This window comes from Caretta caretta, chromosome 10 (assembly GCF_965140235.1).
Source record: "Caretta caretta isolate rCarCar2 chromosome 10, rCarCar1.hap1, whole genome shotgun sequence".
NCBI lineage: Eukaryota > Metazoa > Chordata > Testudines > Cheloniidae > Caretta > Caretta caretta.
In genome coordinates, this window is record NC_134215.1 from 69,147,765 (window position 1) to 69,425,237 (window position 277,473).

Sequence of the window (277,473 nt, forward strand, 5' to 3'; positions counted from 1 at the left end):
GTCTGAAGTAAATAAGATGAAATTCAATAAGGACAAATGCAAAGTACTCCACTTAGGAAGGAACAATCAATCAGTTGCACATATACAAAATGGGAAATGACTGCCTAGGAAGGAGTACTGCAGAAAGGGATCTGGGGGTCATCGTGGACCACAAGCTAAATATGAGTCAACAGCGTAATGCTATTGCAAAAAAAGCAGCTATCATTCTGGGATGCATTAGCAGGAGTGTTGTAAACAAGCCACGAGAAGTAATTCTTCCGCTCTACTCCGCGCTGATTAGGCCTCAACCGGAGTATTGTGGACAGTTCTGGGCACCACATTTCAGGAAGGATGTGGACAAATTGGAGAGAGTCCAGAGAAGAGTGACAAAAATGATTAAAGGTCTGGAAAACATGACCTATGAGGGAAGACTGAAAAAATTGGGTTTGTTTAGTTTGGAAAAGAGAAGACTGAGAGGGGACATGATAACAGTTTTCAAGTATGTAAAAAGTTGCTAGAAGAAGGAGGAAGAAAAATTGTTTTTCTTAACCTCTGAGGATAGGACAAGAAGCAATGGGCTTAAATTGCAGCAAGGGGGTTTGTGGTTGGACATTAGGAAAAATGTTCCTAACTGTCAGGGTGGTTAAGCACTGGGATAAACTGCTTAGGGAGGTTGTGGAATCTCCATCATTGGAGATTTTTAAGAGCAGGTTAGACAAACACCTGTCAGGAATGGTCTAGACAATTAGTCCTGCCATGAATGCAGGGTACTAGACTTGATGACCTCTTAAGGTCCCTTCCAGTTCTATGATTCTCTGAGGCAGTTGGCCTAGTGGAATGAATATACATCTAGGAGTCAGGAATTTCCAAGTTGTAATTCCAGTCAGCTACTGATTTGCTTTGTAGCCTTGGCCCAGTTACTTATCCCGCTGCATGTCAATTTCCCTATCAGTAAAATAGGGTTAATGATACTTACCTACTTAGCTCACAGGGATGTTGTGAAGATTAATGTCTGCAATGTGCTTTGAAGATGCAAAGTGCTGTAGAAATAGGTAACTTTCTGGAGTGGATTTACTTAGTGGGGCCCATGTGTGGTTCAGAGGGTAAGAAATATATCCCTAAATCTGTACAGTGAAGGACAGCTGTGGCTCCATTTAATTCTTTTCCACACCCACCTCTCATAGGCTGGACTCAGCTGAACAGGGACTTTAAAATAATGTATATATGACCAATCACAGCCAACCAACCCAGCCCCAAATTTAAATAATTGATTGGACATTTGCCACACTATGCTTGCATTCCTCTTCACAGCAAAAGAATATAAAAATCACTGCAGTTTTGCAAAGTTCTTGTGAACTGTAAAGCCAGCCCATTTCAGTGACAACGTTTAGCCTAGATATGCACATGATACAAAAAGAAAGCAAAAGGAACAGGGAAAAAAGCGCAAATGCACACTAAGGGGCTAGAAATTTTAATTCTCAAGCTAGTGAACTCTTGTCAGGCAATGGGAGTGCAGAAGCCACAGAGTGACCACAGATGTCTACCCTGGACTGTTCCAATTCCGATTTTTACCAAGTGTGATTCTCTTTATTCATTCCCGAGCTGTGCTCTCTGTAGAATGACTGTCTCTAGTGGGTATGTCAGATGCCCAGTGCATTGCTTACTCAGTGACTCTGAGTTGTGGTTATATTGAGCCCCCATCTCATTTATAAATAATTATGGCTCAGATTCAGAAAAGCATTTAAACAGATGCCTAAATCCTATTGAAGTCGATGGGATCTAAGCTTTCCTGAATTGGGCCTCTATAATGACATTGGCTGAGGTTGTATACTCCCATCCTGACAGTGTTATTCTGAGTCTCGTAACTTTGAATCAGGTGTTCCATTTTGCATAGCACAGCATGGAGATTATTCATTAGGCTTCATTTTTGAGCCAGAAAAACAGTATTATATAATTGTGTGGAAACCAATCCACATAGCTTCTGGGTACAGCTGATCAAACTAATCCAACTGTAGGAGGCATTTGCTGGCAGCTAAATTGTTCTCTAACCCACTAATCACCTTCATTGTTTACTTCTTCTCCCACTCGTTAGGGCTGGTAACTGCTAAACTTGTGTTTTAGTGTGCAGTGAAAATGGTTTTATTTGATGGATTATTGGACAATACCCAGGAAAAATACTTAATTCAAGCTACAGCTGGTTTGTTTCTTCTTCGTAAGCATTCTCTTCTCTGGGAGAGTAATAAAAAAGCAGAGCCACTCAAACAGATTGGGGTGGATCGGCCTTGACTGTTAAATGCAGATCTGGATTAGAAACCCCCCTACAACTCCAGGGGATTTTGTTTGGGGCCATTTTAAGGATTTGGGGCCTGATCGTCTACCCCCGTAAGGTCACTTTGCTTCAGAGGATTGCCCTGCTGTGAGCGAACACTTGGATGGTATAAAGCCAGCATAGCCAGCCTTATGCCACCCATGCCCCAACTTCAGACTACCAGGAGAGTCAGGGACACCTGGGCATGGGAAAGGGACATGACAGTGACTAGAGGGAGCAGAGCTGGAATGTGATGTGCTCAGCTGTTCCCTGCCCATCAGAACAGTCCTTTGGGGTCCACTCCAAACAGTGTATGCTTAAGCAGCCCTGTGGCAGCTCTCACTTGCTCCAGGAGATGGCTTAGCCTCCTCACCTGGCTCAGGATCTGAGAGAGTGTAAAATGGTATGTCTACACTGTATTATAAACCCAGGTCTACGGGACCTAGATTATGTTTCCAAGCCTGAGCTTGAGCATCCACATTGCACTGCTTATAATTGCTGGACCTGGTCTCACAGCCATGCTAACGCATCCATACTGCACTGCGCAGCTCTCCTGACTGAGCTCTGCAGCTTGACCTATGTTCACACTGCAGAAACGACAGGGCTTGGATCCGAGTCACAGCAATACTTTGGCTCTGACCCAGTCTCCTAGCAGGTCCTAGGGCCTAGGTCTTGAGTGCTTGCTCACCCAGATCAGACTGATGTGTGTGTGTGGACAGAAGGGGGGCTTGGGCTCAAACCTGAGACAGATTAGGCTCAGCATGCAGAGTAGGCATACCCAAAGTGGTTTAGTTTTGCCTCCACCACTCTCAGCTGAGCTGATCAACAGCTTGACACACGTGTGAGTTAAGACCACAGGCCAGCTGTGAAATTAATATCTAGCTTCCAAATCCTCACCCCTGCCTCCATTGCCCAAATGATGCGAGTGTTGTGGGGTTTTGGTTCAGCCCCATCTCTAGGTGTCTACAAGAGGAAATAAGCTGTTTTTGTTAGCTATGAACAAAGCTTTTCGGAAACCTCGCAAATGGAGTTTTTGGTTCATGTTTACTTATTTAAAAACAATAAGAAAACTCTAAAAAGCCTTTTACCACATTGTTTCTGGGGACACATTTTCTTCTAGGCTGTGGATCTGAATGGCAAGGAAGTTTTAGCCTGGAGGGAATCTTTAGCCCAGTCTTAGCAATCCAGGAAGACAGGAGTTGTTAATGGATTTGTAGCTAGATGCTTAGCTCTAGCTTCTTGAATGGCTCTGTAACATACAATCTGGGAAGACGGGCAAGTAGAAAAAAAAATTCTACAGCTGGAGAAAGACAAAATAAGAATCTGGTTTCCGTTACTTCCAGCTCTACTAAAAATGAGCTGCCTTATGATGGCTGAGTCTTGGTTTAAACATTTAAATATCTGACATTAAACATTAATGTGGCTCAGCGTAATCTCAGCAATGATGACAACGCAGTAGAAATCAGCAAAATGTATGGCTTTAAAGCAGGCTTGCAAAATCATCGTGACAGTTTACCAGCATAGCCACAAAATCTGCTCAGCTGCTCTTTACCATCACAATGATGAAGAAAAAATGAATGAAATTTTACATGCCCATCAAAAGAAATTCCTTGACTGAGCTTAGTGGCTATGCAGAATGTTGCAAGTCTGCTGTAAAAGTGTCATGCCTATATAGAGAGAGACAAGGTGGGCGAGGTATCTTTTATTAGGCTAACTGGTGAAAGAGACATGTTTTGAACTTACACAGAGCTCTTCTGCACAGCTATGGCACTCTATAACTGATAGTATCTCCTCTACGCTGAATTAAGTTTTCCTTCTAGGTTTATTCCTACAAATTATACTTGCTTCTGTAAATTTACTACTGTATTTCATTAGCCAAAAGATATATCCAGGTCAGATTTGGTAGGTCAGTGCAGAACCCCACTCCCTCAGCAGGATCTGCAAATTTAGGTTAACTAACATAATCTGATGAATATTTAGAACGAAAATAATTTGAAGCAACAATATCCATTAACTCCCAAATTAGGTCACTGACCTCAGATCATGAAGGCCATGAAGAATATGTTAAGAAGCTGAATAAATTTCATCTCAGTACCGCTTTAGTTTAAGCACCTTCATGTAATCAATAGAATCATAATTTAATGGCATTGCACCACTTTGATCTTTCTTTTTAGAGTCTCAGTAAATAAAGAGTTTTGCAGGAATTTCATCGTTTCGAAAGCGCCCTTAGGGCCATTTTTTAGAAGTTGAAAAATGTAATAAACTAAAGTGAAACAAAAAAAATCCTTTTTGAGAAACTTCCTTTGTGGGCCCTTAATCCTCTGGTGTCAGGGCTGTCTGGAATAAACCAGCCCTGTTTCACTTGAACATTTTCTCCTCTTGCTGAAGGCTGTCAGGCCCTAACTTTTTTCTTTTTCAGGCTAGGTGTGAATCTTCAGGGGCTGAGTTTGATGATTAAGTGCTATTTGTTAGAGGAAGCCACCTGGGAAAAGTCCCAGCTGATTGGAAAGGCCAACCATTACAGCACCTGTGCTTGGGCATCAGTGAGAGAGAGAGGGAGGCAGTTAGTAGTTGGGCCTTGTAAGGCAAAAGTCCAAAAACACTTTTTTTTTTTTTTTTTTTTGGTTAAGTAAGGGCTAGGTTGTGTCTTCAAGGCCCTTGCATTGGGGGCAGTGCAGAGCCACACTGTCCCTGGGAGAGTTCAGGGCGGGATTGTGGCTGGCCTGCTCTGTTAGCTGGTGCAGGCGGCCTCTTATTCTAGCCACCCTTTTGCAGCACTGTGTGCTCCACAGCACATATGGAGAGGGTCAGGCCCTTGTGAATCTGTGGAACTCCTTCCCAGAGGATGTTGTGAAAGCCAAGACTATAACAGGGTTCAAAAAAGAACTAGATACATTCATGGAGGATAGGTCCATCAATGGCTATTAGCCAGGATGGGCAGGGATGGTGTCCCTAGCCTCTGTTTGCTAGAAGCTGGTAATGGGTGATAAGACAGATCACTTGGTGATTACCTGTTCTTTTCATTCCCCCTTGGGCACTTGGCATTGGCCATTTGTCGGCAGACAGGATACCGGGCTAGATCGACCTTTGGTCTGACCCAGTAGGGCCATTCTTATGTCCATGAGTGCAGAGGCTGCAATTGTGACTGGCTCTCAAGTCAGGTGTGCAAAAGTGTGGGAAGCTCCTTATTATCCTGCCCTCACACACAAAGGCCAATCACAAAATGGCCCTAAGGATTTCCACATCTTCACTCACTGAATCTCTCTCTATGTAGCTCTGGAGGAAGGCAGGCAGCAGAGGGATAGCGATACTTCTGAAGCATCCCCATTTCAAGGAACATCATTTAATATGGTCCACAAGTTCCACACAAACTTGGTGTCTGCTGGCTTCTATGGTTTGAGAACTGTTTATACCAGAAATAAAGAACCATGACACTAAGGCTACATTTACACTACTAGCCACGGGGGTAATGCCCTAGCTAGTAGTGTAGATATAGCCTGAGATGAGACAGAGTGAGCAACCATTTGACACTAAGGAAGGAATCCCACAACATTTAAGGCCTGTTGCCCTTGTAAATTTTTTGTATCCCTCAGTTTGGGTCTCTGCCACACACTGTCCCACATTTAGGCCTGGGTAAGTTGAAAGGTACGAGAACGGAGAGAGTTTTGAAGGCGGAGAGGAGATCTGACTTTGGCATAAATTCCACTAATTCCTTCTCTAAGTATGGCTCATAATACTTTCAAACAATTTCTGCCCTAAATACATGCTCTGAAGGCAATGTGGCTTGTGAGATTTTCTCCTGTATGTTTATTTTGCAAGCTGGTGGTCTCAGTCATTTGCTTGGCCACACAAACACAGTGGTAGCAGAAATGTTTGTTCCTTAGAGAGAATACATCTCAGTGTCTAGCCAGCAATTCCAGGTTTAAGTGGAAATTACTGTACTATGATTTTATTTTGAAGACCAAAAGCTACCTGTCTGTTAGGCCACACATGGAACTAACTGTTTTGGACCATAAGCAAGGAGAAGAAGCCAGTAGCAAGTAGGCATGGGCAACTCTGATGGGGTTAAAAATGTTGTGAACTGCTCACAAATTTGGGAGGGATGGTCGGGTGCACCAGACTAATTCAACTTCTCCAAACTTTTCTGCTGTTATTTAAATCCATCTGGGTTTCTAAGGGTGTTGCAGTTATTTAAAAGCTACATTCTTAGCTGAAAATGGGAATCTGTGATAAGCGCTAGGATAGAAGTACCTTCTACCCGCAAAAGCTAACTTGGGACAAGGGGGTTTCCCATATGCTGGGACACCGTTCTAAACAGCAGCTTAATTTTTTTATTTGCACATGCAAACTGTGGCTGCATTGTGGGCACAATCAGATACTTAGACCTCTACATTTTGCCACAGCAATAATAGCTATGGCACTCCTGCACTTGTGCATTTTGTGTGTGTGGGCTCTTGGCTGACAATTTAAAAAACTGGCACATTTTGTATATTACCAGTGTTTAGTGTCAGTCCACAATTAGATAGTTAATTTTTCCATAGAGTTAATGAAAGGATGCCCTATCAACCTGTGGGTTTGATAGAAAGTCCATTAATACAGTTCAAATGATTCCATTTTATTTGACACAGGACAGAATCAGAGGCTTGTAGAAAGATGCTGCCACATAATTCCTACCAGGAAGGTGCTCAGACTACTGGAGCATACAGGATGGAGGAATTCACCCTTTATTTGTCCCAGTTACACCCAGTTCGGAGAAGAGAATGAGGAACCCGATGGACTAATATTTCCTGAAACATGACACCAATCTTGATGGAACTGTGAACATCAGGTCACTCGTATCTAGGTGTCTAAATATGAGTCTGGGAGTCAGGTTTGAAAGCTTTGGTAGTATTCTGACCAACTAATCTGACTAAACCAACAAGAACATGGATTATATTACCCCTTCAAACGAATATCATTTAAAACCAAATCAGTGCTACTGCGGTACTATCGGAAAATCGAACCACACCAGAATCCGCTTGCTTACCCATTCATTCCAAGTACTCCATTCATCATGCCTATGCTCGAAAATGATTAACAGTGGAATGTTCAAAAGCACTTAAGGGGCTTTGGGTTCCAACTCCCGTTGGTGCCTAATTCTCTTAGATGCTTTCAAAAATTCCACCCTAAATCCATTACTAACACTTCCTGAGCAAACAGTCCTCACATGCATAAATAAAAGTCCTGACGGAGGGAAGCCAAGAACACAAGCAAAGAACTTCCACTAACAGGAAAATACCTTTTGCAAGTTTCCTTTTCAGGCACTTCTATTTGTTAAGAATTATGTAACCCCATTAAGAAATGACAGTAGGTGATGTAATGCACTGAGCAAACATTTTTTGATGTGTGAATTTCGCACTCATGAGAGGTCCCCTATTGACACTTCTTCCCCAGAACAGCTATAAACCGGCAGTGGCAATGCAAGCTTCCCCTTCTCTATGCTGACTCACCAACATGCCCCAGCCCTCGCATGGGATGACCACCCAAGTGGTGAGAGGGTAATTCAGTCTGTATACACTTCTTGTTTTCTCTGGTGGGCCAAAGGGCCAGGCAATGACAGTTGTGGTTGAGATGTTTGGACACTGGCTCACTGGGTATTGTACTGAGATCACCAAACTCATTTCACAAAGCCCGCTGAACAGCCATTTGATGGTCACGACTTTTGCTCATTATAATGCTGACCTGAACTGCTATAGCACTAGTGACTCAGAGATAGATATAAGTTTCTGTAACCCACGATTACCAATCTCCCGAGCCATCTCATCCTCTTAGACAAAAATGAGCATCAAATGATTTTCGAAAAGTTCATGACTGCATTAACTCACTGCTCAGCTCCCTCATGCCATCAATGCACAAACAAACTCTGAGCCTTGCTTAACCAATCTGTTCATAAAGTGAATAGACAATGGGAGACTGAAGTATGTATACACACAAAGGGCTGGATTAATTTCACACTGGTGCGGGGTCCCTTGCAATAGAAAGTCCTCTATGAAAGTTGCAGCAGCTTAAGGGGAACAAAAATAGAACAGGTTGAAAAATGTAGTTTTTGGCCAAAATTTATGTAAGGAAGACATGCTTAAGTCTTCTTGATCTAGGATTATGAAATGTGTTTCTATACTGAGCATTATAAAACTACGATCTGATTTGTAAGCATGAATATCAAAGCTCCAGATGTAACATAGCCTTCTGTTTGTGCCAGCAGGTATCCCAATTACTTATATAATGACATGAATTAATAACAGCTCATGACAGTTTTATTTTAATGAAATTTAAAAAGGCAGTTATTAGATATACATACACACAACTGATTCGGTAACTGTTAGTCATAAATATAGAACATTCAGAAGTACAAAATACACTTTATCCACAGCACAATTTCACAGCAATATAAACAGTTTAAACAGATAAGTAACCAAGTGCCTAACTTGACAACAGAAGCCATTTTTTTGGCATTTATTATTTTTAAAAAAGAGCACGACTCTAAGCAAACTGGTCCATATCTATGCAGCTGTCAACCCATGAAAATGTGCTCAAAGTTTGGAGCAGGAGGAGAGTGACCCCATAAATGTCATAGACTCATAGACTTTAAATCATGGTACGCCCTCCCTTTTTTATTTTTCCTCCTTTTCCCCATTTTGGAGGACCTTCTCCTCATGCACCTCCCTCTCCACCATTGGCAACAGTGAAAACTGGGGTTACAGCACAATCCCCTATACCCCAATTTGAGCACTGCTATGAAAATGAAAATATCTGACCTAAAAATTAACCCACTGGACACCTTGCAAACCAACCAACCGAAGAGCAACAGCATTATGACACTGATAAGGCATTAATGATTAAGTGGCTGTATTACTCTTGAAAAAGAGTATGCCTATGTATAAAAATATATGTTATAGCAATTGGGTAAATCCAACACTATATAACACTGTGCCAAAAGTAATTAGGAGTTAAAAAAGGCAGTACTGCAAAAAGTATTTACAGTTTCAGACTGGGCTTCAAGAAAAAGAAGGCAACAAAGCTAGTTATGGACACATCTGGTTAAAGTATAATTGTTGGCACTGTCATTAGTGCCTTTAACAAGTTATGCAATACAATCAGTCCTATAAAATACTTAATGTCAGGAAACAGGATTGATTATATGAACAAGTAAATACCTCAGCATATGAAAATGGTCCCAGTCTATAAGCTTACTCATTGAAGTAACTTCCTCAGCTTGTTACATTATCATTTGTAGCTTCTTGCACACTTGGTTTAAAAAGCAGAATGCTTCAGTTATGTATTTCCCACTGTTTTCAGAAACACTGTGTTTGCAATACAGTCTGGTCAGAAAACACAACTCTGCAGGTAGAAAAAAATCTGCATGTAAAATCTGCAAACTCTGGCAGCTGACCTACCACAGGCGTTATGTTAACTGCACAAATAAAAAGAGGACAGTTTTCAAATGCACTTAACAACTTCAGTCATTATACATGTAAGTTGTTTTATTACCATCAAGACACACAACAAAGATTATAGCTCCACTTATGCTAAAACAGTCTTTGCTGCCACAAGAATTAGAATGAGGAAGAGATTTCAAAAGAGTCAGCCAGGGGCATTGAGGCAGCACATACTGGACAGGAGCCCTAGGAGCACTATTCACTTGGTCTCAGGAATAAGGTTGCCAACCATAATGCTCTTTAAGAGCTCCCTTCTTGCTGGCGTGAAACTAACAGCACCCTCAGAAAAGATCACCCACATCTTCCCTTCCAACGCAGGGAAAGCAATGTAAAGATACTGTGCGGGGGATCAGCTGAAGGGGAGCTTAGGGAGAACGGAGAAACAGGGAGAAAGATTGGCTCAGGATATCAGAATATAAACAGGGGCATACTGTGGCCCAAAGTGAAGTGGATGAAAGCCTTGCACTCTTCTAGACTGGCCTTTAACACTACAGTAATTCCCTTTTATGGCCACAAGGATGGGGAGGAAGAAGACAAGAAACAGACCTTGCACTGATGCCTTGGGCACTAGTAATACTGTATTTTAAAAAAATAGACATGCTTGAATATCTTTTAACAAAGAACTTCAAACTGTACTACCAAATACTGACTGATAAGCCTACTTCTACACACCGATAGCATAAAAAGACAGTGATATGTAGAGAAACTTTTCTGGGCTGGAAAAAACAGGTTTTCATAAACACATTATTTTAGACTGAATTCAGGAACAACAAGTAAAGTATACATACACGCAGAGCAACCGGTCAGGTAGACTGCAACATAGGAACACCATTTTCCAATCCATTTTTCACTTCACAGAAATTCTCATTTTTATATTTTAAAAAATCCTGAATGTATCACGTCCAGTGCAGTATATAAAGAGCTATAAATTGCTGGGCCACTCCCTTCTTCCCCCGTTGTTAGACCTGTCACAGAATCAGGATCATCCATCTCTCCTTTTACTATTATTCCCTTTCGCCCAGATGTCTCAACTCACCCACACAGGCATCTTTTAGGGGGGTCAGTGAATTCCACGGACATGCTAACTACAGGGAGCAGAGCTTTTCTAGACTCACTCACTGATCAGTTCTTTGTCCATGCAGTGTGCGCGCAATGGGAGTGAAGGGTAGCAGGGGCAGCTTCAAGAGAATCAATATCCAGGTATTAAAATAAATATAGTTTAAGTGCATGGTTTCCTCAGCTAGCTGAGTATTCTCTTCATCCCCTGGGGCAGGGGAAGAGGTGCCCATTTTTAAATCAGGATGACTCTGCTGAGACAAGTACAGTCCAGAGATCTGAGGCCTCTGCAGTTCTTTATCTAGCTTTGAACTAGATTCAGTTTTCATTAAAAAATACAAGCAAAAGACACATATACACAAACCATCCCTCCAATGGCACGTAGGGCTAGGGACTGGCCCTGGAAAATGAAGCGAAGAGACAAATGGCAGGCGAGACTCTCACTAAACACTGAAGACCACTTACCCCACTCTGTGACCTGCCAGAAAGCAGAGTAGGGTGAGAAAAGCCCCAGTCACACGATTGGGGTTGGGAGCAGTGTGTCTGTGGCCTGCTAGCTTTGGTTTGCCAGCCTGTGGAAGTCTCTCTGGATGAGACCCACATGGTCAGAGCAGGCCATGAGTTAGGGAGATGGCTGCTCTCAATGGAGTCATCCACCCAAGGAACCCCCAGTGATTACCCACATAAGACAATGCTGACACAGTGCATGCCAATAGTCCTCCCTGCTGGAAGACACCTCTGAATTCAGAGGTAGCTTCAAGTAGCCAGGCAATGGCAGCATGTAGGTTGGCAATATCTAGAGACACTGGGTCTCTGGGTGTGTGGCCCTGGCTTCTTGTAGGTGTCCAGAGATTTGCATGGATCCCAGGGCATCCACAGGTTTAGGCAGCTGGACCCTCTTCCCCTTTTTCAAGGGGGCTGAGCTGCAACCTTCACAGGATTTCAAAGAAGCTCAGCAAGTGGGAATTTTGAGTTTCTTGTCCATGGGTGATTTTCCCCCCAAGCAGGGACTATTTGGGCCTAAATCTTCATTTTATATCAGATCTCTGTAACTCAACTAATGTGATAAAAGAAATAAAGGAACAGAAATTCTAGAAGTTTCTGATGGAGAAGCCAGGCAGCAAGACTCCGAGCCATGGAAAAGCATGCACCCTTCTGGACGGCCCGAGTCTCCAAAATGCCCAGTGAACTGAAACCCTTATACAGTGGGTTTAAACAGAAGTAGGTGGATGCTCAGCAATTTAGCATGCAAGCAAAAATTCAAGTTAACTCCACTGTGTTTTTGGCAGACAACGGCTTGACTGGCTGTTTCCTATTACAAATTAGTTTTAACAACATTGTTTGGCACATGAAACAAACTAGCTCACTTCTCTCAGTAAATGAGCCTTGATGATTCTGTTGTAACAGGGCACCTCTTTTAACTGTCAAAATGTAATGTTGCACAAGATATAACAAAGGGGTTCACAGACAGGAAATGCAACTGGTGCTGAAACAGTGTTCTTGATATGTTGTACAGTAATTTTATAAAAGATCTTTTGGGGGATGTAATAATAGACGGCAAAAAATAAAATAAAACCAGGTAGTGAGAAAATTAGAGACATATAGGTCTTACTTAATAAATTCAATGAAAAAAAGAACAACAGCTTGCGTAAGTAAATATATGGCATAAATCAGAATGACCAGAATTAACCAATTAGTGTTATTTCTAAGTAAAGTGATGCATAATCCTGCAATATCTAAGTTCTGCGATACATTGTCACCCCTTTCGGTACACTCTGGAATGGACTCATTTCATATGTTAAAAAAAAAAAAAAACCCTACCAATACAGGAAATCACATCATACAGCACAAGATATACATACAGTACTAAAATGTACACATATTCAAGTTTAACTGGGTTAAGAGAGGGGAAAAAAGGTGCTGAATCTTCTGGTCAGAGAGGACTATATTATGCTGTATAATCTCACATTCAAACTGACCTAAAATTCTCAAGAATCCAAGAAATCAGAATACTGAATCTGTTTTCAGAGAACGAAAGCTTATGCTCAAATAAATGTGTTAGTCTCTAAGGTGCCACAAGTCCTCCTTTTCTTTTTGCGGATACAGACTAACACGGCTGCTACTCTGAAACCTAAGATTAGAGCAAGACATTGAAACTGAACAGTAGACCCTGTAACTGGATGTCACCTTACCTTTTCTCTGTTAGTCTTTGTTACTTCATTATCTATTTTAAATTTACCATTCAAAGGGAGCATTAGGAATTGTTCACATTGAGATATTTAGGACTCAGAGATTTTTCACAATCAAGCAAAAGTTTTTCATCTCTGAGGTAGATGACAAGAAAATACAAAATGGATCTGTCAATGACCACCACCAAGTGGTGTAACTTCTTCTTCAGCACTCACACACCAGAAGGAAGAGAGATCAAACTCCTATTATCACTATCCAAAATATGAGAAACATGATTTCTTGTTAGTAGATTCTACGGTTATGCAATACAGGAAAAGCAGAACCAAAACCACACTGAAATGGTTTTGTTGAACTTCATTTCACTGGGTTTGTTTGCGTTGTAGATTACTCAGAAAATGGTGGAAACATGCCCAGATCGGCAAAATCTTCAATGTTGTAATTGCCAGTGCCCTGTGTTGGATCCCCCGGCATAGGCAGCATGTCCTGTATGAGGAAAATCAAAGTGAAGTGTTACTTTATATGCTATTGAGAGACAAACTTTTTTTTGGTTCATCTTTTTAGCTTAAGACCAGAAAAGGCCAAAGACTGGAAAAATAAAGTGAAATTCACCCCATGCAGATGGCTAGCCTGAGCCCTCTGCACTGTTTAAAGTCTCACATGTCCTCTTTCAAGGACTGAACCTGGACTTAAGCAGTGTGTAGGCTTTGTGCTGGCCTCTGCACAGGTCTGACTGTCCCCCATACTGCACATTCTTCACTGATCTAAACATACACCATTTGTTACAGAGGGTGGTTTGTGATAATATGCTAAGACACAGGATCAGCAACTGCTGAGAGACAATCATAGCACCTACTGCAAGGATGCCGTTGGGAGTAGCAGTTGCTTCCTTGTGGCTGTTGACAGCAAAAAGTTAGACATTTCAAACCAAAACAGAGAGTACACACTAAGGCATGTGCTGCTCTGCCTTTCCTGGTGATGCTTCCTCAGCGTAGGTAGCATACATCCCTTCATGAAACCAAGACATGGCGGGTTTTAAAGTGTTGGTGGGTTCTATCTACATGTCTCAGTTATTCTTCAGTGTGCCATGAAGGAAAATCACTGACGTCAATTGCAGTTGCAGAAGCTCAACACTGCTAAGGAGGTGTTCAGCCCTCCACAGGCTCATCACCCTTCCGCCCTTCGTACAACCTAGGCAGCCAAGGAACTGATGAGCAAGCAGTGGCCATTAAGCATCATGTGATTTGTGTGTCTCTTAATATGACTCAGCCCCCTTTAATTTGGATCATGCCCCTTTTCTGACATGCTATGCTGGGAGCATTGGAGGGAGTCTCGCCATCAGAGTTCTGTTGTTATGTAGCTGGTACCAGCACACATTTGTGGAGGATCCACTTCCTCCTGAACAGCATGCTGTAAGCAGGGGCTACGTTTATTCTGACTGCACCTCTGCTGAAGAATCCTGGAGGTCTTTCCTCCAGGTCAGTGAGCCTCCTTGTATTTCAGAAAAGGCAGTGGAAGTCGATAGCATTTCTCTGGTATAAGAGGAGTTCATGATAACTGCTCCAAAATCTGCTGAGTCACAGGTGGTCCCTGCAGGAGGCATAGGGAGTACTGAACCTCCTTTTCCCAGTCAGGGACAAAGCCTGGGGAAGAGGTATCCCCTGTTGGGAAAATGATCATGCTGTCCTTTCAGCTCTTACAATAACAAGCTCTGGCAGAACTTGATTTTGTAGCAAGAGAGGGACCATAATAATACAAAATCTAAATAGCAAACAAGAAACATGATAACCTATTGGCTCAAAGCATCTGCCCTCAAGAGGGTGAACTACCCTCGTCTAAGAGCAGCATAATGAGGATTTACCCCAGGAGAGGGCAAGCTTTAAATCTAACTGAGGACTTGCGGGATCCATTAGAGTGGAGATAGATGATGGGATGGACTGAAGAAGCACATTTCCCGCCTGCCTTGGCCAGCCCTGTGTTCCTGGTCAATGCTGCACATTTCTAATGCTGCACTTGCCACCCGCGGGGCTCTTTCATCCCCCATTGCCACCCAGAGAAGGAGAAGTTGAAGCTGTCTTGTGCTGCTGAAATCTCCATCCCCTTTGGGGAACTTCTGCTGTTGAGGCCCTGCACCAGAGATTACACTGGTGAAGACCTTGCAATGAATCTGGCCCTTTTCATTTACTTATGTCTTTCCCTTTTCCCTTGCATACAACTATCCACCCTCCTCTTTTGTTGGTTGGGTTCTTGATCTAATTTAAATGATAAACAGATTATAAAGGGCTAAAGGACCATATCAACTTGCTTGCTTGTAAAGTGCCATGCTCATCTACCATGAATAGTTATAACAGTAATTAATACTGCAAAATAACTAACATAACTGAAGATGATTATTTGCCACTCACATGGCTTCTCAATAGTTGGAGTATTTTAAAAAAAATCGTTAGTTAGTATCTTCTCTAAAGAAACAGCCTACTCTCCTCCCTGACTTTTCAAGCGGAATTAGACCGAAGTTTAACTGACTGGATTTATAGATCTGGACCAGGGTATGAGGAGGGACTTCTAGCCAGGACTGTCTACCTACTGATTTCTCCCTAAAATGCATAGCCCTTGTGCTGTGGAAGCAGGAAGGAGAAAACATTTCAAAACACAGAAGTTTTTGTGCTCTGGCAGAAAAAATGCTTTGAGTTCTAGCGAAGACTATCCTAATCCCAGCAAACATCACTATAAACACCAGGGCAGCATATCTCAAACTGAAGGTTGGTGCTTGTCATGCACAGTTTCCACACTGGGCATGATTGGCAAAGGTTGTTGTTTGGGTAAGAAGACTGACTTTCTTGTGACAACTGTAGACACAATGAATCTTTGACTCTACTCACTTGGAAGACTTCAGTCTGACTGGGCTGCTGGTGAGAATGCTGGTCACTGCTTTGCTGATTATGATGCTGGCTTTGCCACTGGGACCAGACCTCCGAAGGTCTCCCTTGGAATTGTCCACTGCTTTGGCCACTCTCAGCTGAAAGATTTAGATTTACACAGACAGTTCCTTTAAAAGGCACAGATATGTTTTTTGAGACTATTTCTAAGAACTTTGATGTTCAGAAGTAAATTTTATAGCACAGATACTCAGCAAGGACCAGTTCCGATGGGAGTGAAGTCAAGGGGAGTTTTGACACTGCTCTCAAGGGAACAAGATAGTGACCAAAGAGAGCAAGGTGAATTACTGTGGCTGCACCAATATGACAGGGACAACACGCTTACTTACAGTAAAGAACAAACTGAAATAATGAAGAGTGTAATGAAACCTAATCTGGCCACGCCAGGGTTTTCTCCAGTCCCGCCTCTCTTTAATAGCGAGAGGAAGTACCAGCCATTTCACTTAAAAACAGAATGACAAGATAGGCATTTTAATGCACTTCCTCTTTAATAAACTCTTGGAGCAAGAGCTGGACCAGAAGGAGCACTGTCATCTGATGGATTATATAATTCAAAGGCAGCATGTCAGCACCCCATTTACAAAATCTGTTGTTTCATGACCTTTTAAATAGTAAGATAAACAGGTGCCAGCCTTGCTGTCTTATTTAAGCGTAAAAGTCATGTGTTTAGAATGCTGGTTGGTGAGCTGCTTTGTCCTCTGTTATTATAGGTATATAACAGCTATTTACTTCATGCGGCTCTAGTCTCAGAACTGCAGAATTGCTCTGTTCACATGGTGCCAACGGTTCCCTAAGAGTGCGGGTCCACTTGGGTTTTGAAGGAATAAAGAGGTTTAATGTTAAGAAGACTAATGTTGTCAGAATGACCATTTCAGGATTATGGATCTCTCTGCTGGTACTTCAATTTATATCACATTCTGCATCTGTTAGCTACTTCACCTTTTACGAGTATGTTCATGGATTATGTTTACCAACTGAAGTCAACTGGATTTCTCTTTGTACTTTGGTAGGCAGAATTTAGCCCTAAATATATAAGATATCACCCAGGAGATTTTCCTTTTGCATTGGAACCAACAAACTGGCTGTTTGTGGAGTCTCTTTCCAAGATTTTCATCTTTCATAATATTTTGGAGAGTTTCTGGCTGGTGCTGCCAAGCCAGGAAATGCAAAATTTATCATTATGCTATGGTGTTTGAACCACTGCTCGCGCTCCCACAGCACAGCACCATTGCTTTCCTTAGGCTGAGATAGGAAAGGGAAAGCGCATCTCCAGTGAATAGCTCCAGTGGATAGCTCATGTCTCAGTGAATAGCCCAATACACATATTTATTTTCAGTAGTGGGTGTTGCATGTCTTGTTCTGTGACTTAAAAATGTTTCTAGCACACCTGAGAACCATTTTTCCCAAAACACTTCCCTTTTATTGCTTCTGTTTTTGCCTTTTTTCCTTCAGACACACAAATCCAAAATTTGGGGGTCACTGGTAGATCAGGTTACTGCAGGTCAGAACCACTGGCCAACTTCCTAGCCATTACTGCAGAAGCACGCGGTTCTGCATGCCACGTTGCGTTAGACTCCTGACAACCACAAACCAAAATTTCCACACAGAAAAATGGAAAGAATGGCAAATGGAAGTAGCCAAAATGCCTGACTCCACAGTTTGTCATTGCTCCATAACGTACAAGATCGCAAACGCCGCCACTTTGACTCCAGTCTCTCTCTACTATCAGCTACAAATAGTAAGCAGTTTCCCAGAAGACTGATGAACTGCAATGGCATGCTTCTGTCACATCTGGGCTGGAGAATTACTACTCCCTTGCTGGCTGTTACAAATAATTCAGCTGACTCAGAAATTCTGCAGTCACACTATTGGTCACAACAAAGTTCATTTAAGTTACCCCTTAAAAGAAAGCTGCACCAGTTTTGCTCAGTACGGTATGCCAAAATTTACTCAGTGAGGCAAATGAGCCTTCTGCTCAGCAAGACAGAGGTTGCCAGCAGAAGGTTCATGCTGCTCCTTTCAGGAATAACTGTATTTATTAATAGAATTCAACCTGATGTAGATCAGGAAATATTTTTCCACCAGATGAACAGTCATTGCCAAGTAGTTTGGGTCTCCAGTGCAGGTCTTATAAACAAACGTACAAAGCCCAGTGGAATAAACTCAACGAGAAGTTAGCCATTTTGGTGTACACATCCCGATGCACTGCTGCTGAGTCCAGGCAAGGCAGCATAATGCTAGTGAATGAGGCCTAAAGACTGAAAAGGGCTTGAAATGAAACTGGTCTAATTTCATTCACAATGTTGAGTGAAAAGCAAAGAGTGAGTAAATTAGCATTAAGGGCAAAAAGAAAAATTAGTGTTTTAACATTCCACCCGTGGTAGTGATGATAACCTAGGTAAGGGGAAGCAGCTATTCCTGCTTCCTGACATATCTGCAAGGGGTGGCCAAAGTTAAGTTCAGTGGAATACAAGCCATTATTTTTATTTTGTTCCTCGAACAGTCAGAACACGGTGCTGAGGAAACCGAGTGGAACTTTCTTTAAACTCACTGCATTAATGGCTTGATCCAAAGCCCACGGAAGTCAGTGGAAAGACCCCTTCACTGACTTCAGTAGGCTTTGGATCAGTTCCTAATGTAAACAAGGTACTGACTATGATCACCATGTGATTTTAAATCTTTTGCTTAGTGTGTATACAAAACTTTATATGACCTTGGCCAAGGATAGCTGAGTGCTCTTTCTTCACCTTTTGTTCCTGGCAGCCTACCTCACACTTCTGCAGCTGATTCACTGACTGTCCTGAACTACCAGCATGTCACGCTGGCTTTAGGAATGTTGCTGTTACATTTGCTGGCTGTAGAATTCCTTAACTCAAGCCTCAGCATCCATCCAAATTTTATATTCTCTCTAATTGCCACAGCTGACTACATACATTCTTATAGGCAGATTACTATTGAGGTCACTGTTTTAGAGGTTTGTGCTGATGTATAGGTCGAAGGGAATAGGGAAGCGGTTGTATTTCATTATTTGTGCTCTCATTTCACTTATTGGATTTTTTTTTCTGTTCAAGCACTCCCTCAGGAACAGCTCATACTAATGGCATAACCTGAAGACACTGTGAACAGCACAATTATCCTGAACCATTCTACTTAACTATCTATGGAGTAATGTAAGCAACTGTGGAGTTTCACACACTCCAAGTATGATCATGATGAGGCTCAAGTCTGAGGGCTTCCAGCCACCAGTAAGTACGTCCGTAAAATTGGGACTGAACCCATGACCCTTGTGAAGGAAATAGCATAAATCAGTGAACAACAACATTGCTGGATAGCTCCCCAAAATATCAAAAAGTTGATTTTGCTGTGCTGTTGAGCAGTTCCAAAACACTCCTAAAGTTTTGCATGCTATAAATGTGTATGGGCACTGGCCCTTTCAAAGACACTGCTAATGCTACTCATGTTCCTGAAGTAGGATGTATAATGTGCACTTGGATTTTTTCAGATTTAATTTTTTACAAAGTATAAAATATATCTGAGGCCTCAGATTATCAGCATGCATGATTACAGGCTGCATTACCTTCTTAAAATTACAGATAGAGAGCCTTCCAGGCATTCCATAACAGGTAGCGTACTGTACAACAATGTAGTGAGTTTTGAGAAAGGATTGACATTAATATCTTTATTCATTCTTTTTTATTTGTTTTTAAATATAAAGACACCAATTCTGCCTTCCATCTGTGTCATGCAACTCCACTCCACTGACTGTATATAACCATAGCTTTGGGAGATGACCAAATGTACAATAAAGTGCTTCTAATTCTCCATTATAATCAAAAAGAATCAAACTGCAACAGGTACAGAGAAGGGTTAGTAAGATGATCAGGGGATTGGAGAGTCATGATAGGAGACTAAAGGAGCTGGGCTTATTTAGCCTAGCAAAACGAAGGCTGAGGGGGGATACAACTGCTCTCTATAAATACATTGGAGTAAGCACCAAGCAGGGACAAGAGCTATCTCAGCTAAACAACAATGTTGGCACAAGAATAAAGAGGTCTACGCTGGCCATAAGTGAATTTCGGTAGAAATTAGAATAAGGTTACTAATCATCAGAGTAGTGAGATTCTGGAACCATCTCCCAACAGGTGAGTGGGGGCAAGAAACCTAACTGGTTTTAAGATGGAGCTAGATCAGTTTATGAATGGGTTATATGATGCCGTTGCCTGTGAGGGTAGGGGGCTAGACTTGATGACCGAGGAGACTGCTTCCAGTTCTACGTTCTTAATTAGTAATTAAAACAACAACAAGAAATTGTTGTTATTGAAATAGAAAAGGCTGGTTTTTTTTGTTTTAATGAATCAACGTCTGTCTCATGATGATATAATCCTGTCCAGGCAGAATTTGAGGTGCCCTTGCTATCCCTGTTCTCTAATACACATTCCAAAGCTATGGTCATAACTTAGCTCCTGAACATATCCCATAGGGCCAAGTCCTAATGTCTCTAACTCAATTCTTACCCATGCCTTACTCGGAGAGGAAAGAAATATACTGATTTAACTTGAAAGCTTGAAATCACTGGAGCATTGCCTGGGTAAATAGAAGTAATGAGTGAAGACATTAGGATTTGACCTTTAATAGATTACTATCTCCTGCGACAATAAAAACAAGAAATGGACTATTGCCATGTTCTGCTTTAGACAGTAGCTGAGAAAATTCACATTAATATTAGTCTTAGTGAATGTAAAGTGTTCTGCTCAGAAACACACTGAAACACCCCCAGCTGTTTAAAAAGCGAATTGTTTAACCTCACAGTAGGAATAGCAAAGGTAATTGTCTGCGTGTGACTGAGAGTGAGGGTGACAGAGGTTATCTGCACAGAATGAGAAATGATTAAGTATCCTGGGAGAGGAGCAGTTGACACGGCAGTGACAGGACACAATTTCTCACATTCAGGTTGGCTTAAAAAAAGTCCCTGTTCTGGATTGTGCCATTTTGGGACTCTTCTGAGTCAGAGTAGAGTGGAGCTGAGCCACTCAAAAGGAAGTTTGGGAGGGATTCTACCTCAGGAAGGGAGTGCAGTGCATCCATCCTTTAGGATGCTGGAGGTGAAGCATAGAGGGAGGGGTCCCTGAACTCATCTCAGTCCATTGCGTCAAGTAGTAAGAAGCTTTGCTTCCTCTCTTTTGCCCTCTCGGCAATCCCTACACACCCACACAAGGGCAGAGACAATCTCAACCTTGGCATACATTCAGAATAGAGGAGCAGGTCCGAAGAATTAAAATACACTTAGCATTTCACTTTCATGTTCACTTGTGAGATACATAATCTGAAACCTACCAAACCCTGCACCTCTGTTTGCTAGGCTAGAGTAGGCATTTCCACTTGGGGAAGAAGTGGCTGGGCTAGAGAGAGGGCTGTACGATGATGGATCAGCTGGATAGGTATGACTGGTTCCAATTCCAAAGGGTGACGATTGAGTCTTGCCAGATTGTGATGGGATTTGCTGAGGTGAGGGGGAGAAAAAGAAGAAGTTATTTTCATTGCTGGCATAACAGCAGAGCAGCATGATAGACCCAAGTTTTAACAGTGTAAAATCAACTGCTAAATAAAAACTGCCAATGAGATTAGGCATATTATCCCTGTCTCAGCCATATTCAATTTCCATCAACATGGATTTATGGCTATTTAAGTTAATGAAAGCAACAGATTATAACTGAAAATATAACAGCTCTCCTGATGATTAATATCCTCCATGCATTCAGAAAGAGAATCACTATTGTTCATTACCTGATGGTTTTCCCCCACCTCTATTAGGGCATAGAAACTAGGAGCAAAGATTAAAAACGTACAAAAATGAATCTTTATTTGCCAGATGCCCTGTTTTTAATACTACCCCAGTTATCTGAATGCCTTGTAGGATATACCTCATACCTTCAGATAATAGGGATTTTCGATAATTGGGAGAGCTGGCACAAGAGGCTTCCAAGTGAATATTCTGGATCTCCGCACAGGTTGGAAAGCCTGCTGGGTTTTCTCGCCTGATTTTAGAGTATGAAAACCAGCTTGCCCAATGGATACGTGAAACACAATGGATATGTTCTATCTTGCCTTAAGCAAGCAGTCAGCAATTGCATGAGAGACTTGGTGGGGATGCCCAGCACTACTACTGCAGGGGAAAAATAACCAAACTTTGCTTAAAGGGGATGGTTCAGCTAAATCAAGAACAATAACACTTTACACTTCTATAATGACTTCAAAGGATCTCAAAGTATGTTACAAATAATTAAATAGTACAACACCCCTGTGAGATAGTTAAAATGAGACAAGAAGTGGGTAAGTGTCTCGCTCAAAGTAACAAAATACACTAGCAGATAGTGCCAGTAATCAAACCCACTTACCAACAATGTAGTCCCTTTTCCCCTATCAACCAGCCCAGCAGCTCTACAGAAGACTGGTATTTAACAAGTTCTGCTGTTTGAAATTAAAAGCAGTAACATCTCTAGATACATTTAATGGTGTGCATCTTATAGGCAATCAATGCACTGAAGTGCAGCTATTCTCTTATGCAAATGAGGGGGGGAAATAGATCCCAACAGGCAAACAACATGATGAAAATACAAGTCTTCAGTTTACTTACTAGCTAAGAAGTAACTTAGCTTTGAAGGTCCCCATTATGACAATGAAAGCAGTCTTCAGTAAGGCTTTATTGATTTTTTTAAGATGGTAAAACACATTCTGAGTTCCCTAAATTTGTACTTTGGTGATGCAGACTTGACCAGGCTGATCGTTTAGGTTAAGGGGAGATGTCACATTTTTGATCAGTAATCATTAATGTCCTTTCTATCCAGCATACAAATGAAAATGTGTCAAAATATTATTTCAAGTTGATTTCTTTAGGATATGGAATAGATATGGCAGAGTAACTGATGCAAACTGAGGACTGGTCAGCCTGTGTGTGAAACTAGGAAACTAATATGGAAATAATTAAGCTGCTGGTAAAATGATTGAGTGCATACCTTAAAGTGCCTTTATAGACTATATAAGAAAATTGAATGCAAACAATTATTATTAAAATAGTATTAATACTAGTCTTATTTAAACAGATTAAAACAAGAGCATTTAATGATTGGGTTGCTACTCAGTACTTAACACACTGGCTTCTGCATCGTACTGTATTCAGATCACTTGTCATTCTCAGTATGTACTACAGGCTGTATATGGCAGAGTTGGGCAAATTGGTATGCCTGTATTTTAACTGGGAGCCTCCCAGCCTGCGTAAACAGACTCATGCTAGCTCCACTTGAGCTAGCATGCTAAAAACGGTGGTGTGGACTGTGGTTTGGGTGGCACGTTGGGCTCTCAAGCCCACCTGGCCCCTAGGTCTGAGTTCAGTGGCTAGCCCGAGTCTTTGTCTGAGTTGCCACATCCACACTACTATTTTTAGTGTGCTAGCTCGAGCAAAGATAGCGTGAGTTTGTCTACTTGGGCTGGGAGGCTTGCTCCCAGCGGTAGTGTAGACATGCCCGTTTAGGCCTCTGTCCAGCAGAAACTTAATGCCCAAGCTTAACTGTGCATAGTCCTGTTGATTTCACTTAAAACACACATCTATACAGGAATGAGGATTAAACTGGGATTTCTGTGGGGGCCATGTATGTATACATAGGGTGACTAGATGTCCCAATTTTATCGGGACAGTCCCGATTTTTGGGGCTTTTTCTCATATAGGCACTTATTACCCCCTACCCCCGTCCTGATTTTTCACCCTTGTTGTCTGTCTGTATATATATATATATATATATATATATATATATATACACAAAAATATTTGCCCAAATAACCCTGTTTTTCCTTCAGAATTATGCAAAGGAGCATCCAACCTTGAGCTTTTCTATTTTGACCAGGTAAATCAGAAACAGAGGAACTGATTTCATTACCATTTTTAAAAAAAAAATAACATAAAAGGTACATTTTACCAAATTTTAATCAAGGAGTTTGATTTGTTCTTTTTGTAAAATCTGCTTAACTAGAATGCCCCTAAAAACCTCTTAATCAAACACACACCTGTCCTGGAAATGGTGGACGACTCCCTGTCCAGGTGACTTGACTCTGATTTAACTGACGAGAGATCTGTGTCAAATTTTGGCCTGTTGAAGAAGAGGACTGGATATCATTCACACCAGGCACATGTACCACAGATGAGCTAAAGGGGAAAGAACAGAAAATGGCTTGTAGGTGATAATACAATATTTATGACGCATAAATTGTATGCCAGATACTGAAATTTTGTTAATGAACCCATTAAGGCAAGTTATTCCAGACTGTCTGCATAAGGACTAAATGAAAATGACATGACTTCAGTATTAAAACTATCAGGTATTTTGAAATTCTAAAATATCAGACTGATTATGCAGACACAGTGCGCCAAATTCTTCTTAGTTAGATCCATGCAATCTCATCCAAAGGGCTTGCATGAGTACAACCAAGGGGAGGATTTTAGAAAGATGTGTAATTAAATTATTTTCCATATTGGTTTGGCCCCCAATTCAGGAAAGTAGCTCTCCTCAGGACCACACTTAAGTATGTACTTAACTTTAAACATGTGCTTAAAGTCAGTGGTACTTAAGCACATGCTTAAATGCTGTCCTGAATCGAGGCTTCTGAAAGGATGCAATTCATAAATATTCTTTAACCTGTTTCTTGTCAGTGTTGCATTCTTTCTGTAAAAAGAAGAAAATATGTGTTATGTAACAAAGATGTATGTTTGATTAGCTGCTTTTAATTCTTGTTTTCTCCCAGTGGTGCTAAAAGATATCACAGTTACAAATCAAACGAACTAGTGTTTTGAGCCCTGGAACAAAAAAGCAGAAAAATACAAATAGGAAAAAATGATTCCTAACAGAATTTATGTAAGTTACAATTTATTGTTTCCCAGATCTTGAAATATTTTAACCTTATAATGAAAATTATACTTTTTTTTGTTCAGTGTTCTTTGTATGGAAATCTTTGGACCTAGTGACTATACTAGCTATAAAACACATATTGATACATAAACTTAAATATACATCCATGAATCCCAATATTTTATCTGAAAGAACATGTTCTGGATCTCATATATGGACTGCACTTCATAAGTGATTTGTTGTTGGGTTTTGCCCAGGGGTGGAAACGGGGAGCCTCTGTAGTAATTTTTTATCTTTGCCTTTACTCTTTCTGTGTTAAATTATTGAATAATTTACAAAAACGAATAGATTGCTGTTATGGATTTATGTATGTCTGTATCAAATTACAACCTCCATTTTGCTTTTGTGAATGTCATTTTGATTATAAAACTGTTTTTTACTCCATCTTGGACTGGGATTCCAAGAAGTGTCTAACAATACAGAGCAATCAAGGGTTGTTTCCCATTCACATGCAAGCACCATAAGACAATGAGTTAGCTGCAGCCAAAGGAATCAGTTCAACTAGATAAGCTGGTAACCACAAAGTCTCTGATAAGGGACTTGAAGTCACTGAGGAAAGTTACCTGACAAACAGGACTGCAGCTATTTTAGATGGGGAAAGGAGGGACAGGGAGCAGACCCAGGACCAGAAGGAGTCAAGGCTGAATAGGATGAAGTGAGGAGGAATTCTGGATTCCCTGAAAAGATACCGACCAAATCGCAAAGGGCTCTTGGAGTGGTAGAGAAATTGAGGTAGGGATTTGTATGCTGGGTTTATTGTTTTTTTGTAGATCTGAATATCTCTTGTGCTACCTCAATGTAACGTGTGTGTGTTTAGAAATTCCTTTGCATAGTCTGTATTACTTGCTTTCGCTCTCATATAGTCCCTGAAGAGGGAAATAGGAAACCGGAGGGTTCACAGCTTCAGTGGATCTATAGACGCATGCAACTATTTGGGAGTCTGGTGCTAGTTTCTGGGCCTAAGCAACTATTCGATGGCGTCCCCACTGCCAAGAGGGGTGTCAGGCATGGGGTCTGCACCTGGAGTATGAGAGTAGAGGCCCAGAGCCATAGAGGCAGTGTGCCACAACTCTGCCCAGTCCCCAAAGGCCAAGAGCACGTGGGATATAAAAAAATAAGAATGGCCATACTGGGTTAGATCAATGGTCCATCTAGTCCAGTATCCTGTCTTCCAACAGTGGCCAATGCCAGGTGCTTCAAAGGAAATGAACAGAAGGCTAGGGGCAACCAGAGATTGTATCCTTGCCCATGTTAGCTAACAGCCATTGATGCACCTATCGTCCATGAAGTTATCTAATTCTTTTTTGAACCCCATTATAGTTTTGACCTTCACAACATCCCCTGGCTATGAGATTCACAGGTTGACTGCGTGTTGTGTGAAAAAGTACTTATTCACTTTCTCCACACCATTCATGATTGTATAGATCTCTATCATATCTCCCCTTACTTATCTCTATTCCATGCTGAAATGTCCCAGTCTTTGAAATCTCTCCTCATATGGAAGCTGTTCCATACCCTTAATCATTTTTGTTGCCTTTCTCTGTACCTTTTCCAATTCGAATATATCTTTTCTGAGATGGGGCAACAGAACTGCACCAGACTGCTATACTGGATCCAAAGTTGGGTGTCCTAGTAGGGGAGCTCATCAAGGCATTTGTCTTTGTGCCACTGGTTAGTGGGGCAGATTACAAGCTACAATGAAGCTACAGTTAAATTTCCAAGAAACCCAACAAAATAAAAACAACAAAACATGCCACACGTCAAGATGGCTACTGACAATTTACATGTTGAAATATCATATAAGATCTAATTAAAGAAAACTTGTGATATCATTGCCAATTACAAGGTTAAGAACACACTGAATTCTATAAAATTATAGCACGTATTAAATTTCTAATTCATAGACCTCATAACCAACAGTTATTGCATTTGAATGGTTGTTCCTTCATTTTCAAAACATTGGCTAGACCAAAGTATTAACCTAACGACAAACTCATTTACAACAGCTACCTGCATGCATAGCTTGGGATTTCATTAAATAGAGTTCATTACAATATAGTTGCTCAAGACAGTTTCTCTTCGGTCACTTTAAGCAACAGGAGAACAAAGAGGAACAGATTAGCCTTCAAGCAGGTAGGCTTCATTAACAGCTAGGCCATTCAGTGAACAGTCATAAATCTTCTTTACTAAAACAGGACTAATACTAAAGTAAATCTAACCACAATGGCTACAGAAATCTCAAGTGTGTGCCAATTCCTAAACTTCAAGTAGTCTGTCAAACCTATAGTATCAGCTAGTAGACTAAAAAATATTTCAGAAGCTACTCACACACCCAACTTATACACGTTTGAAAATGACTTACGATAGGTCTTGCCTACAGTCTGATTCTTCCCGATGAACTTTTGTGTGGGAGCCAAGCTGACACAAAGGAAGAATGATTCACGCTGTACAGGAAATGTGTTAGCGTTACCTGTATTCTGCCTCCACAGAATCAAAATGTCATTCCCTTTCGTGTACGGAAGCTATTGGTGCTGCCCCAGGTACTGTACCTGAAAGCCTTTCCTGAATGCCCTGGCTGGAATGGGCTCCCCTGAGAGTAAAGCTGTTGGTTTCCTGCTGGGGACGCAGAGGCCATCATTTTTTTATCCGCTATAAAAAAAACAAACCATCAAAGAAACTCTTAGGAGAGGACGAAATAAATTAACAATTTGTTCACCAGAAAATAACATGTATACAAACTACATGGTGTGAGTAACATTCTCCTTTTTAATCCCTTATGGGAAGGCCCTATGGAACCCAGTATGGATGAAACCAATAGGGCTGTATGGAAATTAAACCAAGGTCAAAAGGTGCTTTCTATGGAATTTTTAAATCAGTCCATAGGATGTAATAATGAACTCTCTCTCTGCTACAGAATGCAACAGGTTGGCTTAAAAATTCTACAGAAAGGTAACCATTTTCTATTAATTCCATTAACTCTTTTCCAGAAGAGACTGAATTAATGTTAATGGAGGTTACACATTTGCCTTGGGAAGAGACTATATCCTTCTGGATGCAAACAGATATTTCTTTGTCATTCGGGCTTACTCAGTGTGGTCTAAGGTTACATCAGCATTGAAAAATCTGTTCCTGACTTGCAGAACTAACAAATCTGTAGTAACAGTGACTGGAGGTTATTTCTTGTATGGGAGAGCTATTTTTATTATTTATTTTTTAAACAGTCTTCGAAAGAAAAGGCCTCCTCAGTTTTTTATAGCGGGGTGCACAGGTCTTGGATAATCTGCCGGGCGTGAGACAACACTACTATTGTTGTTAATATAGTATTAACTATTTGTATTGCTATAGCAGCTAAGACTAATTTGTGTTCGGCACTGTACAACCAGAACAAAAAGCTGTACCTTCCCCAAAGAGCTTACAATCTACTCCCCTCAGCAGTAGCGGGAATTATAGTCCTGGTTCTTCCAGGCACTGTGGTGGAATTTTGCTCACAAATCAGGATGATCTGTAGCCCCTTAAATACAGATTAATCCCACTTTACTCAGTAGGAATTTTGTCTCTGTGAGGTCTGCAGATCAGATATGTAAGCAGTAATTTAAGGCAAAACTGAGTCTCTCCGGGACACAGTGAAGCTTACTTTCTTTACTCTGACAACAAACTGGCTTGAGCAGGCCATGAACTAGGCTGTGTCCCAATGGAATTAAAGATTAACATAATCATACAAAGGCACTGTAAATGAGACGCATACAGAGATGCCATTGACTTTTATATTCTGTTCTTACACTGTAAATAAACACATTTACTCTTGTGATCAGTCTCTTCATTTGCTAAAACAATGCAGGGCAAACATGGCCATTCACTTTTTTAATAGGAAGTTCTCTTGTGTAATTCTAACAGCTGACACACCAGGGATTGAACCAGGGACCTCCAGAACTAAAGGCATGAGCTGCTAAAGCCTGAGCTAAAAAATATCTCCCCGCCCCAGTGGGGAGATGTAAGAACTCATATCCTCTGCAGATCAGCACAGAGGCAGCCCTCTAACATACACACTCACCAGTAGATTTCTTAATAGTACCATGACTGGGATAAAGCATGAATCAACTTTGAATTTATATTTTGCTAACTATCTCGGCTGGTACTTTGAGAAGGAACAGAAGCTCTCTGCTCTGAGAATCCACTAAGAGATCTGAAAATCTCAGTAAACTATAGAACCTCCCCTCTGCAATGCTTGTTTATACAGCTACAACTGCCAAAGCTACTGGCAACCCTCAATTCCCCTTTAACAACGTAAAGGCCCTGCTCCACCTTTCCTCCTCCACCTCCTATCTTCCCTCATCACCTTTAAGTGCAAAAAACTGCTGATCTTTTCATGACTGTCTGCTGCCACACACCTCCGATAACGCTATAAACCAGGGAGGCCCCTCCTTTTCCTCTGATTTCACTTGATCCTCTCTTGGTGATCATCCTCTCTGTATTTAGAAAGAGTGGGTCAGATGGATCCCAGGATATGCTGCAGCAGCTCTGCAATATGAAGCTGCTCTAGATACTCTAGAACTGGCTGACCTCAGCCAGCTGGAGGATTCCCTCTCTGAAGGGGAATTCCTCAGGTGTCACAGAATTGCACAAGAGAGTGACACAGGGGATGGCCGAGGTATCCCTATGCTCCTGCTATCACCAGCTGCCAAAACAGCTTCTGGGGACCACTGGCAGAAGATGCAGTTAAAAGTAGCTTCCAGGTGCTGAGCTACTGAGGACTGGGAGTGGTTTAAACAGAAACTTTGCTCCCTCCTGAACTCTGCTGAGTACTCTAGTCACACCTCAGAATCCAGCCCTCCGCTTCTTGCCTTTTCCCCCTCTGCCTCTCAGCTCTTCCCTTATAGCATAGCAATAAACACACCCTTGCAGTCCACTGGTATTTTGCCAGGTGCCCTCTAGTCTGTTAGGCTCAAAATCCCCCTACTTTCTATCCCCATACCCTCACTAGTTACTCATTTACTCTTCCCCAACCAGGGCCTACACCCCCCTTTTTGACTCCTGCAATACCCAGACCGCCAGAGGCGCAGCACGCAGCGGCAGGGCACTGCCCCACCAAAGTAGGGAAGCCGACACAGCCTGTTTGTTTAATATATAACGTGAGAGTGAGAGAGAGACTAAATCCAAATCACAAACACAGCAAATCTAGGGCAGCCTGCTGTAGATTTGCTGCGTTCGTAATCTGGATTTAGCAGCAGGGCATTTTTCTCCTCCGCCTCTGTGGCGGACGTGCAGCCTGTGCAGCCAAGGTCTGGCAGGAGGTGAGGCAGCAGCGGTTCCCTGTGGGGTTTGTGGTGCTGGATTTATCACCCAGGCCACAAGGCAACCGTAGAGTGCTCTCAAGTGCTGGGCTCTACCTGCACCATATAGACCATGCTGGTAAACCAGGTACATTTTAGAGCACACCAGCAGGGTTTACATGGGGCAGCTGAGCGCAACACATTAGGGCACTCTACACCTTACACTTCTGGCCAACCACTGGCACAGACTCCAGGGGCACAATGGACGGGAGGGGGCAGGGGGGCGGAGAGAGAGGCAGGCCCTCCTTGGCCACAGTGGGAGCGAAGGGGGAGAGGTCTCACCTAGTCCCAGCCCCTCCAAGGGGCGGAGAGCATGGGGCAGGGAGAGGAAGAGATCCTACCATGAACTCTTATTCCTTCCACTGGAGAGGCCAGGATTGGCTAGGATCTCTCCCTCCCTTCCACTCCCCTCCTAGCAGAAATGGGACCTCTCCCCTTCCCCCCCACTGCTGCTGGGACCGGTGGGGGTGGCTCCGTGGCAGATCAGCACAGAGGGAGCTGGGATGCGGCAACTGGGACCGGGCAGTGGAGATTGGGGCCAAAGCCACTGACAGCCTGAAGTAGAGTAGCCTGGACAGTGGAGCTTCCCACAGGAAGCAGGAGGGAAGCACAGGTAGGGGGAGGTAGGGACGGGATGGGACGTCTTTTCCCTGCTTCTCTCCACTGAGTGGGTAAATTGCCCAACTTGCCCCAAAGCTCAGTAGCGATCAACGGTGGCACCACATTAAACAGTGCTGTATCTCAAAATGGCTACTGCTCAGAAGGCATGGATGGGTAAAGCATGAGGTCTTTTATTTTAATAAAACATGTAGCTGATGTAGTGCAACAGATGCAGGGCACCCAAAAATCCTGTGTTTGTCAGCGCTAAACTATTTTTATAAGCCAAACTGGAGAAAGAAGTCTAGTATCAGTACAAAGCAAGTGTCTGCAAGCAGCATGCAAGTTTGTCAATATTGTTTTTGGACACTTTAGCACACCTCTAACTGAGAGCCCTCCCTTTTTATCATTAAAAGAGTCGCTGATCATGGCTCCCATGAGATACTCACATAGGGAGCACATCCGAAAAAAAGCACAGCTTGTAAATTGATAAAAATGAAAAGTGAAATGGCATTTCCAAGAACACAACTCCTGAGCTCACCTCACAGCTTGCTACACCCTTAACCCTGACCTAGTCACACAAACAGTTCAGAGCTGTTTGAGTATTAGCCAATAAAGCAGCCAGAAAGCAAGATGTTCTCGCTTGGAAAACATTGTTCCAGTGTTTAGGGTTGGAGTCTTGCTACCTTCCAGCAGACCCCCTTTATGGCCCCAGATACTGACTTCACTCTAAGAGTAAACAGACAAGGATGAACAGGAATAGCATAAGTCTCAGCAACAAAGAGACAGAATATCAAGTCTATATTGAAGTTACAGTGACTTCACAGTTTGAAAAGGTCAAGCTGTACATAAGAAACTCATACAGTGAGGTCATCTCCTTATACCCCTGTAGTTAAACACAATGGGTCATTTCCTCCCTCACTCCAAGACACTTGCGCATTGATTTATTTAAAACAAAAATAAAACTTCTTCACTCTGGGGGAAGTGGGGAAGGTTAAGAACAGCGAACACTTAAAAAACAAACAAGGAAAAATATTACACCTAACATTATCCACAAAAATAGATTTTTTTTTTAAATTGTAAGCCAATATTACACAGTCTTCATAGCATTGCTACTCCAATCCGTCTCAATGAGCCACACTGTCATATACTGTCTGAGAAAGACGGTTATTTCCAACTTTAGAAGCTGGAAGATCTATTAAACGTGTTTACATCCTTTTATGAGTTGCATTGAGAAGTGTGCCTTTGAAAAAAGGTTTCAGATTAGCAGCCGTGTTAGTCTGTACTCGCAAAAAGAAAAGGAGGACTTGTGGCACCTTAGAGACTAACACATTTATTTGAGCATAGGCTTTCGTGAGCTACAGCTCACTTCATCGGATGCATAAAGTGGAAAGTACAGTGAGGAGATTTTATATATACACACAGACCATGAAAAAATATACATTGTAAGGAGAGTGATCACTTAAGATGAGCTATTACCAGCAGGAGAGTGGGGTGGGGGGAGAGAAAACCTTCTGATCTCAAAGTGAGTATCCTTCAACAAAAAAACTTCGAAAACAGACTCCAACGAGAGACTGCTGAATTGGAATTAATTTGCAAATTGGATACAATTAACTTAGGCTTGAATAGAGACTGGGAGTGGTTGAGTCATTATACTAAGTGAAACTATTTTCCCTTGTTTATTCCGCCGCCCCCCCCACACCCTCACTGTTCCTCAGACTTTTTTGTTAACTCCTGGAAATGTGCTGGAAATGGCCCACCTTGATTATCACTTCAAAAGGTTTTCTCTCCCCACACCCCACTCTCCTGCTGGTAATAGCTCATCTTAAGTGATCACTCTCCTTACAATGTATATTTTTTCATGGTCTGTGTGTATATATAAAATCTCCTCACTGTACTTTCCACTTTATGCATCTGATGAAGTGAGCTGTAGCTCACGAAAGCTTATGCTCAAATAAATTGCTTAGTCTCAAAGGTGCCACAAGTACTCCTTTTCTTTTTGAAAAAAGGATGGCTACTTCAAAACTGCATGGGAAAGATGTGGCTACTAAGTGAGAATAGAGGGTGGCTTCTAAGTGGAGCTGGACAGTGTATCAGCCTGTCCTCAAACCTTCTGAGTTTCGTTCAGCTTCCTTTTTGGGGGAAATATCTATTTCCAACAAATTCTACGCATCGTTCTTTGAGACTCACCTGCCTCGTGACTTCTCTGCCACAATGCTTTTTTTTGTTCTTTCAAAACAGTTTAATATTATTAGGGCCCTTCATTTTCAGTTTTTATTTTATTTAATTTTCCCTGGGAATTTATCAGTGTTTATTATCACAACAACAAAAACAGGTGAAAATCAGTGCAAAAAACTGTTAATTTTTCTGGGTAAATATCTGGGTTTATTTTTGTGGATGGAAAGACAGGGAATTCTGTTCATCAATGTGGTTTTCTGCAGAACTAAAACAGAACCCAAAACACAATGCCACCTCTGAGTTTAAGAAAACAATACATCTCTAATCCCCAAATGAAACTTTTCATTTGAATAAATAAATAGTTTATTGCTGTAGACTTAGAACTATTCACCTATCATAGAATCATAGACTATCAGGGTTGGAAGGGACCTCAGGAGGTCATCTAGTCCAACCCCCTGCTCAAAGCAGGACCAATCCCCAATTTTTGCCCCAGATCCCTAAATGGCCCCCTCAAGGATTGAACTCACAACCCTGGGTTTAGCAGGCCAATGCTCAAACCACTGAGCTATCCCTCCCCCCTATAAATATATTTACATTTAATATTTGGGCCGCACCGCTTGCAGCGCATACACTCAGCTTTATCCTTTTCTCCTGCTTTTGTCTTCTTAAAACTTTAGAATACTTTGTGTTCTGAAATGTATAGATTTGTGTTTTCTTCCCATTGTAGCGTGTCAAATCTTTAAACCATTACCTGCTAATATCTTGGAATGTGTATGTGGGTGGGCGTGAGATTCATCAGTACGTTCAGATGTGCATGTACTTCAGAACTTGCGTGCATGCCTGTTTGTTTATTGTGTGTATCTTGTAGACTAATACATAGCCTTCCTTTAACAGGCAGCTTTGTATATACACAGAGACTAATGTATTATCATAATACACATATCTCATGCAACGGATTGTATTTTCCTAACCAAACAACGTTTTTTAAAAAATATATTTGAATGACAGAAAAGTAGAAAATCAGAAAAAAATGGAAAACTACTTTTTGTAAAACCCAGGAATTTTTCGGTAAAAACAGGTTTAAACTGAAAATGAAGGGGGGCTTGCATGTTACGTAATCGTACTTAAGGTCATGACTACAGCTTACAAAGACAGTATTAAAAATTAAATACCAGAGGCTCTCACTTACAAGCAGTTATTCCTGCAAACATCTCAGCAAACCTAGGATTCTGCTCCTGGGAGAAGATAGCGTCTGGCTTCTCCACTGGCTTTCCACCCTCATGAACGTTAGCTGGTATATTTGGAACAGGTACCTGTTGTTGACACATGCAAAGAATGTAATTCTCCCATTCCATATTTGACACAATAAGCTCAAGTATAGCCACAGTGTCTTTTTGTTTTGTTTAGATTCTTAATCACTTTGTGTTTCAAAGATCAGAGAAACCAGTAAAAAAACCAAAAACCACCCAGAGATATCACCTGAGATAAGTCATAGGAGGACAACCCATCTCTCTGATGTACTTCAAGCTCGGCTTGCTGTTGCTGAAGCTGTCTGCAAATTCGAGAGGAAATGACAAGAGTTACAAAAAATATAATTAAGAAACCGAGAAGGAGGCTTGGCTCGCTCCTTTAAATTCCCATAGCAAATGTAGCCGCTTTCAGAGTCTTTGTTGACAAGCCATTTCCTGCAAAGCCAAAATATTTTTAAAGATTTCTTACTGAGAAAACCTCAAAACACAGTACTGTTCTTGCTGAGCATAACAGGATCAACAATGCCTTGCACACCAAAACTCCCATTGACTTCCAAGGAGTTCTGGGCTGTATCCTGCATTCCTTACACACCCAACTTCTTCATAAATGTCATTTATTTTTAAAATGCCAATTAGACTTCTTTAATCTGCGAAGAGCAATACGCATGGCCTGTTCCTGGACTTGCTGAAGTCAATATTAAAGTGCCCACTGGCTTGAATGGGAGCAGCATCGGGCCCACAGCAATCAACAGGTGGGAAAATTATTTCCTCGTTTTATAATCTCGTAGATTCCTGTGCAGATTATGGCAATATTATGGCAAAATAATAATAATAAAATACTACTACTACTACTACTTATATAACTCATATAGTTTGAGAACTACTGATGAAAAGCACTATTTCGCCCATAACAAGTATTTGGATTTGGTCTGAGGTGAAGGACCTGAGTAGTCTCAGGGCAGTTCTGTTTTAACCATTCGCCTCTTAAAGACGGGAGAGGAACATTTGTGAATGACACCAAATGTTGCAGGCTGAAAACCGTCCATAAATCAATACTGTTTCTACAGAGTATCAGCATTTATCTGATTTTTTTGGCTTCTGATGGCTTAAGACAATTAGAGGCAAATTTGGCTTGTACTAGTTCTGCTAATGGTTCCTTTCTGTCTCTTGGTCACATCTAGTGATGCTATTTATGGCATGAGGGGCTCAAAGGCAGCTGACCCATCCATTGTGGTCTAACCCTTACTATGACCTATACCCAGCCACCAGGGATATTTTTCACAGGAAGACAGACACCAAGGCTGTGAGATAGAGGTGACAGCAAGACCAGAATTGGATTGATAGGAAAGTAGGCCACCTGTAAATAAGATCCAGTGTTTTGGTGGTAGCATGCCCCTGGCCTCCTCCTGAAGAAGAACGAGGCTTCATAGACAGGAATTGCAAACCACTGGGCCTTTTTCCTCAAGCTGGAAGATATTACAGATGGATGGGGTAGTAGTGGTGGAAAAAAATGGGGTTCAAGATACCAGGGAGATGGACCTCAACTATCTGGATAAATTCTGGGCTATGGCCCAAAAAGTTAGATCCTTATCAAAACCATATTTTAAAGCTGTCCATTACTATCAAGAACTTGAATCAGAGATTCAAATCCCAAACAGCTGGAGACATACACTATATAATAAAGAATCATTTTTGTACCAAGTGGCGCACACAGAAAAGGTATTTCCCAAGTATTCCTTGGACCATGGATTTTCATTAATAGTTTATCAAATAGAAAATGAGTACGTCTAAAAAAATCCACTACTGTATGCAAAGGGATTATTTATTCAGTAAGCAAATATATGCTTTTCCAACAAAACTCCAGGAAGCAATTTAATCACTGAAAATATATGGGGAAATTTTTCCAAACACCATTCTTTGGACGATAAAAACCCATTAAATTGTGTTGTTAACGTGAAAGCTAATTCCATTGTTTCAAATGTTTTATTACTGACTATATGGTGCGTGTGTCAATAAACAGTACTTTAGGTCTCTTCTATTAAGTATAAAGTGTGTTCTCTTGATTCAGCCATAGATACACAAATGAGTCAAACAAAATAGCATACTTAATTAGCTCTGTTTGTTTGCCAGCACTTGTCTAACCTGGAACTCCTCCGCCTGTCTCTATTTGAAGATACTCATCAGTAGCATTTGTTAACCTACACTGCAGAATAAGTACCAGACTAGATCAATATTTGCTTACAAGGCAAACTGTACAAAATCCAACTAACTATAAAGAACAAATATTTAAATGCATCTTCTCTGCATTGCATTGTATTGTACTAAGTTCATTGAACTGTACTACTCAGTTCTAATTTAATTTTAAAAGTGGGTTGGGTTTCTCATTTTTAGCAAGTATTAATAGGAAATGTGGTTTTAGCTCTTTAAGAAAATATGCAATGTTTCAGAGAACAGCCAAACTAGGCACAGTTGAATCTTGTTGTTGGGATTGGTTTAGATACTCTTTCACCTGCTGCCCTTTTGAATGGATGATTATTACATATAGATCCCTTTAGTCATTAGATTTCCAGATCAGATGTGTAACAATGGGACAAGCCAGGATGGTTTTGGAAAAATTCAATCCTCTTGTTTTGGTTTGCAAGTGAAAGCCAAAACTGACCCTGCTTTTGATTTTAGGATCCACGGCTTAGAGGAAGCCATGAAAGATGAATTTTCTGGTTCAAAAGATGATATCCTACATAGCAAGTGGAATATTGTCTGGGTCAACTGAGAATTCCCCAGGTAACTGCTAGAATTCCTGGCTCATGATGGGAGTCTCTGTGAAAACCTCTCACTGTGCTTATCTAAGCAAATACTGGAATAAAAGACTCTATACAAGTTTCCTTTTGAAACTGGAGAATTTTCTAGTTGAATACCGGTGTCTCGCTGCATAAACTCTGGAGTCACCAACTTATTGTCCTGGCTTCAAATTGGTCAAGAAGAATTCAAACTTTAGAGTGGGCAGTTTTCTTGTTGGGGAGAAATGAGTAGATGCAGACTTGAGATATCACCCCTAGTCCATTTTTATTAGTAATAGATGGACATTGTCCCAGTTACTACTTTGAAAATAAGGTTTTGCTATCTTCACTATCATGGGATAGAATCTCACTGAAACAGCTGATTTCACAACTGGTCTACTCTACTGCACCTTAATCAGAGGCAGTAATCAACCAGAGCTGTCCATTGATTCAGCCAGAATTCTGCCTCTGGTAGCAACCTGCACCAGATCCTTCGGAGGACTGCAACTCTACCACTAGAATATTTCAAGACCAACAGAAGTCCTGGATTCATCAATATACACAATAATCCAATCAGGCTCATGAAAAATGAAAACATCAAGATCTCTAAAGGTTAGGAAACAACCCATTTCTTCTCTCTGTGCATACAAAATTAAGAAACTGTTCATCCATCTCAGGGTAGACGGGCTCATTCAAAGGCACCTCAACCTGTGTGTTAAATAAATGTTAGTCAATTTTTTCTGGAACTCGAAGAGGAAGATGATGTGGTGAGGTGACGTGTGGCGGTCTCCTTTTCAGCTGAACACAGTACAAATGCTAAACGTTAAATACTTCATTTCTGCAGGAAGTTTCTTTTGGATGATTATATCCAAAAGAAACCAAGCTAATTTTTTGGCAAGGTACTAAACACAGAAAAGAAGTTGGGAAAGTCAACTGCTTCAAGTTCCAAAACAATATTCTAAAAAACAACCATGACCACCACTGCCCTCTACAGTCCTCTTTGAAAAACAAACTGCATTCACTGGGAAACACAAAATGAAACCTTTCTAATAATAGAGATCACTGGCAGACAAAACAGACTTCTCTCTGAATTCAATTGATAGCTATTTATCAACATATATCTATATATCAAATCAAACGTATTAACATAGCATCAGTCTCAGGTCAGAATGCCTGTAAGATAAATACATGGTTTAAAACTAACACAGCTCAGTAAAATGAATATCAATTTTAAAATGAAAAAAAAAAAAAAAGCCTCACAAGATAAACCCTTCCTCCAAGAGCTTTAAAATTATCACCCTAAAACAAATTCTAAAAATAAAACAACAAGGGTTAGAAATATACTATTTAAGCTAAGTCACACACTTTTTTCTTGTTTCTGTGGCTGAGTAGGCATACAGGGCCACAGCACAGACCATCAAAACATTTTCACTACATAACCAGTATTCTAGTTTTTAAGCTGGTGAGGTAAAAGGCATGTGAGCCAGGAATGGGGCTAATCACTTATTTTTCAGGTGACCACAGAGGTTTTAAGAAAGTAGAGCATGTATAAATCTTCAATCTGGCCAGACCTACATAGACAAAGACAATTATGTCTCACAATACTCGCATACCTCCTTGCCAGGTAAGCCATCTGCATAGTTTGAAAATGCAGAGTTGTAAAGGCCCTTTTAACCTATTATTGTTCAACATTTCCAGATATTCTTTAAATGAGAAAGCCGGGGGGCATATTTGTTGCGTGGACAACTGCCATATCCAGTTGCGTAAAGATACAGACAGACAGACATAGAAAATAGGATTTTAAAAGGGATATTGTCGAAATATAGAATAGAATTAAACATATGTTTACCTGGTCCCTTGTCTCAAACAAATACTTGTGGCCAAATTTTTAAGCAATCTTGAGCCAATATACTATGGTGCTAGATGCATTATAAAATGTATACACAAATCAAAACCTGTTTCTGATTTTGCATACACAGTTGACTGCATCTGTAAAAGAGAATATGCACCCCCTGTGTCTTCAAGTAAATCAGCCTGTTGGGCCCAGTGTCCATTTGCCAATTAACCATCTGTGCATGCAAGAGATGAACCTCCACTGATTCAGTTACAATTAGACATGCAAAAAATGGGCATGCAAATCAGAGGCTAATTCTGAAAAGCTGCCCTTCAGAAGGTGAGCGTCATATACATACACAAATGGCAAGGGAGCAGAAGTCGGTAGAGCTGTGACTATTTACTCAAGCCGAGACTCTTCCCCAAAGTATCCAGAAAATAATATATCCATACACAGGTGAAGCATAGCAATAGCTAGTGAGCCATAACAGTAAGAATTGCACTGTGCATGTGTGTAGGAAGGAGAGAGGAAATGGGAAAAGAAAAAATAAGTCAGTTGAACACAACCTAGATAGATGTTCTGTTCCTTCTAATCTAGTACTTAAATTTACAAGCTTTTTTTTTAAAAAAAAACCCAAACAAACAGACTTTTTTTTATTGTGTCACAGCTCTCCAAAGAAGGAGGGAAGGCAAAACATATTTAGCAATTTCATTTTGTATAAGAAATAACGTGGAAATACCATCTGTCGAACTAACAGCATCCAATCTCCTTATTAGGGAAACATCTCTGGTTTGTTTTTAAAACCAAGTAAGGATAGATATGACAGGATCCAGATACTAGCACAGTTTTATTCATCCCAGTCTGTGCTAGGGAGCCAAGGTATCTTGAAAAGGAAAATATGGCACAATAGTCAACACTACTTAATTTATAGGTCAAAATTTAGATCTCGGGACTCTGGAAATAAAAGCCAATTATTTCAGTTGGCATCCAGTTATCAGCAATTGTCTCTAATTTTGCACGCTTGTTTTTATGTATGCAAATGATTACGTGCAAAAGTATGGGTGTGCATCTTTTCCACCCCCATACATAAATATTTGGGTGTGCAAATGAGGCAGCTGAATAACCAGCTCCCTGATTTCAATAAACAAGATTTATTTACTCCAAATGGGTAGAATGTCCTTTTTTTCAGGCACGGTTGATATGTTACCAATAAGGGTTTTAGTTGGCAACTAAAAAGAGACCTCAGAGCCAATTCTAACCATTTATTTTAAGTAGTGTTAGGTCAGTGCATAGCAGAACAGTGCATACCTCAATCTGTAAAAAAAAAAACCTTTTGCAGCCTGATCACAAACAACTTACACTGTTTGACATCGTTCTGAAGTTAGCTTACAATTTGGTACCTTTATAGGACTTTGTATATTTTCACTGTAACTTATGTCCTCTTTTTTCACAGAGGAATTTATTTTTAAACAACATTATTTTTGCCCATAAATTTCCAGGACATTTGAACATCTGTTTATCTGTCTGGCACATCAGATTTTTGCTGACTTAAGCGAACATTATAGTTGTTTGTTAGGACACTACAAAAACAGTATTCTTTCCTGAACAATTCTTGTAAAGGTTACATCTTTCTGGTAATTCTTAGCAAACTAGATTTTTTCTTCTCAGCATGATTCCCAGGGCACTGTGGGAGTTTAACTCATAACCAAGTTACAAGCCTTATAAACTCTGGTGCATAGGCTAACAGGTAGGATATGCAAAAATAGGCATATTGAGGGTGAGGCTGGGTTTCAAGTGACCCTTAGTGTCCAAGTCTGTGTCATTGTCAAAATGCTCTCCTAAGCAACAAAATAGAATATAGGGTGATAGTTGAAACAGAGGAAGAATACTTACCATTTTTATAAAATGCAAAGCCAGAGGAGAGTTGGTTGTGATAGTGAAATTATCAGGGCCCATCTACATTAATTAAGTGCCTGTTTGAGATCTCCATAACACATTCTAACAGGACTGTAACATAGATCTCAACTTTCCCTTTGAGTTTTAAACTTGTTAAAAAAAACCCACCCAGCTTAGTCCAAAGCACTTTTTAAAATATCAGATTATTATTTTGTTGGGAAAAGATCCATAACAGAAGAAAACATCTCACATTAGCTTCTGCAGCTGCTGGCTCTGATAGTCTGTGTTATGAGGTTATGCGGTGAATTAGGCTGCACTGGATTCTTAGGAGAACTTCTTTGGAAGCAGCTCTACAATACCAGTTTGGGGATTAAACATCTTAAACCTCTCTCATGGGTATAATCACAGCTTGTGCCCAGAATAATTTAGACTCACAGTTATTTGAGCACATGGCTCTAAAGGACCGGGGAGGCATTAAGATGCCAACCTAACATAAGCTGCTGATGTGAGCCTGCCAAAGAAAACAATCAAAGGAGCTGTTCATCTTTGTAACCTTTACCCCCAACACCAAGTAAGTGCCAGTCTTCTCCTACCATGGTCCGTTCAGGAGTTACTCTAGCAAACTGCCACTGGCTGCAAGGTCATAGGGATGAGTCAAGGAGAGGAGGAACAGGTCTAGGACATGTACACAGTTATAGCACACAAGAGGCAGGAAACTTGTTTATGTGAGTTTGCCATTCCTTTAAGCAACTCTGCAGCTTTCCCTTTGGGCTTATGAACTGGGCTAACTTTTCTCCAGTCTCACAACTGAATTGAACTGGATTTGGACTAGATACCAAGAGGTGAAAATCGCCAACCCTTATTATTAATTCTCTAAGCTATCCTGCTCTTGGCAGATATTGTGCTGCTGGAGGCCTTGTCCTAGCCTTCAATGGAGGCTGGATCAAGCCTGTTGGGCTTTTCTGATTTCATGAGTTATAGTTATTTGTTTTAATCTGTGCTGCACCCATATGCTAATGACACATAATATATGGCAATATATGTTAAACAGAAACATTTATTGGTGAGAATTTGTATTGTAGACAACCCGACTATAGTTTGGGGGTACGGATAAATGAATGCAACTGGAAATAAGCCACCACGAGAACCTGACCTTGAGTTTTTACATTGGTTTTAACTGCATGTTTTTAGATTAAATTCTTTAAAAAAAAGCATTTCAAACTCCATGAAAAGCACATACTTAACGTTAGTGTTGGTGCAAATGATGTATTCAATCTCATCAGAATAAGGATTCTGAAAAGTGAAGCTGCTGGTCCTGATTAACATCCACTCCCGGTTTTTGGTACGAAAACGATACATCACTGACAGGACTTGGCCCTTCAGTTTAACAACCTAAAAAAGTTTTTGTAAAGGTTAGAGACAGCTGACTGATACCTGATGTAGAAACAAATAATACACCACCAATAACTAGTAGATTTCATACTGAAACTGTGCAAAGATACAGATGCAATTTGGATGTATTCTTTATATAAACCCAACAACCCAAATCCATTCTGTATTTTCAATTAGCCTCTAAGGACAAAACTGACATGTCCTGGATTACAAAATAATCTCTTCCAATTTACATAGAAAGACCAATGGACTGTGTCTTTATCCCAATGGGAAGGCATTACAACAAGGCTTTAACGTGGAACATATATCAAAATATATTATGAGAGAAAGAAAACCACAGCATCTTTTATCAGATGAATGTTTAGAAATAATCAGAAAACAAACTTTACAAAATGTACAAAACAAATGCCAAGAGAAAACATTAATTTTCATTAGGTTGTCTGACTACTTACAATTCCACTTGGCTGCATGGCTACCTGTTATATTTGCACTGCACCACTCACACTTTAGCATCACAGCTAAGCAAAAACTCTGAGGAAGGGATACTTAGGAAATGTAATTTGCTTTTCTTCAAACATGCTAGAACTCAGACACGCTTCCATTGCAATGTTTAAAATTTTCTGTCAGCCGTGGCATGCCAAAGCATCTGATTCTGAAGCACCTCTGTCTGAATGTGTGTCTATGGCCATTTAAATTCCTGAATGTCCACCTCCCATATCCCCCTGGGTAAAGTCTATCAATATATCCTTAGGCTACATCCTTTCTCCTTGGATGTTTTTAAAAGACAGCACAGTCAAAGCAGCTGGAGCTCATACAACTGTTCATTACAGTCATGTCTTTTGATGTGTGGACAGTCAAGTCATATCTGCCTATCTTCGGGGTTGGAAGATTCTTTGTTCTCATGTTCACGTGTTCGGACACAATCTATCTATAGGCTCCAAACACATTATATAATCCCTCTTGCAATACCTATGAACATCACCACACAAATATAAGGTTCTTCAAAAATCTATTCCCTCTCTCAAGAAGCGCCCATTCTTATCTCAACATGTGAGGAAGTCACATGCGTAAATCCTTGAGCACCGAGAAAGAGCATACCACAGGGACTTATGAACACATAGCCACAGGGCCTCTGGTCACTTTTTAAGCTGGAAAATCAACTGAAGTCAACTGAACTTTAGGGCATTTTTAAGTCTCCTTTGTTCTGCTCATTAGCTGGGGCCGAGGATCTGGCTCTGCTCCTGTATTCCTTGTATAGCCAAATCTTCCGTTGGACTTTCTTTCACTTGTTCTTAGCAGTGATAGTGAATGTTTTTAAATTTTGCCTATTTCTTATTATCTCTTTCCTGCATATAGGTAGGCAAAAAAAATATTAGTTTATTTCAGGTTTTGTCTCCATTGTACCATCATTTTTACAAAGAAAGAAAGAAAAAAAAAGTGGTATAGAACAGCACTGAATTTATCCAGCTTTTTAAACTCCCATATAACATAACAATTCTCCAATAAATGATTAAGAGCTTTGAAGAAATCCCAAGAGGAAGAATTCAAACACTGATCTCATGAATAAGCACTGGCAGGAAAATATTGGCCAGGATAAAGATGATGAAATTCCACAGTCACCCCACTAAACAGGTGAGACTATTTCCAGAGGGCGGAAAAAGAAACAAACGAGATTTGAATGCAGAAATAAAATGTACTCTTTAAACCTGCACAAAGTAATAGAAATAAAGCTGAGATTAGAAATCAGGAAGAACATTACAAAACTTTACCAAGAAAACCCTTGAGTAAGAAATCCAGCACTAAGAACAAAAACTACAGAGAGGAAAACGTTTAACTGAAGATCCAGAAAAAGACAGGAAGGACGTGACGGGGACAAGATAAAATAATCACAGAAAAGTGAAAGACAGAGACAAAAAAACACGAGGAGGTATAGGGTGAGCACACTGCCCCGACTGGTACTGCTGCAGGGAAAAATGTCTGTCTCTGGTGTGCTAGGCATGAACAACTGAGAGGAAAATATGTCTGCAACCGCTCGAAGAAGAAATATAGCTTCTCTGGGTTTTGGTACGACTTGCATCTTATGACGAGACTTGGAAACAAACAAACAGGCAAAACAATAAATCAAGACAAAAGACATCTCTAAGACTGAATAATTGGCATGGTAATGTGCCAACAATTTCACAAGGAGGAGGGGTGGAAGACAGGCTATGCTTATAGTGGAACGACCACCACGAATACGTGCTCTATTATAATACAACTTAAGGCATTTGTGATGAAGACAGAGTAACAAAGTTAATAGTTTGTAGGGCCTACATGCTTATATCTAAACCAGAATTGGGATGTTTGGTAATATAGGACCAAATTCTACCCTTGATTGCACAAGTTCCACTGAAGTCAGTGGTAGTTGTGTGTGTGTGTGTGTGTAATAAAGGAAGAATTTGTCACAAGAGTGGAACTTTGTCCTACAGGGGACACAATGAGGCTTTGATGATGAAACAACAGATGATCCCAGAATGGATCATCAGATCCCAGATCCCAACCCCATGAACTCTCTCGAAAGCTCGGATCTGGATCCAAATTTTTAGCTTGGGCCCATCTCTCAATGTGACATGTACAACTGACTTTTAAACAGAAATAAACTAGACAAATAAGGTCTAAAGCAGTGGTTCTCAACCAGGGGTCCGGGGCCCCCTGGGGGGCTGTGAGCAGGTTTCAGGGGGGCCACCAAGCAGGGCTGGCGTTAGACTCGCTAGGGCCCAGCGCAGAAAGCCAAAGCCCTACCACACAGGACTGCAGCTTGGGGCTCTGAGCCCCACCACGTGGGACTGAAGTCAAAGCCTGGGCAACTTAGCTTTGCGATGCCCCCTGTGGCATGGGGCTCTGGCTTTTATATGCAGAAAAACAGTTGTTGTGGCAAAGCTGGGCTGTGGAATTTTTATAGCATGTTGGAGGCGGTGGGGGGGTGGGGGGGCGCGGGCGGTGGACTCAGAAAGGAAAAGGTTGAGAACCCCTGGTCTAAAGAACCTTTCCTCACATAGCTACACTGTGATCATGTTATGTCTTGTCCATTATCTGATGGTCTGGGTCTAATTCAGAAGAAATGTTATATTTCTTGAGATCTGGCTAAGGCATTCAGCTGAAACTTACCTGGGCCACATGCAATTAGTTTCTGCTGTTTTACAGCAGGCTAGGTCATGTAATGCCTCAGGAAGGAAGGAGAAGATTCTGTGCAAATAAACGCTGCACTCCATAGCGGAATCCTAATCCTCACCCATTCGGATTGGTCTGTTTATTAGTAGTCTGTAGCCTGACTTTGCTAACAGGAGTTATCCTGGAAGAAACCTGGTGTTTACTCCATGTAGCTGCTGACAAGCAGTTGCAGAGGAGAATTGCTCTAATCTGACCTTTTCAAAAAGTTCTATTTTAAATTGATCCACTGGATCCCAGGTTACATAGACAGAACATAAAGAAGAGACACAAACTTCAGTAATGCCCAGAATAATAAAACCAATTCATCCTACTGACTATGCCCAGAACAATAAAACCTATTCATCCTACTGAAAGTTCAGGGTTAATGTTTTACTTAAAATACATCCTTTTGTAGTTTCAATCCAATAAACCATATCCTTTTATCAACAAATGTTCTACCACCACACCCACTGTAAAGAATACAGAACTTGTGTTAGCGTCCATTCTGAACGTTTTCCTAGTGGATATTAGATAGCTGTCCTCTGGAACCTTCTGATACAGAACTCTATTTGTTGTTCTTGGCCTTGAGAACATATCATTCTGGCTTAATTTTCCCACCCTGATGAATGAATTTATCTTCTCAAGGAAGTAAAGGCTCTGAGATGGATTCTGGCAATCAACCAACAACTGCAAATCCCTCTGACTCTGCTATGCACCAACCTGCTTTTGACAGCATCAGCAATTTAAAAATGTCAACTTTACCGAGGATTTTAAACAAAGTTCACTGGAAATAATAGTTACCATTTTAATAAAAAAAATTCTTAAGGCCAAACTACCAATAACAAAACAAACTGTAATGATCTATTGCTCTGCGATCTGAAATAAGCAAATATTAACTTTGTAATAATATATAAAGCATGGAAGTCTTTGGTGGGAAAAACCTGAACTGTCTTAAAACAGTGCACACAAACACGATAACACAAGAAGATTCAAAGCTAATGTTTAACCTCTATCAAAAAACAAAAAGATTCTTCGGAAATGAAAACCATCTGGTGTACAGATAACTTGTTTAATTGTCTTTTAGTCATTGATGGAAATAGCCTGGATTGCATTGCTACTGTACTGAATATTCAAAGAAGGAATTCTCCACCGAAGATAGAGGCAAAATGATTTAGTGGATTGAACCTGGGATGCAAGGCCTATAACTCCACACTTTTAATCTCTGGCTCTTCCAACAGCTTGCTGTGTGAACCCGGAACAAGACACTTAGGCCTTGATCCATCAAAATACTTAAAACTAATGAATAACCATAAGCACATGTTTCAGAGGAACAGCCGTGTTAGTCTGTATTCGCAAAAAGAAAAGGAGTACTGGTGGCACCTTAGAGACTAACCAATTTATTTGAGCATGAGCTTTCGTGAGCTACAGCTCAATGGAGTCAATGACAGAACTCCCACTGACTTCAACAGTGCAGCATAAAGACCCTTTTGGCCTGATCTAACTCCCACTGAAGTCACTGAGTGCCTATTCATTAACTTCCATAGCAGCTGGATTGGGTGTCTCGGGATATGCTTACACTGCAGTCAAGATGTGCGGCTGTTTACAGAATGTGTAGACACGCCCAAGATAGCTTTGATCTAGCTCGTTTGCTAAAAATAGCAGAGAAACTGCAGCAGCACAAGCAGCAGCATGGGCTAGCCATCCAAGTATGTACCCAGGGTCCTGGGCAGGCTTGTACTTGGGAGGCTAGCCCATGATGCTGGAACTTCTCAGCTGTTTTTAGCAAGCTCGCTAGATCAAAGCTAGCCCAGGTATATCTACACATGCTGCAATCACACTCCTGATTGCAGCACAGACATAATCTCTGAGTTGCAGATTTACAGTTTATAAAATGGGAATAATATTGTATGAATTATCTTCCTCATACAGGTTTTATGGGGTTTAATTAGTTTTGTGCCATGCTTTAAATAGATAATCATCTATATAAATCCACGGCTAACCTGAATCCAGACTGAGAACCTATTCCATATGTTGTGTGCCTTTTATTACTTTATTCTGTATTTAATTTCTTTAAATGATTTATACAGGGCCAAATTCATAGCTGGGTAAAACTGGGACTGTTCCACTGAAGTTTATGGAGTGGTGCCAATTTACACCAGTGGAGAATTTAGACCACATGATCTATTACAGATGGGATTTTCAAAAGCACTCAGCGCTGGCCTGTGTGTATTCCCGTAGAAGTCAATGGTAACATTCCCAGTTGGGACCGGAGTTAGGCCAGCCCTGAGTGTATGTGACAATTCCTCTCTCTGGATGTGTGTGCCTGTATCTGTTTCTGATTTGCTGTTTTAATGTTTTCCTCTTAAATATTTGGTTTAAAAAAACAAAACAAAACACCACGGGAATGGAGCCAGTTTCAACTCAAAATACCATATTCTTGCTGAAGACAACCAACCCCTTGTGGTACCCATTGACGTCAGTGGGCTCTAGGCAGGCAAGTCCGGAGCCACACTATGGCTCTAAACATGCCCTGAATATTCATTTATATTTTAGAAATAAGAATGAAAAGAACATGTAAAACAATGCTATTTTTCTGAAAATATAGCACCTTGAAGATGTGTGTATAATCCAGTTTAAACAACTGGATTTACAGACATTAATATTAATAGGAATTACCCCATGAGATTCACCCTCAACTTGTAGATATCAGACCTGACCCCTGGTATTGAGAAATGTTAGGTTCTGCATAGAAACTAGAAAAAAAAAAATGTAGGACAGTACCTGTTGGAAACTCTCTCTCAAATGGCTTTGATCTTCCGGATGGCAGAATTCTAAAATGTCTTTTCCCAGAAGATCCTAGGAAAGCACAATATAAAACTGTAAAAATACAAACCTGTGTGCTGATCCTACAAGGTTTTAGTTTAGAGTGTAATCCTTGCTCACACACATAGTCACATTACCTTCAATTGAACTACTCACCTGAGCGAGGGTTTGCAGGATTGGTGCCCTGCATTGCCTTTAGGCTGTTGCAAAGACATATATCTTTCCTTTAAAAACAGTTTTAAGTGAATTTTTAATGCTTGTTAAAAGGTGCCAGGTTGATAGCCCTGAGGACACTGAAATCCTCTATTAATCCAGCTACATTCACTTTAATATACTGTTTTGTTTGATAAATTTACACTAAAGCTAATTCAAATCAATATGAAAGTAAATTGATCAGATAAGGACAAAATGTCTTGCCTGCGAACAATTGTTTACATATGGAAACTATTTTCTTTGAGATTAAAAGATAACATGCTGTTATCTGTGAGAAAGCCATCACATAGAGATCATTTAGTATCCAATTATATTACCTTAATATTTATTCAAAGGAGCAGACATGAGCCTCAAGGAAAATAAGCTTCATAATGGAGGTCTGCTTGTTGTTCGATAAACTGGTAGAGAAGTTAAAATCGACAACTGTAACAATCTCTCAAAGCAGAATTTATATTGCTTTAAGAGAAATGTCTTAATTTGAAAAATAAAATTTGAAAACTGCCTAGGATTTGAACCAGTTTAGTGCTAAAAACCAATAAATCCAAAAAGGATACAATGAAATCCCCTGTAATTAAGGGGAAAGCTCTTAATGCTAAGGACGTGTGCACAGTATGGCAAAATAAATGACACAACATCAGACTGTGATAAGGTATAGAATACAGACAGCTAGAGATCAGCTGAACTGTTGCATCTTTTGGAAGTTACGTGTTTATTTGCAAACACAGAGAGAGAATTTCCTTAATTAGTTTTCACCAATCTCTCAGTCTTAAAACTAGCAACTGACCTGTGGTTGATAGCCAATCACACTGATACATCTTGGATCAACAAATGTGATTATTCCATCGGAGTTGTGTCTAGACAAGAACTCAGTAGGAACAGACATTCCATTCATGTCCATGCACACAGGTGAGCTAGTTACCTAGGACAAACAATCAGATAAATATTATTCGGAAAAGGAACAGTCACCATAAGTAGAGGTTGCTTTTTCATTTAAAACAACACAATCTGTTTATTGTCAACTATTTAAAGGGTTCATAAAGAAAACAAGGACACAAATAAAATGAAACTGAAATGGCTTCAGTCTAGTCCACAGCACAAAAACATCACTCCATTACATGCACACTGGACTCACTGAACAATACGAAAACAAGCCCATCGAAGATGCCTCACAAAGAAGGTTCTAACAGCTAACTCAAGTAAGTTCCCAAAGAACTGTGACATAGGTCTCTCCCATTGGACTCTTAGGGTATGTCTACACTGCAAGAGGTGTGATTGTAGCACAGGTATTCCTCCCCATGCTACAATCACACCTTCACTTTCAGCACAGACATAACGTTAAGGGCATAATGCTAGCACAGCAGATATCACCGTTGAAAGAAAAACAGAGATTTTCTGTAAATTTTCATCAAGGTTCTTCAGAAAGAATGAAACATTTCCAGGTTCCTACTTGAGATCTATGCAGCCAGCCAAGTTAATCTACTTCTATCCATTTCTACATGGGCTAAGAGTGAGAAAAGTCTTTGCTTTGACTTTCTCTTTCATCCTAAACAACCAGGTCTGTTAAAGAGGCACAAGGCAATCTGTACAAAATCTCTTTTTGCTCTCTGCTCTGTAGCACAATAGCATCAAAACACCAGTTAATAGAGCAGGGAGGTGATTAGCTGTCACTTTATGGCTTACTGTTTGGAGTGCACAGTTCTAAAATTTGTACACCTTGATTTCTTTGTGATTAAACTTGTCCCCTGAGCCACTGCTTGCTTGACCTTGCCTTCACTCACAGAGGGCCTGCTGGCTATTCTCTTATGGAACAGATGTTTTGATGCTCCACAAGTTATTAATGGGATTTCTGGGCAAGAGTCTATTTTGGCAGCTGTAACATCTGCAAACTCCGTAATTTCCTTCTGTCCACCACTTAGGTATTTTATCTTTGAACATAAGTGTGATTAAGTGAAAAATGTCATAGCAATGCCACAAAAATATTGCATCACACAGGAGACACTATTTGCAGAAGCGGTAACGTTTCCAGTATGATGCTCATCTGAACGGATATTGGTTTGGCAGCTACACTCCAATGACACTGTCATTCTGCCATTAAGAGTGAACAATGCCATCCTAACAGATGGGCATGAGTGAAGGCCAACAAGAAACCATGCATTAGGATCAAACGTTTTTACTAATGGCATGATTCCCAGACAGGAACATAAAAATGGCTTCCTTATTATGATTGAAAAGGTTCACCACTGCTACTCCAGCTCCAGATCAAAACTCTGATCCACTAGGACTCCATTAGCAAGGGATGAAGGGAGGAAAAATACAGTACACATAGAATGCCTCAAATTTGGATGTTTTGATCAAATGAGATGTAAAATCTTATTTACACTACTTTCAATGGACTTCTGTGCATGGATCTGCCATATAATATTTCAGCAATATTAAGTGTTTGTGTGTGTAGTTATGCTTTGTAAAGCATTTAAGTACTTAGGCCCTCTTGACTGCATTAATTTTATTGTTTTCATACAAGCCTTTGCAACTACAGGTTTTCCAGCCAGTTAATTAGCCTTTTAAATCAGCAACTGGAGAAAATCTATTCACAACAATTTCCACCCCCTGATGTTTCCCTCGTCAGGTACCCAGGAAACTTCCAGAAATAATCATTTCTGCAGCCCATCCAACTCCACTTGACTGGGCACAGACACCATAGCCTTGTGCTTTTTGTGGCATGGTACAGACCCTAATCTTCTAACCAGACCCTGTCAGAATCTGATATAAAACTGTACTACAACATTGACTAACATTTTCAGCAGCAGTGGATGTAATAAAGGAGCGTCTTTACCTGAAGCCTCCCTATTGCCACAAGGCAATATTTGCTACCTTGACCCACATCTGTATCTTCTTCTGGTATAGTCATTCCTAAAATAAACAACAACACCACCACCATTGTTACTGCTAGGAAAGGTGAAAAAACAGAATCACTTGCCTTTTTTCATAGATGGTTTCAATTTCACAAACAAAACTAGTCACTATCTTCTGGCTTCAGTTAGACAAAGGGAAACATACACAACAGCCGCTAGACTCTGATGCCGGCAATAATATTTTGAGTAATATTTCTTTTCAGGTTATTACTGCAAGATGTAATTTATGCATTTTTCTTTGGTATAGCATACACCAAATATCAGCTTTAAAAGAAAGGTACAATGTGGATTACACACCAACTTCAACATTTAGACTGGTCACTTGCCTTTGAATTAAATGGATTCGTTTCCTTTATTATAAAATATCCAGCATACTTTGTTATGCTAAAAGGAAACAGGAGATTGAAAAACATAGGGATTTCATTAAACTCTATTTGTTTTCAGTTTTTCAATGGGATTAACTATTACAGACGTGAATAAAATCAAAGCATACGGGTAGGCTATTTTCCACTCGTGTTACACAAACAGAAATGCTCTTTACATGAGTGTTGTTTAGATATTATTCGGTTAAGCCTTTAGTAAGTAGATTTCTCAATCTAAGTTTTGAGTTATCCACTTCCTGTGATACATTTTAGAAAAACTCTTCTATTGGTAACATAGTTGATTTATTTTAAACTATTTACAAGCTCTCTTCCCAATGTTTCTTGGCATTAAGACACAACAGAGAATGAATTACTTAAAAAGCAGTTTAATGTGTTAGTGAAGTTAATTGCAAAGTCATCTACCGGTTATGAAGCAACAATCATGTTTAGAGATTATTATCCTCTGACATTTATACTTCCTAATACAAGTCAATCACACTGCAAGGAATCTTGAACTGTTTAGAGGAGAGCCAGATATAGCTTTTTAAACATGATGCACATGGGATAAAAACCCTAAAAACACTGGTAATTTTAGTGACAAGGTTTTCCAGATAAACTGTTCCTACTAATAAGAAGTGTTACTTGATCACACAGTTTTTGAACATTACACAGTATTTTCCACTTTCCCACAGTTATAAGATACAGTAAACTATAAATGAATATGCAAGAAAATAATGAGCATTTTGTGCAATGTACTCAGTCGTCATCTTGTTCATTGCTCATAGCAAAGGTTACATTCCGAGGCCCAAATTCTGACTCTCAGATAATTATAATTAGCTCTGATTTCACCTGTAGATTTCAAAGGAACTTTACAGTAGAGAAAAAGATTTATTGTTCCCCTTCAACAAACGGTGAAAGTGAGGCAAAAGTGATTTGCCCAAAGTTACACAAGTGAAAGAGACAACGTGGGTGAGGTAATAATTTTTATTGGACCAACTTCTGTTGGTGAGAAGGAGAGCGCGACAGAACTGTGTAGCTCGAATGCTTGTCTCTCTCACCAGCAGAAGTTGGTCCAATAAAAGACATGATCTCACCCACCTTGTGTCTCTAATATCCAGGAACTGACACGGCTACAGCACTTCATACAAGAAGTTAAAAGCAGAGCTGGGAATAGAACCCACATCTCCTACCCAATGTGGCGCCCTTCCTCTTCATGCATGCAAAGTTCCTAATTTGGCCCTTAATGAGCTTCTTTACATGTAAAGCTCTTTGATGTCCCTGCATAAAAGCCATACACTTCCTTTGACCCATGCACAGTCCAAGCTCGTATATGAACTTAAGGGTAAATTTTAAAGGACTCACACATTAAATATAGAGTTTTAAAATACATTGAGTTCCATACTATTTTTCAAATAAATTGTTTATTTTGCAGACTTGGAAAAGGTGATCCCTGGATAATTCAGGATTTGAGTCTCACTTTCACTAAGGATCCTTACACAACTCTGGCAAAGTAGAGAACTCTTAACATGAACATAAATTACAGTTACACCTCCTTCAAGGCCCCTTTACACTCTCGGAATTCAAAGGGGTCTTAACGTTAGTAAGAATCAGGCCCATAAAACAGTTAAGTTAAAAAGTAATACCTTTAGTAGAACAAATATGACTACCAACTATAACAAATATAATTACACTCTCTGTTCTATTACAACTACACATCCCATGCTGCCTAAAAAATATTCATCTCTGTACATAAATGAAAGACATTAACACACGAATGCATCAAGGATAAAATAAAGGACCAATACAGAAAGAGCTACGGAGGCATGGTGTAGGGTTTTTGGTTTTGTTTTCACTGCTGTGTTTATGCACAGTGGAAGTCTTTCTCAAGTACTGAATTTAGTCGTCATCTGAAGGCATAAAGCAGCTTAAAAATACACACAGGGACAAAATCTGGCTACCTGTTGTGAAAATGGAGGTAACTGCATCGTGAAAAAGGAGGACCAAGCATATGCACTTAAAGCTTTGTACACTGACAAATAAAATTCTGGAATCAGGCTATTAGTTGAGGCCACGCTCCAAAAACATATAAAAATCCTTTGCATGTGCACACTGTATTTCCTCACAGATGCAAAAAGTAGTCCACCTGTGGATTGTGTGCAATCCGCAGAGATGTTAAGCACAATCCATTATCCTCTCCCCCATAATGCTGTGAACAAAAATCTGAAAATAGAATTGTATACAGGAAAAACAAATGTAAAAGCCATGATGGACAAAGAAAGAAATATAAATAGCAAGAGGAGCTATTGGTCTCAACAATTATTATTAATACAACAATGTCACTTATTTTGAGCTGCATGCCCCCCCCCCCCCCCGCCAATACTTTTAAAAATATAATGAGGCACCTCTGCCTTGAGGTGTTTAGGGGATTAATTTTCAGAGATGCTGAGGACCCGCTTTTCCCCACTGACTTCAATGGGATTTAAGTGCGCTTAGCTCCTCTGACAACTTTTATTTTTGGCCTAAATATGTATTTAAGCTCTTAAATTTAGGCGTCAGGTTGGATAATGTTAGCTGAAGGGTCTCATTTTTATAATGGTGTTTTCAATCTAAAAACAACATTTTTAAGGTATTTTCCTTCAGTTTCACTGAGCTTTCTTACAGTTTCCTTAAAGACACAATATACCACAAAAGAAGGCAAAAGCTAAGCAGCTGGATGGTTTCCATTTCTCATAATCTTTTTGCTGATGTGTTCAATAACACTTTCCCTTTTTGGAACTTGGTTCAGGTCCACAACTGCCCAAATAAACCCAAAGCAACATAAACAATCTCCAGAATTAAACCTAGCAAAGAAATGCCATTCCTCACTGAGCTCAGGGTTGGCCAGGGGAGCTGTTGTTCCAAAATTCACTTTTTTTGTTTTTTGTTTGCGAGGTGGATTACATTAAGTCCATGCAACACAGTGGAAACTTTATTAGCTGGGTTATCCCACAAGACACACCATGCATAAAAATCTCACTGCCTGGAATTAATCAGTACATGACCCAGTGAATTGCTAACCCTTCCCAAAGCTTCTAGAGCAAAAAATATGCCAAAATGATTACCTGCTTGCCTGCTCAAAGTAATTTAGGTGCTATTATTGGAAGGATTCCATGCAGCCTATTTTTGTTCTGAATGGAAATTGTTTTCCATATTCTTTTGCTGATGGTTATAAAGATGCTATTTTACACTGCGGTGAATGTGCGTAGGGGATCTGTACTTCCCCTATAATATATTCCCTATTAAATGTACTTAGATTTCATAAGGACAGGTAAACAAGATCTATGCACTGGTACTATCATTACTTCATCTAACTCTTAACACAATGTGATTTGTTAGAATCTGCAGTTGCCTAAAAATTAGTAATTCCAAAAGCGTTCCAAAAATTTGTACCCAGGAGAAAGGCTATGAAACTGGCCTATTAATAACATCAACAGAATAAAAACACATTATTCACATTCTTGCATGTAGCCAGTAGAAAACTTTATTTCTCAACACCAAAACATACGCTACTACTAATAAACAAATGTAGCACTACGTTTGTCCCGATTAACATCAACAGAGCTAAACATGAAAATGAACCACAAACAGAACACTGTGCAACCAGAGGCCATGTTTAATTTAACAGTATCACTGTGTGCTAACAAGCAGTTTCCCATAAGGTAAAGGCATGTGTTTAAGTGGACATAAGGAAGTGACTTTCTAAACAGTCCCTGATGAATTTCCAACTTGGTCCTAACAACAGAATGCCATTATCTCCTGTCCTTCTGCAACCCCACAATCCTGTACTCCATGTGTATGTATAGGTGCAGAATAATGACTTTGTGGATTTTGTGGTTTCACTATATCAGGGGTTCTCAAACTTCGTTGTACCACGACCCCCTTCTGACAACAAAAATTACTACAGGACCCCAGGATGGGGGACCGAAGCCTGAGCCCGCCCACGCCCTGACACCCCAAAGGTGGGCCAAACCAAAGCCCCACCTCCCCAGGCCAGGGATCTAAAGCCAAAGGGCTTCAGCCTCAGACAGGGGGCCTGTAACCTGAGCCCTGCTGCCCAGGGCTGAAGCCCTCGGGCTTGGGCTTTGACCCTGGGCCTCAGCAAGTCTCAACCGGCCCTAGTGATCCCATTTTACCTGTCCTGACCTACAGTTTGAGAACTGCTGCAACTATATTAAACGGCAAAATAGATATTTTATGATTGTTCATAAAAGTGGAATTAAAACGTACATGATGTACCATTGCATGGCTACACATTATTTTATACCTCCATCAATTATTATTACCTGTACAGTACCATTCATGTGCATGGCACTTTAAAAGATCATAATACCTCTTGAATAGGTGTATGCAGGAATCTAAGTCCTCAAAAAATAAGGACCAAAAAAAATTTCAGTGGGTCTTAAAATGGGGGGGCGGGGGGAAGAAGTACTTGTAAAAAATTCCAAAGAAGAGGGAGTCATTTTTTTAATAAGCATTAACAATTACAGTGCTGTAAAGAGTATTCAAGCAACTATTTTTTGTTTTGTTAAAAGGAACAGTTTTGCACAAACTTTTTGATTCAGGCCAAAATTTTAAAATAACCTAACTACTCTGGCATTTTGTGGCTAAACAGTTACTGTAAGTCTGACTTGGAAGACTAGAAATGAATCAATAATTGCAAGACAAAAAGCTAAAGACAAAACCAAAACAACTCCCCACAAAAAAATCACCCAAAAGAAATACAGAATTCTGTATTATTTGAAACTTTGTTTACTAGGATTTTCAATCTTCAAGTGCCCTAAGGTACCCATCTATTTGACCCTTCTGATGACAATGACTTCCCTGTAGTTTCCCTTTGGAAAAAACATTGGCCTTGGATTTGATTTATTCTTTGCAAAACCAGTAACATGCTGACATACTGTAGTTTCTCTCAACTAAATATTTCCATCCACTGCTATGTGATGAATAAAACTATTACGAAAACATCACGTGGACTGCATAAAACTCATTTCCTTCCAGGAATATGATGCTTTAATTGAAAAAAGGCAAATACTTGTTTTAAATTAAATTTTAAAATAACAGATTGGAAAAAAGTAGAATTGGTATATTTTGTACGTTTGGTTATTAGTTACAACACTTCTCATGCAATCAGAAGCACAGGTTCTTCTAGCCAGTTGGCAGCAGACAAAACAAATGTAGGATCAAAGTCTGGAATGGGCACTCAGCTAGTTTCAAATAGTGAGTCTTTTCCCCATATTGAAAATATTTTAGCACTGTATTTCATTGTTTAATAAAACATCATCACATACAATAAGCAAATAATATAACTCCCTGGAAGAGAGTCTGGATTTTCCAAAACCAACTTTTTCATTTAGTTTTTGACAAATGAATAGTTTTGAGAAATCTACCCCCTGTGCAGACAGTCTGCACAAGGCCAATATTCCACTTGCTCCTAAAAACAGATCCACATTTCCCCTACAGTTACTTACCCAGAAGCAAAGCCTGATGGCCAGGTTATGTACTTTGTGATCCTACCCAGTTTAGGGGTGGTGTGGTGCTGCATTGCCCCATGGGGAGCTCTAGTTAGGACTACCATGTTCCCCCCTACCCCCAGAGAGCACATGGAGTTTGCAAGTTGCTCCACACTTTGAGACTGTACAGCCTGCACCTCCTAATGTGCCTGGCCACCTTTCCAAGAGAGTGTGAAGAGGGTGGATGTAGGGCCATAGCTTTGCCTTCTCCTGGAAGTGCCCACATGCAAGGACTACGGAAGTCCCCAGCTCTTGTGTGGGGTACAGTGGGTACACCTCCTTTTCTCTTCCCACACCCATGTAAGGGCTAGGGACAGTCTGACCCTGAGAGAATATGTAAGTCTAACTGTTCTTTGAAAGTAAAAAAAAGATTTGGGGTCTGACAGAACATATAGGCACAAGAAGAATATAGTTATTTCATGTTGGAAATCAACACTTGAGGGTCAGTCCTGCAGTCCTTATTTAGATAAAACACCCCATTAACTTGAGCGGCGAGCTTTGCTCGAATGAAAACTGAAGAAGCAGGTCTCGTTATCAGAATTTCCTTTATACTTTACATGGTGTCAAGTATCAGGGGTAGCCGTGTTAGTCTGTATCCACAAAAACAACAAGGAGTCTGGTGGCACCTTAAAGACTAACAGATTTATTTGAGCACAAGCTTTCATGGGTAAAAACCCCACTTCTTCAGATGCATGGAGTGAAAATTACAGATGCAGACATAAATATACTGGCACATGAAGAGAAGGGAGTTATCTCACAAGTCTGCTGACAGGGCCAATTCGATCAGGGTGGATACAGTCCACTCCCAATAACAGATGAGGAGGTGTCAATCCCAGGAGAGGCAAAGCTGCTTTTGTAACAAGCTAGCCACTCCCGGTCCCTATTCAAGCCCAAATTAATGGTGTTAAATTTGCAAATGAATTTTAGTTCTTCTGTTTCTCTTTGAAGTCTGTTTTTGAAGTTTTTTTGTTCAAGTATAGCTACTTTCTAATCTGTTATAGAATGTCCAGGAAGACTGAAGTGTTCTCCTACTGGCTTTTGCATGTTACTATTCTTGATGTCTGATTTGTGTCCATTTATTCTTTTACGTAGGGACTGTCCGGTTTGGCCAATGTATATGGCAGAGGGGAATTGCTGGCACATGATGGCATATATAACATTAGTAGATGTGAATGAGCCTCTGATGGTGTGGCTGATGTGGTTGGGTCCTCTGATGGCATCGCTACAGTAGATATGGGGACAGAGTAGGCAACAAGGTTTGCTACAGGGATTGGTTCCTGGTTTAGTGTTTCTGTGGTGTGGTGTATAGTTGCTGGTGAGTATTTGCTTCAGGTTGGGGGGGCTGTCTGTAAGCGAGGACCTGCCTGCCTCCCAAGGTCTGGGAGGGTGAGGGATCGTTTTCCAGGATAGGTTGTAGATTGTTGATAATGTGTTGGAGAGGTTTTAGCTGGGGGCTGTAAGTGATGGCCAGCGGTGTTCTGTTATTTTCCTTGTTGGGCCTGTCCTGTAGTAGGTAATTTCTAGGTACCCGTCTCGCTCTGTCAATGTGTTTCCTCTCTTCCCCAGGTGGGTATTGTAGTTTTAAGAATGCTTGATAAAGATCTTGTAGGTGTTTGTCTCTTCTGAGGGACTGGAGCAAATTCGGTTGTATCTTAGGGCTTGGCTGTAGACAATGGATTGTGTGATGTGTCCTGGATGGAAGCTGGAGGCATGTATAGCGGTCAGCAGGTTTCCGGTATAGGGTGGCCTACTTTTGTCATCTCCAACTTAAGGAATATTTTCAACACACAACTGAACAGTGCACTGAGCCACAGGAACCCTTCTACCAACACTACAAGAAGAAGATTTCTGCGTGGGCTCCTCCTGACGGTCGAAATGACAGGCTGGACTTCTACATAGAGTGCTTCCGCAGGCGTGCACAGGCTGAAATTGTGAACAAACAGCATCACTTGCCCCATAACCTCAGCAGTACAGAACGCATTGTTGTTAGGTTACTTTAAGCCTTGTACTGCATTTGACTGCACTTTGCTCCATTGACTCTGCTTTCATTCCATGTTACCACTGTGGTCCACTTCAATGAGTGTTTTTCACCAGTGTACGGTCTGCAGTGATGGGTGCTAATTAACCATCTTTACCACTCAAAAAGAAAAGGAGTACTTGTGGCACCCAAGTAACCCATTAAGCATGACTAGGTGTACTTCTCTGGGTATCCATTTTGCATATGACCATTTAATTCACTTGCATTTGAAAACTCTAAAAAAGGAGAAAAACTCTAAAAATTGAACTTTGCTTAAAGTAAAAAAGTACATTTTGTTACAGGACTTATAACCTCTGTTTACTCTGTCTGGAGATAAAAATGACTGAAACATTTTGACAGTTACAGTACACTAATTTAAATTGTATGAGCTTTAGCAATCTTATTACCAGCCGTTAGGAATGCAAAGAGGGACTTTTACACTTCTTTGTGGTTCCAAAGTACAGGCAGATGACATGTGGTCTGAATTATGCTTGTCTGAAGGCTGATAAAATTCCAAAAGGATGCATCATTTTAATTTTTGTAGGTATCTCTCTCTCTCTGTGTGAGAGAGTGAGATAATTATATAACCTTTGAAAATATAAATCTGCACAGAATCAATAAGAAATATAAAGCTGCATGTTAAAATCTGCACAAACAAACAATGTACAGATTTAGTGTAATGGGATTTTTGGCACTCCTAATCCCTGGAGTAGCCTGAATAATGTTTGTGGTATACTCAGTCTATAACCACAAAAGGGCAAGACCTCTTGTTCAACAGGAATTGACATACTAAAAAGAATATTAAAATATTCAACTTCTGCAAATGCTAAGGCCAGTCAAACTATCCCTTCATGATGTTGTACTGGTCTCCATTTAGTCTCCCTTTGTGTTCAGACTCTTCCCATCTGTAAATATTCTCATTTGTAATACTGAATTACAGTAGGTGAGTTGTTTTTTCATTGCTGTTCAAAGTAGCATGTAAAGACTTATTTCCCAAAATCCCACATTCAAAACAAAATAACTTAATCAAGATGCAGAGATAGTAATATTGTCCACTCAGTAAATTACTTGTAAGTGAGTATACCGTTACCTAAACTGAAGCCAAAATTTTCAAACATGGGTGTCTAAAAATAGGCACTGGCTTTGGCCAGTTTTTCAGAGGTGCTGAGTACCTGCTGCTTCCACCGCTTCAATGAGAGCTGCAGGTCCTCAAAACCTCTGAAAATCAAGCCATTTTTATTTAGGCACCTAAGTTTGAAAATTGTGGACTACACTTCTGTAGTCATATGGTACCCTCATTCTGAGAGTGCAACTCTTGTAGATGACAGTTGATACTCTGCCAGTGTACATCAATGGCTGTCGTGTGTGGAGAACCAGGGCAGTATATTGAAAGACTGAGGAGAATATGGATGCGCATTAAAAGTGACGCTGACTGACTTTCTGATTTACAGGAAAATGTACATGGACTAACCAGCTGAAATCAGTCAAAGAGTGTGATCAGTTTTTCTGTACCTCTCAGCAATGCTAACTTTAGAATATCATAATACAACCACATGCACTAGAGCATCACCTGCACACCACAGGGAGCAAATTTGGTCAGGTGTTTTATGGGTTCTTTCCACCTTCCTCTGAAACATCGAGTGTAGGAAACAGGGTACTGATGGCCCATTGGCCAGATCTGGTACACCAAACCGAGCAAGTAAATAAATAGTAAATAAAAGTTGCACAGTCGAGTTGAACACAACGAGCTACCTGGCTGAGATTATCAGTTTATCAGACTGAGGCTGGGATTTTCAAAGGAGCCTGGGGGAGATAGGTACATAAATCACACTGCACTTAGGCTCCTAACTCCCTTTGTCTCCTTTGAAAATCCAGCCACAGATGTCTAACTAGCAAGTTGGTCAATAGATTCTAGAGATCAGTTTGGTCTTGTACATAGTACTATCTATATTGCCCTTAATGGAACTTTTACCTGCTGGTGGCCAGGCCTTGATATATCCAGTGCAGTGGACTACTGCATACTGTGCTTCTCCTTCTTTTACTGGGCCTAGGCCATTCCTATATGAGAATAAACAATACTATTAACAAAATGTTTGATAGCCAATAGAATTTTGTACTAGTACCAATTTTTAATACAAATTTACCAATTACACTAGTAATACTTAATACAGCTCTTACATAATGTTCAACAGCTCAAGTGCTGTATAAGCCATATCTAATTATAGGTAAGTATCATTTTACAGATGAGGTACACCCTAAGGAGTCAGTGACAGAGGCAGGATTAGAACTCAGTGATGAGCTCCCAATGCTGTGCTCACTCCACTCTGATGGGATCTCATGCTATTTGTGAAGCGTGAGTCAGATTCTGATATACAAAGACTTGTTCGGGTAAAACTGGGAGATTTAGCGCTAGTGAAATGGACAACTAGAAAAGTTCATTATGATATACTGTAGTGGCAACTGAAACAAACTCACCTGTATCTTTTTCGCATGGTGGTTATTCTGCTCAGAGGTAAATGATCCAAAGGGGCATTTCCACACCTAAAAACAAGCCAGCATTTGAAAGATAATATAAATGCCTGGGGAAAAAAATCCAATTTGAACCCCTTTTAAGGATATATATTCAAGTAATATTGCATTTGTTTTTGATTGCGTGTCTTAGAAAAGTATTTTCTGAGGGCTTGTCTACACTTACTAGGGGATTGACGTGCAGTGATCAATGCATCGGCAGTCGATTTAGCGGGTCTAGTGAAGACACACTAAAATCGACCGCAGATCGCTCTCCGGTCGACTCCAGCACTCCACCTGAATGAAAAGCGCAAGGGGAGTCACTGGGAGAACGATCGGAGGTCGACATTGCATAGTGTGGACCCTGCGGTAAGTAGATCTAAGTACGTTGACTTCAGTTACATTATTCACGTAGCTGAAGTTGTGTAACTTAGATCGATCTCCCCCCCTACTGTAAACAAGGCCTGAGAAGTTGCTATTACTATAACCCCCACATTGGTTTTTGTTTGTTTGTTTTACTTTTTAGTGCCCCAACTATTTTCAAGATGTAAATAATAAAACAAACACTAAGAAAACTACTGACTCACAAAAGAAAATCCTACAGTTAACATGAGGCTAAACAAGAAATACAAGAAGAAAACACAGCCCAAAGCAGAGAATCCCAGGATTGGTTTAAGCAGAAAAGGGCTGCAGCAGATCACAAACACTTTAAAAACAAATACGAAAACTAGACAAACATACGATTTTGGCCCTCAGCTAAACCATCCAAAAATAATTCCAGCTTCCAGAGGATTTATTAGCACAGAGAATTCGCATACTATATACTTGTGTATTCACCAATTATTTATGTATTAGACATTAGTCATTTGTATGTACACCCATATATAACAATGCTGACCCACATTTGGTATAACCCTTTCTATTGGAATATATGATAGATACATCAAATATCTACAAACCCTAAACTACTTATGTACTATCCATGTAATGTCACAGAAATTTGTATAAAGAAAAGGAGGACTTGTGACACCTTAGAGACTAACAAATTTATCTGAGCATTTGTTAGTCTCTAAGGTGCCACAAGTCCTCCTTTTCTTTTTGCAGATACAGACTAACACGGCTGCTACTCTGAAACCAGAAATTTGTACATATATATTGGCCCAATATCTGACTACCTGCTACTTGTGTTCCAAACAGAGCTAAGCAGAAAAAGATTCTCTCATCCCACAAAACTTTTTGAGATTTCAAAGTTTCTCCCTGTTCTGCATTGGGATGAAACTGACTTTTCAAAAATCTCAAAAATCAAAGAGACACCCGCCTCTCTGCCAAGAATAGGCAATAGGCCAGTGGTTAGGTCACTCACTTTAGATGTGGGAGACCCCGGGACTTGAAGCTGGGTTTTAGATGTGAATGTTTTGAACACTGGGTTAGTGTGTCAACCTCTTTCTCTGGCCCAATGAATTATTTCATTACTTATACAGAATGGAACAGTTCCAACATGAAAGACAGGAAGATCCAATTGCCCGTTGGTTAGGGCACTAACCTGGAATATGGGAGAGTCAGGTTCAAGTCCCTGCTCCAAATCAGGCAGAGCAGGGATCGGCAACCTTTGGCATGCGGCCCATTAGGCAAATCTGCTGCTGGGCCGGGACGGTTTGTTTACCTGCAGCGTCCACAGGTTCGGCAGATCGCAGCTTCCACTGGCTGCAGTTCACCGTTCCAGCCCGATGGGGGCTGTGGGAAGCGGCGCAGGCCACGGGATGTGGACGCTGCAGGTAAACAAACCATCTCGGCCTGCTAGCCGATTTCCCTGGCAGGCGGCAAGCCAAAGGTTGCCGATCCCTAGTTTAGAACCTTGGTCTCCCACATCCCAGAGGAGTGTCCTAACTACTGGGATAGTAACTATTCTGGTCTGTGGCTGGCACCCTCTGCCTCTCCCTCTCCCCCTAACATTCCATCCTGGACTTGAGAAACTTGACAGAAGTTTTATCAAAACTAGAACATTCCTACAGAAAGCTTTGGTATTGATGAACTGGAATTTTCCAATAAAAAAACATTTTGTTGGAAAACTCCTGACCATATCTAGTTCCAGCTGACTTGTACTGAAGTCAGCTTTGACTACCTAATACCTGGCTAACAGCTATTAATAATACCAAGTAACTTTCTGTTTACAACTTTGATTTGCATACCAGAGTATATTTATTTGTATTTCCAATTGTGAGTCTAACTGCATTTTAATCGTGCATCCATATGCAATTATCCCTTTGAAGCCAAATAAATGGTTTGAAAAGACAAAACTGAGTTTATTTTCATTAAAGAGGAGGAACTATATGGCAAAGAAAGAAGAAATCATGCAGCAAACATGGCAACCTCAAATAATTCACAATATTTGAGGATGTATTGGGGTTCAGGTACGAAGACTCCTTCCCCACTAAGATTTTTTACTAGTCACTGCCAGGAAGTAGGAAGAGAAAGAAATAGTAAAAAAAAAAGTTTAGAATTAGACACACAATGGGACTACACACGCGTGTAAGGTTACTCACACACATTAGTGTTTGCAGGATCAGGGCCTTATAAGTAACTGTGATTTGGATGGCTGTTTCGAAAAGCTGGGGAACAACTGTAAACTGGATATTAGGTCTGGCTCCTGTCTGGTCAAAGACCTCATCACATGATCGGTAAACATGGGCCAGAAGATAAAGAGGTGCATCCTAAATGACGAACAGCAGACTGAATACTCTTACTGAGTCAATATTTGCCTGAATTAATGAATTTTATGTAGCTACAAATTAATAATAGAAGAAAATATTCTTGGAGTACATGAAAGGATATGGGTAGGATACTGGTTTCATGATTCCAAAGCACAAATGTAATTCCTGTTGCTTAGCCCTATAACCATGGGGCTAAGCTGCAGCTTGGAGCATTGTGGAGCACTGGGAGAAGCTGGTATGACAGTGCCTTAAAGGAAACACGCAGGGGTTTTGCTATACTGAAAGGAATGCTGGAACCTGCTCTTCCTCCTTGCTGAGCAGCCTCCTGTCCTATCACTCTGCTGCCATTTGCCCCTTGTTTAGACAGTGCTACCACCACAGCTAGAGTCTCCCTGTTGTGCTTCTCAATGCGAGTAGCCAAATTAGAGCTGCCGCCTCTGTAGATCAGCAGGGGTGCTAGTGTTTCTTCACCCCTCCGTAGGACCCATGTAAGGCCAGCCATAATATTGCCTAAAGTAAGTAAGCAACTGTTACATTTATACCACCACTACTATGACACTTCCAAAGCACCCTCAGATTGAAGGCTCTCAAGCAGCTTCACACACTTGAATTGATTAGATTTAATAATTATATTGAATTAGGATGTGTGTCACTTTATGTGTTCAAAACATTATGCACATACAAATTAATCAGACAGGCTGGTCTTGGGCTTGATTTGACCTTCAAACCTTTTGGTTTGTTTGTGTTTTTGCATAATTTATTCTCAGCATACAAATTGGAAACAGGAAACAAATGCGACAGTGTGCTTGTCCCCCTCAAAGTCACATTGATGGACCTTTCACCACATTATATCTACTTAATGTTGCTATTACAACTATTCATTTCTCTTACAGGGACACCAAGAGGCCACATTCAGGATCAGGCTCCCTTGTGCAGGTGGCTCCTGTTAATCACTTTCTTGCATGTTATTTGGCAAACAAACATCAGAACAGTCACAGAAACTTACCAGAAGTTTGAAAATTGTGAAATAACTCCCACCTCCTCAGCCCCCCCAGATCTAACGTTTACTCATGTATTTAGAATTAACTAGTTGATCACTGATTAATTCTCACATAGCTGGCTAACTCCATAACTAAATTCCTGCTCGTCTTCAACCTATTTTTAGTATTACTGGTTTGTTGGGGAAAAAAACAAAAAAAAAATGACCCCACAGAGCCAAGTTTCCAGTCTACTTTTGAAGGCTTCTTTCCAGAAGCTTTGATTTAAATAATCAAATTTTAAGAGACAACGGCTTACACTCCAGTGGTTAAGATGGTCTGAGGCTCTCTGGAAAAGCGTACAATACAGCACACTAGTACAGCTATGATTTAATGACTTACTTGTTAATTACAGGCATTGCAGATTGCAAATTGATACTACAAAAGCAAGCACACTGGAAATGTCTAATCAGCATATGACAGTACATCTCAGATTTTTAAACGAGGTGACAAAATGGGCCAAAATCTTGAGGTCTGAGATGGGATAAGAGTATTGAAGGAATAGAGAATTGTGTACCTCATTCTGCAAATGAAGGAACGCCTTGATCCCATGCACATCCTCATTGAGGACTGCTGACCTTCCTTCTTTACTGTTCCGGTCTTCAAGTCCAAAATTCGCCCTAGAAAAACCAAGGAGAGCAATTCATGATCTTGCCTTTTGCCTGCTAAGAACTGACACAAATTAATTTTACATGGGCCCCAAAATGGCCACCCGATAGGTAAAAAATTCTGGAAATTATTAACACAATGTGAAAATGAACCAGCGATCTGGATAAGAAATGCTTCATATAGCATTAAGCAAGACCCTCTTCCCTCTAAGTTTTTTCAATGAGAACAGTAGCTTTCACTAATACAGGCTATATAATTTTAATAGAGAGGCTATTTTTTTAAAATCAACATTTTTTTTGGTATAGTGTAGCAACAAATCTAGTTAGCGTAAAACAAGATGCAGCTCAGTTGGCATTAAAATGAATGGAAAACCTAGAATATAAAAAAGTCTCCCCATAAATACACAATGACTTAGTTTGGAAATAAATTTATTCCCACAAATTAAGCCCTGAAATTACTGTCAGATATTTAGATTCACAGAATAATTTTATTCCCATGGGGAACAGGAATTAATTGAAGACATGCACATCCTTGAATGGGAGTAAAATCTTTACAAAACATTTTAAAATTGAATATTTTAAAAACAGAACTAAGTAGCAAAGAGAATTCCCTTTTGACTATCAAAGGTTTTTTGTGCTGTAGGAATGTTATTCTTACTAACCAAGGGCTGGACTGTGCCTTCACAGCCTTGAGCAAGGGGTGGTACATAAACCACACTAGCCCAGATGTACTCCTGGGAGGCATTGTTATTTGGAGACACCCCTCTAAGGCACAATTCCCTCTCAGTTCCTGCGGTGGTCACAGGGTGCAGGTCTGTGCTACCAGCAAGTTATGACACCATCTCCCCCAGCTCAGCTGTGCTGTCCAATGTGCTAGAGGGACTGGCAAAGGCTCAACCGCTCTCCACAGTCCAGGTAGCTTGCAGAGGGATATAAGTGGGGATAGTCTCTCACTTCTCCATTCTTTCTGCACTGGCCTATTTTCCTAGGGCCCCCCCCAAAATTAATAACTAAAGTTTAGAGGGGAAAAAATCACTATACAAGAGTCAAGTTGATTCACAGATGAAAAAACAATACATGAGAGTGCAGATAATTAATTTTAGATACTGTAGAGAACATGTGAATACGAGAACAATTTCCCACCCATTTCATCAGACAAATCAAGTTAAGCAACTTTAGGATTTTTTTGCCTTCATAGCAAAACACTTCCCTGTACACGAAAAGGAGGAGAAAAGTTGCTTTCAAGGAAAAGAATATTTTTAAACTGAAATAGCCAATATAAATTCCTGCAGTGAAGCTTTTCGTAAAAACCAGGAATAAAAATGTTTTTCAAAAAAGTAATAGAAATATTTCTGCTTTTATCACTAAGCAGCATACCAAAAATATATAAGCACCCTCTACAGTACTAGATAGCTACTAACTTTAAAATTGCCCATATGTGTTCCTTTGGCACTGAACGCTTTGACAAAGCATGCTACCTGAGAGTCACAATTTTAAGAGTAGCGTTTCACTTTGTAATGTCTTAAGAAGATGTGTCAGATAATATTTAATGGGCCATATCGTGCCCTGACTTACATCCCATGTAACCTCAATGACACGCATGGGGAGTGAGTCAGAAAATTATTTTGAGCAATAGATATTATGACACAGCTCTCAAGCAGTTTGTTTCAATTGTCACTCAAATGTTTATTAGCTTTTGCGTAGTTGGAACAATGTTTATTGTTACAGTTTATGAATAAATATATAATATTAAAATAAAGGGAAGGGGGTGTTAATACTAATTAAACAGATAAAAGGCCAAGTTTTCCGCTGCGCTTCAACTAGTTTCCAGCATTGTGCTCATAAATATAGACTCTCTGGGGGCAAGAACTGTCTCCTACAGGACTGGGTCCTCTAGGGACTGCTGTAATACAAATAAAATAATCATCATTATAGCGATGTTAGAGCTGCAGAGTATGCATGACTGTAAACTGGGCAGATGCCTCCCTACCCAGCCTGCACATACCAATGTGTTTGTACACACAAGCAGTGGTGCAGGAACATCTGTGGACACAAGTTTAGAGGCTAGTTTTAAAAACATGAACCATGTAGCATTTGGAGCCCCCTGTGTACTATATATGTTGACAGTACTACACAGACACCATTAGTACAATTATAAGAGGGAGGTCCTGATTTCTAATGGTGCCAATTAAGATACATGCATCTCAGATTGCCACTGATGTAAACCTAAGACTGTAAAAGAGGCTGAAAGATAGAATGATGTGTGTAGCAAAATGTATTTTTCAAGGGCACTAGAGGAAATAAAAACAGGCTTTCAGCCTTTATCTGCACTCCTAATGAGGTCTGGAAAGCCACAAAATGCTGATCTAATGCTGTATCACAATGTCTGTCATGATATTTTATCAGTGTGATGACACAGGACTGCATCAACACAACATCACCAGGTACCAATGCCACATTACAGCCTCATCCCCTTCTCTCTCACCACTCCATTCCTGACTACGTGGATTGCTCCATTCCTAACTTCATTGGGTTAAGAAATGAGGGTCCTGGCATTTTTTACATTGTTGGATCCAGTTGCTCGGCACTCCCCACTTCGTCTGGCACACACTTATCAGGCAGCTTGGATAGATCACCAGTCACTGTTGCTACACCTGGGAGCAAGTACCTATCAGAAGTATGAATCTCTCATAGTCACATGTAGGACTCTGAAGATCTGCTCACGGCTCGAGGATCAGTGACACAGACGGACATCTGCTTTATCATCTCCAGAACTACAGTTTGCTACAGCTGCTCACGTGGTGGACCCTGGAGTATGCCAAATTACAATCAAGCACAGAGCAAATAAATCACAGCTGCATGCCATATGAGCAGCTAAGATCTATATCCTGATGATAATTCTGTCATAAGATCATAAAATATTCATCCCTCTGTGTGCTTCTGCATCTGTTACACTAATACCATTTCACTGGTGATATATGTTCATTTAAAATCTCTCCACAGGAAACACATGTGCAAAACACATTTGATTCTGATGCCAGCAACAATATTCTGATTAATAAGAACATTTTGTGGAATAGTAATACAAATTACTGTAATATAATACTATACACATTATGTGCATCCTCTTTTTTTCTAGTATATTCCATAGACCAGTCTTAAGAGAAAAGGTCCAAAACAGGTAACACATCAACATTACCATCTGAATCACTGATCAGCTTTGGCAGTAAACTGATTATTTTGTGTGTAGTTTATTTTAGTTTTAAACTAAATCCTTCCCCTGCTCCAGATTTAGCAAGCACAGTGCCCACTTCCCAGCCACAACACTGCTCTGAATGACACTTGGGCCTCCTCATCATTCTAGTATCTGCAGAGCTTAAATTATACTGTAGTTTGCTTTGCAGAGGAAGAATGAATGAAAAATTGAGCAGAATACCGAAAGGTGAACCACAATACAATCCAGGCTCCTGATGTCAGCTACTATTGCTGTTAGATGCTGCCAAAGTCAATAAGCATGATGAAGGACAGGGTTCAGAAGATTAATTATCTGTGTAAAATTAGAAAGAGCCATGCAAGGATCTCACCACTAATAAGAATGGCAAGTAACCAATCCAAAACAGTGATGATACAGGCCACAGACGCTCCTATACTGTGACAAATTTTCAATCAGGTTCTAAAAATGTTCCCATAATGATCACAGGTGCATCTGTATACAAGTACAAAAACCTGACCCTTGCATGTGCAAATGGGTATTTGTGTATGTAGCAGCTCATTTTCCATTTTGATACTCCAATCCTTTTTTCACAACAGAATATCTGAGATGGACCTACGCCATAAAGTTCAGACCCAAGTCTGGAGTTTCTCAATGTTCATTGGGTTTCCAAGCTGGGATTTTGGCTCAAGCCTATCTTTATGAAATAGCTGCAGACCTTTCAAAAATTTGGCCCTCTGTGTTTAAAGATTGCATGCAAAATTTTATAAGCAGATAATCAGACACAACCTATGCTTTCTTACTTTTTTCCCATTCTTTCTTTGGTGAATTTGATTCCCCCTAGAGAGAGAGACAAGGTGGTTGAGGTAATATCTTTTATTAGACCAACTTCTGTTTGAGAGACAGATAAGATTCCCACTAGACAGCTAAACCTAATTTCTAATTCCATAGCAAGCTCTTTTCCTCTGTTTGATTCCTCACTCCTACAATGTCTCTTCCTACAGGCAGTAATTTAAGGACAAAAAAGAATGGTATGGCAGGGTAGACAGTTACAGCTTTACTTCTTCAGGAATCCTCCCTACAGAGCGTCCTTCAAGTCCAGTTTCCTTCCAAATGCCCTTCTTCCCAAAGATAAAATTATCACCATCAGACAACATTATTTTCACAATGACCAACTTAGAGACTGTGGTCTGCTGCATGGCAGTGTAATACCCCTCTTGAGAAACAAAAGACCTCCTGTTCTCTAAGCCTGGAGAGATTTCGTTTGTACAATTGGCAAGGTACATTATGGGGCTTTCTACCTAACTCTGAAACATCAGGGATAGGCTGATGCAAGAGGCAGAATCTTGGACTTCATAGAACAATGGTCGGATCTGGTAGTAAATCTTACATTCCCTTGGACATCATCACTAACAGCAAATATCAAGCTTCACATAGTAGGCCACAGAGTCTCATTTTTAAAGGACAAAGTTAGCATTTTTACAATTAATCTCAGGCCCTTTATTTTCTAAATATTCTTTTTTTTCCCCTGTAAAGATAAAATAAATGACAAAATTAAAAGTTTGGTTTGGCCAACATAACAAAAGACGACTTTGTGCTCCTTGAAAATACTCCACATGCTGCTCAGGGAAGACAAATAGAACACAGGAATAGTGCACCAAAGGAATCCTTATGAAAACCCACAACATCTTTATTGTGGTATAATAAAAAGGAGCAAACCAGGATAGGGATGCAGGAAAACAAGAGGAAATGATTAACAATGAAAGCAAACTAATGGTCAAGTGACTGATGCTATCTGATGTGGTTCCAAATATAAGCTGACCGCTGAATTTAAGGGTCACTGGACAAAAGACTATTCTACAATGATGCGAGTCATTAGAATTTTAATACTTTCAAAAGGTAACAGAGCCAATCTTACAGATTATGTGCATGGAGAGTAGTTTCAAATAAAACTTCTAGTTGCAACCCTACCATGCTAAACAGCAATGGTCAGAAATGAATTAATTATTATTATATTTGTATTGCAGTAGCACATTTGGCCCCAATCAAGGAGCAGGGCCTCACTGTGCTAGGCACTGTACAAACGATGCTCCCTGATCCAAAGAGTTTACCATCTAAGTAAATTCTTGGGAGAATTTCAAGAGCACGATACAAAATGAAGAGCACATTACAAAGTTATCTCTATTACGGTAGCTCAATCAAAGAACATGAAAGGTTTGGATGGAGACAACGTGATAGAAGAACTGCTTCTGTTCCACTGAAGTCCATGGGGAGCAGGATCAGACCTGTAACATGACAGTTACTCATTCTTGATTTTGAATAAGTGATCAATTATGTTCCAGAAAGCTGAATTTGGGAGCATTGATGAGCAATCAGAACAGAACATTTTCTTTTAGTTGACTATATGCTAGTATGGAGAAATGTGACAGACATCAGAATTTAGATTTCAGCAATTTTAATTTGACTGTTGGTTACTTAATCCAAACTGTATTGAGGATTTCTGATATACACCAGTTAAGTTTATTTCTTCATTGACGTATTTCATCGCCAGTTTACTTTTCAATTGTCATTCTATCCACACTCACCGACTGGTATTAAATATTAAAGGCCATATCTCAGCTAGTGGAAATTGCGATAACTCCACTGAAATCAACAGAGCTGTGATGATTTACACCAGTGGATCATATGGCCTGAAATGCATAAATACAATGTTTCAAATGGGTAGATCAAATGGTCTAAATCTGATTGATTCAGCTATAGCTGAATCAACCATCGGATATTAAGAAGCTAATTCTGACTCATCATCATCATTTTACTGCATTAATACAAAAATCAAAAGGAAAAAAAATGGGTGTTTACAAGTTACGCTCTTAAAATCATTCGTAAAGACCACCACACAGTTAAGACAGCTCGGCCAGGGCTTTAAGCTATATTAAGTTACTACAACAGGATATATTTACATCTTCCCCATGGATCCTCGGTGTTTCCAAATTGGCTTAAGAGTAATATATTCCTAACCTAAGTGGGAAGAAAAACACGATACTCTGTGACTCTCCTTCCTCCCTGAAACATATACATGGCCATGAGCACATGAAACAGGATGGTCCTTTAGAAAATGTTCACCATGTGCTAGGTACTGTCTGCACACATGCAGGAGGACACAAGCTCTACCCTTGCTTACACTCTAAGGCCCCAATCCTGCAGGTGACAGTGCACAGGCTGACTGCTGCACTCACAAGGAGCTCCAGAGACTGAAACAGGGTTTGCTGTGGATGCAACACAGAGTCTGCATGCTGTCAATTGCAGAATAGGGCCCTAGGAAGACCAACAAGCAAGCAAGTTCTTAAATATCTGAATATGAAAGTTATCAAATATCAGCAGTACACATTAGGTTATATTACAATGTTAAAAATATAATAAACTAATAAAATAAATCCAAGAGAAATGTTCATCTCTGGTCCTCGCTGAGATGAAGAGAGACTTTTAACACTGTACAATTAAGAAGAGCAACAGCATTTTTACTCCAGGCTACGCATTCAAACATTGGGGTGAGTTTTAGACTAGCCCAAGTTTAACATAGCCACACAATTGTCTGTGTTGTACACAAATACCAATGTCATGGCACAGATCCCTCAGGCAGAACCTTGTTAATCTTCTGTTCATTATACCACTACCCCTTTATGCTCCCTCTTGAGCTGGTGTCCCCTTTTCTCTCTTTAATCTGTGACAAAACTACATGAATTATTGATTATGTTTAAAATACATGCTCATCCCAATAAATACAAATGCAAAATGAATCAACTTTCTTCAGATTGTAACAAATCCGTGATCATGAATGACTGCACAGTTGTCAAAGTACTGCAAGCCATGGCAACTCAGAACCACATGGGGGCAGCACAGATAGAGCTCAGATCCTTCTGCTTCAAAATCAGAGGTTCCTACTACATAAGTGAGACACTTCTTCAGCTGTGAGCAGTATAGGGCCTATGACACAGCTTAACGGTTCTAGTTCTGTCCAGCAGACAGCAGTAACAGCACACAGTACATTACAAAATCATAAGTTCTCATTACACAGTGAGTTTCTATGACTGCAGATAATAGTTCCCAATAGCCTAACACATTATGATTTACAAAGAGTCCTGATGAATTATAGCCATCTCTGTACACAAATAGCACAAGTAAGAAATACACATGCTCATTACTTGATACATAAAGAATACAGGCTGTACTGTTGATTTATTTTTCTTCACAACTATAGATATGATATCTTAATGAATGAGTGGAGCAACTATAACCTGTTAGCTCCAAATAAGTGAAAAGAAATCTCACCTTATCAAACATCCACGCTATTAAATATGCTATTTAGAATGAGCATATACTCTATACCAGTGTTTTTCAAACTGTGGGTCGTGACCCAGCACTGGGTCGTGGAATGTAAGGCACTGGGTCACAGCGGCTCTGGTCAGCACCGCCGACCGGGCCGTTAAAAGTCCCATCATTGGTGCTGCCCGGCTAAGGCAGGCTAGTCCCTACCTGTTCCAACACTGCACTATGTCCCAGAAGCCGCCAGCAGCAGGTCTGGCTCCTGGGGGGCCCACGGAAGAGCTGCCTCTGCACCCCAGCTGCGCTACTGATCTGGAGCTGCCGGAGGTAAGCCTGCGCCCCAACCCTCTGCCCCAGCCCCAAGCCCCCCCTCAAACCCAGAGCCCCTTCCTGCACCCCAAACCCCTCATCCCCGGCCCCACCCCAGAGCCCTGACTCCCTCCTGCACCCCAACCCCCTGCCCCAGTCCTGAGCCCCCTCCCACACTCTGAATCCCTCATTCCCGGCCCCACCCCAAGCCCTCACTCCTGCATCCCAACCCTCTGCCCCAGCCCTGAGCCCCTCCCACACCCCAAATCCCTCTGCCTCAGCTCCGTTGGGTCATGGGCATCAACAATTTTCTTTAACTGAGTCACCAGAGAAAAAAGTTTGAAAACCACTGTTCTATACTGCACATTTTTCCTCTGTACTAATTCAAAATTCCTCAACTATCTATCACTACATGATGGACAATGTAAATGCAAGCCAGCAAAAGCTGGTTTTCTTCACTGGCTCAGTCCTCAGTGGAATTATTTTAAGCTCTGTATTGCTGTTAATGTTTACTGCATTTAACTGTGACAGATGTTGTATAAAAATTAATGTCATGCTATGACATTCTTACAACAGAATGAAGTGTGGATTCATATCAACACCAATTAAAATAAAAAAAAAAAAAAAGTAATATGACTGAAATGTAGCGGTTTTTGTAAATTTTTCTTTCTTCTATTGGCAAGAGGAAGAGCTGAGCTGTGGTAAGGGAACTGTAAGGATTTTTTTAAGTGAAGTAAAACAGCCCATATTGCAGATGTTTTCCTCATTTAACTTCTTACAAAGCTCATAAGGCCAAAAGGTCTCCATTATGTCTGCCCTCATATTTGACTAATCAGTCTGCATCACGTAATTCTCCACAGTGTGGGGCAAACGTGCATCATCACAATGAAATTAAAAAGGAAACTATGTGGGCTTTTTGAGTCTTGCAACTGCGTTATTTTTAAAAGGCTAGTTTTACTTATCACACGTGAGCTTTGCTGCAGATAAAGCCTGTCAAAACTGAAAAGGCAACAAGTAAATGATTCAAATCACATGTTTAAAGCTAATTAGGTTACAAAATAACAAAAAGGAGAATAAAGATCTTTTAAGGGCAATTCTGCATTAATGTATACTCAAAACTCCCACTTATGTAATGATCATATCATTTATGTAGGAAGAACAAAAGCTACGCTAAGCAGTATATTGGTGTGACCTTAAATAAGTCATTTAAACTCTCCAAGGCTCAGTCCCCCATTTGTAAAAATGGGATAGTAATCCTTCCTTTTCCTTCTCTTTGTCTGTCGTGGCTATTTAACCTATGAACTCTTTGGGTCATGAACTGTAACTTACTAAAGGCTTGTACAGTGCTTAGCAAAAGATCTCCTGATCTCAGTATATATCTCTAGGTCAGTGGTGGGCAGACTGTGGCCCACCAGGGTAATCTGCTGGCGGGCCGCGAGACAGTTTGTTTACATAGACCGTCTGCAGACATGGCCGCCCGCAGCTCCCAGTGGCCGGGGTTCGCCGTTCTTGGCCAATGGGAGCTGCGGGAAGCAGCATGGGTCGCAGGGACATGCCGGCCGCCGCTGCCCACAGCTCCCATTGGCCGGGAACGGCAAACCGCAGCCACTGGGAGCTGTGGGCGGCCGTGCCAATGTAAACAAACTGCCTTGCGGCCCGCCAGCAGATTACCCTGATGGGCAGCGTGCGGCCCGCAGTTTTCCAACCACTGCTCTAGGTCCTACCACAATACAAATAAATAATAATAGGGGTTAATAATTCCATCTCCCCTATACAAAATGAGGTGGGCAGTTGTACTGTGTGTTCTGTTACAGCTTCCAGATGAATTTCAAGGAAAGTCCAAGTAGGAGAAAATTACAACTGCCCAGCCTGTAGGTGAGCAAGGCATGAATGACTGTAGGTCCACATTAGAGTAGACTTTCCAGAGCTGGAGATGGAACCCAAAACCCAGAGACGGAAACAGCTACTCCAAAATGCTTTCTCAACATGGAATTCCATGCTGGGAGAACACTCCGAAGTAACATTATAAAAATACTGTAACTCACAGATTAAAACCTAAACCAAAGAACAAGATGTGAACCACACTCAGTTTTATGAACTGCATGGGCATTCCTACACCACCAAAATAAAATAAATAATAATAGTTTAATATGAATGCTACCAACCTCCATTAAAATGATCTGCCTGCTTAAAGATCTCTTGAGAAATACTGCTGCTACATGAGCTCCAGTTTCCTGATGCTGCTCTTATTAGGTCGTCAAGATCATGTCACAAGTAATTTCCCTGGCTACAAGATTTTCACAGGTTTTAATTCTATTAAATAAAATAAAGTATAATCTGGTACCAGAATTTATCTGTGGTTTCTCTGTCAACATGAGCCAAGTTTAGATTTAACGACCTCTAATGATTTCCAAACTAATTGCTGGGGAACACCAAGCCACAATGAGGGAATGACCACGCTAGGAGGTTCTACTGTACAGTGGCATTCATTTTCCATCAAAAAAATTCAGAACAAGCTAAGTTTGACAGAGCATGCTGTAGAACAGGATGGTGAGAGGAGAATCTGCCATGAATGCTTACTGTTCTTTTAGCTCTGTCTTTGGCAGCTAAGAAGTAATTAGTAGTAATGGAGAGTTTCCACAATGATATGCTACACCGGCTCCATGCATAGAATTCCCTTTAAAGTGCATGCAAAGCAATTGTAGCACCAGGCGCTGCAGCATCAGACCCATAGAGGATGTTATTTCTGTTGTTTCCATTTAACGAACGTAAACTTCAGTATGCCCTTTCTATTGCAAATCTCTTTTTAAAATGCCTCTGCATTACTGAAGTGTTATTACTCCCACTTTACCTGAAGGTTGATCTTACATGTGGTGAAAGATTGGACAGCTATAGTCAACTTTTCAGATGTGAAGTCTGTGGCAAATTTAATTGGACAGATAAGATAAAATGTTTTGGCCCTGATTCTACTCTCCCTTACACTGTAACTCAACTGATGTCAGTGGAATTACACTGGTGCAAGAGGAGAATCAGGCTCTGTTTTTTGTGTTATTCTTTCCTCATGAAACAGAGTTTTAAAAAAAAGCTTCTAAACTAATCCATAGAAAGTGTAAGGTCACAGTGTCTCCCCCTCAGTCTTACTATCTGCCGTTTGTTGTCATGATGTAATGCTTCTAGCACGTGTTTCATTATTGTGAGAGTAGTCTCACCCTGTGCACTACAAGAGAGCTTAGCGGGTGGAATTTAGAAAGGGACTCCATTTCTTATGCAGCTTCTATTGAGCTTAGTTTGAAACAATCTCCCTTAATTAAAACACTGCTTGTTTTTCTAGTCTGCCTCCAGAGTTTTTATACTTCACATAGCATCATAGAAAGGTGGGGCTGGAAGGGATCTCGAGAGGTCATCTAATCTAGCCCCCTGAGCTGAGGCAGGACCAAGTGCAGCTAAACCATCCCTGGCAGCTGTTTGTCTAACTTGTTCTTAAAAACCCACCAATCACAGGGATTCTACAACCTCCCTTCAAAGCCTATTCCAGAGTTTAAGTACCCTTATAAGTAGAAAGTGTTTCCTAAAATCTAACCTCAGTCTCCCTTGAAGCAGAGTAAGCTGATTACTTCTTATTTTCCATGTCCACTGATGGTAGGACAACGGATAACGTCCTCTTTATAAAAGCCCTTAACATAGTTGAAGACTTATCACATCCCCACTCAGACTTCTTTATTCAAGACTAAACATGCCTAATTCTTTCAACCCTTCCTCCTAGGTCAGGTTTTCTAAACCTTTTATCATTTTTTTTTTGCTCTCCTCTGAATGCTCTCTAATTTGTCCACATATTTCTTAAAGTGTGGCATGCAAAACTGGACACAGTACTCCAGATGAGGCCTCACCAATGCCAAGTAGAGCAGTTATATACGATATGCCTGTTAATACACCCTAAAATGATATTAGCCTTTTTCAAAACTGCATCGCATTATTGGCTCATATTCAATTTGTGATCCACTATAACCCCATTAGATACAACTTCCCAGTTTGACAGCAGATCATTGATAACTACTCTCTGGGTACAGTTTTTCAACCAGTGGTGCACCCACCTTATAGTAATTTCATCTAGACCTCATTTCCCTAGTTTGCCTATGAGGATGCCACATGGAAATGTGTAAAAAGCCATACTTAAATCAAGATATATCATGTCTACAGCTCACTCACCCCCATCCACTAGGCTAGTAACCCTGTTGAAGAAAGAATAAGATTGGTTTTGCATGATTTCTCCTTGATAAATCCATGTTGGCTACTATTTATCATGCTATTATCCAACAGGAACAAAGGAAAATATATAAATCTCAGAAGCCAGACATTGGGCAACACTGACTTGGCTTACCTGCCTGTGAAGGCACATGAGGGTGACTAAGAACTCTCCCCACCATGTGCCCCCGTGCAGGATCCCATGTAGCAGTTAATGGGTGTTATGTGCCTGCTATTTCAAGACCCCAAGCAGGTATTTGTGGGAGTTTAGGGGAAAGGAAGGGAGTGGGTGGAGCCTTGCCTCTGCTATCCCAGCACACCGGCCAGTGGGAAGATAGGTGGTGGCGGGGACCAGCAGCAAATAACTACTCCTCTGGAACAAGAGGAGACTAGGGATGGAAAGGTGCCACACTGAGGCACCATTCCTTCGTGGGGCTGCTCCTGGGTCAGTGCACCAACAAGCCATCCCACACACTGAGCTTGTAGCATAATCAACATTGAGAAGGTACCAAACGGAAGTTAGTTTAAGAGAAAATTCCCCATTCCACAGGAAAGATCTCAAGTTCAACGTTCCACTTTCCCAATATCTGTGGAACACCCCTGGAGAGCAGTGAGCATACAGGGATTACAGAGGATTGAAGGTAAGTTCTGCCATAAGGAGCTGAGAGGAGAACTTTGACTGCTTTATCTGCAATGGGTTAATGAAAAGTGAACTCAGATAGACATTTCTATTAAGTATTCATGAAACATTAGAAGTTTATAAAAAGGAGGAAAAAGATTGCTGAACTATATATGTTTCATCATGCCATGAACACAGTAAAGCAAAACAAAGCAGTCTGAGTAAATATTTAACAGCAAAAGCTGAAATTGATCCTTTTAAACGTCTGTGATAACAGACAAATAGATTGCAGTTTCCAAGTGGGAAATTTGCTGTGAATGTTACCAAGAAATAACAACCACATGATTCTTATGTTCACTTTTACATGAATACCTTCAACACCTTCTGAAAAATCATATTAAATGCATTTGCTGGACACCTCAAATTATTAAACTGCAATGCGGCTCTCTCTGAGGACTCAGTTAAAGCTACTTCATCTAGCTACCTTTACATCCAAATGTCAGAATTAGCCAAGTGATTTTGAAAATGCAACTTATCATCATCATTTTTCCTTTCAGACTTGTAGCCCAATCGTGATATCATCTTGAACTGAAACCCATAGCAATGGGGATGACCACTACATTTGTGTAGGAGTTATTTAATGAACAGATTTATCCACAGCTAATTTGTTCCAACACGTGGAATTTTATTTTTCCAGCAACAGCCCCAGAGACCAGAGCAACACAAAATTCTCTTCAAACAAATTAATGAGATCAAACAATTCCTTCTTCCATACATTTAAATTACAATCATTTGAAAAGTCAATTATTGTGGGGTCTCTTTTCTCTTGGAGACCAGACTAGCTTCTTCTACATGGCAGTGATCACGTAGAACGTCCTCTTGGGTTACAAGGAAATTAGAAACTTTTCCTTTTTCAAACCTTTAAGTCTTCTTTCCTATACACCCAACACACACACAGCCAAATTCTATCCTCAGTTTCATCTCTGCAAGTTCATGGAGGTCAATGAGGCTACATGGCAGTAACTGAAGGCAGAATTTGGTTTACAGTGTGCATATTAGGCAGGACATATGGACAACTTACAGTTTGAGGCACAGAATATTCAAAAGCTTTCTTGTCCTGCTTGTTGCATCCTAGTCTGATCATAAAATTTGAGGCAGGTCTCACCTGTTAACTCTGCTGCTTGGACACCTGGGACAGCAAGCTGCTCTAGCTGAATCAATTCATGAACAGCACCTGAAAATATTTAGGTTTGAGCTTCATTTTTCTAATAGTTTCTGAAGGGATATCAAAGAGCACAGACTTCTTGTTTTATGCTCTTGCCTAACCATACACAATCTGCTGTTCTCATTCATCTGCTTGAGATCATCATGGAAAGTGACAATGCCTCATTTCTCTAGCCTAAACTTGAAAGCCTACCTCTGAGCATAGTGAATCTGGAAGGCACTAACTCTGATACCTGAAACTAAACAAAGATGCAAATTCAAAGGCGATCTGCACCATAGCAACTTTCCTGCCACAAGAACAAATAGTTCACAAAGCCATAGGCAACTTTTTTACTGGAACAGCAGCAATGGCAACTGGCGGGTGTGAATGGAAATTGTTGCTTTTAACATTCCTTTACTTATACAATATGCCACGAGGCTCATAAAACCCACGAGTTTGCTGAAAAACAGGTATCACATGCTGATTTGGTAGTGTCGCTAGAATGAGCCAAATCTCCCCCAGATTTCACACTTATAAATAGGATAGAATGTCTTGCCAGGATTGGACACTTCCACAGCAAAACCAGGCTGAAATATGAATCCTCAGTGTTCACAGTAATCATTTTTGTAATTGCCCTCTGAGAGAATGTGGCCACTGTGCATTCCAACACAGTCCACATCCTGACCAAGTGGGGATGGCTTAGTGTGTCAACTTCTGCTCTTAAATATCTCAGTTCCCTGGAATCACAGGCTGGAATCCTGGCATGGCTGGCTCATCCCTTCATCTTTCCAAAGAAGATAAACTGAGTACCTACACGCATAGGGGTGTTTTGAATGAGAATTTAAGAGTTGAGGTTCTGACTGCTCTGCTTGGACATGAAAGAGTTCATGAAACTTTTCATAAGGGGAGTGTTTTTCTTTATGTAAGTTTCCCCTTCTCCTCCTCTTGGGTAGCATGCAATTAACCGTTTAGCTGCCAGCATCCACTGCAGAGGTGGCTGCAGTTCACTGTTATTGTATAAAAATAGTTTATGAAGAATGATGGCTTTACTTTCAGGTAAAAAGCATTATGTAAATGTAAACTACTGTAACTTCCATTTTGCGATTAGTTACTGACAAAGTCTAGCTCTCCCTATCTGCCCGCTGGCCAATACTGTCATTAGGTCAGGCCAGCCACCTTGTGATAAGGATCTATGATCCAAGTAGAGAGATCTGGATTTGATTCAACTCTCCATCACTTCCCAGGCTGCAAAGCCTGGGAACCTTTCAAAGGTACATGGAGCCTCAGAGTTTCACAGTATACATAAAACAGTCACAGGATCGAAAAAGGAAATAAACCATTGTCCCTAGAAACAAGATTACACGCTGCCAGCATTATACCACCTCTCTGGTACGGAACCAGCCCTGATAAACATGTACTCCACGGTACCAAATGCTACAGAAGAGATTCCCAAAGCAGCTTCAATACCGCTTTTGATTTAGCTGATTGTCTTACAATCTCTACAATAGCATGTTTATCTGACCAGAACAGAACTTGGTTCCTTTAAGGCGTTTCCCTAACATCAATGCGACACTTAAAAGCAGAAGGAAATCTAGAAAAGCTTTATCTTTGGCCACACCAGATAAAACCCAAAAGGGAGTCCATCTCTGGAGCCACTTCTAATTCCCATAACATTCAAAGAAGACATTCAAGGGCACCCACCATGTTGTACTTTCTAGTAGAAAACTTTTTGCTTCCTCTGAATTTTAAGCATTGGAGTTTCTTTTTAGCAGGCTAGTTTGTATTGCCAAAGAATCTGAGCCAATTCTAAACTATCACTGGACCAAGAGAAGATCCCTTCCAGTTATGGTAGGAAACATCCTGTAAATTAAACTTTTTAAATTTTGTTTTCAGCGGATGTGTTCACTGACTTTCATTTTCATTCATGGATCATTATTTTTTATTACTATTGGCATGGTACCATGAGAGGGTAAACAAAATGGGATTCTCCAGCATGAACAAACAGCTTTCAAACAGCTTCAAGGGGGTCTCCAAATGTACTTCCCCACTTTGCCACAGGCAACTGAATAGGTGTCTCACCCAACTCTCCTTTAAGTAAGCAGGAATCTCTCCATTGACATCAGTGGAATTGGATCAAGTCAGAGTCTACAAACAGGAACATGCACGACATCCACATCTGCATTCACACATTGTTGTTTGGGGAAAGGAAAATAGGTGTGCAAAGCCAGAAGACAGAGCAGGAAAGATGACACTAAGTAGAAAAAGGAGCGGACACAAAGTCCTGACACAAGTTTTCAGAAAAAAAGTATTTGATCTAAAGGAGAATATGTAGCATTGTTGTAGCCATGACGGTCCCCAGATATTTAGAGAGACAAGGTGGGTGAGGTAACATAACTGAAAGCTTAAACTTAAAATCTAAATAATGGCAAAATCAACAGAAGAATACTGTTTGCCAGAAGGCCAACAGAGAGGAGGTAAGGTAAAGTTTAAACTTTACAGAAGTTGATCTAATAAAAGATATTACCTCACCCACCTTTTCTCTCTAAAAGGGAATACTTATTCCTGAATTTCTCTCTCAGATGGTGTTATTTACTGTCTGTTGAGCACTGACCATGTGTTCAGTACCGTACAAAACATCTTCCTTACCACCTCTCTGTTGGCCTTCTAGCAAACAGTATTCTTCTGTTGATTTTGCCACTATTTAGCTTTTTTATTTTCACAATCTGACTCTGTCTACAACACCAGGACTGCCTACAGATGCGCACGCAAGCCAGGTAACAGAATCATATTCAATTTCATGTCCAGTTGAAAAGGAATGCTTCTATTGAAGCCATCATCATATGGTAAACTTGCCATTTCAGAATCTGTAAGGCAGGTTCCCCAAGCCATACGTCTATCCCCCAAATAAACTTCCACAATACTAAAGAAATATTTTTGTGAAAAGCTGTCATAGAAAATATTTTCTTTAATTCTATAAAGGCACCTATCAGGTCACCTATAGCTAAAGAGTCTGTCATTGTTTTCGTTATGAAGCCCTACTTCTAGTTATAAAATTTAGCTATAAAAATTTGTGCCAAGATTAAACTTGGCACATGAGTTCTCTGAGCAAAAGTTAGCAACCAAATTCACTTAATCACTGTTAAATCATGAGTGCAAAAGTTTCTGGTTTTGATATTTTGTTTTCCTGCAACTCAAATCAATGATTCATAAAACGAAATATTTCAAACCATGAGCTTGATTTTGATATAACTCCACTGACCTTCACAAAGTTCTATTCCTGATTTACACTAATGAGAGATCAGAGTTAGCCTCATTCTGAAAGAATGGGGCCTACTCAGTTTTGGTGTATTCTCCCACCCACCTACCACCTTTTAAATAAAAACATTATATCAGCCTAATATTTAATTCCAGCTTCTGGATATCTGGATAGTATCATTTTTCTCTGTAGAACTGATATGTGCAAGATTGGATACACATCTGGTGTATGCAACCAGTTCAGGTGCTCACGATGAGAGTACACTCAATTTTATAGGTGTAGTTTTGAACACAAATATGGGAGAGACGGTCTTTTAGACAGGCTGTAAATTTAGCCCTAAAACAATTAAGTAGGATCTCAGACTGCCCTTGATTCACTTTGATATCACCTGGTAGTTTATGCTAATCTGATGCTGCAACAAACGGAGCTGCAAGTGTTGACGGGGAGCAGAATTCTTCCTTTAGTTTTTCTTGGAAAAGATGTTACTGAACATGAACAATAGCTACTTTGCATCTCAACTTTGCTATATACCAAACTGAGTGCTGATGAGTGAGTTACTTGGATTGAAAAGCATCATTCAAAACCTCCTTTTAAGTTAAAAGCAAGTGGAGTTTATATTAAAGTCTTGGCAGAACATTGGCACCCAGTGTATTTAAAAGTCTTGAATATTTTATAAAGGGGAACTGCCTCTTTTATGAAACATAATGCACAGCTCAGGATCTGATCTCCTAAAGTTAAAAAAAAAAAACTTTAAGCACACAAATTTTATTTTTCAAAAACAAAATGCCATTATTAGTATTTTTCTGATTTTCTCTCCCCTTCTTCTCTCACAAGTTTGGAGCCAAATTTAGGAATAGGAATAGATGGCCAGGCTCCTCAGTCTACTCGTCCATACTTCCTCCAGCTATCCCCGTGAATCTCATATTGGAAGAATTGTGAGGCACAAACTTCAGTGCTCATTCTGCGATGCCAATGCACTGAACGTATCAGTTTGCATCCCTTTCAGACCAAATGACCAACAAGTGGAATATGGTTAGAGAAATTCCTCTCTATTAAAATGCCTCCAAAGAGGCAGTAACCTTTTATCTCCATATGGATATTTTTAGACAGTAATCCCTCTAGCTTTAAATGACTTCAATGTGGCTTCTAGAGCAGGAGTGGGCAAACTACAGCCTGCGGGCCACTTCCGGCCAGTCAGACGTTTTTATTTGGCCCTCAAGCTCCCGCCAGGGAGTGGGGTCGGGGGCTTGCCCCACTCAGCCCGCCCGGCACCCCCCAGCCCCCGACTCACAATTCCCTTGATGAGCACCATCTTCTGGCACAGAGCCACACTGTGCAGGTGTGCCTTCACTGCGCTCTTTCCGGGATTGGAACCCCACCCCTACATGGCAGCTCCCCCGCAAGCATCAGTGAGCCCAATCCCTTCCTGGTCTCCTACGCCCCCCCCCACCACTAAAAGTCTTGAAACCACCCAGGGGCTGCACCCGTCCCAGCTAGGGTGCCACCTTGGTGTCACTGCCAGCAGGACCCCAAGGAATCCCTGATACCATCCCTGTAGAGCCCCTCCCCACACCACACCCCATGAACCCGCCCTCCCTCCACCTCGGTAACATCCCTTATAGAGCCCCCCCATGCTACACTCCATAGAGTCCCCCTCCCCCACCGGGCATTCATGGGCCGCCATACAATTTCCATACCCAGATGCAGCCCTCAGGCCAAAAAGTTTGTCCACCTCTGTGCTAGAGTCTCAGAGGAGAAGAATCTCATCCCCCTTACAGACAATTTAACTGGCTAATTGAGGATTCCCCCTGCATTATTACAATAGCAAACAATCGCAGTGAGGATCTGGGTCCCATTACGCTATGTGCTATATGAACATACTACAAACGTAGTCCCTGATCCCACATCGGAATCAGATAGTACAGTCCCCTGCGTCCGTACAGTATCATCAACTACAACTCTCCAAGAGCACAGTTCTGACCAACTAGGTTTTAAATTAAGAGTCATTTTTCCTGTTTGGATACTTGTAAGAACAAAAAAGAAAAATTCTTTGATTATTCTCCTGAATTTCTTCCCTTCTCAGAATGTACTCACCCATCTAGCACATGTAAAAACCTTCTTTAGGAGCACTGTTTGTCACTATCACATTTCAGTCCTGGCCTTTCCTAGCTCATCTTGATCCGTACTTTCTTGGTGCTACAATGTGTTATCAATTACCCTACAATAAACACGCAGACAACTGTTCCATCCCCAGACCCCCCCCCCAAAAATCTCCATGGGTATGAAACAACATAGAAATCAACCATTTTCCCTTTAGCCAAAAATAGATACAGCACTCAACTAACTCTAGGAAAATGAAGTGCAAAAGGGGAAGATGACCCTCTTTACCTCTAGGACTTGTTTTTGCCTATTTAATTAGACACTTCTATTATGCCCATTGCTACAATATCTGTAGCAGCTCTAATACCATTACATTAATGAGCCTTTGCATATAGTTATGTGCCTACATGATCAGCAACAAGCCCACTGCCCTCCCATGGTTTGGAAGACTGTAAAATACCACCACTGACCTGACAAAGTGAATCAAGGGCTGAGTAAGTGTGTGTTTCTAGTCACACTTATCTCTTCCATACCTGCCATCTCAACCACTGAGAAGAAGTCACTAGTCATCTAAAACATAGGTGGAAAGTCCCCACTTTTCTCTGCAACTTCATGCCTTTAAACTGCTGCAGGATCTAACTTAGACCAGGTTAAAAACTCAACACTACAGAAATCTCATGTCCTCTCTGTTTTCCCTAGTGACTCCTCACAAGATATTTGCTAGTCACATTTAGTGCTAACAGTACAGATTCCATGATGCACATGAGGGAGGCACAGGTACGCAAGGATGAGGCTGCGCTTGCCCTCACAGTAATGGAGAGAAGATGCAGCTGGGCAGATTGGATCCTGGTTTCAGAATCCCCTTCTGCTGGAAGGCACTTTCTGGCCAGGGACCAGGCTGATGTCCCAGATGTGAAGCCCAGCATAGTTTGGTTTGGGCCTTGGTTTTCTCCTCAGACTGTCACTGGCTTTCTGAGGAGTCTCGTTGTGTGTCGTGAACAGTAGGACAACTTCTTTGTATCACATTCACCGTCCTTCAGTGAAATCACTGCACATTTCTCCTCTTCGCATGGGATCAGGATGGAAGCCGCCTTTCACTACCTCTGAGCAGACAGCATCAATAGTTTAGGTCCATGGGATTGTGCATCCATGTCCCAGTCTCACCCTCATTTATTTCATCTTTGGGTGCAGAAATGCGAGAAAGCGCTTACTCTCTCACTGTCTGTACATCGTACTTGCCAATGGTAGACCCAGAAATGCTCACAATGTGCAACAGCCTCTCTGTGTCCAGGGATCACTAACAGTAGGGGCTAACTGGGAAAGTCAGAGCAATGTAATAATAATACTGAGCATTCATATCCTGGTGCCATGTACATACCAGAGGCTTACGCCATGTGATCTGATACAGGACAGTAAAAGTTGCTTCTGTGGAATTCTGTTGTGTCTGTTCCCAAACCTCAACAGGTGAAAAGGGTATTTTACAGGGATGAGGAAATGTACACTTAGAAGGGGGGAGAATATTAAAAATCGTAACTTTTCTAAACTGAACTTTCACCTGAAAAATCCCCTTGTTTCCCTGTGTGGCCCCTCTGCTCAACAGCTGGTGACCATGGAAGGATGTGGGATTTTCCTGCTGCCTGTGGTGAACCGTACTTTTAGCAGAAAAAATCAAACAAGCAGCTGACTGGCTTGCAGTTTGCTTCTCTTTCAAGCCTTGCATTGTTCTGTATAAAACAGTAATCTTGGAAAACAGAGTGTGGCTTAGGGACTGCCCAAATGGTTTGATAAATACTAGCTTGAGGCAAACACTTCTCTCCGTGGTTCTTTTAAAAAAAAAATTAATTAATTCATTTACCTACACTATTTCATTACACTGATGTAGAAGTTACAACCTGCTGCTGAATTCAGCATGGCTCATGCTAGAGAAAGGGTGGTGTCTTACTGCGTAGATTAGGTGTGGTGCACTTTGGAATATATATGGCCACACTACTCAAAGAGGTTTCAGAGTAGCAGCCGTGTTAGTCTGTATTCGCAAAAAGAAAAGGAGGACTTGTGGCACCTTAGAGACTAACCAATTTATTTGAGCATAAGCTTTCATGAGCTACAGCTCACTTCATCGGATGAGCGAGATCAAGGGGCAATAAAATGGCTGCTGGAGCACCATAGCATGCCGTCTTACAAATGGATTGAAACTGATCTGACAGTCTGAAAGGAGTATACCTAATTTTAGTTTATGGTAGACTGCAGAATCAAACTACTTAACTTTAAAACTGAATTTCAAGAGTTTGTTTGTTGCTGTCTGTACTAACACTACAGTATGTAAATCTCACTAGTGGTGTCTTCTTTTAAAAAGAAAGACTCAAACTGCAGCATAAGAACATTTGACAAGGATTGTCACTTACTTTAGACTATTAGCAGTAGCATTAATTCTTTGTATTATCAGAGCTCCAAGGAACCCCAATCATGGACCAGGACCACACTGCGCTAATAGTCCCTGCCCCAAAGAGTTTATAATTTAAGTATACGACAAGAGACAGCAGATGGCTACAGACAGATGGGAATACAGGAAAACAATTAGACTAATCTTATACAAACTCTAGTTAAGATCCCAGAGACACCCTGAAAGATTGTTTTTTTTCTGAGATGCACATAAATGGTGTGTGCGCGTGTGACAGTACATGTCTAATGTGTACATGCAATTCCCAGCACTGCCCGTAAAAATCAGGCTGCTGAATGCATTTATGGCTGAAGAGATGTTTAACTGGCCATATGAAGGGTGAAGTACTGGCTCTCTATAACGCTACACAGAAACCGGCTTCACAACGTCTCGACACACTTGTTCCCATGCACTCCTCTTGTCTGCACCAGCTTGTAACTGGCACTAGACTCGGCGCCTTCAGCACCTTCCCATGCCCAGCATGGCCCCTACACCACGGGGTGAGGCAGGAGGGGCTGGCGTAGGGACAACTATTCAGATTTTATACCAGCATAAAATTTCCTTGGACTTGGGGAATCCTCAGCTGTCCATTGAGGGCAGATTTAAATCCCTTTACGCTGATCTAGTCGCTCAAAGGGACTTTTTCAGGGAGAGGATTTGACCCCAAATGTTTTCAGTTTTTGAAGGTTTTTTTCTCCATGCAAAGGAAGGTTCAGCTAAAAAGCTGCACAAGTTTAAAACTGAATGAATATATTTAGAGTTGGATTTTCAAAAGTGCTCGACATTGATCTAACCTTGCTCCAGTCTGAACAGAGCTAAGCGCTCTGAAGATCCACTCCTAAGCGCTAAGTGAGTCTCTGGGATAATTGCTTCTTAAAAGGGAATGCTCTGTATTAAGTGCTATATGTAATGGGAGCGTGTATGCTATATTTTTATTAAACAAAGCACAAAGTTTTAGAGCTATGTGGATCTCAGCAGTTTGCCCAGGTTCTTCTCAACATTCTCTTGGTTTTGATCCATATGGATTTTCACAGTTGAGTTTTGCTTTGAGTTTCTGATTTGAATAAAGCAAATCTTTGCCAAAACCACATGACTCCAAAACCCCATGGAACCATGAATTTGGCACTCTTTTGAGATGGAAGCTGTAAATTGTGCCCAGGTTCACTTGAAACGGTCACAGGCTTTTCAGTTATGAAACACAGAAAAACTTCCAGCAAACAAGGTCAGAAGTTTGAGTTCCTAAGGAAGTGAAAACCATGTGAGTTTTGCCTTGTTTGGAGTTTTTGCACAGCTCTAGTATTTTTCTTTAGCCTGAGTATTCCTCAGATATACACATACTGCATGGCTAGACAAAAGGAACAAGCCTACACATTCTTTAAGTAATTCTGGTTTTCTACTTTACAAGTTTCAGTGAAAATGGGATTTAGCTCCATCTTGCTAGTTCTAATACAGCCTATGCCCTATTAACGAAGGTCACATCTCCGATTGGTGGTACTCAGCCTTGATGGCTTTACATGCCACAATTACAAGATAAAGATATGCATCTTTTAATTGAAAAGTAGAAAACCACAAAGTATGTTATAAATCACACACTAGCTAAGAGCAGCAAATGTCTTGTTAAAAAGCCACATGTGACTCTGAGCTGCCAAGCATTAAATCTTTTGCATATGTTTTTTCTTAACAGACCAAATGAAACTTTTAGAAAACACAGAAGTGTGGAAAATTATTTCAGGTTTCAAAATAGACACAGGCATAAAGAAAACACATATTTGTGAAGAAGATAAAAAGATCAGAGAGTAAGGAAGGAAAACAATGCAGAATCCACACCTGGGTAAGCCAGAGATGTGAAGGTACAGCTAAGTTAAGGAGGGGAGGGGGGCAGTGTCTACAAGCCAAACCTGAAGTCAAGTAAGTGGGGAGCAGATTCTAACACCACACATAAATGAATAAGCTCATCACCATCATTGCACAGCCAGCAAAACAATGGCAGCCTAATCTCATTGAATTGAATTGCCGTTATTCATAGATAAAAAAGGCTAAACTGACCTAGGCTTTAATCAGGATTTTGAACTTCAGCTGAGCTCAGAAGGGAACCATAATAAAAGGAAGCACACATCAGACATATCTGACCTGTCATAGAGTTTTCAGATGTACACAGTTGCTCTCTCAGCTTTTCCACATCGTCTGGATGAACCTGCTCATAGAGCGTGCTGCCAAACCACTCTGACTGTGGCTGGTTCAGCACTGGAGTAACGGAATCCGATACGTAGATGACTCTCCCGGTCTCAGCTGCAACTACAAACAGGAACCCATCTGCAGCCTCAAGGATAAGATGTTTCAGTTCCTTGCAAAGACAGGATTTAATTAGAAGGCCACCAAGAAGAGAGAATTAAAGAATACATCTATCACCCTCAACTCAACACTTTTTTGTGATTTGAATGGCTGGTCAAATAATAAGTGAACCACATTTTCAATGTGGTACTGATATAACAATGCATCCTATTTTGCAATGAAACAAAAATTGTTAATCTTAGTAACTACAACAACATCTTTTATCTGATGAGCTCAATGCAGTTTAGAAAAATTAACTAAGCCCCGTAACTCCCCTCTGAAGTGGGTATCATAAAGAAAGGCACAGACAAGGGAAATGACATGCTAAAGATAACACAGCAATTCCATCCTTATTGAAATGTTCTATAGGATTTAACAGAGATTAAAATCAACAGGATTCTTTTGAAGTGTAATATGATCTTTTAGCTATTATTCAAATCTGTAAAATCTCATAAGGAATGATATTCTTTTAATAGTTTTTTTTAAACTTTCCAATAGAAATCTATAGCAAAGACATAATAAAAAAAAAATTATTGAAAGATTATTAATCTCTATTAAATTCTGTAGAACTTTTCCACATAGGAAAGGAGGGTCACTACTGACGTTTTCCATTCCCTGAATCATTTGAATGCTAAGGGCCAGTTTCCAAACAGCCTCTTTTTATGCACAGATCTCAGTGTTCCTGTTAAAGAGCACCTACCTTTTTTGTGTGCATAATGCTCACTGTTGCATGCACAACCTGGGCCATTAGTCACCCAACAGCTTGACCGGTGTGCGCAATTTGTTCTTTGCACGTATCAAAAAAAAAAATGTGTAGCAATTTTGGTGGAAGCAATCAGTTGTGCAAAAATGGTTGATGAGGAGTGAAAAACATGGCCCTATCTTTTATTTCTGTTTACTCAGACTCCCTTCTTAACACCCACCCAAATCTGTTGCAACTGAAACATGTATAGCAACAAACGAGAATTCTCAAGCCAGTCTTTTTCACTGTCCACTTTATTGTTTTGATTAAATATTTTAGTCTCTTAAATAAGGATCTCTGGGTGCTGCTGCTTCAAACTTTTGCGACTATTACCGTGGAGACAGGTGCCTAAACAATGCACGTCTGTGCTAGATCCTGCTGCCCACCCACTGTACATCTCACATTTAATATCACACATTGACCTACAATGGAGCCTTAGATAGCAAGATACAGTTTAGGGACATTCCAAGCTCCATTGTGGGTTGGAGTGCACAAAATTGAACAGAAGGTGGATGGTACTGGGTGATAAGGAAGAGATCTTAGTCTGGTAAACTGATACCATTGCCTTAAAGAGCTGTAACTGCTATCAGAAATACTGCTAATAAATTACATGCTTCTGCTGACATGTATCTTATTTTTCACCACAGTGTCAGTGTATCCATTTCTGAAACACAACTAAAAACAGGATGATTTTGTTAAAATGACCCACCTGCCTCTATATTAGCTGCAACTTCTGAAGGATTTATGACCCCATTTTAAATCCAATATTAACACAGTTGGAAATAGAAAAAAATGTGTGAGCCATTCTGTAAGTCTCAAAATAAAAAATAAAAAATGATACAATGAAAAGTGACTAGTGTGCCCTAGAGAAGAGTAACTAGGTGGGTGAGGTGATATATTTTATTGGACCAACTTCTGTTGGTGAGAGAGACAAGCTTTCAAGCTTACACAGAGGTAAGACGACGAGTCAAGTGACAACATTTGCTGTCCCCCAGAAGCAAATTTAGAGAGATAAAAGTGTGACATTTCACTCCATATTCTTTATGAAAATATGCTTATGATAAGAATAAGACACAACTGAGATGTACCTTATGCAAGATGGGTCTTGTAAGGTATCATTGGAAAGGTTATAATTTACAGAATGTGATTATCCAATGTGTATGCCTGTATCATTTCTGTCTCTGAAGTTAGGAATATTGACTATGTATCTGTATTTCAGTTATGCTACTTTGGGTCATGCCCACTGCTAACGCTTCAGGTACAACAATGGAAAAGCCAGACAGGGCGGATGGCCCATCAGCGAGGACAATGGACTGTGAAAAGGCTTGGCTTTCCTGCAGGGCTCCATATTGCCACTGACTCATGGATGCTGTGATACTACAGGTTTCAGAGTAGCAGCCGTGTTAGTCTGTATTCGCAAAAAGAAAAGGAGGACTTGTGGCATCTTAGAGACTAACACATTTATTTGAGCATAAGCTTTCATGAGCTAATGCATCCGATGAAGTGAGCTGTAGCTCACAAAAGCTTATGCTCAAATAAATGTGTTAGTCTCTAAGGTGCCACAAGTCCTCCTTTTCTTTTTGTGATACTACAGAGTTAGGTGGTCTTGTCACCTGATACTAAACATTACCTGGGAGTTCTTGTAAATTTCCACTGGAAGGGAGGGGGTGAGGGGGTCAAGTTTGGGAAACAAAGGATTCCCACCTTATGAAAATCCTATTTAAGGGTGGGGAGGAAAGCAAACGGGACTCCTCTCCATGGCCTGTCTGCCCAAGAAGAAAGACTGCTAAAGCCAATTGAAGGGAAGGCCAGGGTGGAGTCCAGACTGAGACAGGGGTCCAGTCTGAAAAGAAATATAACTGGAACTCTGAACCACAAACTTTGTAACCTGCCTAAAAGAACATTTAGGGTGAGAATTTACATTTTGTAACCTGTTTAAGTATATTGAGCTTAGCTTGCGTATTTTGCTTTACTTGGTCAGTAATCTGCTTTATTCTGTTACCTCTTATATTCACTTAAAATTCACCTTTTGTAGTTAATAAACTTATTGCTTCTTTATGATATAACCCAGTTTATGTAATTTCTTACGGGGGGGGGGGGAGAATATCTCCCTCCACATTGAGGGAGGGAGAGAATTGCATAAAACCTTTGGGTTTGTCCCCCTTAAAGGGAGTGGCACCAGAGTGTTGGGGCAAGCCCTTAAGGCTGAATCTTTCCAGAGCAGATCTCTGTCTCTCTGTCCAGCTGGGTGTGGCCCTGCCTGTGTGCTTGCCTGGAAGAGGCTTGTGAACGTAACCCAGTAAGACCAGGTAAAGGGGACTCAGGCTGGCAGAACAGGCTGTCTCAGTGGCACCCCAGCACATCAGGTGACACCCCAAAGGGGCCAAACCCATCACAAAAAGTACACAGAGATATGAGCATTGCAAGCTCAGCAGCTGCTGGTATTTGTCTAACAGAAATATGCATTGCTTCAAGCCATTCTTTACATATGTAAGAACTTTACTGTTAAGAGCAAAAGTGTGTCAGTTACAGCCCTCTGGGTTCAAAAGTACCAGCAGGCATGAGGACTTTCCAGTGGATAAGACTGAACCTGGGCTCCCTTGAAATACCAGTTACATCTTCTTCCCTATAGCCAAAAGAAAACTAAAGAGGAGTTTCATAAGTTCAGATCCAAGCTCTCCAGTTCTGAGTTTTTACAGTTGGGGGCTACCATATAGTTCAGATCCAAATCTGAATTTTCTCTAAATCTGTCTGTGTTCACACCTGGGATTGTGTGCGTCTCATTAATGAAGCAAGGAAAACAATGTGAAGAACCTACTGACCTCTCTATCCCACCTCTCAAAATAATAGGATTATTTAGTCCGGAAGAAATAACATTTATGAAGCAACTACCTGTTCCGTTAGGAAAGAAGGCTTATATGCCCCGTCAGTAGATTTATTTCCAGTGCCCCTCATAGACTTCATGTGCGAAACAGCCATACGCAGAATTGTCAGCTTGTCAGGTTTACGGGCCAATGCACTGCAGGTGGGCACCATGTCCGACAGCTCAGTGATATACTGTGTCATCTTATTTCTCCTGCGTCTTTCAATTTCACTGTGATTCTCCCTAAACATTTAAAGAAAGATCAAGCCAACAGAAAAAGCAAAGACAAGATCAGTATAGGAATTTTCATTTGGTATTATAAATAAATAATAAATAATAATAATACTTTGCACTTGTGTAGCATCTTTCATCTAAGGTGATCAAAGCGCTTTACAGATGTAAGCATTATTATCCCCCATTTTACAGGTGGGAAAACTGAGGCACGTGATAGTTAAATATGACTTGCCCAAGGTCACACAGTGAGTCAGTGGCAGAGCAGAGAAAAGAATCCTGATTTCTGAACTGCCAGTTCCTGGCTCTAATCCCCTAGAAATTCTACCTCAGTTGGTTTAGAGCACCAGACAGAAAAAGGAACGTGAGGTGCTGAGGGCTGTCAACTCCGGGGGAAGTCCCACCTTTCAAGAGATGTTCTGTACCTCATAGCATAAGGGCCTTAGTGAGGTGTTCCTTGTATTAATATAGATCCTGATCCAGCTCCTGATTAAATCAATGGGAGCCCCTCAATGGACTTCAGGTTCACAGTAAGCAACAGCTCTGACTAAAATTTTGTAATGGCGATATAGACCACAATCTTGTAATCCTATGCAGCAGATCTCAACCTCTATGCTGCCGCCCGCTCCTAAGACCTCAGTAAGGTTATGTATGGATGCAGGGATCAGACTGCAAGATTGGGACCATATTTTGTATAACAAGTAAATACAATATCTAAACCAAATATTAAAGGTAAAGTAGGTCCTGACTTGCCAGACACTGAACAGGTAATTATATAAAAGAGAAAATAACTATGACAATAGTCAACCCTAATACAGTGCTTATTATCTTCAATGAGACTTACACAGATACCTAGAGCATCTTCACAATAACCCTGTTTCACAGAGGTTAAATAACTTGACTATAGCTACAAAGGAAGTCTGAGGAAGCCAAAGAAAGCTAGAGCTGCGATTAGAACTCCGGAGTTCCTGAATACTAATACTGTGCTCAAAAAACATTCAAAAGAAAACATTATCAGAAGCTTTGGTTTTACTTTGTCTTCCATGCGTGACAACATTTATAATTATAAAAGGCCACATCTTAAAGTTTTTACTCAGTCAAAACTATCATTAAAGTTCTTCGGAATTTTACCGGATAAATAATTGAGTTAAAAATTGTGTAAAGACTTCAGGATTTAGGGTGTGATTTTCAAAGATGTCTAACAGAGTTAGATGTATAATTTCCATTCTTTGAAAACCCCAGCCTTAGCCTACAGACATTAATTTTCATGGCAAAACACTGTACTCAGTCCACCTATCAAATTAGGAAAAACAAGTATCCAGTAAATTAAATTTTTTCCCTCCACTTCACACTTCCCCATACCCTACAACAAAGAGGATCACTGACTCATTTAAATTTTATTTCCAAAGTTCTCAGCACATAACAATAAATATATTACTGATTTGGCCAGTTGCATTTCAGGGTTTTTCAATTACCAGCTGTCAATGCTGTATATAAATTAGGATCTGTGGGCCAGATCCTAAGCTAGTGCAAATCAAATAGCTTTATCTAAGTCAATGGAGTTGAACCAATTTACATCAGCTGAGGAACTAACCTACCGAACCCAGAAAACTACACTGCATCATAGAGGTGCATTTCTTTATTTTCTGACATGGCACCAGCATACTGTACCTGTAAAGCAGTAGCTACCTACAAGCATGCCCAGGACAGGCGTTTGCTACTTCAGATGTCAAAGCAGCTTCTTCCACTGATTTCAATGAGCTGTGTATGGAGTTTTCTTGAGGGATAACTGATTGATCCAACAAGATGTGAAATTGCAGATTACCACATGGAGAATCCAGTAATGTTGACAGGTACAACATGCAGTATTGGAAGAGATTAATTTATTCTGATTTAGCATAACTCAGTGCTGAATAATAAAGGAGTGACTCGTGGAAGTGGACTAAGCAAAGATCAGAGTACTTTTCACCCACTTTTCACAACTAAGCTTTTTTTTAAATTTAGGGTCGGGATCCCAGTTGCAATATGCGTCTCTTTGAAATACTCTAGCAAATGAGCAAGATCATAGAACACCTAGAAGAGTAGGAGTGCATTGGCTTGTGTTGCTTTAGAAGATGCATCATATGTGCAGGGTATCATATGTAGGTATTACATGTTGGAGTCACTGTAACAGAATCAACACATTTTAGAATTCTGTCTCCACATTCACAATTCCCACTGATATCAATAAGGACCTTATAAGTCAGGCTACGTTTCAGTCACGGGTATTTTTAGGAAAAGTCATGGACAGGTCACAGGCAGTAAACAAAAATTGACGGCCCGGGACCTGTCCATGACTTGTACTATATACCCCTAAACAAAACTTGGGCCGGGGAGCTGCAGGTGCTCTGGCAGGTTGGCCCAGGACCCCCGCTGGTGCTGTGGGGGAGGCGGGCGGCAGCGCACGGCCTGGGACGCCTGCTGGTTTGGGGGGCGGAGGGGGAGTGGACTGCAGCGCGCAGCCCAGGACCCCTGTTGGTGCTGGGGGGAGGGTTGGTGGGGCTCGCAGACTCCCTACCGGCTCCACATGTCCCTGAAGCTCCTAGAGGGGGCTCTGCACGCTGCTCCCACCACAAGTGCCAGCTCCACAGCTCCCATTGGCCGGGAACCACAGCCAATGGGAGCTTCAGGGGCAGCACCTGCGGGCGCTGGCAGTGCGCAGAGCCCTCTGGTCCCTCTGCTTAGGTGCTGCAGGGACATGCTGGTGGGAGCTGGAGACCCCTCCCTCCCCCCACCCCGGTAAGCGCCGCCCCATACCTCCACCTCCTGCCCCAACCACCTCCCACACACCCAAACTGCTGCTGCTGGCCTGAGCCACAGGCCACTGCAGAAGTCACGAAATCCATGAGTTCCATGACAGGCACGCAGCCTTACTTAGGAGTAAAGCATCAATGAGTATACAATTCAAACAAGTGTATTGCAATGTCAGCCCTTAATGGTTCAACAAATTACAACCTCTCTCTTTTGTTAAGGTTACTGTATACTTTATTTATCACATTCTTCCTAATGAAGGACCTGTTTCAGATTCTCAACTCTCTGTGAGTGACATGGCGTAGCCATGTTGATCCCAGGATAATAGAGAGAGATTAGATATGAGAGCTCTGTGTAAACTCAAAAGCTTGTCTCTCTGACCAACAGAAGTTGGTCCAATAAAAGATATTACCTCACCCACCTGGTGTCTCTAATATCCTGGGACCGACATTGCTACAACCACACTGCATAGTTAAAAACAATCCCATACAGAGTAACCAACGGACAACAGGACCGTTGCTGCATGAAAACAGTGACAAAATCCAACATTCCATGTTATTTATTATTTTAAAACTTTAAAATTATTACATTAATCCATAGGTCAGTAAAGGGCCTGCCAAAGAAATAAATCTGACACTGACCTGGAACTCACTAAAGTTGAGCTTAGTAGATAACAAGAGGGACCACAGATCCTGGCAACTTCATGAACAAGTTTAGAAGATGGGAGTCCTGGATTTAGAATTCCTAACTGGTTTTTAAAGAATGTTTTTGAGGGTATTAAAATCTGGCCATAAGGGGCTGATCCAAAGTCCCCAAGGTCAATAGTAGGTGGGAAGTCTCCTATTGACTTTAATGGGCTTTGGATCAGGCTCTAGATAAGTGAACCTTACCGATTTGTGATCAGTCGGAATGTTATCATATAAAATAAAAGAGGCAAAACGTATGTGATTTTCCTTGTTCCTACCTGGCCATCCTCCCTGAATCAGCAGTACTTTGATATTCTTCCCACCTGGAAACAAAATAACCAGCTCTCTAAGCTAAGGCACACAGACTGAGAATTTTTGGATACGACTATCCCCCTTCTTTTCTCTCAGCAGAGGATCTCTACAGAACACGCCTACCTTGCAAATTTTTCCTTATCACCAGAGATTTGATCATCATCATACCTGTAAACAAAATACGGTAAGTAAATTCAAAAGGCTTATGCAAAACTAGAAAGTCAATACAAAGCAGAAGGTGAAGACAACACTTGCAATTGCAAACTACTACAAATTACACCAAGAGAAGCATGATAGTATGGGAATGATGGAACGGAAAGGAAAAGGGGACTCTGGTGAAACTTTCTGAATGACCAGGAACCAGTTGTTAAAAACTCTCTTTGTGTATTAATATGAAAAAGGTCAAAATACGACCCACTGGTTTCACTTAAAATATTAGAGCCTTTTTGTATATTGCTTGAGGAAGTTGTACAAAGTGCCATTAGTCTGTTACTAATAGTAACCCATGAAATATTCCTGGCTGCACAGCTGTAGTAGGGACATCTTCAGCAGGCTGCATCCACTAGCTATGGCACTCAGTAGAGGGCAGTGATGACATATAAATTGTGGAAAGACAGAGACATCCAAACACAGTTCATTATTTTATGGACACCTTTGTAAAAAGGTTTAATACAGACACTGTACACTCCACCAAATATTCTTTATGAGATTCTGGGCCAGATCATCAGCTGGCGTAAGTCAGTATATCTCCACTCAAGCCAATGGCGATCTGCCTCTCTGTATTAGAAATAACATACTGTGTTTGGTGCAAGTGTCTGTCTTTCACAAGGCATAGGTATCACCAATGACGTCTTCTGGATTGAATGTCAGACCTACTTCCTTGTGCATAGATCTCAGAAGGCTAAATATTATTACACCTGAGCCGATACTAACCTCCCTAGAGCGTGTATAATTTGTTGCATTCTAGTTGTTGCAGCCTACAGAGGACAGAAGCCTAAAACCTACTATACAAGCAGGAGTATTCATGGGTTACCACCGTGATTAATCAATCATACATAAATAGGAATCTTTTCTGTTTATTGCCTGAGCAATTTAAAAGTGCAAACCTTCTTTTCAGTTAATCCTATTCAAAGATTATTATATAAAAAGAGAATACTTCACTAATAAAATGTTGTTAATATGCTACAATGCTCTGTACACTTGCAAAGTTAACTTTCCACATAGACCCAAATATGTACATGCCAAAAAAAAAAAAAAAGTTGTAAGAAAGAAAAATAACAGTTTAAAGTGGGTTGCATAAGATATCCTCCCAACTCCCACAGCCCTTTTAATTTTCTAGGCAAATGAAGGCGTTAACACATGTGTCAGTGCATATCTATGTGCTTTCTATTCTGTTCCAGATGTAGCAAAGTTGCCTTCCACATCTGGTGCCCTTCTCATGCCCTCCAATAAAGTGGAATTCTGCTTTTGCATCAGAAGCAATAGCAAAAAAGTGTAGTGTCTTTCTCCACAGAGGTGGTGGTTAATGATCATGTGTGTAGCTATGACCCCTTGCTAAGGTCACTAGAAACTTCCCCTGCCTCCCAAAATCTGGTTATACTCATGAGTTATACACACAGGGCCAGCTCTTCAGTTGGTGTAAATGCACCAGTGTTATGTACAGTGCCTATTTTTTAAAAAAAAAAAAAAAAAGATCTGGACAGATAAACTGAGGGTTGTATAGAGAAATAAAGCAAAACTGTATAGACGCCTACTAGGTGTGAGAGTTCTTAAAACAAGTATAGAGTTATGCTCAAGTGTCAAATACAGGCAATAAAACTTCTTATTTTCTCTTATATGAAAGGACTGAAATATGGTCAATCAGGTAGCAGGAATTTATAATAAATCACATCATGTTATGTATTATAAATTAAATTAGACTAAATATTTTGAGTGACATCCCAATGCAGCTGAAGTCAATGGGAGTTTCACTTCTGTCTTAAATGGAGCTAGGACTTCATCCTTTTTGTAGTGTTCTCCAAATAGCAGTCAGGGGCATGCAACATTACTTATAAATGTTACCTTTTTTCTCTCTCTCTTTTCTAAATATATATTCATCATTTGGAATCAGTATTTCCTAATGCGGACACGAAATAAAACAATATCTAAAAGAAGATCCTACTGTTGGAAATAAATCAAAATACCTGGTCCCAATTAATGTTTATTTTTTGAAAAGTTGAGACAAATAAACGAAAAACTATGGGTTGTGAAGAACTCAATAATAGCGCTAAATGCTTTTCTGAAAATAAAGAGCATTAGTTCTCAAGAAAAGCCATTTGATTTTCTATATTATAATTGCTGCTTTACCACGATAAGTACAAAGGCTCCACAGCTTATTTACTAGTGTCTTTAATCCTTTAAAGCTTTCATGGGAAGTACAGTATAAATAACAATCTTTTCTTTCTTTTTTTTTGAAAACTTAAAGGGTCACCATTAACTTGATTTTTTTTTTTAAAGTGAGTTAAAAGTACTTGTAGGTAATAAATTTTCTCATGAGCCCTCCAGTGAGTTTTTTTCAGTCTTACAGTCACATTTCCTTTTTCAGGGAGTCATATTTAAATCCTCAAAATAGAGCTCAAGTAGGACTGAACTGGTGCGTTTTGCCTTAAGCCTTTCATCCTGTAGTCGCCATTCACGCCAATAATCTCAGGATCAGGCCCTTATTTTGTACTGACTACAGGATAAAATGCTACTTCCTCTATTTTACTTTGCCTTCTGGGATGTGGTCATGCCCTGAAAACATAAAGGAAAAGGATCGGCTCAATGGAGAGTGCCTGTGTCTCTAAATAGCATATGCTATTAGATGGAGACAAAGTAATATGTTGCACTTTCCCTCAAAAGAGTACAGAGTTAAGGTGCTAGAGCACTAAGAACAATTAATCACCAAATTCTGTCTTCAGATACCTGAGCACCTGAATTTAACATTAGATAAGAATTTGGCTCCAACAAAAATAAAAACAGGACCCCCACAGGGTCAAATTTTCAAAGGCTCTGGCAATGGGTGGTGTCATGCAAAGTGCATATGTAACACTATGCCTACAAAACCCTACATTTTCGCATGTGAACAGACATCTGCATGCACAAATCAGCTCAATATAATAATATTTTACTTCTGTAGCTGCTGCCAGAGGCACTTAAAGTCTGTGAAGTTCTTTAACACTCACATTTTTAAAATACCACTCAAAAAGGTGGATTGGGATATCCTTTCTGAGAACAGCACTAGCTAAACAGAGCTACTGTTGACCTTACTAGGTAAGTCATGACATGGTTTTAGAACTTGGTTCTAACACAATATCACTGTCAATATTAGGCAGGAAAACCATTCTAGAACCCTATTAATGACAACTGTGATTAAACATGGCTGTTATCATGGTTCCAACTGCAATGTGAGTAATAGTGGTGGGCTTCTGAGTACACACGGTGTGTCCCATATTTTTCTAATGGGAAACTGCAAACAATGTAACCAAAAGTGAAATGAAAGGTGAAGGATGGCAATGTCACTTAACTTTTGTTTTAACTTTATTGAAATATTATGTTACTCCTCAAGACACACACAATATTTAAAGGAAGATCTGGCAGAATATTTGAATCGTCAATTAAAAAATCTGAACTATCATAAGCAATATAAAACTCATTCAACCAATAGGAAACTTATTTTCAGTGGCAGAAAGACAAATTCAGCAACCAAGAATAATGAGAGCTTATCTCTCAAAGTTGGAATATTGCAAGTAAAAGTCACAAATGTCCTTATCTGAAATTGTTTCTGTGATATATGTAACGTTTCATATGATGATGCAAAATGCATTCTGAGTGTCGTGAGCCGACAAATACAGTAAGCAGATTCATCTGAAAAAATTTGCTCATCAAAGAGTTCCTGCAGGGCTTGACACTCTGTGGGCTGAGATCTAGTGGATATCAACCTAGTTACTGGCTATTTTGTGCCAGGATGTGGTATGCCTAATTTGCTGACACAGAAGATGTTGCCAAAGCAGTTCAACCCAACCCGTTAGCATTGGGAGACACCAAACACATTTCAGCCTATGTGACTGTGGTTTTGTCAATATTAGTAGTTTGCTAGTTGTCTTCCTGCATCGAAAAAGCCAATCATTTAGCCAGGTACTTATAAAAGCTCACCTTGAAAATTTGCTAGGACCCTCTCCATCTTCATCATCAAAGTCCATTCTGAAAAAGCAAAATTTTTGAATAAGTAATCGTTATTTAAGAAGCCAAGAGTTAAATTAAACATTCTGTCAACAAAAATCTGCACTGCTGCTATTTTCTTCTTAATTTTAAGTGAATGTAGTTCCTTTGAAGTGTGCTGGATTAGCAGCCCTCAGGCCTGATCCAAAGCCCACTGAAATCAATAGGAGTCTTTCCATGTATCTCAGTGACCTTCTTTGGGTCAGGCCGATATATAATGAAGTTCTCTGTTATCCACATAATACAGATGGGGGCAACAGTCATACAGACGGGGGCAACAGTCATACAGACTTCCCCGCACTATCCCGCCCACATGCTTTTGCCCAGGTCTGGAGAATTCACATGTAACAGTGAGAGGGAGCAACAGGTCAATCTCTACATCTAATTGTTTCTTGGCCTCTGCTAAAATTGGCTGCCAATTAGTCCCAAATGATTGTAACTGTGGTGATTTTTGGACTTGTCCGTTAGAAACCAAGATCACCAACTCATTTCACACAGGACGTCAGTCAGCCCTTAGATGCTGATGACTTTCAATCACTACAGACCTAGATTTAAATGAATTAGTGACTTTTAGCCACTACAAAGCCATGTAATAACACTATTACTTAAAACAGACAGCATTTTTACATCTCTATATTTCTATACTTTATAAAGGTTGGCAAGAATTGCTATACCAGCTTTACTGATGGGGAACCTTTGGCATAACGAGACACTAAGTGTCTGATTCTGATTGCACAATGATTTTACTGATGTAACCTTATTTACTCTAATAATCAGACCCGATTTACAAAAATGTAAGTGAGATTTGATTCAGGCCCTAAGTGTCTTATCCACGGTAGGTATTCCATTATCATTCCTTTCAATTAACAAATCAGAGTTTTATTTTTTTTTAATTCTTTTTATTAGGCAACACAAACACTTCTAAGTTTTCTAAAATTTCCGACTGCAATAAGACTTAAGGAAATTCTGGATTACATACGCCCTCAAGTTTTTTATGATCATAAATGCAATAAGCTATAGCTATGGCAAAAGAAAACTGCAAAGACAATTTAGGTCTTCATATTAAAAAATGTTTCACTGAATTAAAAAAAAGATTTTTTAAATTAAAATATATATTAAAGAATAGTACTACACTGAGTTCTGGGCACAGAATAACTTCTTTGAAACTAAAAACCAAAATATAAATGATCAACTACACAATGTAAGCGCCAGACTCCATCAGTGTATATTACTTTACTTCTTAATTTTTATATAAATGACCAGATGCCCTCTAAAAGATTTCTTTGGATGGTAGTAATCTATGTACAAATGGAACAAAAACAGAAAATCATCACAAGAACTGAAAATCTCATTAGAAAAGACACATTAATACTTCCAGACAGTAAGAGAGATTGTTCATTTCTAAAGGAAGTGGTCAGGAAAACCACTTTCCTAAAAGGTCTCATAGAAAAAAAAATGTGGTTTTGTATTTAGTTTGATTGAAGTCTGATTTCATCATCGATGTTTCCACGGCAAATCATGTTGCGCTCTTCTGCTCATTACTAAGTTCTGTTTCAGAATCACTTTCTATATGATCAACAAGGAGTCCAGTGGCTACCCACAAAAGCTTATGCTCAAATAAATCTGTTAGTCTTTAAGGTGCCACCGGACTCCTTGCTGTTTTTGTGGATACAGACTAACACGGCTACCCCCTGATACTTTCTATATGTTGAATGGCCTTTCAGTTGTATTTTTGTGGAGCAACAGTGACCTCCAGTGGCCAGCGAGGCTAGTTGTACAGAGATATATACGGCTAATTCATGGCCAATCTACTCTTCCATAACAATGCTGTTTTCAGTAGGGGGCTCTCCAAATATTCTGAATTTGCTCAGACCAGCTGCATGGGAGATATTTCTAACAATGTACATGTTATCTTGTTGAAATTCTCCTGTGATCCTTGCCCCTGCAATTGATTGGGATAGCTCAGTGGTTTGAGCATTGGCCTGCTAATCCCAGGGTTGTGAGTTCAATCCTTGAGGGGGCCATTTAGGGATCTGGCAAAAATAAGGGATGGTACTTGGTCCTGCTGTGAAGGCAGGGGACGGGACTTGATGACCTTTCAAGGTCCCTTCCAGCTCTATGAGATAGATTTGGACACTTTCACCTACTTGGTGCCACTGAAGTCAAAAGTGCTCTTTACAGGCACAGGGGTCAATCTATGAAGATTCAATTGCAGGACCCTTGTCTATAAAGCAAATCCTTCCCTAACCTCACTGGCTTCTGAAGCGCAATGGAGAGAGTCAAGAGTTTACTGCAGGTGCTACACATCCCCTGCCCTGAAGGAAACCAGCTGGGGAGACCTGGATCGGGGCTGGAGGATGTGTAGCGCCTCCATCCTTCCCTGTGTGGAGAGGTATTAAAGGGGCTCTTTCCTTGATGGGGTTTGTCCAGATCCCAGCCAAAACACATGGGGTGGTGGGGGAGGGGAGTATTGAGAGCTGGATTTTCCCATGAGCATAACATCCCAGCTTTATTATGTTTGGTCCAGTTTATTATTATTGGAATATGCAACACTTGATAACAGTGTATTTAGGGCCTGGTCTTGCAGCCCTTACTCATGGGACTCATCCCAATGGAATAAGTGAAACTAGTCATGCAAGTATTTATCCAGCTAGATAGAGCTGAGTTTCTTAAACTGAAAACTCTTTGGAGTTAAGACTGCCAGTCAGTCATATGTACAGACAGCACCTACCACATTGTGTGGGCGACTGGAATGCAAATAGAAAATAAATCTAGACATTTATACCATGCGTATCTAAGTGCCTAGAACTGTTAAACAGGCTTTAACATACTGGACTTTAATATATACTTATCACTTTGTTAGGCTACACTGTAATTGCATTTTTATTACAAATGTAAAACAATGCTTTTTTTAAAAATAAGGACTTAAACTAACTTCATAGAACATTTGTAAAAATGCTGCACAAAATTAATGTCAGCTCTGGTCTTTGTTTTTAAGACAAAAAAAAGGAAGAAGTGGAAAGCAGAGATATGTTAATTATATGACATGGAAAAACTCAGATCATCTTGAAAAACAAACCCAGTGGGTTTAAAAGTAAGAGATGCTAACTGGTTGCCTTCCACTAATATATATGGTTTAAAATGAGGCAGAACCCAGAAGGATGAGGAATCAGTTTTAACCTTTAGCATTACACAGCACAGCATGTAAAAAAATATTCCAACAAACTCACCTTACCCCAACAGATAAGATCCTCTATTCAGAAAGAGTAAATTGCATGTCAGCAATACCACAGAAGTAACTTCCCAGAAGACAAATGACATCATTTCAGAAACAATACCTTTTGTCTTCACTTAAAATTCCCATTTTAAAAAGGAACTAAAAATATGCTATCCTGGGCTCTCATACTGAAGAGAGAAGAATAAATCTTGTTTTCTTCTTTCACACAGTATTCAGGTGTTGTGAAAAGGCCAGATAGTAATAATTATATTTATAAAGTGCCCCATGCAAAAGCTTTCTTGGGTGCCATAAATAATATACGAATTATGAAATATGGTAACATTTTAAGTTAAAAACACGTTCAAGCAAGAAACAAAAAAGGAGATGGGGGCAGGTTGAGTGGGAAAGATGGGAGAAAATGGATTTTAGGTAATGTTTAAAAATTGGGGAGATGGTTTGAGGTAGCTATTCATGAGGGTGCAGGCAGAAAACGAGTTCCACACCCTAGGGCCCATCATAGCAAAGGCAAAAACACTTGCTGACCTAAGGCCAAAAATCAATGGAGCCCTAAAAGAAATAGATACCCAGCCAAAAAAAACCCAGAAGAGGCCTGAAATATAGCCAGTGCCTACACTGATAAGGGCTTTAAAAATCAGCATAAGCAACAAAAATAAATTTAAATAAGTCTACATACTCTTACTGCCCTCATCAATGGAATATCTTACGCATTTGTACCTTTTTTTCTTCCCCACAAAACGTTTGGCACAATCCACAGAGAGGAAAAACGTATTTCCTAGCTGCTGATGGAATGGAATCCTTACCTTGCAGAAACACCTTCTGGACAGACAATGAGCTTAACCTGGCACATATTTAAGCCTGTACAACAATTATTTTGCCAGAGTGCATCAGCAATTATAAGCAAAAAACAATTTTCAAAAAGATACCAAAGTTGGGAAAGAAAGCCATATTGCTGGCTGCATTCCTTTGTGTTTGATCAGAAGCATTCATTTCTAAAGTGCCCAAGGAGTTAAGTGTACAAAGATGCATCACCAGGGGAGTAAGGAAAGGACTAAATGCTTGTTACAGCTTTGTTCAAAGAGAAAGTACAATGCATTAGACACAGCAGGCAGACATACCAGGCATTCTTTCCCTGGAGGTCTGAATACATAGACTGAATAAAATGCTTTCTCTCCACCACCTTAAGGAGGGCTTTCTAATCTAGAACTAAGATTCACTGATACAAAAGTGCCCTCTGTACAGCAGCAAACCTACACTATCTAATTCAGAGAATTTTTAAATTAAATACATTTTTAAATAACTCACTTTTACCACCACCCCCCATCTCATTCTCCTGCATATAAAAGATACTTAGAATCATAGAATATCAGGGTTGGAAGGGACCCCAGAAGGTCATCTAGTCCAACCCCCTGCTCGAAGCAGGACCAATTCCCAGTTAAATCATCCCAGCCAGGGCTTTGTCAAGCCTGACCTTAAAAACCTCTAAGGAAGGAGATTCTACCACCTCCCTAGGTAACGCATTCCAGGGTTTCACCACCCTCTTAATGAAAAAGTTTTTCCTAATATCCAATCTAAACCTCCCCCACTGCAACTTGAGACCATTACTCCTCGTTCTGTCATCTGCTACCATTGAGAACAGTCTAGAGCCATCCTCTTTGGAACCCCCTTTCAGGTAGTTGAAAGCAGCTATCAAATCCCCCCTCATTCTTCTCTTCTGCAGGCTAAACAATCCCAGCTCCCTCAGCCTCTCCTCATAAGTCATGTGTTCCAGACCCCTAATCATTTTTGTTGCCCTTCGCTGGACTCTCTCCAATTTGTCCACATCCTTCTTGTAGTGTGGGGCCCAAAACTGGACACAGTACTCCAGATGAGGCCTCACCAATGTCGAATAGAGGGGAACGATCACGTCCCTCGATCTGCTCGCTATGCCCCTACTTATACATCCCAAAATGCCATTGGCCTTCTTGGCAACAAGGGCACACTGCTGACTCATATCCAGCTTCTCGTCCACTGTCACCCCTAGGTCCTTTTCCGCAGAACTGCTGCCTAGCTGCTCAGTCCCTAGTCTGTAGCTGTGCATTGGGTTCTTCCGTCCTAAGTGCAGGACCCTGCACTTATCCTTATTGAACCTCATCAGATTTCTTTTGGCCCAATCCTCCAATTTGTCTAGGTCCTTCTGTATCCTATCCCTCCCCTCCAGCGTATCTACCACTCCTCCCAGTTTAGTATCATCCGCAAATTTGCTGAGAGTGCAATCCACACCATCCTCCAGATCATTTATGAAGATATTGAACAAAACCGGCCCCAGGACCGACCCTTGGGGCACTCCACTTGATACCGGCTGCCAACTAGACATGGAGCCATTGATAACTACCCGTTGAGCCCGACAATCTAGCCAGCTTTCTACCCACCTTATAGTGCATTCATCCAGCCCATACTTCCTTAACTTGCTGACAAGAATACTGTGGGAGACCGTGTCAAAAGCTTTGCTAAAGTCAAGAAACAATACATCCACTGCTTTCCCTTCATCCACAGAACCAGTAATCTCATCATAAAAGGCGATTAGATTAGTCAGGCATGACCTTCCCTTGGTGAATCCATGCTGGCTGTTCCTGATCACTTTCCTCTCATGCAAGTGCTTCAGGATTGATTCTTTGAGGACCTGCTCCATGATTTTTCCAGGGACTGAGGTGAGGCTGACTGGCCTGTAGTTCCCAGGATCCTCCTTCTTCCCTTTTTTAAAGATTGGCACTATATTAGCCTTTTTCCAGTCATCCGGGACTTCCCCGGTTCGCCACGAGTTTTCAAAGATAATGGCCAATGGCTCTGCAATCACAGCCGCCAATTCCTTCAGCACTCTCGGATGCTACTCGTCCGGCCCCATGGACTTGTGCATGTCCAGCTTTTCTAAATAGTCCCTAACCACCTCTATCTCCACAGAGGGCTGGCCATCTCTTCCCCATTTTGTGATGCCCAGCGCAGCAGTCTGGGAGCTGACCTTGTTAGTGAAAACAGAGGCAAAAAAAGCCTCTTACAATATACTTTAAATGTACTTTACAATATACTTTAAATAGTTCTAAATATACTTACAATGGTATATTTAAAACTCAGGACCACAACATTTTGATTTAACTTTCAAGTCAATATTTTGTATAACCAGCAAACTTCACATTTAGCAACATCAATGCTTGGCAGTCACTACTTAGTAATTAGTATTAGCAGCTGACCTGGCTGTTGCTCAGCAGTGAGATCATTTGTCTGGTCACGTAAGAGTCCAAGACTTAAAGTTAGACTCTTTGTAAAGTAGCCATTAAAAAGATGTTAAAGCTTTCTCTTTTTTTCATGGATTCCAAGGTCAGAAGGGACCACTGTGATTATCTAGTCTGACCTCCTGTAGATGCAAGCCATATGGAACTTCCCCAAAATAAGTCCTAAGAGCAGATCCTTTAGAAAAATATGCAATCTTGATTTTAAATTTGTTTTTAGCATAAGCTTAAAAAGGCTTTTGTGTTCAACAGTTTTAACACAAAATGTAGCTTTTTCAAAAGAGATAGTTCATGATTTAATAAGATCAACTGTATACAGTTAGTTCAGCATGTGGAAGCCCACTTCAGAGGTAAAGCAGACCAAAGGAACATATCACACCAGCGCTCCACACGCCTCATCTGGCTGCCAATTTAATTCCAGGTCTAAGACACAGTCCAGATCCTCCTGTTTTTATTCACATATGTAGTGGGACCAGCCGTCCTAGCTACTGTCTCTTGTATTCCCCTAGAAGACCATTAAAATTGACAGAACACTTTGGCTGGCAATCACAAGAGGAGAACTCACAGGAATTGGGTCAGGGTTCTCTCAGTGAATCCTCCTCAGTTGAACGATCTTTACTCTTGATGAGCCCTGTTATGGCCATATTTAGGGGCAAATGTAAGACAGACCCATCTGCGTGCGTATATGCCTTCCCCTAACAGAATAGTGAAATCTCCAGAAAAGCGATCTCCTGACCACCATCTGGATTTCATCTGCCTATGAAAGCAGTTATTTCTAGGGAAGAAAGCGTTTTTCCCCTGTGAAACCCTGAGGTACTTCTACTCCAAGTTGAGGACACTCTGATATTACAATGAGAGAGGCCACAGAACTACATGTGATTAAAAAAAATATATATTGTCCTGCTTACGGACACAATGTGAGGAATAAGCAAAAATGGTCTGGATAAAATAAGAATTTCCTCTCCCCCAGCAAAACCTCCAGCCATGTTAAGAAAGGAAACTTGAACCAAACCTCTCTCAGATACTAAGACATTTTAACTTCTGGTTTCCAATCAGGCCCAGGATATGACAAGCCAAAATACCTTAAGAGAGGCTGTAGTTATGGTTTCTGCATCTACGGCAGAAAATGGAAATACTGTATTAGAAATTTAAGTAGAAAATATGTAGTTGGGAGATTCCAAGCCCAATTTTCAGACCGAGCAGGTTTGGATAAATTTCCTTATGCAACTAGAATCACATCTTGCTCCACTTATTCGCATGAGACCTCTCACTGAGACCAGTGGGATTACTCATCTGAGCAAATGTAATGTGCTTACATTGGTTTCAAGACCACATCCCTGAATTTTGGATGCTTAGCCAATCCATAACGCCATAACCTTCTGAGGCTTGCCCATCACTAAACAAAATACACACACAGCAGCAAGTTCAGTCTTACAACATACATGGTGAAAAGAAAACCAAAACACAACTAGCCAGTGTTGTGACGCATATTAGTACATGTATGCATTTAATTTATGAATGCAAATTGTTTTCAGTTTCACCACTGATAAAATGAAATAACTTACCCAGAACGCCTCTTTCCTCCTCTAGCAGGCATGGATCCTGCCATTCTCACCTGTCCTGTTGCCATAGGTGCAACTGGCAATGTCACTGATCCAGGAATATCTGAAGCCATTTCTGTAATACAGAATGAAAATCATGTTATCCACTATGAAAGGTAATGATGTACAGAAGGCTCTTTTAAAAACACTCAGTGCAGAGTGATCTTTCCTTTTATTTCTAAAAGAAGACAAATTTATCCTTTGTGATTTAAAAGGACTGTACAAATGATGGCAAATTCATTACACTCTTGAAATAGCTTCAGTTTTGTCAATAGATATCCTGAGTGCAATTGGAGAGAGACACAATCACAGCATACACAACTTCCTGTGTATTTCTTTTACGTATTAGCTCACTGTACTTTTGTTCCCTACTGTACAGAAGCTGCCAATGAAGCCTAGCAGTCTTTCACAACACCTAAAAAATACCCTGCAAGGAAGCATATCAATGCAGAACTACTGAAATTAATTAGGTGCTGGGGCATAATTTATCCAGATCAGGCAAAATTTTAAAATATATTCAAATGCAATATTAAAAAGTATGACAAACCCTATATGCTGGTAATTGTGGGTAGCAATGAGGTCTAGTGGCTAGAGCAGGAGATTGGGCCTCAGGAGATGTTATTTACATTCTGGTAGCATTTAGAGACCCTAATCAGAATTCATATCCCAATATGCAAGGTGCTAGGAAGAGTTTACACTCTAGGCTCTTATTCACATCTCTGTCAGTGCCTCGGTGTGTGACGTCAGGCTAATCCGATCTCTATGCCATGCTTTTCCAATCTGTAAAATGGGGATATCAACACTCACCTTAGTTGTTGAGATCACAGAACTAAAAGGCATTTTTATTATCCAAAGACAGCAACTGGATGGGAAACATTTTATTATACTTCAGAATGAAATACACTCTAGAAAAACAGAACAATGTAGTTCTTTCCCTTCTTTCTATCCCATAGATTAAGTATATGTATGGACTTTGTGGAATCATTATATAGGATTTAAGAAATGAAAAGTCTCTCTCCCTCTAAAGCATAGAGATTTCACAGACCATTTGCTGTAGCATGTGGCTGAGATACTACCAACCAAAGATCACAATGTCTAGTGGTCACAAAACAAAAACCCAAAAATGTTTTGTTAAACTGTACAAGGATTGTGCAAACGGGATGTATATTATTACTATTCCCCTCCCCCAAAACAGCTGGTAGGCTGGAGCTTGTGGAAGGATGGAGAGGAATCTGCTGAGAGTGAGCACACATGAAGAGAAAAAAAAAAAGAGACTGGATGATGAAAAAAAAGTGTTCTCCTTCACATACACATACAGCATCTCATTACCCCGCCCCGCCCCCGCCAATGCATTCTCCTCCAAACTTCAACCCTAAATATTAATTCCGGTATTTTAAAATGTTGTGGGGTTTGTTTTTTTTAAATATCATTTAGAACCACACATATCAGGGTTGGCAAAGGCATCTTTGGTCACCTGGTCCATCCCTGGCAGCAACATTTTTAAGGTCTTCAGTGGAAGTTTATTGATTAGGGGAACAGGGATTGAGGGTTGTTCCCATTTTTCATTACTCAGTGCCATAGCCACGATGTTCCGTAACAGAGTGAGAACCAAACCAGTAACTCTAGAGGTGAAACCAGGGGCTTCTAAGGAGGTGAGCATAAGGAAGGTGTCAGAGCTGCTATGCTGCCTCCACTCCACAAATGGATCCCATTAGACTGAGCAGCCTACACCAGCTTCAGGGACATGCCATAAGTCAACCCTAAAACAGAGAAGAATCTGGGCCTATGAAAGTTTCTTAACAGAAAACAAATTATTCGAGAAATCCCGTTATTTTTCTCAACAGACTAGCACAAAAACCCAACTGTGACAGGGAAGCAGAAACCCACTCTCTTTCAACAGCATTTTCTTTCATGTTTGGAGAGCACTTCATTCCTGACATATTTTATTCAAATCCATTATTCAATAAATGTACATTTTGAGTCCCATTGTTTCCATTCACTGCTGCTAGGAATTTCTTCTAGCACATTTATTTTATTAGCTGAACTTCTTTTCAGCCAAGAAGCAACAGAGCAGAGAACGTAAAACAATATGCTTCAAAAATGCATTCAACGATTAAAACAAACAAACAAAAAAGATGTGTCTACAGTGTCATAAGACAGACATAGTAGAGTTACACAAGAACGGAAACATAAAAGCTAAACTGCTATTTCTGAAAATAAGTTATCTTTGAAATATACTGACAATCACCTCACATTTGAAACATATAGCTGAAAGTCATCTTCAGTTGCTCTGCTGATTCGTTTGTTAAAGCAGCTTTTAAAACACTAATAAGTATGCTTTTACAGTGTGTTTCTCACTAAGAGAAACACTGAAATACACACCACTAAGAGGACTGCTCTTTTAACCAGCATGCAGCCCTAGAGCAAAAAGGGATATTTTAACAGAATTTCAAATAAATCCAAAAGTGTCCTTTATTATTTTTTAATACCAGAAAAGAAACATGAACACTCATTTGTGATGAGGCGTTTGTACAGCACTATTTTCCTTCGATACAAAATAAAGCACATACAGTACCTTCAAATGACGTGTTGAAGGTAAGAGGGTCAGAATGGACTCAGCACATTAGACCCCAAAAGAGTCTAAAATTTATAGAATAAGTATCATCTAATGAATGGTCTTTCTACTAACAAGAAAGGGGGTGGGAGGGATAGCTCAGTGGTTTGAGCATTGGCCTGCTAAACCCAGGGTTAAGAGCTCAATCCTTGAGGGGGCCATTTAGGGATCAGGGCAAAAATTGGGGATTGGTCCTGCTTTGAGTAGGGGGTTGGACTAGATGACCTCCTAAGGTCCCTTCCAACCCTGATATTCTATGAAATGCACTTGCCACTGCTCCAACAGTACATTCCACCCTTGACAGCATTCCAAACAGCTCACCTTGCTTATTCAAGGAGTCCCACTGACTATAGTGGATTACACATGTGAAAAAAATCAGCAGTAATTGCCCCTCATGAAAAGAAAAGGAGTTCTTGTGGCACCTTAGAGACTAACCAATTTATTTGAGCATGAGCTTTCGTGAGCTACAGCTCACTTCATCAGATGTAGCTCACGAAAGCTTATGCTCAAATAAATTGGTTAGTCTCTAAGGTGCCACAAGTACTCCTTTTCTTTTTGCAAATACAGACTAACACGGCTGTTACTCTGAAATTTGTCTCTTCTGCCTATCACCACACAGGAATACATTCAGAAATGTAAGGCAAGGACAATCTACATGGCCTTGAAGTCTCCAGCATGGTGAACTTGTCCCACTCAGCTCAGGTGGTAGAAATTCATCAAGCAGCATGGCCTTTTGCGGGCATCTTGATCATCCGTTAATAATACATGATTTTAACCAAATGACTTTAAGGCATGACAGGTAGAGACCTGTATTTCAGGTCTTTGAAATGAACATCTATTTGTCCTTCTAAAGAGCTATGTACAATGGAGATTAACCCTAGTGGCTACCTTTTCATCCAAATATTGAATCCTTTCCAAGGGAAAGAAAAAAAAAAAAGGAGAGATTTGGTTAGAAGTTAGGCACAATCATGGACTCGTTCATATAGAAGTCCAAAACCAGTTGAAAGAGGAATTCCTGAAGCACCTGAAACTCACATCCATCCAGGAAAAACAGTAAGAACAGAGCCTTGCTCACTAGGAAGATTAAATCTCCAACAAGACACACCAAAGAGCTACTTCCAGAGTCAACAGATTTCATGTAATTTTTCATGCATGTCCTCAAGAAACTATGAGCATGGAAAGCAAAAGCCCATCAAACCCCAGAAAGTCAATATACCAAAACTGAAAACTTAGAGGGGAGTTTCAGGCCCCTCATAAAAACAACTCAAATAAACCTGCTGTAGGGAACAGCTTGTGGACAGGATATGCTTGCATGCATAGCAATACAGCATTATACACACACAAAACATTGTGACATTGACCCCGGACTTCACCATGGCTCTAGAATGCAGGATGCATCATAGCTTAAAGCAGCTCGCTGTCCAATACTCAATTCCTTCCCTAAATACCCATGGCGAGTTCTGCAGATCTTGAATTCTGGGGGACGGTAAGGTCTAGCTGTCCAGCTGTATAACAAATGCAGTGACGGTAGCACTTCTAAGGGCCGTGACTGGGATATCAAACACACCTCAGAGGGGAGCTTTCACTACCTAATGACAGCATCATTACTATACAGGGTTAACTAATCTAACAAGGGGGCACTACTACTGAGTCACAATATCCTGCGGAGCGAAGGCTACATTGCTGAGATCAGGTTCTCCCCCAAAAATATGCACTCCAGATTCTGACTGTGCGGAAAATCCACCCAGAATGTGGCCAGACTATACGTTATAGATTCCAGGGAGTCTGACTAGGAAACTGGTTCAGATTTGAATGCCTTTTCAAAGCAGTTATCTCCATCCTGACTTGCCAACAGTCACCCTGCAGGATCAGAGCCTCAATATAATTTCTCCTTCACATGCTAGAAAGCAGATCCTAGAGCTCCGTGGGGAGCAGGGTGATTAGAAGTTGGATGGATCAGAGAAGCAGAGGACAGAAACATGCAGCCTCACAGAATGAGGTACTTGTCTGTGGAAGTCACAGTCACAAGGAAAATGTGACTGGACAGCCTGCTTTCTCTGAGGCTGGACCTGCTGGCACTGAAGGACACCAGAGATGAAGCTAACAGGCTCAGAGAGGTCTACATAGTACTGTACTAAGGGAAACCTACAGACATAGAATAGAAATGATGTGACAATCAGGCCACAAGAAGTACTGCTGCCAGGAGCCCTCTGCTGTATGGAAGAGGGAGTGCAGCAGAAAAAAAGGACACCAGAAAATCAGAAGGGGATACCCGCCAGTGATCTAAATTACATTAGTATAAACAGGGAGCAGCTCCATGGGGGTAAACTGAGTTATTTTGGTGTAATAAAACCAAAGCCTGAAAGTGCATGGGCAGTTATAGCATTGGTTGTGAAAAAAACGGTTACCCATTTTTTTGGAACTGTTCATGTCCATTCCATTCTAGGACGTGGGCATTCTACTTAGATAGAATGAAGCCATTCCGTAAGTCAACACAGTTGTTCATTGCAGTGGCAGACAGGATGAAAGGCTGTCTAGTGTCTGCTCAGAGAATCTCGTCCTGGATTATGGCCTGCATCCGCTACCTCTATGAGCTGGCAAAGGTGCCCCCGCCGGCGATCATGATGGCACACTCAACTAGGGCATAGGCATCATTGGCAGCCTTCCTGGCATAGGTGCCAACCCCAGAGATCTGTCGGGCCGCTACCTGGTTGTCTGTCTACGTTTGCGTCGCATTACATGACGACTCAGCAAGTTCGAGACGATGCTGGCTTTGACAGTAAGCAGACACTGGACAACCTTTCTCCTATCTGTCACTGCAACAAACAACTGTGTGGACTTACAAAACAGCTTTGGTCAATCTATGTAGACTGCCAGCACACTAGAATGGAATCAACATGAACAAGCACTCGAAGAAGAATGGAAGTGCTTGATGTGTGGTACTTGTCAATAAAGTGCCAGAAAAATACAGCTCTCAGGCTCATACACAACCACATACACTGTTGCTACTGTTAACTCAAACAGAAGTATTTAATCAGCACCGGATATTAAGAAATGAGCTGGGCTCTTACTTAGGTTGGGAAGACTCTTTTCTTTTGCAAACAAAAATAAGGGCATATCAAGCATACATAACCCTTACTTAAAAGTGTGAAGGAGTAATGGTCAAAGTGAAATTTGTAGATGAAGTTTGACCATAAATGTTGCCTAACATTGTGGACACAGTAGAGTGGAAAATATCTGTGCAAATACTTTAAATAGCTTTTTTTACAAGAAAGTTTCTCAGTTGTAAACTATTTTTTAAAGGTAAGACATTTGCTTTTGCATTGCAAATCACAGGGTTACAAAAAATGGAGGAACAAGCTTATGCCCAGTAAGACCAATGGTATTCAGACCCGTCTGAGTTAGCAGCAAAGCCAGAGAATAACTTATTGACACAGAGAGCAATTACATAACTTCAATGGAAATCCGGTCCCAGTTTCTGGGATAAAGAATGCTGAGACAGCTCAAATAATCTCAGACTTTCATTCCACCTGACCGCTCCACTTTTTCCCTCCTTCTTCCCACTCCCACCCCCTTCAGTCCGCTTCTTTCCTTTTTTGCCTGTTATCCCCATCTTTCTATTTAAATTGTTACCCCATCATGTCTGTGTAACATTGTCTGATTTTGTACTGTCTGGTCCTGCAGCTTTGTCAAGTTGTAAAGTTGTTTAACTACACAATTTTATTGGATATCCTGTGAAATGCATGGTAATTGGTAACATAGACAAGCTGTGAGTCATTTATACCTGTTTCTATTTTTTTGTACTGTTTATTTCTTTATGAAAATTAATAAAAATTAATCACAAAAAAGGAGAAAATTTACAGGGTATTTATTTCATTAACAGGGTACAAAAAGAAAAGTAATCCAAAAATCAGCCAAATAGCATCAAAATGCCTTACAAGTAGGATTCAAGAAAGCACTCATTCGGTAGGGAATAATCTCCAGTGACAGATTAGATTTCTCTTCTATCTCCATCATCCACGGGCCTGATCCCGCTACCTGTTCTCATGTTGACTTGTACATCAGTCCATGAGTAGTCCCGTGAATTCAAGAAGAACGGTACTATTCGATGTGAGTAAGGGTGACAGAATCTGCCTTGTGAGTCTGTGTCTAGAATTATATTCATGGCTGTAGGCCTCTTTGCTGCCACTTCCCCACTTACAGAATATGACAGCATTTCGTTGGTGTCGCATGTAGGTCATGCCAGAGTGCTTTGGAATCTTTTGAAATGAAGGACATTTTACAAATGTACATTACAAAAAAAAGTATCGATAAATTCCAGCTCCAAATAAAAGATGGTTTGTATTTGTTCTGGCCTTTATAATAAAGTTTTAGGTCTATGTAACTTAAGTTACATTTACTCCACAAAGTGAAACACAACATCAGGTAAAATCTGGTCTCAAGGTTTATTCTAAATAGATTTGTAAATATATGTATGTGATTTTTACAACAACCTGTTTCAATTCTTTGTACTGCTGAGTGTGATATCCTCCAACACAACAACTGAGGGGCTAAACCTCAGCAATCTTAGTGCAGTAAGATCACTGTATTGAACTGTAGGGGGGAAATATTGATTTTATTTTATTTTTAGTTGAATGTTACTTACCAGAGATTGGCCCCTAAGCCAAAATTTCAAATTCAAAACACCTCCCAAGCTTCTGAGTATTCAGACTCCAGATCTGGATTTGAATTTTGAAGCTTTATCTCAGCTCTACTACAGTACATGCTTACGGCTTTTAGACAGACACAGATTTCAGAGGAGCACAACTGACCAGTTGCACATCTTCACAGCGTGTGTCATCCAGCTGCGGGGGAGATTCTGCTACTGTCGTCAGAAACCTCTGCTTCTTGTGAAACTCCCAAAGGAACGGTTTCAGAGGAACAGCCGTGTTAGTCTGTATTCGCAAAAAGAAAAGGAGTACTTGTGGCACCTTAGAGACTAACCAATTTATTTGAGCATGAGCTTTCGTGAGCTACAGCTCACTTCATCAGAAAGTCTGCTGCAGTTTCCACGGTAAACATCTGATGAAGTGAGCTGTAGCTCACGAAAGCTCATGCTCAAATAAATTGGTTAGTCTCTAAGGTGCCACAAGTACTCCTTTTCCCAAAGGAACACGCTCTCTCCCATCTAGAATGGCCACTACCCAACATTACTTTCAGTCAGCGTATTACAGTCTTTGCTTCAGATCAAGACATGCATGATCTGCATAGGTAATGCTGGCCCCGATCCAAAGCCCACTGACATCAATAGCAATCCTTCCACTGACTTCAACGGGCTCTGAAACGCTTTAACTTTCAAATCTTGTGACAAGCGCAATATTTGCTAGTAAATATTAGGGGCCATTGAGGATGCTCTTTCCAGTATTCTTTAATCCTTTACAAGTCATTGTAATATGATAGGTTACATTAGAACTAAATATCAGTGCATGACTAAACCTGAGAGCAGAGGTGCTGGAACAATTTTTATAGTGGGGGTACTGAGAGCCAGTGAACCAAACTGTAAACCCTGGATATAATGGAAAACACTTCAAGCCAGGGGATATGGCAGCACCCCCAGCTCCAGCACCTATGCCTCAGAGATGCCAGTTATATAAATGTTACAGATTTGACTACCAGTCCACAAACTGACTGAAATGGCAATCATCTCAGAGTAAATCTTAGTCTAAGGTTAACACACGTGCCCTGTCCCTTGAACAGAAGCCGATAAAAACGTTTTAGATGTTCCAGAAAGGTAAAGTCTAAAAACTTCTTTAGGTAATGGACAAATACAGTTGTCAAAATCATGAAGAATTAAGATATACAACCACTAACAGATCACAAAGGATTTTACCACCTAGTACAGGCACATTTAAGAGGAACAAAATAAAATCACATTTGTGAATTCAGAACTTTGCAGGTGAAAGCATAGCCACCATGAAGAATATTTCATAACACCTACAGTAAAATCTAATTATAAATTTAGTCACATCACTTTGGTATGTTAATTACACAGAAAGAAAAAACCCAGATAAATTCCACACAGCAGTACAAATTTAAAATACAATTATTTTACAACCTTATTAATATTATTATACATACATACCATTAACAGGTAGGTTAAATAGACAACAGGTCAGAAAAATTTATCATTACATAGGATATGCAAAAGCAGCAATAACCTTTAAATGCTCTTAACTCAGCACAATTATCATATCAAATAAGTCATAAATATAATAAATCCCACCTCTACAGAAGAATTTCTTTCCTGTGACCAAAACCTTCTTGAAAGAAATTTTATCCGCATCTGAGAAACATCAGAAACCTCTGGGAAGAAATGCAACTGCATTGGTATTCTGCTCAGAAAATGTCATCACAGATCTGTTTACCTTAACTGTGGACCATGATTCAGCCAGCAACAACCATCTTGCATACTGATCAACTTATTTGCAGCAAAATTACTAACATTTTCTAAATTAACCACATAGATTCTGGAAAATAGTTAATACTTTTTTTTTTAATTAAGTATATAATATGGACACTATTTTGTACATTTTTCATTCCAGCAAGATGCACTGTACTTTATGGAGCTTCTCCTGTTATTCTATTGTGCATAATATGACATATTCTATTACATACAATTATTAAAGGGACATTTGAGGGAAGTTTAAAGTAAGAGCTTTACCATCTTTAGGATTCACAGGTGAATGTTAATTGCATATGAAAAATGTAAAACAATGAAGTACGTACGTAATTCTTAATGGATCTGTTTTTACAGCATGTTTGGCAGTATGCGCGGTCCTGGAACCTTAATAAGAGTGCAGGAGAGCTGGAGTATCATTAGCGTAGTTCAGCAGCATCAGGAAACCCCAAAGAGTCCCTGCCCCCAAAAAGCTTTAGGCTATTTTTTGGGGTACATCAATTTTTGTGTATTCAACTTGAGACATATCAATAGGGCCTGATTTTCAGAGGGTGGGTAGAGGGTGTCTCAAATTGGGCACCCAAAAATGGTGGTACCCAAAAATAACTAATCTCTTGTGAAAATCTTGGCCTACAATTGTAATTTATCAAGTGAAAGGATACTCCATTTTTGAGGCATGGATATGAAATACTACTTTTAAAATTAAAAACAAAACCCATATTATCAGATCATGAAGCTATTTACGTGGCAATTTCTGACCTTGGATAGGAACGTGCTATTCCAGCTGACTTCAATAAGTGTTATGGATATGTATCCGAGGGCAGAACCTGGCCCAATAAAAGCTCACTAATCTAGAATATTATAGGATACCAAATAAACAGTGTATCAGAGCCAAGTTCTACAATGAGAAACACAAACTTCACTTATGAAACAGCAATTTTAGATAAGAAACTGCTTTAATTGCTTCATAAAAGGACAGAGGAAGTTATAAATTTTATTATTCTACAACTATTACAGCAGACTGCCAAAAAACCATAAAAAATAATTATCTAACACTTAAAGTGTACATTAAGTAACTGTCCCAAAGGAAATTAAATATTTTAGTGCATTTTCAGAAAAGATGTTTGTAATGTAAACTGGGAAATTAGGTGCCAAATTTAATAAAATGGGTCTATGTGCAATTCTACACTTACATTAGCTCACACAATTTCCACAGTTGCACATACGTTTTTGTATGCAGCCTGAGGCCTCATTTTTTCCCACATTTGGCCCTAAAAATGCATCCTTTGTCTATGCAACAGTGACCTGTGCTAATAAACGTGCATACTGTAGGTTTCTCTAAGTGTACTACTTCTGCTTCCTGTGCAATTTGTAGCATGCTGTACTAAAGGCCATTCACAACTCTAAATAGTTCTCTTTTCTAAACTGGGAACTATTTCTAATTTTTGTTTTAATTATAGTAATAGTCCAGAGTTTTCAAAACTACATAATTCAAGGCCAGGTCAATGCTAGAAACTTTTATCAATACAGTAACACTGGTTAAGTGTGTGATTTTTTGTAACATTTCTATACCAGCAAAAGCCCTACTGCAGACACAGTTAGACCAGCATAAAAGTGCCTCTAACCATGTAGCTTATTTCACTTGGGAACCTGATTTATACTGCCAAATATGCTCTAGTGCACCCCTGGCCCAAAAACACATTTTGCAGTGACAGTTTGATTCGGCCCACGGTAACAGCCATCAGTGCTGGTGACGAAATGAAAGGAGAGGGTGGTTTCTTTTCCCAGCTAATGAGTGAGAAACACCTGAGTAAACTGGGGAAGTTGCCAACCACAGAAGCTGAGCAGTATTACCAATGCCAGGAGTTTAAAAATCATGAGTCAGACCCCCCTCACCCACCTCCCACCAAAATAAATATGATCGTGTCCTAAAACTCATAGGATCTTTCAAAAGACTAAATCATGGTTTTGGGGGGCCGTCTTCTGGTTTTTAAACTCCCTCTGTTCATCCCCAACATATCTGTGATGATTAAAGGCTGAACATTCAACCTCATTGCATACAAAATGTGCACACAAATATGTAGGCACCAGCTTCTATAGGCTCCTGCTCCCTGGCTCCTCCCCACCTCCGCAGCGAATGGTTCATCGCTGATTCACCTTAATCGCTTCTCTTATTCCCATCCTTTTCTCCTCATTCCCATTTTTTTCATCCCTCTCTTCTTAGCATACTAACAGCTTCCAGCTTGGGAAAAGAGGCGCTTCTTGCATCACGCTCCAGCAGACACGTACAATGGGCATTGCCGACACCTTCCAACGAGCCACCCTCATGGTTAAAAGAGAATTTGCTTGGACTTCAATTGTTCAAAGGAGCAAAGGATAAAGAAGAATCCTTAGTGCTCTATTAACTTCAGTTCAACTGTGACACTAGACACAAGTGGAGGGTCTGGCCCCTGTTGTTTAAAAGATTCCATAAATTCCAGGGACAGATTTTCAAAGCCAATTTTGCAGCCTCTCTGCAAATTGGCCAGTGGTAAGAACCATGGGGTATGCCCCCAGAAGTCCCAGACATGGGGGAGAGCAGCATCAGTGAGGACACAGTAACTCGAGTAGAGCTACTCACACCTGGACTAGGCTAACCCAAGTGCTTAGACCCGCCTGATGCTGATTGCCCGAGATAACTCTGCATACCCTCAGTCTTAATTCTGAGTTTTGTTTTGTTTTCTGGAGAATGGGAGCAGTCCTTCAGAAAGCAGTGCAAAATGTGGATCACGGTTTTTGTACTTGGGTCGGAGCATAATGAAGTTCAACAATCGAATAAGAGCCCAGGTTAGCTCTGCAGTGAAGACATACTCTGAGTGTCAAATATCTAGGCACAGTTACACTCACAAATGGGTAAATTGGGTAGTCACATAGCTAACGGCCCAATCTGCATTCTCAAAAGTAAGGATTTCATGTGAAGTTCACTGGCCAATCTGCGGAGGCTTCAAAGTTGACATTGAAAATCTGTCCGTGGAATTGATGGAATATCTAAACAGGGGCCAGACCCTCAACTTGGGCAAAGTGTCATAACTCAGCTGAAGTTAATAGAGCTATGACAATTTTCACCAGCTGAGGATCTAGGCCTAGGCCAGGGGTTCGCACAACAAATTTTTTGGTGGCCTCAAAGTGCGGCCACCAACTCTTGCTGGGGGGTTACGCTGACAATTTTTCTTAAAATACTTAATTTACTTTAGGAAAAAATATATATGCACATACACATGTCCAAATCATTGTAATTTATTGAATCTGTGTTATTGAGACTGCAAAAAAAAATAACATACAGCTGTCTCTCTTCTTTACTGGACCTAAACAGAATAGAAACACAAATAAGGCGCTCTGCAGGTTATTGTCTTTTTTGTTGTTGTGTCTTTTCCTTTTTTTGGTTGCTTTTTTAAAAAAGACTTGCTAGCTAATAAGTCTGCTGCTGAGAAAAGTGATATTAACAAACATACAAATATCACTTTTCACAGCAGCAGACTTACTCAGTCCTGGCAAGCCCGGGGACAAATTAAGTCTTGGATGGGGAGGTCGGTAGAAGGGAAGTGGGGGACAGGGGGAAATGCATAATGAGCCGGCGGAGGCAGCGGGAGCCAGGGACAACGGGGGGTGAGCCCCACTGCTAGGGGTTGGAGCCCCGGGGCCAGAGCCTGCTACACCAGGGCTGGAGCCCAACTCTACATCCCTAGGAAGGTGGGGAACTCATTAGCTGCCTCTTCCTCCAGCATTTGAGTCTCCAGAGGGGGCAGGGTCCAACCCCTGCTGGTGGCCCTTGGGGAGGGACCACTGCTTTGTCCCCCCAATCACTGCCCAGGAGTCTGTGGCTGCAAGAAAAGCCCCTGGTGGCCGCATTTGAGATACGCAGGCCTAGGACCTCACATAGCACAGTATATTGCCATACATAGGTACAACAGCAATCTCTAGGGATGCATATTTTAATTTGTCCTTGTTTTGTTGTTTAGACATTCAAGATCATTTGATCAATTTTCCCCCGTTTAATAAGTATTAATCAAATGATTCTCCATCACAAAATTAGGCTTCCCACACAAAGCAGCGTTTCCATTTAAAAGAAATTATCATTCTCCCTCCCCCTATGATATTTTGAATGTGCTTAAAATAACAACATAAGTATAAGCTGTGCGCAAGAACAGCAAGAAAAAGTTTCTCTAATAATTTTTTTTCGTAAATTTTACACACTCTATTAGAACTAACAAATGCAATATAGGATTGTTCCATCATTCATGCAGCACCATATCTATAGAATCTCAATTTTATATGTAATGACTTTATCTATTAACATACAAATTGAAGCAATGTAACATACATCCAAACTGTGCACATAAGCACAAAGAGGAAAACTAAGGAAGTGTAATGACTCTTCTTCAAACTTTCTCAAAGATAGATTGTGCTTAGTCCATTAACTCATCATTTAACGTTTTCATTTAGTTAGTTTGTTTAGTTTATTTTGGTTGGCATTCCACCAGAAATTCATGTACAGGAAATGTGTTTTCCTTTCTAAAATGGAACACTTAGTAGATGACATACAGCAAAACACCAGGAGGTAAAGTGGAAGTTGTAACACAAGAATGTGTTAAAACTAGACATAATAATATTGCATTAGATTTTAAAAAATTACACACACACACACAGAGTCCAGAGGCCACCATTATTTATTACTTGAAAATGATGTGAGTGAGATTCTTGTCTCTGTTCCCACCAGTACACAAACAGCCTCAGTGGAGTTACTCTGGATTTATACTTGTATAATAGAGTTCAGAGTCTGTCGTAGTGTTAGCAAAAAAATTATCTTATTGTACTTTGCTGAGATCCAGACTGTGCCCAAATCCTGTCGCATTTTCCTCCACAACATTTCTAAGATCTGACATTTTCTGTCTAGATAGCAAAATTCTCATCTAGGCTCTCTATCTCCAGTCTTACCTGCTGTAATTACTTGTTCTCCTTCCCCAAATCCCACCTTACTGTTTTGTTACATCGCTCCACCCTATTATATCATGTTTGAGATGACCTATAGACTCTTCTGGGAAATTGTCTCTTTTTATCCATTTGGGAGGATGCCTAGCAAACGTTTGGGCTTTGTAACAAATAAGCAATTATAACTGTTCAACACTTTATTATTCACTATTACAGACTATTTTTTTAATCCACCCATCTTTAAATTATTTATTAAAAATCAATACTTCACTATTAACTTCAGTGTCACCATCATCAATCTCTGTCCTTTAACTTTACATCTTGGTCAGTAATAATTACTTTGGTCAACCAAAGTCGATTTAGATCTCTACCAAAAGTCAATTTTTAATCATTAGAATCCAGAGCCATATGGTTCATACAAAAGATTCAGCTGTCAATTTCCAAGAATTATTTTACAGTTGCCTTTAGAATATTTATGGTGCTATATTAAGAAAAAAATAAGCCAGATCAATATTATTCAGCACTGTTCCAAAGTTTAAATCACAGCAAGATGGCAAAGCATCCCATTCTGAGAGGTGCTGAGTGCCCTCGATTTCTATTAACTTCATAAAGCATAATAAATAGTAGTAAACAGACAATGAATTAAAGTTAATGGATACTAAATCAACTTAAAATGTTGACTGGGATTGATTTTAACCAACTGCAGCAAGACACCAGTAACTCAGCCTTCCTGGGTAGCCAAACCTTTGCATTGCTCCCCCAAGCTGTTATCTCCACCCATCAAGATACCAAAGTCATATGAAAGTTTTATTCCATGATTGGAGATGCAGTAGGTTCACAATCCCTGCCCATACTTTCTGTTAAGCCAACTGCATACAGTACAAACTTGTTTTCAAAACATCCTGATCGTGGAGTCAGAACAATTTTTCTAATTTTAACTTTCAGCTGGAGAATACTGCCAGCAGATTTCTGCTGAAAATTATTCATGTTTTTAAATGAATTTCCTTTCATCGTTCCTGGCCTCCAATTATAATTGCTTTGCATAAGCATCCTTGCAGTCCAGTTTTACTGGCACAAATATTCACAGAAAGTATAGTAGACACCAAGTTTTAAATTTGGCTCAATCACTAATTCATTCTGACAACCAAAAGATATCACGTGACTTACTTCATCAAATAGAACAGAATACACATAGTGAATACTGAACGTCAAATACTCAGAGAAATACTGGTAATCCATAAAGCTAAACCATTTTCAAAATTTCATCGAACAACTGAACATATAGTTTTGATGAAATCATAATCAATTTGCAACTGATCAAGCAAAAAATTTAATAATTCTACCACTTAAATTATTCATTGCAAATAACTTACTTGCATCTTTCAAATGATTTTGTAAACTTATTCATTGTATCTGCATAATAAAAAAATCGTGTTGCAGTAGGGATGTACAACTTTTAAGTTTCATTCAGAATATCATGCTGGGTTTATCAAATACTTAATTATCAGTATATTTAGGGTATCACTGGGCATGCTTAGTTAACCAGTGTCTAACGTATTCAAAAGTTACTGTATCATTAAACAATATTTTACTGACTGCACTCGTGTCTGCAATCCTGCTTGGTCAGCAAGTAAGGGATATTTATTTAATGTTATGATACTGAACTGACCTTTTGTGTGTTTTCAAATCCCTATTCATCATCATAAGTCAAACTGAAGAGAAAATTAAAGTGCAGTTGCCAGAAAAGTCACTCAGTAAAAATGACCATATGAGAGTTCCTTATTGAGTCTCTCCCCCTGATTTCTAGTTTGAGGTTCCTTAGTCTACAAAGATTTCCCACGCCCTTCCCCGCGCTTTAAACTCCAGTTCTGCAAACTCAGCCTGCGTTCAAGACATTAAGTTGTGTCCTTTTGCCCCCTACATCACCACCAGTAAATAAAGACCCTCTGATTAGCATTTAGAGGGCATTTTTTTCTATTAATGAAGCAAGAAGCAGAAAAGAATCCAGCACTGAAAAAAATGCTTTAAAATAAACATTAACACTATCCATTGAATTTATATAAACATTGAATTCTACCAAGCCTAGGTAAAGTCTAGTCTACAGGCTGCAGGAAAGGGCTGGGAACCAGGAAATCATGGGTTCAGATATGACTGATGCTTGGACAAGTCACCTAAAAAGAGTATTTCATTATTGCCCCAAAACTGCAGTCGCTGGCATTTAGCAGTGGATTCTTTCAGTCAGACATCTAACTGGAGATTCCAAAACACTCCATTCTACAAAATTAAGTGCTCTAACATCTCACGTATTGACTCTTTTCAGAGTCTTTGTCAGTCATTCAAAATTATCGCAAAAAGGTCGACGTTTTCTGCAGTTGAAAAGATTTGGCCAAAGGAAGATTATGATTTTTCTGCCCTTTGCTGCGCCAGTGACATTTATTATGCTGTTAAGAATGCTAGTCTCTCCCCCTTGCTGTCTGAGTATCACACCCTTTATGTCTATGAGTAAAGAGGAACAAATAAAAACCCATCCGTTTTTGGAAGTTCCGAAGGTAATTGCAGGGGTGGGGTGGTTTTTTGTTTTTTTTTTATTTTTAGATTGTAAAAATCTTTCATTCCAACTGGTGCCCCAAAGAGAACACCTTCAGAATAAGACATGACGGAGAGCTTTATAAGTAAATACACAACTCAGCCAGCCTTGTTATAGGAGAATCTCCGGGGAAATATTCGTTTTACCAAGAATTTGCTACAAATGTTGAGAATCTCAAATCCTGCTTAACTTCATCACAAAGAACTGTTTCTGAACATTTACTCTGATCTAAATTAAAATAAAGTCAATTAAAAGTAAGCTTTCCTATGTTTTCAGAAGGAGGTTGTTACCCTTAGAGACCACTATTACTGCATTTTCCAGAATTACAATCACAGGGTTTCACTAGCAATTTACCATCGGAACCATTAAGCAGACATTCTTTCCCTGACTTTTTAAACAACTGAAGATCTAAAATAATGGAAGATTAAGGGAACACGGAAAGAGAAATATTCAGATTAAACATTATGTCACGTTCACTAGAAGCTGATTGTTCCCAGAAGTACACAGACAGTCTGTAGATGCTTTGAACTTGGAAGTGAAGAATGTTATTGAATAAAATTTTCTACAAACAAGCTAGATGTTTATATACAAGCCTTGACAAAATTGAATTTTTCACATTTATATCTGGAAGAGCAGCAAGACAGCCTTTACATATGTAAACATGAAGGAAACATGAAATCACACCAAATGTCAGATTTGGCTATCAAGTTCTAGCTAACAGCAGAATTCTCCATAACTACATACCAAAGGACATGTAGTTTTCAGCTATATTTTATAAGAAAGAGCCATGGGAAGAAAATTAAGTGCCAACACCAAGAAGAAAGACTGCTTGACATGGGACCCTTTTCAGTGTTCATTTTATTTATTTGTAAAGACAGACTAAATAGCCTATTTCAAGGAGCAATCTTCTACAGTTTATACATCACACAACCACACCAAACAGAGTGGTTTTCCTTCCTCTAGCAAGCCATCCCATGCTTTCCACAATAAAGATGAACAAACTCTTGAAAGACGTGTGTGCCCTTTTTCGGTTTTTTAAGTGTGCATGTATTTTAAGTATTATTGAACCACTTGGTAAAGTTGTGTGTGTGTGTTCAATATTTCACCCTCACTTTAAAATCTAATTGTAACAACCCAATAACAGGTTGGAATGCTTTCAAAAGCAGTGAGCAGCTGATGGAATGAGTAGGCAGAGAGCGAGTTGCAAAACACATATTAAAACTAGAAAAGACATGGGAGCTCTAGCAGTTTAATAGCGAAGGATCACTGGTGGTGTTCCCTTGCCTAGGTGTATATTTTGTTAAGACAATTAAAGGATATGTGTTTTGCCTTATCACTAACATATCTAGCATACAGAGTGATGAATGTGAATATGTTAAATGTAACAACTAACGTCCCCAGAATGAAGGATACTTGTTGCTTCCAGAGTAGCAGCTTTTAGTTTTACACCTACATCTTTTCTCCCTAAGCTCCAGCAAAAAACCAATAACCAATGAAAGATACAATTGGTGTCATGCTTTCACGGTTGTGATTCAAACATCAATCCTGCAACTGAGCTATTGGTTAACTGTAAGTACTTGGAGAAGGAAAACTTGTAGAACTTAATAACATACATAGAAGGCTAGCAAAGACTATTCAGAACAGACATGGATGGCTGAGTTTTGTTTGTGCCCTGAGCAACATTTCATGGTCTGGGAAGGATTCAGATGAGTTCACGTGTGAAAAGCAACACTGGTTTCCACATAGGAAAGATTCTAATCACTCTAAATATTAGCATGCTGTGGAAAAGGCTTCTTCATCTTATTGCTGAATATGGTTGAAACTATAAATAATTTTTATATCAATAATTTTGTTCTATCACTTTGGAAAAAAATGGACACACTGTTTGTTCCAGGTCCAGACTCTCTGACATCTCTCCCTTAAAAGTAAAGTTCAGCTTTGAAACTTCTCCACGTCTACACCACCATTTATGTTGGTATAACTTATGTCACTTATGTCAGTGACATTTGTGAATAAGCCAACCCCCCCACATGATGTAAGTTATACCAACTTAAGCACTGGTGTGGACAGCGCTATGTCAGTGGGAAAGCTTCTCCTGCCACAGCTGCCAACGGTCATTGGAGATGGATTATTTAAGTCAACAGGAGAGCTCTCTCCCATCAGCTTAGAGCGGCTACACAAGAGAGTTTACAGCAGCGCTGCCTTAGACTACTATTTGTATTACTGTCATACCTAAAGGGCTCAACCAAAACAGGGTCCCACTAGGCTAAATTCTGTACCAGTGTAATGGGTTTGGAGAAGGCAATATGGTAACATCAGGTATAGCATTTCTTTCCCTTTTTTGTACCTCAGCTTACCTTTCTGCTGTGATAGAGACCAGAGCTAGGTCTGTTCAGGACTTCCATATAATGCAGAGTTAATCTGATAAAAGGAGAGTGGCACACAATCTCTAAAGAAAAATGTTCACTAAATCTATCTATATGAATACACTACAGTTCAGGGACTGGCAACCTTTGGCACGTGGCCCGCCAGGGTAAGCACCCTGTTGGGCTGGGCCGGTTTGTTTACCTGCCACGTCCGCAGGTTCAGCCAATCGCGCCTCCCACTGGCCCCGGTTCACCGCTCCAGGCCAGTGCGGGTGGTGGGAAGCGGCGCAGGCCAAAGGTTGCTAATTGCTGTTATAGTTTATGACCCTTGAAACAACTGTGAATACTTTCAACACCAACTCTTTCAGTATTTCCTTCTCCCCTCAAACTATTAATACTTGTTACAATCAAGTTCAAATGCAAACTATAATTATGCACATGCATACATACATACATTCCCCCAGGACTCTTCTCTGGGAGGATTTACCCTTCTCAGTCTTGGCAGAATGGGGTCCTAACTCTCTGTAGGGCATGCAAACTCCTTAATGTCTGGGAAACTCAGATCCAACAACATCCTCTGAATTTTTCAAAATTATAGTATGTTTTCTCTACCATCACAAAACTGCGTCAATTTCAAAACCATTTCCATTTTTCATGCGCCAGTTGCAGAAGACTTAAAGGAGGGAACTATATTTCTTGATCTTAATGGGTTCTGAAACAACAAAGGCACACTCAAGGAATGAAAACTCAAAATTCAGCTGAGTTCATCTCATGTACATTTGCATGACTGGGATTTTAATAATGTCAAGGTGCAGCACTGCAAGTTAAATGACTGTAAAATGAAATCCTGTATTTATTTGTTTTTCAGCTGAATGTTACAAATGGCAGCTGAAATGATAAAACAAAGAAAGAGGAAGTTAATTGGTTCTCATTATTAAAGCAAACTGAGATATCACTCAGAGTTCTCATATCGATACATTTTATATTAATCTCTCTCTCTCTTGCTATTACCATCACCACCACATGAGCAGTTTGGGGGGGGGGGGGGGAGGAGAGACAAAAGGCACTGAGGGTGAAGAAAAGCAGCTCTGTTTTGCTCCTACCTAGCACCTTTAACTTTGCCCATGTTTAGTCATTTGTACCCAGGATCCACCATTAAAAGCATGTGCCTCTACTATTTAAGCTAAAAGAGAAAAACTCAACAGCTGGTAGCAGTAATAGGCTATTATACTCTATGTCACCTAGCCACTAGAGCAGGACACAGTACACTTGGCTAATGTGTTACACACCTCCTGACACTCTATACTAACTTAGAATACAAGTTCTGTTACTATAACACTTAATGCTTTTAATAGCTCCTCCAAAAGTGTTGAACAGATGTCCCCTGTACAGAGAAGCTATAATTCTATATTAGCTATTACTGTACATTGCCCAACACACATCTCTTTATTACAAAATGTTAGCGTATTCAAACAATTGGGCAAATTAGCTGAACAGTGCTAATCTGGTGCACATTCTCACAGCACCCAAAAGTCCCATGAAAGTCAGTGTAAGTTAGGGGTACGGAATCTAGTTTCCTATTGTCCACCTCAGTAGTTGCCATAGAACTCATGGAACATTTTCAAGGCGACACAGTCGGTCAAGAAATTTCAAGCACCATCACAAAGGTGCTCTCAAATGTGAACTTTGTAAAACAACATCTTGGTGTCCAGGTTTACTGACTGTCAGCAGCACTCATCAGGCTGAAACTTATTTTCCTGGCCAGTCATACGGGTCAGCATCCACTGACTTCTGTGGTTACGGTTACATGTGTTACTGCTTAGTGTTTAGGAACTTAGACATTTTCCATTTCAAAACAAGATTTTTCTAGCTGACAGCACTTTAAGGTAAACCTGCTTTCTGACAATTAAGCAGTGTTCTCACATTACCACCAATAACAAAGATCCTGTAGCATGCATGAAACAAAATAAAATCCAGCTCTTATTTCCACAGCTGTATCGGCTCTGCAGTGCTGAGAGGAGTAAAACTTGTTTTTGTCAGTAAACAAAACAAATGTGACTCAGAGGACACAAAGAGTACAGTTACAAGCGGTAGCTAAATGCCATTTTTATAGCTACTTTCATGACTGTAACCACTTTCCAGTGGCTACTGTTACATGCAGCAGCTAGTCAGTGGACTATACTGACCTCTGCCATGTGACAATGGTATGAGCTTTGTAACCCAGACTCATGTCAGGTGATTGGGGATAGAAAACAAAATACCAGTCTCTTACCAGCCTTCCTGTGTGCCACGACTTTATTACACTGCCCCTCTTCAGGATGGGGGTGTTGTACTGGATCACACAGTCAATGATATTTCACCCAGTTATTATTTCTTCTTATTTTATATTGCCATAATATCTGGAGGCCCTAATCCCAATTGTCATATGATCCGATTGTAAGAAGTTACTTTACTTCTCCCTGCATCCTGAAACAATTTGACCCTGATTTTTAAATATGGCCAGACCTCAGCCTCTGATTTTGCACCCAGATACAACAGTGGGTGCAACTTTACAAGCATACAGCACTACAAGTCCATTTTACTGCACTCAGACAGCTACCCATCTACCTAAACGGTAATATATCTAGGTGGTATAAAATGCACATGTAATTATTTATGCCCCAAAATTGTGTTCCTAATTATTTCTGGGATCAAAATTGGATGCCATTTTTCGTCAACAGATTTTTCATTTATTGTCTATCCAATAGAAAGGGATTCTGGTTTTTTATCCTCCATAATACAACAGTGCAGTATTTTAGGCCTTTGCAGCATCTGTCATTTGTTGGCATGTCTCTTCCCATAAACTATTTGCATGTAACTGACAGTCAAAATCTACAGATACATTTTGAGTCTGCCCGTAAGCAAATATTACTGGTAAAGTGTAAAGGAATATTTAAACAAGCACATATACCAATAGCAAAGAAAAACAGACAAATTATAGGGTAATTAACATACAAATGACGATCCAGTTGTTAATTACTATCTGTTCCAGGCGTTCTGTATGAGCAACTTACCTTAAAAGCCTTACAATATGTATACAAGTAGAGTCAGCAATTAAACACTTCAACTCTCCTCTGGCTTTATTAGAGAAAGATGACAACTTCTGCATATGATTTTATTTGTTAGATGTGTTTGAAGTTTAGCTGAGGGAAGGACTGGCAGCACAAATCTGTAATTTAAAGTGCAAAGTTGTGACCTGTCCTTGAGCAAAACAGCAAAACGTATGTGTTCATGGAGTGCACATCTAACTTAATAGACGTTCCCAATCTTGAGCCAACTAATAAAAATAATACTCTGCACTTAAACAGTGCTTTCCATGGAAGGCAGTGTGGTTAGTGATTAAAACAAGAAAGCCTCACCTTCCCTTAGGGAAGGCTGCTGGCTCTACCTACTGAATAACTATGGGACTTTCTTAAATGCTGTCTTAGCACTTGAGAGAAGCAACAGTACAAAACTAGAATTTGTTTAAACAACAGTAATTGAGAAGCAAGAATGCTGCTGAGCCCAGTGCCAGAGTTAACTCTGACAGAGTGGCTGTACCAGATGGAAAGGAAATTGAGTAGTGAGGAGGAAAGTGAGACAAGAAGGAGAATGATCTGAACAAAAAGGCCAGGGGAACAGAAAAGAAAAGAAAGGGAAAAAGCAGACGAAAGAGAAGGAAGATGGGATTGCAGAAATAGGTTAATAAAAGGAGACCTTCCTAGACCTCCGGAATATGAAAACGTTTCAGCAGTACTAGATCTAGACCTACTTACAATGCAAAGGATTTTCCTTTGTATGCACTTTCTTTCTCAAAGAAACACTGGTTTCTCCTGGATTCAAAAAGGAGCTCGTAGATACCTGGAGATTATCTTTCAATGTATAATCTGAATACTGGCTGCCTTCAGCAATCCACACAGCTAGGAAACCCCTTCGTAATGATACTCTAATAGGTGGATCCTCTGCTGATGTAATTTACCCCAATTTCCACTGAGGATCTGGCCTTACAAGTCCCTGTTGATATTTAGAAGCAGACATTCCATTTGTTATGGATTGCTAGTCTGCTAGCTTTTCTAGTGTAATTTGTTGCACTTACATTTATTATTAGGAAAAAGAAAACAATTCCAAACTGCATAAGCAACACTGCACTGAGGACAAGGAGAATAGAACATATAGTGAGAGATAGGACCTGCACCACCGAGCATACAATCTAAATAAAAATTTAAAAAGATAGACAAAGAGAGAGAAAAAGGGAGTCATTTTACAGAGGTACAGAAAGATTCACTGACTTGCCAAGGGTCAGACAGGAAATCTTCCACAGAGCCAGGAATTAAACCCAGATCACCTAAGTTCCAGTCCAGTGACTTAAATACAAGATAGTCATTTCTCACCTTACTAGCATTGATTTTATTAGCATGCTAATTTTCATAAGTTAGTGCTGAATTTATGTATTTACTATGCTCTTCACTTTGTAATTATTTAAATCTAAAAAGTTACCCACTACCACACACACCTTATCTTCACAAACCATTAAAGTAAAAAACGAGTTGAATTTGTCTTCATCATGACAAATAATGCCAGATCTGTCCTCCTAGCAACTGGCTACATCAATAACCTTATTTTGCATGTGACTGTTTTAGAACAACTGTTGTTCTTCCTTTTCTACCCAAACCTTACAATATTTTTCTTACTGAAATGAAAAATCAGCAATATCGTCTCTACAGCAAAAGTGTCTTTTTTATTAAGTGTAGTGAAACATTAAAGCTTGAAGCATCATTTGAAACTAACCACACTATTTTTCATTTGCATATTCAAACATATCCAAGATCAAAATTACATTCTGAAATTCATCGCTGACTTTAATTTAGAAATATCAGAAAAATATATGCTTTTAATATAAGTTATTACTTTGCAGACAGTTTTAAAATTAAACTGCATCACAGAATTGAGTCAAGAGATGCTGAAATAATACATTGTACTATGACTGAATTAAGAACCAATTGAGTAGTAGGAAAGCTATGAATATCACAGGAGAAAAAGATCTTCAGTTTAACTAAGCCTGATATTAGCTAATGCATGCTGAGGATAAGGATCTCTGTTTTAACATTATCTTGGACACAATTTCTTTGCATCCAACATACTTTTAAAGCCCATTACAGTCTCCATCACTATAACACTCTGTTTATTCCCAAGGATGTTGTTAAATTGCTTTTGGAGTTTACTGACTAGTCTACACTACAGTCAGAGCAAAGGTGTTACTACTGTAGCAATAAAGTAGAGAGGTTCCAGGGCTTAGGTTCAAAGGTATTATATAGACTCAAAGATTTCTGAAGCCTAATACACTGCAGTAGGTTAAGCAAAAAAGAAAAAAAAATCAACAATTTTTAAAGGCAAAATTAATGCTCATAAAAGATGCCAGATGGACAGCTTAAAAAAAAAATCAACAGCCTCTGTACATCTACAGAAGAGGCAACAGCAGTAGATCAAAATCTAATGGATCATTAGGAGGGCTAATAATGAGATAGGATATATTATTTATCTCCATTTTATAGAGTAGGAATCAGAGGGTAAGTTGCCAAATGTCACACTCAATAAGCTATTGGCAGGAACAGAACCCAGATCTCCTGATACCCAGTCCAGTGCTTTAATCACAAGTCTAGTCTTCCTCACTTTCAACACAGAACAGGTAAAACACTTATGTGGGTGATATAATACTTTATTCACCACAGTTTCAGTCCTTGGCCTCTCTGCTGAGAATTCCAGCAACAGAGCTGGAGGGCTTGTCTAGACAAAGAGCGTGCAGCTCTGGGATGTCAATCTACCCAGCACTAGCCTGCCATGCACTAACTGAAGTGGACCAGGCTGCTCTGCACTAAAAGCTCCCAAGTGTGCTTTGAGCTACCCCACTTTGAGCACCAAGCACACACAAAGTTTTAGTGCTGAAAGTCCACATGGACAGCACAGCGGGGGGGGGGGGGGGGGGAGGTGGAAGGGATGATCCCTGGTACTCTGGCTGCTCCCCCTTCCTGCAGTGCAGCCACTTGGTCCCCACTCTACTCTCCCCCCACCCCCTCCCAGGGGCTGCGTTTGCACAGACGCCCAGGCTGTGTGCACTGTCAGGGTGATGAGTGGGAGCTAGCCTCAAAACTTCCCTGCAGCCTCCCAGAGATCCCTTATCCCTACTTCCCTGGGGGGTGCTGAAACACACTGCACCCCAAGCCCTGGGGATGCACTTCCCTGCTCCACAGCCAGCAGCAGCTAGGCGTGCGTGCTTCCTCTGATACCTTCATTTTATGATAAACTTCAAAACAAACAGACAAAAATAAATAAAAACCCAGCCAGACCAAAACACCTTAATTGAACATCCTGTTTAAAATATTAAGAACTGCAAAGTTTTGTTTTAAGAGTTTGACAGCCCTGCCCCCTGATGTCCTAATTAGCCTCAGAAAAGGTGCACGTGGACATTTTCCTGCCACTGTGACTCAGCCTAGAGGTGGAGACCCCCAACTCTCAGATTAGATGATAGTTCAGTATAAAGCCTTCTCAAACTACAGTCATTCTAAGGAGACAGCCACCAAAGGAGCTAATTATGTGGTTTATGTACTCATGTGCTCCTTATGGCACCCGAGTCCCATCAAGAGCACTGCCACAGTTAGGAAACAAGGTGGGCAATAGAGTTTTCCCCACAGTGCACCACATTCCTAGGGCTAGAGGGTCGACATGAGGGAGGGGGGTGCTTTAGGCACTTTGAGATGCATTTACTTTGACTCAGATCTGTGCAGTGCGGTGCAGCGTGGACCCCAGAGACCTAGGTTCGAGCACGGGTCAGAAAATTCTTAAGTTGGGTTAAAATGCAATGTAGATGCTCAAGCCCAAGGTTCCCCAACATGGGTCAGCTGACTTGAGTCCCATTAACCCTAGGCTTACATGGCTGTGTAGACATACTCTTAGTTCATGGCAGGCTAGTGCAAGGTAGATTTACACCCCAGCCTGCCATGCACTAACCTTCTGTCTAGACAAGCCCTTAGTGTTGACAACTCTCACAATTTTAATCATGAGTCTCATGATATTTGATGTTTTACTTGGAGCCCCAGCTCCTGGAAACAAGTGATTACACGAGAAACTGAGCTTTTTAAAAAAATAAATCATATTTAAGATTCTAGCCCTCATGGTTGAAAAGAAATTCAAAACATAACTCAGGTGTACCCTAAAGGATCAAAAACCAGAAGGCAAATAAAAAAACCCCTCACATTATTATGTATTTATTTTTAATTTTATTATTTTAAGTCAATCTCGTGATGGGGGGCGGGGTGCCTGACTCATGAAGTTTTGAAAATTTATAAGGGGTAATATTGTGGTGCTAGCCTTGGTGGTGGCTTTGTACCATGGACATTTCGGCTCAGACCCTCAAAATGTACTGATTTCAAGCCACTAGGAATTGGCTTACTCAACACATTTCACACAGGATGACAAACAGGTTACAGCTTTCAGTCTCTACCAAACTGAGCTAGACTGGAACTGCAACTGAAATCTCCCGCGTGATCCAGGCCTCACTCCATCTCCAGAAAAAGCAAACATTTATTGCATTACATAATTTACATTTTCACAGTATCTTGGCTGACAGCAAACATCAGTAGAACAGGAATTTAACTTCTGGTTAATTAGCAAAATTTTATTTGAAAGTAACAATGTGGACAAGCCAGTATACCAAAAACGTATACATTTAAAAAAGACCCAACAGATGCAGCACTAAGTTCAAACGTCACAGCAAGCACCATTTTATGAAAAGCCTGCTTCACTGCCACAATTTTTGGTTCTTAGGTCCCATTTAGCTTGTCTTCGTTTAATAAATCAATCATATTTTAGCAGGAAATAAATTATCTTTCATTCTTCGTGACAATGCAGAAGAGCTTCCCACACACCTGCAGCCTGTTTCACAGCTTTAGATACTTCAGTTAGTCATCCAGACCATGACAAGCCAACAAAACACCTATAAGCTAGGACCAGTTTTCCCTCTCCCATGGTAAAACCTGCAGGAGGGGGGGGGGGGAAAAACAAAAACCTGAGGTTTCAGAGTAACAGCCGTGTTAGTCTGTCTTTGCAAAAAGAAAAGGAGTACTTGTGGCACCTTAGAGACAAGTACTCCTTTTCTTTTTGCAAAAACCTGAGGATCCCCTAATGAAATTTCCCCCACATTGTTCTGTCAGGGGGGTGTATAGTTACACAGAGAAATACAGATAGCAGAATGAGCAGGTCTGGCTCCCAAGCTTCACAGGGTATGTCTACACTGCAATTAGACACCCATGGCGGGCCCGTATCAGATGACTTGGGCTCATGGGGTCCAGCTGCAGGGCCGCTTAATTGCAGTGTAACTGTTCCAGCTCAGGCTGCAGCCCGAGCTCTGGGACCCTCCCACCTCACAGGGTCCTAGAATCTGAGCTCCAGCCCGAGCCTGGACATCTACACTGAAATTAAGCAGCGCCACAGCCCCAACCCAAGTCAGCTGGCATGATCCAGCCAGAAGTTTTTAATTGCCATGTAGACATACTCACAGAGCGTCCCTGGACAGTTAGTCCCATTCAAACTATAATCAAGGTTTCTTGGCCGCTGCTAATTCCAGCTGTGATACTGACAGGCCAGCTCAGGTTACGGCAATAGGCAAATTCGCTTGTGTGTGAATAGCAAAGAAATGTTAAGCATAGTAATTCACTCGAGTGTTAATTTAGTTCAAAGAAAATGTGACTCATATTGTCTTCACTTATCTATAACCTGTTGAATGCTATCACATTACCTTATGTATATCCATGTACTGAATTAACCGTAGATCAAACGTTTATGTTAGTATTAAGATGAGAATTTACTTGACATGTAAACTTCATGAAAACTAGTGGAATGTTAGTTGTATTGTTCTCACTTATCTGTTCCTCTTAATGGCAGGCATTTGCATGATGTATATCCTTGTAACTAAATAACCCTTAAATGCAGATGAAGCCTTGGGGGATGCAAATAAAGAAGAGGCTAACTTCAAAGCAAGTGGCCATTGGTGTAATAACTGGAGGTCAAAGATTCAAGATACATTCCTCGCTCACCGTCAACAAGGAAACCCACATGTTGGTAAAAGCACTGACAGCTTGCTTTCTGTGTGGAAACACTACAAATATGGAGTCAGGGAACGATCCTGCATCCTGTTGTTTGGACACTCACAGGGAAGCGTTCCAGATGCAAGACAGAGATTCCCAAAGTTATTTTGCATAATTCTGAAAGACTTATGGAAAACCAGCAGATTACCACAGCTCTGCTATTATTTTGGACGTACAATACCTGTTAATGTATTTTACTTGCTTTAACCTCTCCATAATTCATTTTCTTAGCTACTAAACCGTTAGTTAGTTAATTAGAGAAATTGGCTGCCTGCGCTGTCTTTGGTGTGAGATCGAGAGTATCCATTGAGCTGGAGTAAGTGACTAACCCTTTGGGGCTGTGAGTAACCTAATGCAACGTGATATTTGGTATAGCAACCAGTATCACAAAGTCCAGTTTGTCAGGGTGGCAAGGTAGGCTAGAAACCTGAGGGGAGGTAAGACTAATACAGTGATCCAAGAGGGCACACTTGTTACTGGCTTGGTGAAATCTAATCATTGAATATACCACCAGTTTGGATGTCTGTCCTATTTTCTGACAGTTTAACGTGAGATTGGCATTCACAGTTGTGAGCCACTCCAGACACCATGACACCAGCACCTTCCTTAAGGGGGGTTCCCCACTACAAAAAAAAAGACCACATAAAAGCAAATATAGTGGCAGGCTGTATTCCTTTCCCAGATATCTTCTGTGGAAGAAGATCACACTCTGCATGGACACAAGGTTCTGTACTATTAGATCCCAATGTAGATTCCTGGCTAAGATCACATTTAAAAGTCAGATGTATCTATTATTACAGAACACCGAATGTTTCCTTTTCTGATGTTACATTCCCCATATCATGGTAATTTTCTTCCACTAAGCTAGAATTTGACTAATCTACAGCTACCATATAATATGTGTGGTGTAATGTCCTGCCTAAATTATCAGCTGTTATGAGAATAAAAAGCGATTCAAATTAGAAATTAGAATGATTAAAGGCTCTTAAATTAATGGCTCTATTGTCCTTCCATAACACAATGAGCCAGGTCATCAACTGGTCTATATTGGCACAGCTATCACTGATGTCAATGGAGCTGCCACCAATTTACACCACCTAAGGATCTGGCTCCAAACAAATACAGCCATAAAATCCTACCACTAAGGCTACCATAACACACTGCCAAATTTGCAATGGCTTTCATTTCAGTTTGTCTGCACTGCTTGGCAGTATACCTATAAACATGTTTATTCTCTGTGGCTTGTATTATGTTACGGCTACAGTGGAAACCTTGGTAGCTCAAACATGGTGCTGCAGCTTGCTATCTTTGTGCCTCTAAAAAGACTTACTAGTCACAACAGTAACTTTCACACACTGAGAATTTGGGGGTGTAGTTTACAACGGGTGGCTGGTAAATGTGCCCTTCAGCTCAGGAGGTCTGTGCTTAGCTCATGAGTAAAAAGATGTCTGTCATCTCAGCATCATCAGTGGGGCATACTGGTTCACGTCACAAAACCACCACACAATTCTTCACACTTCAGGATGGCTGGCAGCCTCTGCTTAGGCAAATTAAGTTTGATAGGTAATTGTAAACCTTCCTGGGAAGCAACGTACACCTTCATTATGTTTGCCTCCTGCCTGTCTCATTCCTAAAAATTAAATCCAGAATGCGTCCCAAAATGAACAAAGTATATTTCAAATTCCTATAGGTAACCATCAGTCACAGCATAGAGGTACAACACAAGGATCTCTACACCTATTATGGCCTACCTTGTGGCTAGATAGGGTATGTATGTTAAGACAGGGCAGCCTCTCAGGCCTGACTCCACATCTACATGCCCCAGGAAACTTTGTGATAGTCACAGATAGGTCAGCATGGAGAGTATTGAAGAGGGAGCGGCCAAATATGCAGTAGCCCCAGCAAATGGTACAAGTAGCACGGAGAAGCTGTGGTCCCTATTATACTATGTAGCCTGATACAGTGGCTAGGAGGCAGGATGCAATCTTGCACCCTTGACCCTAAATTGGGGAAGGTGGATTTCAACTGCTCATTCTACTTCAGTTCACATACGCTAAAGCTCATTTACTCTGACTCTGTGTGGGTGAAGTGAATTTCACCTTTAACACATATGATATTGTAGGTTGGGAGCTAAATAACATTCACTTAATAACCTTTCATCAAATATTGATTTTCACTGACTATTTTCACTGGAATTCTGAAATTAAAAATTAATCTTAAGGAGTAAGGGCCTCAGTCTACTCTACTAACACATGAAACCAAACACTCACTGAGCCAAATTCATTGCTCACATAATTCCACTGAATTCAGTGTGAATATACACATGAATAAGAGTAGCATTCAGTCACAAGAATATGGACCAAATTCTTCCATTGTTAATCAAGCAGAACTCTTATTGCTTCCAACGAGCGTTTAACTAGATCACATTGAAGACGCAAGAATTTGGCCATATATTATTAAACTATCAAAAACTAGAATCACAACACTGTATATTTTTGTAAGCCTGCCACTCATTTGCTTGGAGCCCAATAGAATTTCAACTGCCCCATTACGATTTAGTTAAGGATTTTTTTAATTAAGCAAAGCACGCTTTTATAATATGCACACCGACACTTTGCATCCTGTATTAAAGCAATTTTGAGCATTCATTTAATCAATGCTGCGGGAAGGGCAGCCAGCACATCCCTCGGCCTGCGCCACTTACCCCAGCCCCCATTGGCCTGGGACGGTGAACCACGGCCAGTAGGAGCTGCGATCGGCCGAACCTGCAGACGCTGCAGGTAAACAAACCGGCCCAGCCCGCCAGCAGCTTTCCCTGGAGGGCCGCGTGCCAAAGATTGCCGATCCCTGATCTACAGTAATGCTCCTAAGAATGAGCCCCACAAAAATCCAACATAGGAGATGTTTCTGAGTTCCTTCTATTGATAAAAACGGTTAAGAAATGTATGGCTACACTTGCACAGGAAAAAACAAACATACAAAAAAACCCACCCTCACACAAAAACCACCCACCACACACATTGGCCAAAATGTATGTCTTCAATATTTTGACTCCAAGCAAAAGTTTTACAGCTCAGTTATACATTCACCCTCCCAACTTGCCCCCCCCCCCATATATATATATAAAAACAGTAGAAATTCTGATATCCTTATCTATAGTATGGCTAAGGAAGGGCTGTTCAACAACACACAGTATTGCTCTTACATTGCATCTCATGTGAAATTCACTCATTTTGTATTACTCAAACCTATTTTCTCCTTATAACCCCATATTCTCTCTTTCCCCCCCCCCCCAATTTGATTGTTTATGTTTATGTAGAATTTTGTCACCATTTACCCAAGAAAGTCAATGTAAGCATTCTGAGTTAGCTCTAGGTAGATGGGTTACTGGAAACTAACAAGATTCTCTTTAGAGGTACACAGTGCTGTATAGGAACCTCTATTTGTGAACCCCAAAACATTTTGAATGCAGGCAAGAACCCCTTTGAAAATCTTAAGACATAGTCTGGGGACCCCCTGGGGGCCACAGGTTGAGAGAACCACTGGTCTCAGAAACACTTTGGCTCAATGTTATTTTATGATCAAAATTAAAGGAGTGAAAATGGCTCTGTGCCTGAAACAGGCTCTGTTACATCCCTGAACTTTCCACCATTGTTATCCACCAACAGTGAGCTCTTTTTTACAATTCTAGAGAGATAAGTGATCTCTCTCTCCATCCAGGGGAGTGACCTTGGAACCATATAAAACTCTGGAAACTTAGGGCCAAACGTATCCCTGGCCTTATTCCAAGTAAGTGAATGGAGATACACCCAGCGGAGAATTGGGTCCAAGAAGATGCCCACACGGGACCACACAGAAAGCTGGCCCTGCGCTGTTGGATCCCAGGCGAGAAGGGGGCGTGGGAGAGATGCTGAACCTCGGGACCTGGGATGGCTGGTCAGTGGTTACTCCTCCCCACATGACAATACGCCGCTCTCTTCCCTACCTCTGCGCGGCCGCTGCCCTCTCGGCGAACAACCCGCCCACCTAGCCCTGTTACGGCAACGGGGGGCACCGCGCATCGGTAGCGCTCGGGCTCGGTGACAGCGGCCAGGCTGCTCCTCCTTCCCCCGAGTCCCTCTCCCGGCCCAGGGCCCGGCCAGGCTGCACCCGCGTCTGTGCGGCGCCGGGGGCGGGCGGAGGGGCCGCGGGGGCGGGCGGGGGGTGGCGCCGATGTCCTGCCGGGCAGGGGGCGGCCGCCGCTACTCACCGGGAGGATTTACAGCCGCCGGCGTTGCCATCTTGTCTCGGAGGCGAATTAAGATAAATGCAAGCGGGGAGGGGGGGCGCAGATGGGGGGGGGGGGGGCGATGCTCTAGGCAGCCCGGGCCGGCGGGGGAGGAGGAGGAGGAGCGAGCCCCGGGGCTGCCAGCCACACAAAGGGCCGGACGCGCAGCGCCCCGGGGACGGGGCGGCTCCTTGTTGCCTTGGCGCTCCGACTCCCTGCGCAAAGCGGACCTTGCAAGATGTCTGATGCTCCCGCTTCGCTTCTGCTCATGCTCCAACGCCCCGGGCGGCTGTAGCGAGCATGTGCCGGCCGCCCCGCACATGGGCGTTGGGACGGGGAAGCCGCTGCCCTCTGCCTGGGCCCCCGAGCCTGGCTCGCTCACGGGCAGCGCGGCGCGGGGACGCCCGGCTCTACAGGTGTGGCCCAGGGGTGAAGGGACACCGCGCTGGGGCCGCTAGCCTCGGGCCCAGGCGGGACTCAGCTGGCCGGCTTGGGTCCGCTTCCCCGGGGCCCATCCCTGACAAAGCAGCAGGTTGCTGCGCAGCCTGAGTCCGGTCTTTCCTTCTCTCCCTGCTTGGATGATTTGTTCTCTCCCTGGTGCTCCCTCCCTGGAACTGAAAAGCCAGTCATGGTGCGTGTGGCTAGATCTCCGAAAACATCCGGGCAATGGGCAGCGGCAGTCAGAAGAAAAGCTAATACTGTGCAGAACCATGAGAATTCCACCATGAGTTCAACAATTTCCATTCCACCATCAACCTCAGCCTGGACCAATCCACACAAGCGGTCCATTTCCTGGACACTACTGTGCTAATAAGCGATGGTCACATAGACACCACCCTATACCGGAAACCTACTGACCGCTATTCCTACCTACATGCCTCCAGGGTTCATCCAGGACACACCACACGATCCATTGTCTACAGCCAAGCTCTAAGATACAACCGCATTTGCTCCAATCCCTCAGACAGAGACAAACACCTCCAAGAGCTCTATCAAGGATTTGTAAAACTACAATACCCACCTGCTGAAGTGAAAAAACAGATTGACAGAGCCAGAAGAGTACCCAGAAGTCACCTACTACAGGACAGGCCCAACAAAGAAATTAACAGAACACCACTGGCCATCACGTTCAGCCCCCAGCTAAAATCTCTCCAGCGCATCATCAAAGATTTACAACCTATCCTGAAAAATGATCCTTCACTCTCACAGATCTTGGGAGACAGACCAGTCCTCGCTTACAGACAGCCCCACAACCTGAAGCAAATGCTCACCAGCAACCATACACCACACAACAGAACCACTAACCCAGGAACCTATCCTTGCAACAAACCCCATTGCCAACTGTGTCCCCATATCTATTCAGGGGACACCATCATAGGGCCTAATCACATCAGCCACGCTATCTGAGGCTCGTTCACCTGCACATCTACCAATGTGATATATGCCATCATGTGCCAGCAATGCCCCTCTGCCATGTACATTGGCCAAACCGGACCGTCTCTACGCAAAAGAATAAATGGACACAAATCTGACATCAGGAATCATAACATTCAAAAACTGATAGGAGAACACTTCAACCTCTCTGGCCACTCAGTAAAAGATTTAAGGGTGGCAATTTTGCAACAGAAAAGCTTCAAAAACAGACTCCAACGAGAAACTGCTGAGCTTGAATTAATATGCAAACTAGATACTATTAACTTAGGTTTGAATAGAGACTGGGAGTGGCTGGGTCATTACACATATTGAATCTATTTCCCTATGTTAAGTATCCTCCTCACACCTTCTTGTCAACTGTCTAAATGGGCCATCTTGATTATCACTACAAAATTTTTTTTCTCCTGCTGATAATAGCTCATCTTAATTAATTAGCCTCTTACAGTTTGTATGGCAACTTCCACCTTCTCTGTACGTGTGTATATATATCTCTTCTTATGATATGTTCCATTCTATGCATCCAATGAAGTGAGCTGTAGCCCACGGAAGCTTATGCTCTAATAAATTTGTTAGTCTCTAAGGTGCCACAAGTACTCCTGTTCTTTTCATTAGAAAAGAGAATCACACAGAAAATATCATAATCTGTTACCTAACGCCATGGTACCCATCCACCCTCCTCCCCTCCCCCAGGGTTGCCAACCTTCCAGGATTGTCCTAGAGTCTCCAGGAATTAAAGATTTTTTTAAATATTATGTCATGTGATGAAACCTCCAGGAATACCTCCAGAATTGGCAACCCTACCCCCACCTTGAATACTGCGTGCAGTTCTGGTTGCCCCATCTCAAAAAAGGATGCGTTAGAATTGGAAAAGGTACATTGAAGGGCACCAAAAATGATCGGAGGTATTTTCAGCTTGGAAAAGAGACGACTAAGAGGGCATATGATAGAGGCCTATAAAATCATGAATGGTATGGAGAAACTAAATAAGAAGTGTTATTGACTCTTTCACATAACACAAGAACCAAGGGTCATCCAATGAAATTATTTGGCAGCAGGTTTAAAACAAACTAAAGGCAATACTTCTTCATATAGCTCACTTGTGGAACTCGTTGCCAGGGGATGATATGAAGGCCAAAATTATAATGGCTTTCAAAAAAGAATTAGGAAAGTTTATGGAGGATAGGTCCCTCAATGGCTATTAGCCAAGACTGTCAAGGATGCAACCCCATGCTCTGGGTGGCCTTGGCCTCTGACTTGCAGAAGCTAGGAGTGGACAACAGGGGATGGATCACTCGATGATTGCCTTTTTATTCCTTCTGAAGCACCTGGCCCTGGTCACTGTCGGAAGGGACTAGATGGACTATTGGTCTGAACCAGTATGGCTGTTCTTATGTACAGTGCCTTAGTCTTTCCTTTCTCTCCCACTGATTGCGCAGTTACTCTTCTTTGAGTTTGCAATCCACAGAGCACCTTTCAGTTTCCACCTCTCATTTATGGTCCTTTAACATATTAGAGAAGAGTCTGTATTAGCTTTGCACATTTCAAAGCAGTGATGGAGTGTAATAGTGTGATAATTCTGTACAGAGAGCTGTAGCAGTCTATCTTATTCTTGTAGATTTGGCAGTTCTAGACACGTATACAGGGGTGTTAGGAGTTGCTATAATGCAGGGGTGGGCAAACCTTTTGGCCTGAGGGCCACATCTGGGTTTGGAAATTGTATGGCGGGCCATGAATGCTCACAAAATTGGGGGTTGGGGTGTGGGCTCAGGGGTGGGGCCAGAAATGAGGAGTACAGGGTGCGGGCTCCAGGCTGAGGAAGGGTGTTGGGGTGCAGGGGGGTGAGGGCTCCAGCTGGGGTGCAGGCTCTGGGGTGGGGCTGGGGATGAGGGGTTGGGGTGCAGGAGGGTACTTTGGGCTGGGACTGAGGAGTTCAGAGGGTGGGAGGGGGATCAGGGCTGGGGCAGGGGGTTGGGGCACGGGAGGGGGTCAGAGGTGCAGGCTATGGGCAGCACTTACCTCAAGCAGCTCCCAGAAGCAGCGGCATGTCCTCCCTCCAGCTCCTACGTGGAAGCGCAGCCAGGCAGCTCTGCACACTGCCCTGTCCGAAGGCACTTAGGGCTGGGGCAGCGTGCAAAGCTCCCTGGCTGCCCCTACACGTAGGAGCCGGAGTGGGAACATGCTGCTGCTTCCGGGAGCCATGTGGAGTGGGCCAAGCCCCTGTTCCCGCTCCCTGGCTGGAGTGCCGGAGCGGGGCAAGCCCCGAACCGCGCTCCCCAGCGGGAGCTCGAGGGCCAGATTAAAACATCTGGGGGGCCGGATGCAGACCCCAGGCCATAGTTTGCCCACCCCTGCTATAATGTCTTAAGCATTTTTCAATTTGGGAGGGGGGTGTTTGCACCTGTCTCCAGGAAGCTAATGTTGCTGACCCCTGCAAGTGATAATATTAGATCTAGGAGTAAATCATAGGTTTAGAGCAACCCCATTTTTTTGTGAATTGGTTACTATTTCTCAAGGAAGTGTCCAGATTCGAGGACGAAGGGGGTTATCTTCACTGACACAATGGGGGTTGGTTTCCCCTCCCCCCCATAGGATTTAAACTTCTCAAGTGGAGAGAAGGCAGATGTAGTTTTTATTTTGAGACAGGTAAGCTCGGTCAGCACTAACACCCCCCAGACCATGGTTGACCACACCTAGTTTACCTAGAGTGCCTTGTCTCCACTATGATTTTACAACAGGATAGCTTTTGCATGTTATTAATCCTATGGTAAAAACACACTATTTTTGATAGTCAAGACATAGCCCAGGTGATTAAATAACTTTAAAAGGTTAGAATAACTTTATGTATTATTCAGTATGTTATCTGAGCCACATGATTTCCTGATTCTTGAAAGTGTGTCTTTGATACCTGTGTGGTTATAGTTCTGCTGTCTGAAATGCCATCATGTGGATTGAGAAAATGAGAGGTATGGAAGAGGGAAGTGAGGGGAGGTGTGCAGAGGAGGTGTTTGGGGCTGTGGGAAAAGAGAGCTGCTTTCTAACTTGTGCAAGAGATGCTGGCTGGCCTATGTAAAACAGAGAGAAAGATTCTCAATGGCCTGTATGAGAGTGAAAGGTAGAGATGGGGAAGGTGGTATTGTTTTGTTTTTAAATGAGGAGGAAGATTTTAATTGTCTCACTAAAATATACACTTCACAATCCTTCCGCAAAAAGAGGGTGATGGTTTTAAAAGTTGCCCTAACTGGAGGTATTACCTCATAAAGATATATCTCCACTAGCCTTTTTTACTGTGTGGGGGGGAGGGGGGGAAATCTATATTTAGTTTTAGTTTACTGTAAAGTAAAGAAGCAGGAGTTGTTTTTGGCTTCATTTCTTTAACACATATCTAAAGGTTTCTTTAACCCCAGGTTCAAGCTTTGTTTCAATAATTTACAGGATTTAATAGTGAGATATAAGATGCTTTGTTTTAAATGTTCAATACATAGTGTTTAAAAGGAGCAATGTACCTTGTAAAGAGGTACTGTAAAGGCAATAGCATTGCTTCCACGTGCTTAACTATATTATTTTTATTTTGTGGATTAAGATGGAGGAGACGGTGCCTTGAATGGAAATATATTAAATACAAAAATCTTCCTTAAAAGTAACATTAAGGATCACATTTAAACCCACAAAAGCTTTAAGAATTCAGAAGCTGAATCTGCCATTCTATAGTCTAAGCAGAACATTCACATGAATTACATACTACTCTGCCAGAACCAGTCTTACACACTACCCACATTCTCAAACATAAATAAGTGGATCCAGGAACATTAGACAGCCTTATTCTTATTTTCCTTGATCTTGTGCATTTAAACTATTATTCTGCACATTGATGTATTGCAATTTCCTTTGTTGTTTTTCAAGTTTAAAAAGGTGCCATAACTTTTATCCTTTGTAACAGAAATGTTTGACATAGGCTACAGGATAACAGAAGTTATATATATATATATAAATTGCCAAAATGTGTGTATCACACTTAATAAGCAAAATCACATTAAAATAATCGGTTCAGGGGTTCCAGCAAGATCGTAGCTTTCTGATAAGAAAGGGGCATCCTCACCTTACAGAGTACAACTCATACATGCCCTACTATCCAAAAGACATCTGTGATTTCCTCAGTAATGTTCAAATTTATAACTGTTTCTAGTATCATGGTTCATCATTCAAGAAGATTGGCATATATTATATTTGTTCCTATTGATAGTAATCAGAGTAAGAAGCTTGTATGCAGCTGAAGGGTATGAATCCTTTTCAGATTGTTAATTTTCCTCCATGTTTTCAGTTTTAAAATCAGCTGTATGGTCAGAGACTGAGATGTGACCTGGATTTTTATTTTTAGTTAGACCCATTGTCTCCATGGTTGTACAGCAATTCTTCAAATATTTCTTGGTTTAATCTTAAACACAGAAACACAGTCAGAACAGAAGGAAAATGAACAAAGGAAATGGAGGTTCAGTAGCACATGCTTAAAAAAATGGATTCAAACTTTTTGCCAAAAGCTGAAACAAACAGTCACAAGGACTCAAATGCAAATTTAGTTTTTCAAAGTTGGCAAGTATTCCCATAATTTTTAAAAATGTATTTCATGTTATAGAGAGATAAAGCGGGTGTATATTCAGACCCTGTTGTGAACATATAAACCCACAAAAGCAAAGAAGTTCAGAATAGACACCAAAACTTAGGCTTTAACTCATTCTGTTGTGCATATGGTATGTGTAATATCCAGGTACAACGGGATGACTTTTGTCCAAGAATTTCAGAAGTGAGTAGTGATTTTGGGCCCCTACCTTGAGATGCCTTAGAGCAGCCTGGTTTTCACAGGGTGTTGTCTCAAATAGGGCACTGAGAAAATGAGGCATCCAAAACCACCAGTCACTTTCTGAAAATCTTGGCCAGTCTTTACTTTTATTCTTCCCATAGTATGAGTTTTATTGTGTAGAACAAATCGATTCTTGACTCTTCAAGAAGAAAATATGATGGGAAAGCAATAGCTATCCAACATATAAAGGAAACCTACACAATTTTCTCCTAGACCCATAGTCTGACACTCAGTTTTATTTTCACATTTGTTCCTTGTACAACCTGTAAGAATTGATGATCCTATTTGTGGTGTACACCCTGTGTCCCCTGCCCCATATACAGTTTTAAATGAGTTTAAGGTGATCGCTAAAGGCTCAGGTCTTTCTGCTGTTGTTACTAGTGGAGTGATTTTGCCTGGAGAGGTTTTTCTTTTTTTGAGGTGGGTGGGCGACAGACATTCTCCTGCTTCTGTGAGACCATCCTCCTTCTCTGCAGTGCACAGACAATCCAGGAAGTTTTTGGAGAATGCTGGAGGAGCCAAGTAGGGGCCCTGCTCCTCTTGACCTGCTGCTCACAAACAAGGAAGAATTGGTAGGGGAAATAGAAGTGGGTGGCAACCTGAGCAGTAGTGATCATAAGATGGTAGAGTTCAGGATCCTGACAAAAGGAAGAAAGGGGAGCAACAGACTATGAACCCTGGACTTCAGAAAAGCAGACTTTGACACCCTCAGGGAACTAATGGGCAGGATCCCCTGGGAGGCTAATATGGCGGGGGGAAAGGAGTCCAGGAGAGCTGGCTGTATTTTAAAGAAGGCTTATTGAGGGTGCAGGAACAAACCATCCCGATGTGCAAAAAGAAAGAATAGCAAATATGGCAAGCGACCAGCTTGGCTTAACAAAGAAATCTTCAGTGAGCTTAAACACAAAAAGGAAGCTTACAAGAAGTGGAAACTTGGAGAGATGACTAGGGAGGAGTATAAATATATTGCTCGAGCATGCAGGGGTGTAATCAGGAAGGCCAAGGCACAATTGGAGTTGCAGCTAGCAAGGATGTGAAGGGTAACAAGAAGGGTTTCTACAGGTATGTTAGCAACAAAAAGAAGGTCAGGGAAAGTGTGGGACCCTTACTGAATGGGGGAGGCAACCTAGTGACAGATGATGTGGAAAAAGCTGAAGTACTCAATGCTTTTTTTTTTTTGGGCTCGGTTTTCACAGACAAGGTCAGCTCCCAAACTGCTCCACTGGGCAGCACAGTATGTGGAGGAGGTGAGCAACCCCCAGTGGTGAAAGAATAGGTTAAGGACTATTTAGAAAAGGTGTACATGCACAAGTCCATGGGGCCAGATCTAATGCACCAGAGGGGACTGAAAGAGTTGGCTGATGTGATTGCAGAGCCATTGGCAATTATCTTTGAAAATTCATGGCAACTGGGGGAGGTCCCAGACGATTGGAAAAAAAGCAAATATAGTGCCCATCTTTTAAAAAGGGAAGGAGGAGAACCTGGGGAACCTCAGACCGGTCAGCCTCACCTCAGTCCCTGGAAAAATCATAAAGCAGGTCCTCAAGGAATCCATTTTGAAGCACTTGGAGGAGAGGAAGGTGATCAGGAGCAGTCAACATGGATTCACCAAAGGCAAGTCATGCCTGACCAACCTGATTGCCTTCTATGATTAGATAACTGGCTCTGTGGATACGGGGAAAGCCGTGGATGTGATGCATCTTGACTTTAGCAAAGCTTTTGGTATGGTCTCCTACAGTATTCTTGCCAGCAAGTTAAAAAAGTATGGATTGGATGAATGGACTATAAAGTGGATAGAAAGCAGGCTGGATAGTCAGGCTCAACGGGTAATGATCAACAGCTCGATGTCTAGCTGGCAGCTGGTATCAAGCTGAGTGCCCCGGGGGTCAGTCCTGGGGCCAGTTTTGTTCAATATCTTCATTAATTATTTGGATGATGGGATGGATTGCACCCTCAGCAAGTTTGCGGATGACGCTAAGCTGGGGGAGAGGTAGATATGCTGGAGGGTAGGGATAGGGCTCAGAGTGACCTAGACAAATTGGAGGATTGGGCTAAAATAAATCTGATTAGGTTCAACAAGGACAAATGCAGAGTCCTACACTTAGGACGGAAGAATCCCATGCACTGCTACAGGCTGGGGACCAACTGGCTAAGCAGCAGTTCTGCAGAAAAGGACCCAGGAATTACAGTGGACGAGAAGCTGGATATTAATCAACAGTGTGCCCTTGTTGCCAAGAAGGCTAACGGCATATTGGGCTGTATTAGTAGGACCATTGCCAGCAGATCAAGGGAAGTGATTATTCCCCTCTATTCAGCACTGGTGAGGCCACATCTGGTGAGGCCCAGTTTTGGGCCCCCCACTACAGAAAAGATGTGGATAAATTGGAGAGAGTCTAGCAGACTACAGCAGCCAGCAGGGCAACAAAAATTATTAGAGGGCTGGGACACATGACTTATGAGGAGAGGCTGATGGAACTGGGCTTATTTAATCTGCAGAAGAGAAAAAATGAGGGGGGATTTGATAGCAGCCTTCAATTACCTGAAGCGGGGTTCCAAAGAGGATGGAGCTCAGCTGTTCTCAGTGTTGGCAGATTACAGAACAAGAAGCAATGGTCTCAAGATGCAGTGGGTGAGGTCCAGGTTGGATATTAGGAAAAACTATTTCACTAGGAGGGTGGTGAAGCACTGGAATGGGTTACTTAGGCAGGTGGTGGAATTTCCATCCTTAGAGGTTTTTAAAGCCCTGGCTAGGGTGCAGGTTGGGGTTGGTTCTGCTTTGAGCAGGGGTTGGACTAGATGACCTCCTGAGGTCTCTTCCAACCCTAATCTTCTATGATTCTCACCCATTCCTGAAGTGTCCCAATATAAGTTCGTTTCTTCTAATTCCCTTGAGAAAGGACCTCAATACTTACTTTGGCCTCTTCTTGTCTCTTATTGTACGGTAAAGTCTGCGCTAGTCTACACTAGAAGTGCTATATCTGCGCATCTGCACCAATGCAGCTGTGCGACTACAGTGCTTCTGGTGAAGATGCTCTATGCTGACAGGAGAGCGCTCTCCTGTCAGCATAATAAATCCACCTCTGCAAAAGGTGGTAGTTAGGTCGCCAGGAGAAGCTCTTCCACTAACAGCGCTGTCCACACCAGTGCTTAGGTCAGTGTAACTACATTGCTCAGGGGGGTGGCTTATTTCTACCCCTGAATGACATAAATTATACAAAAGTAAGTAGTAGTGTAGATCTGGCTTTAGACTGTCTCCTGTTCTGCACTGCAGCAATCATCTGCCGGCCTCTGAAACCCACTAGTCCTCTCTCCTCCTGACTTCTCTCCAGATAAAGTCTTCCCAGACTCCCTTATTTTCCACAGGCTCCTCCAATGTCTCCTCCTTGAACAACCACCCCCTTTCCTTTTCCAAGTTTCCTCTTTAGTCAATTCCAGTCTTATCCCAAGAGTCCCTTCTCACCTTTACTCTGCCTCTGGTCTCTCCTCTCTCTCTAACCCCAAACTCACCCTAATTCTCTTTCCCAAAATGCCTCTCTCCCATCTCCAAATTCGTCCATTTTCTTTACCTTTTCCCTCTCACAGCTGCCTCCAAATGCTTGTATCCCCATCATCCCATTACCTGTCCTTACCGCTCAGGCTCTCTGGGCAAAGCTGCCCAAGATGCCATAGGCACAAATAAAGGCAGGCTGTCACCCTTATTAGTGCACCTTCCATTGTGCTTGTTGCCCTGATAGCTGTGCCAGATTTTCCTAAATGCTCAGCTCCCAGGGAATGATGATGGAGGGGGTGCTGTGGTTCTTCATGCCAAGAGCTGCGTGCTGCGCACTTTGGAAAATCTGGTCACAGATGTAAATCTCAAACTGGAAAGTGAAAGAAGAGAGAGAATGATTATGCCAAATGTTGTCAATTACTGCATTCGCTTGCAGCGGTGCACCCCATTGGCATTTTTTTTTTTTATTTTTTCATGTTCAGGGAGTATTACCAGCTTCAAACATTCAGAAATCACGAGTCAGGCCACCAAAATCATGAGATTTCAAAAATTACACATTTGGTGGGGTGGGGGGAGGGTATTTGCTTTCTGGTCCTTTAGGGTGTATGTAGATCAAGCTTTTTTCAAGCTTTTCTTTGCAAACGTGGAGGCTAAAAACTTGCTTTAAAAAAAAAAAAAGGAAGTCTGAGGGTCTCATGTAATCACACAGCTCCAGGAGCTGGGGCTTTAAATAAAACACCAAATATCACAAGACCAGTGATAAATCACAAGAGTTGACAACACTGACTAGCACAGTAACTAGATTAGCAAAGCATGAAATAATTCTATCAGAGAGACTTTAAACCAGCCTTCCAGCCCCCAAAAGTGATTTAAACTCCTTCAAATTGCAACATTCAGTTGTCACATGATACAAAACAACTACACTAGCTTCAGGCCCTTACTCAGGAGAGCAGTCCTTTTGACTGGAACTATGCACAGTCAAAGGCTGCAGGATCAGTCCCTTCCTTTGCTGAATGAGTAGTCAAACAGTTCAGCCATTAAGATGCAAATTGGCATAAAGATAAGAAGGCATGGAGACTACGTTTCCTCATTTCCTGCAGATAGTTGTGTCAGAGAGACATTAAAATGTTCCAGCCTGAGAAAGTGCTTCCAGTAGAAATTTCAGTCTACTGATGGTTTATTAAGATTTTACTTGAGAGGGTTTTTTAAAATATTGCCTTTTATAGTGGCTGTCACTTGCTGCCACAGGGGTATGGTTGCACTGCAGAAATTCCTAATTTGTAAATGTCTCACTCCACTGAAAGTAAAGGTGAACTGGATTTAATTTACTTCAATTCAAAAATGGTTTTTGCTAATTAGCATGGTGAATTATGTGATGATGGCTTATCTTCATACAGCTTAATTATGGGGAATGATAGAAAAATATTTAGTTGTAGCTATAGATCGTCTTGATTACAAGACTTCTAAAACCATATCTTAGTGGGAAAGCATCCTATTAAGGACCTAGTTCTGTTTAAGGAGATTAGGCGCCCAGTTCTCTCATTTTCCTTTGAAAATCCCATGCATAAGCACAAGTAACTCTACTCATGGAAGCAATCCCATTAACTCAGTGGAGCTACTCCCATGTGTAAATTACACCCATGCTTAAGTGTCTGTGGGATTAGTCTATAATAGTGTAATTTAAATATAATGCCATACTTCTAATAAAAATATTACGCATTACAACAGTGCCTTCTTTCAGAGTAGCAGCTGTGTTAATCTGAAGATCTCAAAACATTTTACCAACATTCGTGGAATAAGCCTCACAACACTTTTGTCAGATGTGTATTATCATCTCCATTTTGCAGACAGGGAAGTTGCCAAAAAAGACACCAGAATTATTTGACAACACTTTATCCTATCTTACTGTACATGCATGTACAATAGACCTAAGGTCAGAGATTAGTAAACCAGTGAAGCCATTCATGTGTGTTGCTCTGTCCTTGCATAATATTCCATGAGATTTCTGACCGTCCTGGAAAGAGCACATTAAAAGAGCTTGTACTGTTTGTGTGTTTGATACTCTACCCCATGTAAATAAGGCCTGAATATAAGGAATAGAACAGGTCTGTCAAATAAAAAAATTGTAGTGTGCTTGAGGTTTGCTGCAATTTACATACAATAATGCAAAAACAAGAGTCTAAAAATCTTTTGCTGGCAAAAGCATTGACGACTTGTTGAATTTAGTTTAAGAGGCAATTGTTCATCCACTTTTAGGTGGCTTAAGAAATTAGATTTGTTTTCTTGCCCCCTTCCCCCCCCCCGCCTTAATGGGTAGCATCAATGGAAATATTTTTTCATCAGTTTGTGTGTGTGTATAGTGAAATTGACCGTAGCAGCATTGGCACCCGCCTCTCTGGCCAATACGTGCCTGCAATCACTCAGTTTTAAACAGAGGTGGCACCCACCTCTTGTGGGTGCCCCCCCAGCCAATGGTTGTTTGGCAGGTCTTTAGTGACTCAGCCCTCCAGCCAAGTCACACACACTGTCCCCCGCTTCCAGGTATACAGTTTCTAGTTCCTTCTCATGGCCCTGGCATGGGGCCATAGCACCACGGCTTCCCTCCTGGAGACACTGCCTTCTTTAACAGCCCAACAGGGGCCCATTTGGGTACCCTCAGTTGGTGTCCTTTTGGTAGCCCTCCCTGGGTTCAGTCTTCACCCAGACCAGCAGGGCCCATCACTGTACCCTCGCCCAGTCTGGCTAGGTTCTGGGCTCAGAGCAGGCAGGCTGACCTGTCCATGGTTCTGCTGCTCTTCTAGCCAGTCAGAAACCCAGTTCTCCCTCCTCAAGCTCCAAGCAGCAACTGATTGCTCTGCCTCTGCTGCTCCTTTTTATATGGCCCTTCTGGACCCTGATTGGTTGCTCCAGAAGCCCCTCTGATTGGCTGCTCCCCTTTAGCCCCACTTTAGGCTGCCTGGAGGACTTCTCCCCTCCTCTTTTCTGGAGCAGGGGGAGGCAGGGCCACAAGACCTCCAGCAGAGGGCCTCCAAATCTAGTCTACCCTATCACATCAACATTTACCAGTAAAAATCTAATCCTTCCAAGCCGTCCCATAACTATCACTCCTGAAAATTCAGTTTTAAAATAGCATCATTTGAACTGAAAACCCCCTTTTATATGCAACCCCCTTTACTCTAAAAATGCCATGTCTGTCATTCCATTTGAATAAATGAGTTTCTGCTGTTTCATGATCAGGACAGCTACAACAGAGACAACAGATGCAAGTTTTCCATTCAAATACTATAAAACATGAAGTGTCATGGTACCATAGGACCTTAAGTTCCAAGGAATGTTAGGGTATGTCTACACTACGGAATAAGGTCGAATTTATAGAAGTCGGTTTTTTAGAAATCGGTTTTATATATTCGAGTGTGTGTGTCCCCACAGAAAATGCTCTAAGTGCATTAAGTGCATTAACTCGGCGGAGCGCTTCCACAGTACCGAGGCTAGAGTCGACTTCCGGAGCGTTGCACTGTGGGTAGCTATCCCACAGTTCCCGCAGTCTCCGCTGCCCATTGGAATTCTGGGTGGAGATCCCAATGCCTGATGGGGCTAAAACATTGTCGCGGGTGGTTCTGGGTACATATCGTCAGGCCCCCATTCCCTCCCTCCCTCTGTGAAAGCAAGGGCAGACAATCATTTCGCGCCTTTTTTCCTGAGTTACCTGTGCAGACGCCATACCACGGCAAGCATGGAGCCCGCTCAGGTAACGGTCACCCTATGTCTCCTGGGTGCTGGCAGACACGGTACGGCTTTGCTGCACAGTAGCAGCAACCCATTGCCTTCTGGCAGCAGATGGTGCAATACGACTGGTAGTCGTCCTCGTCGTGTCCGAGGTGCTCCTGGCCATGTCGGCTGGGAGCGCCTGGGCAGACATGGGCGCAGGGACTAAATTTGGAGTGACTTCACCAGGTCATTCTCTTTAGTTCTGCAGTCAGTCCTATTGAACCGTCTTATGGTGAGCGGGCAGGCGATACGGACTGCTAGCAGTCGTACTGTACCATCTTCTGCCAGGCAGGCAAGAGATGAGGATTGCTAGCAGTTGTATTGTACCATCTTCTGCCAGGCAGGCAAGAGATGAAGATGGCTAGCAGTCGTACTGTACCATCTTCTGCCGAGCAGCCATGAGATGTGGATGGCATGCAGTCCTTCTGCACCGTCTGCTGCCAGCCAAAGATGTAAAAGATAGATGGAGTGGGTCAGAACAAGAAATAGACCAGATTTGTTTTGTACTCATTTGCCTCCTCCCCTGTCTAGGGGACTCATTCCTCTAGATCACACTGCAGTCACTCACAGAGAAGGTGCAGCGAGGTAAATCTAGCCATGTATCAATCAGAGGCCAGGCTAACCTCCTTGTTCCAATAAGAACGATAACTTAGGTGCACCATTTCTTATTGGAACCCTCCGTGCAGTCCTGCCTGAAATACTCCTTGATGTACAGGCACCCCCTTTGTTGATTTTAGCTCCCTGAAGCCAACCCTGTAGGCCGTGTCGTCAGTCGCCCCTCCCTCCATCAGAGCAACGGCAGACAATCGTTCCGCGCCTTTTTTCTGTGCGGACGCCATACCAAGGCAAGCATGGAGGCCGCTCAGCTCACTTTGGCAATTAGGAGCACATTAAACACCACACGCATTATCCAGCAGTATATGCAGCACCAGAACCTGGCAAAGCGATACCGGGCGAGGAGGCGACGTCAGCGCGGTCACGTGAGTGATCAGGACATGGACACAGATTTCTCTGAAAGCATGGGCCCTGCCAATGCATGCATCATGGTGCTAATGGGGCAGGTTCATGCTGTGGAACGCTGATTCTGGGCTCGGGAAACAAGCACAGACTGGTGGGACCGCATAGTGTTGCAGGTCTGGGAGGATTCCCAGTGGCTGCGAAACTTTCGCATGCGTAAGGGCACTTTCATGGAACTTTGTGACTTGCTTTCCCCTGCCCTGAAGCGCATGAATACCAAGATGAGAGCAGCCCTCACAGTTGAGAAGCGAGTGGCGATAGCCTGTGGAAGCTTGCAACGCCAGACAGCTACCGGTCAGTTGGGAATCAATTTGGAGTGGGCAAATCTACTGTGGGGGCTGCTGTGATGCAAGTAGCCCACGCAATCAAAGATCTGCTGATATCAAGGGTAGTGACCCTGAGAAATGTGCAGGTCATAGTGGATGGCTTTGCTGCAATGGGATTCCCTAACTGTGGTGGGGCCATAGACGGAACCCATATCCCTATCTTGGCACCGGAGCACCAAGCCGCCGAGTACATAAACCGCAAGGGGTACTTTTCGATAGTGCTGCAAGCTCTGGTGGATCACAAGGGATGTTTCACCAACATCAACGTGGGATGGCCGGGAAAGGTGCATGATGCTCGCATCTTCAGGAACTCTGGTCTGTTTCAAAAGCTGCAGGAAGGGACTTTATTCCCAGACCAGAAAATAACTGTTGGGGATATTGAAATGCCTATATGTATCCTTGGGGACCCAGCCTACCCCTTAATGCCATGGCTCATGAAGCCGTACACAGGCAGCCTGGACAGTAGTCAGGAGCTGTTCAACTACAGGCTGAGCAAGTGCAGAATGGTGGTAGAATGTGCATTTGGACGTTTAAAGGCGCGCTGGCGCAGTTTACTGACTCACTTAGACCTCAGCGAAACCAATATTCCCACTGTTATTACTGCTTGCTGTGTGTTCCACAATATCTGTGAGAGTAAGGGGGAGACGTTTATGGCGGGGTGGGAGGTTGAGGCAAATCGCCTGGCTGCTGATTATGCGCAGCCAGACACCAGGGCGGTTAGAAGAGCACAGGAAGGCGCGGTACGCATCAGAGAAGCTTTGAAAACCAGTTTCATGACTGGCCAGGCTACGGTGTGAAAGTTCTGTTTGTTTCTCCTTGATGAAACCCCCGCCCCTTGGTTCACTCTACTTCCCTGTAAGCTAACCACCCGCCCCTCCTCCCTTCAATCACCGCTTTCAGAGGCAATAAAGTCATTGTTGCTTCACATTCATGCATTCTTTATTCATTCATCACACAAATAGGGGGATGACTACCAAGGTAGCCCAGGAGGGGTGGTGGAGGAGGGAAGGAAAATGCCACACAGCACTTTAAAAGTTTACAACTTTAAAATTTATTGAATGACAGCCTTCTTTTTTTTGGGCAATCCTCTGTGGTGGAGTGGCTGGTTGGCCGGAGGCCCCCCCACCGCGTTCTTGGGCGTCTGGGTGTGGAGGCTGTGGAACTTGGGGAGGAGGGCGGTTGGTTACAGAGGGGCAGCAGTGGCAGTCTGTGCTCCAGCTGCCTTTGCTGCAGCTCAATCATACACTGGAGCATACTGGTTTGGTCCTGCAGCAGCCTCAGCATTGAATCCTGCCTCCTGTCATCATGCTGCCGCCACATTTGAGCTTCAGCCCTGTCTTCAGCCTGCCACTTACTCTCTTCAGCCTGCCACTTACTCTCTTCAGCCCGCCACCTCTCCTCCCGGTCATTTTGTGCTTTCCTGCACTCTGACATTATTTGCCTCCACGCATTCGTCTGTGCTCTGTCAGTGTGGGAGGACAGCATGAGCTCGGAGAACATTTCATCGCGAGTGCGTTTTTTTTTCTTTCTAAGCTTCACTAGCCTCTGGGAAGGAGAAGATCCTGTGATCATTGAAACACATGCAGCTGGTGGAGAGAAAAAAAAAGGGACAGCGGTATTTAAAAAGACACATTTTATAAAACAGTGGCTACACTCTTTCAGGGTAAACCTTGCTGTTAACATTACATACATAGCACATGTGCTTTCATTACAAGGTCGCATTTTGCCTCCTCCCACCGCGTGACTACCCCCTCAACCTTCCCCCCTCCCTGTGGCTAACAGCGGGGAACATTTCTGTTTAGCCACAGGCAAACAGCCCAGCAGGAATGGGCTCCTCTGAGTGTCCCCTGAAGAAAAGCACTCTATTTCAACCAGGTGACCATGAATTATATCTCACTCTCCTGAGGATAACACAGAGAGATAAAGAACGGATGTTGTTTGAATGCCAGCAAACATACACTGCAATGCTGTGTTCTACAATGTTTCCCGAGTACGTGTTACTGGCCTGGAGTGGTAAAGTGTCCTACCATGAAGGACGCAATAAGGCTGCCCTCCCCAGAAACCTTTTGCAAAGGCTTTAGGACTACATCTAGGAGAACCGCAAATGCCAGGGCAAAGTAATCCTTTCACATGCTTGCTTTTAAACCAGTATTTTAAAAGGTATTTTAGTATTTTAAAAGGTACACTCACCAGAGGTCCCTTCTCCGCCTGCTGGGTCCAGGAGGCAGCCTTGGGTGGGTTCGGGGGGTACCGGCTCCAGGTCTAGGGTGAGAAACAGTTCCTGGCTGTCGGGAAAACCGGTTTCTCCGCTTGCTTGCTGTGAGCTATCTACAACCTCCTCCTCCTCATCATCTTCTTTGTCCCCAAAACCTGCTTCCGTATTGCCTCCATCTCCATTGAAGGAGTCAAACAACACGGCTGGGGTAGTGGTGGCTGAACCCCCTAAAATGGCATGCAGCTCATCATAGAAGCGGCATGTTTGGGGCTCTGACCCAGAGCGGCTGTTCGCCTCTCTGGTTTTCTGGTAGGCTTGCCTCAGCTCCTTCAGTTTCACGCGGCACTGCTTCGGGTCCCTGTTATGGCCTCTGTCCTTCATGCCCTGGGAGATTTTCACAAAGGTTTTGGCATTTCGAAAACTGGAACGGAGTTCTGATAGCACGGATTCCTCTCCCCAAACAGCGATCAGATCCCGTACCTCCCGTTCGGTCCATGCTGGAGCTCTTTTGCGATTCTGGGACTCCATCATGGTCACCTGTGCTGATGAGCTCTGCATGGTCACCTGCAGCTTGCCACGCTGGCCAAACAGGAAATGAGATTCAAAAGTTCGCGGTTCTTTTCCTGTCTACCTGGCCAGTGCATCTGAGTTGAGAGTGCTGTCCAGAGCGGTCATAATGGAGCACTCTGGGATAGCTCCCGGAGGCCAATACCATCGAATTGTGTCCACAGTACCCCAAATTCGAGCCGGCAACGTCGATTTAAGCGCTAATCCACTTGTCAGGGGTGGAGTAAGGAAATCGATTTTAAGAGCCCTTTAAGTCGAAATAAAGGGCTTCATTGTGTGGACGGGTGCAGGTTTACATCGATTTAACGCTGCTAAATTCGACCTAAAGTCCTAGTGTAGACCAGGGCTTAGGAAATTAACCTTGATTGGAGCAAAGGCAAATTAGAGGGAAAGGTAAAGACTCATGTACCATATTAAAATGGAATTCTATTTCAAACCTTTGAAAAATGGTAACATGGGGCTGCATATTCAGTATCTCTCAATGCTTTTCAGTTAAAAAATACTACAGGTTATGTTTTAGTCAAACTGCCGGCCCAGCAAATTCAGTTTGGAATCTGAAAGTCAGCCTGGATTCTTTTGGACTCACACATGACCAACAGTAGACAGCCTGGCCAAGTTTTTCAAAGAGGCAAAGGTTTTTGGGAGCTCAACATGAGACACCTTAAAGAGGCCTGATATTCACATGGAGGGTATGAAGAACCTTCTGAAAATCAGACCACATAACAAGGTATGTCAAGCTGGGCACACAGAAGTTGAGGTACCCCAAAAAATCACTAGACCATTTTGAAAATCTTGTCCCTGTCTGCAGTCAGGGCTAAGGGCCTGATTCAACTCCTACTGAAATCAATGGCCAGACTCCCATTAGCTTCAGTGGTGCAGGATTGAGCTTATAGTTAACAATTCTGTAGAGAGTACTTGCAACTTAAGTCATAATAAAACCCATTTGACTCACTAGTTCTGCAATACTAAGAGGAGTAACAACTTAAGTCAGCTGACGTATAACTCTGAATACAAAAAGGGAGGCCTATTAAGAATGAAAGTACCATTTGTATATGGTCACTGCCCAGAGTGGAACTGCACTAACATTTTACAGATTTTCCTTTTTTCTCTCCATTACCTGCTGTCATGCTGTCTGGAGTGGCTCATGACCATGAGTGCCAACCTCAGGGCAGACTGTCAAGAAGCAGGGCAGATACTTCACACTGGTAGTATGTTCTATAATTAGATTTCACCAACCCAGAAACAAATGTGAACTCCTGAAGCACTATAGCCAGTATTACTATGTAGTCACATACAATCCCCTTGGGCATTACAGTCTATCTTGTCACCCAGGCAAGCTGGATTTAGTGTTAGTTGGTTACTATACACTGAAGATCACAAAATATTCAGGTTGCTCCCATTTCCAAGAGACCAGTCACTTATCCCAGGTCAATCACAGACCCCTTAGATCGCACACCAAAGACAGTACTTGTAGCCGATTGCATAGTAAATTATCTAAGGATTTATTAACTGAGACAAAATGAGAGTTATTACAAGGTTAAAGCAGGCAGAGATAGACTAACTCATTTGTGGTTTCAAAAGGTGACAGAATTGTAGTAATCTGTTAGCTCTGAATGTTTTTTAGGGCTAGCCCAAGTTGACCCTGGGGATCTCTCCTTCCGTTTCATAGCTACAGCCCCATGAGAGTCCAAACTGCAAAAAGATAAAAATAGCTGATGAACATTTTCAGTTCCTTCTTCCAGAATTCAAGCTGATGGGATGAGCTCTTTTGCATGTAGCCTCTTCATGGATGTGATGGGGCAATTAAAATCTTTGTATTGTGATGTCCCACAATGGCCCATTTAGTTTTGATAGGCCTTCGTGATAGGCAGGAGATGATCCCTCCTGACTAGGTTCATGGTCTCAGAACAAACATTTTTTACAATTACAAAGCAAAAATGCGATAAAGATATTATAAGTGAAATTAATGCATGCAGCAACTTACAAGTAAGTCTAAACACAAAACCACATTATTGTAAATCCAATACCCATCTTAATCCTACTAACACACCGGTGAAACAGACTGGTTTCCAGCAATGAGTTCGTCCATGTTTGTCTGAAGCCTAAAGCCTTGGCAAGAGCTGGCACCAGTTCTGCCAGCGTCATGTCTGCTTTTTCAGAGACTGTGACTATAGCAAAATGGGAATATTTACATGGTTGTGACATCTCCACATCTTGAGAAAACTATTTTATTTACTAGTTCTCATTTTCTTGGCTTACAAGCATATTTCCATAAGTCAATCTGTCTATAACCCACAAAAGACAGATTTTTGTTTGACATAATAAAACCAACCATAGATTGGAACAGTTTTACATTTATGGCAATGCCATTTGAAAAGCATTATTTTATTCTGATATATTAAAAAAAATACCACTGCCAAGGTACAGGAGAATTTTGCTCGGTTGAAATGAGAATTTATGAAGAACGCTAATGAATTTTATAGACAATTTGATTTGCATAGTTTTCTTTATCTCTTCAGAGAGATTTGCTGGGCATCATAACTGCAATAAGACTAAAACGGTTGAACAATCTCTTGGATTTAAAAGTACCGAAACAACCACAATCCTAGGTGATGTGAAAGGCAATTCTCTCTTTAAAAAGGAAAGAAGTTATGATGAGTCTGAGTCATGCTACACCATTCAGTTTAACACAGAGCACATGATAAAAGAGCAAGAATGGGAAGAAAGGAGCTGTCTAATAACCTCTCTTTTAATCAAATATGTTCACTCTTTCTTTTTTTAAAAACACAGTTCCACAAGGTAGTGAGTTCAAAAGAATCCTAAAACAGAACAGAACACATCCACTTAATTGTCTAATAATTGTTGATAAGTTTATGGTTGATTCTACAGGCAATGATTAAGAGGCTATGCAGATTCTTTGCAGACCCTTACATTTATGAGCTTGCACACAATATTGTAATTGCTTCTTTGCCATTTCATTTCTGAAGTTGACGAAATGTGCATGTGTAACCATGGCTTAATGACCATATAGTACATGTTTAATTATGTTCAAAAATATAATCTCTAAATGTTGGAATTTCATTTCATAATTCATTTTTATGTGCTTTAAATGGACTATCTCCAGTCATACGCTTTATGGTTCTTTCATCTCCATTTACAAAATAAGAACCACCATCTTGAATTTTTTAATAGCTGGACATATGGTCATAGATAATGTTTTCTTCTTTATTTAAATCTCCAGATAGCCTCGAGACAGTTTTTTTTAATTTATAAACATGGCCACATATACAAATTATGTTAGCTAAGTTCAAAGCTAAAACCTTCTCTGTATTAGTTCAGTCTCACACTAATTAAACTTTAACTTTTACCTAAATTAGATCATGCATTGCTCTTACTGGAATGCACAACTCAGCATAATGATTTTAAAGCTCTTAGTGTGATGATTCACAGTCTCTCTAGAGTTTGCTGGTTTGTATCATTACCTTTGGGAATAAGAGAAAGATCCCGTGAATGATGTATCAGCATTAATCTGCGTTACAAAGAAAGAGTCAGCAATCACTACATAAAATGCCCTGCTCTCGGAATTTAGATTCACCACGTTCACACATTTTGAATTTGCTTTTTGAGAGCATTCATAGGTAAAAAAGGTTTGTTCATACAGATCTCTGTGGAAAAAGAATGAGGCAAAATTATGTGACCAAATTTGCTTTGGGTGGAAGTGGAAGTAGTAGTAGGCTTCTGTCTTTTCCCATTGATTTCCCCTCCAAAAGATTGTTGCTTCTTTGCACAGATGACTATTATGGTGTGCTACCATAGGTAAAGTATTGCCAGGTGTGGATGAGTGACAATGAAGATGTGCAGGTTAGCGCTCTCCCTTGCTATCTATTGGCACATGGGACAACATGTCTTTTTGGAAGATCCCACTCTTCCTCCACTGCTGCATCTCTTCCTCACCTCTGAGCGGGGAGTCCATAGAAGGCCTATTTGCTGTTTAAGTCCCAATTAAGCCCTCAAATTGGGCTTTGAGCGGTGCATAGGCTTTTTGTAGAACCTCTTCACAGCCATGAATTTCACCCTTTGTGTGTTGACGACTGGTGAAAGCAGCTACAAAGAGAACAGGAGAAAAGTGGTGAATAATTCTCCAGGCCAAAGCCATGAAAGGAGACACTGATGAGGATTCAGTTGTACTCCTCCCAGCCTGGAAAACATGTGCATTCCTGTCACCATTGCCATGTATCAGTTGATATGCTGAATGGTGATGTGAGAGAGAAAATTGGAGCCCAGTATTCTGGCTAGGCAACTGAGCCCTTCTGCACTGGAACGGTGCAACCTGAAGAAGAGCTCTGTGTAAGCTTGTATCGTTCACCAATAGAAGTTGGTCCAAATAAAGATGTTACCTCACCCACCTTGTCCCATATACTCCATGACTCTTTTCTAGGTTACCTGAGGTGTCCAGGATGAATCATTGTCACATGCTTACAGCATAAGAGAGCCTTGTCTGTGACCACCAGGGGAAAACCTTCCCTGACTACCAGCTGCTGACAACACAAGCCCTCTACTCTGTGCTCCACAAGGCCCGCACACGCTCTCTCTCTGCTCTGCTCTGCAGGCTGGCAATTTACACATCCCACTTTGTTACACTCCGGTATCCAGTCCTTTATCTCCTGGACATCTTCCATGTACACCAGTCCACTGCCTCCAGGGAAGCAATGCACCCCAATGCACTGATTTAATCTCAGTTCAACACTTTTTAGTTTCTTTAGCACAAGGCACTAGACAGATTTATAGTAAATTGAAATTGAAGATTATTAAAACAGAGCTTGAGATAGAGATTCAAATAAAAGCAAATGTAAGGGTTTGGAAATATAAGGTTACAGGTAAAAGAAAGACACAAACTCCAGTCTATACTTATTAACTAGTTACCTTATTAGTCAGGAAAGTATCTCTCCCCAAAAGATTCTTTCTTGCAGCACTTGTCCAATCCAAAGAGCAGGGATCCACTTTTCATGAGACCTCCCCACCCCCACTGGTGGAGAGTCTCCTCTTGTAACGAACAACAACTTGGGCCATTTATTCTGCTTTTAAAACAACAAGCCATTGTTTTTTAGTTCAGGGGCCCCCTCCTTCAGAGAGCCCTCCTGGGGTTCGTTTGTCTGAGGGTATGTCTACACTACGAAATTAGGTCAAATTTATAGAAGTTGGTTTTGTAGAAAGCGTTTTTATACAGTCGATTGTGCATGTCCCCACACAAATGCTCTAAGTGCATGTAGTCGGCAGAGTGTGTCCACAGTACCGAGGCAACCATCGACTTCGGAAGCATTGCACTTTGGGTAGCTATCCCACAGTTCCCGCAGTCTCCGCTGCCCATTTGAATTCTGGGTAGAAATCCCAGTGCCTGATGGGGCTAAAACATTGTCGCGGGTGGTTCTGGGTACATATCGTCAGGCCCCCCTTCCCTCCCTCGCCTTGCGCCTTTTTTCTTGAGTTACCTGTGCAGACGCCATACCATGGCAAGCATGGAGCCCGCTCAGCTAACCATCACCATATGTCTCCTGGGTGCTGGCAGACGTGATACTGCATTGCTACACAGCAACAGTTTATTGCCTTTTGGCAGCAGACAGTGCAGTATGACTGGTAGCCGTCATCGATGTAGTCCAGGGTGCTCTTTTAACCGACCTCGATGAGGTCAGGGGCACCTGGGCAAACATGGGAGTGACTCAGCCAGGTCATTTCCCTTTTAAGTTTCGTTTCATGGCAATTCAGTCCTACTGGCAGTGCACTGTCTTTTAATCTGCAGCCAGCAGAAGATAATGGCCAGCAGTCATACTGCACCGTCTTCCGCCAAGCACCCAGAAGATGATGATGGCTAGCGGTCGTACTGCACAGTCTGCTGCCAGCAAGATGTATAAAGATAGATGAAGTGGCTCAAAACAAGAAATAGACCAGATTTGTTTTGTATTCATTTTCTCCTCCCTCCCTCCCTCTGTGAAATCAACGGCCTGCTAAACCCAGTTTTGAGTTCTATCCTTGAGGGGGCCATTCAGTTTCTTGCAAAGCCACCCCCTTTGTTGATTTTAATTCCCTGTAAGCCAACCCTGTAAGCCATGTCGTCAGTCACCCCTCCCTCCATCAGGGCAATGGCAGACAATCGTTCCGCGCCTTTTTTCTGTGCAGACGCCATGTCACGGCAAGCATGGAGCCCGCTCAGATCACTTTGGCAATTAGGAGCACATTAAACACCATGCGTATTATCCAGCAGTATATGCAGCACCAGAACCTGGCAAAGCGATACCGGGTGAGTAGGCGACGTCAGCATGGTGACGTGAGTGATGAGGACATGGACACAGACTTCTCTCAAAGCACGGGCCCTGGCAATGTGGGCATCATGTTGCTAATGGGGCAGGTTCATGCTGTGGAACGCCGATTCTGGGCTCGGGAAACAAGCACAGACTGGTGGGACCACATAGTGTTGCAGGTCTGGGATGATTCCCAGTGGTTGCGAAACTTTCGCAGGCGTAAGGGCACTTTCATGGAACTTTGTGACTTGCTTTCCCCTGCCCTGAGGCATAAGAATACCAAGATGAGAGCAGCCCTCACAGTTGACAAGTGAGTGGCAATAGCCCTGTGGAAGCTTGCAATGCCAGACAGCTACCAGTCAGTCGGGAATCAATTTGGAGTGGGCAAATCTACTGTAGGGGCTGCTGTGATGCAAGTAGCCAACGCAATCAAAGATCTGCTGATATCAAGGGTAGTGACCCTGGGAAATGTGCAGGTCCTAGTGCATGGCTTTGCTGCAATGGGATTCAATTAACTGTGGTGGGGCCATAGACGGAACCCATATCCCTATCTTGGCACCGGAGCACCAAGCCGCCGAGTACATAAACCGCAAGGGATACTTTTCAATAGTGCTGCAAGCACTAGTGGATCACAAGGGACGTTTCACCAACATCAATGTGGGATGGCCAGGAAAGGTACATGACGCACACATCTTCAGGAACTCTGGTCTGTTTCAAAAGCTGCAAGAAGGGACTTTATTCCCAGACCAGAAAATAAGCGTTGGGGATGTTGAAATACCTATAGTTATCGTTGGGCACCCAGCCTACCCCTTAATGCCATGGCTCATGAAGCCATACACAGGCAGCCTGGACAGTAGTCAGGAGCTGTTTAACTACAGGCTGAGCAAGTGCAGAATGGTGGTAGAATGTGCATTTGGACGTTTAAAAGCGCGTTGGCGCAGTTTACTGACTCGGTTAGACCTCAACAAAACCAATATTCCCACTGTTATTACTGCTTGCTGTGCACTCCACAATATCTGTGAGAGTAAAGGGGAGACGTTTATGGCGGGGTGGGAGGTTGAGGCAAATTGCCTGGCTGCTGATTTCGCATAGCCAGACACCAGGGTGGTTAGAAGAGCACAGGAGGGCGCGGTGCGCATCAGAGAAGCTTTGAAAACCAGTTTAATGACTGGACAGGCTACGGTGTGAAAGTTCTGTTTCTCCTTGATGAAACCCCCCACCCCTTGCTTCACTCTACTTCCTTGTAAGCTAAACACCCTCCCCTCCTCCCTTCGATCACCGCTTGCAGAGGCAATAAAGTCATTGTTGCTTCACATTCATGCATTCTTTATTCATTCATCACACAAATAGGGGGATAACTACCAAGGTAGCCCAGGAGGGGTGATGGAGGAGAGAAGCACCAGGAGGGGTGATGGAGGAGAGAAGGACAAGGCCACACAGCACTTTAAAAGTTTAAAACTTTAAAACTTATTGAATGCCAGCCTTCTGTTGCTTGGGCAATCCTCTGGGGTGGAGTGGCAGGAGGCCCCCCCACCGCGTTCTTGGGCGTCTGGGTGAGGAGGCTGTGGAACTTGGGGAGGAGGGTGGTTGGTTACACGGGTGCTGTAGCGGCAGTCTGTGCTCCTTCTGCCTTTCCTGCAGCTCAACCATACGCTGGAGCATATTGGTTTGATCCTCCAGCTGCCTCAGCATTGAATCCTGGCTCCTCTCATCACACTGCCGCCACCTTTCAGCTTCAGCCCTCTCTTCAGCCCGCCACCTCTCCTCCCGGTCATTTTGTGCTTTCCTGCACTCTGACATTGTCTGCCTCCACGCATTTGTCTGTGCTCTGTCAGTGTGGGAGGACAGCATGAGCTCAGAGAACATTTCATCATGAGTGCGTTTTTTTCGCCTTCTAATCTTCACTAGCCTCTGGGAAGGAGAAGATCCTGTGATCCTTGAAACACATGCAGCTGGTGGAGAAAAAAAAAAAAAGAGACAGTGGTATTTAAAAAGACATTTTCTAGAACAGTGGCTACACTCTTTCATGGTAAACCTTGCTGTTACCATTACATACATAGCACATGTGCTTTCGTTCCAAGGTTGCATTTTGCCTCCCCCCACCACGTGGCTAGCCCCTCAACCCTCACCATGGCTAACAGCGGGGAACATTTCTGTTCAGCCATAGGCAAACAGCCCAGCAGGAACGGGCACCTCTGAATGTCCCCTTAAGAAAAGCACCCTATTTCAACCAGGTGACCATGAATGATATCACTCTCCTGAGGATAACACAGAGAGATAAAGAACGGATGTTGTTTGAACGCCAGCAAACATACACTGCAATGCTTTGTTCTGCAGTGATTCCCGAGTACGTGCTACTAGCCTAGTGTGGTAAAGTGTCCTACCATGGTGGACGGAATAAGGCTGTCCTCCCCAGAAACCTTTTGCAAAGGCTTTGGGAGTACATCTAGGAGAGCCGCAAATGCCAGGGCAAATTAATCATTAAACATGCTTGCTTTTACACCATGTATATAGTATTTTAAAAAGATACACTCACCAGAGGTCCCTTCTCCGCCTGGCGGGTCCAGGAGGCAGCCTTGGGTGGGTTCGGGGGGTACTGGCTCCAGGTCCAGGGTGAGAAACAGTTCCTGGCTGTCGGGAAAACCGGTTTCTCCACTTGCTTGCTGTGAGCTATCTTCCTCGTCCCCAAAACCTGCTTCTGTGTTGCCTCCATCTCCACTGAAGGAGTCAAACAACACGGCTGGGGTAGTGGTGGCTGAACCCCCTAAAATGGCATGCAGCTCATCATAGAAGCGGCATGTTTGGGGCTCTGACCCGGAGCGGCCGTTTGCCTCTCTGGTAGGCTTGCCTCAGCTCCTTAAGTTTCACGCGGCATTGCTTTGGATCCCTGTTATGGCCTCTGTCCTTCATGCCCTGGGAGATTTTCACAAAGGTTTTGGCATTTTGAAAACTGGAACGGAGTTCTGATAGCACGGATTCCTCTCCCCATACAGCGATCCGATCCCGTACCTCCCGTTCGGTCCATGCTGGAGCTCTTTTGTGATTCTGGGACTCCATCATGGTCACCTCTGCTGATGAGCTCTGCATGGTCACCTCTACTGATGAGCTCTGGCCAGCGTGGCAAGCTGCAGGTGACCATGCAAACAGGAAATTGAAATTCAAAAGTTTGTGGGCCTTTTCCTGTCTACCTGGCCAGTGCATCTAAGTTGAGAATGCTGTCCAGAGCGGTCACAACAGAGCACTCTGGGATAGCTCCCGGAAGCCAATACTGTCTAATTGCATCCACAGTATCCCAAATTCGACCCGGCAAGGCCGATTTAAGCGCTAATCCACTTGTCAGGGGTGGAGTAAGGAAATTGATTTTAAGAGCCCTTTAAGTCGAAAAAAAGGGCTTCATCACGTGGATGGGTGCAGGTTTACATCGATTTAATGCTGCTAAATTCAACCTAAACTCCTAGTGTAGACCAGGGAGAAGGCTCAGTTAAAGCTCAACCTGGACTGACAGTAAACAAAGTGCTGTCTCCATGGATGTCCATTGTTCTCAGCATTGATTGTTAGCCCTGAGACCCCCACTTCACTTCAGGTGACAAGTCTCATTTCAACAGCTTTGCAACCTAATATTCTAGCTTTTAGATATTTCATAAACTATTGCTCAGACAAACATCTCAAAATAACCATTTCAGTTAGCAGAGCCCACACACAACCCCCTTCGGTATAATATCGAGTAAATGGTCGGACACAGATATAATTTACCTGCCAGAGAGCATACCTGTGTCACGTGCTCCTGTGCTGGAATTACAGCCCTAGTATTTGTGCCAATGACCGCTGTCAATGGAGACAGGTGATGAAAGAATGCAGACTGCAGCATTGGATAAATGCCACTAGGACAGAGGTGGGTAAACTATGGCCCGCGGGACCATGCTGCGCAGCCCCTGAGCTCCTGGCTGGGGAGGCTAGTCCCCAGCCCCTCCCCCACAGCCTGAGCACACCGCGCTGCCAGCGCTCTGGCCCGCCGCTGTTGCCCGGCAGCGTGGTGGTGTGGCTCGCTCCGGCATGGTAAAGGGGCGGGGAGGTCCCAGGGTGGCAGTCAGGGAACATGGGGCGGCTGGATGGGTTGAGGGGGCAGGCAGGGGATAGGGGGAAGTTGGATGGGGCAGAGGTTTTGGGGGGGCAGTCAGGGGATGGGGAACGGGGGGGGGTGGATAGGGGTTGGTCAGGGGACAAGGAGCAGGGGGGTTGGATGAGTCAGGGATTCTGAGGGGGTAGTCAGGGGGCAGGAAGTGGGAGGGGGCAGATAGGGAGTGCGGGCCAGGCTGTTGGGGGAGGCACAGCCTTTCCTACGTGTTCCTCCATATAGTTTTGCAACCCCGATGTGGCCCTTGGGCCAAAAAGTTTGCCTACCCTTGCACTAGGAGATACCTGAAATATTGCCATGCAGTGCTTAAACAACAGCACAGCACCACAGAGAAGTTTCTGAAATGGTTCTATACGCACTTCATCCCTTTCTACATTTGCAGTTAAATCACATCCAGCTCTAGTTTAGGGCATCCATTGTTGACACCTCTTGTCTGCAACAGGTAGCATCCCCAGAGAAGACAAGGATTTACAATTTTGCTTGATTTTGAACTAAAATTATAATTGGCCCAGATTGAAAAGGTTAATGAAATCTTTCAGGCAAGCCTGGACACACCTTTGGGTTTGTAATGCAACCTGAAAATCATCAAGTTTCCACATAGTTTCAGCTTTCGTCACAAAAATTTCACATAGCTCTAAAATTCACAGGCAATGGCAGAAGCACCAGAGGGGCACTAAACCACCCAAAAAAGTATTTTATTAGGGTCTCTTCCCAACTCTGCTGCTGGCCTCCTGGGTGACCTTGAACAAGTCACTTCACCTCTTTACCTTGGTTTCCCCATCTCTAAAATGGGGCTAATGATACTTGACGGGCTTCATGATGTGCTTTGAGATTGACAGATAAAAAATGCTCTATTAGAGCTAGGTATTATTATTATAGTCAGCACTGCTATAATAACCAGTGTACCCTTCTCATTCCCACTATGCCAAGGGTTCCCAAATTATGGGTCACGACCCCAAGTGGGGTTGCACCATCAAGGACGGGTTGTGGCATGCAAAGTCATGCTGTGCAGAGGATGCCATTTAGTAGAGCAAAATGGTGTGTTCCATGCAGTGAGACCTCACTCATATGGTGCATGCGAGAGCAGGCTATGTGGAAGACGCCATTTTAAAATGGCATCGCCATGCTGTCTGGGGTTGCAGGAAGCAATAAATCAGAAAATGGGGTCATGCAGGTGAAAGGTTTGGGAACTGCTGCACTAAACATAAACACCAGGATTCTCCCAGGGGAATATGGGAGTTAGGGACTTAACTTATTGAAAATCCCATCCTGAAATGAGAGTTGGGCAGCTAACGAATGCCACTGCACATGACATTTCCCCAGTGAATCAGTGAAGAAAAATGAACACCCCTTGAAATCTTTTGATAGGCCAATCCTCTCCCCTCCCCAGAGCAGCCCTGGTTACAGGGTAACAAAGAAGATTAGTGTCGGGGGGGGGGGAGCGGGGAGGAGTGTCCCATGACCATATTGTCAAGAAAAATATTTTGACACAATAAGAGACCTTCTCACCATTATCACGTGGTCTATGGCCAGCACTAAATATTAAGAAGGACTGGTGAGAATATGATCCTGTATTAATAGGATATGAATTCTGAGACACACGCTAGTAAAATGCCCAAATGGAAGGCAACTTACCCTTATCTTCTGCTACACAAAATAAAAGCAAAATAGCCACTATCTGTGTAATTACCAGTTTGTTGAGGACACAACTCAAGGTCATATTGATTGGGTCAGGTCAATCATTGCCTGGCACCATACAGCCAGATGCAAAACCGTACACCAACAATGCCTACACCAGGTAATACTACCATTAAACTATTATTTAAAAAACAACAGACACACATTTCTTAAAGTACCAATGTTACCTCTAGAGCAGTGGTTCCCAAACTTGTTCCGCCGCTTGTGTAGGGAAAGCCCCTGGCGCGCCGGGCCGGTTTGTTTACCTGCCGCGTTCGCAGGTTCAGCCGATTGCGGCTCCCAGTGGCCACGGTTCGCTGCTCCAGGCCAATAGGGGCTGCTGGAAGCGGCGCGGGCTGAGGAACGTACTGGCTGCCGCTTCCAGCGGCCCCAATTGGCCTGGAGCAGCGAACCGCGGCCACTGGGAGCCGCAATCAGCAGAACCTGCAGACGCGGCAGGTAAACAAACCGGCCCGGCCCGCCAGGGGCTTTCCCTGCACAAGCGGCAGAACAAGTTTGGGAACCACTGGTCTAGAGTATATATAATGTGTATTGTGACTGTAAGCATAGCATAACTCTGAATTTCCTGATTTCTTGGATCATGGCCAAAGCACCACATTTTGGTCCCTTTGAAGTCAATGGGACCAGGATTTAACAACACAATTCAATGTTTTTAAGGTCCACTTCTTTAGCAAGAGCCTCCCCGTCTTGCCATGGAATAAGAGTAGAGGAGAAAAATTGAGAGAGTTATGTGAATTTTTTTCTGTGACTAATAAATTTGCCAAAAAGGCAGTTTTGGGGCAACTGAAACTATTCATGAATTAGAGTTGAATTCAGCAAATAGTTTCAGCTGCATTTAAAAAAAAGGAATTTTTTTGGAAACATTTTAAACTGTTTCAACATTTTCAAAAACAAACCATTTTGACATTTCATTTAAAAACACACTTCAAAATGTCATTGCCAACTGACATTCATTTAGAAATGTCATTTTTCATTCAGTGCAGACAAAATGTCTTTTTGTTTAGGTGAGAACAAAAGTTCTTTTCAGTTTAAAATAAGCAAATTTTTTTCTGATTTTTCAGTTTGGCCATTAACCAAATCCTTAATTTTTCCACTCAGCTCTAGCTGTAGCATTAGCTTTTGTTTACTCCCAACCTTCAGAACAAAACAAACATAAAATGTGGTTTTACAAACTGAATTTTTGTAGAATTTTTTTCTGTAGGAAATTACAAGTTTTTGGCTTACTCTGATTCAAAACAAAAACATTTTGAAATGTCAGAATTTTCCATAGTACAAAAATTCTATTTTCTGACCAACTCTACTTCAATAGGTGTGAGCTGCTCCAGTAATCTCAGTGGGTTAACAATGTTGACATTTGATTTGTAATTATTAGGTTTCAGAATTAACTGAGTCACAGCTGATTATTTTAGCAGATGCAACCAGCTAATACGCTTAACTCACAATCCCAAATAGCATAACCATTTTCCCAAAGCTCCAGCTTCCATGGGACAACTTTGCGATAATTTTTTTTGTAATGATAACAAATAAGTGTAACTCAGTAAAAACTGAAAGAGCGGAGTCAGTGTAAAAAACCAAAAATAAAATCAAACTAAATACACCCATTATTTATGTATTGTGCAATTCACCTGCATTTACTAAGGGTCTTCCTTTTAAAATTTAAATTAAGCTGCCATAGAATTTCCTGTCTATTACACAAGGTTGCCACAGAACTGCTACAGAATTTAGGTTGAGCTTGCTGCAGAGAACAGGGAGCCCTGACTATATATAGCACTTCCAATTTCCAAGCTTGGGACCAGTCATCCAGTCTTTACGCTTCTAATGCTCCAACTGAAATTAATAGGCAATTTCCCTGAATAAGGAATGTAGCAGGAATGAATCCTTAAAAAGCATATGGCAAAAATTTTAGCAGCCAAGTCCCTTTTATCCAGTCTGTTTTTAAGAGTGTATGAATACCTTTAAAAAGCTTTTGATATATTCTAGCTGTTAGCTGTAATTATTTATGGGATTTTTATCTTGTTTCAGCTGTTTTTTGGTTGTATGTTTTAATGTTTTCTGGTTTTAATGTTGTTGTTTGTGCAGTGACTGGAACAACAGACCATTAAAATAACATTTATTATTCTCTTCTCTTATTTTGTTATTGTTATTGTTGGAAGATATCAGGCCTCTTTTATGCAGTCTCTTTGAATAGAAACAAACAACACTGTTTTTCTGGGAAAGTTAGAGCTTTTGTTTTAAACCAGCATGAACGGCCTGTTTGGTTATTACAATGTTCCTGATCTCGAACATTAGTTTTTCAGGTTTCAGAGTAGCAGCAGTGTTAGTCTGTATCCCCAAAAAGAAAAGGAGGACTTGTGGCACCTTAGAGACTAACAAATTTATTTGAGCATCGGATTTGTTCTTGTGCTTTTTCAGGGAGTTTCTTGAGCAAATGGTGTAGTTTTTCAGTTTCCAAAGACAGCATGCTACTTAGGACCATGTAATTAAAAGCAGCACATTACATATAGCACCTTATCAGAAAGGTCCATTTTCACAAGAAAAATGGTTTCTCTAAAAGAGTACACCCCAGCTTTCATTTGGCATAATTAAAACAAATGCCATTGTTCTAGTGTTCTTTAAATTACATTTATTAAACTGTATGTCACAGTGTGGGAGCCAATTTTCTTTAATGTCACAAGGGATACATCTGATATAATTGTGTTTAATATTTTAGTGGATAGTACAGAGGCTGAGGTTAGGCAAGCTTGTTGTAAATTAAAAATCTAAGTTGAGCTCAGTGAATCAACCTGTTTTGGCAAGAATCATTCCTTCTGTGTTTTACATTCTTTTCTATCTTAATTACATTTCAAAGTGCTGCTCTCTAATTGCAGGGGTTAGTGTCAGTTTTTAAATCAGTGCCCTACAACAACGCAGAGCAATAAAATGTGAATAATCCATTTGATCCCATGGCTCTCATTCATCAAAAACAGGAGGTGTTCTTATGGAACTCATTGTATATGTATAGTTTATGCGCAGGATCACTTGCACTTAATTACAGAGACAGCAGTATTTAGACTAAGGGCACTGGAGGTTAGTTTAATCATAAATGACAGATACAGTGGGCCAGATTCTGCCACCATTACTCATTCTGAGTTGTAATTTACTCTGAGCTGACTCACTGAAATCAACTACTCAGGAAGTAAGAAAGATTCTACTCAACATGTATCAGAATCTGACCCACAGAATCTAGAGTGCATCATTAAATACTATTTCAAAACTATTTGGTACTAGTCCTCACAGACAGGTCTCAAAGCAACTGACGTGAACTTCTACAGCTCATGTAACACAAAAATTTTCCATTAAAAATAAAGTGCAAAGGGGTGTGATGTGCCAAATTATAGCATTGCTACCTGAGGAATGTCACTCACAGATTTCATACCATTGTATCAAAATCAAATAACAAACCTAGGCAAACGTATTCGAGCCCAAGCCCCTTCTTCATGTCAAATCGATAAGACTGCTCATGTAAGAAAGGGCTACAGGATCAGTCCCTTGGGATCAACAGAAGTTCTCAAAGTGAGGCCTCTGTCCTCTAAATCATTATACAATGGAATTGTGTGATCCTTCCTGCTCCAGAGGCATATCCTACTGTCGGTGCAGAGCCCACAACACTAGATTACTTTGTGGATTTCTATATCAAAAGAGGGAGCAATGAAAGGACAGGGCATTGGACAGCCCATTCCATTCTATGTTTTTTGTTCATTTTTGCTGACAGCTCTTGCCTACTAAGCCAAGGCAGTTCACCATACAATCAACCCTGGAGCCTCAGGAAATTCAACAGGCCAGAGTCCACTTCCTTGCATCACCATACCTGGGTGTTTGGACGTGACTGGCATAGAGAGGATGTAATCTTTTAATTATGCAAGTAGTCTTTATTCATGTGAGTAGTCCCATTGATTGTAATGGGATTATTTCTGTGAATAAGGATGACTCACTAGTAAAGGTTGCAGGATCAGGCACATAATTTGCTTTTAGACTTCCATGGCAGGGCAGCATTTCTGTAGCGTAAGCCAGCCTGAGGCAGAACCTATCAATGGTTGCAGCCAACCAGAGACTGCATGACTTGAAAAGCTGTGAGTGCCTTTGTCTGTAGAGTGCCCATATGCTTTAAACACTACCAGGTCATTGCATTAAAAGATGCAGTGATGGAGTCTCAGGGGGAAATTTGCTGCCTATTAAAGTCAATGGCAAACTTCCACTGTCTACAATGAGGCCAGGGTTTCAGCACTAGAGGGTCAGTGCATTTAGTGATGGGAAGATGAGGGCAGCTGTATGTCCACTTGCTATACCCCTACCTCTCAGCAGGTAGACCCAAGCTCTTGACAAGAATGAAAGATGATTTAAGTTGCCATCTTGGACAAATTACCTTGAAACACCCAAATACATAGCAATGCATTCTGTGTATCTAGGCACAGACTAGATCAAATAATACAGAGAGTAGCAAATGGACATTAAATTGCCTGCGAAGAACATTCTGATATGCCAGAAGAGCGATAATAATAGGAAGATAATATTTTCATTCCTTGAAAATCCTGTTGCTCCTTTTTCAGTTTCAGGCATGCTAACTTTTTCAAAGCAGTGATTTTAAAGAATAAATGAATTATAAGTGTCTAATATACATAGGGCAGTGCTCCAATTCATTTTGAAAACTGCCATTTTAGTTTCTATTCTAAAAAGGAGGGATATGCTTTGCACTTCTTATAATAAATGCTTGGTGTGGTTCATAATACTATGTGGGGAAAAAAGGAAAATCTGTATTTTCTGAATGGTGAGCAAATACTAAGACTTTCAGAATTATGATTTTGAAGCAACTCCTCCATAGGAGGAATAAGTATGAATTTAATGTAAATTAGAATTAGCATACTGATATATAAATTAAAACACAGGGAATGACTAAATATTGTATAACCTACAGATATGAGCCAAGATAGAAAGGAGTTGAACAAAAAGAAATACCACCAATGCTACTACACTGTGTAAAATCTGTTCCTTCCTTGCTTAAATATATTTTCATCTAACTTCCCATGTCATCAGCACTCCTATTTGATAAATGGTCATGCAGTACTCTAGTCATCAGTGAAGTCCTATTATTTCAATGCATATCGAGGTCCTCCTTATTGAAAATGAAAGGAGGATGAACTAGGGGCCTGATCCTGAAACTGTTACTTGCATGAGTAATTCTTAGTTTTGTGAATAGTCCCATCAACTTCAATGGGATTTCTCACAAGAGTAGGGGCTGCAGAGTCAGCCCCTAGAGAGTTTTACCTTATCTCGTGTGGGAGGTCAAGCGCTGGGGCACTAGAGATGGATTTGAGACACCAACCTTCTCGTCCTGGTTCTGCCATGGACCAGTCATATGACCCGGGGCAGGTCACTTCACCTTTCTCTACTCTGCCTCCCCTACCATCTTTGTCTTGTCTATTTAGACTAAGCCTTTCAGGGAAGGGGACTCTCTCAGATATCTATCTATCTATCACCCCCCCCAAAGCACTACATTCATACAATAAATGAAGGATACTCATTTTCTTTTGAAGCCTGTTTGATTTATAACTAAAGAGTGGGCTTCTTATAGGCCTTAAGTTATCAGAAAAAAAGGCAGCATGCTCTATAGCATAAGATACAGATTGATTAGTAATAAATTATAGAATATTTGACGTCTTTCACCCAGAGAGATCCCAAAGTGTACACCTGAAAATGTATATAGATACTACAAAGAAGGTTTTCTTCATTCGTCAGTGAAATGCAACACCCTCCAGAATGAAATAGTTACTGATGTAGGTAGTTTGAAATGAAAAAAAGAAATAATTGTATGACTTATCAGGAACATGCTTAGGCCCAGATTACACAATCTATGGATGCAACTCTCACTGAAATCAAAGGCAAGTTGGGTCCATGGACTAAGGGCAGTATTTGACACTATCTGTATAAGAGGCTTTCAAGGACAGACTGTTAAACTGGGGTCTTGGGAATTTGTCCCTGAAATAAAGGATCTAAGCATCAATTTGGACATCAACCCTATGGGGCAAATTCAGCTCAGGTGAAAAACAGGTGCAAATTATTAAAGTTACACCACAGCTGAATTTGATTGTGTTGGTAGAGTTTCAATTAAATGTGAAAGAAAAAACCTCCAAACAATCAGCAACTTGAGTACAATTAAATCTTGAGCTTTGGCTTGGTCATCCATATCCCACACACTTACAGTGGATAAATAATGAAGTTTGTTATTAAGAATTTTGTAAGCCAGAGATCCCCAAGTATGAGGAATGCAAAGACAGTGGAAATGTTATATTATTGTATTTGGCAAAAATAGAACATATCTGCTCAGACAAGAATTTGGCTTGGATGTAGGCACATTTGTTGACTTTGTACAGCTCTTTGAGGCCCATGGAGTTATATCTGATCAGAATTTCCAGAAATGCCGTTAAAAAAACCAAACTAATAAACTCAGTGGGTTATGAAATAACGCTGGATGGCAGAAGCAAAACACAAAGATAAAATATATTTCTTGTTTATTTTATTAGACCAGGTGTGATTCAGATGTTACTGGAGAGTTACATGTTTGCAGACAAGAAAACAATGAAAGGCGACACGGAGACATTGTTTTCCTTTCCTGGGGGTTGTATCAGAGCAGTTGGGAAGAAGTAAAATGAGATTCTGGATTATGAAAATGCTGCAAGCAGCTGGAATTGATTTCTCTCACTGTGGGTCACATTTTTAAGGGGTGTCAGTAGCAATACAAAATACATTTAGGGTTTGTTATTCTTACAGTGCTGGCAGAAAGAGATAGGTCTGGTAAAAAGACTTTTTCAAAGAATCACTGGAGATCAACAGACATATATAGCTGTTTTAGCCTCAGCAATAGCTGGATACTAAAAGTTATGGGCCAAACTGGAAGCTTTTATAAATCCTCCCCACATTTTCTAAGAATTGGGGTTCCAGCTACGATCAATGAGATTTTCCAAAATCAAAACCATATCCAAGCCTCCTTGGTCCACCTCTGTTCGATCCTCTGACAGTGCAGAGTGTATCGTCCCTATTGAATAAACTCCATTTCCTAGATGAGAAAAGTGGGTAGGGCATCTTAAATACCATCTGGTAGAGCGGAGTTGTGGGGAAAGATTACCATGAAATTCAGTGTACCAGATAAATCTATTTAACTATCAGTCCATCCAACCAGGTACTTCCATAGCCCTCATCACATTATGATCTGAATATTTCTAAGATTGTTTAAATATCACTGATAGTGAAAACACGGCAAACTACGTATTTCACTCACAGCCTTATTTTACTGGCTGTGGGCTGGACGTGACTCCCTTTGACTTTAGTGGGTTGAGCCTTTGTTGAAAATGTTGCATGTGTTTATTTTTAGTTGCTTGTTTCCTCGGAAGATAGTTTCTTTTGTGGTGGGCTCAAACTATTCATTAGGTTTGAAAACCAAAACTTATGCACAGTTTGGTGACATGGAGTATAAATAGAAGGAGAAAAAACCACAAGAAATCATGAGAAGGGTCAAAAACCAAGACAACAGGAAACTTAAAAGTCACAAATGAAGGAGCATGGATTAACTTTATCAGAACCAATCACAGTGCTCTTAAGATCTCACCCCTTTCAATTGGTGTACACTAGCACTGCAAAACCAGTATTAATTCTGTGGTCTGGCTGGTATGATCCATACACAGCCCCTCCATCCTCTATGCAGATTATCTTTTGCCTGGAGCAGACATTTCCAGGGTATAGTGGTATTTAGGACTATGGCTGGGTCAGGGTATTAAAGCACTAAAACACAAAGATCATGATCCAGTCTCCAGTCCCTACCCACACATTGAACATATGTGGAGGGCTTTCAGAGCAGCTCCTCAGGGGGTATTGTGCAGTGCCAAGATCACTAATTTCATCTTTCAAATCCCCCTTGAAGACTTACTTCTTCCAAGAAGTCCACAAATCACTGCCAGCAAGGATGTCATCATTACTTGGAATTGGAATCAGAGCTCTAAGATCTACCCTTCCTCTGGGTCTCTCAGTGCAGTCATAGTGTCTGATCTGTGCTGTCTGTTTAAATTGTAAACTCCTTTGGGCAGGGATTGGGTTTTCCTCTGTTCTGCACAGGGCTAAGAATGTTGCTGGCACTTAAAGAATCACTGAGAACTGCATCAGTGATATTAAACTTGAAGTGGAAAAAGGGTATATACCATTTTGAAATTTACCTTGGGGAGGGGGGAGGAAAGAGGCGTTCTGCTGGAATTTTTAAACCTCTGTTGCATCCATTCGCCAACATGTCTGAAAAACAAATCTATAAATTACACTGGTGCTTAGAGGTATGTTTAATATATACCCATACACCATGCATAATCAGACAGTTTCCTGAATTATAATAGGAGGGAAAGTTACTGATTGTCATGTTGTGTGGTACTTAGTTAAAATGAATTTGAGAATGATTTGGAAGGCTGGATCGTGAGTTGACACAGACTGGTGCTGAGAGTATGCCTACAGTACATAAGCACACATTCATTTTGATGAGGAGAGCGGGAAAGGATTCAACTACAAGATAAGAGTCTAATAGCTAATGCTCGGCAAACTGAATTACAATAAAAGTCCCTTGAGAGAACTCAAGGAATCCATACAAATGTTATTTTTATTCTAATATTCTCCAATTATTCCATTTGGGGTGATGACCTTTTGCCATGTGTTAAACTAGAGAACCATATTTAGAGCATATTGTTCTGTCTATACAGAATCCAATGCTAAAGTGTCTTTTGAATTACCTCTGTTCTGCCTCAGGCTACACCTTATGCATTGAGGAGGGTGATTCCTTTCAGAAAACTTCACATTTTCCTGAAAATGTGGCTTAGAAATGCAGAACTCCAAAAGCAATAATTGACTGCTCAACTCAATCCCATTTGATAAAGCCATTATTATTATTATTAACTTTTATATAGCACCTAGAGGCCAACTAGCTGGGGGCATTGTGCTAGGCACTGTACAAATGGTCCCTGCCCCAAAGAACTTACAGTGTAAAAGACAAGACATAACAGATAAATGAGACAAACAAGGGGAACAGGGTGGGAAGTGGGGTAATAGGACATATGCAATTTTCTTAATCAATCAGGAGAGTAGGTTCCAAAATGCTTATTTATAAAAGGGTTTTGTTACTTCAAAGATGTATGCATCACTCCAAACATAAACCGTCATCCTACATACTATGTGCCTGTGCTTACTGCTGGTGTCTCAGTAAGGTCAAGTCTTAAGTAGGAAATTTTATCACATTTGAACATGATTGTGAAGAGCTGAGATAGCTGACACAATGCTAACTGCAACTGACCAAGCAGTATGGTGTGGAGAAAGCAAGCTCCGATCACCTAACTTCTTGAATAATGAATAGGAAACTGATGGGATCCTCTGTCCCTTGTGCTGGAATAGCCATTGATTTCAGCAGGAGCAGGCCCTGGCCTCTTAGATGGTAAGCTCACAGAGGCAGGGGGCTGGGTTCCCCCCTCATGTTAAATAAATGACAGCATTAACACCACCTTTTGCTTTCCATGAAAGGCAGTTTTGGGTCACAGTACAAATAAGATCTTAAATAGCTGCATTTATTTACATGATGACATGTCTGAAGCCTAGTGGGAACTTATGTCTGTGTTTTCCATCTGTGGCAAGGCTTTTAAAGTGTTTAAAAAAAAAAAGGACTTCCTTTGACAGATGAATCCTCATGAGTAAAAATTAATAAAAATTAGTTCAATGCTGGACCAGTCTTGATCACTTGGGAATATAACATACAAAACTAGTCATCCCAAAAATGTTATTCTTCTCTAGGGAATGGAGCTTTTTGTTTGTTGTAATGAAGTGTTATAATTGAAGTCAGTTTTGCTGGTGTGTAACTTTTCTAGAGCTAAAAAAACAAAGTTTTATTATGAGGCTTAGTGTTTGAGAAATCTTCATACCATGTAGCAAATGAGTGACACAACTCAAGATTCTTCTCTTTGGAAAATATACATTGTTACTCTTTTCAATCCCTTCTCTTCCTTGAAAGTCCATTCAATGGTTTTCATTAATAACATGTATGGGCATATGGATTTTTTTTTTTGGCAGTTGTAATAGTGACGAGTTCTCTACCTATATGTACTGGTGCTTCTGATCTTTGCCTATTACCTGATGATTTCTTTGGAAGCAATGGATATGTTGGCAGAAACATTTAGTCACAGTGGATGCCTTAAGTTAATTTACTTTATCTCTAGGCAAGAGTGATCTCATTAAGATCTAGAAATGGAAATAGGTCTAGACATTTTCCTACATCTATAAAACCAGTATCTGTGAAATCCTGATGGGCAATCTACTGGGCAAACAGTCTCTTGTAGGACTTCATTGTCTGAATATGTCTCGCCCTCCACTTCACCTGTTATGTTTAAGTGATTTTGATGTTTGTAAGTGAGAAGCTATTTGCACTGGGTAAATCCAGGCATAGATCAGTATCTGTGCCAGCACTCCTCAGTCTAGTTCTTATTGGAGACAGTCAATCATGCCACATTGTGCCTTGATTTCATGGCACAGACAAATAGGGACTGTCAGGGTTCCTTCCCCACTCTGAACTCTAGGTTACAGATGTGGGGACCCGCATGAAAGACCCCCCTAAGCTTATTCTTACCAGCTTAGGTTAAAAACTTCCCCAAGGTACAAACTTTGCTTTGTCCTTGAACCCTATGCTGCCACCACCAAATGTTTTAAACAAAGAACAGAGAAAGAGACCATTTGGAGATGTCTTCCCCCCAAAATATCCTCCCCAAGCCCTACACCCCCTTTCCTGGGGAGGCTTGAGAATAATATCCTAACCAATTGGTTACAAAATCATCAAAGACCCAAAGCCCTGGATCTTGGAACAATGGAAAAATCAGTCAGGTTCTTAAAAGAAAGGTTTAATTAAAAAAAAAAAAGAAAGGTAAAAATCATCTCTGTAAAATCGGGATGGAAAATACGTTACAGGGTATTCAGATTCAAAACACAGAGGATCCCCCTTTGGGCAAAACCTTAAAGTTACAGAAAACAGGAGTAAACCTCCCTCTTAACACAGGGAAAATTCACATAAAACAAAAGATAAACTAATCCGCCTTGCCTGGCTTACTTATACTGGTTGCAATATTGGAGACTTGGATTAGGATGGGTTGGAGAAGGTGGATTTCTGTCTGGCCCCTCTCAGTCCCAAGAGAGAGCAACCACGTAAACAAAGAGCACAACAAAAGCCTTCCCCCCAAGATTTGAAAGTATCTTTCCCCCTTATTGGTCCTTTGGGTCAGGTGCCAGACAGGTTAGCTGAGCTTCTTAACCCTTTACAGGTAACAGGATGTTGCCTCTGGCCAGGAGGGATTTTATAGCACTGTATATAGAAAGGTGGTTACCATTCCCTTTATATTTATGACAGGAACCCAAAAGAAACCAAAAAGCACCCTATTCACAATTTGATCCTAGTGCTAATGATGTTTGTGAAGTGCTCAGATACCAAAGCAAAGCAATTAGGGGAATTTAAGTACCTATACAGATAGAGGCTTGTAGAAATAACAGGTTCTGGGCTAGATCAGGGCATGACCTACTCTCCTTTGATATCTATTAGAAAACTTGGAGGACAATCTTTATAAATGATTGATATCTAAAGGAATTCTTTTAATTATGGTTACGACTCCATGTCTGTCATGGAGGTTGTGGAAGTCACGGATTCTGTGACTTTCCCCAACCTCCATGACTTCTGCAGGGTCCGGTGTGGCTGACTCCAGGGGTCAGCTGCTCAGGCGGTCCCTAGCTGGCCAGCCGGAGCAGTCACAGTTAACAGCCCCTGGCAGCTGGTACCTCTGGCCCCGGGCACCCCACCCAGCAGCGCCCCCCCACGCCCTTTCAGCACCCACACCCCCAAGAGTTAATCATAGGTATTTTTAGAAAAAGTCATGGACAGGTCATGGGCCGTGAATTTTTGTTTAGTGCCTGTGACCTGTCCATGACTTTTACTAAAAATACCCATGACTAATTCATAGACTTAATTATGGTGTGTGTGTGTATAGATATATCTATATATATATACACACACACACACACACACACTTTATTAAAGCGAATGTTAAAAAAATGATGTAATACATAGGTTGAGAAAAGAGTGTCTGTACAGTTGGGTATAGTACTTAGATTATCCACAAATACAGAGTTTGTTTTTAAAAGTCATAAGATATATATAGTGCATAATCAGCAATAACCCAAATTAAGGTGAATAAATTTAACAATACAGTTTATATATTAGAATCCGAATACTAGGGTACATCTCTCATGAAAAGCTATACAGGGAGTTGGTTGTAGAAAGCAAATACAGCAACAAGTGTAGACTGTCCCTCAGTAATTGAGCATTTAGGGTAGATTGTCCATTTGGAAAATACAATCCATGAGGAAAGTATTTCAGTTACTTTCCCCACTGCACTTCTCATTGGCTCTCCAGCTCATCCCTCCTGGTATTGCCAATGTCTGGTGATGCGTTGTATGTAGATGTCCCTCAACCACCTGATAGTTTCCGACACCATGAGTTGCCACATCAGCCAAGTATACACTGACCAATTCCGCATTCTCTCAACACTCGCTCTTACCATACTGCAATACCACTTAGTGTCTTCTTCCTATGGAAGCTGGCACCTGTGAAGTAACAAGTGTTGTGGAGTCCCACCCAAAGCCCAAGGTTTATTTCCCTAGTTCAAATTCAAGTCCACTGGAACTAGAACCTCCCCACATAGTCTGTTGCAGAATGACTAGAAGATCATTGTACTTATTTTCTCTCTCTTCCTCTAAATCCTAGACTGAATGAAGGTGTGGTGCTTGCCCAGGTTAATTATCTCTGGGAGGACCGTGAGACATCAGTCCTCATTTCCATTTGCACTAGAGCTTCTTTACACTAGTCTAGTAGCTGTGTAAATAGACTTTAGGGCAAATATGATTGAGACCCTCTTTCACCATGTATTCCCAGACTATCTTTTTTAATTAAAAAAAAAATCTAGTTTCCTTCATGCCGAACTAAACAGAATGAGAATAAATAAAAGCCCACCTTTATTTCTTATTTATAGGCACTTTACACCATCCCTTGCTCCAAAGGGCATAGATACCCTCTTTATACAACAGAAAAGGTTGAAAGGAACATATCCTTTAAAGCTATTTTCCCTTCATTATCTGGATTACAACAGTGCATCTGCCTCCGACACAGAAATCCAGGAGCATCCAGGGAAGGAAGGCAACATCTGTCCTCCACCATAAACCCTCCCATCTGGCATGATGACCCAATTCACATTCCAGGCCCATAGTTCTCATCTTGGTTTTTCTCAGTTATAAAATGTCTTGTGATGCTGAGTAAGAAACATAATCTGGAGGTTATACACAGATGATCCGGTTTAAAACTGCTATCCATCATTCCAAGAGTTACACAAGTACCACAAGTTATGCACTGTTACTTGAGTGGTGTTCCAAGGAACACAGTGGCATGTTTTGAAGCAACCATGTTTTTAAACCATGCACACCCATTATCCACTATTTTTATGATCCTTCCTGGGATGGGGTCAACTTCATATCTTAATAAATTCTAGCTAATTTGTTCTGTTTCCTTACCTGATCTTATTTCCCAGCCATCTTGAAACAAAACTTTCTAGCTACTTATTTAACTTGCAATATTAAAACCCTAATCACATCTAGCCAGTAACTCCGTGATGTATTCTGACATCAGCTGATAAACAACAGCCAGACCTCCTAATGGGTGGACACAGAAGTCAACAAGCTTTGATCTCCTCTGAGAGCATATCTGAAATAAAAGAAAGATCCTCCTTTCTTCCCCACTTCTAACTAGACCTTTGTGCAATTGCCAGAGTCACCGACCTTCAAGAAAATGACTGACTTCCTCTTGAGCGTGACAATGCTACTGCTAAATTGACTACATGGGTTGTTGCATAGCAACAAGAGGCATTTCTTCCCTTGAGAATTGAATTTGACTTTTGTGCATTGCTCTCTGCCCCTGCCATTTTGGAATGATAAAGACCAGAATCAAACCAGTTGTCTCCTGTAGCAACACTGAGCCATCAAGATAAGCACACCAGGTCATTTTTAAGCACCCGATAGATTTTCCAAGGCATCCTTAGCACAAAACTACCATCACAACTGTCAGCTACAGTGGCAGTCTTAGCAGAGAACAAATGGACATGAAAGCTGAACTCCCCACTCGTACGTAGAGGTGGGTGGTTGGTTTCAGAGGGGTAGCCATGTTAGTCTGTATCAGCAAAAACAACGAGGAGTCTTTGTGGCCCCTTAGAGACTAACAAATTTATTTGGGCATAAGCTTTTGTGGGCTATAACCCACTTCATCAGATGCATGGAGTGGAAAATACAGTAGGTAGGTATAAATATACAGCATATGAAAAGATGGGAGTTGCCTTACCAAGTGGGGGGTTAGTGCTAACTAGGCCAATTCAATTAGGGTGGATGTGGCCCATTTCCAACAGTTGACAAGAAGGGGTGAATATTAACAGAGGGAAAATTACTTTTTTGCCAGCAATGCCCCTTCTGCCATGTACATTGGCCAAACCGGACAGTCTCTATGCAAAAGACTAAATGGACACAAATCAGAAAACAAGAATTGTAACATTCAAAAACCAGTAGGAGAGCACTTCAATGTCCCTGGACACTCAACAACAGACTTAAAAGTGGCCATTCTTCAACAAAAAAACTTCAAAACCAGACTTCAAGGAAAAACTGCAGAACTGGAATTAAATTTGTAAACTTGACACCATCAAATTAGACTCTGAATAAAGACTGGGAGTGGCTGGGTCAGTATAAAAAATAATTTTCCCTCTGTTGATACTCACACCTTCTTGGGAATGAGACTCATCCACCATGATTGAATTGGCTACGTTAGCACTACAAAAAGTAATTTCCCATCTGTTGTCCTTTGTATCCGGGTTCAAGAACTCAAAAAGTCATGCAGCCTGTAATCAAAGGAAAGGTCGAATGCTCCTGGTCTATCATAACTTGACTTAGTGCTGGTGGGGACCTGAATCACCCGACTCAGTCAACCAAGGCCTAAGTCAGCTGTTACAGTATCATTCCAGCACAACACTCACTTAAAAAAAAGCCATCAACACTTTGATCCACCCACACACTCTCCCATCCATTCCGATGGTTTTAATTTGTTTTGCTTTCCCCTTGTAGTCAGACTCAGCGTTTTGAAGCACACAGATGTGAATTGCCATCTGCATTTTTTTGTTTTCTTATTAAAATAACATCAGTTTCTTTGCCCAGACTTGAATCTTTGGTCTGTAGCTGACGTTTCCCCTTGTAATTCCTCTTCAGGATTGGGTTTTCAGACTGATAACTGTTGCATTTTGCACACATTCAAATCTGATCTCATACAAACAGGTGAATACTTCATTTCTGTAGTAGGCTTCCCTTTGGGACACAGTGACAAACAGATTTTTTTGGAATTAGGAGCCTTTCATAAAACACACACTAAAGAATTCCATTTCCAACACAGGTTTTCTAAAGGTCTAGGAAAAGAAAGGACTGCAGCTCCATTTGAAAGCTATTATCAAAACAGGAGTACTTTCAGTTTGGGAAACAGATTAATTAATTGGAGATGGATGGTCTTGTGATCAGTGCACCGGACAGAGACTCAAAAGCTTCCAGCTCTGCCACAGACTCTTCCAGGATATGTTTACACTGCAATAAAAACCCCCACAACTGACTTCAGCTCACAGGGCTCAGGCTAAGGGGCTGTTTAATTGCAGTGTACACATCCAGGCAAGGGCTGGAACCCAGGCTGTAGGACCCAGTGAGGTGGGAGGTTGCTAGAGTTCAGGTTGCAGCCCAAGCCAGAATGTCGACACCACAATTAAAGAGTCCCTTAGCATGAGCCCAAATCAGCTGGCATGGGCCAGCCACAGGTGTCTAATTGAAGGGTAGATGTACGCCCAGTGACTTTGGGCAAATCATTTAGGGCCTCATCTAAAACCCACTGAAATGACTACAATTGACTTCAGTGAGCTTTGTATCTCTAATTCTCAAGTCCCCATGTGTAAAATGGGAGGGATAATCCTGGCTTTCTTCCAGCCTTTTGTCTGTCTTCAGCTCTGCTCCAAGCTCTTCTGGGCAGGAGCACTCTCTTGCCATGTTTATGTACAGTGCCTAGCACAGGGGAGTTCTGATCTTGGTTGGGGCTGCTCAGTGCTACGGTTATAAAAATGATGGTATAATAGAGCAAGCAACCAGAGAAAGGCCTAAGCAATCTTTTCTAAAGTGAATTCACGCTTTAAGGAATAATAGTTCCTTGATAAGACCTTTATATATGTCTTTTTGACTTTGATTAACAAATAGATATGCAATACAAATAGATACAGGGACGAGTTCACTTTTCCTATGGACAGGAAGTTTGCTATGTATGGTACTCTTCATATTTCATGACTGGAGTCACTTACAGCCCTGTCCTGCTTCCCTGACATCCAGGTTAAAATTCAAAAAAGTTTTGTTGCAGTTTTCAAATGCAATATGCATTCCAGCTCATTTGTAAGAGATCTTCAACTAAATCAATATGGACAATGTTGCTCCTTAGGGACTCTGATAATTCCCTACCTGGCAACACTGCACTCAGTCAAGTGTTTAATCTGTAATACAATAAATATCACATTTTGGGACAGATCAATAATTAGATGTGGAAGGGAAGGGGGGGTGGAGTGGGGGGGGGGCTGCAGGGACATGGATGTGATGCGAAGTGGCTGGGGGAGCTGGAGAGGAATCTGAACATCTTTGCAAATAGTCCTGAAAGACCTGGCATTGGCTTTTAGTAATGGGTTATTTTCACCACCAAAATCCAAAGATACCCCCCAGGATATCAGTATCTCATTGAGATTAGACCATCATCTGGTCAACTGTTTCGCTTGTCTAACCTCCAGAGGAGCATGCCAGCTTGGGTACTGTGTTCACCTATGTGCATCTGAGGGCTTTGAGTGTGGATTATAGGGAGGGTTGGGCAAAGGCACACAGCATAACCTGCAGCGAGTCAGGACTGTAGGTATACCCTCTCACAGGATGATGGCCCCTTTAGGAGGGAGCAGGGGCCAGCACAGCTGGACTGATTCCTTACTGCATGGTCTTAAGGCGAGGTGCCTGGGCCTTATAAAATAAGGAATCAGGCAAAGAGCAGACAGTGGTTTCCTGTGTACCCCTCTCTCAGCCCAGAGAAATAAGGGAAAGGATTATCTAAGGAGCTGCTAAAAGAGACCTGAAGGAAATATCTAGAAGAGCTGCCGTGAGCAGGATTTACTCAGATCTCCTACAAGGACCTTGACCAGGGAAGGTGCTTGAGCCTGAAAACCAGGGAGAATAGGCTCCAGGGGAATAGAAAAGACTCAGGCGGAGAGAGGAGCTTGCCAAAGCAGAGAAGAGTTGCAGAGAGGAGACTGTGGCAGCAAGGAGGGAGATTGAGCATTGTGATGTGTTTTGGGTCACTAAGAGAGACACTGGGACAAGGGACATTATTAGAAAAAAAAATCAAAGCCTGTGTGGCATTTAAAGGAGCCCCATGAAAGGAGAGATACAGACTGGGCTGCTGCAGAACCATACCTGGCCAACAGGGGCCACTACAGGGCAAGGTGTCCACCTATACATACCATAATACTGAATGCTTCTTCTGCCAGAACTGTGCCCTCTTTGGCGTGTTTTATAGCATCAAGCCCCCTGCATGCTTAACACATGATAATTGTATTAAGTAAACTTAAAGTTTCAGGTAAAGGCCCCAGTGTTGATACTGCTCTGTATACAGCTCAAAAGATACACTGCTCTTTGATGTTTCCCATCCCCATCCACCATTTGAGTGCAGAAAAAAAAATAGTCCCCCCACACTGAGGTGGGCTCACATCATTTTATAAAGACCCAATAACAGTGGCAAACATATCATTTGCCGAATTTCCCTGTCTAAAATGCTTCAGTGCGCAAATTAGTATACTGGGGTGGTTCTGATGTATAAGATGGTGACTCAATCTTTAGTCTTTATATAGGTGAGAATGCAAAGAATTGTAAACAATATTAAAACAAAAATCTCAGAGTTGAGAAGGACACAAAGCTACATTCCCGGGACAGTGCCACAAAAATCCCAGAAGGACAGGAAAAAGCTTAAGTGCTGCTGATTGACATACTGTGGCTCTACCTTACAGAGAGGCTGTGCAGCTGTTAGATGCCTGCCCTTGACTGCCCTTTCAGGATTCAGTTAATAGGCCTGTAAAGTTGATTAATCCTCCTGGCTTGGGTGGGTGGGTTTTTCTGGTGCTACCTGAATGGATACTCACCTCCGGGAATTCTCTGACAGCAATGAGACTGTTAAAACCTATACACTTGACAATTTAAAGTCATTCCTGTTTTTGAAGGGGTCTTCATGCCACAGTCACTTCTTGATCAACTCTCCAACATCCACAGAACTCTGAATAATGATTGGAAATAAGGGATTCCTTTTAACAGGTTTATTCTTAAAAACTATCACTGCTATTAAATATTGGGACAGCTACGTGGGCAAAGCATCCCACTTTCACCACAAGGGCTACAATTTATTTGACGACACAAATTTACCACAAGCAGTTACGGACAATTAGCTCTAGCAGGTCACAAGAGGCCCTGCTAATGAGCAGAGCAGAAATGAAATGGGTTCTTTATCCCTAAGAGGTTCCCTCGAAGGCCGGAGTTGAAGTTACTGGCAGAACAATGCAAGGAAAAACGCTACAGAGGCCACAATTTTTGCTGAAGTTAGCTAGGGAGATGAACAGTTGCACTGCCCTCATGATGCGCCCCAAACATTTCATAGCCACATGTGTCTCACTGGAAGGAAGTCAAGACTGCCTTAAGGACAAGCTTTTTGATGCTAGTACCTGTTCTCTTCTCCAGCTTATTATTATTGTTCATTATTTCTATTATTGTAGAACATCCCAACCCCACTGAAAGATCAGATCCAACTGCTCTAGGCACTGTACAGGCAAGTAAATGGTGTCTGGAAGTTTAATTTGCGATGTTAATCCCAGAAGTTTTAAATTCTCGCTTCCCCCCTCCCCCTCAAATATACCATTCCCATGTAGATATTATAAAGTGTCAAATCTAGGAACCCCCTGGGCTTGTACTTCCCAGTATTAAAAAGGTTGGAATGAAATAACTTAATGCTCACTCAAAATCCTACAAATCTGGGCTAATGCATTTTAAATGTAAACCCCAAATCTCTCTGAAACATTGTGTTATGTTCCTTTATGCCTTCTATTGTGACACAGGATGCATCCAAATTGCTCTGTAACAGACAACAAGACAGCATGAAGGCTGCCACAGCCCCTTTTGCCTTTAAAATTGTATGGATGCAGTGGGTATTGCTACAAAACCCTCTTAGCTGGTCTCGAAAGCTGCGCCTCTTCATTCTTTCGTTACGAAGACCCAGTGGATTGCTTACTTAGCACACACCAGAGGCTATAGATAGGGCAAGCAGCCACTGCAGCCAGAAAGCCCCAGTACAGAACAAATGCCATTACCCTCAACATGCAGATACTTTGGAGCTGAATTGTGCAGAAGAGAGAAACCGTCCAGGTGACAAAACCATGAGTGGCTGAGAAGAACAGCCACTGCCACTCAGCTGAAAAAGCAATGCAGTAAGTGACTCTGATATTGCAGCAGGCACGGCCGGTTTCCTCCGATTAGTTAGGAATTGAAGATCCGCAGCTTTTTTTTGAGAGAGAGAGAGTCAGTCAGTCTACAGTCCAGGAGCAGCGTCAGAGTTCTGTGAATGTCTCATAGTTCTCTTGATTCACAAACCGAGACGACCAAATTTAACTGATATGCATACATCTTACATGGTGTGTGTGTGTATATTGCAGAGGAGGAGCGTTTGCTGTATGGTTCTGGGCTGAACTAGTACTGTTAGCTTTGTCATGCTTTTCTATAGTCATTTTGACAGTGATTAACGGAGGGATGTCACTTAACATGATAGTGCACACCTCTATATTACATTATACATTGTAATTTATATGCTGGGATGCAGGTTATTTTCCATGCTCTCACTTTAATGTTTAGATTTAGAGGGACTTTGACTGGCAAGTGTTAAGTTGTTTGTTGCAACTATCAATGTGAATGGACACCATAATTTTGATTTGAGTGGAGAGGTCTAGTTTGTGATAAAATACTTAAGATAATTGGTCTAAGTAGCAGCTGATATTTGTTGGTAAATACTTGCAAGCAGTACTGAGTCATACTGTATCTTTGTTTTTATAAATTCAGATGTTCTTCTGATCCCACATTCTGCAGTAAGAGACTGTGTAATTTATAACATGTAGCTGAGTGATAGCATGATTTGAAGTTTAGTTTATAATGAGACAGAATTTGTTTCTCATTTTGCAAGTATTAGAAGAGGAGGAGTTTGGGTTATAATCATAGGCCTTCACTAGAAACTCAGTTAATCTTTAGAGGCAGATTCAACTGCACATCTTAAAATTTGTTAATTTAGGGCTAATTCTGAGTTGCATTTATTCTGTATTTTGTGGGGTTCTGGCTGTAGATATATTTGAATCTGGCTATTGCGGTCACCACTGCCATTTTGGGTTGTGAAAAAAAGTTTAACAAATATAAAAGGCATCATTTTAAAGAGTTAAAGTGTTATCAATTAATTCTAGTTAGAGATTCTCCAAACCATTGAGTCAAACGTTAACATTAAGCAGCTGTGAGGTCTTGTTAAAAAAGCCACTAAATTTAAACACTTAACTTTGGTCTAAGAGTTATTGTCTGAACTACTGGAAAATGAAGTTCCTCAGAATGTAAAAGAAAAAGGTATCTGGTTCATTTACTTCATCATGTTAGTTCTGTAAAAATTTCAGTGTAAACCACTGTTTACTGGGAATTATAGTGTTCCAATGACGTGACTGAAGTAAAATTTTTGTTGAAATATTTTGTGCATGGATATTGTTTTAAGCATAGATGTTTTAGCCTTAAGCAAAAATGAAGAAATTAAGAAATACATTGAAATTACAATTGAGGGGTATCAGGCTTTTCTTCTCAGATGTCATGTACATAAATCTTACTGTTCCCCCCCCCACACACACACACTTAAGTAGGCATACAGCTGGTTTTTAGATCTGCTCCCTCTGAGAAGGCAATCTAGAGAATTTTCTCCTTCCAGTCTAGGTGGCCTGTGACATATGGTACAGTCAGGCTAAAGTCATTAAGATGACTAATTAATAAGTTAAAGTTATTCCTCAGTAATAGTACAAGAACTGTCAAGAGGGACAAATCTGCAATTAGAAGGGACTGCATCTAAAGCTACTTCTCCACTTCCCTGCCCCCTTCTGTTTACAGAACTTGATAGTGCTTCCAGCCCCTCTTGTCTAAGGCCCTGAGCCAAAGCCCACCAGAGTCTTTCAACTAATGTGTTTTGGATCAGGGCCTTTGTTACTTTGAGATCCTGTTATAGAAAATGAGTCCATAATCTCTGCATAGTTGCCCAGCAATGAACCTGGAACATTAGAGGGTTAAATAGCTAAAGGCCTTGAATGTGCCTTATAAAATCTTAGTATCGGTTAACTATCCTGTATGAACAGTAGTTATTTCATCTATAGTGAGAATGCATTTAAGCACACCCAGCCTTGACACTACCACCAGATTCATTTTGTGGTGAACTTTGCTGAAAGTGAGACAGTTTTCCAAATGTTTTCCCTAGAAACAAAATTTGGGAGTGGGAAGACGAGAAAATGCAAATAAGAGCTGATATTGGGAAGATACTATATTTGTCGTGACAGTCACAGGAGGACATTGGATTCAAGTGACAATTACATGGAAGCATGAAAACTGCTGAGGGTCTTTAAGTGTCCTGAACTGTGAATTTAGAAGAGTTTTTCAGTGGTGATTGTTCAAAGTGGAAATAAATTAATTGACATGTTAAATGTGAAATCCAATTAATCTGCCGTGTAGAATAAGAATATTGAGTGTAAGTGCTTTAATTTCTGCTTTGCATCCTTTAAGCACAACTTTAAGGGCAAACTTAGCAAAAGCCCTGACTCATAGGCTGAATTAACTTTATCCCATTTACAACTTTTACATTGGAGAAAGATACAAAGGAATGTTTCCCAGGTTTAACTTTCATAATAGTTAGTTGTAGTAATTGATCAGCATCATTTAAATCACTAATCAACATCATTTAAGGTAATCAAGTCACAGTAACTTTTTGAAGGATATTTTCCTGTAGCTATATCCCTTTACCACTTGTTTCATTTGCAGATGCACTGAAATAGATGCTCACATACAACATGAAATGTGACAGCACCATCCTGTGGTTGGTGAACCAAATATCGGAACCAAAACCTCTGCTACAAAAAAAAAAAAAAAAAAAACACACACCAAAGAGCATACAGCAGTTGGATCTATATGCTCAATAATTTCAAAGTGCAATTTAAAGGAGACATGTCCCATTTGCACCTGAAGACAATGGCACAGAAAATGCAATAAAAATATATAATAGTCAGCATATTGTCAAGGGACATACTTGACTATATTCTAACAGTTTTTAATAGCATTTTTAGTAGAGCTGTCATTCTTCATTCCTGCAAGGATGAAGAATATTTGACAGTAATATGCCCTAAAACAGCACACATTTTCCAACAAAATAAAAAAAGGTGACAAACAGATTTCCCCCCCCCCCATTCTGTTATTCAAAGCTTCTGGATAGTTTAACTGTCTAGATACTCTTAAATGCGTATAATTATTCTCATTTATGAAAGAAAATGACTTGGAACTTTCATTATTCTAGCCTGCTGTGATCCAGGAGTGATTTCAAATCAGACCCCTCCAGTGTATTTCGCAAAACATTTTCAAATACTGGAGCCAGTGCTTCAAGCATCATTTAGGAAGAAATGTAATTAAATATCAAAGGTAATTGTTTGATACTCCATATTAGCTACTGTTCACAACAGATGCGTTCCTCTCCCCCGCACTGATGGGCAATATTTTTAGATAGCTGAAACACTGGATTTCACACACACAAAGAGTCCCCAGACCTACAGTGCATGAAGAACAGTGCACGAAGAACAGTGCACTATATCTGAGGAGGTTAAAAGGGTAAGATAGCAGCGTTTAGGAAGTGCTCTGACTGAGCTGATTTGTGCAGTTTTTTTTTTAAAAACAAATTTACTCCTCCTTCCTAATGCAAGCATTAACATAGCTATAATGTAATGTATATACATCACTGCAACTGGAAGTGAGCCAAATGATACTAGCAGGACCAGAGTCAGGATCTTCTCCAATGACATACTCTGGGGCAACCAGGGCAGAGGAAACTAAACCACTAGATCAGAGGCATAGTGGAGAAAGAAAAGCAGTTTGATTCCAGTCCTTTTCAACTCTTTTGTACACGTTTGCCAAGTGACAATTGCCACAGGGATAGTGTGGAATCAAACAGGTTAATAATTGGTGGGTGGGAAGAGAGATGATCTCATGTAGTGAAAAAGTTACAGAATTACAAACCCCAAGCATTCAAACTCAAATCAGATAGTCTTAATCACATGATTTTAAAAAATACATTTTGCATTTTTTATTTGCCTTCTGGTTTTTGAACCCATAGGATTTGTTTTCAAGCTTTTCTCCACAAGCCGGAAGTCTAGAAAATTACTTTAATTTTTTTTTAAATCACCACCCAAAAACATGACTCCAGAAGCTGGGGCTTTAAAAAAAGCCACCATCTATCCCAAGACTCATAATAAAATTATGAAAGCTGGAAATGTAGAGTGAGATGATCCCTGTATTAAACAATTCACATTTACAGAAGTTTAAAGAGTCTCCCTTTTGCAGCTTTGCCTTCAAGTCTTTTAGCAATGCAAGAATCTCCTGTGATAAGAAACTATAGAATTTTCCTCTCTGCTTCTCTTGAGCCATCAGCTAATCCTATTTCAGGATCAGGACTGAAGTCGGCTATTGAGTTCACCTTATCAAAAGTTGTAATGACCTGCTCAACAAAGAACAGATAGTGGTAGTATTTGGTCCTTATCTAAAATCTATTTTGTTACAGGATTCTTTTGCTACTTTTAAAAAGATCTCTTTCCTCTTCTCCCTTCCCCAACCACTTAGTTTTTTCCTTCAGTGTGTTGACCAGACATCATTATCATCAGCTGTTCAGCTTACCTCTGCATTATGTGATCTACTCAGGCCACTTGCCCTCTATCATATCATAGATGTCTCTCTCATCGTTGATGCTGTAATAAGGAGGGCGAGGTAATTCTTTTATTGGACCAACTTCTGTTCGTGATATTAAATAAAATGAAGATTACCTCACCTGTTCATCTCTCTAATACCCTGGGACTGACACAGCTACAACTACACTAGATTATGACTGGTTTCAGAGGAACAGCCGTGTTAGTCTGTATTCGCAAAAAGAAAAGGAGTACTTGTGGCACCTTAGAGACTAACCAATTTATTTGAGCATGAGCTTTCGTCACGAAAGCTCATGCTCAAATAAATTGGTTAGTCTCTAAGGTGCCACAAGTACTCCTTTTCTTTTTAGATTATGACTGTCACTGGGTATGACAGTGTCTGTATATTTTGGGAAGAAGCAGATTCTCATTTGCTAAGAGCACCTGCCTTCAAATCATGTTCTCAATGCTGAAATTTGTGTAGCAAGTTTTTTTAAAGAAAAAAATGTCTGGAGAACAGCAACAGATTAATAAGCACAGTCCTGCAGTTAAGAAGTTTCTTACTAATTGCTGCTGTAAAGGAGTTTATTCTCAGCACTGTGTGACCATAGGGCTTGATCCAAAGTCCACTGATGGCAATGGAGAGATTCCCATTGACTTTGGATCAGATCTTAGGGTTCCATTAAAAGTATATTGAGAACTCTTTTTTTTTTTAAGCAACTAGGAGCCATTTTCATCTGCAGAAATTATGCTGATTGTGGCTTGATCCGGTTGGGAAGCCAGACGTGATAGAGAATCTGATCTTGCAAACCCTTACAGACATGCGTAGTCCTTATTCACAAGTATCTCTGTTGACAAGAGTGGCCCTATTTGCAAGGCAATGTAACATTTGCAGAATACAGGGCATAGTGGGCTAAGATGTTATGTGGCATCCTAAATTTCCAGTGTTATTAGGACTATCAATGATTCAGTTTACGCCTACTAAAGAAAAGGCATAGTACAAGCTCAGGACATTCTGTTAAAGTTCTTAAATTTTTAAATTGATCTAACAACATATGACTTTAAATGTCCTGTCTGTGGACATTCCGTGTACCATTGCTGCACAGTTAGGGACTTCGAATGAACTGTCCTCTAGACAGCCTTAGCTCTCTCACATTGAAGGCCACTGAAATCAGCCAGCAAGGGCATCTTTCTTTTATTAGCAAAATAGTGTTTAAAGTTTCGGGGGGTAAGCACATAGTGTCTCCTAAAAGTAAAGAGGCATTTTTAAATCAGAAAGGAAATAAAGCTGCATCTGTTTAAAATAAACAAAAATGTTTTTCAGTCAGGAATTGCCAAAAGGTAATTACTACTTTATAAAAGGAAAAGCTACATGTCACCTTAATGGATTCCAGCTGGATGTGTTTGTCTCTCATGAAGAAAGCAGCTGACTATTACAGCAGGCAGGTCAGGAGAAGAGTGACATTTGTGCACCACTTCATCCCAAGTCTCCATGGCAGACCACAAAGTAGTCAGAGGAAAGGCTGATACCTCAATACCATTTGTTACCTTTCTGGCCTCCAATGTTTCAGGGGCTAGGGTAGTCTTGCTCTATTCTCCCCGAGTGTGTTGAAAAAGGGCTGTGAGGTGGTGTTCTGTATAAAGTCTACAGGGAACATGACCACCATGAAAATCCATCCACAAAAAACAAGAGCTAGAATGATAACATCTTGCAGTTTTTTCATCCTAATCTTTCCTGCAGTTAATCCTTCAACTAGAAATGAGCCAGGATTAAACCACCTGGGTTGCATGGGTCCGTGTTAGATAGATATATATATAAATAATGTGTGTGTGTGTGTAACACACAGGCTCAATCTCAGCATTTCCTTTGGCTGTACAGCGAAAAAGCTATGCTACAGAGACAGCTGAGGATTCCCCCTGATCCAAAGAAACTGTCAAGTTATGCAAAGCTAGTGTTACTGGCTCTACACCATCCATTCCCTCGTCCACAAAATAGCAGGGGGCTATCAGGCATGCAAGCCGACAGAGTAAGATACACAAAGCTCTTCTAAATCCTTGGCAGGTGGCTTGCCTGCCTGCAGCTAGGGCGACTTTCAGCAACCCCCAAGCTGTTCTAAGTTCCAGCCACTTTTTCTCACATATCTTCTCAGCTGTGCAAAGGGAACATTCATTGTAGGGGGGAAAAAGTAAAAGAAAAAAAAACAAAACCAAAACCCCGCCCCCCCCCCCCAAGCTCCTGGGTGAAATCTGGCTCAACTGAAGACAGCAGAAGAGCTGGTTAGAATGAAGTGAGCAGCTGTCTATTAAAAAAATGCAGCCTTTGCAATGACAGGACTGGTCACTGAAAGTTTGTTTTGGAAGGAAAAAAAGTTCAGACAATGTTGAAACATCCTGTTTTGACTGGTCATTCAAAGTGACTTTCAAAATTTTTACAATTTTGAGTTGTAAGATATAAGGTACCTTATACCTCTTTGAGGTTAATAGTTTCCTATCAGATTTACAAAAAACATGGCTTTAATGGAAGAGTGGATTCCAAGACTACAGAATTTCTGTGTTTGAAATATCTGGATCTGTCACAGGTGTATGAGCCAAAGTCTGGTTGCTCTATTTACCACTTTTAACAACTTTATCTATCTGTAGATAGAAAGAGGAGCTACCTGACCTATGGGTACACATTGTTATGTCACTCCAGTGCTCTGGGCTCAGAATTAAGGTTTATAATATAAAAACATAGGCCAAATTCTTCCCTTATAACATCCCCAATACTCCATTGGTGTCAATAGGGTCACATGGTTATATTAGAGGGCAGTATTGGGCTGCATTTTACTTCAAATGCATGTTGGTTACAGGTTAAAAATCAACAGCCAAATAGAGGAAAAGCTTCCCCCTTTCCTCCCCCGACCCCAAAAAATCTATGCATGAGATCTTCCTGCACTGACAGTCTGACTATAGAGCTTATTCTGGTAAAAAGCTTTCCTTCACATCCACACATGTATTCTTGTGGTTATGCATTATGTGAATCTTTATTTACTCTGTACAATAGATGGAAATACTTACCTTTGCCCTAAATCACTCTAACAAGGCTCTATTGTCCACTTCGCGTGCTGAATGAGATACTAAGCCCAGTTTTGTAATACACCTTCCAATGAAGCTGGGGCCTCCTAGTACACTTTGAAACCTTGGCCATTCGGAAACTCACTCTCCAGGAAGCTGCTGCAGAATCCATTCATATTCTGGCAGTAGCAAAGCAATTTAAACAAGCAGATTTGGCAGCTAAAGGGGAGGTTTCTGTGGTGTCAACACCTTGCTAAAATTGAAGATTGAAAGAGATCTGGCAAGGCTTATGAAGAAGTAATCTTAAATCTCCTATTTCCCATAGCCAACCTAGCTTAAAGAATTCTTTGAAAGGTTCCCCATACTCAGAAGTCACATGGGTAGATGAGTAACTCACAGCATTGCCTTTGCTCTAAGTTACTGCACAATACTCTCTCTCTAGTTGTAGACAATTTATTGAACCGTGAATTTTTTCACTGCTTTGTGACTGATTTCCGCATTCCCCACTACTGCCCAACAAAGCTAATGAGACTTCAAACAACATAGCGTACGGAAAATTAATGTGGGTAGCTTTGGAGGGGTTGAAAAGGAAGCAACTATGCCTGCTATTAGGTTATGCAAATTAAAACGAGTAATGCTAGCCATCATACCTCAGAACATGGCCTCAGGATGGGGAAGTGAACGATTACTTTGCTAATATTTTTGATATTTGCAGCCGAATTTTCCCCAGCAGATTTCCAGCTTGCACCAAGGAAATATTGCCTCAAGTTTACAGATACTCTTATTTATACGTGGACATCTATTTGTAGCTTAAACAAGCACCAGCAAAGCGTGAATGCCCAATGCTGCTCACAATTAATCACAGAGAAGCAAATTACATTGGCACTGTAGGCAAGATTGTAAGTTGGTAACAATGGGATATTCAAGGAAATTAAAACCGTATAGTTAAAGTCACGTTTGCTTATTTGCATAGGGACTGGAATTTTTTCCTTCTTTGGCGGTGTAATTTATCATATGCATGTTTTGACACCTGGGGCCAAATTCAGAGGTCACTTAATTGACAGCATAGCTGCATGTTGGTAAGAAGGGCAGAAGGAGGTGTAGTAAGATGAGCAAAAACCAAGAAACTAGTAGATCCCCTCAGCTTACCTAACATTACCTTACGTTCTCCCTATTATTGCTACAATGCTTCCTGCACTCAATGTACAAGTTACACATATTGACACTGACTTATCAATGTCTACAGTAATTTAGGCCACCATTTACATCATTTCTGAATGAGGCCGTTGGCATTTTCTATTTTATTGTGGCATTCCAATAACGGCCCACAGAACCACATGACAATTGGAGGATATCCAAGCCTGTGCTGATCTCAATTAATGAAATAACACAACAAGGATTATATGTACATTTCCCATGGAGCAACTGACCTTGCTTTAGGGATCAAGGATTCCTCAAAATGGTTTAGCAGCAGCTGGAAAAAAGTCTCCTGACATTAAAGGTTGATCAGTGTTACAAAAGAGCAACTGACTGATCACACAATAGACAAACTCCAGAAAATTCTGCTTCTCAGAAATAGGGACACCATTTATATAGTAGCATTCACAAAGCTGCTGTTATTCATTATGAACTTGAACTTCAATTTTCACAATTGAACACTAAACAATATGACATTCCCCCTAAACTGTACTGATTTCCTGAAACTGGTACAGAACACAGAAGTACAATATATGAATCACACTCTGCTTATTAGCCTAATTTGAAAGGACTCTGTGTGTGTGTCCATTCACCTTTGTTTGGTTAAAATAAAAGTTTGACCTCTGACCATAAATCAAAGCTTAAACCTCACAGCTTGTATGTTCCCATATTAACATTTGAGACAGACGTTCTAGTTAAACTTGTCAGCAGTTCTATTTACATACATCATTTTCTAGAGTTTGTTCTCATACTGGCTGCATCTGAAACTTGAGGTCTCAGATTCCAGTTTATACATTTATATATATTTTTTAAGATCATGTAAATCTCCAACAATTAGCTATTGTTTTGTAACATACAAAAACATACAAAAATAATCCTGAAAGCCAAGCCACAATTGTCACCTTGTGACGGCATTGTGGCTAGGAAAGAGACAGGAGCGGGACAAACTGCTCCAAAACCTTCTTCTGGTCAAACATCACATGCAATTTATTTAGTGTTCTTCCCATGCAATTTATTTAGTGTTCTTACAAACTTGTACAGCTCTGTATATACATACACTCCTTAGTTCACACTCCTTCGCTCAATCAGCCAAGGAAGAGGAGAGACAGATGGTATCTTTCTCTCTGGGAGGTCTCTCCTGGCTTTGACTTCCAAAAGCCTGCCAGTCTCTCCTTGCCTCCTGAGCACTTCCTTCCTGTGCCTTTTCTACTTTCTGGGCCAATTAGCCTTTTGGGCTCTCCTCAACCCAATATATCAACTGGGCACAGCTTTTCTCCTCAGGTTTATTCTGGGGAGATTACTTGATGATCCAGTCATCCTAATGCTGGTATAACGTTAGTTATTTCAGGTGTGACACTGTTGGTATAACTGCTGTTGCCCAACACTGTCACACCTGAAATAACTAACGTTTCTTTAGTTAAAGAAGTCTACTTTACGTTCAATAAAAACAAAATGGAAATATTCAATGCTCAGGTAGGAAAGTTTCAAACCAGACATCCAACTAGCCAAGCTGAAAGTGAAAATTAGTTTTATTGCGCATCTAATTGGACATGCAGTTGCTATGGTCACAATGGAGACTATGACTCTTGAAACTTTCATAGAAATGTAGGGCTGGAAGGGACCTCAAGAAGTCAAGTCCAGCCCCCTGAGCTGAGGCAGGACCAAGTAATAAACCTAGACCATCCATGACAGGTGTTTGACAAACTTGTTCTTAAAAACTTCCAGTGATGGTGATTTCACAACTTCTCCCGGAAGCCTATTCTAAGGCTTAACTATCCTTATTGTTAGAAAAATTGTTAATATCTAACCTGAATCTCCCTTGCTGCAAATCAAGCCCATTACTTTCCTCTGAAGCCAGCCCTTCTAGCCCATTTAGTTATTTTTCCAGCTTCTCAGTACTCCCCTCTTTCCCATTAAGGAAGTTACCATTAAAAAGACTCATGACTGTTAAGATGAGTTATGCACCTTATCATTTATGCATTAATGGCTATAGCGATCACCCACCTACTCTGTATTATCACCACAGGGATTATTAACCCTGGCAAGATGACAATTAGTATGTATCAACAAACTGACTTATGTTACTGAGCAATTTGACATACTAGCTGCACTTGGGTTTTCTTCAGCAATGGTCACAGCATTGATTTATAGAAAGACTTGTATAAGTATATATTTATGGCTAAGTTTTGTGGCAATATCAAGCTGGCTTCCATTTTTGTGCTCCCATTTCTGCATGTGTAACTCAGACTATAAATGCACCTGTTTTATGCAAGCACAACCCTCATTTGCATGCACAGTTCAGACAGATGGTTACCCCACTACCTGATGGTTACCCCACTACATAAATGAGTTTTGCAACTGTAGAACATCTGCATAGTGAATTTTGCATGTAAAAAGAGTTGTATGAAGAAAAATGAAGGCCAGAACTGAAAATCTGACCTGTAATGATGTATCCTCTAAAAGGCACCATATGATAACATTGCTGGAGGTCGGTCTGGTTCACATGCTGTGTGCGGCAAGCTCCCGCGGGCTCTGCTATTAAAAAGAGCTTAAACTCTGTACCCACGTCTGTGCCTGATTTGTTTCCACGTGACCCTAAAAGTGACTTATATATTCATGAACAAGAGTAAGTCACCTCATTTTGCTTGAATATTTTAAAGGCTTGTCTGTACTGCAGAGTTAACTTGAGTATTGCTCTACCTCAAATCTTATTCATATACCAAAACCTTTAACTGAAGTGTATTGGTGTTTTTAATTCAAATTGGCTGGTCCCTCAGGTGATATAGGCCAGGGGTTACCAAACTTTTTCTTTCTGAGGCCCTTCCCTACATGCTATCAAAACTCCACGGCTAAGCTATGACATGGGTTTTTCTGCATATAAAAGCCAGGGCCAGCGTAAAGGGGTAGCAAGCAGGGCAATGGCCCAGGGCCCCACATCACGGGATGACCACCAAGCTAAGTTGCTCAGGCTTTGGCTTCAGCCCTGGGTGGTGGGCCCCTGGCTGCAGTTCTGCACAGCAGTGCTTTGGCTTTCTGCCCTGGGTCCTACAAGTCTAACACCAGCCATGTTTGGTGGACCCCCTGAAACCCAGACCCCTGATTGACAACCACTGATATAGGCTACAGCTCAAGTCAGCACAACTCATCAGCGGCTAAGACTGCTCTGTGTAGCTGGAGTGTTATGCCTCAGTGTGGCTGCTCTCATTCAAGCTAGGCTAACTTAATGTGTTATTAAAGATCAATTTGTTGGTAGGAAAATATAGGATTGGGGTTCATCGGATGTCAGTGGGAAATGTAATGCAAATATAAGCATGTAATACTCAGGAGGAGTTGGAAAGTTTCAGGTAAGAGATGACCAAGTTTTATTTCTGGTTTCTTATAGCCTGTCATATCTGTTTTCTTTTTAAAAAAATTAATCTTTTAAAAAAAATGTGTGGGAAGGGATTTACAGAAAGAAACTGATCAGAGTTTCTTTACCATGTATAGTGTCCAAACATACTTTGAAAGTATTCCATCCTCAAACAGTTACAACTAATAATCAAACAATTATACTGATGGGGATAGGGAGAAGACCCTAGTAATTCACGTATCTGATCAATTAATGTTCAATATTACCCTAGTACTTATTTTTTGAATAAGACACCACATTTTAGAAATTCACATAAAGAATGTTATAATGCAATGGAAGACCAAAGCTGATAATCATGAAATATAGAGTGAGAGTGACATAGAAACGGTATCAAGCTAGGGCTTGACCCAGCACTATATTGTGTAATTTAGAGATTTTTTGAAAGGGTTTATGAAGTTTTATCAATGACAAGGGGGCAGGGAAAGGGAAATGTAAGACCTCCAGATTTAAATGCACAAAACTGTACATCTTACCCTGTAGGGACTGGGCTACAACCTGAAACCCCCCTTTTTTGAATTGCCGCCTTTTAAATTGGTACGGTTGGTTACTCAAGGACTTCTGGGTTTTCCTTTAGGTAGATCATTTGGTTCTGGAGGCCCTGTATTAGTGCATCAAATTAATTAAAACTAAGACAAAAGACATTTTAGCAGACTTCAAAAAAAAGAACCATTTTGTAAAATTACCCAATCCTGTTTTGCAACTGTAATACAAAAGTAATAGTGAAATACAGGAGTCTAGCTGGGATAGCTATTGATTGGATAAATTTGAGGAACTTCTTTGTCACTCAGTCCATTGGTTTTATATTCACAGATTCTACGGCCAGAGGAGATTACTGCAGTCATCTGGCCTGACCTCCTGTATAACACAGGCCATAGGACTTCCCTGAATTCATTCCTGTTTGACCTAGAGCAAATCTTAGAAAAAAGATCCAATCTTGATAGAAAATCTGCCACTGTCAACTTTTAACTCCCAATCTTTGGAAAGTTGTTCCAATGGTTAATTACTTTTGCTGTTAAAAATTTACACTTTTTTCCAATCTGAATTTTTTATTCTAATTCTATGATCCTAACACAAGGGAAACCAGACTAATAAGGCAATTAAAAAGAGAAACTCAGTTTGGGCTAGACCTTCTAGACAATCAGTGGGGGTTTCCTCCCCCCCGAAGTAAAGTGCTTTTTGTACATAAGACATGTCAATCTGCTCATTCAGATGAAGAGCTCTTTGCTCCTTGTGCACTATGTACATGAAAGTGCATCATCTTGGCTAATGGCATATCAATCAGATATTATCTATGCTCTGTATAGAACTGTTAGATGCTGTGCCAAAACAAACCCTTTTACAAACTGAACATGATCAGAGTTCTGACAGCTTGATTCCCAACAGTATATTGACAAGCTACTAATCTATTTGAAGACAGAATGTAATTGCACAATTAATTTTTTGAATCAAGCACCACACTTTCAATAGTCTGCTGAAGTAGCAAAGAAAAAACCAGACAGTCTGAAGCACAGGTCTGGAATCAGAGCTCCTTTCCGCAGTCTGAAACAGTAGCTCTAACTGCACATTTGATATAGACTCCAGGTGCTTACAGCATAATCCTCATAGGAGACGACAGAATATCTGTACACATTCACAGAGTGCATCAGCAGCAAGGAAGCAACTTGCAAGCGTGGACAAGAGTCCAGACTCTGTCGCCCTTGGTGCAGAGTGGAGGGGAAAAAAAAAAAGAAGTGGTGTTAACCCATCTTTGTGCCCACCCCACCCGCAACTGAACACTAATGCCAGAGGCTGGGCTGGCAGCTATAGAGCAGCTTGAGGCTGCTTGTCTTCACTCCAGCCACAGCCCCCCCAAGGGCTGTTTTAGCAGCCAGGGATCATAGAGAAAGATGTCCCAGCCATGCTTCCTTTCTCCCGAGCCATGTCCCACACGCCAGGGGCAGGAAGGGAGAGTGGTGCATAAGTCAATATGGTGGCTCAATGTCAACCACAGATTCCTTAATGCCTGGGGAATCTGCAAGGTGCTGAATCTGTGCCCACAGAAAGCAATCAGAGAATTGACTTAGGGCCAGATCTTAGCCCTTGCGCTGATGGCACAAAGCAATGTTTTAGTTGCTTGGGCAGTTTTCACAGGAAATTCTTCATTGCTCTCTATCATCTGACTAGATATAAGACAGAGTCAGTGTCCTCTGAAAGGCAGCAGCAGCAGTTCCTAGACTGGTAGTGCAATGCCACCAGATTAGCATTTGCAATGCTATGGTACAGTGGTTTTGAACTTCCCTTTGGGAATCTTAGATATATCCTGCAGACCTCCAAAAGTCCACAGACCACAGGTTGAAAACCATTGCTATAGTATAATCACTATATATATATAATGCGTGTGAGTGTGAGAGAGAGAGAGAATTTGGCTTCTATTCTTTTTGGCATAGTAATGTGATCTTGCTCTTTAACACAGTTAATCAATTTGGGGGAGGGAGGGAGGAGTGGCCAAGAAGAAATCACACATTAATCTAGACAGTCTCTCTGTGACTAGATTAACAGCATCATCCCATTTTACAGCTGGGAAAATGGAGGCAGACAGAGATGAAAGTACTGGTCCAAAGTCACACTAATTTTGTGACAGAGCTGGGAATAGAATCCAGATCCTCTGCCTCCTAATCCTGTTCTTTCACCCCCAAGGCCACTGTCTCCCATGCTCATGTTGTCATTACCTAAAGGACTGACATGGAAAAATTATGTTGTTCCAAGGAGTTGTACCCATAGAGTACTTTTAAATTCATGCCACATTTTAAATCAGTTACAGTGGAAGATTTCAGAGATTGATCTGAAGTTATTTTTCTGGTCCTTATACATAAGCACGTCACAGCATAATCATCCAATACAAATCTATGGCATCAAAGCTCATTTCACACTATGGATTTGTGACTGCAGATCTGCATGCCTATCTTGCACACAGTGTGACTGCACAGCCAGGTGCTTGTACATGCAAATACCAACTAGCTCTTACATAGTGCTTTAGAAAGTGACCCAGTAAGACAGATCATTGCCATTACTGTAAATTACCGCAGTTGTGGCATTACATGCTTCCTTTTTTAAAAGCTTGGCTCTCACTCCTTTTTTATTAGTTCCAGACATTGCTCTGTGGAGCTGGAAATGGTTTTGTGGGGGAAGAGATGGTGGTTGTGTATCCTGACTAGGCCGAGATTTCCTTTTGGAGGTTGTGTGTCCAGGAACACTGCTATTATTTAGTACAACAAGGCTTTAATGTACAGATTTAACAGATGGGAAACAGACATAAAAAGATTAGGAATGCATGTGTTGAAAGAAAAAAGAAAAAAAGAAGAGTGCAAGTCTACACAAACCCAGGACCCTTCTTGACTGAGCCCTCTACTCAAACCATTAGCTCATACAGACTTTCACCAGATCTTTCTTAACATGCAAGAGAGAATATTTGCAATCTGATGTGTTACACACCTGCAGAGTCAGAGGCCAGAGGGGTCATTTATTCTCAAATACTTATCAGGTTCCTTCATCCCAGCCAGCGCCGTCAAGTAAATGCAATGCATTTCCCTCTTATTACAAATGGGCCAAAGCCTTTCAAAGTCATCTGGCTTCTTTCTGAAGGAGAACGCATCCCACTGGGAGACAGCTGAAAATATGGTTTATCCAGATACTAACTGGATCCTCACCAACAGGATGCTTTTGTGCAGTAGTCTCTATGGGACTGTATAGAAGGGTTGTCTGGAAATGATGTGGCCCAATTTTCTGTGGTGCTGAGCACTTGGTAAATTCCCCTGTCTGCATCTCTGAAACAGAGCATCTCAGACCATAGTGATTATCATGGCAACTTAAAGTGCGTTTGCCCGAACAGATACCAGACAGGAAATAGTAATGAAATTCTTGTGTCTCCCACTGCCAAAGTACCATCAGACTTAGCTAACAAACAGCTAAGAGATGACCAGCCAATATAAGAGGGGACAAAGAATAGCTAGACGATTCTCTACGGGGTTTTGCCTGACACAAAGTATCTGCTCTCTAATAATTTCCTAAAATAGCCATTTATGTCAGATATCCCATTGCAAGCCATTTTGGGGGACTCTTGCTTCTGTTTCTAGTCTGCAATGCCCCTTTTCCTCTCATTCTTTAGACCAGTAGAGAATTTATACCTTTAACTAATAGATTGTTTTGCCCGATGTTTGTTTGGTTTGCCCTTGTGACAAGTTTGTAGCACTTGTCTGTGCATCTGGGCTTTTTGGCTATTCTTTTGTACTGGGAATTTTTGCACAGGATTTAGATACTGGTTCTGGGTGTCATATAATTTATATTGATAAAAATGTATAGTATTGCCCTGATTCTCAGGCATGCCTGTATTGAAATATAGTACGGTATAAATGCTTATGTATCTTACATGGTCAGCCACCACAAAGCCATAGTGTCTTTGCACTGTGAAATCCTTGCAGATTTGTTCCAGATTAAGAGCATTATATACACACATACACTTCATAAATGTAGCTTTTTAAAGGTAAAAATGCAACAAATTTGCCTCCTGGGAGAAATGCACTTTGTGTCAGAGAATTTGGGCTTTCATCCACCCAGACAGATTTTTCACAGGAAGGAAAAGGTGCTCTGCCCATAAAACATACCTTGCATTTCTGTAAAATTATTTGAAGCGTGAGAGGAAAATACACATCTTGCTTTTTTTCTTTTCCAGCTTTGCCTGCAGGGAGAAATTTCCACATAGTTCCGCTTACAGTTCTCCGAGCACTGATTAATTGGTAAAACGTCACAAAATGAGGACAACCAATACTTGCCTCATTCTGTAAAGTTTAAATAGGATGGAGCAGTGGTTTTCAACCTCATTGGCAGACACCTGCTCGGGGTCACATAATAGCTGCACAGCATTTACAAGCCTTGGTTTAAAGGCCAAATCCATTTATTTCTCTAGGACTTCCTGTATTGCCACTCAATATGTTTAAAGGCTAAGTGTACATTGAGGGTTATCAGCCTTCCTTTCCTGAAAATATGTATTCTGCATTAAGACATCATTAGAGGATGGCTATTCAAATCCATCTAATCTCTAGGCATCAGGTCTATGACTTTGCAGTTTGATAGCACCACACAAGAGGATCTCAAAGCCCTATACAAAAGGCACAGAAGTTAAGCCCTACAAGTATTAACATTAAAAAACAACACAGCAACAGCCAGTATTGCTGCAGAAACATATGGTCACATTCATGCTGGAAAGAGATACATTGCACGGTTCCCCCAGTCTGACCTATGCAGAAGACCACTTCTTCCTGGGGCTGGGAGGGACTGGTGTGTCTACCATTGTTCATCAACTAGCCCTTTGGCCACTTCAGGACAATATAACGAGTCCAAGCCAGCCCTCCTCAGCTGGAAGGACGGTGACATTAATGGAATTAAGTACAAAAATTAAAATATTTAGGGCTCCCTTATAGGTGTGAGGCACCCTGAGAAAAATATTTTTTTGGAACTCAGTCTCTGCTTGGCCTGTCTTTGTCCCTCTAAATGCACATTACAATACCCCCCCCCCCCGCCTTCCCTCCCTCAACCTACCTTACCAACATACCTTCCAAATTGTCTTTTGGGGTAGAGGGTAAATCATAAGTGCTCATATCCCACTCCATACATTACTGCTGATCCATGATTTTCATTATTATTTTGCTTTACTTTGTGAGGCTTCTAGACATTTTCAGGCTCATCGTGAAGCAGAAGTTTGACCAGGAGTTATCTAGTGGTGAACTAAAGCTTGGAAGATGGGAGATGCTTGTTCTCCAGAGTTTGAGATTCCAGCAATCAGCTTTTTAGCTCTAATCAGTAGATCTTCCTAACTCAGCAACATTCTCAGGCTACTCAAAATGGCCCACCTTGATTATCACTACAAAAAGGTCCGTCCCCCACCCCGCTCTCCTGCTGGTAATAGCTCACCTTACCTGATCACTGTCATTACAGTGTGTATGGTAACACCCATTGTTTCATCTCCCCACTGTATTTTCCCCTGAATGCATCCAATGAAGTGAGCTGTAGCTCACGAAAGCTTATGCTCAAATAAATTTGTTAATCTCTAAGGTGCCACAAGTCCTCCTTTTCTTTTTGCGGATACAGACTAACATGGCTGCTACTCTGAAACCTGAGATCTAATGTAATTACCAGTAACTCCTGGAATCTTTGCTCCGTTGTTGGGCTAAACAACATTTAGCTAACAGTGCCAAGTGCTTCATAAGTGAACAAAAGAGGATCAGCTATTTGATCCATTTAAGGGGTGGGGGGTACTCACTAAATTGCAACAACCAAATTATTTAAAAAATATCTTGAATCATCTTCCAAATAAAGATTATGTGACCAAAGTTTCTCAACATTAAAAGTCAGAGAAAAATGTTGGTACAATACAAGCCTTTAATGCTTTCTCCAGGCTGATTTATGTGTTCATCAACTCTTTGGGCAATCACAAACGATCTCTTTAATCTTCAAAGGAACTATCAACTGCTAGTAATTTATTATATAGATTTGTTAAAACAAATGTTCTGAGGAACACTTCTCTCTTGTTCATATACAAATGATTTCAAAAGCAGATTAACTCATGAAAATGTGATTACTCAAACTGATCTGAAGCTTTTTGAAGCACCAGTGTATGAATTAGTTCTGACTGGAGAAAGGGACAAAAAATTAAGAAAAGTTAAAAACCAACCAACCAACCCACCCACCCAGAGACACCTTACTTTATGCTACAGGTAGACAACAAAAAGAAAAGGAGTACTTGTGGCACCTTAGAGACTAAAATTTATTTGAGTAATCAGGATCACAGGGTGTCTATGCTACTAAAATAGAGTATTGACTTCCTCCTGAAAGAATTTTAAGCATAAAAGGACAATTAGGTTTTTTTTTTAAATGGAGGCAGCAATTAAAGAATTGCTTTCTAGTAGGGCTGTCAATTAATCGCAGTTAAGTCACGCAATTAGCTCAAAAAAATTTATCGCGATTAAAAAAAAGAATCACGATTAATTGCACTGTTAAACAATAGAATACCAATTGAAATTTATTACATATTTTGGAGGTTTTCTACATTTTCAAATATAATCTATTTCAATTACAACATAGCATACGAAGCGTACAGTGCTCACTTTATATTATTTTTATTACAAATATTTGCACTGTAAAAATGATAAACAAAATAGTATTTTTCAATTCACCTCATACAAGTACTACAGTGCAATCTCAAGATCATGAAAGTTGAACCTACAAATGTAGAATTATGTAAAAAAAACCCCCTGCATTCAAAAATAAAACAATGTAAAACTTTAGAGCTTACAAGTCCACCCAGTCCTACTTCTTGTTCAGCCAATCAAGTTTGTTTACATTTGCAGAAGATAATGCTGCTGGCTTATTGTTTACAATGTCACCTGAAAGTGAGAACAGGCATTTGCATGGCACTGTTGTAGCTGGCGTCTCAAGTGCCAGATGCGCTAAAGATTTATACGTCCCTTCATGCTTCAACCACCATTCCAGAGGACAGGTGTCCATGCTGATGATGGGTTCTGCTTGAAAATGATCTAAAGCAGTGCAGAACAACGCATGTTCATTTTCACTATCTGAGTCAGATGCCACCAGCAGAAGGTTGATTTGCTTTTTTGGTTGTTTGGGTTCTGTAGTTTCCGCATTGGAGTGTTGCTCTTTTAAGACTTCTGAAAGCATGCTCCACACCTCATCCCTCTCAGATTTTGGAAGGCACTTCAGATTCTTAAATCTTGGGTCGAGTGCTGTAACTATTTTTAGAAACCTGACATTGGTACCTTCTTTGCATTTTGTCAAATTTGCAGTGAAAGTTGTCGTTCGTTTTAAGAACACGTGCTGGGTCACCCTCAGAGACTGCTATAACATGAAATATATGGCAGAATGCAGGTAAACAGAGCAGGAGACACAGAATTCTCCCCCCAAGGAGTTCAGTCACAAATTTAATTAACGCATTTTTTTTTTAAAATGAGCATCATCAGCTTGGAAGCATGTCCTCTGGAATGATGGCCGAAGCATAGAGTGACCAGATGTCTCATTAAGTATCGGGAAAGTCCCTATTTTAACCCTTTGTCCTGCATCCCAATTGATGTACGATTGGGACCGCATTTGTCCCGATATTCAGGTAAGGAGGCGAGAAGGCAGGAGGCGCCAACTCCGTGGGTGTTCTGGGGCTGGAGCACCCATGGGAAAAAATTAGCGGGTGCTCTGCACCCACCAGCAGCCAAGATCCTCCCTCCTCACCTCCTTCTCCCCCCCCACAGTGCACCACATCCCTGCTCCTCCCTCTCCCTCCCAGCACTTCCACCCCTGCCGCCGAACAGCTCTTTGGCAGCACTTAGGACTTTCCGGGAGGGAGGGGAAGCCTCCCCTCGGTGCACTCAGGGGAGGAAGTGGAGAAGAGGCATGAGCATGGACTTGGGGGAAGGAGGTGGAATGGGGGAAGGAAGAGGCAGTGGGGTGGACACTGGGCAGAGGGGAAGTTGGCACTGTAGACAGTGAAAAGGCGACCAATGAGCCAGTGGCGGGCAGGGAGGGTGAAGAGGTGTGAGCGATGGGCCAGCAACAGGCAGGGGGTGTGAAGAGGCAAGCAGTGGGTAGGGGACTGAGGAGGGATGCAGCAAGCCAGCAGTGGGCCGGGCGATGAAGAAGGAATGGTGGCGGGGGGGGGGGGGAGGGCGAGACCTGGGGCAGAGCCTTGGAGGAGCGGGGATGGACTGTGGGCAGGACTGATGTCACCCCAATGTGTCCTGATATTTTACTGTTGTGATCTGGTCACCCTACCAAAGCATGAAGAGGCATATGAACATTTAGCGCACCCGGCACACAAATATCTTACAACACCAGCTATAACAGTGCCATGCAAACACCTGTTTTCACTTTCAGGTGGCACAGTAATTAAGAAGTGGGCAGCAGTATCCCCCATAAACGTAAACAAACTTGTTTCTCTTAGCAATTGGCTGAGCAAGAAATAGGACTGAGTGGACTTGTAGGCACTAAAGTTTTGTTTTTGAGGGCATTGTTTTGTTTTTGAGGGCAGTTATGTAACACAAAAAACCCTACATTTGTAAGCTGCATTTTCATGGTCAAGAGACTGCAGTACAGTACTTGTATGAGGTGAATTGAAAAATACTATTTCTTTTGTTTTTTACAGTGCAAATACTTGTAATCAAAATATAAAGTGAGCACTGTACACTTCGTATTCTGCATTGTAATTGAAATAAATATATTTGAAAATGTAGAAATCATCCAAAATATTTAAATTATATTGTATTCTATTATTGTTTAACAGTGCAATTAATTTTTTTACAACCCTACTTTCTAGGCACCGAAAAGTTAGTCTGGATCCAACCACAGTATTTCACTTCCATTAAATATTTACTGTCTCGGATTATAAAGTTGAATTATTAGAAATATTATGGTAGGATTAAGTGTCCAGTCACTTATTTTATAGATCTGAAGTTTAAATTAGTGGTGAATTCATTTGACATGCATCTGGGGACAAAACTGAGAAAAGAGATCAACTATTTGAGCAATTTTTATATTAGCTGATGAGATTACAGTTACTTAAAAAGTTCAGGGGCAGGACTGGCCCTGGGGTTTAGCATCAACTGAGAATCTGAATTTGAGTGTTGAGTCCAGTCTCTAATTCTATGGCCCAGCAGAGGTTAGAAGCATTAAAGGAGGCAACACACTGAGTCCCTAGCCAGAGGAGCAAATTGTGATACACATGAGAAACCCCTTTGAGTGGACGGTGGCACTGATGCACTCAGGAGGAGCTGTATCTAATCCTCTTTGGTTGATATCATAGGATCTTTGAGGGGGAAAATAAATAAAAACAGGGGAAAAAACATTTCCTGAACTGGGACAAAGTCAAAAACCTCAATTTTCACAAAATAAAAATTAAAAAAAAAATTCAGAACATCCTTTTTTAAAAAAACTGTAATTGGCTTCCATTTCGAAACAGTTATTTAGAGAAAACTTTGCAGTGAAACATGAACAATTTCAAACGTCTTTAAAAAAAATTGAGCCAAAACATATGGAAACTGACCCTTTTCTGCAAAGAAATTTATTTTCAACTAATTGGTGTTTTCCAATGAAAAATGTTTTTGGGAGTGGGTGGGGGATGAGGGGAAAAGAAAAAAATGTCCAGCCAGCTCTAAAAGGCAGCCGAGGAAATGCGGCAGATTCCAGAGACCTATTAACTTATAACTTTATCTTTCGCTCTGGAGGAAACATTGTTTACAAAAATACATCAAGAATTTTGGATTTAAATAAAATCCCCATTTTTGTACCAGGGATGTTCTTTTGGGGAAAAGTTGGATATGAATAAAAATGGAGTTTCTCCTTTAAATCAGGGGGATCCGGACCGAATGCCCCCTCAGTCTCTTGCTACAGAGAGTCCCTGCAGTGTAATGGAAATCGGTAACATTCACTGTGCATGTGCAAAGGAGGTTTTTTGTTTGTTTTGCAGGCGATCTAGGTGACAATAGAACTGCTTCCAGGTCTGCGTGGAAGTGAATCTGATTAGCGTCTGCATGCAGGTAAAGCCATTGTGAGCACCAACGAAACTTTAGGTACATTCACAACTGGGACTTAGACCCACATTACTGGAATGCTAACATACGATTGAAAGCCTCATATCTGGAAGGTATGCATGCAATTGTATTTATGAAATCCAACATGGTTTCCCTGTCCTCCCCTCCCTGTACACTGCCTATATTTTATTACAAGAAATGAGAGAAAATTTTCTGTTAAACAGGGAAGAGAGCGCTGGATACAAAGGGCAGTTAGGAATTTGTCTGATGGACTAATGACACCGGGGAGCTTAGGGGATGTGCGTGCACCCACTAGGACAGATTGCTTCTGTTGCTTGGGGATTGTTGCAAAATGGGTCTTTCACCAGGCCTGACTATGATCTGCATGTAATTGGGTATTCCGTTAAGCAGAGTTACTTCTGATCAAAAGCCTGTGTAAGTGACACAGTCCATTTCCAGCTGGAGGCTGAGCAAACCATCTTGGATAAAATTAAGAATGGCCCTTAATCTTCATCAAAAACCAGAAACAAGCCATTCTGAAGTACAATCAAATGTTTTCATACACTCTTGGATGTTCTGGATGCAGCCAAATTAAGGGCTCTAAAAGCTCTCAGAGGAAGGCAGGGAGAATTCCACACACTGTTATCAGTCATGTAAATACAGACTCTTAGATTAATATACTGTGGGTCTCATTCCCCTCACTGAGGCCAGCATGTATTCAGAGTAACTCCACTGGAGTCAGTAAAGCTACACACCAGAGTAAGAGCAGTAGAAATAGAAGATAAACTGACCTTGTATCTAGTCTCAACCTTTATCTTTTGCTTGACTCCTGTCAGCATCCCTTCTCCTTGCTTCATTAGAATAGAATATAGGTGTTTTATGTGCTTGGTGACTGCCCAGAAAGATACAGCTCAAGCCCCAAGCATCTGTTCTGGCTACACCACAGTCCAGATATCTCCCTGAGCCATCCCCCTAAATTGCTCTCACAGCAGACTCTCCAGCCAGCTCTCAGCAGTGAGCAGAGTCTAGAAGAAAACGGAGGCAGAGCTATGAAGAATTCTATATACCTCACTTGACATGAGGGTGAGGCAAGCCCAGCAGGCAGCCAAATGAAAAGGTCAGATTTCTTCCTTGCTGCAGCTATTTAAGAGCCATTTATTAAAATGAAAGAAATTAAGACTAAAAATAAAACAGCTGAAAGAAACCCATAACAGCTCATTGGGTGTTGATAAATCTCACACACGCAGTGCTTCCAGCTGCCAACAAGATGGAAATTCATGTTTAGATTTCTATGAAAACACTAATTAACCACAGTAGGCACTGTTAATGTTTATGCAATCCACCTGTAATGCATTCTTACTGGGGTAGGTCGTTACCATATCAACTTTATTAGGCCTCAAGCAGCACTTATTTCAAATGATTAATTTTTCTTGCCTGGATGAGAATGAGCATTGTCCAGATGCAACTCTCGCTGCACTGTGGGGGTGAGGCTGTTTAAAAGCTGATAGAGAAATTTCATTAATACTGTTTCCTCTGTGCGCTTGTCTGTAAGACATTAGGTCATTATACAAAAAATGCCATCTCAATTGTGGCAGTCCTCTAAGGAAGAGCAAGCTGGGGAATATCTTGCCTTCAATGAAAATAAAAGCAAAACTAAGCAGCTTTGGCCAGATTCTCACCTGGTGTAAGTCAGCATTGCTCCCAATATCTTGCTCCTAGAGCCATACTCTGACATTGATTTCGTTTGACCAGATGATTTCTGTGACTCCTTATTTTGCCTGATGCAGCAGTGTGACAACGGCTTATTGTGTTGCACCTTGAAAAGGTACTGCACAGAACTTGCAGCCTGAAGCCACCATCACCTTCCCACCCGCAGGCTGCAACAGGCAAGAGCTGTGCCCTCCCAATTCAGGGCTGCTCTCCAACTCCTGGCATAACAGACAGGGCCCCAGCCTGGTCAAAGCTGGGGACCTGTTTGCAAAGCTCATTTATCCTCGGGTTTGAGAGCAGTTAACGGAGCACAGATCTTATTGTATGGGGTGAGGAGTTCCATTGGAATTCATGGAATTTGATTCATAAGGAAGTTATTTGTTTTCTGGATTTCCCTTTCATTTGTTCAGTGTTTTCAGCCAAACAGTCAGACAATGACTGACTAGGTATAGTCATTTACTGCAATTCAAAGGCTAGTGTTTCATAGATGTGCAGACTGTTTTACTGATTTCCCTCCCCTAGCCCCCTCTTACCCATGTGTGCCCACTGTTAGCCGATTGGCTGTATCCCTAAATTATAGCCAGACATCCACCAATCTGATTGTCTAACACCCGTTCTATTTCTATACTGTCCGCTGGAAAGGGCTAATCTCAATATCATTGAGTTTGCCTGACAGATTTCAGAGAGCCAGACTGGGGCCCATAAGGTATCCCTGTATCACCTGCAGTATGGGTAGCCAGCACAGGGAACAGTGTAGAGAAAAGAAAGAACAGCCTCCATGGGGCTGCTACATCCCTTTCCATGCATGTAGCAGTTAGTGGGTGGGACATTCTCCCCCCAGTCCTACATGCTGGGGAAAGTAGTCTATCATATATAGGGCTTGTACAAGGATCGTCCCCCTGGAAGAGAGGGAAAGCAAGAAGCAGATTGTCACAAGTGCACAAAACCATGACGAGCCCCAAATTTGAACCAATCCAAGTTTGTACATTTCTGTATTCCCAAATCACATTAACTGTTACTCTCAGCCTATGGTGTGTTCTCTTTTGAAACTGGAGAGTTATATTCTCTGGGGTTGAAAGTCACCCTAGTGCAATGAGCCACACCAAGCCCCATTCATCACTGAAGCCCTCAATCAAGGCTATCTTTAAAAATTCAGCTGTTTAGAAGCTATTAATTTTACTCTAGGTTAGTTGTATACTACACTATGGTGTTTACATTTGTATACCAAAACACTTTGAAGTTGATCTATTCCCTCTAGTTATTCTCTTATCTTCTAGTTTTTAAGGTATTCAGATGTTCATGAATTAGGACACTGCTGAGTTTTCATTAGGCTTTTTTTTTTTATTAAGTTTTGTTCTGTCCTTTTCTTGCCCTAGGTTCTCTTAGCTGGCATAGTTCACACCCACATCCATTTTGCTGCTGTAATTGAGAGCACATCCTGTGAAGTCTACCCTAATCAAGCAGACCTCCTCTCGTGGATCAGTACACTAGCCATAGTCTTTGGATTGGCATCAAACGTGGCCCCAGGGAAGCTCACAGTGAGTTTGGGTACATGTCTGCCATTTTACTACAACATAATTATGGGGAGTTTCACTTTGGACATGAGTTGACCCACATGAAGGAGCCAGAAAACACGTTTAGACTAAAGTCTCAGTTAATCCTGTACATAGTCAAGGAGTCTGTTGCTGCAGATCCTGTCTGATACCTGCAATGGTTATTAAGCCCCAATTCAGAAAAGCAGTCGAGCATATGCTTAAACGGTATTTAAACATGGGCTGAAGTGCTTTGCTGAATTGGGGCCTAAATGGAAGGGCTGATGCCACTTCTCTTCCCCTTCCCCAGGCAATGATATAGAAGATGGTAGTTACTGTGTATTGTAAGTTGGCAGTCTGATTCAAATAGGAAAAAGCAGGGGCAGCAGCAGGATACCAATAGTAGCAATGATAAGTCTGATGTTTCCACATCAGCACAGAGCTCAGCCAAGGGAGCGGAATTCAGAAAACTGAACACTTGTATCATTTTTAGGATTTCAATGAACGTAGCTGTCTGCTGAATGCTTTGACCAGTGGAGTCAGTGAAATACATTGGTCATGAGACTTTGATTTTTCCATGTTTGTATTATAGAATAAATCTATTAACTGATAAAAGAGAAATAAAAAACATAAAACAGTCATGTAAAGCTTAGTTTCCTGCTAAGGAACAGTAGGAGACAAGACTGATTTTATGGACTAGAGAGTTCATCAGCAATAGAAAACAGGCAAGTGAGAGATGGTAGAACAAATGAGCTTATTAAGACCCTGATCCTGCAACAGTATTGCTAATCCAAAAGAAATCACTAATCATTAGTCAGGCCCCATAACTCCTGAGACTGGCAGAACAGCAGGAAACTTCAAAAAAGTTGGGTGTTTTGTTTTTTTTTTTAATTTGCCTTCTGGTTTTCGTACCTTTAAGATGCATTCAGGTCACGTTTTCAAGCTTTTCTCTGCAACTCCGAGGTCTAGAAGCCTTTTTTTTTTTAAAAGGGAAGCTGGAATTCCAACAGTCAGAGGATTTCAAGGGCTGGTGTGTTTAAAAAAAAAAAAATTAAAAAAAAAATAAAGCTCCAAATATCATGAGACTAGTGGTAACATTGTGAGAACTGACAACTGCAACAGGGTTCACTTACCACCAGGGCACCTCCTCATGGCTATTCTGGGGATTAGCTCTTTCCACATCCGATACCCCCTTCTGCTGCTCATTCACAAGCCCTGCAACTTCTCTTCTGCAACTCAGGGTGCTCCTTCTTGATGCCTCAGCTGCTCCCTCTTCATGGCTTACTGCTCCAGCCAGGTCATTGTGTGTCTTCTCCCCAGGGTACCAAAGGATCGCTGGATCAACTGTACAGTTACCTTTCTAGGCTATCCTATAGTTGAAGACTAGTGCCACTTTTCTCCATGGCAGATAAGAAGACTCAGGCCTGCCCACTACTCTGGGTTCCAACACAGGGACCCTCTGTTCAGCAGCCACAATCTGCTCACTCCCAGACTCTGTTATTATTTCCCTATGCTCCTTCCTACTCTTCTTCTCCAGCTCCCTGTGGCTAGTTCACTCCACTCAGGTTCTGGACAGAGTCACATGCTCTCCTAGGGAGTGACTACAGAACATCCCCTGCATCCCCTTGCTGGCTTTCTAGAAGCCCAGCCTGCATGGGCTCATCTGAACTTCATCTTCTATTAGGGCTCACCTAGTCAGCCTGATTCTCCTACAGGTGCAGCCTATTAGTTGGGAAGGGGCTAATTAACCTATTTTAACCCTTTCAGGTGAAGTGCGGCGTGAACACCCGATCCCAGGAACACTGAAAATGTAAATCAGGGGCTATATTTAAAGTGTGCAACCAAGTCTGTGAGTTACCTCTTTTTAAGCATAGCAACAACTGAAGACTCAGGTTCAAAATTGTGATCTGTAGTCTTTATTGCACATTCAAATTTCCACCTTAATAGCAATTCTTACCATAACTATCACTGTCCATTATACTGAAGTGCTATATGAAAATATACCCTGTCCTTTGATATCTCTGCAGTTTGTCTTTTCATCTCTGCAGGATATTTGGATTACTTCTGCTCATCTCTTAACTTCATCTGAATTTTGCCATGTCCTAAAATAGATACTTCATTAACTTATTGCTCTACTTGCATCAGGTCTTAGGGACATATCACATGTGGGATAAGGGTATAATGTGCTCCTTAATTCTCAAACCCCTTCCCCCCCAATCCTAAAATAATTTTCTCATTTCCCCCATACCTCCTGGAGTACAAGCATTAGACCTTCAGTGATAGCATTGCACGGGGTCGTAGAACTTCCAGTAGAAATGGATGGCTGTCTTGTCACAATACCTGCTATAATAATAACCAAAATAGGCAGAGATAATCCAGCCATTAGGAGAGTGAATGGTACTGGTCTGTGTGTTCGTTACTCAATAATTAGCAATACTTGTGGATTCCCCCACCACAAGTATTGCATATGCTGCTTGTACTGTTTAGTCTTGATCACATGAATATTTAGCAGCTTTTCATGCTTGAGAACCATGGCACAAATCTTGCTCATCATCACTTGACAACATCAGCGTCACTGAGTATTTCATGCCCTGGTCTCACACCTGCCACTATTTGCAATTGTACTCAGCTCCAATGTACATTTTATGTCATATTGCTGAGTTAACCCTTCTGTTCTGTTCAGATGCAGAGTGTTTTTATGTAAGGGCGGGGGCTGTTCCTGTGGTATCTGGATCCTTTAGCTGTTTACTGTCATTGGCCCCATTTGGGTCACTTCCCCTCTGATTATGGTGGCCATCACACGATGATTATGGCAGCAATCTCTTAGTTAAATACATGGGGATGGTGTTCAGAAGGGGTATTTACTGGGTGTTACTAGATGAAGAAATCAATCAACTGTCCTTGTACAGCAGCTATGTAATGGTGCTGTCTTGTTGATAACGCCTTTCATTCACACTACTGTCTGTCTCCTGCCTGATTCCAATGGCAATTTAGGGCCTGGTCCTGAGAGTTGTTTAGCACCCTTACGGGGAGGAGAAACAGGTTGGTGACATCAGGCTGCCTTAGCCAATCCCTTTGTGTTGTTTGGATCCTTGGTAGTAATAATGCAGTTTCTACACTGCCAGTTTTCTGTAATGCCCCAGCAACTCCAGAAACCAGCAGTGCACAACACTGTCAAATACCTTCTGCTAACTAATCCATCATGTCATTCAGATGAGCACAAACAGCAGACAGGCACACTCCTGTATGGCTGGATTTACAAGAGGATTTTTCCCTTTTGGCAGTGTGAATGGCTGGAATAATGTGGGTAATTGGTCAAGCCATGGGTTAGCAGGGTGACTTGCAATGCTGGGCCATTCCTCCAAGGACTAAGGTCTGAAGCACTTCCTTTGACTGATCTGAGACATAAGTCACTAAGGATCAGGCAAATCAGAGGACCATCTGTTGTGTAGGGATGAATTAATGCGGAGAGCAGAGGGAAGGGAGCCATGTGATTATGTGATCCATGCAGAACTCATTTATGACATTGAGAATAGAACTGGTGGGAAAATAGCTGGGGGTGGAGGGAGTTGGGTGTTCCCTGCAGAAAATGCAGGGTAAAATATTTCAGCCCAAATCAGAAAAAATGCAATTAAAACTGGCACCATGGGTCCTCATGGGAGTTGTATTTCAGGTACCTTATGCTCACATTCTTCTCTGTGGATGTAGCACTCTGGCTCCACTACCTCTCCCATGATACACCACTTGCTGCCCCTGTGGGGAGCAGAGGGGGTGCATCTAGACATGGTGCATGGCTGGAGATGTAGTTCAGACAGAGAGCCCAGCCCATGGAGGAGAACAGGAGCATAAGGCATGCGAACTATAACTCCCATGAGACACCACAACACCCTTTTAGATAGAATGTGTCTTTTATAAAATATCAACATTTTCTGTGTAATGTTAATACTTTTCATGAGAAGTTCCATTTAGTCAAAAAACAATTTTCTGTCAAAAAACAGTTTCAATGGATAATTTCCCACCAGCCCTAGCTGAGAATCCATATGTGGGAATCTGTAACAGGATAACAACATTGGAGAGAAAAATCAAGTCCAAGCTAGCTGGTCACTTAAACCTCCGATTCCAGACAGCTTCCCCATTCAGGTCAGCTCTTAACTTTACCTGCTTGAAGTCCAAGGGTTGTCAACTTGAGCTTAAGTGCTCTCCTGAATTGGGCTCTTAGTCCCAATTCAAATGCTCTCAATTCTGATGCCTTTGGATGTTAGCTCAAGAGCAGAGCGAGGCTCAGCTATCCTCTACCACCACTAGTACTGCCTTGGAAAGTCTGAATAGCACAGTTCTAGAATTACTGTCCTACACCAGATTTTTGGAGCGTGAAGGTGATAAGGCTCCATAGCTCAGAACATTTCACCGTGGCTTAGTCTACATTAGAAAGTTTTACCAGTAAAATGTTACTGGTCTCACCACAGGCTTCCCTGCATCCACACTCAGATCTGAGTCCTGCGAACAAAAGCCTGAAATTTTGCTGGTAAAATTAAACCAGTCTTCAGACGGTATGATTCTACTGGCAGGATGCCTGTGTGGACACAGCAGTACCTGAATGGACAAATACAGTCCTCCAGCAACAAACCCACAATGCAACAGTTCCTGCAGCAGTGACCTCTCTGGTCAAAGTTTTTAACTCTGCTGCCCCGGGGTCACAGTGACTGAAATCTGCCCCCCCGTAAAGCATGTTCTGGAAATACCTCTTTCCCCGCCTGCCACCTTTACAACCACAGCTGAGCAAGCATGGCTCCAGCTGAATCGTATGCTGCCGCCTCTCGGGGAAAGGCGCTGCCCAGGCACAGCTGTGGACTTCCCACAGGAACAAAGATCTAGCTGTTGACATTGCAAAGAAGATGCAGACGCTGGGTTACAACAGGGACAAGAACCAACGGTGGGCAAAGGGGAAGAAGCTGTGGCAGGTTTACCAGGAGCAAAGGAGGACAACAGAAAGTCTGGCACTGCTCCCAACAGCTACCGCTATTATAAAGAGTTCGGTGCCACACTGAGTCGGGATTGCACCCTGGACCTGCAGGCTGAGGAGAAGCTGAATGAGGAGAGGGATGTGGAATATGCAGGCCCAACCAAGAACCAGGGGCCCTTGGAGACCCAACTGAACCCAAAGAGAGAACTCAACACTGGGGAAGGGGCCTGAGGTAGGTGTAATTTCCTGTCCGCCCCTTCCCCCCCCCCAGTAATGCACAACATACTTTCTTCAGAGCTCCTGAAACTTCAGTCTCCTCCCTTTTTCCTCTCCCCCTCTTAAAATGGCAGTGGACTCTGCAAGGAACAAAGGAATTCTGTTTTAAAGTAGCTGGTTTATTTTAAGAGGATGAACTGACAGTAACATGCAAACCTTTTGCCAGTACTTTTGCTTCCATTCAAAGTACACACTTCTTCCTGCAATGCTTGTGGGTAACCAAATCATATGCACTCCATAGAAAAACTAAAAAAAAACCCGATTGCATTGATTGTAAGCTCAATGCAAACCAATAAGTGACAATTCAAGCTACATGATTTTGTAGAAAATGCTTTGTAAACGGATTGTTTTCAGGTGTTCAAGACCAGAACACGTTACCTGCAGGCTGTGATTAGATGCAGGAAAGTGGTAGAAACAGTGTGTGGTTAACTGGTGGGGAGCTGGCTTGGACTGGCTCACAGTGCTATCTGGCAGTCATAGGGGCCCTCTGCCACTTGTGGAAGTGCCCATTTATCTGTGCCCACACAGCTTTCTGGCCCTCTGGGACAATTTCACTGAACTTTTCACTCAAGTAGAATGTGATCTTTGCTCAGACATTTCTCCTGCCAGAGTAGGGCACCTTCCCCACCACTCTGTACAGACCTCTCAGGGGATCATTGCTATAAAGATGCTGTCAGTATGAAGAGCTCCAGGCAACCATGTCCCTTTCATTTCAGAGCCAATGAACAATACGGAAGACTGCTTTGAATACACCTTCTCTGACCTGCACCTTGCACCCAAAGCAGCTAGCACCTTGCACTTTCTTTTTTAATAGCAGCCAAATGTGAATGCACTCTGCCAAAATACCTGTGTTGGCAGGAGTATTCTGGGAGAACTTTCGGCAGTAAAACTTTCCAATGTAGGCAGAACCTGTCTGTAGGCATATTCCACTGCATTAGTGCCTGGTTCCCACCCAAACCACCACGCTTATTCTAGCTCCAGTTTCTTTCCCCCAGTTGAAGTGTTTTTGAATGTTATTGAACAATAAGGAACTGTTTAGGGCTAATAGATGACTAGTTCCAAAGTTGCAGAAGATGTTTAAAGACCGAATCTGTATTCTTGTTCTTTTCCAGCAGACGCCCTCACCTCCTTCATCCACCAGCCTGACCAAGGGTGGATGTCAAGGGAAATCTCTCCCACTGCTCATTCTGTAAGTCGAATCAGTTTCCCTCCTTTAGGGCTCCAATATATATCAATTGCGTTAAGAGCTAAAGAATTTGCAAGCTATGGCAACTGGCCAGCAAACACTGTTCTGTACTCAAGCCCACTTTACTCACAAATTTGGATAATGGGGGTTGAGAGTCTCTTAGATGATATAGTGCGTCAACCCTGCGCTAGTCACACATTTCTGAGCAGTGCGGTTGTTGATGCACCGTGAGTTTAAAAGTCACACTGCCCCCCTGGAAAGCATTAACTGGCAATACTGCCATTATTGCCAGTAACTCCTAAAATTGCTGCAGCTGAAAGAGAAATGTATAGGAAAAAAGTTTGTTTTTTTTACTATTTTTCCCTTTGTTTGCTTTGCGTGAGTGATAGCACTTTGACTATAGACAGTTTCCCTAACAGTTATCTGGGTCTTTTACAGAGTAACAGTGAAAAGTAAACTATTTTAAAAACAAGAGACTGTAGGGACAGGTGGGGTAATTTGATTTTTTTTTTAACAGCAAACAATGGATTAGATTTCAAGTTGATGGTGCCCCTTTAACACTGTTTTCCTGGTTAAAAAAAAAAATAAAACCAGCCACTCTTTATTAGCCTCTCAGGAGCAAACAGTAATGAGATAATTTAACAAACATGGGCATCGCCGCAGAAGAGCCAGACCTGGGTTCTATATCCCTCTTTGCCGGCTGACCCATAACATTTCCAGCCTTTCTTACCCACCAGAATGCAATCCTGCCCATTGAAGTCAATGGGAGTTTTGCCATTGACAACAAAATGCTATTTTCCCCATGCTTCATGATGCATATCAACTGTCCTGCTGTTTGACGGCATGATTGTTTTGCAGGTGTATGATGATGGTAGCAGTAAGCACAAACCCGGATGAGGAGAGATGCAAACAATGGAGGCGCCAACACCAGAGCCTGCATATGTTGATGTGGACAAAGGACTAACATTAGCATGTTTTGTCTTCCTTTGCCTTTTCTTGATCGTCATGATTATTCGCTGTGCAAAAGTCATCATGGACCCTTACAGCGCCATCCCAACTTCCACATGGGAGGAGCAGCACCTGGATGACTGAAAGGGACACTGCGAGAAGCTTTCACAGCACAATCTGGAAGACCTTTTCATTCAGAGAAGGTGAATGTATATTAAACCAAAATACAGAGTGGTGCAAATAAGTCTGACAGCATATTGGTTACATTTTCTTGCATAGCAGGTTGTAGACATCATTGTGTCCCTATCTGATGGTACAGCCTATTTCTGTTATAACCTTCACATATTAACAAGAGAAATTACGATGTAACTTGAATAGCACAAAAGCTTTCTAGGCAATAAGACTCCCTTAAAGCTTCTAATATAAACCTCAATCTGGCATTCTTCTTCCTTAAGGAATATTGTCTGTGTTGTTTCCAATAAATAAGGGGATGGGTAGCTATCAGTACTTGGAAAAGCAATAAGGGCATTTGATCTTTCTTTGACAATGGGTTGCTTACAATATGTTTGTCAGTTATTTTTGTGCGGTTCTTAAGGCTATGAAAATGCCAGACCTTATAGGTGTGCATAGTCTAAGACTATGTAAAATGCCACCAAGGTCTCCTGGGAATTTCTGCCCCTGGGATGTCAGGGAATGTAAGTCCTAAAAAGGTATATACGGTGGAGTAGAGAGATGTGCACAAACTTATTCTTGGCCAACTGAGTTCTAGGCACACACTTCCCCTACAGTATTTTAGAAATGTACTTCCAAGGGTCACGATTATGAAATACACAAAACTTGTGACAATTTTCAAATGATCAGCTGTACAATTGCTCCCATCTTTTTATTTACAGTTGTTAAGAGTCAGCCTTGCTGCTACCCATCTGGGTTGCACAAGATTAAAGGAGCAAAGGCAAGAGAAGAAGAGACATATCTCAGAACTAGCTACTCTAGATAAGATGGGGTTATATTTTTCTACTGGTCAGTAAGAAAGAAGAGTATTTAGCAACAAATTATAACGTGCATTCTGCCATGGCAAAATTAAGTACTTTTAATAGAAGAACTTTTCACAAAATTGTAATATAAATATCTGCCCAATTTCCCCCGTTAACCATTCACTAATTATTGCAGATAAGGAGGAGAAAGGGATTCAAAGAGCTCCCAGATTATATTGTGCAGTTTTGAGGTTTGGAGGGAAAGGAATTCCCTTCAAAAATAAATCCTAGGTTCTGTATTCCCTGAAGACTTTCAATCCTGTCTCTATTGCAAAAATTCACCCACAGCTGCTTTCCTGCAGTGACTACAGGTTTTGTTCAAGGGAGTCCAAGGAACTACTGGAGTAATAAGGAGTTTACCCTACAGGAGTCGTCCTGCAGATGCTAGGTCTCAACTAGAGCAGTCATGGGTGCATCCGTGAAGAACCAGTTTCCACCAAACCTGGAGGTATCCAGCTACTCACACACAGAGGGAGGTATTTGCCCCCTATATTCCCAACTCCGTGACCATGCTGCCAGGAGCCTTTCTTTGATAAGGTTGCCTCCATGTTGTAGGGTGCATTGTATAGGAAGGGGGGTATCCAATGGTTGGAGCAAGGAAGTAGGAATCAGGGTTCCTTGGTTTCTAGTCTCAGCTCTGTCACAGACATGCTACATGACCAGGCAAGTCACTTCATTTCTCTGTGCCTCACTTTACTCATCTGTAAACTGAGCCACCATAATATCTGCCTGCCTCCCACTGAGCTCTGAAGCTTAATCAATATCAGAAAAGCACTTGGAGATCCATAAATAAGAAGCACTGCATATAGGTACAAAGTATTAATTTATTGTAATTATTTGTGAAGTTGGAATAAAGGGATTGGTTGAGATTCATTATAGGGTAGGTTAAATTCCCCCATTTCAGAGGAACCCCATAAGATGCTCTTCACCATTTAGCCCCTGCCTTAAGGACCAGATTCTGCTGTTCTTACTCCTGGTTGTTAGCACCTTGCTCAATTAATCATCCTGTTGGTTTCAGAAGGATTCTTTGTGGAGTAAGATGCTATTCCACATGACTAAGGGCATCCAAATCTGGCTCTAAGAGGTGTGTGGAAAGTATTGTGCAGAACTTCTGCATTGGGATGAATTTCACCCTCTGTTCATTTCTGGTGTTCATTTGGGAGAAAGGAGTTTACTATAGATGCTAGGATCTACCTGGATAGTGCAGCTCTCTTCCCAGCTACCTGACCTGGTTGAATTACCCATTGCCAGTAATTTAGCTGACAAGTTTAGCTCTTGTTTCTGTTGGCCAGTTGTGGATTTTTACAATGTGAACGTTATTCAACATAGTGTGTGCAAACAAATTGCTGTCTATTTTGTTCCTGGCTGGGGCACTACGAGTATCTCTTTACACTATATGAGTTATTGCCTCGGTCACATGGTATTGCTTCTGCTCCCTGACAGGGTGGCTCAATTTTGTCACCCGTAGTCACGTTGACTAGTATCTTACACTGAGTTTACTGGGACTACTTACAGAGTCCAACAAGAGTAAGGGGAACAGAATCAGTCTCTTGATTGGCAAGAGTCACTTTTTTGTTCGCGAGTTATCTGCACGCCTAACTGCTCAGCCAATCGACAGTGCAAATGAGGCTTGTGATAGCCATTTTCAGTGTGAACACTCTGGTGAATGTTTATCTGCACCCATGATACTTTGGCTTACCATAGGGTCACAAACAGAACCCCAATCCAGCAAAACACGTAACCACCTTAGAGCTGCTGTTTAGGAATTCAACACAAGGGACGCTATCTATGGATATGTCTATTTTCTACTAATAATGCATTTCTGTTTCAGCTGTAACCTCCCTGATTCATCCTTCTGTTGGTAAAAGGCGAAATCCTCATGCTTAGGCTTTCCATAAGCATCTACCCAGTCATCTAAGACCTTTCCATTTGAAGTTCATATCTACACACAGCTATTTCATTTCTTCACTGATCATGCAAACATGACCTGATTTCTATGCATCCCAGTCTGCTGCCACCTCACTCGCATAACCCCCAGGTTTCTTTGGGGCTATCTGTAAAAGGGAATGCTAACTTCTGTGTCAAAAGCAAAAACACTCCTTATTTCTTGCCTTCTGAGTGTCAACTTGGCAATTTCTCACCTGTCTTTTAATCAGCACACATTATTCTAATGCACACATAATCCTGATCCTGCAATCCCAACGTCACATAACTTTCCTTGAAGTCAATAGAAGTTTTGTGTTAGAAACAGCTGCAGCATTGAGCATAGATAATAATTTAAACTGCATGTAACAAGTGCCTCGGCTACTTCGTTTTATTTTAAATAATTATTCTCTACTTACAATCAGCAAACCTACTCATCTTGTAGTGAATGTGTTTATCTAATACAATAAATGGCCTCAACACAGAACTTGTTCTTGTTTTTTAAAAGTAAGGCCATCTTGGTTCTCTCCTGGTCTTCACAATCCATTCTGCTGGTCTCTACTATCTGAATTGTTCATTGGACTGTAAAGGACTAGATTGTAACTTTATCCTCTACCCAGAGTAAGAGGTGGCAAGTAGAGCAGAGACTCAGTCACAATTCCCTGCCTCTTTTGTCCAAGAGAAGAGTAAGTTGCTTCACTCCTTTTCATAGAGCAGCTTCATGCCCACAGCTACTATGGCTGGCAAATGGGAGCGCCTCCCACTGTCTCCATCCTTCTTTTCCAGCTTACTGACAGCCCAGTGTGTCAGACAAGTAGCCAGTGCTCTCCTCACCACTCTGGAGTCACAATCTGAGCAGGGCCAAGCCAGGGGAGTCAGAGGGAACCAATTCCCTTTTAGCCCCTGTGTATGTGAGTAAGGGCTGTGGCAATCTAGCCCGAAGAGAGGTGTCCCCATGGTGGAATTATGGGGGAAAATTTTGTGGGCCAGATTTTCAAAGCTGGGGTGAACTGGAGCACAGTTGTTCTCGCTGCTCCTACAAAATCCACCTTTGTGCATGTAGCTCGCCCACGTAATCACTGTGTCTGCACTAACAAGTGGCCAGTTGCATGTATGTGCCTGTCCTGGTGCAACTGCTGCACTAGTCTTTGAAGATCTGGCCCTTTGTACCTTGATCCTTTGCAATTTTAACCCTATTGCATAACAGGGGAGGTGTGTGGACAAGGATTCTAGGCAGGTGCAAACTCAATTAATGTATCATCTAAAATAATCACAGTACAGAGATTCTTTTTTGTTCCCCTAGTTTCATTTAGCAAAATCAATTTGGCACCAGTGAAACCTGCAACTATGACCACTTTGTTTTACACTGGCAGGATTACAGCTGCAGGACTTCTAGAATTCCCTGAGTAAATCTGTCACTGCTCTTTAATAACTATACAAGAAACAGGAGGTTCACAGCACATAACAGGCAGCTACAAATCCTTGCCTCTGAAATGGTCCCACCAAGAATGTGTGAAGTCCTGAAAGCTTTGGTTAAAAAAAATTAATGTTTGCACGACGGTCTGGCTTCACAGGCTTAACAAGGGGAGAAGATCACGGAACCCAGTCAAACGGTGGGCCTTTAACGTTTCAACGTGCAAGAGAAATTGAATAAAACAATGCATTTGTGAGCTGTGGAACCTCTGGCTTTTCTAAGCCTACCTGCCTTTCTCAAGCAACAGCAGTGACGGGGTAAGATCATCATTTTATGCAGCCACTTCCAGATGGCCTGTTCACCAGATACATAGAGGAGATCTCAGAGATACTGGCCTCTAAGTGTTCATAAGTATGGGCTGGAGTGTTCCTGCATAAAGGGACATGGAAGGCGGCAGCTCTAGACAGAGCCCCTTCTCCCTATGCTGGGGTGGGAGAGTAATTACTACCATCCCCCTTTCCCTAGCACAATACAGGGGTTCACACACATGGAGCAGTGTGGGGATTGGAGTTAGAGCAGGGGAGTGGCCACTCTCTGTAGTGCTGCTCCCTGTAGACTCTATATGGAAACCATGAGGGAGCTAATTCTGTCCCAAGAGGTCCTATGACCTCTAGGTTTGGAGGCCAAACTTTCCCAGGCAGCCATTCTGATGTCCCTTCTCTGATCAGCTGTGTAAGAGGGCTGCTGAGCTGACCTGATGTTAAACCTTGGCTCGCGGGATACCATGTCATGTAGCCTGTCCTAATGATTATTCTGCAGCACTATGGTATAGATGCCTAAGCCCCTGCAATTGTTTACTTTGGACTGAACTTGTAGTGTGTAACGTTTGAAAACAAGGAACATTTTGGGGGGAAAATATTGATGCACATTTAACATCCACTGAAACACATCGGCTTGGGCTGGTATGTGCTCCATGCGACCTGCCCAACAACAGTATTTCATGCTATTTTCACCCTGGAGAGGAAACCCTTTGAAAGTACTTTCTTGCAGCTTGGTGACAAACAGGTAAATTCTTTCCTGTTGTAAATGAACCCTCTTCCGAAAGACACAATGGAATTATACTTGTTTATACCCGCAGTGAATCTGCAGGGAACTGGAGCGGGAAATATGTGGCTGAGTTTGCAACAAAGACTCTTAAAGAGAAAAAACAGTAAGATTTATAACCATATTCTAGCAAGAAACAGAGGTTTGAATCCTCTGAGTTCTCATAACAGGCTCTATAGCTCTAAGCTAAAGATCAGAGCTTGAGTGAACAACCTGAGTCACTCTAAATGCATTTATGAGAGAAGTAACTAACCCTGAATTTACAGAACAGAGACCTTGTCCAATGCTAACTTACAGCTTTTCCTGAAAGAAACAGAGGGATGTGCATGATGCCAGCTAGGGAATTACAACAGCAGCACAGTCCTGCTGACTCAGTGTGGGTCTGAGAGGGTAACTCAGTCCCCCACTGCTTGAGGCCAATGAGCAAGGCTAGCTCAGGAGCTGCAAGCTTTGGTGAGGAGAATGTGTGCTTGCGCTCTGGCCATCCAGATGCCATAAGAGAGTCTTGATTCATGCACATTGCGTGCTGCGTAGGTTGAAGTCTCTATCATCCTGAGAAAGGGAGATGAAGCAGGTGGCATCGAAGCATCTGGCTACCTGTATTATATATGACATAAATGCAAGGGGAGGAGAGGAGCTGTCCAGTTGCATCTCACACTGGTCTGACTTTTAACATGAACATGGTAAATGGACTTTGCAAACATTGCAGAGCCAGGACAACGTATTTAATCTGTTTAGTGGCCTCTGGTGCCCATTAAAAATGGTGGGGCTGCAAGAGGGGTAGAGGCACCAGTGACCATGCAAGACATCCCTAGCTTTAGTTTTAAGAGACTGATAAGTCTATGAGCAGGATTATCTGACGAGGCTGCCTGTGATAGCAGGGGACTGGAGTCAATGGCCCAAGAGGTCCCTTCCAGTCCTAGGTAGCCCTCTACTTTGCCTTGTGGAGCAGAACTGAAATAGCTTCACAAAAGCCTGTATTCCTGGCTCTGAGCCGCCGACCTCTGCTGCCTGCAGTCCATATGTCATCAGTCAGGTGTAGCACAGCTTCCAGCAGCAGGAGCAACTTCACCAGGAGCTCTCCAGTGGCAGCAGGCGGTACTGCACCCTGCAGTAGGTCAGCCACACAACATGGATGTGATGTGACTGGCGGGGCTTAGCTCCATCGTCCCGGAAGGATTAGCTGCCCCTACAGCTTTGCGCTCGAGCTGATCACACATAGATTAAACCCCACACACCTTTTTACAGCTCTGTCCTGCTTCCTTGGAGGCACTAGGCCCAATTCTGACATCACCTACACCAGTTTTACACTGGCATAATTTCACTTGAATTCAATTCACTCCTGATTTAGAAATGCGTTGAATCAAAATCAAGCCAGCTATCTATACAAAAAGCCCCATTTCAGCTGATTTCTGGAGAGTTATCTCTGGTGTGGAGATCCTGGTCACGTACACTTTGGAATTTAAATTAATCATTTTTTTCTGTCACTCAGTCTGGAGTGGTTCACAACTGTGAGTGCCGACTTCAGGGCAGACTGTCAAAACAGCAGGGCAGACACCCCAAACTGGTGGTGTGTTCTATAATTAGATTTCCCCAACCTAGTAACAAATGTGAACTCCTGGATCACTGTAACAGTCTTACCATGGAGTCACACACAGTCCTCTTGGGCATTCCAGTCTATCTTGCCACCCAGGCGAGCTGGATTTAGTGATAGTTGGTTACTGTATTACAAGAAAGAATATAACAGGGTCAGGTTGCTTCCAGACCCAAGAGACCAGTCACTTACCCCAGGTCTATCTGAACCTCACAACTCACCCCACAGACAATGATGGTAGCCAATCCTCCTAGTAAACTAACTAAGGATTTATTAACTAGGATAAAGTAGAGAGAGTTAATTACAGGTTACAGCAGACAAACATATATCCACAAATGAGTTATAGTCTATGGTTCCAAAAGGTGACAGAGTTGTAGCAATCTGTCAGCACTCAATGTCTTTTGGGGCTAACCTAGGTTGACCCTGGGGATCTCTGCTTCTGTTACATAGCTCCAGCCCTGTGAGAGTCCAAACAGCCAGAGAGAGAGAGACCCAGTTTCTCCTTGTCTGGTATTATTATCCCTTCCACTTCGTAGTCCAAACTGATGGGATGCATGTGACACTGCACCCCATATTCTTCATCGTGATATTATTATATGATATGATTTAACATACTTATGATGTGTTTTATGCAAGACAGCTCATGTGAGGTGTCATTGGAAAAGTTATGATTTGGTGAATATGATTATCTTATATGTATGCAAGTATCATTTTTGTATCTAAAGTTAGGAATATTGACTATGTATCTGTATTTCAATTGTGCTTACACTGTGTGACACCCACAACTCGCCTTTCTGGTACAACCATGAAAAAGCCAGACAGTGCTGATGGCCCATCAACAAATACAATGAACCCTGGAAGAACTTAACATTCCTGTGAACATTCCAGACAGCCTGTAAGTAATGGCTGCTATGACTCTACAAGGACATGTGACCAGGCCACCTGATTCTGGACTCCATCTTGGGATGTCAGTATTTTTCCACAAACCAATCTGGGAACCAAGTTTTGAAACAAAGGGTTCCTGCCATATGCTAAAGCTATATAAGGCAGGGAGTGACATCATCTGTTGTTTTTCACTCCTCACAGAAGAAGACTCCTGGAAACACCTGAGGAACAAAGACTGAACTGGGGGAAGTGCTGGACCCAGGCTAAAGGGATGTCTAGCCTGTGTATGAAAGATCTGGGAATTCCAAGCTGCAAAGAAAACATGGCCTTTGCCTTAAGAATCTACAAGTCTGCCTGTACCATAAGTTTGGATATGAATAGCAGATTCTTACCCTATCTATCTAGTATATTAAGCTTAGGTTGCATTTTTGTTTATTTGCTAGGTAATCTGCTTTGATCTGTTTGCTATCACTTATAATCGCTTAAAATCTATCTTTTGTAGTTAATAAATTTATTTTGTGTTTTACTCTAAACCAGTGAGTTTGGAGTGAAGTGCGTGGGAATCTTAGTTCAGAGAGGCTGTTGCATATTCCTCTCCACACTGAGGGGGAGGAGAACTGGATAATAAATTCATACTGGTTGGGGTTTGGACCAGGGCAGGATGGTACTGCTCTGGAGTCGTAGGCTGGAAATCTGGGGATTATTTTGGCTGTAGTCTCTCTATTGTTAGTTCACATGTGGTAGCTGGTCAGAGCACCTGCATGTAACTGCAGCTGGGTGTGTCCTTACCTGCATGTATGCAGGTGGAAATGTAAGACCGGGAGCATATCTGCAGCTTATCACAGCAGCACAGTGTGAGAGGGAGCGCAGGCTGGTGGGTCAGAGGGCTCAGTGGTACCCCAGTTCCTGGTGGCACCCCGAGGGGAACCCGTCACAATATGTTCACACGTAGATCTCTCCTTCCTAGAGGGAGTTAGGAATGCAATTAACAGGGCATCTGTCCTTTGATGCTACACAGTTCCTCGTCTGCCTTTAACTGGCCATCTTGTATGCAGGACGAGCACTTTACCTTAATTAATGCTTCTTGCTCTGTATGTATAAATATCTTCTTATTATATGTTCCATTCTATGCATCCGATGAAGTGGGCTGTAGCCCATGAAAGCTTATGCTCAAATAAATTTGTAAGTCTCTAAGGTGCCACAAGTATCCCTGTTCTTTTTGCTGATGCAGACTAACATGGCTGCTACTCTGAAACCTACAATTACAGAGGTTTACAGTGCAAACACTCAAAATACAACATTATACCATGGGCTATAGTGGTTAAAAATGAGATCAACACAGATCTTACAAGCATTTAATAAAGTCTAAACACTAAACACATTCTTACCAACTTAACATCTAATAGCTATTTTGATAATGCTAACATTCTAGGGTTGCCAATTTTGATTGGATGTATTTCCTGTAGGTTTCATCTCATGACATAATTAATTATTCCTGGAGATTCCAGGACAATCCTGGAGGGTAGGCAACCCTATAACACACAGCTAAGCAAGACTGGTTTCCAGCTATGCACTTGTGTTTGGTGAGGGCCTTGGCATGAGCTGGCACCAGGTCTGCCAGCATCACATGGACGTCTTTGATCTCGCTAGCTCCATTTTGAAGCCATGCTCCCAACTGCTTCTCTCTGCTCCCTCTAGATTTTGCTCCTCTGCTCTGTTACAGCTCCTGACACCATCAGCTGAGCACCACCAGCAGCCGTAAATGTGTTTCATCTACAAACAGCATGGCCAGGTCCTCAAAGGGATTTAGGAGCCCAGCTCCCACTGAAATCAGGATCTGAGCTCAAATAAATACATTAGAGGACTAGCTCATATTGTTTGTTCTTGACAAGGCATTTTACTTACACAGCAAATCAATTAATATGAAGTGCATAAGAGAGGCAAAAACAGAAGGAAGAGGACTGCATTCTCACTCCCAAAATGGGCTGACAACTGAAAATCGAGAATCTGGTTGACTGGGGACAGTTGGAATGGAACACGTTGTGACAGCATACTTCATCATCTCCTTTCAAAGGAAGCCACGTGATCTTAGGCAACATCAGAATGACAAAATGCAGCTCTATTTTAATCAATAAGCATCAAGCTTGTGGCTGGGTATATCCAGAGAGCTTATTCATAAATTAATTGCATGGTGCTACTTGGCTAGGTACAGAGGCATTTGAGACAGCATGTTCACACACATGTTCCTAAACTAGCCGCAGTTGTTATGTAAGATTTAAGCTAACATAATGGGGAGGAGAACCTCAAAGAAGTAAGAACGGTCACTTCTGTAGGTTACCAGAGCAGTCCATTTCCCCAAGCTGTAAATCTGGCTTTTGGGCCTTCAAGGAAGGCTAGGGACCAGATAGGCAGGGAGTAGTACTAAGGTATTGTGGATTATTGGGATTTGAAGAACTCCATCTTTTGTTAAAGGGGAAGTTAAATTTATTGGATATGAGATAGACAAAAAATTATCCGCGCAGGAAACTTAAAATGCGGAGAGGCTCATTCTTTTTGCCTAAGTAACTCTTCCAAGGGTGGCAGCTTCATAGTTCTTTGTTTCTGATGTAAATACATTTCAGCATTAAAAGTTGACGGGAAACCAAATGTGTGTTGAATTCAGCCAAAAATGAGTGATGTCCCTCGAAAGGAGGAGCATCTGAGTAGTATCTATGGATTATATCCAATCTGTAATTTAAAGTAATGGTAGGGCAGCCCAGAGCCCAGCATGGGTACTCTTAGGTGAGGTTTGATACATCTAAATACACAGGTTAACTTTAAACCACTATGTATTTCTTGGTGAAACTACAAATTATATTCTACCTTCCCACCAAGCAGCAATGCAGTTAACATCCTAAACAGAACAATTAGTTTAACCTAACATATATGCTTCTGGCTTGGAATTGAAAGCCAGGATCAATGTAAATTTGATCTACCAATTTCTCCTGAAGTTCCATTTAATGAGGTCACTAATTCTACTCTGAACAATTATTGAAAACCATTTCATGACCAGACATTGTGGGCTTGGCTAATTAAGGAGTTATGAGCTGTGTGCATGTGTTTTATGGAGGTGTTTGCAGAGTGAGCCCTGGAAAGAGAGATCATCGGCATCTATAAGCTAACAAAGAAAGAAAATTTAACTTATTTCTCCAGGGTTCAGCAATGATTGCTCACGGATTCAGCAGAAATCCATACTTAACCTCTCAGACCTTTAATTGTATGAACTGACAATGTGCACATCAGAGTTCTGTCATGATCTTGACAACCACCAGCATGTGTGGCCTGGAAGCATAGACCTCATCAAGTTCTAAAAGCCTGACTGTGAAGCATAAAGAAGCTCAGGGTAGGAATTAAGACTGATCATTTACCTTCTTGATGCATGTTTCCTTTACATCTTTTCCTCGCTGGTGCACAAAGCACAAAGTTTCACCTCACTTACAATCTACTTGCTTACAAAATCAGACATAAAAACACAAAAGCGTCACAGCACACTAATACTGAAAAATTGCTGACTTTCTCATTTTTACCATATAATTATAAAATAAATCCATTGGAATATAAATATTGTACTTACATTTCCGTGTATAGTATCTAGAGCAGTATAAACAAGCCATTGTCTGTATGCAATTTTAGTTTGTACTGACTTTGCTAGTGCTTTTTCTGTAGCCTGTTGTAAAACTAGGCAACTACCTACATGACCTCTGCGTACCCCCGGTTCAGAACCACTGCTTTACGAGATGAGTAAAGCAAAACTGGACACAGTCAAGACCAGCATGTGCCATCGATTTATACCATGGCAGTCTAATGCTGTCAGTGTAATGCACTATTCCTTTCATTTAAAAATGTCTCTAGTGATTTTTAAACTATTTTTATTTAGTTGTACTAGTAGCACCTGTAAACCAAAATCAGGACTCCACTGTGCTAGGCACTTGCATGCATGCATAGTAAGAGATTTACCATTTATATAGATAAGCCAAAGGGTGGGAGGAGAAGCAGAGTGGTGAAGTAAATTGTCCAAGGTGACAGAGCAGGTCACTGGGCAGCCCAGGATTCCTGAGTCTCTTTCCCACTGGACCAGGCTCTCCTAGCAATAATACGAACCTGTGGGCGTGCAATGAAACAGCTCTTGACAGAAACAAAGCCTCTCTTTCTTAATAACGCTCAACATCATCTTGTTTTTTGCCCTTCACTGTGTATTGAGAAGATGATGTCACTCAGCTGTCCACAGAGATGCCAAGTACTTTCTCCTGCCTGTGTTTGAAATCTGCACTCTATGCGCCAGATCTGATCTCATTTACATGGGTGTTACTCCATTTTGACGCTTGTGCAGAGGAGATCAGAATCTGGCCCCATGTGGCCAATGAAGCCTTGCTCAGATGGTACTGGATGCAAGCCTGAATAGTGGATGCATTTTTTGTAATGTTCTTATATATAGTGGGTGAAATCCTGGCCCCGGTGAAATCAGTGGGAGTTTTGTCTTTGATATCAGTGGGACAGGGATTTCATCCTGTACATCTGAAGCCATCATCCTCCCTCTGGTGGAGAAGTTATAAATGACAGTACTGCTGGTTTTCCATAAGGGCTATACTAGGAGCGGGATTGGCATGGACTGGCATGTTGAACTGGATCCTGCATGAGTTCCATTCAAAGAACCTCTCAAACTTCAGGGGGTGTTCAGGTCTTGAGGGCTTATACCAACAGAATGGAGCAGTTTAAAACATTGAAACACCAGACTCCATGCCCTGATAGTCACTTAACCTTTCCCGCAGCCTGCTCTCCCGCTAGCTATTGAAGCAGAAAGCGCACTTTCCATTTGTCATGCTGGGGACAACTGCACAGATGAGATTTCTCTTTTAAAAAGAAGTTCACCTCCTGGGAATGGTGGCTGCCGTTAGTTCTGCAGGAAATAAGAACACAACACAAAAGATTTATAGGTTCCCAATAAACACATCTGTCTTCTAAGACCATTGCAGCAATGCTACTACCTGAATGAAAAATGTAATTCGTATGTGTACATCAAGATCAGAGCCCATTAATAACAACGTGCTGGGCTGGCTGGCCATCAGCAGCTGTTGTCAATATAGATTTTACCCTGCCTTTTCAGAAAATACCTTTTCCTTCAGCATACAAGAAACTCGAGTGAGACCATAGCATCATGGTGTCCATACAACAGTAATGCTCTTAGGCCAATGAAACATTCCCCACCTCTTAAGCAATGTTTAACATTATAGGATGAAATGCTGGCTCCATTGACTTCAGTGGCGTCAGGATTTCAGCCACACTTGATAAAGAACTAATTGCATAGGACTGCAGAAGAGACGGATGCTAGCACTAGAAGAGAGAGGAAATCGTGTGTTAAGGCATGGGACCAGAGCTCAGGAGATCTGTGGGCTATTCCCCACTCTGCACTGACTCCCTGCATGACCTTGAGCCAGTCACTTGCGCTCTGTGCCTCAGTTCTGTGTATGTAACAGCCCAGGGGTCTTGGGAGGATAATTCCGTAACAACTGCAAGGCACTCAGCTGTCCGATGGGTTACACATAGGTACTAGTGGGAGAAGTTAACCAAGAATATCTGAATTGGTAATACTGGACCACATGTTCGCTGATGGTGATTATCAAGGAGAGCAGGTTGCGAGGTGTCCCTAAGGAAGAACTGTGAGCAATTTCCTCTGTTCAGGCGCTGAGCTTCTAGGAGCGCACCATGCGCATAGGAGGTTGGGAGTGGAGTGGGGCTAGGTGTCACCTCTTCAGAGTAGCTCCTCAGTGCCCCACTGAGTTATTCCGGCTGGGCACTGGGGAGACGATTCGCCTTTCAGTGAGGTGTGGCGACAACCACAGCCCAAACAAAAGAAAACAGGTCGCACCTGTGGTGCAGGTATGTCCTATTTCCAGCATCAAACTCAGACGTTAGTCTGAACCTGGGCATCTCACAGGAGCACTCCGCATTGGACAGGATGGAGCCCTTCATCAGCTTCTTACCATTGCAGCTGCTGGGGTAACATGAGCCATTGTTTGGAGAAACCTGGGGAGCAGGATAACAAGGATGACATTCCTAAGCACAATGTAGATGAGGTGGAGGGTGTTTTCTGGATGTACTTTGGTGTCACCTGGCTGGCTGAAAGCACAAAGGACAACTGAGAAAGTGAACAGGGGAGTGTTATCAACGTCTTCACATAACACAAGAACCAGGGGTCAACTCAATGAAATTAATAGGCAGCAGGTTTAAAACAAACAAAAGGAAGGACTTCTCCCAACGCTGGTCAACCTGTGGAACTTGTTGCCGGGGAATGTTGTGAAGGCCAAAAATATAACTGGTTTTAAAAAAAGAGCTAGATAAGGTCATAGAGAATAAGTCCATCAATGGCTATTAGCCAAGATGCTCATGGATGCAACCTCATGTTCTGGGTGTCCTTAAATCTCTGACTGCCAGAAGCCAGATTGGACTGGATGAAAGGGTATGGATCACTCAGAACTGCCCAGTTCTGTTCATTCCCTCTGATGCATCTGGCACTGGCCACTGTTGGAAGACAGGATATGGGCTAGATGTACCATTGGTCCGACCCAGTATGGCCATTCTTATGTTCACCGTTGGTATTACCCCTACACTCGGGAAAACTGGAACACAGCCCTGAGCACAGGCTGAACTGCAAGGAGACACTCATGGTAAAAGGCAACCTTTCTCGAGTAACACAGCATGAGACTAAAACCGAGGCCTTCCCCACTTGTGGGCATTAATGAGCTCATGGGCTTTTCCACAGGAATTGAGGCATTGACTTTTGATGTCCTGACAATTGTCTATGACCTACCCCCTCCCCAAGTTCCAGCAGAGAGTGATCTGCACCTGTGGATCCCTGCTGTGGATTGACCCTACTGTGGCTGGAGATTGTTCCTTGCATGTCATTTTCTCTTTCTTCTTTACCCTATGGAAGCCCTCTACAAGGCTGGGGAGGAAATAGGAGCAGGAGGTCTCTGCCAGAAACTCCACTTCCTCAAATCTGCACAGCAACATAGCGTACATTTCTACAGAGTCTACAGTCACTTAGTTAGCTCTCGCTTTGCCAGCTCACATCCCGCAGTGAGGACAGGGGCACAAGTGTCACATGCAAACTTATTCACCTCACTGTTGACCTTTCCCAGATCTATAATATATCTATTATAGTGTACTTTCAGGGCACTCAGCTATAAACCTCCTCTACTGAAAACAGACCATTTATTACAGATCTGTTCTCCCCCCTCAGCCAGTTTCTTACCCAGGACAAAACGTTCTCTCTCAGCCCAATCACTCCTTAGATTCTCATGCCAGGGACTTGAACGAAGAGGGTTTGAAAAGTTTAAGAAGTTATTGTGACGGTGCCCCCCATGTGCTTATGAATGTATATATGACATAACTGTAATATGCTTTATGTTACATATGCCATGTAACATATCTCTGTAAAGGTTATGATCTACTGAATCTATTCATCCTATTTATATTCATGTATCATTTTTGTATTCAAAGTTATGAATATTGGCTGTGTACTTGCTTGATTTTTAAGTAGCCTTAGTTAAGGATTTGGTCAGTTTCTTGAGAAAGGAATGTACAAATTAAGTGCCCAATCGAGAAGCACTTAATGCACAATGGATCTTGAAAGGCTCCAATCCACATAAGAAATCTACATGAGGATGTTCAAGGCAACATGCAAACAGTGGCTGCTGCCTGTAAAAACTGAGTCATGCATGGACATGTGACTTGCCCAAGTGACTCTCAAACTCCATCTTGGAGCTGGACTTTGCATAGCAGAGAGGAGGGGATCTCCAGCCACAAGAGAAAGTCTATTTAAGCCCATTGGAGACCCCTCCCTTTGGTCTTCAGCTGGCTAAAACGATAGCTTCTCCACCCACAAGGATATCTGAAGGAAACTGGAACAAAGGACAGTAACTACAGGGGGTGTGAGTGATTGCTGAACCCAGATGAGAAGGAGACTAGTCTGTAAAAGGAAGCTTACTGGAATTCCTCTGAGGGTGAGGTTTTTATCTGTGTTCAGTTTTCTTACTGTATTAGACACAGACTTGTGTGTTCTATTTTATTTTACTTGGTAATTCACTTTGTTCTGTCTGCTATTACTTGGAACCACTTAAATCCTACTTTCTGTATTTAATAAAATAACTTCTTACTTATTAATTAACCCAGAGTGTGTATTAATACCTGGGGGGGAGAGGGGAGAACAGCTGTGCATCTCTCTCTGTCAGTGTTATAGAGGGCAAACAATTTATGAATTTACCCTGTATAAGCTTTATACAAGGTAAAACCGACTTGGGGTTTGGACCCCATTGGGAGTTGGGTATCTGAGTGTTAAAGACAGGAACACTTCTTAAGCTGCTTTCAGTTTATGCCTACAGCTGTTAGGGGATGTGGTTCAGACCAGGGTCTGGGTTTGCAGCAGGCTACGGGGTCTGGCTCAAACCAGGCAGGGCACTGAAGTCCCAAGCTGGGAGGGCAGGGAAAGCAGGAACAGAAGTAGTCTTGGCACATCAGTTGGCAACCCCCAGGGGGGTTCTGTGATCCAACCCGTCACAGTTATATCTACTGCTGACTCCCATAAAGAATTCCAGCAGCTTAGAGAGGCATATTTTTCCAGTACAGAAGCTGGGCTGGTTCATCGCCATATTATAGCAGACTCAGTTAGGTGTTTTATACCTAGCTTTAATTGTTTTTCAGCTAATTTACCTGCTACTGAAGCAAAGCTTATTGGTCTGTAATTCCCAGGATCAACCTTAGCAATTAAAAAAATAATTAATATGACACTGGCTGAGCTCTAGGTCTCTGCTAGAATAGCTGATTTAAATGGTAAATCATGTGGGTCTGATTCTGTGCTGAGCTTCTGGGATGTGCAGCCTGAGGTACTAGGGCAAAGATCGCTTTTATGTCTGGATTTCGGGAGCAGCCCCCAGCATAAATTAGAGCCGCCCTGGGCGCTGTTTTCATTTATGGCAGCCTCATTGAAGGCTGCCTGTGAACTGCTCTGCAGTCCAGTGTCCATGGCAGTATGCGCTATGGACATGTCTCCTACTGCTCCCAGCACCCCACCTACACCAGGGCTAGTAAAGGGTACTTTGCACTCCTCCTGCAGCAGAGGGATTTGCTCCTGGGGTACCTGTACAGCCAGAGCAGTGTATAAGGTGTGGAGGTGGGGGGAATTTCTCCCTGTATTTCTGCCAGCAGTTCACCCACTTAATTCTTAAATTCTTTCAGAGTTCCTGGATTAACCACTCCATCCTGGTGACTCTTTGGCATTCAAGCTATCAATCTAGGCAACACCTCAGTCCCTAGTACTGCCTCCCCTGTATTGCCTGCAGAAGAGTAACTCTGGGGCAGGTATCTCCCAATTATTCTCTGTGGCGAAGACTGATGCAAAGATTCCCTTATTCTCCTTGCTTGCTGTCATGCTTTTAACTGCCTCAACAATAAGGAGCCCCCCAATTCCCACAGAAAGTTATTCTACAAGATCTCACCCCCCATTCATGGTTCAAAATGTTCGGTCTACATTTTCTTTGCTAATGTAATCCACCTGCTCCTGGCTTGTACCATGCAAAGCTCCTCCTCTGACTCACTGGTGTTTACATCCGCCGAAGGACTTGGAGAAAATAAGGCTGCCCCAGCTCAGAATGCCCACTACTAATGGACGGTGTACAAGGACTCTACTTACATCTATGGAGCTTAACCAGGACAGCATCACAGTCAGCGTCAGAAAGAGAGAACACCGAAGGCAACTGCATCATTAAGATATTTATTGAGAACAGTTAAAACACTCGGAAAACTCCAACCATTTATATAAAAAAAATACGGATTTGAACACCATGCATGTGCACACACACATTTTAATTTCTTCAGGTCAGAGAACTGTTACGTCGGGAACGTGGCGAGGCTTCTTCCCTTCCTAAAAAGTCATCTTGTGCAGGCAATCATGGAACAGAGATGGCTGGAAGCACTTTTCCTGAACATTGGCCAAATCCCACTCGGTACCCATTTCCCTGGCAGTGACCTGGAATGGGGAGAGGAAGAGAGTCACAAGAGGGGCACCCAGTGATTTTTACAATAAGTAAAAAAATAAAATAGCACAAACTGCAGTACCAACACGAAAGGGAACAAAATGAATGTAAATACACTGACGTAGGCCTAGCTCCTTAGCTGTGCTCAGTTGGGGTGATCCAAACTCCACTGACCCAAAGTTTCCCATTGACATTGAGGGGCTTTTGATCAGGCCAGTACACATTGGATACCAATGAGGGGAGGGGGCTGTAAGGCAATATTTGTGGGTCCCCAAACCTGGGGCTGGTTCTATGCCGGCCTGGTCTCTGGTGTAGTTTAGAGCAGCCTTAGGAGAATCCTCAGCTTGCCAGACCATCAATGGGATGGCTACATTTAAAAAACCAAAACTAATGGTCAGATCCTCAACTAGTATAAATTGGACTAGCCCATTAAATTGAATTGGCACGGCTCCACTGACACCAGCTGAGGATCTGGCCCAAGACGTCCACTATGCTCCATTATATAAACAATGAATGTCTACAACTGCTGCCAATGTTGCCGGTCATTGATTACATCTGCAACTACAGAATGATTTGACCTCTCAATACTCATGCAAGCTGTGAGTTGACACACTGACATATTGTCCTACATATTTATTTTTTTAATTCCACAATCCTGGGGTATGTGGCTGCTGCAAGTCCCCCCTCAGTACTGGTGCATTCTGCCATGTACTGTACATATTCAGAAAGAGCAATCCATTAGTTCAGCTTGCAGAGAAAGCAGGAAAGGAAACTCAGCTGAAGGCATTTCATCCCGTATGCATCAGGCATACCTGAAAACGTTATACTGAGATGAAGCAACAGATAGAATTACTGCAGACCTCAGCTGATAATGTTTAGTGAAGGGAAAGACATCAGTGGTATAACATGTCCCGTTAGTTTATTTTAAGGAGCAATTTCATTGTCAAAAGATACACTCTTCCCTGCATGTAACTAAATGGTACAGTAGTTCCAGTGATTCATCTGTCTCTGAATTCCTATTAGAGAGAGAGAGAGTTAATGTTATTCAGATCATTTGTATCTTCTCACTGAGGGCTTGTCTTCACTGCAGTGTTAGCTCAAGGTATAACTCAATGTTACCCCGAACCCGACTCCTGTTTACACACAAAAATTTCTAGCTCAGGTAAAGTGACGCTTTAAATGCGAACTAGCTGGTGCACTGGGGTAGGGGTGCGGGAGTGTGCACTGAAGCTTGAGTGCTGCAGACACTTAAGCTAGCAATGCAGTGGGAACGCAGCTACAGGCTACAACTTGTGTTAGCACAACTCACCAGGTGCTATGCCAATCAACCAGCCTGTGTAGTTCAAATGTTTAGTCATGTGGCCACTCTCCCTTGAGCTAGGCTCACAGAACTCACAGCCCAGAGGGACAGTGGGAAAAGCCACCTTTGTGCTCTCCCAATCTTCATAGAATCATAGGACTGGAAGGGACCTCGAGAGGTCATCTAGTCCAGTCCCCTGCACACGTGGCAGGACTAAGTATTATCTAGACCATCCCTGACAGGTGTTTGTCCAACCTGCTCTTCAAAATCCCCAATGATGGAGATTCCACAACCTCCCCAGGCAATTTATTCCAGTGCTTAACCACCCTGACAGTTAGGAAGTTTTTCCTAATGTCCAACCTAAACCTCCCTTGCTGCAATTTAAGCCCATTGCTTCTTGCCCTATCCTCAGAGGTTAAGAAAACAATTTTGCTTCCTCCTCCTTGTAGCAACCTTTTACATACTTGAAAACTTATGTCCCCCCTCAGTTTTCTCTTGTCCAGACTGAGCAAACCCAATTTTTTCACTCTTCCCTCATAGGTCATGTTTTCCAGACCTCTGATCATTTTTGTCACTCTTCTCTGGACTCTCTCCAATTTGTCCACATCCTTCCTGAAATGCGGTGCCCAGAACTGGACACAATACTCCGGTTGAGGCCTAATCAGCGTGGAGTAGAGCGGAAGAATTACTTCTCATGGCTTGCTTACAACACTCCTGCTAATACATCACAGAAGCATGTTTGGTTTTTTTGCAACAGTGTCACACTGTTGACTCATATTTAGCATGTGGTCCACTATGACCCCCAGATCCCTTTCCGCAGTACTGCTTCCTAGACAGCCATTTCCCATTTTGTATGTGTGCAACTGGTGGTTCCTTCCTAAGTGGGGTACTTTGCATTTGTCCTGATTGATCTTCATCCTATTTACTTCAGACCATTTCTCCTGTTTGTCCATCTTGGGTTGCTCTGGGGGCTAGAGAAGCCCCTTTGCAGGTCTGTAGCCTGTAACTGTAGCTACAGTAACTGTAACTGTTACTGTAGCTTCCCTGGGCTGTCCTAGAGGCTGCAGCCCTGACCCAAATTTCTTCCACAGTGCTGCAGCCCCTTCTGCTCCCGTCATTCCCCTACACCATCCGAGGGCAGCCTTCTGGCTGTCGGCCATAGCGCCTGCATCAGGGAAATCCTCCCCCAGCTGAATATGGGGCATTTATTTTGCTCTGGCCTGTTTCCGCAGCATAAACAGGCTGAACCAGGGAGTGAGGATCTCATTCATGGTGTCTGGAAAAAAAGGCTTTGCAGCATTCCACTGCGGTGATTCATAGCAACATTGTCCTTACTTCCTAATTATATACGTAGCGGAGACTGTCCTCTTACTTGATTGCTCCCAAAGTAGAGTGTGTTATTGCTAGTTTTTACAAGGCACTGAAATCATTCAGTTGGCAACAGGGAAGGTGACTATTCACTTAAGCAGCTTCGGTATCTGCACTCCCTTTCCTGACATTAGAGGCTTCAACAGGACCTTAAAGGAGATTTTTCAGCTCTTGACTTTACCAAGGAGTGCTTTTCAGAGAAACAAGTCCTAAAGAAATAGAATTTCTCATTCCCTCTTCAGTCCACTCACACTCAGGGGTTGTCTCTGAATCATATCACAGAATGCCTGCATCTATGCTCTGTTCATCCCAGAGATTCTTTGTAATGCTGATAAAGCGGTGGAGTTTTCCTTGAGAGAGCAGATTCCACTTCTTACGAGAACTCAGGCTGTGCAGTAACCCAGAGGTCTAGGGAAACTCTGTCTCTTTCCAAGGATCAAATGTTGAAAAACTTAGTGCAGAGAAGTGATCAGGTCTGAAACTCAAGTAGCCAAGGCATAAAGAGAGGAATAGATACTAAAAGGGAGAAAGCCATCTTTGACTAGGTCAGACTGGAGTGACACTTGGATATAATATTAAATGAGAACAGTGTCACACTGGCCACCTACATGCCAAAAAACCTCCAAAAAACCATGACTTTGGAAAAGAAAATGCAGACTCTGAACTTTATAACTGGCCAAATTCCTGCTCAGGTTTATTGTAATGACTGTCAGTGAGGTTAAATGAGTTGGGGGTTAAATATTGAACACATTTATTCAAAAGGGCCTGCTAAGCACTAACAATCAACATGTTTACTCTTGGGGTTGGAAACCAATTCAGATTTCACACAGCAGACGAACATACACAAGGAAACCTTAACGAGGATAGGAAAATGCTATGTTCCATTTGCTGAACGTCATGAGTACACATGCTCTTTGCCCCCAAAATATTTGATGTTTTCTAGTCTCACCAACTGGATACTCTCACAAAAAAACAACCTTCCACATAAACTTCCTCGTGGCTGGACTTTACAAAAACTAGACAAGCCATTTACAACACACACTTTGCTTCTCTACAAAAGAAAAAGGACACTAAACTACCTAAACTACTACATGCCACAAGGGGCCACAGCAATGGTTCCCTTAACCCACCCAGCAATATTGTTAATCTATCCAACTATACTCTTAGCCCAGCAGAAGAATCTGTCCTATCTCGGGGCCTCTCCTTCTGCCCCACCACCTCTACGAACATGATACAGTTCTGTGGTGACCTAGAATCCTATTTTCGACGTCTCCGACTCAAGGAATATTTCCAACACACCTCTGAACAACATACTAACCCACAGAGACCTTCCTACCAAGACTACAAAAAGGATTCTGGGTGGACTCCTCCTGAAGGTCGAAACAACAGACTGGACTTCTACATAGAATGCTTCCGCCAATGTGCACAGGCTGAAATTGTGGAAAAGCAGCATCACTTGCCCATAACCTTAGCTGTGCAAAACACAATGCCATCCACAGCCTCAGAAACAACTCTGACATCATAATCAAAAAGGCTGACAAAGGAGGTGCTGTTGTCATCATGAATAGGTTGGAATATGAAGAAGAAGCTGCTAGGCAGCTCTCCAACACCACTTTCTACAAGCCATTACCCTTTGATCCCACTGAGGATTACCAAAAGAAACTACAGCATTTGCTCAAGAAACTCCCTGAAAAAGCACAAGAACAAATCCGCACAGACACATCTCTGGAACCCCGACCTGGGGTATTCTATCTGCTACCCAAGATCCATAAACCTGGAAATCCTGGATGCCCCATCATCTCAGGCATTGGCACCCTGACAGCAGGATTGTCTGGCTATGTAGACTCCCTCCTCAGGCCCTACGCTACCAGCACTCCCAGCTATCTTCGAGACACCACTGACTTCCTGAGGAAACTACAATCCATCAGTGATCTTCCTGAAAACACCATCCTGGCCACTATGGATGTAGAAGCCCTCTACACCAATGTTCCACACAAAGATGGACTACAAGCCGTCAGGAACAGTATCCCCGATAATGTCATGGCAAACCTGGTGGCTGAACTTTGTGACTTCATCCTCACCCATAACTATTTCACATTTGGGGACAATGTATACCTTCAAATCAGCAGCACTGCTATGGGTATCTGCATGGCCCCACAGTATGCTAACATTTTTATGGCTGACTTAGAACAACGCTTCCTCAGCTCTCGTTCCCTAATGCCCCTACTCTACTTGCGCTATATTGATGACATCTTCATCATCTGGATCCATGGAAAAGAAACCCTTGAGGAATTCCACCATGATTTCAACAATTTCCATCCCACCATCAACCTCAGCCTGGACCAGTTCACACAAGAGATCCACTTCCTAGACACTATGGTGCTAATAAGCGATGGTCACATAACCACCACCCTATACAGGAAACCTACGGACCGCTATTCCTACCTACATGCCTCCAGCTTTCATCCAGACCACACCACACGATCCATTGTCTACAGCCAAGCTCTACGATACAACTGCATTTGCTCCAACCCCTCAGACAGAGACAAACACCCAAAAGATCTCTATCAAGCATTCTTACAACTACAATACCCACCTGCTGAAGTGAAGAAACAGATTGACAGAACCAGAAGAGTACCCAGAAGTTACCTACTACAGGACAGGCCCAACAAAGAAAACAACAGAACGCCACTAGCCATCACCTTCAGCCCCCAACTAAAACCTCTCCAGCACATCAAGGATCTACAACCTATCCTGAAGGACGACCCATCACCCTCACAGATCTTGGGGGACAGGCCAGTCCTTGCTTACAGACAGTCCCCCAACCTGAAGCAAATACTCACCAGCAACCACACACCAGAACCACTAACCCAGGAACCTATCCTTGCAACAAAGCCCGTTGCCAACTGTGTCCACATATCTATTCAGGGGACACCATCATAGGGCCTAATCACATCAGCCACACTATCAGAGGCTCGTTCACCTGCACATCTACCCATGTGATATATGCCATCATGTGCCAGCAACGCCCCTCTGCCATGTACATTGGCCAAACTGGACAGTCTCTACGTAAAAGAATAAATGGACACAAATCAGACATCAAGAATTATAACATTCAAAAAAAAGTTGGAGAACACTTCAATCTCTTTGGTCACTCGATTACAGACCTAAAAGTGGCAATTCTTCAACAAAAAAACTTCAAAAACAGACTCCAACGAGAGACTGCTGAATTGGAATTAATTTGCAAACTGGATATAATTAACTTCGGCTTGAATAGAGACTGGGAATGGATGGGTCATTACACAAAGTAAAACTATCTCCCCATGTTTATTCCACCCCCCACTGTTCCTCAGATGTTCTTGTCAACTGCTGGAAATGGACCACCTTGATTATCACTACAAAAGGTCCCCAGCACCCCCCCCCCCGGCTCTCCCGCTGGTAATATCTCACCTTAAGTGATCACTCTCGTTACAGTGTATATGGTAACACCCATTGTTTCATGTTCTCTATGTATATAAATCTCCCCATTGTATTTTCCACTGAATGCATCCGATGAAGTGAACTGTAGCTCACGAAAGCTTATGCGCAAATAAATGTTTTAGTCTCTAAGGTGCCACAAGCACTCCTTTTCTTTTTGCACATATAGCTAGTTATCTGCAGGGCCAGCTGGTCCAGCACTGTCCCTTCTCTGGAGATGAACTCCAGCCCTGTCCCCATCCTACAGGCATACCAGGGTGGAGGAGGAAAAGTTCTCGTAGTATTGATATCCTCACCCTTGTCCTTGGCAGTGCCCCTCCTCCCACAGAACCCAGAAGACCGGGTGCGTATATAGTTCCTGAGCGCTACTTCCCACCCCACAGACCCAGCTGAGAGGTTCAGTAAAAATCTCCTGGCACCCTCATCCTCATCCCCCACAAAGGTAAAGCAACTTAGAGTGAGCTGGTCTTCTCCCTTCTCTCTAACAGACCTGGGCTCCCCGCTAGCCACTCTGACCAGGAGCTAACTTGTTATATGAATGACATTCAAACAGCAGCCTGTTGGCTCATCACTAGTAAACACTACTTAAGTCAGTCACAGGGCTCTGAGGAGTCAACGAAGTTTCCATTAATCTTTGTTCGGCTTCATTGCTGGTGATTTTTAGCACAATGTGCTATCCTTGCGGTCCAATATAATTGAGAGCAGTAACAAGGTGTAGCACGGTTAATGGAGCAGGCTCTGTGGACCTGTCAGCCAACACCACGGCCCCCAAGGAAAGACTGAAGGAACTACAGATACATTTTGAAACGTGCCACAGTGCCGTTTAGTGAAAGAAATCTTGTAATACCAGCTCCCATGAGAAACATTTCTCAGGAACAATACATTGCTCTTGGTTTATTTATGTTAGGTTTCTCTGAAATAGCTTAAGGAGGAGGGGGGAGGGGTTAATTCAAGTGGAAATTTGAAACAAACAAAAGTAGGCAATAAATCATTGGTTGGGCACTTGGTAAGACAGGCCTTAGTCCTGCCTTGGGACAGGCTGTAATAGGCCTATACTCTAACCTGTGCAGTAAAGGCTTTGGTTCGACTTACCATACGTCACTAAATATGAGGGCATCCCAAACTAGCTCAGGAGCCAGCCCTGGAGCATACATTTCCTTTTACATACATCAGCAGTTGGGCTTTACAAATGTTTTGATCTATTGTAGCTGTGGAACATTGTTTATTTCAAAATAGCACAGTGTTAGCATCACTAACTTGGCTTAATGCACATCTATCAACATGCAATGTTCTGTGTTGTGTTAGCGTTACGTTATATTATTTTAATTGTTCCACTGATAAACGATGTTCGAGATTTGAAACAGCCGTCTAAAAGGAAAGTTCTTATTAAGCACCAAGGAGATCGTGGGCCACATTCTAATGCCCTGGCTCATGCAGAGTAGCCACTAGTTGATGTCAATGAAACCACTTGAAGAGTAAAAATACTATTTATTTACTGTGAGCAAGGGTGTCAGAATCTAACCTATGGCATAGTGGCTAGAGTATGTCACACGTATTCAGGACCCTGGGGTTCTATTCACAGCTTAGCTCCTGATGTATTGTTGGACCTTCCACAAGGCATCAAAACCCCTGTGAGGTTTAGTTATTAACCTAGAACTCTCAGAGCATCAGTCAGGGCTACAATGGAGAGCCCAAAAGGCTTCTATCAAACTGGGTGGCAATTACAGTTGGCTGGGAAATAATTTCATTTCCTGCCAAAAATGTTGAACAATGTTTCCATTGAATATTTTCCTAACTTGGGGGAGGAGGCAAGGGTGGAGTGGGTGTAAAAACAGCCAAACCCCCGATTTTTTTTTTAAATGAAAACTTTACAAAAACAGATCTTTTTCATTAAAATCTTTAAAAAAATACTTTGTAGCCAAAATAACAACAACAAAAAAACACTGACAGCAAAAATTTGACCCGCTCCATTTTCAATGATCTATTAACACATTTCATTAAAATCCAATAGTTTTATACCAGCTTTCATCCAAGGATCTCAAAGCAGTTTACAAACAGCAATACAGACAGTCTTGGCATCCTGTGAGGAAGATGTTACCCCTCCAGACCCATCCAGCCAGTGCTTTTCATTCCGTTAGGAAAATGAAGCACCAGGCTGAGATACTCAGTATCTGAAAATCAGGCTACTTATTCTGGTGATTGAGCACGGATTGAGTGTCCAAGCACCGAGATTTGAACTTTTCTGATCTAGCTGACCTTTCCTAGGTGGCAGAATCTGTGTCAATCAAGAATAATCTCATTAAGTACTAGCTGTTTTGCCTCAGATAATGCACAGTGCATATCGAGATGGAAGAGGAAATGCTCCCCTTTGTTCCACATTTTGCTTAGAAGCAGACAATAACTTGAGTGGTGTATTGCGAGCTCAGCTCTGGCCTGCAGAAAGAGGAGACGAGTGTAGGGTTACCATATTTCAGGTTCCCCAGAAGAGGACACTGCGTGGTCGGGGGGCTGAAAGCGGAGTCCAGTTGGGTGGTACCTGTGGCAGGGGTACTCGCTGGAGGTGGGGGCCAGTGTCGCTCCCTGCCATGGTGGCAGGCACAAGAGCAGGACACAGCGACAGCCATCAGTCAGGGCCTCCCTGCGGGATCCCCTCCCCACGGGAGAGATGGGCAGATGTGGCTGCAGGAGAATGGACCAATCAGCTGCAGATACAGAGGAGGGACCGATCAGGAAGTGGACCAATTGGGGCTCTTTCTGAGCTACACCATCTGCTCTGCAAAAATCCAGGACATTTCCTGATTTTTGAAACATCTGCCAGGACAGAGGATGGAGACTCAAAAAAAGAGGCAATGTTCTGGAAAAACAGGATGTATGCTAACCCCAGACAAGGGGAATCTGCCTATTAGCAGGTGGTGGGGAGTGGGGGCAGCTGCAACGATGATTTAAAAAGCAAGAGGAAGTTCTGAAATGTCACTACTACAGGATCTGCACTTCATTCACACTAGTGGGCCCATTCACCTCACCTAACTACCCCACTTGGTGCACAGAGGTCATTGCAGTGCAACGGTAAATTCCACAGCCTCTACACAGTGCTCTCCCAACAAACCCAACCCACAGAGAAGTGAACACATGGCGAGGCTCCATGTCCATCTCTGCACATAAATCTTCATTGCCTTCTTGTCGATCATACTGTCACCATTTACCCCTCTGGATATCTCAGCTCATTTATTGCAGCTGTTGTCAGTTTCAGTAACATATTTTCTATTTCCGTTCTTGGTTCAGGGGATCTATTACAGGGCCCGCTCTTGTGACGTCAGAGCTGTTAATCTTGCCGATGCTTTCGAAGCGGTTAATGGGCTGTACTGATGTGCATGCACCACCGTGTGCTGGATTTTGCCACCTCATTTATTTCAGTGCTCTCTTTGAAGGGCCCCTGCAGTGTCTGCTTAGCTTCATACTCAGACCTTGCATCAATGCTCCTTCACTTGGCTAGAATTATTTTCCTGTGTTCATTCCTTAATTGCCGAAATAGCCAGCTGGGTAAGGCACCGTAGTTGCCTGTGCTGTAGGTATCCCCCGCCTATGATAGTCCTTGCAAGTTTCCCAGTCCCCAAAAAATGTTCCTTTCACCAGACATATGTACCAGCCTCCATGACTTAGTCACAATTGTTTTCTCTTGCTCACGTCACATTCATTAATTCTTCCTAGCACTTTGGCAGCTTCGTTGTCTGTGTAAATCCTGTGGGCTACTCCACTTAGTATGTGTAAGAACTGGGGGGTGGGGGAGAATGGAAGAAGCTGTTCAGATCAAGGTTAGGTTCTGGCTAGTGAGATTTGTTGATATGAAAAATTTCACAAACAGTTCTCTAAAATGGCCAGCAGAGGAACTGAGGAGATGTCTGCAAAATTGGGTCAAAAAATCTCACAAGAATAGCTTTACCCCATATCAAAAACAGGAGGAAAAAAGTAATTTCTGGTTCTGAATCTGACCTTGAACTAAAAACACAGGAGTCGGGTTTGGATCCAGGAATCTGAACTGGAACCCCCTCTACCATATTCAAAACGGTTTAGATCTAGGATTCTGGGTTCGGCTCCTGCAGCCAGGACAAATGGCTCAAGTGCATGGAGGCTTTGGCTGGGAGTTTCAGAGGAGCCTAAGGGAGGCAGGCACTCAAATCCTATTGAAATTCAGTAGGCACCTGTTGTGATAACTGGGCCAACAAATTTACCCTAAGTCTGAGCTTAACTGTGAAAAGTGAGTGAAAGTTCATAAAATGTTACAATAACAAAACGTTGAAAACAGGGAAAGATGGGGAAAAAAAGAGGCTGAATTAGCCCAAACAAAAAGGCCTACTGATAAAATTCAAAGACTTTATTAAGATAGTGTCTGGTAAACCAGGACAGTGGGAGACCGGCAATCAATGAACCAAAATTGGTGTGTCCAAATTAGGCCCATTGGCTGATAAAATAACGAAGGAGTGAATGACTCTGCCCATCGCTCCTCCTAAGGGCTCCTTAAAATAAAAGTGTTTGAGGAAAACTGGTAGAGAGGAAGCGAAATGGAACAATTGCTGATTCAAAGAAGGGAAAGGAGTGAGCTTCACCATCATGGCTGCCACCCTCATTGTCACCTGGGACCCTGGGATCCACTGTAGCATCATTGGGCCTTCATTGTTCTGATCACAAGAAATGTCCCAACTAGATCAAGCCAAGAGAGGGAGTCAGAGATGACATCTCTACCTCTACTGGCTTCGGCTAAATCCCGAACACCACAAGATATGTGGAGACTCTCTCACATTCACACTGTCTTTTTCCTTTCCCACCTTATTTCTTCTCTTTCCTATCCTCCTTGTGCCTTCTGTCTATGAAAAGTCTGGCTTAGCCAGCCAAGACTGTATATTTTGCAACACCTCTGTAAGCCTGTGACCACAGAAGCAGATAAAAGCAATGCCCTAAAACATCCTGATGCTGGTATGAGTTTGCCAGGACTCGGAGTGGCTGATACAACTGTGTGCTGTGCCTGGGTTTTCCAGCAGCAAGGTTGCAAGGGAGAATCAACACCAGAGACAGAAGCTGCCCTTTCTATCTTTAGGTTTCTGTCTGTCTGTCTTGTTTTCTAGGAAACGGGACCAGACTTCAACAGCAGCAGCACCAGCTCATTTCAACTAATTTTTTCTTTTCTCCAAAAAGGACAGTCATTACTGATGGTTAGTCTCTAAGGTGCCACAAGTACTCCTTTTCTTTTTGTGAATACCACCTAAGAGACTATTAAACAAGTGGGGGTTTCTGTCTAAAAACTCTCTATAGCTCAAGGGGAAATGGAACAAGGGATGTTGTTAAAATGAAAGCCGTGCTTAATACTTTACATTCCAAATACTTAAACCATTTTCCCTTCTCGTTCTGTATCTTTAATAAGAGGCTTAATGGTGTTTGCCATGGTACTAAGCAGGCTGAGGTCTCTGTATACCAACCCTTTTTGAAATTGTTTAACGTTAGACCATGTCAGGGGCATTTAACACCTTTGACTCTTTGGGTCCATACATTCCATCTAAGTTACACCACCACACCTAACTCTTTAAGGCTCCTTTCAAAATCCCAGTCCTTAGTGTCATGATGGAAAAAAACAAACACCTCCTTTGCTTATAGCAGCTTTTATGCTACCTAAAGGAACAACGCTATCACACATCTCTATGGAGAGGGAAGTGTCAAAAGAGGAGTAACAAAGTAGCACATGTTATTTTTAGTTTGCAAAAAACCCCAAATCAAAACTACTAGCCCCCAACGTATTTTTGTGCATTGCACACTATATATGACTACAGTTATGTGTGTGCGTGCGTGTGTGCATGCAGTAACTACTTAAGGGAAAGGCTGGCTAGTGAAAAGCATCACCATTCCTGCTCTGGTGCTGTCTTTTCAGTTCATTCAAAAATATCTGGCAACTTTATTTGATATAAAGGCTATAATTAAGTGTGGGGGGGGCAGGGAGGGGGCAGAACAGAAATCCTGGCATCATGCTCAAAAGGGATCTCTGAACCTCGGAAATGGGGAGCCCATGTGCTTCAATACTAGGGTAACAGGCACTGTATAATACCCAAAAATAGACAGACACTTACAAACAGACCCATACAGCAGATATAGCAGGGGACAGTTTATCCCCCTGCCTTTACCTCCCAGGAACCAGGAAGGGGTCATGTGCAGCTAGGAATTCACAGGCAGCCCGACTCCCACTAGAAATGCTATACATAAAACAACTAGGGGCCACATGCCGTGATACTCGGCCAGAGAACACACTCATAATCATTTGGTTGGTACCTGTTATAATGACTTCATCCCCATCCTGCAGAAATTTACGAGAATGTCCATTCCCAAGGTCAATTACTTTTGTTCCCTTCCATGACATCTCCAGCAGGGAGCCAAAGTTCTCCGGATCCTTCAAAACATAAGTTAGTAACAGAATTCAGAGTAACAGCCGTGTTAGTCTGTATTCGCAAAAAGAAAAGGAGTACTTGTGGCACCTTAGAGACCAACCAATTTATTTGAGCATGAGCTTTCGAGAGCTACAGCTCACTTCATCGGATGCATACCGTGGATACTGCAGCAGACTTTATATACACACAGAGATCATGAAACAATACCTCCTCCCACCCCACTGTCCTGCTGGTAATAACCTGGATTTGTGCTGGAAATGGCCCAACTTGATGATCACTTTAGAGTGGGAGTGAGAAAACAAATACAGTATATTGTTGGATTCTGTGCAATGGAACCTTGCCAGTAACAGCCATTGATCCAGTTCATTGATGTGCTAGCTTACTCACCCGTCTTGTGTATTTAACTCCTTACTTGCTGGAGGCCACAACTGCCTAAAGCAGTCTTCTCTTTGGCATCATTAGCTTTTGTAGTGGGCACGATAAAGAAAAATTGGATCCTGTTCGAGGAAGAATGGAGCTAAATCTAGGGCACAATTTCTGCCTCTCAAGTATCTGTCTATTGCTACATTTCAGAGTCCTATTCACATTTCATTGTACAGAGGAATGCTAAATGTTGGTAAATGTTAAAAAGATTTTAATGTAAATCTGCAGCATGGTGTATTAGAGAAAAGAAAAAGCACTTCATTTATACACGTGTACCCCAGCAGGATGGTGTAAGTGCTTTATTACGCTGGCACACTGCTGGAGCCTTATAGAAGGACAGATGGCAATGCACTAGGAGCAAGATCCAACCCCCACTCATGTTTCCCAGTGGAAAGTCTCCCGATGACTTTATAGGCTATTGGACATCAGGGTATAAAATATTAACCTGTCCTTATTTTCTATTTCAGCACGAGGAAGGAAAACAACACATCACACCTCAGACCACCACTGAACAATGTCCAGCAATGTGCTGGTCAGGAGACAGAGCTCCATGAATCCCAAAAAATACATTGGAGAAAGTGGGTTTTGCATTTTCTAAGTAGAGTGCAACACCAGTGCAGTATAAATGAAAATAATGGACTATGAAACTAGATTCATACAGAATTGAGAGACTTGGAAGTGTTAACACTTTGAAAAAACAGTAACAGTAACACTTATATTATCTAGAGGTTTTCCCTCCATAGATCTCCACATACTGTTGCTGTGGGGTTTGTTTTTAACAATGAGATAGTAGCTGTAACTCACACTGCAGGATTGGGCTACTTTTGTGCAGGAATATTGTTGCCTCTAAAATACCACAACTGGCTTTTATGGATACTGACAGTAGGAAGGCTTAAAAAATATGTACTCCAAAAAGACTAAGGAAGAACTACAAAGATGTCCATAATAAAACAAAGTGGGTTGAAGGCCAGTTTCTAGTTGCTGAGTACTTAGTTATTAGTGACAGCTGTTCGTGAAATGCTTACGGGTCCACTGATTGTTCCAGATGCCAGGAGATCTCCAGGTCTGAGGTTGCATCCATTGATGGAGTGATGAGCCAGCTGCTGTTTCATGGTCCAGTACATGTACTGGAAAAAGGGGGAAGTGAAGGACAAACATGACTCTCAGATGTCACTAGTCTGTACAAAATGCATTTCATTCTTTCTGGATCATACTGTTAAACATTAGCCCTCAAGAACAACATCCTTATCTAATCAGGAGCCTTCAGCAGCCTAAATGGAACATTTGTAATTACTTTAAATTGATCCTCTGGCTCACTGATTAGTCTCCAGATGTATGGCCTTCTGAATATAAATAGTTTGAAGAGGTGAGAAGCAACTATTGTAACCCTACTTTCACAACATACAGCATATTAATACCACAGCTCCGTAGGCAACTGGCCTGGTCCAAAGCTCAGTGGAATCAATGGGAACCTTTCCAATGACATAATGGACTTTCAATCAGTCCCACTCTATATGGGCATTTGGCCCCTCAGCAGGAATAAGTAGATGTCAATGGAATCCTATGTAGAAGGATTTTAGCACCTGAAGGCGTGGCATTAAAGTTGGGGTTATTGGCAATTTGTGGCTACCAGAGTCAGCTGTTTCTGCGCAATGTAACCAGTCCTAATTATTGTTAAATGGGTAACTAGACAGAAGAAGTGCAGGTACCTGGCAGTACAGCACAGACAACATCAGTCATGTTACTAATATGACTTTCAAGGGGAAGAGCCTCTTTGGCCACTGACTCACTAACCTAGTCAGTGGTTTTAAAAACCCCTAGTGAGGGGTTTTTTAAATGAGGTTCAAAGGAGACCGATGAGAAAAGCCCACAGGTAGGTTTAAAAAAAATAGTGACCTTAACAGAAGACCAAGTGTTGACCTTAAGAGTATGTCTACGTGCAATAAAAGACCTGCGGTTGGTCCGGTCAGCTGACTTTGGGCTATACAATTATATGTAGATATTCAGAGTTGGGCTGGAGCCCAGGCTCTGTGACCACGCCCCCCCACTGGGTCTCTGAGCCTAGGCTCCAGCCTGAGCCCAAATGTCTACATTGCAATTTTATAGCTCCACAGTCCAAGTCAGCTGACCCAGGCCAGCCTGCAGGTCTTTTATTGCAGTGCAGACATACCTTAAGAAGGCTAGATGTTGGGGGCAGGAAAAAGTACAATAGGGACATAAGAGCAATAAGGGGGAAAACAATGGGGAAATCTGCTCAACAACTTAGGTGTTTATTAACAAATGCAAGGAGTATGGGGAACACACAGGAAGAACTGGAAGGCTTAGTACCCAAGCTACATTAATTAATTAGCATAACAGACTTGGTGGGATAAATCTTGTGACTGGAATTTTGGTATAGAGGGGTAACAGTTTGTTCAGGAAGGACAGGGAGGGAAAAAACAGAAGGAGGGGTTGCTTAATACACCAAGAATATACACACTTGTAATGAGGTCCAGAAAGAGATGACAGGTTTCAGAGTAGCAGCCGTGTTAGTCTGTATCCACAAAAAGAAAGGGAGTACTTGTGGCACCTTAGAGGCTAACAAATTTATTTGAGCATAAGCTTTCGTGAGCTACAGAGGCAGATCAAACATTCTGGGTGAAGACGAGAGGGGAAAATTCAGGGTAATGTCATGTTAGGGGTTTACTATAGACCACCAAATCAGGAGGGGGTGGATGAGGCATTTCTGGAACAAACAGAAATATCCAAAACACAAGCCCTGATAGCAATGGGAGACTGACTATCCAGACATCTGTTGGAAAAGTAATATGGCAAAATATAAAAATCTCAAATTCTTGGGATGTACTGAGGACAGCTTCTTCTTTCAGAAGTTGGAGGAAGTAACCAGGGAGGCAGCTATTTTAGACTTAATTCTGACAGGGAGAAATTGGTTGTGAATCTGAAGGTGGGAGGCAATTTGGGTGAAAGTGACCATGAAATGATAGATTTAATGATTCTAAGGAAAGAAAGAGTGAGAATAGCAGAATAAGGACAATGGGCTTTAAAAAAAAAAAAGCAGACTTTAGCAGACTCAGATAACTGGTAGGCAAGAGCTGATGGGAAGAAAACCTAAGGGTAAAAAGGAGTTCAGGAGACGTGGCAGTTTCTCAGAGAGACAATATTAAAGGCACAACAGCAAACTATGCAAAAGAAATATAGGAAGAATAGCAAGAAGCCAATATGGCCATATGAGGAGCTTTTAATGACCTAAAATCAAAAAAGAATCCTACAGGAAAGATAGAAAAATTGCTAAGATTGAGTCCAGAAGGGTACCACAAGTATAGAAGGACAAAAATCAGAAAGGCTGAGGCACAAAATGAGTTACAGTTAGTGAGGGACATAAAAGGCAATTAAAACAGGTTCTATAAATACATTAGGAGCAAGAAAAAGATGAAGGAAGTTGTAAATCCACTACTTAGCGAGAAAGAAGAGCTAATAATAGAGGACATCAAAGCATTTAATGTCTAGTTTACTTCAGGCTTCACTAAAAACATGGTGACCAGATGCTGAACACTATTAATATTAACAAGGGGGAAGGAGCACAAGCCGAGCGAGCCAGAGAGAGAGAGAACAGGTTAAAAATATTTAGATACATTAGATGTATTCATGTCGGCAGGGCTTGAGATAGTTCATCCTAGGATACTTCAGGAACTAGGCTGCCCTAATTTATATTGAGCCCACTTTTCCCTCACCCTTCTGGGTTCGGTAGCCAGTGGAGTTGAGTAAAACTCAAGGCTTAGGCCCAATGTTAAACACTGGCTATAAAAATAGCTGCCTAGAATTTGTCTCACAATTGTTTAAACTCTTTGGGTTAGAAACCAGGAACTAAAATCCAGTGTGGACACAAAACACACGATGAAATCCTGCAGCTGGCATGTCCACATTTATTTGACTGGTGTCCTCCATCGCACTTGGACTGGGGCAAATGCTGTGTTCACCTCTGTGTAAAAGCAGTGATGCTGGAGGCAAACACACGCTGGGTGGAATTGGGATGTTTTCATCCATCTTTGTATAGTGTGCGCCCTTCCCCCACTCTGCCCTCGCACCATCGCCAGCAAAACTATTATAGCACACGTAGAACTTTTTTGGTGCTAAGCCCTAGTTGCAGGAAAAGCCAGTCTCTGTTCAGAGCTGAAGCTTCCAAGTGTTTGTATATCAGCTGGGACAACAGGCATCACCAACTTTCCTCTTGTAACAGGCCTGATTCTCAGCTAGTGTAAATCAGTGTATGCTGATTTATACAAACTGAGTATGGGACACAATGTGCCAGCATCATTTGAAATGAATGAAATTAAACCATACTCTTACCTTAAAGTTTGATTTGCATATTGTGGCTGGGTTGCTCATTCCTTCTCCTAAAGGGACGGGGGGGAAAAGCAATCAATGGGAAAATTGCACTAGGTGAAGACGTCTATGGCATTTTCATTTTATGGCTGGACAGAGGCTTCCATTGCCATTGTCAGGCTCAGCAGAAAATAAGCAATGACATACTGTGTCTTGGTAGGAAGGGCTGCAAGAGGAGGAAGTATGCCAAACAATCTGGTTTCTATCCCCTGCTCTGCCACAGACCTCCCCTATGACTAAGTCACTTAATCTCTTGTACCTCTGCTTCCCTCACCATAAAATGGAGATATTATTTCCCTGTCTTCTAGGGGAATTGTGAGGCTTATTTTGGACAAATGGCAGGATCTACAGAAATACATAGTATTATTAAAAGGAAAAATCTCCTTTGCTATTTTCATTTTCATACCACCTTACCTTCAACATGATTCTAGCTTAAGTCCTTATGTGGCCCTCATCAGTAGAATAGCATTCCGATTTTATGATGACACAGAGAGACTAAGTGACATGCCCAAGGTCACACAGGAAAACTGTGGCAGAGCAAGGAACTGAGTCTGTGACTCCATAGTACAGGGCACTATCTTAACCACTGGCCAAACCTTCCTCTGGTTCTCTCTGATTCTCTGTATCAAACTTTTGCTGCATCATCCCAAGAGCCCACGAACTGCACCCGTGAAGGGGATGTGTTGGGGATTGAAAGGCGAGAGATGGCAGATACACAATTTCCTGCACCCCCTTGCTGGCCTGTTCTATTGGGTGTTAGGGTGCCGAGCTCCTCTTCTACTGATACACATGCAATAGCAGGACCATGACAGTCCTGCACATTAAGCATAGCATCAGAGGGTCATGTTCTGATCCCTATACTCATTTCGGGACATACCTTACTCTACATGTCCCAATGAAGTCAGTCATCTTTCACCTCTAGTAAAACACACATTCTTAGTACTCTTTCCCTGGTCTTCCCTCTCTCCATTCCTTCTGATTATTAGTTACCACTTGTCACATCTTGTTTTAATTAGACTGCAAAGCCATTGGAGTACCGTGGAGCTCTGAGCCCGCTTGGGTGTCTAAGTGCCATCAGAATAAATAAATAAATAAATCTTCAGGTTGTAAAATGGTCATATGCAGCCACCGCAAGGGGACTGTTTCCCACAGTACGGCACTGCACTGAACTAACAAGTGGGCACATTATGAGCTTTTTGACCTTTCTCTGACTCAGCAAGTATTGCCCTATGCGGAAATCAGGATCCCAGAATGGATGGAACAATATGTCTGAAACATGGCGGATTCTACATCACTTTAACTCCACAAATCATGAAGCGTTACTGTACCTTTGATAGCGACAAAGAGATTTATGTCAAAAGCATAGGGTTCTTCATCGCAGAGGTATGGCAGTGGCTTGGGAACCTAAAGCACATAACAAGCATTACAGCCTGAAGGCCAAAAGGAAAGAGAAAAGTCTAGCACATACCTGGGGACATTTAGTAACAGCTCTCTTCCCATTCCCTTTGCCTTCATGAATAATTGCCTACCCTACTGCTTCACATACACAATTATGTCACAAATGTTTACACCACTACCGAGGTATTCATTTAAGCAAATGCACTTTTTCTCCTGGCCTCCAAAAGCGCTCTTGATTTTTCACATGGTTGTTAAACCCAAACAAATAAAATTTTAGTGCACCTTTGTCCTGATTTGGCACACTGTGTGTACTCAAAGTTGGCAGAAGGCTTGCAGTTTCAGACCTGAGAAGAGCGATTTGTAAGCTCTCTTCACTGTATTAAGTCTAATTAAATGGCTACATGCCATAGAATCAAATACCCTCAAACTATGGGTAGGCTTGATTCTTGATCAGAACATTTTAGCTAGAGCCCATCATCCCTATCACTTACTGTAAGCACTTGAAGTGTTACCAAATTCTAGAGAGAAGCCTGCCGATTAGCACTGTTTCTAAGCACATATGTTTGAGAGAGATATTCTTCTTGTGCTGCTCACATCTGCAGATGGTTTTCTAAGCTATGCAGCCATACTCACCATGACTGAAAACCTGGCCCCACTGAAGTCAATGTGCATTTTCCCCACTGGTTTCAGTGGGGCCAGGATGTCATTCCATATCTTGGAGGCAGGATCAAGCCTTGAAGTCAGTAGAAAGGTGCTGGTACAACCAAGAGTTTCTGTTCTCAGACCCTAGAGACCTTCATTCTATTTTCACTCAAATCATTTCTAGCGACCCAGCTGTTCTCTTGCTAACCTGGACCGGGTTTGGCAACACAAATGGCATGAGAGCTTCCATAGTAACAACCCATGGAGAGATGGTTGTGCCAAAGCTCTTGCCCAGAAATGGACCCAGTGGAACATATTCCCACTTCTGAATGTCACGAGCTGGAAAAAAAGGAAAAATCAAAGAAATATAATGAAATTTTCAGAGAGTTACACAGACTTCAGGCTAGTGATGGAGTGCTAGATGAGAGCTCTGCACACCAACAGCCAGCACCATCCACAGAACAAGCAATGAAATGCTACCCACTTGCCCAGGGTAGTTCAACCATGATCTAAAGCAGTCATCTGAAGGGCTCAAAAGCACAGTTCGAAGTCCTCTGGGTAGGTCTCGCTTAGGAAGAGCAGCCAAAGTTAGATCAGGGTTCATTAACTCCAACCCATCCAATATTTTTACCCTAGCCTAGACACTGGTTAACATCTTTTACTTCCATTTAACTAGTTAAAATCAATCTTAGGGTCCATCTTGATTAGCTACATTGAACTACAAAGTGTTCACCCGTGTCTACACTAGGGAATATGTTGTAATTGTTAACTCTTTTCCCTCTAATCTACAGCTACCCTCTGCTGAGTGCGCCAGCTATGGCAATGATTTATGTCACATCCCTGTCAATCAGGAATTAGACCTAAAATCAGCTCATTTCACGTAGACAGCTAGATGACTTCCATTAGGAGTAGCTCTTAGTCATTACTGACCTGAGCTGGATTTGAACCAATGCCTGAGAGTTGTAGACTGTATTCTACTCCCACAGCCCTCAGCCCATCAGTGTCGTGAGTAGTTTACATTTCCATCATTTAAAACAAATACAATATCTGTCAATATTTTAAATATCTTGCAACAGCAAAAAGCATTCCCCCAGGGAATCAGAGTAACGCTTATTACCGCTCCAGTCATTCATAAGGACCATTCCAAAAATGTGCTCATGAGCTGTGTCGACTGGGATAGGCTTCCCAAACTCGTTTCCGGGGCCTACAAAGAACGCCTGAAATGGAAAAGAAAATGCTTTAACCAAGTCAAAGTTTTGAAAATAAGACCTTTGTTTACACCAAGACAAATCCCCTGCAGGTAGTGCTACTAAAGAGGAGGGCAGACAAGACAGATAGGGTAGAATGTGATTTTACTTGCTTTCCGCATTAACTTTAATTGGAATCTCCTTGTGCAGATGCAACAAGTTACAGTTTTTTCCTTTCCCCGTGTGAGAGAGCAGGGTTGAATCACCTGAATAGTAGTGAGCTGATAAGACTCAGTTTTCTGGGGAGGAGGGATTGCTCAGTGGTTTGAGCATTGGCCTGCTAAACCCAGGGTTGTGAGTTCAATCCTTGAGGGGGCCATTTGCGATCGGAGCAAAAATTGGGGATTGGTCCTGCTCTGAGCAGGGGGGTTGGACTAGATGACCTCCTGAGGTCCCTTCCAACCCTGGTATTCCATGATTAAACTCAGGGCCTGAATTTGCCAAAAGGCACTCTCATCTAAACTGCAGCTCCCACATGCACAGAGCTATAGCTAGTGCACTAAGAAATATGATCTAGTCTCCCTATGCAGAGGTTCTCATTTCCTGTAACAGAACCTTACGCAGCGAACTCTATGCTTCCCGTTTGCCCAACCAAGGGAATCTTCCCTTCTTCTCTCCATCCCACTCTGCTTAGACCTTTGCAGCTACAGCGATCAACTTAGAGACTGGCTAAGGGGCATGCCATGGGCTAACAGAAAATGAATATACTGGGTATTTCTTACAAGAGTCTCACTAAAATACACCGTCCCTACCAGTCCCCAATATGCAGCCACTGCCTTTCACACCCCTTGCACTGGAATGATACTGAAGAGAAGTTAACCTAGAATTGCTTTCTTTCCCATGCAACTCTTAGGCATGGAATTCTCCCCTTTGAAGCAAGTTCTACAGCAGGCAATATACCACCCAGATGGAGGTGCTATAAGAATGGTACCTGTATATAACCTATGTCATGTTACGTTTTCATAACAGGCTCAGCTTTTTACTCTTTTATTAAAGGGAAAGAGATGTAATATAATAAATACATCCTACCATTTCTAACTCAATGTCCAAAAGTTTGCAAGCACCGAACACTGGAGGTTTAGCTGTGAATTAAACAGACAGAAAGGTGCATTATGAAGCTCAAAACAAACAAGCAAAGAAGCTAGAAAAGACAAGATGCAGCCAAACATATTCCAATGCCATGCTGCTCGCTAAGGAGAACAGTGCATTTCCATGGCATGACCACGAACTCACCATCGTCAGGTTGCATCTGCCCTACTGGTCTTTGAATTGGTGTCCCAGACACCACAACTGAAGATGCACGGCCATGGTAACCAACGGGTAAGTGCAACCTTGTAAAAGCAAAGCATTGATTGTGTGTTAAATGCTGTATTACAATCACTAGAACCATACACTGTGGAAGCTCAAAGCACTCTACAGTAAGTTACTAAGTTTCACTGTCTAACCACTTTAGAATACGTTTGTCCTCTGAATGGTGCCACCTTTTTAGGCATCCATATTTATTTACTGACACTCAGTCATTGGTTTCTTGCTATATGAGAAGAACCAGCTTTCAGATTAAACTGTCTCTGAATCAAGGAGCTGCAACTGACTCCTTGCAGTCACTCCTTTCTGCTACAACTAAGCACAGCTCAGACATAGCGGAGAATGGAGACGTGGAGTTTCAGACACTGTGGGACAGATCCTCAGCTGGTATACATCGTCATAGCCATAGCAGAGTTATATGTACACTAGCTAGAAATCTGTCCTTGGGGGATTATTTTCCTGGAAGGTTACAGAGACCTTTGCAAAACGTGTAAAACGTGACATGTGAGAAAAAAAATAACTGAACTACGAACCAGTTAGGCATCAAAGCATTCTCCTTCCCTCTGAACATGATCCCAACATTTGTAGCATGTTGCCTTGAAGAATAGAAGTCAGTGTAGTCTCCTGGGAAAAAGAAAAGCACAAAATATAGATCAACTGTATGAAAACCCTTATCTGGTAGGGTGAAGGGGCATAAATGTTCCACATTCTGTTACCCTGAAAAGGATGGGGAAGGGGAGAGAGAAGTAGAGGAGTTTGGAAACATGTAGTCACAAGACTGTAGTAATCATACAGATGATCTATAAGAGGTTACACACTGCAAAACTGTTTATTTTTTTTAAAACTTGCAGTGAAGAGTGGCAAGAAAAAACATTTCAAACCATTAGCTACAAATATATGAACAAGCCATGTGCTTTGTACAGTTTAACCATTTTCTATTGTCATTTTCATTTTGCTGATGCCATTGAGAATGCAATACTGCTAACAGAGGAAAGGATTTTGTAAACAGTGCATTTACTGCCCCCTAGTGCCCTTTTTGGGAAATGGTTTGACTCACACTTCAATTACCTTGGTAGCCCTGATGGAACTCAAAATGTATGCAGTGGGAATGAAAAATATCAAAGATTATAAGAGACTTTTTTCCCCTTCCTAGCTCCACCCTTACCTGCTGAGCCCACACATGGTTTCAGGTTCCCAGTCTAGCACCAGTTCCAAAGTTATTGACAGAAACAGTGGTTGCCAATTCTTGTGATTTTAATCACACGTCTCGTGCTATTTTGTTACAGCTCCAGCAGTCAGGTGATTATGTGAGAATCACAGCTTTCATTTAAAGAAAAAAAAAGGCTGCCCTTATAGTTGCAGAGAAAAGCTTAAAATTTGACCCACATGCACCATAAAGGCTCAAAACCCAGAAGGCGAATAATATTTTATTTATTTTTAACTCTCACGATTGCTGGTGCCTGACCTGTTTGAACATTTGGGTTTGGTAGTACTGCAGAAGAACTTGCAGGCCACAGTGGCAGAGATAATTTTTGAAATTCAACTGGTCACAGGTTAGAAATAAGGCTGATTTCACCCTGTCTCCCTTCCTTGGTTTGTATTTATCAGCTCTGTTAAAATCAGCCTCGATCCCCCATAAAAACACACACACTCATGCAGGTCTTGACTTTTCCTTCACCTGAAGGTCATAATATATGTGCTCAGATACCATAGTGACCGACAACCCTATAGAAATACGTGGAAATGGTTGCTCTGGTGCTTTCCAGAATTGTCAGACGTAATAATTTAACCTAACGAGAGTTACAAGTCCCCCAGGCACCCAGCCTCCATAAACCCAGGACCTGCAGGAGTCATCTTGCAACATCAATGCAAAATTCAGCCCAGTGCTCACCCTTGGGGCAAGCACGACACTGCTCTGCTAGGGAGGATCTAAATGGCACAACTGAGCCTGAAGTTATTTGTAGTTACATAACACAGTGTTCTGAAATCAAGATAATCATCTGCCTAAAGAAAAGGGCTTTGAGCCAGTGGGGGCATACGGGCCTTTGGAGACATAGTTCTGACTTCAGGGATTAGGGGGACCAAGGAACCTTGATTTGATTAAGTTAGTAAAAGTTGCTTACATCGGTGTTAAAATACAGCACACACGTTTTATTTGTGACATCAGTAATATCTGCAATTAATCCGTAATATCTACTTTACACCCATTCCTTGTCACAGCCACAGTCTGACCATCCTGTACATTTGGGGCATGTGGGAGTCTCAGTGGCTACAAGCAAATCGTGTAGGTTTCAATTCACGAGACTTACCGATTTTAGCTGGAAGGTGCATTATAGTAGAGGCCTGAGGTACAAATGCTCTAAAAATACAAAACAAAGATTACAACTCTCAAAAAAGCCGGTGTCACCCTGGGCTGGCTTAGAGGAAGTTCAGTCTCTTTTTGCACTAACTTCGTTCTGGCACCTGCTTTGAAAAATCTTGCCTTGCCGCAATTCTGTGCTAGCTCATGGTGTATAAAGTAAGCGCACAGAGGGTACAGGCTGCTATTGCACTGAAGTGGTTAACTGATTCTACAAGCTCCTGTGAGGAAATGTACAATAGTGCACAGGAAGGGTTGCATGCCTGGAAGACCTCACTCTTTTCCTACAGCAGCACATGGGAGGAAATGCATCCACTGAGATGCACTGGAAGGTGAGTATAGATGTGTCCTCACTGCACTCTACTGGATGGAAGGTGTGATCTCAAGTGTTTTAGTTTCAGTTGCCCTCCTGCAGGAGGCCTACAAAGACACTAACAGCCTGTATACTACTGACAGCAGTAAAGCTCAAAAGATCTCTCCTTAGCACAGGTGTTAAGACACCCTTGTTTTCTGACCTCACAAGTGCTAAACCTTTCAGGCCTCTTGGGATACGTCTACACTGCAATAAAACACCCGCAGCTGACTCAGGCTCGCGGGGCTCAGGCTGTGATTGGGTATAAAATTACAGTGTAGATGTTTGGGCTTGGGCTGGTGCCCAGGCTCTGGGAACCTGAGGATTAACTCTGCAATTTTATAGCCCCCCCATCCCGAGTCAACTGACATGGGCCAGTCACAGGTGTTTTATTGCAGTGTGTAGACATACCCTGACTTTCATGCTGCATGCATGGAATTTATGGGACCAGGGCTGCTGGCCTCATGTATGGGCGACCGCCCTCCACCTCTACCCCTCACAGCCAGCCCAAGGCCCCTTAAATCCCCAAGCGCTAGGCCCAGGGGGAGGGTAAGGGTTGGAGGCACCCTGGCTGGGGGCTCCTGTGGTGCACCAGGCTCCACTTGCTAGTCCTGGCAGGAAGGGGAGGGACAGTACTTCCTCCTCCTCTGCACTGACCATTCCCAGGGCTGAGTCAGACTCACCTCTGGGAACCTCCCCCAGCTGCATGAAGCACTGCATGCCCTCCTCCCCCTGCTTCTTGCGCCCATCACTCCCCAGCTACGGGGGGAGCTGCCCCTGCATTTGCCCAGGGCACCATTTTCCCTAACACCAGTCCTGCATGGGACTATACAGATATCTATACATGCAGCCAGCTCCGATTTCATTACAGCAAGGAACCCACCTGAAAGTTTACCTCAGGTTGATACTCTATTGTGCCTTCTAAGTTTACAAAAGGCCTTGAGAGCTACACAACAGATCCATCTCTCCAGAGCTATGTTAAATATTTACACAACACCACTGTTAAATGAAGTATTGAGGGAGGGAGAGACGACTGGAACCACAGTGACATTCAACTACCCTTCTCCAGGGAACTGGATTCTCTGCCAGCAAGGCTATAACACCTCTTTAGGTGATGGACTGATTGCTTCCGTTTACACACCAGCAACTTCTAACAGTAGTGTGCAACTAGCTTCCAAGCCTCAATAATAATAGCAACCAAACTGCTCCTCTCCTCCGACTCTCCACGAATATCCCCTCCAGCTGGGAATGACACCCCAGCTCAAAATACAGACAGACCCTGAGAAGGCTGAAGTACCAAATAAAAGTGCTTTGTACATGTGATGAGGAACCACGAGTGTTAATCTTGAGTCACTTCCAGCTCCCAAATGCCTCACCTTTTCCGTAGCTCAGAGTTGTCTCTCAGTGTTGGCTCACTGGCCGACAGTAGCTTTTGGAGAAACGTTCTAGCTTCCTTCCAAGCTTCGTGGCCCAACCCCATGAAGTCATTAAGGGTTGGCTAAAACACAGTATGAAGGTAGAGATGTGTGAGAGAACATTTGTTTTCTCAACTCCCTTTGCTGTACATGTGGGGTATCTCCTGTGTTACCAGTACTGAGATTACATTACTAATCCTGAAGTAACAGGCAGCTCCATGCACAGAGACCCTGCCTATCATGATCATTAATATGGTCTTATTGTTTCTTTGTGCTCCCCCACTTGTCAACCAGTATACATCTGTTGTATCTGACTCATACTTAGATTGCAATGTCCCTTCCCCAAAGAGAATGTTTTTGTACAGCATTTATCACTATAGGGTCCTGATCTGTGCGATAGGTGCTCTTGCAAACCAAATAAATAAATAAATCGAATAATAATTAAAATAATCATCCACCTACATCTTCAAATACCATGGAAGCTTGCAATGACAAGACTAGTTGTGATCTGAGATATAAATTATATTCACCTCCCATGCAGAGAGCCAGCAAGGGCTATGTACCACTTAAATCCCACTTAATCCAAGTTGTTTCCTCTTGGAGATTCTTCCTTATGAAGATGCCAGAAATGTAGGGGTTTAAGTGGGACTGGAGTGGTGTATAAATCTTGGTACTGGCCCTCTGAACTCGGTAGATTTCACTCCGTAGTGCACTTCTTAATCAACAGAAAGAAACTTTTAGGAGAGCTCATTTATTTTACTTCTGTCTAAATTTTAAATTGCAGGTGCTCTTTGTTAGTGGCTCCATTCCTAAGCGATGTAGGTTCCAATTCAGCAAAGTGTGCGCTCCCCCTACACCTGCCACTTCTGCACAGGAAGGAGAGGCCTGCCTGTGCTTTGCTGAATTGGGGCCATAGTTAGACCATCTAACTCTCTGCTTCTGTGGATTGCTGCAGAATCATCTGAGTAGCCATGTGCACTCAGTGCCAACCCAGCACTGTTACACTCCAGTTTTAAGCCAGTAATTCCATTCAGCAGAGTTACACTGACATGAAACAAGACCACCACAATGGTGAATCAGTCCCAATTCCCCATGCCCCCCACCCCTTTAAAAAAAAAAAAAAAAAGGACAAACCAGCAACTCAAGCATGCACATGTAAACTACCACAATGCTCTCGATCAGAGTCTGGGTCACTAAAATTTCACATGACAATTCATTTAAAACATGGTGGAGATGGACATTGTCAAATTGTATGATAAATACCTGGTCAAAGACATCCTGGTGCTTGGAGAGGGCTGGTCCACTAAAAAGATGTTTAATAGCACTCAGTTCCAATACCTGGTCTCCAATTGCCACCCCAATCCTGTGCCTAGGCTACAATTGGAAAAAAACGTGTTTATACCTGTGGCCAATAATGCTCTTATGAGGGTTCTGGGGAAAAACAAGGGAGTACAAGGAGTTTAAGTGGGGCAGGAGTTGAGGCGCTACCTTGGCGCCTACCTTACCATAGTTATAATTGATGGACAAAGGCTGCTGATTTTAAAATTTAAGAGGAAGGCAGGGGAAGCTGCATTATTTTTTTTGGCAAATTCCTCCCAGATTTTGAGGGTGGAAGGACACCCTTCCACCACAACCTTCCAGGGGTGGGGTAAGGGGAGGATATTGTCCTTCCTTCCTGCCTATCCATCCATGGTACTCATATACACTCCCCACCCCATCACCATAGTATCAGAGGGCCACACAACCTTTGTGGGTTCATCCCCAAGTCCCCATGAGGTAGGGAAGTGCTATTATCCCCATTTTATAGATGAGGCAGAGAGAAGCTAAGTGATTGCCCAAGGTCACACAGGAAGCTTGTGGCAGAGCAGGGGACTGAATCTGAGTTACCCAAGTCCCAAGCTAGTGCTCTTATCACTGATCCATCCTTCCACATGAGGAGGTGGAAAGGCTGGTGTGGAAGGTTCCCTCCATGTGTATATTTACCTATCACTAAAAAATGAAAATAAAAACAAACAAAGCAAAAACGCTGCTCGTTTGTGACAGTTTTTAATAGGATCTACACAAAAACTCTGTTCAGAACTTGCACTGCTGTCTTTGCAGTGGCACAGACTACATCCCCCCTACCACAGCTGTGCTGAAATCAGAAAGATGCTTTGGCATTACAAACAGAAGTTCCAACTGGTAGTGAATTTAAATGAAATATAGCCATAGTAACCAGTTTCATTCCAAAGAAAAAGTACAGATATTCAATTTTGTCTCAATGAAAATAGAATAAAACCAGTACAGATTAAAAAACAACTGCTTTCAGCCTCTCTTCTTTGAGCAAGACCCCAAATCTGATTTGCACAAATATAATCCTAGATGTTTATTCAGCAGGCATTCCTGCCAGAAAAATCTCAGGGCCGGACAAGTTAATTTGTAACCTGTAGCCCTAAATAAAATCTGTTATTTTAACAGAGCGATTATTATAATATTGTGATAGGACATTAATTTCCAAAAGGTATAAAATTATTTGAATCAACTTTAAAAAAAATTGAGACATTTGCGCAAGAATAGTTACTAGGGAAGGAAAAACTGCACTATGTAGTAACACACAAACACGCATCCGGGAACAGATTAAGGGCACGTCAGCACTGCAATAAAACACCCACGGCTGGCCCATGTTAGCTGGCTCGGGCTGTGGGACTATAAATTTGCAATGTAGGGTTAGCTGGCTCATGTTAGCTGGGTCGGGCTGGAGCCTGGGCTCTGGGACCTTTCCCACTCATGGGGTCCGGTCCAGAACCCAAACTCAGCTTGAGCCCAAATCAGCTGACAAAGGCCAGCTACAAGTGTTTTATTGCCATGTAGACATGCCCTTAGTTTCATCATCCAGCTTTTATCTTTGGAAAACACCAGATAATTAGAGCCAAGGCTCTTCTATGCTGGAATTCATTTTTAAACTACAACTGAGAGGCAAAAACAATGCTAGAGTAACTGAGAACCATTATGATGATTCTGCAATGTTCATTAACCATTGATAATCCTCCAGCTTCTGTTTCCAGAGGTATCTGCTTGCCAGCTCTCTCTTTTATGATGTGTGTTGGGGGGGAGGGGAGGGGTGGGGTGTTTCAGAGGCTCCTGTCCTTCATTGCTAAATGTGCACATGAATGTAATCTGTTGCAAACAGCAGCGCTGTACAGTAAATTGGAGGTACATGGTGTGATTTTCAAAAGGAGTCTAAGAGAGTTAGGGACCCAGTTCCCATTGAAATGGCAATTGGGTGACTAACCCCATTGGGCGTCTTTCAAAACCCTAGTGATGTTTTCCTTGTATGGCCAGAAAATATAAGTGTTGCTGTAGCTGTGTTGGTCCCAGGATATGAGAGACACAAGGTGGGCGAGGTCATAGCTTCTTCAGGTCAACTTCTTCAGACCTGAAGAAAAGCTCAGTGTAAGCGTGAAAACTTCTCTCTCCCACCAACAGAAGCTGGTTCAATAAAAGATAGGCCCTCACCCACCGTGTCTCAGAAAATATAAGTCCCACAGTGTGGTCCTTGCACATATGAATTGAACAGAACAGTAAATATATAAAACAATGGTTTTCAACCTTGAGTTATTTGCGGACCACTACAAATTTCAAATGGATGTGTGGACCCCTTTGGAAATTTTAAACAATCTGTGAACCCCCCAGGAGTTCATGGACCACAGGTTTAAAACCACTGTTCTATGGGAATGACAAACTTTTGCGGCCCCCTTAGACAGTCTGTGGCCCCCTTAGACAGTCTGTGGACTCGCAGGAGTTCACAGACCACAGGTTGAAAACCACTGATATAGAAGATACAGAAGAGACTTGACTTGTCCAAAGTCACTCAGGTTAGTCAGTTGCAGGGTTAGGAACAGAACCCAAGTCTCCTGACTCTCAATCCAAATTAGGGGGAAAAATAAAAGGGTAGGCCCTTAATTTATAGGATTAGAATTGTGGTCCTGTAGACCACTATCATGTTTAAAACAAACTTCACTTGAAAAAGATATTTAGCTTGGAAGGATTTGATTTTTAATCAGTAAACATCAATTCCACTGTATATACAGGAAGTGACAAAAATATTTAATCAATAATAGTCCAAATTTACTGACATGCAAAGTAAGAAAAATGTTGCTTGAGAGCTTATTAAAATTTGATTTAAGGATATTTACTGTGTATATTGACATCTGATATTGACAATTTGTGTTTTAATGCTTATAAAACTAACTTTGTATCTCAATAGCTACTGTCACAGCCTAATTATATTTTACACAGATTATTTCTTTCATCAAATTTAGCTTTCAGATACATCAATTCATATTGCTTACAATGTACATTCCACAATACAACTAAGATTAGTAGTATATAGGATAAAAGTTAAAATGGGGCTTTGAGAGGGAAAAGGAAGGAGAGGTTAAACTCAGCCATAAAGGAGATAATAGAAAATGGTGCTGGTAAAGAAAAGTGAAAACTTTATAGCATACAGAGGGGCATGAGGAAATATAAACTTTTATACTCAAAAGCAGAAAATATATTATATGCATTTAATATGGATTTAAAGTAAAGTACTTATAAAAAATAATGTTCTTTAAAGAAATAGCCCTCAGGTCATCACATCAAGAAAAGACAGTATAAATGTTGAAGCTTCCTAGTGTAAACAGCTAACCCCTAAGATTCCCAGCCAGGAAAGCCTTTCCTGTCCCTGGTATCTGGGGATCATCACACAGCATTTGAAAAAAAGAAAAAGAAAAAACTTTTCTCCTCATTCATAGCCTCTGAACTTCAGAGCAAAGATTCACCCACAACAGCAGCAATCTTTGCAGCACAAAGACAAAGCAGCAGATAACTCACCTTCTCCTCTGTAGAGAAAACCCCATAGGGAAGGTTCTGAAGAGGGAAATCTGAGTTCTCTTCTATCTGGATGAAGGACATTTTGAGCTCAGGGCAAGCTATGGTGCAAACACGCTCTCAGCTCGGCTACAACCACACCAGGAGAGCCTCCACATGTTGCATTAGACAATGTGCATCTGCCAGGCCCACCCTCTCCTTCAGCCACAAACCAATCAGAAGCCACTCTCCAGCCCACCCCCTTCAGCCCTGCTCCTGCTTGTAGATGGTTAATGAATACCAGAGTTCTGCATGACTCAGCAGCACGGGCCTCTGCACCATTAACCGTTTCTGGCTAGAGCCTCTTTGAGAGGAGTATATTGTATGGTTACTGAAGGGAAGACTGTTCCCCCTTCCTGAACCCTTGATTACTGGGAGAAGCTATAGATGTGCACCTGCTGGGCCAGGAGACACATTTGTTTCCCTTCTGTTGGGGGCACTTGGCTATAGAAGTGATAGTAACAAATGACCCTACAAGAACCCAGGCACAAAAGGGGCAGCTCAGATACCATGGGGAAAGCAGACAGTTTTTATTTAGCATTTGTTCAGTTTAGAAGTTCCACAAGAACCTGATTCCATCTACAAAGCTCCAGCTGCTGAGGTGCAAATATCTGCAAACAGTGGCAAAGGACAGAAACCACCACCTCACTCTACCCCATATCCTGGCCAGCCCTCCTAGGTCTTTTGGAGGAAAACCTAGACCAAAAAATTAAAAACCCAACACCACTGTTCTACATGTGGACACAAGGCTGAATGTAAAAGCAGGACTTTTTAAAAAGAAGAAAAAAATAATGAGGTAGGATGGGGAGAAGATTCTTTTTCTATAAAGATTTTTAGACTCCTGGCTATCAAACCACAAAGCTGATTATCCCAAATTGATTTTGGTGGGGGATGAGTAGTTAAATGAACAAAGATTTGCTTGGATTTATTTTGGACTTGCTCTGTCTGCTCTTTAATGTGGCAATCGTAGGACCAGACTCAACTACTTTAAATTGGCACAGCTTCATTGACTTCAGTGGTGCTATGCCAGTTTACATGAGCTGAAGCCTTGGCCCATGTAATTTCAGGAATGTTCTTTGCAAGGAAAAATTAGCTTCCAAGCAGTTATGTACTATGTTTAACTGAAGTAATATCATAGTATACCGTGAGATTTGAATACCTACATTATTACGGTAGCCAGCATTTATTGCTAAACATTTCCACAGCTGATTTGATTTTATCTATGCCCAAACAAAAGTCATATAGTTAAAGCATTAAGTTTTGAGAATGTGTTTCATTGAAACACACTTAATACCCCTTCCAGAATTAGGATTTCTTATAGCATCACATTTAATGATGCAACAGATGCACTGGTATAAAGGGAATTAAATGCTCATCCGCTAGCATCAGGCAGACCATTTACTAGGATGTGAAGCATCAATGGTCATACTACTGTCATTAAGTGCAGCAAGAGTCAAATCAAACTCCAGTGTGATGTGCTATTTCTATTTTAGTGCATGAATAGTAGTAAATGGTGAAGGATGTTGTTCAAAGTCTATTCATTGTATCCAATGCACTTAACTCCTAGAGGAATTTTTGTAAGCTTGAAAGACAATGATAGCATGCCCTCAACAGCCAGGCTACAAAGACTTATTTCATTGGTTCAAAATAGATTTGCACGGAGGAGGAACTGGATAAAGTTGACTCTAAATCTTTGTCAATACCCCCATCTGATTTTGGAATAGCAGCATTTTAAGCTCTAGTTTCCTCCTGCTTAAGGGTGGTGGTTCCCAATATGTGAGGTAGGGGGCACAGTCGTTCCTGCCTCATGTCATACGTGCAGAACCAAGTGGCAAAGGGAGCCTTGGAGCTCCAAAGGCAGCTGCTTTCCCTGCACTTGTTTCCCTCCTCCTCACTCAGGGATGTCAGCCTTACTCCTGCTCCTCCCTCCTCCATGGAGCAGAGAGACAGCAGTTCCTTTTAAGCCAACCAGCCTCTCTTTATGCATGTTGTGCCTGTTCTCTGGTCAGTCCTGCAGCAGCACCTCCACACCAATGGGTCACTGTGCTAAATATGTAGTGGAGATGGAGGAAGAGAAAGGAAGCTGGGGGGGGGACTGGGGACTGACATTGGGGGGAGGAAGAAAATAAGCGAGACGGGCCAAAAACTGGAGAAGGAAGATGCAGAAAACGGGAAGGGAACTGGGTGCAAGAGTAGTAGGGGGAGGGTAAAAATGGAAAGCAAAACCTGCAAAAATATAAAAAAGACAGGGAAAAATACAAGAATCAAGGGAGATGTGACTACCATGCTATGCCACTGCATGATGACACGTGGATGCACTGTTCACAAACATCATAAATGAGGATCTTCTTTAACCCAAAAAAGACTGGGGCACCATTGAAATATCTTGATTTGCAAGACCCTGATTCATGCCCTCCCCCCATGTTCCATCGCCAACGAGTCCTTAGGAGTGCATGGTTCAAAGTCCATATCTGATTTTCAAAGTTAAAACCTCCATATGATATTCCTGAAGGTATAAAATGGTTCTCTCCATCATCTGAAGTTGTAGATTACGTCACATGCTACCTGATGTAGTAAGACCCTTTGTGCAGTGCAATGTACGGTACTTGTCTGGTAATTGTCAGCAACCACTTTTCCTGCAGGGTTCAGAATTTTAAAGGATGCATTCAGCATTGATTAAAGAAAATTAACATTTTAAATAAAGTCAAAATCCTGAATGGCTGAGCAACTGCACACAAAATCTCATTTGTTCCACAAATATTTGAAAGCTGTTTAATCGGAAGTAAGAGTCACCAAGAGAAAGGTAAACTGAGGATCAGATCCAGAGAGGAATTTGAGTCCTACTTCTGCATATCTGTAAGTTTTGAAAAGAATCCATGGTGGGGTGAGCTTACACGTGCAGTTATAAACAAGTCACATACATTGTTATAGCTATAGCACATAGCCTTTAAACAGACATTGGTGATTAGGTGGGTGTGACCATCTGTGGGCAGAGTGACTATCCAGGACTTCACAAGAAAGGCAGATATGAGTCACAGAACAACTGCAAGACAGCCTTGTCTACCCTGCCACTTCACAGTGTTGCAACTTTCTCACTCGGGCTGTGAAAAAACAACATTCCCCTGA

At 41.8% G+C, this 277,473-nt stretch overlaps 4 protein-coding genes across 15 annotated transcripts; 1 reads left to right on the top strand and 3 right to left on the bottom strand.

Moving 5' to 3' along the window:
- Positions 1–8,558: 8,558 nt before the first annotated feature.
- On the bottom strand, positions 8,559–143,300 carry ARNT2 (aryl hydrocarbon receptor nuclear translocator 2). 7 transcript variants are annotated; one of them, XM_048866563.2, is made up of 22 exons: positions 142,457–143,300; positions 110,043–110,154; positions 101,911–101,958; positions 97,861–97,905; positions 97,704–97,748; positions 93,748–93,961; positions 89,913–90,126; positions 65,991–66,093; positions 61,693–61,758; positions 61,190–61,275; positions 51,211–51,287; positions 49,162–49,296; positions 48,123–48,197; positions 42,001–42,152; positions 34,483–34,555; positions 34,193–34,316; positions 27,448–27,547; positions 24,629–24,655; positions 24,000–24,138; positions 21,276–21,441; positions 15,885–16,021; positions 8,559–13,491 (listed from the first exon to the last, which is right to left on the bottom strand). In XM_048866563.2, the coding sequence occupies exons 1-22, from the start codon at positions 142,794–142,796 to the stop codon at positions 13,393–13,395; spliced, it is 2,577 nt and encodes an 858-aa protein (XP_048722520.2). In that variant the 5' UTR covers positions 142,797–143,300; the 3' UTR covers positions 8,559–13,392. The 7 variants fall into 7 exon arrangements, with proteins under 7 accessions (XP_048722520.2, XP_048722516.2, XP_048722521.1 ...); XM_048866559.2 differs by lacking the exon at positions 142,457–143,300 and adding an exon at positions 142,193–142,368; XM_048866564.2 differs by lacking the exon at positions 142,457–143,300 and adding an exon at positions 118,955–119,073.
- A 12,124-nt stretch (positions 143,301–155,424) lies between these two features.
- Positions 155,425–160,137, bottom strand: LOC142073334 (uncharacterized). The gene is made up of 3 exons (XM_075132770.1): positions 159,555–160,137; positions 158,720–158,950; positions 155,425–155,495 (listed from the first exon to the last, which is right to left on the bottom strand). The coding sequence occupies exons 1-3, from the start codon at positions 160,135–160,137 to the stop codon at positions 155,425–155,427; spliced, it is 885 nt and encodes a 294-aa protein (XP_074988871.1).
- A 31,588-nt stretch (positions 160,138–191,725) lies between these two features.
- On the top strand, positions 191,726–234,452 carry CTXND1 (cortexin domain containing 1). Of its 6 annotated transcripts, XR_012670285.1 has the most exons (6): positions 191,726–191,978; positions 214,658–214,727; positions 217,808–217,979; positions 224,315–224,391; positions 225,247–225,539; positions 229,868–234,452. XR_012670285.1 is itself a non-coding variant. In XM_048867760.2 (5 exons), the coding sequence occupies exon 5, from the start codon at positions 225,292–225,294 to the stop codon at positions 225,478–225,480; it is 189 nt and encodes a 62-aa protein (XP_048723717.2). In that variant the 5' UTR covers positions 191,726–191,978; positions 214,658–214,727; positions 217,808–217,979; positions 224,315–224,391; positions 225,247–225,291; the 3' UTR covers positions 225,481–228,780. The 6 variants fall into 6 exon arrangements, 5 of the variants coding, with proteins under 5 accessions (XP_048723717.2, XP_074989262.1, XP_074989261.1 ...); XM_048867760.2 differs by lacking the exon at positions 229,868–234,452 and having other exon boundaries at positions 225,247–228,780; XM_075133161.1 differs by lacking the exon at positions 229,868–234,452 and having other exon boundaries at positions 225,247–225,389.
- Positions 234,453–243,082: 8,630 nt separating this feature from the next.
- Positions 243,083–274,486, bottom strand: FAH (fumarylacetoacetate hydrolase). Its single transcript, XM_048866502.2, has 14 exons — positions 274,312–274,486; positions 270,721–270,831; positions 269,419–269,540; positions 267,641–267,690; positions 265,865–265,955; positions 265,260–265,357; positions 265,056–265,108; positions 263,897–263,996; positions 262,988–263,118; positions 262,068–262,143; positions 260,704–260,750; positions 257,382–257,483; positions 255,818–255,935; positions 243,083–243,353 (listed from the first exon to the last, which is right to left on the bottom strand). The coding sequence occupies exons 1-14, from the start codon at positions 274,390–274,392 to the stop codon at positions 243,274–243,276; spliced, it is 1,260 nt and encodes a 419-aa protein (XP_048722459.1). The 5' UTR covers positions 274,393–274,486; the 3' UTR covers positions 243,083–243,273.
- Between the last annotated feature and the right edge of the window lie 2,987 nt (positions 274,487–277,473).

Bases quoted from the DNA above. Each gene is read 5' to 3' on its own strand.
- ARNT2 (XM_048866563.2), bottom strand. From the start codon at position 142,796: ATGTGCGGGGCGGCCGGCACATGCTCGCTACAGCCGCCCGGGGCGTTG. The intron at 90,127-93,747 runs GTAGTTGCTTCA...TGTCTTTGCAAG, and splicing joins CTTCTTTCCTAACGGAACAG to GAACTGAAACATCTTATCCT. The intron at 49,297-51,210 runs GTAAAGACGCTC...TGTTTGTCCTAG, and splicing joins TGGCAATAGGGAGGCTTCAG to GTAACTAGCTCACCTGTGTG.
- FAH (XM_048866502.2), bottom strand. From the start codon at position 274,392: ATGTCCTTCATCCAGATAGAAGAGAACTCAGATTTCCCTCTTCAGAAC. The intron at 263,119-263,896 runs GTAATAAGCGTT...CTTTTTTTCCAG, and splicing joins CCTTATGAATGACTGGAGCG to CTCGTGACATTCAGAAGTGG. The intron at 262,144-262,987 runs GTTAGCAAGAGA...TATGTGCTTTAG, and splicing joins TGTTGCCAAACCCGGTCCAG to GTTCCCAAGCCACTGCCATA.
- LOC142073334 (XM_075132770.1), bottom strand. From the start codon at position 160,137: ATGCAGAGCTCATCAGCACAGGTGACCATGATGGAGTCCCAGAATCGC. The intron at 158,951-159,554 runs GTGAGTGTACCT...TCTCTCCACCAG, and splicing joins AGGCGGAGAAGGGACCTCTG to CTGCATGTGTTTCAATGATC. The intron at 155,496-158,719 runs GTAAGTGGCAGG...TCTCTGTTGTAG, and splicing joins TAAGTGGCAGGCTGAAGAGA to CTGTCCTGATCATGAAACAG.
- CTXND1 (XM_075133160.1), top strand. The intron at 217,970-224,317 runs GTGAGTTTGGGT...CTTTTCCAGCAG, and splicing joins TGGCCCCAGGGAAGCTCACA to ACGCCCTCACCTCCTTCATC. The intron at 224,392-225,246 runs GTAAGTCGAATC...ATTGTTTTGCAG, and splicing joins TCTCTCCCACTGCTCATTCT to GTGTATGATGATGGTAGCAG.